Genomic DNA, 262,945 nt, shown 5'->3' on the forward strand with positions numbered 1-262,945 from the left:
ATAGATGCCCTTTCCCCACCACGCAACACACACGGGCATTCACATGTGCCCAGGTGCACACACACACACACACACACACACACAAACATCTTCTCCCCTATGTTAGGTAGGTATGAGTAAATGCTTATGAGAGTTTCTCTATGTATTCCTCAACACTGGGTCTTTATTTAAACGATTAGATTCTTGCTATATTCTTTTGAGAGCTAAAAATTTTTTTAAATAAGTATGAGATTATTTCTAGCATCAACTATCAAAAAATTATAGCTATTGTTTGAGCTTAACTTGTTGAAATAGTGTGGCATAGGGCCAGTTTAACTCAACAATGGACGGTATCAGCGTACAACAACAAAGCCATGGGCTTACATGAAAACTATAAAAGGATACTTGCTGTATTGTTCTTGCCCTTGGAATGCTCCTTCCTTCCTTTCCTGTTTTGTTGCTGCCATAGGATGTCAGCTCAAATTTACTGTCATTGTTGTCATTTGGCCAATGAATATCATGAAACGTGGTAGGCACTTAACCTTGTATGAGTCCACAAGCAGGCAGTCTGAAGTCTCACTCCTCTTAGGATATTCAGATTGTCTGAATGTTCTTGGAATACAAATGTGACAGTGAGGTCCTTCGTTTTTCCCAACTGAAATGTACTTTCAGAATGGCTTTGCATCTCATACAAAACTTACAGATTTTAGGAAATACAATAGGCCTTCTCACAAATTTTCAAAAGTAGTCCACAGATCCTGAAATTCTATAAAATTTCCCTAAAAACAAAGACCTTTTCTCATGGGAAATAAGCCTAAGGCAAGATTTCTTAATCTCAGCACTGTTGGATTTTGGACTAGATCATTCTTCCTTGTAGGGGTTTGTCCTGTGCATTGTAGGATAGTTAGTGGTATCCCTGGCTTCTGTTCTCTAGATGCAGGTGGTACTCCCTCCTCCCAAGTTCTGAAATTAAACACTTCGCCAAACAATGACAAATGTCCCCTGGGAGGCAATATCATCAGGTCGAGAACGACTGGCTAAAGAAAGGGGCCTTAATGCAAAGTAAAACTGAGTAGAGGGGCACCTGGGTAGCTCAGTCGGTTGAGAGCCCAACTTGGGCTCAGGTCATGATCTCACAGTTTGTGAGTTTGAGCCCCACGTCGGGCTCTGTGCTGATAGCTCAGAGCCTGGAGCCTGCTTCAGATTCCTTGTCTCCCTCTCTGCTTCTCCCCTGCTCACACTCTCTTTCTCTCTCTCAAAAATAAATAAACATTGAAAAAAAATTTTTTAATGAGTAGAATTTGTAAAATGCAAACTGTGGAGATATAATTTAATTTTTCCTTTGTCTTTCTCTCATTATGTGTATTTAAAGCAGAAATAGAGACTTTTAAATAGTAAAATCACCTATTTATGGTAATAATTTCCTGATCTTTCTTTTCCTAATTTAAAATTAGGTATACACTCTGAGATGTCTTGTTTTTTTCTGCAGTGTTTTGAATTTTATATGTCAGTTCTATCCATCCATCCATCCATCCATCCAACCATTCATTCAGTAAGCATGGTTACCAAGCTCTGTTTTTGCTCCAATAGCTAGGTGTTAGGGAAAACAAATAAGCAATAAACAATGAGATAATCAAAGTTGCTGGTGCTCTTACAGACTTTATTTATTTTTTATTTTTTTTATGGTGAAAAATTTAGATTTAGATTTAGCCAGCTGGAGTCAACTTAGATGACCCCAATTTTATTGGCAACATTTAAGCATCTTAGTCAGGAACCAGTCGAACATACACCTTCTTCTTTACATCAGGCCTGATCAGGGTGTTGACCTTGTCCACATCAAGGTCATAGAGCTTCTTCACAGCCTTTTTGATCTGGTGCTTGTTGGCCTTGACATCCACAATGAACACAAGTATGTTGCTGTCAAGTGTAATGGTCAAGCTTGTTTCTCCTGGGGGCACTCTTTTGAGGATATTTGGGCAGAGTTCCAATTTGAATGTTTGAAAACACAGTGCACAAATAAGATGCTGTTAAGCAGGGAATCAAAACAGCTTGCTGTAATCGAGCAGGTATTGGCAAAGTGTTTTTGTAAATAAAATTTTATTTCTCTATATATTGTCTATGACTGCTTTCCCACTGCTACACCAATTAGTTGTAACAGACAATATATGGTGAGCAAGACCTAAAGTATTTGCTGCCTCGTCCTTTAGAGGAAAAAAAAACCGCAGATTTCTATAAAAGAGTGAGATTGGATGGTCATTTTTGATTCAATAATTGGAGAACTATTGTGATGTTGTGATTTATAACAAATATATATTTGGTCTCTACCCTGTCCTTGCGCAGAACTCCTAAACATCGTGAACAAGAGCAATACGTAATAAGTGGTAAGAGCAATAAAGGTGTTTTTTGTTATATATAACAAGCTCTTTTCTCAAGCACACCATATTTATGTTAACAAGGAGAGTTTGGGAAAGCCACTGAGGAAGGGAGCTAGTAGCCAGGGGAACCAACCAAGTGATTAGAGGGTGGGAAATTTCAGCCCCATCCTTCTACCCACTCCCTCTGACCTCCAAGATGGGGAGAGGGGCTAGAGATTGACTTAGTCACTAATGGACAATGATTTAATCCATTGTGCTAGTATAATGAAGACTCCACTAAAAACCCAGAAAGGATGGAGTGTGGAGAGCTTCCAGGTTAGTGAACAAGTTTGGCACCCCTGAACTCCACAGGGACAGAAGTTCCTGTGCTCACAACATTTCCAGACCTGGCCCTGTTTCCCTTTATCTCTTCATTTGTAGCCTTTAAAATCCTTTGTAATAATAAATAGATAATCTAGTAAGTAAACTTGCCCTGAGTCCTGTGAGCTGTTCTAGCAAATTAATCTAACCCAAGGAGGGGGGTGTGTATGGTACAAAATGAGGAAAGCTTTTAGAATCTCTAAAAGAAAGAAAATCTTATTGGAGCCCAAGTTAGGGAAGCTGCCCAAGAAACACGCTCTTCAAAGGGATCAAAGTGTCTAGAAAATAGAGCAGTTTTTACAGAGTTAGCTACATCCTGTAAAAGCTCGGAAGATTATAGGTTAACATATAGACAGGAATCCCGAGTTTTAACGTGAAGGAATACGGGGAGTAGTAGGAACACTGATGGGTATCTTAAGGACAAGATAGTTTTCTTTAGGCTGCTCAAAGGCAGACATACAGTGTATGCTAGGTGTACCATAAATTACGCTTTTGGTTTAAACAAAAGTTTACCTACAGGCATGCTGACTTAGAAAGAAATCTAAATGGCTTCCCCTATATTTCAGGCTTTTAGAAAGTTTTTCTCTCATCATGTGGGAGCACCCGAATTCTAGCCACTCAGTCAGAAGCGCAGGTAAACAACATAGACTTGTGATTGGCATCTGAAGTCTGAGTTGGGCGCCTCTTACAGGACTGAGCCCCTAATTTGTGGGATCTAATGCTAACTCTAAGTGGGTAGTGTCAGAACTGAATGAATTTAGGACATGCAGTTGGTATTGGTCAGAATTGGAGAATTGCTTCATGTGGAGAAAAACCCACACACATTTGGAGATCAGAAGTGTTGAGTGAATGGTAGAGAAATAACAAGAGAGTTTTTCCTAGATAACAACATTTTATGTGGGTGATATTTAGACTTAGAGCTGACTATAAGAATCAGTCTTGATGAGATGAAGGGGAGGAGCAGGCAAAAGGAGTGGCTGGAACAAAACCCCTAAGGCGAGAATGAGCCAGTGTGGGTAAGGGATAGTAATGGTCAGATGCAACAGACAACGGGGGGTAGGAAGTGGGATTGAGAGTCTATGATATCAAAAGTTCTTTTTTGGGTCTATTAAACATTCATATGGAATATTCATGTAGATATTTGGATATAGGAGTCTGGAGTTGCAAGGAGAGGTCAGAATTGGAGATAGGTATGTATACTGGACATAGAGATGATATCTAAAACCATGAGAGAGGATGAAATCATTTAAAGCGACATTGTTGAGGGGCGCCTGGGTGGCTTAGCTGGTTAAGTGTGTGACTTCAGCTCAGGTCATGATCTCGTGGTTCATGAGTTCGAGCCCCATGTCGGGCTCTGGGCTGACAGCTCAGAGACTGGAGACTGCTTTGGATTCTGTGTCTCCCTCTCACGTTCCCCCTCTCCTGTTTGTGCTGTGTCTCTCTCAAAAACAAATAAACATTAAAAAAAATAGAAAGAGATGTCGATGGAGAAGGGCAGGAGATGGATACAGGGCAGAGTGCTAATCAGCTCCAAATTCAGAGACCCAGCTATGAGAAAAGTTGCAGCAGAAGACAGGGTAGCTAGTAAGGTAGAAGTAAAACTATGAAAGTCTTTGTCTTGGGATTGTCATTCAATGAACAGAATACTCTTTCATCTTGTGAGAACAACTGTCTACGTTTCTACCTCAGAGGAAACTGAAGTTAATGTGACTGGGTAACTAGTTACCAGACAGTAATCAGTAGAGTGAAGACTTAACTCAGATCTTACATGTAGAACTCTCATAACTATGAGATATCTTAGGGGACACTTGTTTTTTTGTCCAGTTAGCATCTAGACCTCCCTGTTCCATTCTCACTCCACATGGCTGCAGGGAGACCCTTGAATCAGCACTTCAATCTCCTGGCTCCAGTAACTGGGAGATGGACTGATGGATGATACAAGCCAAGCTAATCAAAGCCTTCCCTATTAGTTTCCTCAAACTATCAGAAAGAGAGGCTCCTTACAAGGATAGTAGGTGGAGTGAATGAGAAAAATTTTAAACTGGCCATGGCTAACTTGCTACCCAATAAAACCAATGCAGAGGCAATGCAATGTTTGAGCCCATGGAGACTGTGGTGGGCCTGAGACAAAAGCACTGTTCCCCACACCCGATTCCCCCTTTTACACATACTGGTTTGAGATGGGCTGTCACCACTTAAACCTAAAAATGTTCTAATACAATGCTTTTTCATTGTTTAGCTTGTGTACCAGCACACCTCCATTTGTACATTAAATAAAGTTGAAATGTCAGTGTTTAGTGATAACATATCCTGATTTAAAATTAAGCAGTTCAGCTATTTAACATAGACAAACTAAAGCATTTTTGAAGCTTTTCTTCCCCTTGCTACTCAAAAACATTTTGTTATGTGAGAAACAGTTTCAACCAAACTGTTGCTCTATTCAAAATCTCAACACTTTGAGAAAGGAATAACTTAGATTTTTTTGGTGTGTGTGTGTGTGTGTGTGTGTGATTTGTTTTGTTTTTGTTTGTTTATTTTCATTTAAGACCACTTTCTTTTTTCCCCTTCGCTCTATTTTCATCGTTGATGGATGGACAAATAAATATTTCCAGGCAATCTTCTCCTGCTGTTTTCATTTGCCTTTCTGTCTAGTCTTTACATTGTACCTTCTTTCTCACTCTTGCTGCCCCCTGAGGTCTAACTTCATAAACTGGTCCTCACTGTAAGTGTTTAATATAATGCCTTTTGTATCCTTAAATTGCAAATAAGCGTTTAAACTTATGAAATAAGTAATAAGTTAAAATTACTATGACTATTGATATAATCACTGTTACCATTATCATTATACCCAGTTGTTCTGAAAATGCTACTTCTACTTCTATAAGCCTGTATTGATTTATTTTCAGTGAGATAATTAGAAGTACTAGTTCTCCATTGTATGAGCAATAGAATAGGATTTTCTCCTATTCCTCATTTCATTGAGATATGAATGGAAAAATCTGACTTCTACATCCAACTGTGAATATAGTGGCCATAATTTTGGTGTGATTTTTTCTTCTCATGAAATTATAGGCACCGTTTCCTATTTTCTGGGACTACCTTAAGGACAAAGGCAGTGAAATTAGAGCATCCTATGGACTCTGTATTGGCAAGTGACCACCTCCAGGTCCTATTAATATTTTGATTGTACCTACTATAGTATTTATACTTCTGATATCTCAACATAAGAATCTATAAATAAATCTTGTTTCTGGCCATGAACAGGGTGGGTCTCACTGATATCCAAGAACCACCAACCTCTACAGTTAAATTTAGTCACTGCATAGCTCATTCCCTCCACGGCTATATATTTTTGTTGTTGTTGTTCCTTCAAAAGTTATTAATTCAATTTCTATTTGCACTTTTTCTGGCCTAATCTGATCCAGCCTTGTTTTCTCTTACATGTCAGGTGAGTAGTTGAATTTACACTGATATAAAGCACTTTCCTTCACTCTCAGAGCCCTTCTCCACTTTTTTTTTTTTTACTATTTGGATAAGCCAGTATTTATTAAATACCTTCATACATTGTGCTTTAATGACTATGCTCACCTCCTTTTCTATTTTTAATATGGGTTTTATTATACGTACACCATTGAGACCTCTTTGGAATGAAACCCACCTATTCCATTTCAGACTTTAAGTAAACGTTCTTGTTTCCAGAATGATAAGCTTTCTTAGCTAGTTAAGTTTTACTTATTAGAAGTTGCCATGTATAAAAAGAAAACACAGACCTAAAATTTGCAAAACAAGGATATTCTCCTCAAATCCTGAATCAGCACAACTCTTTAATCATATATCAGTATTAAGTCATTGTAACGCTTTTTTCTTTTCTTAAATTTCTGTTTCTTATTAAAGTGTAACCTTTGAGGACACCTCAAGAAGAATGTTGAGGCATTCCTAATGAATAGGCTTACCCATTTCTGGCATTAGCTGCATGTCATCTGATGTCTTCTCTTACATAAATGTTGAATTTAATCAGTAAAAGAATTTACCTGAAGTGGATTTGGTATAAAAGTCATTTAAGGTATACTTTAAAAACTTTCTTGGATTTGAGCCTGCTGTATGGCAAATTGTCCTATCCATCCATAGAGTTTGGGTGTGTGTTGTACATGTGTGTACACGTTTTAACTGATGGATGGTGAAAAAGTGTATTTATGCAATTAACAAGATAGGTAAGCTTAAACAAACAAAGGAGCCCATAGACCACAGCTAATCATGTAGAAGGCTGACTTATAAACTTACAGTCTATAAAATGACTAAGCCTGAATATACTTTATAAATCCAAGTATAATAATATTCATATCTGAGCATAATATTTTTTAAGACTTTATTTTCTTAGGAGAGTTAGGTTCACAGCAAAACTGAGAAGGTACACTGGTTTCCCATATGCCCTGTGCCCCTACACATGCATAGCCTCCCCCATTATTAACATCCTCCACTAGGGTGGTACATTTGTTACAAATGATAAACCTGCATTGACACATCATAATCACCCAAAGTCCATAGTTTACCTTAGGTGAGCATCATATTTTAAGAGATACAAATAAATTGGAGTATGACCAGAGAAGAAACACCAAGAGGTAAAAGGATAGAAACCAAATAATTTGATGACCAGTTTAAGAAACTAAGATGCTTTATTTTAAAGAATAGAAGGTTCAGCCCTTGTGCACTATTGGTGGGAATATAAATTGGTATAGCCACTATGGAAAATGGTATAGAGGTTTTTCAAAGAACTAAAAATAGAAATACCATACGATCCAGTAATGTCACTACTGGGAATTTACCCAAATAAAGCAAAAACACTAGTTTAAAAAGATATATGCACCCCTATGTTTATTGCATTACTTTTTACTTTTTAAGTTGGTTTCATGCCCAGCAGAGAGTCTAATATGGGACTTGAACTTATCACCCTAAGATCAAGACCTAAGCTGAGGTCAAGAGCCAGATACTTAACCAACTAAGCCAATTAGGCATTATTTACAATATTTACAATATTTACAATTATTTACAATAGCCAAGATATGGAAGCAACCTAGGGTCCATTGATAGATGAATGGGATAAAAAGATGTGGCATATAGGGGCGCCTGGGTGGCGCAGTCGGTTAAGCGTCCGACTTCAGCCAGGTCACGATCTTGCGGTCCGTGAGTTCGAGCCCCGCGTCAGGCTCTGGGCTGATGGCTCAGAGCCTGGAGCCTACTTCCGATTCTGTGTCTCCCTCTCTCTCTGCCCCTTCCCCGTTCATGCTCTGTCTCTCTCTGTCCCAAAAATAAATAAACATTGAAAAAAAAAATTTTTTTTTAAAAAAAAGATGTGGCATATATAGAAAATGGAATATTACTAGCCATAAAAAAAGAGTCAGATCTTGCCATTTGCAAAAACATGAATGGATCTAGAGGATGTTATACTGACTGGAATAAGTCAGATGGAGAAAGAGAAATGCTGTATGATTTCACTTACATGTGGAATCTAAAAGACAAAACAAATGAATACGTAAACAAAAAGCAGAAACAGGCCCAGAAATACAGAGAACAAACTGATGGTTGCCAGGGGTGAGGGAAACAGTGGAATGGAAAAAAATGGATGAAAGGGTGTGGGAGATACAGGCTTTCAGTTACGGAATGAATGTCGTGAGAACAAAAGAACAGCATACGGGATATAGTCAATGTAATAGTGTTGCAAGGTCACAGATGGTATCTACACTGGTTGTGAGCATAGAATAACATATCAACTTGTTGAATCACTATGTTGTATACCTGAAACTAAAGCAACATTGTGTTTCAGGTATACTTCAATAAAAAAAAAGAATAATGAAAATAAAATAAAATTTGTACTTCAAAAAAGAACGGGAGGTTCAGGGGACTATATGTTGTCACATGGATATACTGTGAAGAGCTTTCAACCAAAAAGATTGCACTTTTCTCTGTGGTTCCAAGCGGCAGAACTGAGGTCATTGAATTATCTTCTAGTACAAAGACTTTTGCTCTTTGCAAGGAAGAGCTTTCTTCTCACAATCAGAAATGTCCAGATGGAAATGGAATACTCTTTTAGTATGTTTAACCAAAAGTTATTATATCAGTATGTAGGGGTTTTGTATTTGGAACTGAAGCAGTAGATCTTCTTAACCCAGAGATTTCCTCTACCCTGAGATTTTTCCCGCTTATCAAACTAACAACTATTTTGCCAGATATTGTTAGATATTGCTATATAGAAGAAAGCCGTAAACCTCCATGAAAAAGAGCTCTTTGTCATCATATAGGGCCTCAAACCCATGCATATGAAAATGGACTCACTATAACTCCAAGTCTGTTCCCCTTCTTGTTCCTCTATTTTTATCAAATACATACATGTTCAGATACTTTTTACATTATTTAAAATCATATTCAATTAGAGCCAAAGTCATGATCTTTCTCCTGCTTAAAAGTGTGTCTAACATTTATCCTTTTAGTTTCTTCCTATTGCTAGAGCTATCCATCATTGCAGACCCTCAACTGCAGAAATCCAAACTGGGTCAACAGTCTTCTAATAAGAGCCCTGCCACTATTCTCCTTATTTCCATATTTTTTTAGATAGTCTACCATACCAGTAATGATTCCCTCAAATACTGATTTTATTTTGCCTTTACCCTCTTCAGTAACCCTTAAAGTTCCCTTTTGGCTACAGAATTGGTACAAACTCCCAATTATATCATTTAAAACTTCCCATAGTTTTTTTTTTATTATCTGTTGCATTTTGTCATTTTAAAAATGAACTTCCTGGCATAGGAGCTGGCACCTTGTCTTCCCTTGGATATGCAGATTTAATTGTTTGTTATACTTCCTGTATGCACTCCATTTAACCCCCATCTCCCAACTTGTATTTCCCTCCTTCAACATCCTAGAAGGTGTAGTTTACTTTCTCCACGGGGCATTCCCTCACTCTCTTGCTCAAGTTAAATACCCTTTTCTTTCTTACTTTTATAGGAGGCACTGTAATTACATATTGACAAAAAAATTTGTTGAATAAACTTATAGCAGCTAATTACAATGTGTATGAGAGAAACCCCAGATACTCAATATAGTCCTGTTCATTTCCACCAATAACATGGCTTCATTGTGCTTTATATAATCTCAATTTCACAATAGCATTTATTTCCTACAACATTAGACCCTGAAAAAAACATGTGTCTCTGTCAATATCCGCAGGTCAGAGGAAATACTTCCATCAGGAGCATTGTGGCCAAGAGGCAGAGGATAAGCCATCTACATCAGAATTTAGAATAGAAACTTGCTTGAAAACTGGATGAGCCATGGTAGCATCTCAGTTTAGTTTTAGTTCTGCCAAGAAATAGCTAATTTCATGCAAGAATTACCTTGTACCTGATCCAGAGCAAAGACTCTCTGGCTACTCTTTATATGCATTGATGCAATAGTAGAATTATTTAACGCTTAAAAAAAAAACAAGTAAGGACAAATATGGGAAAAAAGAGAATTTTAGGGTATGAATTAACTTCCTTCCTTCCTTTCTTCCTTTTTTTGGGTAGACTTACTGTAACTGGGGCAGGCGGGGGACAGGGGGTGATTGTCAAGAGATTTAGCAACTGAGAAGAATCGAAATGGTTAATTACCCCAAGAATTTTTATAAACATTTTTTTTTCTAATGCTTCTTTAGGAAATTGACCAACTTTAGCAGGTGGTAGTTCAGTCTCTCTCTCTGCTGTTAACATTCAAGTCATACAATCTTCTCATTTATTTTTCTATGTACATTAAAAAAATCAAGTTCACAATTTTGATTGCTTTCTCAGAAATCTTCTGTGACCTGTGAGAGTAAAATGGAAAATTGAGAAGAGGTCATTTAGAGAGCAGGCATAAGGGGAAGAAGTGTAGGAAATTAATTGTATTCATCACTTTACTCCCTTCCCAGATGTCTTCCAAAATGCTATCTTTTATTTTCAAATCCATTTTCCTTCATATTTAGATACAACTGTAGCTAGTAAAAAAGGCTTTGATCTATATTTCATAAGTAAGTATTATTCATGTGAATATTTCTTTTCAATATTATAGAAAATATAAGCTGCGCATGTCTCCTGACTGAGGTTTCTGCCTCTCATCCTGGCTTGCTGGTCATAAAATTATATTTTAAACATACATCTGTTTTTTCATTAATGTCAAAAATTAAATAGCAACATGAAGCCTTCTTGATCTTCTCTTTCAATATTGGAACGAGACGCTTTCTTCTGGTTAGCAGGCAAAATGAAAACGACGTGACAGAGAAGAAAAATGTATATAAGTGGACCAAGTGACTTCCTGCTGAGGAGGTATTTGATGTGGTGGTGGGGTGGTGGGGTGCACAGAACCAAAATCATCAGCCCTACCCAAGCCTGACACTTCATAAAATGCTACCTGATGAAGACATCCTGTTACTCTGAAATAAAATGTAACTGTTTGGAAAGTGACAACACATAGAGCTCATATACCAATCATGCAGGAAAATTTGTCATAATTTTTTAACCAAGCAACTGGGGGATAGGGATGGAGAGGGGGAGGGGAGAGAAAGAAAATAGGAGCTTGCCTGAAAGAAACTGAATACAATCTGAATACAATATGCACAATGTGGGAAAACTGTGATGTTAAAGATCCCGGACAGCTGAGTCCTAGAAACTTGAGATCGGTTAAGTCAAGCAGGTTTGGTCGCATGGGCCACATAAAGAATGTCAGTATGTGTGTATGCACACAATGTGTAGAGGGCATTGCCATGAAGTGAGAAAGAGATGCAAACAAGAGAAACCATTGACAATGGTCAGAAGATCCTGGTCACACCCAGGTCCAACCCTTATCAAAAACACTGGAAATCTAGTTCATAAATGGCATGGTCTGGTAAAATGTCTGTTCAGAGATGCTGACAGTTGATATAAACATGAGTTTTGGTGAAGGACTCAATATTGTTAATTTTTTTTTGGATGCTGCTTTGGATTCTTCGACAAATAGTACCATATTACTGGAAATGAATCCCACTAATAATTGTATATACCTTTTATTCATAGATCAAAAAATTAAAATGACATGTAATAGGGCATTTAGTAGTTCAGAAAGTTGCCCTTGGGGTGTCCCATGTTTCTGTATGTCATCTTAGAAGGCTACTTTATTTCTAAATTTTTTTTTACCTTTATTTAGAGAGGCAGAGAGAGACAGAGCACAAGTGGGGGATCAGCAGAGAGAGAAGGAGACACAGAATCCGAAGCAGGCTCCAGGCTCTGAGCTGTCAGCACAGAGCCCGACACAGGGTTTGAACTCACAAACTGTGAGATCATGACCTGAGACGAAGTCGGACGCTTAACTGACTGAGCTGCCCAGGTGCCCCAAGGCTACTTTATTTCTAGATGATTATTGCTTCACTCAGTGTGAACAGGCACATACAAAGTCAGTGGTTAAAATATACAAACGGATAAAAAGCCAATAACCCTCGTGGTTTTTAAAAATTACCTTTGCAGTCTGGGAGAACCATTTAAAAATAGTAAAATGAATTTAAGAGTTTTGTTTTCTAATGTTTCATTATTTTGTGAAAAATATATTACCATGAACATTTTAAATCAAAATTTTATTAATTATATGAGAAAGTATCTTATTTTATATTTCACTCTGGCTACTGGAAAACAAAACTTGCTATAAAAAATAGAGTATTTAAATATGTGTAACAACACATAGACTGTACATAGAAGTGTATCTAATGATATAAAGGGCCATATACAATTATGTAAAATTTTACACAAGCACATGCACACAGGCATGAGGAAATAGAATAATTTCTTTTGTGGTTGGATTACTATAACATGGCTTTGCTGATGATGAGGCGTGTTAACACTATGTTAAAAAGATAAACTGTCTTTTCTTTTCTGTGTACTATCTCTTTCTTCCTGACCCACCTTGAACCCTAACGCTGATCATCTGAACTATATTCTCAAGAAAAGATTTGATTTTTTTGATTTCTTGATTTCTTTCAGTCTTGTATTTCTGTAACAACTATTCAGTCAAAACACAAACCTGTTTTGAAGCTACACTCTTACTTCCCGGGCACCCTGCTAGAGAAATTTACAAATCTTTCCATGTTAGCATCACGGTCTAATTCACGGTCTCCAGACTCCACTGTGTTCTTAGAAGAGATTCTCAGTCTTTCTTTTCCTTGCCCTTTTTCTTTTCTTCAACTCAAAACCTTCACCCCTCTTAAGTTTCCTTCAATTTGAGAAGTCAATTTTGTCTACCACTTTGTCTAGTAGAGTTAGAAGATCAAACATGGTCACCCTCAACCTCTTACCACAGCTAGAAATGTATTTATAATGAAAGTATGCATAGTTTTTATTAATGTTTGTTTATTTCATTTGTGTGAGAGAGAAAGCACATGAGAATGCGGGAGGTGGGGGTAGGGGCAGAGAGATAGAGAGAGAGAGAATCCCAAGCAGGCTTTGCACTGTTGGTACAGAGCCCAAAGTAGGGCTTGATCTCACTAATTGTGAGATCATGACCTGAGCTGAAATCAAGAGTCAGATGCTTAACTGACTGAGTCACCCAGGTGCCCCAAAAGTACACATAGTTTAGTTTTATGGATTTATTTTTAAGATTTATTTTATAGATTTACTATTTTAATTTTTCCATGTTCCTCCCATTTCATCTTAGGTCTCCTTTTTTTCCCATTCTTGTAGGATACTATGCCCTTCAGTCTCTTTCTTTGTAATTTATTTCTCAGCATGTACACTCATGCTGAAGTTTCTTTGATTGCAAAGTTTTGCCCTCCCTAACTCCATGCAACTCTACATTCGTCTATAGGTACTGTCTAAATTCTCTTCTCCATCCTTACGTGGATTCCTTAAAAGACTCATCTCTACTTTTCAGTTCCTCAACTTCCATTCTTTTAAACCCATTTTTTAATTGACATTGTTCTCATTAAGGTCACAAAGGATCTCTCAGTTATTGATGCCAATGGATGTTTTGCATTTTGCCTTTCTTTTATTGGACCCCTCTCCTAGAATTGAAACTTTTTTTGTTCCATGGAAATACTAGACTCCCTGATCTCCATAAGCCACACCCAACTGGTTTTGTTTGTGATCCTCCATCTTTTTTGTGAATCCATTTTTTTCCCTGATTTTTTCTGAATGTTGACCTTCAAGGTTCATCTCTCAATTCAATGTTCTTCTGATCCCAGATAATCTCCTTTTATGCCGTTACGACTCTGAGGTAATTACTCATTTGTCAATGTTGCCAAACCTATCATCATACATTTCCAATTGTCTAATTAAAATATCCATCTGCTTACTTGATAGATGCCTTAAGTTTTTTAGTTATGGAATAAACTAATTAATTAATTTTCCCTTTCCCCTAAATAGACTGTCCCTTGATATTCTCTGTGATAATTGTTGAGGTTCTCTTTTGCCAAGTCATTAAAACTAGAATATTGACCATCATTCTTGACTCCTCCATTTCCTGCACTTTTAATATTTCTATGTTTATCAGTGACTACTAACTTAAATGATCTGGTTCACAGGATTAGTTGGATAACTAGAGTCACCTTGCAAAGTTGAAAACCATCCTAGGTCAACGGAAGCAGAATCTCTGGGAGAGGGACTTGGAAGTTGGCTATTCTAATGGGAAGAGAAGATTGGAAACCATTTTTCTCAATATTTCTCAAATATCTCACTTGTTCTTTTACCTACAGTACCACTGCTTCATTTTAGGTCATCTTCATCACTTATTGCATTTTGTCCTCCTCTTCTGGCCACCCACTTTCAGATTTATTCCTCTGCTGTCTATCATCAACCCGCCCATTAGGATGAACATTCTGAAATGGGAATGTTACAATGGCACCTGCCTGGCTCTTCTAATCCTGTGTACTCCCCTGTAGCTTAAAACCCTTCCACAGCTTCTTGTCAAAAAGGATCAAATCCAAGTCATTAACTGGGCACCTGAGGCCTTATTTTAATTTACTTGTCGTTTGCCACTTTTTCCCTTTTATTTACCTTTCTTTGCTTCCCACAAAATGGACCCACCTACTCCCTGTGCATAAAAAGTTGTTTTCTTTCTTCCATGTCCTTGCTCACGAGGTCCCCTCTGACTAGAAATGACCTTTTGTGATTAACTGTTAAGCCTGTTTATGTTTCAGCTTTGTAATCACTTTTTCCAAGCTGGGTTAGGTGCTTTTCCCCAATTTCTCATAATGATCTCTGCCTCACGAAATTACTGCTTTTACCACTTGAGTTTATAATGATCTCTGAATATGCCTGCTTTCTCTCTGAAAACAATGACTAGTGCTTAATCATCTTTGTATTCCCTGGTGTCTAGCATAATGCTTGGCATGTTTTAGATGCTCAAAAAGGTTTGTTGAATAAATGAGTAAATGAGCAGTTAGAAGTCATTGTTGATAAAATAAAATTGGATACCTAGTAGATGTTTTGTCTCAAAACAATAAAAAATTTTAAAAGGATAATTTTTGTCTGTTGAGAATTGTGAACCTGGGAACCAGTAGAGACTTTCTGTAGACTTGGAATATATTAGATCTCTGTTGACATTATTAGAGCTACTCCTGGAGGTAATGTGCTTCTGATTTATACATTCATTTCAGAACTTTCTGGTTATAATTTGGCTTCTTGAGTAGAAAAATGAATATAAAGCTAGTCTATATTAATACGGGTCTGATTAGCAGTCGTATTTCTCACACAATTATGTTGTTTGTATACTACACATGAATGTCCTGAATTTGGGTTTGTTATCTATATTTTTTAGGGTTCAATCACGATGGACAAATTTTTTAATTTCCAGACCTGCCAAACTGAATGATATGATCAGTACCAAGATCCCTTCAGCCTTGAAATTTTGAATTTATATTTTGTTAAATTGAAAAATTAAAATAAAAATTCAATCTTGTATTAATATGTTATAAATCAAAATGTGTAGGGATTATAGAGAAATTATTGTGACAAAGTCTATCATATTTTACATTCCTCACACATACTCTTGAGGGAAAAGAAAATTATCTACATTTTTACAAATCAAGGTATGTTAGGTGAACATGGAAAATGTACTATGAAATATGAAGACTGCAGCGGAGGTATGAAGGAATACTGAACTGAGGCAAAGTAGTAGGTTTTAAAATTTTTTTTTTTTTATTTTAGAGAGAGAGCTTGAGGGGGAGGAGGGACAGAGGGAGAGAGAGAATTAAAAATAATTACATTTATTTATTTATTTTGAGAGAGAGAGAAAGAGCACAAGTGGAGTAGGAACAGAGAGAGAGGGAAAGAGAGAAAGGGAGAGAGATTCCAAAAAGGCTCTGAGCTATCAGCACAGAGCCCAAAATGGGGCTTGAACTCATGAACCGTGAGATCATGACCTGAGTGGAGATCAAGAGTCAGATGCTTAACCGAGTCACCTAGGCGGCAGGAGAGAGAGAAATCTTAAATAGGCTCCATGCTTAGCCCGGAGCCTGACTCAGCACTTGATCCCATGACTATGGGATCATGACCTGACCCCAAATCAAGAGTTGGGTGCTCAATTAACTGAGCCACTCAGGCGCCCCAGTAGTAGGTTTGTTCCAAGAGTTGAAGTAACTATATTTAACACTGTCGTATACATTTTATTTATTTATTTATTTATTTGAGAGGGAGGACAGAGGGAGGAGTGAGAGAATCTTAAGCAAGCTCCATGCCCCAGCACAGAGACCAAGCTGGGGCTCCATCTCAAGACTGTGGGATCATGACCTGAGCTGAAATCAAGAGCGGGAGCTTAACTGACTGAGCCACTCAGGCTCTCATAAATCCTTTTTATTACAAATAACAACTGTCAAATCATTTTCTGGAAAATATTGATCTGGGAATCAATTATCTGGGAAAAAAGATCACAAAGAAATTCATTTAAGGTTTTTTTTTTTTCTTTCACCTAAGTAACTGTCTAATCTGATACATGCTTTAGGGTGGAAATGTATTGAGGCAATTACTTGATTTTGCCTATTCTGCACCCTATGATTTTGAATTGTTTAGGATTACTGAGCCCACATTCTCTAATGAGAATTAGATATAATTTACAATGCATACTTTCTCATATAATAAATCTTAAGCATATATGTATCTAGTAATAGCAGACACTAGGTTTTGCTTGGGAACTGATAACTTATTATAATACATGTCTTTATATATATGTATATTGTTCTGGATTTCAGCTGAGTATCCCAAATTTTTATTATCTCATACCACCAGTATTGGAAACTACAGCTTTTGTTTCAAGAACTGATTTATTAATCATAAGTTTAATTTTTAAAACAAGATCTTTGTGGTGGAATTTGCCAGTTTCTTGCCAAACACCTACTCAGGCTCTTCTCTTTAGACCCCAAACTCTAATTTTTAGCTGGTTATATTGCATCCTATAATAAAAAGCACATTGTCTTCCAGACATCTTTGCAGCTAAGTTTGGGCATGGGACTGAGTTTTGGCCTTGAACTATTACAGAGAAATATTTGGGGGAGTTCTCTGAAAATTGCTTGAAGGGTATTGATTCAGCTGGAAGTTCAATATAGCCTCCCACTTTCTTCTTAGCTTTTACTCTGAAAATCAGTAATAATAGCTGGAGCACCGACAGCCATCTTGGAATGTAAGGTGGCTTTGAGGGTAGGAGGCCAGGTACTGGGATGATACAGAAGAAAGAGGAACTTAGGTCCTTAAGAAATTTGTGGATCCACCAATCCTATCTGTAATTCCTATTTTCAGATTTTTTTCAGTGTGTGAGAGAAATAAGGTTCTATCTTGTTTATCATTGTTATTTTTGTTGTTGCTGTTGCTGTTAAGAAAGAATTTCAGTTGAGCCCAAACTTGTACTCAGGAGTCTGGTTATGTCTGATGAAACCATATATCCATTACTCCTCACTGCCAGCTATTAGTATCTGTTGTTAAAGACAGATGAAAATCTATTCCTCTTAACAAGGAATGACTTGTTAAACCCAAATATGACTAGATAATAATGTTCTTATTTCTCTCTAGTCTGTGAATTTGTGTCCATATTAGTTTTTTTTTGTAGTGTATCATTCTCTATTTTTATTTTAGGAGGGGCATTGTAAATCTGCTTTGTGGGAAATGTAACATTTTTAAAAATAATTTTTCTTAATGTTTATTTTTGAGAGACAGAGACAGAGAGTGAGCAGGGGAGGGGCAGAGACAGAGGGAGACACAGAATCTGAAGCAGGCTCCAGGCTCTGAGTGGTCAGCATGGAGCCTGACATGGGGCTCGAACTCATGGACTGCAAGATCATGACCTGAGCCAAAGTCAGACACTCAACCTACTGAGCCACCCAAGCACCCTGGAAATGTAACATCTTGCTTGGAATTGTGAATGCCATGGATTCTCCATTGCATGGAAACAGGAACAACCTTATATTTCCTATGCAATACCCTTGATCAGTCTATTCATTCATTTAACGAGTATTTTGTTTTTGAGCAGTTATTATGGGTCAAGTAAATTGTGGGAAGGCTTTGTTATTTAGTCAACTCATGTCTTTATCACATGGGACACCTGTGAATTAGGAGAAATTAGAAAAAAAAAAGAAGAGAAAAAAATTGAACTGAATGGAAAGTATCTGAAAAGATTTAAAAAAAAAAAGATGAAAAGTGTTCAAAGATAGGACTGTAATCTACATTTCCCCAGATGACACCAGCCAGTAAGTACAGATATTAATGTCAGACATTAATGCTTGAATTATAAGCGTTCATAGTTACCATTACAAAATTTCTCAGTACTCCAGCCATGAAGCTTCCTAGGCTTTTCTGGGAATCTTAGGGGGAAGGTCTCCCGCGTGCTTATGATGAGCCTCTGCATATTATTCACCTACTGGCTGCTATGGTGCTTGCAAGACTCTTAGGTAGGAATCCCTTACCGCTCTGCTTCATGTCAGGATCTTCCACAACACTCCTGTCCTGTGAAGATACCATTTCCAAGTTCGCTCTAGGTTACAAATTCCCACACTGCCCAAGGATACTGCATTATTAAACTCACTGTTTTGGCAATTGAGGTGTTCTATGTAGAAATGAGGAAACTAGATTTCCAGTCCACTCTGCCACAATTGAAATGCTACCATTTATGCTCCCAAGTCTCCCATGAAAGCATTCTTTTGTGTTCTTATTTATAGCCCTTCGGTATGCAGTGCTTTCTTATACTCTATCTCTTATGTTTCCATTGGAGGCTCCTAGGGTATGAAGTTCATCCCAATAGGTCTGTATTCTCCTATGTACATCAACTCATGCTAACAGCTTTCAGGAAGAGCTACTGCCCCATCAGTTAGTTCATAAGCAAACCATGAATCCTAGTTTGGGCTTAGATGGGAACCCTGCTATGTCAGAACTTAACATAGACTCTAGATGATTTTGATAAAATAGCTAGTTGAGACTGAAGCTGTAATTTCTTGATATTGTGTGTGAATGTGCCTGTGTGTATTATATGTGCATACATATATACATGTATATATTACCATATCCCACAAAGCTTATAATCTGTGTCAATATGGTATTGAAACATAGTAAATTTCATATTCTAATTAAGTCATCTCTTCCAGTTTCAAAACTAATACAAAAGGAATGCCACATGCTATAACATGTATTTTACTTACTCTACATTTATCCAGATGTGAGTGTGAGTAATGCATATACAGTGTTCCCTTAAGCCACTGTTTTTCTACATGCTGAAAAAATTTCTATACATAGTTTATATGTTTTTGAATTTGTTTAAAAGGCGAGCCAATAATTTTTTTCACTTTTTTTTACAGTCTCCCCTTAGTAAATATAGCTACTGTTAACATGAGTAAAGGAGATATGAGTGGGTGGAGGAGATATGGAGAGGTCAACACTTTTGTAGATAAATGCAATGTAAAAACAAGTAACTACTCTCTAATTATTGGCATAGAAATAATGGGAAAGAAACAAAATTACTTCCTGAACCACATTTTATCACCTGACTACCTTTTTCCTGTTTTAATCAAATGAAAATCTTAACCATCTGAATTTAGGGCTGCACAGTAAATTATAACAACTTAGGATCCTTGACAGTAATGATCACAGTACTAAAATGGTTATTTAGAAAGAAAGTCAGGACCATTGAGAAATATTTTATCAGGTTAACTGGTTAGAGAAAGAATAGAAATAATTTTTCAAAAAATTTTTTTAATATTTATTTATTTTTGAAACAGAGACAGACAGAGCATGAATGGGGGAGGGTCAGAGAGAGGGAGACACAGAATCTGAAGCAAGCTCCAGGCTCTGAGCTGTCAGCCAGCACAGAGCCGGACGGGGGGAGCGCTCGAACTCACGGACCCTGAGATCATGACTTGAGCCGAAGTCGGATGCTTAACTGACTGAGCCACCCAGATGCCCCTGGAAATATATTTTCTTAAAGACACAAAATATCACCACATCTGAGAAGTCCAAGGTGTAAAGGGTATTCAGCACTACCAACAGTGGTAGAAAGAAAATTCCAAAGCATGACAGTTCAGAGCAATTGTCAGTAGCACCTGTGGCAGGATTGAAGTTAAACAGAAAGAGATAGAAGGCATTTATTTAATCTACGATCTCGTTGAAAGAGGGGTCCCAGCACAGATTTTTCCTTTTAAGATTAGCCAGATGTGGTTCTTTCTAAGGGCATAGTGATGGAACTACAGAAAAGAGATCACAAATGCTGGGAGAGAATGGCAGATACAATGAGGTTGGCTTTAAGACGGAGAGAAATCTATATAAAGTGACTCAAACAAAATACAAAAGCTGATTCCTCTTCAGTCATTTAGGAAGAAACTTATACTAATTAAGAGGTGGGTTGCGTATATTAGCAATTCCCATAGTCTGGTTCTTTTACTGCCCTGTCCTTATTAGTAGCTACTATTTGGTCAGCAGGGTCAACTATTTGCTTTTTTCATGAGCCTGATGTTTGATCTTCACTCTTTCTAGAACTAACAGTAAAGGGATACACTCAGAAACTTAGGAAGTTTTGGTTGGCATTCAGGTGTTAACCCTAGTCTACTCTATGCGAGGTTTATATTTCATCTTAGAAGCTAGCTGCGTGACTGCTGTGCTTTTTTTTGACAGCCAGCAAGAAGCAATGCCTTAGACCTGTTTGGCTGCTGTCCTGGGTAGAAGAGTTTGGCAGCCCTAGGGAGATGAAATTCTTCAGCTTCGGACCCGCCCAGAGTAGAGAAGCAACACCCTCTCAGCCACTACTCTGTTGCTATGAAACAAAAGACTAGGAAGGTGAGCGAAGCAGGAAGTCCCGCCTTTTAGCCCCAGTTGGCTTTGGCTCCGGCTCCCAATGCTCACGCCCACTCGCCCACTCCTTATTGGTCAGTTCCCCAGTGCCTGGCATCCTTTCTTCCATTTCCTTTCCCTTTTCCACTTTCGTTCTTGGGTGAGTCCAGTCCTCCCATTACCCTCCAAGTCCCTTTCCATTTGGGACGTGCCGCGAGCGGGCCTTCCTTTGGGGCCATTGTGTACTGTGGGAGACGTGGACTGGGTGGTAGTGCGAGGACGGCCGCCTCCCCACCATTGGCGCTGCCCGCTGTCGGGCAGTGCAAGGGCGCGTAGGATTGGTCTAGCCGCAGGAGGCCCCGCCCTCGGCTCCGCCCCGCTCCTGGGTTTCTCTGTGTGTGTATCCAACAGGGGTGGGGTATCCAGCGAGTGGTCTCCTCCTCCAGCTAGTGCTGCTGCGGCGTCCCGCGGCCTCCCCGAGAATCGGGCGGGAGGGGAGAGCGGGTGTGGATTGGTCTTGACGGTAATTGTTGCGTTTCCCTGTCTCGGTGGCCTGCGCTCTGGGTTGCTTCTTCCTCGGGAACGTGCTTTTACGGCGATCCCACACTCCCTGCCCGGGCTATCCACGCACCCTGGGCTCGTGTGTGTAAAGTAGGACCCTCGCACACGCGTGTCTCTGGACAGCTGCGGCGCCGGGAGGCCGGGAGGGAACGGGACGCCGGGGAGGCTTGCCGCTTTTTTTCCGGCCAGGGGGCCCTGGGGCAGCCAGGCGCGGGCCACGGAAGGAGAGGGGACAGCCCTGGCTTCCAGCTGCTGTCGTCGCCGCCTGCACAGTTTGTAGAGGGGTATTTAAAGACCGGAACCCTGGCTTGGCCAGGGGAGGAAGGAGAACGAGTAGAGGGAGACAGGCGGCTGGGATTGCAGACATCCCGGGGCGGGGTGGGGGGGGTGCGTCCGCTTGGGAGCCGAATGCCGGGCGCCCAAGACTGACGGGGCTGCGGGCTCTGGGGGTACGAGGGGGTACTTTGTCCTTTCTCTGTCCACCTTCCTCCCCCAGCTGAGGTCCGAGAGTGGCCGGAGAGGGGCCTGAACAAGGAGGGGGCAAAGACGTCCCGAAACAAAGCTTTGGACCCCCCCCCCCCATCCCCCTGGGGTGAGACGAGAGGAAAGGAACGATCTAAGTGAACTCTCTTCTCCTTTCTGTGCCCGCTCTTGTCAGTTTCTTAACCCTCTTTTTAAAATGGGTTATTTGTTGGTTTATTTGGCTCTTAACTTGAGGCTAACTCCTCACCGCGTTGGTTTAAAGAACTGTGTGTTCGGTTGTCTATGTTCCTGTGCCCATACTTGTTGGTTTTAGCAGGGAAAATCCAAATCCTAAGCCTTTGTTGACAACAGATATGTCTCTTATGGTCCTGTAAAATAATGTTTACGTTTATATAACTTGAGGAAATCTAACAGAGTGAAAATGCAGTTTTTGAGTGAGGCTTTCAGAATGTTTTCTGGGGGCGTTAGTTCTAGTGTATGTACGTTGAATTGTGATTAAGGCAGGGATGGGGAGAACATCGTGTTCTTATCTAGTTGGAGAAAACCTATGTTAAGTTTTTTTGTTGTTGTTATGAGTTGGTTATTAATCAAGGCTTCTGCTACATGAAATGTGAGAAGGTTGCATCTTTAACTCTTACTGTTCCAAAAGCAAATGTAAGGTCAATGCTCCTAAACCTGTTTGTTGGGTGTACAGATTGAGAATGCAAATTCATAGGCTATTGAAAAGTTGAATCGGGGACCCAGGATTTTCTCCTCACTGATGAAGGAGAATGTAGTGGGTACAAATTAACCTGTTCAGTTCACCTGGGTAAACATTTTCATGTCCAACTAACTTTTTTTTTTTTTTAATCTGCCTGTCAGAGAACTAAGGTTCCAGATGGCAAATTCTATGAATGGCAGAAACCCTGGTGGTCGAGGAGGAAACCCCCGAAAAGGAAGAATTTTGGGAATTATTGATGCTATTCAAGATGCAGTTGGACCTCCTAAGCAAGCAGCAGCAGATCGCAGGACTGTGGAGAAAACTTGGAAACTCATGGACAAAGTGGTAAGTTCTGTATGCTTGTGCCTGTGTGCAGCCTCATTTGCCCTGGATATGGTTTCTTCCTCTATGGTTTTATTTGAACCATTAATTAATAGTATTGTTACCATTAATTAATGATTATTATTATGGCAACAGTCTATTGATTTGGCTTGACCATTTTTCTAACATCCACTCTATGTTTTAAAAAGTTGGAATCAGAACACAGACTTGTTTTTTCACCTTTTGTCCTGCTCTTTAAGGTTCAAAGTTCCTCTATATGACTCAGATATGCAAAGTTTTTACCCTTGGCTGCCCTTTGTTGGTACATGGCCACAGAATAGTTTGGAAGTGTTTGTCTTCTATGACGTTGTGTTACTGTTAAATAACAAAAGAGTGCAGGCAAGTATTTTAAGAAAAGCCTCTGATGGACCCCTCATGATAACCACAGTACTTGATGCTGAGAATATCTACTAGGGAAAGAACCAGATTAGTCCTTAAGTGAGGAAGCAGTATTTGAGAGAGTTTCCATTTTCATCTTTGAGAATTCATCTTCATTAAGGAACTTTTTTGTTGTTGTCGATGATAGAGTTACAGTTTCTTTCATCTATTCCATTTTGAAACAGGAAACCTTTTCGATTGCACATTGTTTATTGTGAAAGGAAAATTTATGATGGAGGTGGTGGGGCGGAGAGTATCAGAAACCTCTGTGGTTTCTGCATGTTGCTATCAGATGAATTCTAATTTCAAGAAGAAATCAAGCTGAATGTCCATACCCTGAGAAGTCTAGGCAACTTGAATATTTTACAGGGGTCTACTGAGAAACTGTAGCTTCTACTGTCCTCTGTTACTAAGTAGGATTATGAAATAAATATGATTAAGATGTAGCATGCTGCTGTGCAGAATTAATAGTTCTTGCTTTTGAAGCAGTGGTACTGTCTGCTATATATTGGTAAACGTTTGTAGCACCATCTGGTTTCATTTCATAGATATTTGGGGCTAATTATAAATTTAGTTGATGCAAGGCTCTTGATATTTTTGTGACTGCAGAAATGGAGTTTAAAAAAAATATCTTTTGTAGGGATGTGCGAGAGCCTCCTTGAAAGCTTATGGTAGCAGTTGCCTTTACCGTGGCTTGTAGTTGTGTATGAATGTTTGCCACAAAAAGCCACCGCCAGTGGTGTTAGCCATACAGGAAGGTGATGAGATTTGTTTTATCTTCATTTATCCTTGCAGGAAGTACAGATGGATAGATGAACGATAGGCCTGCCATTCTATGGCCGGTGGTGCTAAATGCAGAGCCAGAAATTTTTGCCAGATAAATATCCTTAGTTCTTGGCTTTAGTGTGACCTATTTAAGCTTCTGCCAGTTTATTCAAATTGTGATATTAAAATGCTCCAGACAGAATGATGTCATAGTGTCAGAACATTGCAACTTGCTGCTTGAGGTCAGGTTTTGATGTTAGCATCAGATACTTAAGAATAAGGAGTGTGCACTTGAAAGAGCTGCATGTATCTGGTAGGCGCAATGCTAGCTGTCTTTGCTTTTCCAAAGAGTATGCACTTTAAGGTCTTTCTTAACTGCCTAAATCATTAGTTGGGTGTAAGAGAAGGAATTCAAGGTTTTTCTCTAACTTACCTGTTATATGAGTGGCCAACAGATGGGTCCGATTCTCCCAACGAGCTGCACCTCCTTCCCCACCCCTTTCTGTGAGTGGTCAGAATTTGTGCATTTGTGAGTGAATGGGAGAACATCAAATAAAAAAGATTTATATAAGGAAGTGGTGAACTATAGTTAATATAAAGTCATTATTTTTCAAACATGAGGAAATATATTCATAGTTTTGGTTTGTAACTGTTAACATAAGTCTTAGCCACTTTTAATTATGTCACCATGAGTTATAGTAAAATAGATGGTTTTTTGATAGTTAAGCTTCTGCCATTGTTGATTTTATTAACCCTTTTGTGGGTTTGGGTTTAGCCTCTCCAATCGAGAAACTCGACTCATAAGGGAAACTATTATTGACAGTCTGTACTTAGTGGAATGAGGGTTTGGGTGCTGGCAAAGGTGCATTGGTATGGCTTTCCCTATTTGTCTTCATTATTTGTCAAGAATAAAAATTATGTTCATTTATAAATGCATCCATGGGTTTTGTGGAGGGAAATCACATAAATCATTATAAAAGAGTTCAGGATGTTTATTACTACTTGATCACACACTAATAAAAAGGCATTGAGAGTTACTAACTGAAAATATATTTTATTTAATTGTGTAATGCAGAAGCATCATCCCCCCACATGTGTTTACCTTTATTTTCCTTGTCAGTGGTGAAGGAAGTGGTTCATAACCTCAACATTGTCCTGGTGATTACATCAGGATCTTTATTATTAGTCCAAAAGTTAATCCCTTGACACATTACCTAACCGTTTCATAAAATAACTGCAATAAGCATGAGTGTAGCTTGTGAATAACAGAAAAAGTAACTGTCAAGCCTAACTGGTAGTTACGTAAAAGGCAGGGTTAAATATTTAGTTCATATTTTTGTCTTTAGGAAGCTTCTTCAACAAGGGCGGATCTTGGAAGTATAAACATGAAACCAGATTAAAGTTCAGTATGTTTCAGCTACCTACAAAGTAAAATCACTTATTTTGCAGGGGATATGAAACGGTTTCAGACCGTAGGAGAAATACCCAATAAGTGTGTAGTCTTCCCATTCCCTGGCCTCTAGGATTTAAAACAGTCAACTGGGATTCCAGTTCCAACTAATTGTTATGGTTTCAGAGGGCAGACTTTCTATACAAGGTCACTGAGAGTAGGAGGGAGTCATTGCTCAGTGGTGTTTTTTGTGACATGTGAAGTGTTTTGTGATACAACATCAGTGGCACAGAGTTAGCAAGGTACATTTATTGAGAAAAAGAACAGTAACATATCCCAAAGCATCCCATTTAGATGTATTTTTTGGCCTTAGCTCTATGTGTCAGTTTAAGTCAGTAGCTAATCCCAGACTCTTCAGGTCCATGGATGCCTGGTTGATACAGTGACAGAACTATTACTCGTGAATACATATCTCGGTTCAAATATACCTGGAATGTGGAGTTTGTTCCAAAGCTATTACAGAGATGGGTTTCTTAAACACTTAGTCAGCATTTACTGAGGGCCTATACTGTGTTCAACAATAAGTGCTTATTGCTAGGGATGAAGCTACATAAGATATATCTTTGCCTTTGACCTGTCAAAAAACTCAGAGACCCACATCGGAGCCAGACATATACATGGTAATTTATTATTTACTTATTATATTTACTAGGTAATTGCCATGTAGTATGGACAAGGCTGTAATACAGACCTGTACGAAGTACACTGGGGGCAAAGTGAAGAGTATTCACCTTGTTTTTCTGGCTGCCGTTCAGACAATTGTCTGTCTGGATTCTGCTGGGCACTACCTTTAGGAACAGCATTATTGTACTCTTGTTGGAAGTGCTGAGGTGAGGGTAAGGAAATGATTGCTAATCAGTATGGTAGGAATGATAATTTATTCATGCGAGGTTCCTGAGCATGGTTTTCATAAGTGTCTTAGCCAGGTGATGGAAAAGGGAAGAAACAGTTTTCCATCTAATAGATACTAAATGTACTGGACTTACATGGATGTTCAGGAAATTAGAAACTAATTAATTGATGCCAAAGAGCAAAGCAAGTTGAATACCTGCCTACGTTTTGTCTTGCTGTCCTTGTCATTTATTTGAAATTACATTATTGAAAGAGTTTTAAAAGCATTTAAAAAGCGATGATGCCAAATAGCCTTTTCCGCCTTTTACCCTCAGTACATTCAGTACATTTGTCAAGCTTGGAATGCAATTCATTCTCTGTCTTTATAATTTTACTGCAACCATGATATATTTTAAAGTTTGTCAATCAAAGATGCTTGGAATACATGCTATTTAAAAAAACTAATAGTAGGTATTTTTTTCTAAGATGAATTCCCCATAAGTCTAAAAAATTATGTGTGGGATGAAACTTAGGTTTTGGATGCCTATTGTTTGTGTTTGTTGGGTTTGAGATACCACCATCCTTAGGCCCTTGGAATAGGGAATAGCATTTATTTGAATTATCCTTCACATATTTCCTTTTCCTCAGTGAAGTTGTTCCGTGTTAGCAGAATCATGGGCACTGCCTGACTTGGGTAGATGATAACACATTAAAAATCCAGACAATTTTGTTTTAATACTGAAATTTTGAATTTGTGCTTAGATAAATGAAATGATCCCAAAGTTTGCTACTTTTCTACTTCTAGGAAAAACTTTTATAAAGTAAGACATTAAAAAAAATCCTACCAAGTTACCTTGGTTTATCCTTGTGGTATAGGGCATTCATTTAACAGAAGCTTTAATCAGTAATTTTTTAAAAATGCTTATTTATTTATTTTGAGAGAGAAAGAGACAGAGAGAGAGAGACAGAGAGACAGAGAGACAGAGACAGACAGTGTGAGTGGGGCAGGAGCAGAGAGATAGGGAGAGAGAGGATCCCAAGTAGTCACCATGTTGTCATCATAGAACCCAGAGCCCAACTTGGGCTCCATCTCATGAACACCAAGATCATGACTTGAGCCTAAATCAAGAAGAGCTGGCAGCTTGCCTGCCTGAGCCACCTAGGTGTCCTAGTTAGTAATCTTTTTTAACTCTTATAAAATCTTAACCATTCATTTGAATCAACTTTTCCTTTCTTTGAAGTTGCTTTATATCCTATTGATTTCATCATTCATTTATCAAATTCCATTTATGGAAAGATAGAGATTTGTAAATACCCCTTCCATTCTATGTAGTATAGTGTATTCTACATACTACAGAGTGTAGTAAGTGTTGTAATGGGATATAAATAAAGTGCTGTGACTTAGGATGTGGTGGAGGAGAATGCGCTTGCTAAGGTGAAGAGTTGACATGGAATGAGGCATGGTAGAGGTATTAGCCCGCTTCTCTTTTGCGGATGTTTTGGATTCCAGTGAGGTGGAGGACACATCACGCTGAAGGAATGTGGGGAAAGGGAGATTGTTAAGAAGGTAAGTTTGAGAAAGATGAAGAGGCTTTCTGCTCTTTCAAGGAGTTTGGACTTGATTTAAAATCTTTGACCAGAGTGTGAAAAACAGTCAAGGCTATGCTGTGATAGATTACTCTCTTGACTCTGAAAAGGATGGATTAAGAGAAAAGAAACTTAAAAGTAGGAGTAATGATCCAGGGAAATTAAAACAGACTGGGCAAGAAATAATGAAGGGCTGAGCTAGAGAATTGAGAGTCTGTATAGCGAGTATGGGTTCAAACATGGGAGGCACTTTGGAGATAAAAGTTACAGATCTGGTGACCCTTTAGAGATAGAGGATGAAAGAGAAGGTGAAGTGAAAGTGACTTGAGGTGTTTAGCTTGAAGGCAGTGATGCCCTTAAAGAGATCAGGAACATAGTAAGAAAAAGAGGAAGCCTGGGAGTTGGTGCCTGTGTTTGTTTTTGGCCATGTTGAGTTTGATATGCCAGAGTGAAATCCATTTTGAAGTCAAAAAGTTGAATGTGCAGTTAAAGAGAGAAGTTGAAACTAGAGACATATGTTTAGTAGATGTGCCCACAGAGTTTGCATTTCAAGTTGTAGAACAGCAAGAGATTTGCAATGCAGAGCAGAAGATGAGAGTCCGAGAAAAAGTCAGAGATTGGCATTTTGGCTCTGTGGGGTTGTACTTATAATTAGATGGCAGTGAAGGAGAGAGAATCTTACAAAAAACACTGATGAGAGAGGTTGGAAAAGAATTAGGGCATATTGATTTCTTGGGTAGAGACAGCTTCAATTAAGGAGATAGTTTCACATTCTGAGAAAACCAAGTTCAAGTCCAAGTGGAGAAAACCAAGCAGGATGAAAATTGAAGAAGTTGCTAAATTTCATGAGTAGAGGCCATTGTTGACCTTTCAAGAGTGGTTTCATTTACGTGAGGGCACTAGATTAAAAAGAGTGTGTGGGTCATTTAACAGTCGTTCTAGAAGTGTGACAACTGGTGAAAAGAAGAAAGTTCTCATAGATAACTTGCCAGTTTGAGTAGAACATTGTGTGTGTGTGGGTGCTATAGGAGAGCTTCACAGATTGAAGGGAAGGGATACAGGTAGAGAGTGATTTAAAATGCAAAGAAAGAAGAAATAATAAAGTGGCATCCTAGAATATTACAGTGTGGAAATATTACAGTGAGGAAAAGGGTAAGAACAAGTTGAAGAGTGAACCGGGGTAGATAACTAACTTCTACTTAGATAAGAGAGAAGTTAGGAAATACACAGTGTTGAGAGATTTTGTAAATTTTACATTGGGTTGTCATGAAGTGATTTAAGGAATAACATTTGTAGTGTTGAATCCATGTTTTAAAACTGTTTATTATAGAATGAACAATGTATATTTTAATCAGTCTTCAGCAACGAAATGTGTATATAAGTAAAACATTGGAAATAAGTTTTTATCTTATAGATTAAGATCATTTTAGAAACATGCTGTGACTTAAATCATGCCACAATACTATTTTTATCCACTCTGCTTGGGCATATAGTTAAGGTTTTTGTTTTGTTTTTAAATATATAATTGTAAGTTGCTGATACTTTCCTGGTAATGAAGGAAGCATTTTGAAAATAAGTGACCAAATTTTTAGCTCTTTAACATATTAATATTTAAATAATTGTTAAATATACTCATGTCATCTTCCCCTTTTTTTAAATATGAAATTTATTGTCAAATTGGTTTCCATACAACACCCAGTGCTCATCCCAACAGGTGCCCTCCTCAGTGCCCATCACCCACCCCTCCCACCCCCCATCAACCCTCAGTTTATTCTCAGTTATTAAGAGTCTCTTATGGTTTGGCTCCCTCCCTCTTTAACTTTTTTTTTTTTCCCCCTTCCCTTCCCCCATGGTCTTAACACTGTTAAGTTTCTCAGGATCTGCATAAGAAACCACAATTTCTTTATCCATTCATCAGTTGATGGACATTTAGGTTCTTTCATAATTTGGCTATTGCTGAAAGTGCTGCTATAAACATTGGGGTACAAGTGCCCCTCTGCATCAGCACTCCTGTATCCCTTGGGTAAATTCCTAGCAGTGCTATTGCTGGGTCATAAGGTAGATATATTTTTAATTTTTTGAGGAACCTCCACACTGTTTTCCAGAGTGGCTGCACCAGTTAGCATTCCCACCAACAGTGCAAGAGGGTTCCCGTTTCTCCACATCCTCTCTAGCATCTATAGTCTCCTTATTTGTTCATTTTAGCCACTGACTGACTCATGCTATCTTCCAATAGCAATAACAAAAAAAGTTATTAAATGTTCTACCTGTTCAGATTCCACATCAGCTGAGTACTTACTGCTGATGTATTATTAGCCTTGTTTGCTGCTTTCTTGAACAAAACACTCCAGACTTTTACAGGGTTTCAGGTAGTATGAAGAACTTCAGGATCTCAAAGAAACTCTTAATGATCTTCAACAGAGCAGTCAGTGCCCTTGGTCTAATTATCTATGTTGGCAAAATCTGCAGAGTTGACCATGTTGTGGTATAATATAAAATATGGAAGGGGAAGTTCTAAAAAGTAGTGAGCGTCAACTATGTGCCAGGTACTGTGCAGAGCACTTTACATTTCTTTTTCTAAGAATTATAACATCCAAAGAGTTTTCTAAAGGAAGAAACTGGCCCAAAGTTGTAAAGCTAATAAATGGCAGCACCAGATCTTAGGTTTGATTGATTCTAGCATCTGTGTTCATAGTACGAAGATTCAAGCAGACCATGGAATAATATGATTCTTCCCCTTTCCGTGAGAAGTGAATCAAAAAGATCTTCACCCCCTAATTTTTGATATGATCAAATTCTTTTCAAAACTTTGTACTCATTTAGACAGGTTTAGTCATTCTAGGTATGGTTTTCCTATGTATAATATTACCTTCTTCTGAGAAGTTCTTTGTTCTTTCCTTTCTACACTTTCTTTCCTCCATCAAGTATTTGTTGTACATTTACTCTCTGCAAGATTCTACATTAGGTGATGGAGACAGACCAGTGAGAGAGATATGTTCTCCACCCTTAAGGAAGATCTGTTCTTATTTGGAGGAAAGTGAACAAATGAATACACAATTGATAGTTTAATTACAACTAGTCAATTAGTTAATGTGTTTATGTAAATCTTTTAAAGAAACTTCATTGAAAACCATAAATGATTGGGTAGTTGCCCCTAAATCCTACCACAATTAATATACTAGGCTCCTGACCAGTTTGATATGCTAATTACTTGTTTTGCCCAATTCATATTCTATGTAGAAAGGGTTTTTGTATTATTTTTACACTTTTTACATTTTATACTGGATACATTTATATAGTTTCATACACTTAGGATGATTTGCTAAATTAAAATGGGAAGAACTCAACTCATAGATGCTTTTTATCATAATGATATACTTTTGTGTAATTGCAGTAAGGAATCTCTTAAAACATTTCCGTGAGGAGCACAGACAAGGGATTCTTTCAGGCTTTCCATACTGTTGTTAAAAATGGGATATTTCACTTCAGGGGTACATGATTTAATATAACTGAATGCCCTGTGAAGTGAGGTGTGCTCTATAATGAAAGTCTGTTACAGTATAGGCACAATTCCTTACTGGTGAAGTTTGCCATTTGTTTCAGGAGAATTTCTTTCATGCATTTCGGGGGCGGGGTCCTGAACCTAAGAAATATGTTAGCTGACCTAATACCTTTTTGTTACCTTTTGATTAGAAGTTTTAATTAAGGCTCAGTGGAGAAACTCTTTAAATGCAAGAGTTTTCCAAGAATAATTGATGGCTTTGAAAATTCTTATAGCACTAGTAAATCCTGTGTTTATATTTGTGCCTTTGCTTTGATACTGTTGAAGATATATTTAATGTATGTGAATACATATTGTATGTGTACAGCATATGTAAAGATTAGACATATATTTTTATGTATGTGAAATGGTATGGACATATACAGAGAGGCCCCCTTAAAAATCTTTAAATACATTTAAACAAATACAGTAGGTAGTTGCATACTGTTATGGAGAGAGTGCCTGACTCTCTCAAGTCTAGACATTAGTGGGTTGAGAGCAGTAAACTCAGCTATGTTCCATTTCTGTGTTGTAGTATTTTTCTGTAAAAAGGAGGGAATTGGTCATAGTGATTTCCAAGGTCCTCTTTAGCTCTAAAACTCTTTGAGTCAATGACTCTCATGGAGTTTGTGGCCTAATTCAGTGGTAAATGTTTTGCCTTTTAGTTTAAAAGCAAAGAGTAACATTGCTAATGAACCAGTCCTTTTATGCACTGGTGTTAAGAAGTTCGTCATTGTATAATAAGATTGTAGGTTTGTTCTTTGTAAAGCTTTTTTGTGTTGGGACCACCTTTCATCTTAGGGAGCAACTTAGATATTTCTAGAAGACAGCTAAGTCATTTGAATCTGAACTTGAACCTTGTGGTGAGCTTGATTTTTCTCCTTAACATACTGTTTTTAGAAAAGCAATTTTTCTTTCTCTGGCTTTCACAGTTACTTGCACATAGCAGGCACTCAATAAATATTTATCGAGTTGAATTTGACCTGCCTAGAAGTCATAGTCCTGGTGTAGGGTTATTCATTTTTGGCAGAAGCTGTCATAAATCACAGAGTTTAATACTAATCCAACTGATCAACTGTGTACTCAGCAGCATATCAGCATTGTATGTTACACTTTCCCAAATGCAAATTTAGAAAACTGTGTGGCCTACAGGGGCCTTGATGAACTGAATCTCACCTATTTTAAATCTACTTGTGCCACTCAACCCTAGGCTTCCTGTGCCCTTACCTTTTAGAATGACTGCATCGACTCCTTTCTTTCTGATCTATTCTCTAGTGCCGCCTAAGCCTTCGCATACCCTTTTGCCTGGAATATTCCTTTTGCAAATTTAGGAATGCCTTTCTTGATATCTTCATGTCAAAATATGAGTGAGCTGCTGATTTTCTCCTCCAGCACATTGTACTCTCCTCCATCATAGCACTTAATGTCTCCTGGAATTCTTTTTAAGCCATCAGTCTTTTTCACTAGAAAACTCCTTGAGGACAGGTCTGTGATTTATTTCATTCTGCATTCCCTAGGGCCTGTAACAATGCCTGAAACAGAAAGGTTTGTGGAATTAACAAATGGGTCCTGAAATTCATGCAAATTTGCAAATGGCATAAAAATAAAAATGTAAATGAGGTTAGCCAGAGATCATTAATTATATGCCTAATTCTAATTAAATTGTGATATAGTTAGAAAGAAGATCAGCCTGAGATTCAGAAGATGCAGGCTCTTGTGTTGGATTAATGATTTTTTAATAGTCCCTTAATCTTTGTAGTTCTTAGTTTCTTTATCTGAAAATGAATGGATTGGACAGGATCTTTCCTAAGATCCCTCAGAGCAAGAATTACATTGCTCCTAAGTTAATTATAGAGAACTAGGTCTCTTCTGCCAGACTCCTTGAGGCAGGAAGTATGTTGTAGTCATCTATAATTTCCTGGCACTAAGCTCAGTACCTGGTATATAGTAGTTATGCAAACAATTGTACCGAATAAAATAATAAATTCCCAGATAGAATTACAATTTAAATAAAGCAAATGAGAAGAAGGTCAAGTAAAGAATAGCAAATTAAAAATCTGTAACACTTAAAAAAAATCTGTTAAAGAATATTTATTTGGAATATCTGAAGAAAATACCTGAGAGAAATTTTTTTTATCAGTTAAAAAGTTCACCGGTAGAGGAAATTAATTTGAAACTGCATAGTCCCCTAACTACAAGTTAATAATTTATCAATCTGTGAGGTGCTGTAGCAAGTTTTATGTTGCTGAAATTAAACTGTGTCTGCTGTATGATGTTGCTGGCAATATTTTTGAAATTCGTGCATACTTGTGATACTATTTTATTTTTTAAGAATTGAAAAACTATATGCTGTTTCAACCAGAATTTGTTCAATCATTGACCTGTTTAGTATTTCATCAGTCGTTGGGACAGAATGAGCTTCTCTGATTATATCAAAGTGTCACAAAGTAAAAGGAGGGTAAAAAGCTTTATCAGCCCCTTTAACTATACTTTTCTAATGATTTGGCATTATTTAATATGCCAAATGGCCTTGGGTACCATTGGACATGTTTAAATTACCAAACTGGAATTGGATCTTCTTGCTCCTATGCTGTGTACTGCTTGATGGGCACTTGAAGTATTCCTGAATCCATATTTTTTTTTGTTGTTGTTGTTGTTGTTGCATTGGCTGACAATATTTTAACTAGTCCTGGAAATAACTGTGCATCTCACATACCTTCTACTAAAGCCACACTAAATGTATTTTCCAACTCAAATTCCCATCAGCCAGATTTGAAAAATACCTACAGCCACTTCAGTGCCACCCAACAGGTTAAGTGTGATGAAAGGGAAGTCATACTGGAAAAAGAAATCATAACCAATTGTGTGGTTTTTAATTTATTTGTTTGTTTGTTTGTTTGTTTGTTTATTTATTTATTTATTTATTTATTTATATTTAGAGAGATTGAGAGCGTGAGGTGGGGGAGGGGGGCGGGGGGAGAAGCAGAGAAAGGGGGAAAAGAGAATCCCAAGCAGGTTCCAGTCAACCTGAGCCAAAATCAAGCTGTCAGAGGCATAACTGATTGGGCCACCCGGGTGCCCCTTAACCTTGTGTTTAAAATCTCTTGCTCTTGGGGCACCTGGGTTGCTCAGTCTGTTGAGCGACTGACTTCAGCTCAGGTCATGATCTCATGGTTCGTGAGTTCAAGCCGTGCATCAGGCTCTGTGCTGAGGGGCTCAGAGCCTGGAGTCTGCTTTGAATTCTGTGTTTCCCTCTATCTCTGCCCCTCCCCTGCTCACACTTTTTCTCTCTCTCAGAAATAAAAAATAAAATAAAATATCTTGCTCTTGAAAGTGTTACAAAAATATGTGATGAAAGCCTTAGAAGAGGGCTAGCTATTTGAGGGACCATCAAGTTTATGCTTCACTGGCTTCTCAGTAAAGCTGCCTTTGCTTTGTACACTTTGCTTTTTGTGAGATTGTGCACCTTTTCATTATGTGTGCTCTTGGGCAGTATCCAATGAATTCATTTACAAATTATTTAATTGGGTGGTTCCTTATGCCCTGGTTTGAGGGATAGGAGGAATAAGATGAGTTAACTAACTTTTGACTAAATTGCATGAACATGTAGAATTGAATATAGTAGTTGAGCTGCTACTTTTTCATCCTAGCAGAAGGTTCTGCAGGCAGCTCCAAATGCCCCAGTGGTTGGGTGACACCTGATGTAATGACTGAATCTTTATGGAACGCATGTCTACAGGCACGGGATATAATATGGGGAGGTGGAAAAGACTCGCTCTGACCTGATACCCATTTACTACTTAATAACTCAGTTATTAAAATAGCACTTCTTTGTTTTATTCTCCTCAGGGTTCAGGAACAATATGCCAAAACATTAATTAAAATCTATGAAAGAGCTTTAGCTGGGAGTTCAGTGTAGTAAAATGATATCTAAATGTGAGGCGACGTTGGTTGCCAGCAGAAGACGCCCACTTCCTAATTTTTATTTAACCAAAGAGACTATAAGTGGTATACAATAATTAGCACATTGGAGTTCTGTGAAGCCATGAACAATGGGATACTGTAGAAGAGAGAAAGAAAACTTAAGAGGTGGAAAGTAAAGGTGTGACATAGTAAGCATGAATGGGAGGAAAAGAAAATTGGATTTAATTATATCAAGACAGATGCAAATATTTACCAATTCTTTGCAACTTGGAGATAGTAATTTTAAGATCAAAATTTATATTCTGGAAAATGAAGAAATAGTACAGTTTGATGAATTTCATAACTTTTCTATGAAACAAATTATTGTGATTCATATGAAAGTATTTTATTTTTGTCTCTTTTTTAGGTCAGACTGTGCCAAAATCCCAAACTTCAGTTGAAAAATAGCCCACCATACATACTTGATATTTTACCTGATACATATCAACATTTGCGACTTATATTGAGTAAATATGATGACAACCAAAAACTTGCCCAACTCAGTGAGAATGAGTATTTTAAAATCTACATTGACAGTTTAATGAAAAAGTCAAAACGGGCAATAAGACTCTTTAAAGAAGGCAAGGAGAGGATGTACGAAGAGCAGTCACAGGACAGGTAAGAATATTTCAGATTTATTTATTTTTTTTAGTGATAAGGCCATATTTATGTTACTTTTTGCATCGTAGTATAAATGTCAGCTTTTTTGTTTTTTGGAAGAAATACTGCATTTGTGTTTTGCTTTTTACAGTATTTAAACCTTGTAGTTTTACTTAAATTTCTTGATAATTACTAATTCATGAGATGCCATTCTTTTTTAAAATAGACCTTAGTTTTTAGGACCATTTTAGGTTTACAGAAAAATTACTCCCAAGTACATAGTTCCCATCTACCCCTCCCTGCCAACATGCTTTTCTCCCATTATTACTGTCTTGAATAGTGTGGTACATTGATGAACCAATAGTGATACAGTAGTATTTACTAAAGCTCATAGTTTATATTCGGATTCACTCTTTGTGTTGCACAGTTCTGTGGGTTTTGACAAATACATGTCATGTATCTGCCATTTCATTATCATGTAATGATGTACCTCAGTTTGTTTATCCATTCATCTATTGAAGGATATCAGGGTTGCTTCTAGCTTTTGGCAATTATGTATAAAGCTGCTGTAAGGATTCATATGCAGGTTTTTATGTGGACGTAAGCTTTCAGTTCATTTGAGTAACTACCTAGGAGCATGAGTGTTGGGTCTTATGGTAAGCCTATGTTTAGCTTTGTAAGAACCTCCCATGCTGTCTTCCAAAGTGGCTGTGCCATTTTGCATTCCCACCAGTGATGAATGAGAATTCCTGTTGCTCCCATCTACTGTATTTGGTACTGGAGGCACTGCCTTGACTGGATATGTATATGTGATAGACGTGGGTGGGAGATACAGCTTGAGTCTCAGTGTTTGACTGTTAAGTGAGAAACTGAACAGGGGTGGCGAAGACTGAAGGGACATCAACTGAATCCTCACTTTACAGCCAGGATTCCAGACTTAGAGGCTCCCCTTTGAAGTTTGTTTGGCTATTTCAATGTTAAATTTTATGGTCTATCTTAAATCAAATGACGAAAGTTAGTTTTCCATTTCTGGGATATTTTAAATATATCTAGAATATTCACTGATAGTATATTTAGATTTCCAAATTTGAAAACAAATATTAAAATATATATGACTTTAATGTGGTTAAGTTGAATTTTTGTTTAAGACACTTAACTTCTCTGTATTTTAGTTTCCTTCCGTATAGGGAAACCTCCAAGAAACCTCTAATGTTTCTTTCAGGTCAGAAAAACTAGCCTCATTCAGTCTGATAAAACATAGGGTTGTATAATAGCAAGTTCACTTATCTAGTTGTGTAGACTCTGAACTTGTCTGTAAATACTGGCCAAACAAATACCCGGAGTGAGTAAAACCATCAAAATCAAACACAGAAAAACCATCTGCCAAAATGTAAAATGGCATAAATGTTTACTTATTTATAATTTGCTCTCTAAATTGGTGATGAACCTAACATAATCATAAGTGTTAACCAATTGTAACTATAGGCTCATTATGTAATATACTTGGATCACAGTTTACACGTTTTGAGGATGGTGAATCTTTCAGTTGCCTTTTAGTTGTAAAGCTCTAAGACTCTCTCCTGGACTGCCAAGCAGAGTGTGAATCACCACACGGTATCATAAATAAAGTAGGGAAATATAGTAGTGATGGTTTCTTACAAAGAATGTCCAGTTATAGGGAACAACAAACCTTTCAAGAATGACCAGTTATAGGGAAGCCAGCTGTTTATGTTTAAAACTGTATTTTTACTTTGTAGTTCTACAAGTGATCTAATAAAATCAAGTTGTTTTATAATTGTCTTTATACTTCTTATTCACATTTAGTAGCCCTGAAATTCTTCATGAGTCAGCAAAGAAATCCATTTAATTTCACGTTTTTAGGATATCGGTCCAGTGAGAGGGCATGTAATTTCTCAGTTTAGGAATTTGAGTGGATACAGTGTTTTCATTGGATGTAGTCATGTAAGATGTGGTGAACTTGTACCCCACTTTTATAACTTCTTTAGAAACTTGAAACATTTCCTAACCCAGTAGATGTCTTTATAATTACCATTTCACTTATAAACTTTGATATTTTGGACTTTTTATGTGGGAGCAGATCATGGGAAAATCTCTGTAAAATGTTGGTTGCTTGTGTGTAGATTTCCACAGATGATGACAGGTTGTATATTGCTGATTGATCAGGTCGAGGAGACTCTAAATTCTGTGTTTTAAGTGTCCAAGTAAATTTTGTCACTCTGCTAAATTCAACCCTAAGAGAGAGCTTATTAGTTTCTATGCTGGTATAGCGTGTTCCTAAATGAATTTTTCTATCCTCTGTGTTCCATTTGCTGATGGTGTTCTTTGACCACTGTTTTTATGCAGAACTTACATTTGATACATGTTTAATCAAAATTCATAATAATGTACCACTCTTGGTACACCATAGTAAGAACATAGGTTTTGATCTATGTTTCTTTTGGTAGTTACATATTTTTACACATTCATTTTTAGGTTGCCTTAGTATTTTAAATGCAAGCTGAGGCTAAAGTGTGCCATTGTATATGGAGCTGTGAGACATTTTGCTCTATAGAAAACAAAAGAAATTTCTTAGAATGTTCTTATGGTCGTTAGGCAACAAAGTATTCTATTTGGTGGAATGACTCTTATCTAACATGGATGACACAGTGATTCCTGGGTATATTATAAATTCTCTGAACAGTTTTTGCTTCTGCAAATAATGTCAGTAGCGATATTGGTATTATTAAGCTAAAACTGAAGGAGGTAGTAATAGGAGACATAGTGATTTGGAGCCCACTGACTATACCAGCATTGCCACCAGCAAATTACGTACTTTGTTGAGAAAAAGAGTGCTGGATGAGTTCACGAATCCAAAAGTTTGTTTTCATGTTCCTGCTGTGTCAAAAAGAAACTTCTTTGTGGATTTGTTTTAAACGTAAGGGCAAATGGGAAAATTTCAGGTGTCTACTTTGATTAAGCTCGGTTTTAATTAATTGCTGAAATATGAGTGGCCTGAATTTTTAAAGCAGTTTCATATAATTGTGACAAAATATAGTAAATAGGAAAATAAGTATAGCAAATGGCATGCAGTGTATTTTTTGTCTCTAGGTGAGAAGCAGAAAGTTTATTTGCTAGTGAAATAGATACTGTGGGCGTAGGGCAAACCTCTCACTTGGAGAACGGGGTGGGATGACGATTTCTGGTTAGAGGCATGCTGCATGCCTTGCTTGACTTTCATGGCAAACCTCTTTTCTAGCATCACTTCTCCCAAGTTTGTTTCTTTGTTTTTTTTTTCTGACAAACCGTTGAACCTCACACTGAGCTAGTGCATCTCCAGCTGAATGTCTAAACCATTCTGAGCTGGTGTTTCTTTCTGGGAAGAGTAATTTAGTGTATCAGGCACCCATAAAGTTTTCGTGTGTATATATGGGGTGGGGGTTGGGAATCATGTAGAGAAGGGAGAATTTGTAGGTTCAAGTACAGAGAAGAGGTGAAACTTTATATCACATGGCTTACATTTTTAGTGGCAAAAGTCCGAATGAATGTGAGGCTAACAAATGTAGAATTGCCAGGAGGGGCTTTTCTTCAGTGATATGACTGGTAGTTTCATCAGTTGACCATTTTGATAGTAAAATTTACTCTTTCATGTAAAAAGTTGTGTGTTAATTACCTGCTCAGCAAGGCCTGGTGTTAGACACTGTTTTAGAACACCCAGAGGTGATGGCCTAAGGATACTCAGATTTTCCGTATTTCATAGCTGCTTCAGTGAACCAGAGTGCAACAAACCATTTTCCCCTCCCACACTCTGGTTTACAACCACTGAAACAAAACCAAAAGTCAACTGAGGTGGAAAAAATAGTTGTGTTTGATAACCCATCAGTGAAGAAAATGAAGGCTTTTAAAAAATTCACACCAGAGGATAATACATAGATGTTGTCTTATTATTAATGTCATTTCAGAGCCCCTGGGCTGTTCCTCATGCACATATATTGTCGAAAATCACAGTGTGCATAGCTTGTATAATAATATTCGTTCCAAACCAGATTTTTTTAAAAAGTATTTCAACATAGAAAAATTCGTCCTGGAAGATGCTAGCCTTTATTTAAAATCCTTCAGGAGTATCAGGCAAAAATCTTCCTCTCCACTGACCATTTGATTGAACAAGGAAAAATGCTATATTAAACTGGCTGTATTAATATAATAAAGTGCCTTTTCCTCTAAAGGACTACCAATCACTATGCTTGCTGTTTATACCTGTGTTGTAATTTATGAGATAGTATACCAAGAACATTTTGGAACTGATATATTAAAGATTCATGGTTAAGTTAAAAATCGAATCAAAAAATATCAGCAACAACAATAACAGGAACAACAAAACACAAAGCTGCAAATAAACCTACTTGGCTTTCTTCATACCACCGTATGCCAGCATTGCTTTGGCCAGATAATAGTGTGTCAGTTTAAGTGTTTAAATTTGTATAAATGTAAATGCTGTTGATTGCTTGGTCATGGAAGTAGGCTTGAAGTTCCCCTGGGTTTTCAGATTGACCTGTATGCACAATTGGGGCTCTAGGTAATAGTTTTAATTATTACTAGAACTCACAGGTTTATGGCCTTGTTTAAAATGCCACAGTAAGTTCTACGTTTTCTCATAGGCAGCACTATAAGTTGCGAGAAGGAAATGAGGAAAGAGTGCTTTCAAATGGTCTGTTGTCGTTTATGCTCCAAGTGTTCTTTGTAGCGTTGGTTGGTTTTCTGACCTGTGATCTGTGTTTCTGATCTGTGTTGTTTTTAGTCTTTATTTTCTGGATTGTCACAATATTTTTTGGTTCAGACATTTCAACATCATAAAACAAAGATGTGGTTTGTTTCAAACTAAAGGCTACTACTGTTGCTGTACTAGTCTATTAAATAATTTTTCAGGGCGCCTGGGTGGCTCAGTCGGTTAGGTGTCCGACTTCAGCTCAGGTCATGATCTCTCTGTCCCTAAGTTTGAGCCCCACATCGGGCTTTGTGCTGACAGCTCAGAACCTGAAGCCCACTTCTCGAGTCTGTGTCTCCCTTTCTCTCTGCCTCTCCCCCACTCGTACTCTGTCTCTCTCTCTGTCTCAAAATAAATAAATAAATAAATAAATAAATAAATAAATAAACATAAAAAAATGTAAAGTTTAAAAAAATAAATAAATAATTTTCCAAATCCAGTAGTAGTTTCTAGTAAAAATACTGTCTTTGTTTTTATAATAACCATTTGCAGGAGAATTAATCTTAGGGAAGTTATATCTTTCTTATATAAATAACTTGTACAGTGTTGAATGTATTTCCTATATTTTAAGAAATATCTCTTGTTTAATGATGCATGAGAGGGAATGGATTATTAGTCTTTTAAGAAATAATCTGACAAAAAAATGATCTAGTCTCTTTCTTTTCTTTGTTTATTAATGGTGAAAATTGCAGAGCTTTTACATTTCATGAGGACAAGGGACAGGTTGCAAACAGAAAAATATGATTTCTAAATAAATCAAAATAGATTCCTAATCTTTTTTGAACACAAGTTCTTTAATATAAACGTGTTGAGTTGCCATTCAATTTTTTGCAGTTTGTCTGCATTCTAGATATCTTTTTCCTTCTCGGTGGAAGACTAGAGGAACCAAAAGATTAATTTTTGATATTTTAAAATGATAATATACAAGTAGGATGCAGAGGACAAATAGTGGTCGACTCCTTTGGGTAGCAGTGTCTGCCAGGTAGGAAATGGAATTTTCTTTAGAAAACTTGAACATCTTCCTCAGGCTGCCTTATCATAAATGAATAGAAAGTTTATTTAGTCTTGATAAGAATGCTTTCATTCATATTTTAAGCATCTGAGAGTTGTGAATATACTTTTCTAAAGTTTGGAAATGAAGGGGCTTATTAACACACTTTGAAAGGAGAGACCACAAGAAAGTTACTTAGACAAATGTTTTCGAAGTTAAACAAAGGGAGTCTGTTAGAGTGGGCAGGTGAGAGCTTGAAGAATCTTTGACTGTTGAGGACTTTATGACTAACTTCATCTATGATGCTTTTGCTAAGTAGACACAAATTGATTTTCTTACTGATTTTCATGTAAGTGAAAAGTGAAAGGGGTTTTGCCAGCAATTTCCCCTTTGGGGTACATTTTAAAAATACAGAAGAAGTTATTAAGATGTAATTTAAAATTAAATTCACTATTTTTTAAATTTTTAAATAAGATGTTTATATTTAATCCATTTTATTTTATTTACTTTTCCCCCAGCCCTCTGTTAATATCATGCAGCCTCTAACTCCTGATTTATTAGCTTTTAAAAATTTTACTGCAATTTATTTAAATACCTTCGAAGTCAAATTATTATTATACACATATAATATTTTGTTTTTAAAATTGGAGACTTTTCCTCCCTACAGCTTAGAGTTTATTAAATGTTTACAAATTCTTGAGAGCAATAAGCATTGTATTATAAGACAGTAAGCCAACTTACGAGACTCAAAGTGAACTTGACTTTATGGTTGAATACCTTTTATGTTTTTCAGTCTTAAGTCAGCTTATTAAAATTGATGTTTCCCTTTCAGTGAATATCTGGTGACATTCAAATTTGGTAATTAAAATCCAGAAGCACTCAAGAAAGAATGCCTGTTTTTAGTTTCATAATAACAATGCTCCCAACAAAGAAGGTTGATGAATGATGTCTTTCAAGTGGCAGATTTGTTATTTAGTTAAAGACAGCTCCTTTGGCAGTTTCTTAAAAAAACTAAATTGAAGTCTGTTTATAAAACTGACAAGCTGCAGTAATAATCCTATAGCCTGAAGAATGCTTGGAAATCTAGCCCAAGAAGCACCCCCTTTTTTCCCTCCGTGATTTAACAAAGTAGAGTTTCCAGGAATCCAAACATTTTAACATCCAGCACTAATTGGGTAAGTCATAAAATAGTACTCATGTCTGACTGTTTGAAATAAAGTGCTTCAGAAATATTTGGTTTTCTAAATCCATTTTTAATATTAATCTTTGTCTCTTTAAGCTCGTTTTGGAACATGAGTTTTTGTTTGAGTTTGCATTTATAAATCAATTGTTTATAGATGGGCTGATTATAGCAGGATATACAGATGAGGTTATTACAAAAAGTACTCATTTATAGATTCAAATAATAGAGATTGAGGCTGCTTGGTTTGGTAGAACCGTTGAAAAAAGATAAATTTAGATTTATTGAACTGTATTACTTTGAACATCTGATCTTGTGATCATGTGATCTCTTAATCAAATATATGTGACTGTATTAATTTCCTAGGGTTGCCCTAGGAAAATATTATACACCAAGGGGCCCAAACAGCAGTTTCTGTTTAAGTTGACTCTCTTACTGATGGAGCCTAGAAGTCTGAAATCAGGCTGTCAGCAGGGCTGTGCTCCCTTCAACCCTCTAGGGAGGATGCCTCCAGGACTACAGTTTTGGTAGCCCCAGGCATTCCTTGGCTTCCAGCAGCACAATTTTAGTCCCTACCTCTGTCGTCACGTGGTGTTCTCCTCCCTCTGCCTGTGTCTCCATTTCCTTCTTTTGTACATGAACACCAGTAGTGATGGATCAGGGCCTAGCCTGGTGACTCTATTTTAATTATTACATCTACAAAGACCCTGTTTCCGAATAAGGTCACATTCAGGGTAGGGTTGAAGTTAAGATTTCAGTGGATCTTTTTAAGGGACACAATTCAACCCATAATAGTGACCAAATGATGGTAGTATAAAATTTATAGTCAGGAGGAGAAGAAAATGGAAACTCATTCTCATGGCATGAGAAGTCTGAAAAACTTTGCTCTATTGAAGATAATGTCAAAGAAAATTACTTAAACATTTTTGTTTTGAAGGACCTACCTGTAGGTCAATAATTTTTGTAGATTTTTAAAGATTTATAATAAAAAGCATATGAATTAATTTCTTGACTAATTTTTATGCATATATTAAAAGCATGGTGCATTACATTTTCATCTGTATTTTTGTATATGTTGACATAAATGAATTTATAAATACAACAACAAACATTCTTTCTGATTTCAATGTATTAAATGCTATCTTTAGAAATTATTTATACTATAAATATGTATATTTAATTAAAGGTTATAATATTAAGAATCATGATTATCCCTTGATTAAGAATCCCAGTTTTATTCTTTTATTTTGTGATAAAAATTCTGGAGGATTAATTAAAATAGTTTAAATATGATTATGACTTACATCATCATTGTTAAATCTGTTAACAAAGTTTTCTGTATTGTAATTGAAAAGAGAGAGGTGAGAGGTGTGTTCCATGTTGGTGGCATAGGGAATGCTACATTTCACATTCACTTTGTGCCTTTAATATTATGATATAAAGTATTATAAGTATGGATTTCAAGTTAGGATTTTAGGTAATCAATTCAAGAATTTTAGTTTAAAAAATAGTAAATAATTTTTTCTAAAAGTGGCATGTCGAATAGCGTAACCCACGGGTCAGCAAACTATATAGAACTAGATAGTAAATATTTTAGATTTTGCCACATGGTCTCTGGCAACTACTCAGCAGTGCCTTTATAGTAGGAAAGCATGGCTATGTTCCGACAAAACTTTATGTATCAAAGCATGTGGTAGACTAAATTGGCTGTGGGCTATAGTTTGCCAACTCTTGGCTTAATGTATTATTAATCTTATTTTTGGACAGTAAAATTTTGAAAGTGTTTTATCAACATGACTGAGTCTGTAAGTTGCATCAATTAATTTGGCTGAAAGTAACAGTACGTGGGGTGCCTGGGTGGGTCAGTCGGTTGAGTGACCGACTTAAGGTTTGTGGGTTTTTACTGTTTGTGGGTTTGAGCCCCGCGTCAGGCTCTGTGCAAACAGCTCAGAGCCTGGACCCTGCTTCTGATTCTGTGTCTCCCTCTCTCTGCCCCTCCCCCACTCATGCTGTCTGTCTCAGAAATAAATAAACATTAAAAAAATTTTTTTTTAAAAAAGTAACAGTATGTGACCAACAGTGGTTTACAAGTGTAGGGATGTGTATTTCTCAACAGTGCTATCAGAGACCCAAGCTCTTTCTGGCTTTGTAATCTCCTTTCTTAGTTGGGTTTGTCCTCATTCTAGTCACTTCATGGTTGTAACATTTCTGCTGTGGCTTTGTCTTTTTTAAGGCTACAAGACAGGAAAGAAGGGCAGGGCAGCACCACATATGTCTGTCCTCTTTTTATCACAGATCAAAAAGCTGCCTGGAAGCTTTCTACCTGATTTGCTCCTTCCAGCAGATTTCTCTGAGGTCTTTTTTGGACATAGAATCTCCTCTTGCTACAAAGCTGACTGGTCTTTTGAAAATTTTCAAGTTCAGCCTCCATGTTAGAGCAAGGCAAGAGAGAAAAGGATTGGGAAGGGGTATTCAGTCTACGGTATCTGCCCAAATAAATAAACCCAACATCCATAGACACAACTAACTTGGACATATTTTATGGTGTAACTTGGTAGGACTTATTTCTTTAAACTATGTTGTCAAGAACTAATTTTGAAGTTAATCTGTACTTCATAAACGCTGACAGAAGACATACGGATGTTTGTCGGACCAAAATGACTGTTTATTAGTCATAGTAATAGCAAGAGGCAGAGTATCACTATTTGTGCAGTTCCCTGACTCCCAACTCCTATAGAAGGACATAAAGGACAGGTTACACCTGCCCATCCAATGGGTTGCATTACTGAAGAACCTTGAACTTAAGAAACCTGGGCCTTTTATAATGAGAGGTAAACTGACCTAACCTTTGCCCTGGAAGGAGACACTGGATAGTGTTTTTGTTCCAGAAGGAGACACTATTGCTGTCACCCAAGGCTGTTTGCTATATAAATGTTCCTGAGGGGCGCCTGGGTGGCTCAGTCAGTTGAGCGTCTGACTTCGGCTCAGGTCATGATCTCGCAGTTCGTGAGTTCAAGCCCCACGTCAGGCTCTGTGCTGACAGCTCAGAACCTGAAGCCTCCTTTGGATTCTGTGTTTCCCTCTCTCTCTGCCCCTCCCGCACTCACACTCTGTCTCTCTCCTTCAAAAATAAATAAACATTAAAAAAAATTAAAAAATTAAAAAAAAAGTTTCTGAAAGAATAGTCCCAAACAAAGGGTGTCAGTATTTGTGGTCAAAATACATGCAGACAGACATGTGAGAGACCCATGGAGAATTTTCTCCCAGAATATATATGTTCATTTCTTTCCTAGAAACCCTAATTGTGTCTTAGGTTATGAAATTTGAATCTCAAGAATAATATATTATGGCAGTATTTCAGATTGTTAGTAAGACCAAAACCTTGGGTTCTGCCATGTGTAATAAGTTATGTATATGTGAAATATCAAATATATATTTTAGGGATCTCATATATATGAAATAATTGTGACATCCAGAACAATAGTGAAAACTTTTTAGAGTAAACTCTTTCTCTTCTTACTAACTTTATGGGAAAAAAATATTTAAAAATAAAACAAGGAACAAATAGACTAAGATAGCTTCATCTCAAACTGGTTATCCTTTAAAAGAGAAAACAATTTTTTCTTTTTTCATTGAGTAATACCTCTTTTAGACTTTGACTACTGTAAACTTAGGTTTAGACACAAATAGCCAAAAGCAAATACTTTGTTTCAATGGTAAGGACCATTGAAATTATGTTTTATAAGAAAAAAGTTATTTTTGTCACCAATGACTATACCTCAGAGGCAAGTGGTTAGTATTCCAGTTCCATTTTCTATCTAGAGAAGCTTAATTGATTGCAGGTTACAGGACTTGACAAGAATTGTATATATTTACATGTGGTATATTTCTAAATGATGTCTCATTACCAAGTTGGCATGTGTGAGCCTGCAGCTGTTGGCATCTGAAGGGTATCAGCATTGTGAGCCTTTTCGCCTTTGTTTCAGGAGGACTTATTTGAACAATTAGCACATTTTATGCTTGTGAAAATGAGGTGTTTTCTCATCCTCCTTAAACCAGTGTGAATATTGTATGTATTGTATGTCAAATGGTCAGTCAGTGCAACTTTTTTTTTTTTTTAAATAAGACAGCTTATATTTGCTAGTTAAATTCAGGACTGTTTATTTAAAGCTTCATTTAAAGTTCATTTTACATGCCTTTGTGTGTGTGTGTGTGTGTGTGTGTGTGTGTGTGTGTGTGTGTGTGAGAGAGAGAGAGAGAGAGAGAGAGAGACAGAGAGAGAGACAGAGAGAGAGAGAGAGAAACAGAGAGAGACAGAGACAGAAATTCTGCTTGTGACTTTTTAAGCTTTTAATTTTCTAGAAAGCAAAGTGTTTTTTTCCCCTTTAAGGAAATTGGAAAGTTTACCTAAATTTTTTTTATGAAATTTTTTTCTGAAAATAAATTGGTAGCTCTTTTTACAGATGCTTCAAACACTTCAGTTATGTTTTTATAAAGTGACTGAAGTCTTGAAGTTAGTAATTTATCACAGTGCATTTTTCCACTTTATCAGTATTTGGTAAAATCACAGCATGTGGGCCAAATCCAGCCTCTTTTTCTTTCTGTAAATAAGATTTCAGTGGCACATGGACATACCCATTATGTGGCTACAGTGGCACAAGTGAGTAGCTGCCACAGAGACTCTATGGCCCACAAAGCTAAAAATATGTACTATCTGGGCCTTAACTGAAAAAGTTTACCAACCCCTGCAGGATTGATATAATCACCAATGGCAGTCTTAGAAACATGGCATTTTTTAAACAGAAACATTTTCTTTGCTTTTTCTTTTCTCCCCTATTTCTGCCTAATGCTATATGAATTGCTTGCTGGCCATTGGCATCCTCTCTAAGGACATTAAAATATTAATGGCAGGCCATCTGTGACTGAAAGCTAAAGTTCTTAGAGACCCCCACTTCCTGTCTTGTGTCAGTATTCTGATGTATATAATTTTAAAGTGCATAAAATTTAAACTTTTTGTGTTTTTTTAACACAAGATATGTCACTAACGTGTTTGGCAGTCATCTTATCTAGTGGTTTTCCTACAGAGTCCACAGACCAGGTGATGTGTTCTCATCTTCTAGAATGATAAAGTGCAGGTCCTTGACTTTGTATATTACCTCTGCCCTTACCAGCTGGGATCTGAGTATCTACATTTTTAAAAGTGCCCTACCTGTTTCTGATGTCGTGCTTGTTCTCAGAGTTCCCCTGAGTGAAATCATCTCACCTTCAGTGTGCAGTTACCAGAGACTACTGAGAGGTCAGGGCTGGACAAGGATCCTGGGTCTGACAGATCTTTCACTTTACTACACTTTTTTTTTTTTATCACCACTGCAGGACTCCACTCCCAGTTGTACGTCATTTTAAAGGATCCCCAGGAAAGATAAGTATCAGTAAGGTCTTTGAAAGAATTTTGTTCGAAAAGAAAAGAAGGATTGAAATTATCATTTTATATTCTTTTCAGATTGGCTGAATCACCACCCTGAGAATTTGCGTTGGCATGCTAGCCTTGTATCCTGCCATTTTCCTTTCATCCCCCATTTATGCAAAGTCTTTCTTATTATTAATATAGCTAAGACCCCTCGCCCCCACCCTCATCAGGTTTTCCTGAAGACACTTGCTGAAGTATCTCTTTTCCCATGGACTGTGGCATTTATCAAGGCCTTTCTTATGGTACTTAACTATATATTGTCAAATTTTGCTATCTTTTGAAAATGGCAAGAAGACAGATCGTTTTATTTATTTTTTTATTTTATTAAAAAAATTAATGTTTGGGGCGCCTGGGTGGCGCAGTCGGTTAAGCGTCCGACTTCAGCCAGGTCACGATCTCACGGTCCGTGAGTTCGAGCCCCGCGTCAGGCTCTGGGCTGATGGCTCAGAGCCTGGAGCCTGTTTCCGATTCTGTGTCTCCTTCTCTCTCTGCCCCTCCCCTGTTCATGCTCTGTCTCTCTCTGTCCCAAAAATAAATAAACGTTGGAAAAAAAAAAATTAAAAAAAAAAATTAATGTTTATTTACTTTTGAGAGAGGGAGAGACAGAACAAGTGGGGGGGGGGGCAGAGAGAGAGGGAGAGAGAATCCCAAGCAGGCTTAACACCATCAGCACAGGGCCTGGTGCGGGGCTCAAACTCATGAACCGGGAGACCATGACCTGAGCCGAAATCAAGAGTTGGATGTCTTAACCAATTGAGCCACCTAGGCGCCCCAAGACAGATCATTTTAAATATCCCATTACATATTCTTTAAGGCAAAACTAATTTCTTCTATGTTATCTTTCACACTATCCAGACATTGCATTGTTGGTAAATACTCATAAAAAATGTATTATTTTAGGGTGCCTGGATGGCCTGGTCATTTAAGCTTCCAGCTCTTGATTTTGGCTCAGGTCATGATCTCATGGTTTGTGGGTTTGAGCCCTGCGTCGGGCTCTGTGGTGATAGTGTACAGCCTGCTTGGGATTCTCTGTCTTTCTCTCTCTCTCTGCCTCTCTCTCTCTCTCTCTCTCTCTCTCTCTCTCTCTCTCTCTCAAAAATAAATAAATATTAAAAAAATATATATGTATATATATATATAATTTCTCCAGAACTACTGTAAGATTATTTGAAAATTCTGCTTTATTCCTTGATTATGAGCTACTAGGTCATAGAAACAGGAGAAAGTGAAAATGTTACACTGGAAAGTGTCTGGTGAAGTGTCCGGAGGCTTAGCTTTTAGAATTTGTAGATGAGCTCTGAATATCACCTTCAGATTTGGCAATGAGCGCCATTGATTTTAGAAGGCAAACATGTCCATATGCATAGTCACACCATTATTACTTATTATAGATTATTTATATCTTAAAACAATTTTTTAATTCTGTGTGTACACAAAATGCCTTAATGGAATGGTATTCTTGGATAAAGTTAGTGAAGTTACTGAGATTGGGAAGCACTTCTTTAATGGAGTGACCTTGTAGCCCCCCCTTAGCACCTGTAAGATAAAGCCCTGAAACACAGCTTCACCATTCTGCATGTTCCCACAACCTACACATGGCAACGAGCATATTTCATGGCTTTCCTATTGGCTTATTCGTGCTCCATCTGAGCTCTTATGAGTGTTTTCACTTCCTCTTATTCTGATTTTAACATTTCTTCAAAGACTGTTTTTGTTTCTGTGCTGTTGTATATATGACTCTGAATACACAGGACTTTTTAGCAACTGGGGAATCCTCCATGCTTTCGACATGAATAGTCCAGTTTCGTTTGTTATATATTTTGCCAGAAGTGCTTCATCCTCTTTATAGCTTATTGCGCAGCAGACGGTAGTTACGTCTTCAGAGTGCATAAGTACCTGCTCACGGATTTAAAAAGTCTTATTAATGGTGATCATTCTTATGGATGGAATTCTCTAATACAGAGAAGGATTTTCAAACTTGAAAATTAGTTTTCAGATTTTAGCTAAAATTTTGCTGTATTTGTGTATTTATTTAAGTGCCATCTCTTTTTCTTTCCCTTTAAAAGGTAAGTTTGGATGGTTGGATCTGGTATTCTTGCCGTATATACAGTTTTTTTTCTTTTTTTTCTTTTGCATGGGCATACTGGCTCTGAAGGACACCTGAGACATTCTGAACATGTAGACAGGGCTTTTAAAGCAAGGAATTGCTGTTCTCTTACATCAACCATGCAGACTCAAAAGCAGACTTTAAAGGAAAACAGAGGCATGTGTGTTCTCACTGTGTGTTATTGTTGCGCCCCCTCACATAGCAGTTAGGATTTGTCAGCGGTTTGTTTTGACTCACTATACCAAAGTGGGGGTGGTTTTGTGTGTTTTTGTAAGTTATCTAGTGTGGGATGTCAGTAATCTCAACTTTACCATTTTGATTGGCTATGATCCATCCATTTCTTAGGCAATATTTTAGTCCTGAAACTTGCCCTAAAAATATTTGCCAAATAGTTTTTCCCTTTCTATAACAGAACCTGATTCTTAAGATATATACTCTGTTTGTTTGTGTCACATTACTTCGGTGATATGTTCATGGTATTTCCCCAGACTAATTTGGGAACCTCCTTGAGTTGTCCTTTTCAATTTATCCTGATAGTTCTTCTTACATGATAGAATTTAATTTTATTCATTATGTTGAGACTGCGAACACTCCTAAATCCACATTTCATTTCCTGGGAGGTGGTTTTAGACACAGATAATCACAACAGATTGTTTTGATCAGGGATGAGGAAGTCCCTGTCTAAAAGAGAGGACGAGGCTCCTGAAACTGATTTGAATGGGTCTTCTGATTTCAGGAACCATATATAAAGAGAAGGTGGTCTAGGCAGAGATCGATGTCTTTGCCCTTTTACTGTTTTCTGAGAGAAGTGGCACTCCAGGGAGTAATGTAGCATGATGGGCCTGTACATCTTTTGCATGACTTTAAGGTTGGGGAGTAAAGCCTTAAGATGAGAAGCAAAAGACAAAGTGTTTTCCTTTAGTCACCCTAGTTAACCATTACATTCAGAGAACAGTGTAAATGTCTTGTGTCCCTGGTAACTTTCTATTATGTAACTGCTCTTTATTTTCTCTACTATATATGTGGCATTATTCCAGCAGCAAGTTAAAATTTTCCTTGTATGCATTCATTGTAAACTGTCATTTCTGTGGGATTAAAATAACTAGAATAATTTTAGCATTTTCAGAACTTGACATTTAAGAGAGAGACAGATGGCAAGTAAACAAGGTGAGAGCAGGACTTTATTTGCTGTATTACAATCTCAAACTACTGTAAAGAATTTTAATTAGATGTTATTTTAGGAAGTTTCCAATTCACTGCAGGTCACTGAAGCTTGGACTGAAGCAGAATGTACACCAAGTGTTTTAACATATCAGTAGTCTACTGCATGTGGCTGAAAGTTCATCTGGAACTAGTAGGTTATGTTTTTAGGAGTGTAAAAATTTCCTGGGTCCCAGTGTGCCTTAGAGCAAAACTATTTTTCTTCCTAATTCTAATAATACTATTTTAAACTTCTGGTTGGAGTTCAGGATCAAGTTTGTTTGTTTTAAAGATTGAAAATTTTCTTCTGATATCTTTCACTTTTAGTAAGCTCATTTTCACTTTTCTTCATGGTGATTATTTTTAATTTCCCACAGCGCTACCAGAGGTTTTCTCCACCATGAGATAGTAGTTGTTACACGTATTTCAGAGTTCTCTTCTTCAGTTTTCAAAAAGAATTTCTGTGAAATGGGACTTTACAGTTTGTTTTTTGTTTTTTGCTTTTTTTTTTTAAGATAGAAGCTGGTTTTAGAACTAAGCACGGTATAGGAAAATAACTTCACATGTGAAGACTTCTCAGGTTATTCTTTATTAATTATGTATTTTTTTTCATCTATACAAATCATATGAAGATCTTGAAAAAACAGTTGCTTCTTTCTTACCAGTACAATAAAAATATAAAGCCTTGAAATATGACTGGTGTTATAGTTTATGGAGGTTAGTAAGTGATAGGCAAAGGGCAGACTGGTCTTGAGTTGCAAAGTGTTACATAGTTTGTGCAATTTACCGGTTCTAGGGATTGCATGTATTCCTGGTCTAATTGGGCGAGCAAGAAAATTTAACAGTGAAAGGTTTAATGGCTGATTTTTCTTTCCCCTCCAGATGACAGCATTTCTGAAGAATAGAGTCGTGATATGGTAATAGTAAAGTTAAAATTGAAAAGCCACTTTCTTTAAATGTTATAAACTTAGACAGGATAACATTAGAATTTTGAGAAAGACCTGTAGACAATATGTGTTCTGGTTTTGTTTTGTTTTGTTTTGTTTTAACATGAGTGAATCCTTTTAGTTTCTTTCTCATTTTGGGTTTGTTATCAGTTTACATAGTGAATTTTGTGCCAAAATTAGTTGTAAATACAACATGATATCAATGTTATGTAGTCCTGTCCCCTCTTTAGTTAGTTTTAGAAATCTTTGGGGTTCTATTCAATTGCTAGAAATATATTTGTGTTTCCTTTACCTTTTTTGTTTCTTTAGGTGGCACTTAGCATTGTTTTGTTGGAACAATACCACCCACTGTATACAACTGTGTAAGAAGTAGTTTCTTGGATTCTGAGTGAAAGCCCTAAAAAATTACCATTAGGAAGTCTGTTATACCATTGTATGTTACAGAATTTATAGAATTATTTCTTCAGATGATGTCAATACGATAAAAGTAGTGCACAATTATGACATTCTTATTTGGGCTAGATCTTCCCTATGTAATCTTTTATTATCAGAGTTACCCTAGTCCTTAATAATTTGTTGTCAAATTACTGAGCTCATTTATGTATTGAGAGAGAGAGAGAGAGAGAGAGAGAGAGAGAGAACACGTGGGCAGGGGAGGGCAGAGAGAGAGGGAGAACGAATCCCAAGCAGGCTCCATGCCATCAGTGCAGAGCCTGACGCAAGGCTCAATCCCATGAACCGTGAGATCATAACCTGAACTGAAGCCAAGAGTGAGACTGTCAAGCAACGGAGCAACACAGACGCCACTGAGTTCATTTTAATACACAACTGGGAAATTTTGATTGATATGGTGTTTAAGGAGTTAATTATCTTTTGCAGTAAAAACCAAACAAAAAACCAAAACATCAGTAGAAAACAGGCTCTTTGATGGATAATTTGAGAGAGTTTGTTTATTCTGGACCTGGAAATCTTAAGATCTAGAAAAAGAGTAACTCATGTGTTTTATATAATTATCAAGTACTAATTCCTTTAGAATACTGGCCTTTAGTGATTAACTGTCTCAGGGAAAGTTATTATGTAAAGCTAAGAGTTTTCATTCTAAAATTTATGCAGTTCCAAATGAAAAACAATAAAGCCTTATCTCAAAATTAGTCATTATCGATGTCACTAGATTTAAAAGAGATGCATACTCAATTTTTGAAATTTCTATGGAAAATAAAATTATTTGAGTTATAAAGAAAATACCTAGAAATGTGAGTGAGTTTTCCCTTTTTTTAAAATCAGAATTAAAATCAGACATGTATGATTATAATACCTCTGGGTACTGAAAACAAATCTTAGCAGCATTTCTTGTTCAGAAAACGAAAGTGATCACAAGCAGAACAAAAATATCCTGATTGTTTGTAAGCCACATGAGTTATAAAAAAGTAAACATTACTAACTTTTATCTTACATTAGGCTCTAAATTTTGTCTTTAGTTTTAACTGATCATGGAAATTAATAAGCCTAATTGACCCAGAGAAAGGTATTTGGTCTGCTTTCACTATTCTGCTTGAAGCAGGACTCTGGAATGCTGTCCAGAACCATCATGCCAAATGAGTCGTTTTTATTTGCTAGCCTCAAAATCTATTCTCATCATACAAGACCATATGGTTGGAATGAATGGAAACTGTGATGGCTGGCAGCTTGAGTAATAACACAATGAAAACCACTGTTTATTCATATGAGTGGTTTATCATTTATATTTCTCCATTATCTGCCTCTCCAACCTCATCTCAAGACAATCTCCCTCTGGTCTTTGTTCCAGCCACTCATTTTTCAGTTTTTCAGGCTTTCGGGACCTCCACATCCACAGCTTCCTCTGCCTGAAAGCTTTTTCAGCTATTTAACTCTTGCTCATCCTTCAGATCAGAGCTGAAATGTCACTTCCTCAGAAGCTTTCCTTGACCAATCACTCTAAATTGTTTCACACTTTATTTTCTCTGTGGTCCTCTGTTCTCTTCTCTCCAGATCTTGTTTTAATCTATATAATCTTTCTTTTCTTCATTGCTGTCTCCTTAGTGTCTCCTCCAAACCCTACACGTGGTAGGTATGCAGTCACCGTGGATGAAAGGAGTGAGGGATGCGTGTACGCTAATCTCAAGCCATGTGCTATTTAAGGAGCATCATGAAACTTGGCAGGTGGTTTTGAACCTATGTATGGACAGAAGCTGTTGTCAGTTTGTTTTTGTTTTGTTCAGTTTTGTTTCCTTTTTGGGATGGAAGGAGAAATTTAATAGTTATTAAGCCAGAGAAATTTAATTAAGTTGGGCTTGCTAATCTTGCGTGGTCCAGAAATATTTCTTTTAATCAGCTGAGGGTTTTCTTTTCATGTGACATTTTAGAGAGGATGAAAAGGGCCTTGAAACCACATGCATCCCTCTTCTGCCTATTGATCCATAATTAGAACCAGTGTCTAGAATCTGTGTTTTCAGAGAACTAAATAGCACAGGAACATCAGAATTACAACTGAAGCCACTTTTAACATATTTAATTGTTTGTTGTATTTTGCTCCTTCAAATTAGCATATTTAAAAGTTTTACTGAGAAACACGAAATTGGCACCTGATGCATCCATGTAATATTTTTCCCTCATGCAAAGTAAAGGAAAATTTCAAAATCCCTATGGCAGAGGTGTCATTGGGTACTTTCCCAGTTCTGACTCTTAAGTTAATGAACATAGTATTATGAATATATTATATACAGGAGTCTGTGATATATATTATCTCTTTCTGGAGCAGGTGAACAGTATTCAGGCATTCCTTACTACCTTTGTAAACGAATTGCCATCCTTTATTTTAATAATTATATCATGCATGATTATATTTTTATAAGAATTTTTTAAAAGCTTATTTATTTTGAGAAGAGAGAGCAGGAGGAGCAAAGAGAGACGAAGAGAGAGAATCCTAAGCAGGCTCTGCACTGTCAGTGTGAGCCTGATGTGGGGCTCGAACTCACGAACCTTGAGATTGTGACCTGGGCCAAAATCGAGTTGGACGCTCAACCTGCTGAACCACCCAGTCTCCCCTATAACAGTTTTTAAATGATTCCTTATTTCCAGTTCCATCAACCTGAAGCTACTTTGACGAGCTTTTGGGCTCCATCCTACTTTTTGAACTGTATTCTCTACCTCCGTCCATTACTCAGTATCGCGTACTACAGTAATTCTCTCCATAATATTTTGTTTATTTAGTTCCTTTAATTGGAAATAATTCAAAAATTTACCATATTAATCTCTTGCTTACTCTTGAATAATTTACACTTCAGCCTCACTTGTCTAATTTCAATTTCTGGATGGTGCCAAGATGTTTTCCCCTTGTTGCTTTTTCAAATACTTTTCCCTTCCTAAAAAGCTCTTCCCCTAACTTCCCATTTTTAGGATAGAGACAAAGATCTGTGTACATATCACCTCCTTAAATGGGTCGTCTTTGACCACTCCATCTGATAGGTTGTGCCAATCAGTATTTTGAGTGTTTGCTGATATTTTCTTCTTTTCCTCAATTATGTTACCTTTCCTTCAGGTTGTGATGGGAGTTCTTATTCTTGATACATTTTCTCAGTAATTAAGTGTCAGCACTTGAGTTTTTTGAGCTTTTAATATATGTCAAACTACTGTGGTTGGTTGAGTAGAAACCTAGCTCTGTCTTGGTCCTTTGAATGTCTTAGATCTAGTTGGGTAAAACTCAGTGTCGTCAGTACTCACAGAGGAGGGCCCCTGAGCCCACCTGGGGTTCAGGGAAGATGTCTGGTGGGGAATTACGTGTGAGCTGTTCTCAAGGGCTGAGTAGCAGTTAGGTACAGGCAGGGCAAGTGTTGCATGGAAGACCTTTGAAAGGAGTGGGAAATACCCACCTAGCTCAGGAGTATGTAAATGCATATTGTGTTGGGGTTTTATGGTTTGGGGTACCCAGAAGGGTGGGAATTGGGGGACTTGGGTTTCCTTTTCGGACATTTTCACTTTTGCTATTCTGACTTTTTAAGTATGAGTATGGTTATGTTTCTGATGTGGGGAGGGGAGTATGTTTTGGGGGAAAAAAAGAAAGGAAGTTACTCTGATAGTATACCGCACAATTTCATATTTAAATGACACTTTTGCATTTAGGATATTTCGTGAAGTCTAGTGCTACTGATTTGTATGTTTGCTGTCTCACTTGTTTTAAATGGTTTGCCCTGGACCATGTACCACACGCACAACGGGCACTGAAGGAATTGACCAACTTTTGAGAAAAGAGTTTGACTTTTAATCTTGGTCACTTGTCTTCATTGTGCCCTGGTTGAAGTTGTAGTGGACATTGTGTTTCACCTTAGGCTCATGAGATGAACAGATGTGTGTCTTACTTGCATACTCTAAAATGTTTTTGTCTCTGAAGTTCTATAATCAGATATTTTACTATCTTATAACTTCAACTTTAACATTTCATCTTAAGACTGTAGGTTGTTTTTTTTAAACAAACTGTTCGTGACAGAAGTGGTTCTTTAAAAGAAAAAACGATGTAGTTCTCATCTGTGTCTCACAACAAAATCTGATTAATCTTTCAAATTATCATATGACGCTTCATAAAATTGATCCTGACTCAAGGTGACCAACTCTTCCCCTAGCAGAAGAAAAATATTCAGATTCTTGTGTTGCTGACTGAGGGGAAAGTATTAGACATTTAGAGGAAAAGCCTTTAATAGGAAATGTTGCTTCCTTTAGGAAATGAAGTACAAGGATCTAAATGTCTGTCATATAAACATGGGACAACCTTATTAGGCAGTTTGGACACCTATTCAGTGGCTTTATTAGAAGACTTTTCCTGTCATGGTTCTCCAGGATTTATAAAGTGGTTATACCACAGACAAGTTGTTCTGCTGTTGACAACAGTGCATTATGGTGGAGGGGTAGAAAGCACAGATCCTAACTGTGCATTATTGCTCTCTTATTTTTTTCTTAACATCTAAAGCAGAATTCCCAAGTGTTCAGGTGAAAATGGAGTCAAGTCAGATGCACCCAATTGCTGGAGTTCTTGGGTTTACAGTTGTGTTAATTACGTATAAAATTAGGTATCTCTTGAAATTAATATAGTCAGTGTTTGAAAACAGCACTTCAAATATTGTTATCAGGACTGCACTGAGTTCAGTTTTCAGTAGTAATAAATTATTTGCCCTTCTTGTAATGGCTTTCGATAGCAAGAATTTCCTCTACAAAGGGACAGTGAATTAGCGATATGAAGAGATGTTTCCAAAATAATAATAATGGATCTTTTAAAAATTGTTTGTGATATGCTAGATGAAGTGATATGGAATTTTAGATTCAAGTAAATGCTAATTAACCTTCAAAGGATTTTCTTTTTAGAGTTTGGTTCATCGTAAAGACAACTGGGAGAATTGTGAAATGCCACAGGGCTAGGAATTCCTGATATCAGGTCTCATTCCAACAGAAGTAGAGGAGAAGGACAGAAAAATTTGACTTTAGAAGGAAATCTTCCATATCATAAAGATAGCTGCAGTTTTGTGTTTAGGAGTTGATCTTCTGCCTTCACTGTGGAAAAACTATGTAGATAACCAGTATTTGTTACATTGATTTCACCGGTGTGTTCAATGCTAAAGTGTTTATTTTGCCATAAACTACAAAACCAGATTGGAAAAGCAATGTGGATTTCCTGATGTATGTATTTTCATGAGCTTTATAAAAATGGTTTTTAAGATAGTATTTCATCATTATGTTAGAGGATATTATAGTGTCTCTTTAGCAGTTACTACACAGGGGGATAGAAGGTTTAAAAAATGTTATTTAAATTGTTTTTTACCCTCAGAAAGACTGTAACTTAAAAAATAATTGCAGCAAGTTGTACATGTTAAATTTTCTGGTCTAGAAATGTGGCATAGAATTTCCCTAGAAGCTTCTGTTCCGTTGTGGTTGAAATGTTTTCTCACCTTTTCAGACTACTTCATTACTGCTGATGTAGGTGATACCTTGAGATGTGCCAAGAGAAAGTTGTGTAAAACTTCCTTTGACCTTTTCTATACTGAAGTCTGAGATATCTTAGACCTGCTGATTATTTAAAAAAATTCAAGTAGGTTGTGTTCAGATAAGTAAGTTTATGAAAATACTTCAATTTATATTTCATATATCATCATCTCTCTCGTAAACTTACCACTTAGAGAAAGGTAATATTTTGTCCCAACCTTAAGGGTAATATTGTTTAAACCTATTGATGCCTGCTTGCTTATTTGTTTATTTATTTATTTGTTTATTTATTATTCTATGCTAAAAAAAATAAGACTAAAATGCAAAATATATTCCTTTTGGTGTTTTAAAAAATATTTAGTTTTTCACAAAAATCCTATTTTTATTTTTAAAATGTTTATTTGTTTTTGAGAGAGAGAGAAAGAGAGAGAGATAATGTGCATGCTCATGCATGAGGGGGAGGGTCAGAGAGAGAGGGGAAACTGGGAATCCTAAGCAGACTCCATGCTGTCAGCACAGAACCTGATGCAGGACTCGAACTCGTGAACTGTGAAATCATGACCTGAGCCGAAAAGAAGAGTCAGACACTGCACCAACTGAGCCCCCCAGGCACCCCACAAAATCCTATCTTTAATGTGTTTTGGCATGTATCTCAATATTTTCTCCTTTAAGGAAAGATCATCTGATTTGTCTTAATTCAATCAGTGAAGCTTCACTTATATCTAATGAGAGTCATTTTGCAGTTTCCCTCGTCATTTCTGCCTCCAAATTCATTTGGCTCCTTTCTTATTATAATGTATTCATCCATTGTTATAGTTAAGAGTGTTTGGGGGGCTCTCATGGAGCTGATGTAACCCTGTGAGTAAGTTCTGACTCATTGGATGTGAGTAGAAGTGAGGTGTGCAGCTTCTAGATCATGCCCTTAAAGGGAGACCACATAAACTCCCACTTCTTTTCATGCTCTCTGCTGGCCAGGATGTGAAGATGGTTATGAGTCATCTTAGGCCACATAGAGGAGCACGATAGCAGAGGAGTGGCAGAACTTCAAGGGAGAAGGAGCCTTGATCATTGACCATCTTGTAGGCTAGAGCTGCCATATGTTTAGATGAGAGGGAAATAAACGTGAACATAAGCCACTATTATTCTGTGTCAGTGTTGCATACAGCCAAAACGAGATGCTAGAATCCACCACTATGCTGACAATATTAACCATTTCTGCTGCAGTTTTTGTGATACAAGTTTCCAATTTGGATAATAGTCATAAGTAAGGGAGAGCCATGTGAAATAAAGCTTTATTAACTGTGCCTTGTTTAGCTAAAAGGGAGCACTGAATTCATGCTAATGAGGCTCTTTAATAGTATATTGTTGTGGATTATCTTACACAGTTATTCTATGTCATACTATTGTGTGACTATCCCTGACTGTTGGATATCATGACGCATCAAGAGTTTAACCAGATATTATCTGTTGATAGTCCAGATTTCCTTTGTTTGTAGTCTTTGTGTCTGCTTTCCTATACTTCCCTTTATCTTTATCCCCCATATCTTTCTCTTCCCCTTTTACCTTTGGCTGGTGGCTGGGGGGAACTCTGGTACAGCTCTGCCTGGCCAGTTCTCCAGAGCTCTGGGACCTTAATAGAGACCAGGTGCCTGACATTATTCCTGAACATGCACACTGGTGAAATTCAGTTAAGAACTGAGTTTAGGGAGTTTGTGGGCTTATATTATAATGGATGGAAAAATGCCCTGTGCTTTGCAACCTTTTAGACTAAGTAATAACACTTACAAGAAATTGTGCATGTTATAGGAACCAACTTTTGTGTGGGAGATGAGTACTAGGAAAAGAAAAGTTTCATAATGATGAGTGAGAAATTTTCAGAAAGCATTGTTTAGTTTTGTCATTTTCAGTCCAAAAGGCAACTTACATCATCACACTGGGATGGGATATAGCTTCACTGAATGATGTGGTTTGTGCCTGAGTTATTTAGTTATGTTTCATTATATTGAAATACTCAGCTTCTGCAGAATCATTGTAAATTATGTGTGAAGCTCTAAGTGGGAAAGTTGAAAGAAGGACAGTATTATATTACAAGAACAATGCATATGCGTCTATTGATGTCTTTTCCAAGCTCTCTATTTGTGGCTGTGCCAAATTCCATCACATTCTGTATGCATAGATAGAACTGCTTGCAAACACCAGGCATCTTGCATTTAAAGAAAACTAGGGAATGACCACATGTAATCTTCCTTGCCTGTGATTCACCCTCACTTTAAATTTCATTTTATATGTGCATGGAAAATCTGAAGGAACGTTTCCTTCCATATCAATGTAGAAAACCGTCTAGGACCAGACTGTATTCTGATCCCTGGAGCACTATTGGAATTCTCTTGTTTCACTGGAGCCCACTTGTGGACCATTACTCTTCTGTTTACTTTCAAAAACTTTCCCTGTCAGTACTTCCACAATCTTCTGACTCCTGTAGCAGACACATCTTTATAGATGTCAATATTAGTCTTCAGAGCACACACTAGCATTTGAAGGGAACTTGAGTCTTTTTGCACCCCAGATGTTACCTTCGTTCAAGGCAACTATAATTCTCACCTCATTGACTTCATTATCAGGGGCTCTTACCTTTATTCCACTCAGTCGTGTCTATCCCTAGCCAACTCGTGCCGTCGTTTAGAATCCTTAAGTCCAAAATCTCATTCAGCACACATACTCTCAGTCCTTCCAGCTCTCTTATTTCCTCATACCCATGAAGTCTGCTCTTAAACTTCATTGATATTCTCTGATATTCCGACTCTGTTCTTCTGACCTCTTGATTCTCTTTAGGCTTTACTCATTTCCATACCCGGTTTGAATCCCATTAATCATTAGTCAGGGTTCAAACTCTAGCTCTTGTAGTAAATTACCTGAATTCTCTGTGTCTCAATATCTTTACTCATAAGAAAAGTATTATAATACCCATCTAGTGGCAAGGTTGAGAGTATATAGAAAAACATTGGTTAACTGTCTAATATGGTGCAAGGCAATTAGTGGTTATTACATTAATGTGGGCTGCTTTTGTCTGTAATACTGTTTGAGAGAATAAAAGATGACGAACAGGTGAATGAAGTTGGGGACAAAATAAGGCAGGGTTAAGGAGTGTGGATTTGATCTTACAGAAGCTGTGGAGAACCATTGCAGGTTCTTCAGTAGTGAAGTGGCACCAATTAAATCATTCATATGAAAGGTTACTCAGTTCCACAGTTTATATGATAGTGCTAAATGCTAGAAAATGGATAGGAAATTTGTTGGATTAAATACTGAAGCTGTAACGCTCCCAGGTTAGTGTGTCTCATCTCATATTTTGTCTCTTCTTAATGTAGGTCATGTTTTATATCGTTACATTTTGCACCACATGGTTTTATTACTTCTTTATGAATGACTTAATAGAGAAAATTTTATGTATATAGTAAATGTGAATTCATTTCTTTGGTCAATGAGATAATGGATTTCTTTTGAAGTATCTACTATCTTGTTGCTCTAATTGAGTTGTACATTGAACTTGAGTCTCCATAAAGAAAATAGGAGACATGTCCTGGTGGAACCATTTAGAAGCCTGAAATGCTTGGCTTTAAATTTCTTTCTTTTTCTTTCTTTCTTTCTTTTTTTTTTTTTTTTTTACAGTTTATTTATTTATGTTTGAGAGAGAGAGAGAGAGAGAGCACAAGTAGGGGAGGGGCAGAGAGAGAAAGAGAGAGAGAGAGACAGATTCCGAAGCAGGCTCCAGGCTTTGAGCTGTCAGCACAGAGCCCGACATGGAGCTTGAACCCATGAACCGTGAGATAATGACCTGAGCTGAAGTCAGGCACTCAACCAACTGAGCCACCCACGCGCCCTGTCGGCCTTAAATTTCAAAAGCATTTGTAGTTGTTGTTTAGGTGCTTAATTAGGGGAGTGTTCTCAAGATTTTTAATCTTATTACATTGATTTGCATAATTTCTGTGGATTTATATGTTTTCAGAATACTCTCAAATATGCCTTTCAGATTTCAAATGAAATATGAGTGAAAAAGATTGGGGTTCACTTGGTGATATAGTGCAGTGTTTATTATACTGGAAAGTGAATGCTTAACACCAACCTAGGATGGTGACATAATGCTTCTTAAATTATTGCCTTCACACTTGTTCGTCAGAAATAGTCAAAGGCAGGTGAGAATTTCAGGTACTGGTAAACCACTTTGTACCTTTATTTATTTTTTAATGTTTGTTTATTTTTGACAGAGAGAGACAGAATGCGAATGGGTTAGGGGCAGAGAGAGAGGGAGACACAGAATCTGAAGCAGGCTCCAGGCTCTGAGCTGTCAGCACAGAGCCTGATGTGGGGCTCGAACTCATGGACCACGAGATCATGACCCGAGCTGAAGTCAGACGCCCAACCAACTGAGCCACCCAGGCGCCCAAACCACTTTGTACCTTTAAAACAATTTAACAAGGAGCTGTTTTTAATGTGAAAACTGAGGCAAGAGACACATGGCAGTAAAATCTGCTCTTGTTAGTTTACCTTACTCTTCAAATTCTTATTAACTCATGTCTTTATATTCATTGGTTCCTTCAACATGATTTGTTGAGCACCTACTCTGTCCTGGCCCCGTTTTAGTCATACAGGGGAATTATGAATTATTGAGCTTGAATCCTCTTCCACGTGTATAGAAAACAGACAGAAAATATCAGAAACACTGAACATCATCTACATTTTACTTTGAGTGCTTTTTTGCCTTCTCCTCTTTTGTCATCTTCCTCTCCTTCCCGTTACCACCCTGCTCCTCTTTTCCTCTCCCATGTCAGTGTTCAAGGAGATGAGGAGGTGGGCATTTGGAGTGGAAGATTGGTTTAAGGGAATGGTTTTCCCACCCTGGGTTTAAATCTTGGCACAGTGTCTCATAAGACATTAGCGGCAGAACTGTGACAAGAGAGATGACTGTGACCAGATTGATTAGCTTCATCGCATCATTACCTGTTGAGGGCCTTTGCTGCACCAGCCATGTCCAGGCACAGGGTTAGCCCTGGTGAGCTAACCAGCTGCAGCTCCAGTCCTCATGGAGTGTACGTTTCAGTAGGGGAGGCGGCCCATGAAAACAACACATGCAAAATGCTGTAGTTTCAGTTAGTGGTAAGTACTCTGAGGAAGAGTCATCTGGGGTAAGAGGATAGAAAAAGAGGGGATGCTCTTATAGTAAAGCTCTGGGTACTATTCTGCTTACATCTGGTTGTCATTATTAAGACTTTCGCAAGGAGTGGGGATAGTTCTTGCTTGGGTCTAAGTCCAAAAGGGAGAAAGTGGAGAAGTGAAATCTCTGTCTCAGTGGCTGGTGTGAAGTGGAGTGGTTGCTGTGTCAGCTTCCTTCTCCGTTTCTACCACCTGGTCTTCCACAGTCTGTATCGAAATCCTCTTCGAAGTTGTCATTACCGTAAGTCAGTTGTGAGTGGGAATGGGCTGGGTGATCAGCCCCAGGGAATGGTACAGAGAAGAAAGGGACCCAGAGAGGGGAGGGTGTAATTCACTAAAGACAGCCTGAATCTGCTTCACAGCTTCCCTGAACCAAGGCGAGGTTTGCGGTATTTGACCTTCTTAAGGTGACAAAAACATGTGGCATTTGGTTTAGGTTCTAGGTACATTTGTTAACTAAAGCAGACTTGCTTGGACGGCAGAAAACCAGCCCGTTATAGTCCATTTCACATGCAGGGGAGTACTTGATTTGAATTTGAGGCTGTGGTAACAGTTTCCACAAATAGCACCCCTTGATGAGGCCCCTTGTGCATAATGTTGCCCTTTGCAGCAGGAAGACTGCAGCCCCCTGTCATTTCTCCCTGAAGAGTGAGTAGGGCTGCAGAGGGACTTGGGTGGATTTGACAGCCTGTCAGTCTGGAGCTTAGGGAATTGTGATTCTGTAGGAAGAACATACCGGAAGGCTTATGTTTAAACTCCCCAGTTAACTGCCTGCTCCTCAGGAGGGCTGATGCTGGGGAGAAGAGTGGTGCAGGGGTTAGAGAACCCCCGAGTTCAAAAGGTGAAGTAGGATTGGTGGCTATGTAGAGAGAAATGGAGAGAAAGAAGTGTATTTGGATTTCTTAAAGAAGAACTCGGAACATAGCGGGGAGATGGAGAGTCAGCTATTAGAAATAGTAGTAGGGCGAGAGTTTGGTTTGGGCATTGAAGAAGGAGAGTGATGGAGAAATAAGGAGGGGGGCTCAAGGGAGCCCTAGAGGGTGCTTTTGGGCTGGGGAGAATTTCTAAGTGCAGGCTTTATGGGACCTTGGCAAATTGGAGCTCCGGACAAGGGAAGATAAGTTGCAACTTGAAACAAAGAGTAATTGTGACCAAGACAGAAAAGCATCCTCCTTTTCAAAGGTCCAGCCTGTGAGGTGCGTGGCTCAGCCTGTGTTCTGCAGTAGGAAGAGTAACGGTAACCCAGTAGGAAAGGCAATAGCTGGTGTATCAAAGCGTGTAGGTGACTGAATTGGGGATATTTGGAGTTGATTGATCGCTTGATTTAGAAGTAGGATATAAGCTTATCAAGAAACATAAAACGTCCTGTGTGTTTCTTAAACTGATTATTTTGAACTCAAGATTTTCTAATAACAAAAATGGTTTGTGGGTCTGAAACTGTCTGTGCTGCACTGCTGTGGCCCTGAGGGGGTCTGGTGTAGCAAAAGACATGCCAATCCTGGTGGTTCAGTCCGGGAGGGAGAGTTTTCTCACCCTTTCGTAGTTGTGTGGATGGAAGGTCTCCAAGAGAGGCCGGGATGAGATCAGGCCAGGGAGCCTTCCGTTCCGTGTGGTTTTGTCTGTCAGTGACACTGATCATAACCAGAAACAGCTGTTTCAGTGAAGTTTAACCTTGCTGTCTATTTTCGGTAGAAGCAGGAAGAATGTCAGAGGTGATGTTTGAATTTTAGGGCCTTTTATAAGGGCCTAAACTAAAGCTGTTTAGACTTTCTGTTCTCTGTCATTAAACTTATCAAATTCAAGTACTGCCTTTTAATTTCAACACACTTCACTTCTGGGGATGAATAGGGCATTGAATGGGTTCTATAAACAAGTACTTTTCTGAGTCATAAACAGGAACACAAGCCTCACAATGGTATCATGTCAGTAAGACAGGGGATGTGATGAGAGGGGCAAGGTTGGAGAGCTTTCTCTGCTCCAATCTAGGGAAGCAGCTCTTGTCTTTGATTTAAGGAACACTGAAGTTATAAATCAGAAAATGCTGATGCATTTAACTGCCATTACTCAGTTCCCTGGACAGTGCTCCTGGCTGATATGTGAATAATATTATACGTCGATTAAACACATGTTGCTTTTTAAAGAAACCATAAGATGAAAGGTAAAACAAAATGAGTAGAATTGTTTGGGTGCTAAGACTAGCCGAGGAGACTTTGAAGAAAGTTTTAAATCCTCTCACACGGGAGATTTATTTTCCCATCCATGTCTGAAAGAGTCCTACTGTTATCCCTTCACTTTATTTTAGATTTAATTTATTTGTTTACTTTGGCTCTGACTGTGCCTGAAGAGATACTAACCCTCCAGCAAGTGTAACTGAGTGAGAACATTATTTGAGTTCACTTTCAAGGGGAGGATAGCCCATTCACAGTACTCAAAATAGGGAGTACCAGTTCGCTCCAGAATTGACCAGCCATGGAAAGACTTAGAATGTTTGCCTGTTAGCATGCTCATCCTAAGAATAGGATGGGAGCTATTGGAGTTGTTAAAGGATTAACAGGTCTGAGAATAGTTAAAACATTTTTCTTTCATATTCTCCAGCTTTCCTTGAGCAGCTTTCCCAGGCCTCTTGTGTTTAGAGATACTTAGCATGTTATCCCATTCAAAAGTTTAATTTGTTGTTAAATGCTGCCTCTGTGTATGTGCATATACTATATGCATTTATATTTACATATTTGTATATAAATGCATATGAATAAAAATAATTATAGATAGCAATTGTATTTATAGTAGCAAACGACAGGGAATCACTTAAGGAAATTATACATCCATACGATGGAATATTCCCATTTATAAAAGTAATGAGTTGTATCGATATGTGCTTGCTGGCAGTTTACAAGGTTTTATACAGAAAGAAAGTAAAACAAGATGCAGACAGGTGTGTTTAGTACAGTAACATGGTGGGAACAGGGATATATGCAGACATACTCATTTACATCTATGCTTGTTTATGAGAAGAGATAAGAAGGGATGGAGTCATGACCTTGGAAATGAGCAGCTCTGTTTCTTCCTGAGACAGGAGGGGAGAAGAAGTTGGGTGAAGATATAGAGAAATATTGAAGTGATGAAAAATTAGTTGAGGAAGGAGGAGGGGAAGTCAGTGAGCACAAATCCTGTCTTTTTTAAATGTACATTTTAGTACTTGGGAATCTTGAGAAAGTAGGTGCATCTATTGGGTGATTACAGCACCTTCTCATATGTTCAGAGGAGAGAATACAAATGCATATTTGGTACTAGCATGCTGAAGTGCCACTGAGCTTTGTAATCAGGTTCTTTTTCTACCTGCCTTCTAGACATTTTCTTTCTTTTTTGTGTCTTTCTTTCCTTCTCCCCTCCCCCTTTTGGCATTAGTATTTTGTATGAATCTGTATTCTTGTTGTGAAATTTTAACATCTTGTCTATACACTGGTTTTTTGGTAGGATGATGCTACCTGTTGGTAGAACTTCTAAGGACTTACTATTTAGATCATTTGCTCTGGCACTTGACTTCTGGGAGGTTGGTGAGGAGGTGAGTGTGTAAAACCTTTGGACTGTTCGGCATTGGAATATTGATGGGTCTCTTAGCTGTTCACCATTTGAATAGTAAGTTATGTGCCTCCAATCTTTAAGGGACAAAGATTGGTGAAGAATATTAGTCAGGCACCTAAATTATTTTGTGTTTGGATATAAGGGACAGAATGAGTACCTAGTTCAATTTTGTGAACCCTATAAAATCAAGCAAAATAGAAACAATGGAATATTTAGTTTTTATTTGGCATTTGTTTAAAATTTTAAGTGTTGGAGATGATGGTGTCTTATGGTACCTCACAGCCATCACTTTATGTTCTACCTTTAAGGATTTGGTAAAATGGTTTCTTTAAACCACATCTTATGAACCTCCATTACAATTATTGAATTACTGGTTTTTCTAAAATTAGAATTTTACTTTTCCTGGTAAAGAGCAAAATAGAATGGGGAGTTACAAAGATGGAAAAAAAAACACTTTCTAGGACTTTTTAAAAGCCAAATGAATTTCCAGGTTGTCAGTTCAATTGATTTCCTTACAAGGGGGCAAGTCTGGTTTTTCGGTATGTATTTTCTTGATTTTGTGGTATAAAATTCTTTTTTTTAATTTAATGTTTATTTTTGAGAGAGAGAGAGAGAGAGAGAGAGAGAGAGAGAGAGAGAGGCAGAGCATGAGTGGATGGGGGGATGGGGGACAGGAGAGACACAGAATCCAAAGCAGGCTCCATGCAGGCTTTGAGCTGTCAGCACAGAGCCCGATGTGGGGCTCGAACTCACGAACCATGAGATCATGACCTGAGCCAAAGTCAGATGCTTAACCGACTGAGTCACCCAGGCGCCCTTGTGGTATAAAATTCTTAAGGCTTATTTCAAAGAATTTCTTTCTGTACTCTTTGAGGTTTCATATTTTAATTTTGTGTGTATGTGAAATTCATACAACTTAATTATGGTGATAAATTTCAAGCAAATGAGTTGATGCCCTCTCTCTAAGCTGGAACACGTGGGGAGAACTACTAATTGGTGAGCATGGATGTTGATATCTTAGCCTTGATTCCTAGAATCAAATTAAATGTAGCCCTCTCCTTTAATCTTGCTTCTACTACTCTAAGTGCTTTCTGCTAGCTTCTTCTTCCTAAACCTTAGTATAGTTAAGATGAGTGGATTTCATTATGTAAAATAAATTTTTTCATTTAGGATTTTTTTCTTCTATGTAATAGTAGGAAAATAGTATATCAATGGAATTTTGGAATTGTTTGATGTTTTATACGTAGAGTGTGTAAAACTGAAAGGAAGTATGGCATCCATTTAAAGAATTTTGCTTTATTATTTACAGTAGCCAAGATATGGAATTAACCTGCATGTCCTTTGATAGGCAAATGGATACACACACACACACACACACACACAGGAATATGATAACTCCAAAAGGATGAGATTGTGCCATTTTCAGCAACATGGATAGACCTAGAGGGTATTACGCTAAGTGAATTATTTCAGACTGAGAAAGACAAGTGTAGAAGACAACTTCCTACACTAAGTCACATTACCTACTTTTACCTCATTATATATTTTGATACATCTATTAATTTTGACCTTCAGAGAAATCTAATGCCCCAACTTAAATATTTATAATTATTCCTTTTAACTACTTTACACAGTGGTTGACTGCATTTAGCTGGTATATGGGTCTAGACTTAGGTTATATCTAAGTATGCCAAGTATGTTTGAAGCATAATGGAGTTATTGTCTACATTATCAGTGGAAGGATTTCTGTTTTGCGGACTGACAGGTACAGTTGTGAAATTAAGTCAGAGGGAGTTGAGTTGAAAGAAACTTTTTTTTCCGCTTTGCTTTTGCTCACTGACATAACTACTTGCTCTGAGGATTTTTTTGTTTTTTACAAGTCAGTACCCAGGGGAAGTCCTCACTTTTCTCAATCAAAATTTTTGGCTTTAATTTTTCTATACCTTATAGTTAGTAAAACTACTAAAGCTGTTGAAGTAATAGAGTAGCTTAAAATAGCTGTATACTGTCTTATTTAAAATTGCTTAAATAAAATTAACCTTTCCAATTATCCATTTTTCTAAACTTCTGTAGGCTTTTTATAATTTAATTTATTGGTTGAAGGATTCTTACAGTTTCTGTTGTGTTTAGAATTATTTAAACCCTTTGCAGTAAATTCAGTGGTAGTACACAGTTGTGTTTCTGGCTTATTTATTATCAAAAGTATGCATGATTTTCTTTTTGCTTTTAACTTAATTTTGAGTTTTAATTTGTTGCCTTAATTTCAAAAATGTCAGTGTTATTTCTCAGAATTTTTACTGATGTGCAAACACTGTATAGTCAGTTGTGCTTTATTTTTCAATTACTCTTATACTTTCAATAGGGAATACTATTAACACGAACCCATTTCATTACTTTTTAAATGTCTCTCCAGTTTTCCTACCTGCATTGTAAGGATCTGGAGATTTTCTGCCTCAAGCCTTCCTTTTATTAGTACAGTAGTATAATCTTAGTACATGTTGATCGTTGATGAAGAACTGTTAAAATCAATGGGCTTATTTGCTAAGTTGAATATGAAATGAAAGATCTTTGTGTTTAAGTCCAGAATTTGATTTGACAATACATAAAATACAGTACAATGCATTGTATTTTACAACACAATAAAATGTAAATACATTTTATTATTACCAATTTATTAATATCCATTCTTTGGAATCACTATCGTCTGATGTTCTTTGTTTTGTTTTGTTTTTTCAGGGAAAATTTTCACTAATTCTATCCAAGTTTATAGTATTTTGTAAAAATTTTTTTAAATGTTTATTTTTTTTGAGAGAGAGAGAGAGAGGGAGAGGGCGCAGGGGAGGGGTAGAGAGAGAGGGAGACACAGAATCTGAAGCAGAGTCCAGGCTCTGAACTGTCAGCACAGAGCCCAATGTGGAGCTCAAACTCACAGACTGCGGGATCATGACCTGAGGTGAAGTTGGGTGCTCAACTGACTAAGCCACCTAGGTGCCCCTGTAGTATTTTATTTTTTTTAAAGCCACCTTAGTAGTATTGTTATGTATTTAAATGAAAGTACAAGGATTTCTGGAAACCAGAATATTTAAACAAGAGATAAAATAATTAAACCTTTGAAATAGTAATTATTTATTTTCACAAGGCATTTTCATTCCTGGAAACAAGTTTCAGTGTAATGATCTAAAATGATAAATGAACAGACATAAGACTTAATGTAACTTCGATCTTATTGGCTCTGACGGTATATGTTGCTGTATGTATGTGTGTGTACTACCTCTCACTCTCACGATGCTTGTTAAATAACTTCTTTCTCATGTCAACCTGAAACCTTTACCAGTCACTTTTCTGCCTGCCTTTATTGCTAAACTAGTGGCATACACAGCTCTTTAATTGTTCTAAACAGTACCTTCGGTCATGTCTTGGATTTGGACTTTGGCATATTCCACTTTTCAGAACTTGCTCTGAGATTTCCTTTGACCTTATTGTTCCACTCTGTGGCTTGGCGTCTGCCACACCTCCCACTGGTTTTTGAGATATTCGCCTCTCTGATTTTCAGTAACATCTGTCTCAATTCCTTTCTTGCCTCTAAACTATTCCATATGCATTCCTCTTCTTGGGTTCTCTCCGTCCTAATGCCAGTATTCCCCAAGGCTCAGTCTTTGACACAAGTCTACTCTCTTTTTGACGATTTTATTGAACTCACAATTATCACTGTCATGCTTATGGCTCTCTTGATTGTAATTCTTTCTGTTCAACTTTGCTCTAGTTCCATATTGCCTATCAACACATATGCTTGGAACCCATAACATCATTTCAAATTAATGAACTTGAACTCCTCCTTGCTTCTGTTAGTGTACTCTATGACTACTCATCTTTTTCATCTGTTTCCCCTCTTCATTTATTTCTGAGTTTCATTAAATCTACTCTCCCCTAAATATAAACTTTTCTGCTTCTTCCTGTTTCCTATTTTCTTACAACTGTGTTATTTCAGACTTCTCTCCCTCATGGCTAGATTACTATTAATGGCTGGCCTTTCAGTATCTTGTTCCTCTGTTTTGCTAAAGCTAGGGAACACTTTAATCCCTGTTGTGGGCATCTGCTTTTGTTACAGAAGGTTATATGTCTTCTTTGTAATCTGGTTTTCTTTATATACCCCATCTCAGTTCTTACTGCTCCAGTCTTGTCTCCACCTTTTTGTCATTCCCTTATAATCCTAGAAACGTGTCATGCTAATTCTTGTCTCTGTACCTTTGGTCATGATTTCCTCTCCCATCCATCTGGAAACTTTTCATTCTGTCCACCCGGTCCCTGTCCCAGCTCTAACGTGAGACTTTGGGGCTTCCTGATGTCTCCTTCTGAACCTGTTTTTAGCTTCCAAGAGCTGGATGCTAATGTACTCCAAAGATCACTTTGTTTTACATTGCTCGCAATTGTGGTAGACCTGTCACTTCAATGACAATTTAGATTCTTTTGTTAGAGATCGTTTATTTTAGGTATCCATTGGAGTAGCGGTGCTCAGTAAACTTGATGGTTGATGGAGTTGATTAAGGAGGTGGTAGATAATGCATCTCCAAATAAAGACTTTTGTTTTTTGAAAGTGCTTAGCTTGACATTAGATGAACAGCCCACGTATACAAACACATAGAGTAGAATCCAGTGTATTCACAATTTACTCCTGTAGTTACTATTAAAAAATACTTCTTTCTTTTTTTTTTTTGTAGACTACTTTATGGAGTGCTTTTATTTTTTTTTATTATTTCTTATTTTTTGAAGGTATTTTTTAGTATAGGCAATCAATGATGGTTAGTATTTGTAAGAGTTCTATTAATAAAGGTTCTTAGGAACCATCGGTGTACCCAAGAGCTTAACATAGCAAAATTAAACTTTTCAACAAAGAAAAGCCCAAGTGCTAAATATGAAGGTTGAGCAAACCTGCTCAGTAGTTATCTAAATGGTTTAGATGAAATTAATTGACAGGTTTGCTTCATGTGGCTTTGTGGCACTCAGCTTGCTCCTAGTTAAAGTAGAAAACAAGATTAAATCAGATGACACCATGCAAGTTATGTATGTTTCAGTGGAACTGATAAAAGTTACTATTGATATTTCATTGTAATATCAATCCATTAACAGCCTTTCTTCCTGTGGTTTTCGTTTATCATCTTTTGAATGGGATGGATGCTTTCATTTTTAACTATTCTTTCAATACTGAACTCAAAGGAAACAAAGATATTTTTTTACCATTTATTCAATAAAGACATAGGTACCTGCAGGTGTGTAAGGCAATCTCAGATTTAAAGCTTGGTCTGCCCCAAAGGAGTTACCAAATTAGGGAAATGATATATAGGTATACAAAAGACGTTATTATTTTGAATAGAAAGGTGATGGGAAGTGCTTTGAAAGAAGTATAATAAAAAAAAAAATTCCTGAAGAGGGAGGGATTTCTCATGCCAGGCTGGCCCGAACATGAAGAATTTTGTGGAAAGCACTTGATTCCAGCTTCAGAAATAGATGGGATATTACTGGGCAGAGGGTAGGAAATGGAGGCACTATACAATGCAAGGCACGGAGGCGGCAGATGCAAAGTATACAGAGGTGATTGGAAGGGACGGGAAAACACTTTGGCTTCGGAGGTGGATGATACCAGATCTTGGATGTACCTGAATCGTAGACCAAGGAATATGTCTCATACTCAGTAGGCCATGAGGAATAATTAAAGAGCAGTGACATTACCAGAGGTGTGTTTATGAGATTTGATACCACTGTTCAGGAGAAGTTGAAGTTTGATGAAGTTGATGATTGGGACACTCCTGAAGAGATTGTGATGGTAGTGTATAAATAAGAAGTAATTGAAGTCTAAATTTATGGTGGTGCCAGTGAGAATGGGAAATAAGGAATGGGCATAAGAGTGATTTCAGAAGAATCAGCAAAACTTAGTACCACATCCCTTTATGCTTCCACGACTCTATTTAGTGGTCTTGTCAGCATATATTATATACTTATACTATCCATCTCAAATATGGTCAACAGTGGAAGATACTTGATTAAAAGATTTTAGTTGTAGCACCAAAGTCTGTTCTCATGACAAAAAAATGATATCAGATTTGTTATGGAATTTAATTCAAGTTAAATATACTGTTTTGCTTAAAACAAAACAAAATGAAAGCAACAGGTTTACTCAGCCTCAGTGATGCTCATTAGTTGACTTAGGTGTATTGGCAGATCCTGATACCCGTGTTGTATCTTATAAGTTCTATTTTCATCAAATTCTATTTTTCTTATTATCTTTGATGAACAAATAAAGTATGTAAAAGCTTTGGTTGGGAGAATTTAATCCTGTCCAAATTCCTATTCAGATTTTGAGTCCTACTCTTTGTTTTCTCAAATTCTGAGATATGAATGTTTGAGCATAAAAGCCGGATGATCCTTCTTTTCATTTTCATTAGTGAGAATTTAAAAAAAAAATCAAAATTACTTAACTGCATTTTAAGTCAGACTGCATTTAAGTGTCAGTATCCTCGATCAATTTTTTTCTGCCCTAGGATTTTTCTTCATGGGAGAATCTAATAGGCTTTGCAGGCAGCATATAAGACAGATTTTCTTTACTGAATTGCTGCAATTAATGATGAGGAGGAGAAAAGCAGATTTCCCAGGAGTGGGGAAGACAAACAAGTAGTCCCAGTTTTCTAAGAGTAGTTGAGTAATACCATCTTGGAGTTCTTGTTACTGAATTTCTTTGGTATAGGCTTACCGGTTATCTCCAAATATTGGTTCTGTATGTGCAGCTGCTGACTTGGGCCTCAGATGTGAATCTGTTGTCACATAATTATATATTCTGTAATATTTCTGTGATAAATTATAAATGCAATATTATTTTTGGCCCTTGGGGCCATGATCTTACAGACCTTGAAAGATGAATTTGTATTTATAATTTGGACTAATATTTTCATAGTAGAAAAAAAATGCTACTACTGTTTGGGAGGAGGAGAAACGATGGATTTTGTAACTTTACTCAAAAATAAAAGACTCTGGATAAAAATTATGTTGCAAATATAATAAAGTGATTAAGGAGTACCCATTTTATATTAATAATAATTTAGAATAATTAATAACTATTGTATATAAAGTGGGTTTTCTTTTATTCTGAAATCTGTCATTACCAATTTGTTAAAAATATGATTTCTTAAAAATAATTTGCCAACGGGCACCTGGGTGGCTCAGTTGGTTAAGCGTCGACCCTTGATTTCATCTCAGGTTATGATTTCATCGTTCGTGGGATCGAGCCCTGCTTCGGGCTCTGTGCTCACAGTGTAGAGCCTGCTTGGGGTTCTGTCTCCCTCTCTTTCTCCCCTCCCCTGCTCCCTTTCTTTCCATCTCTCTCAAAATACATAAATAAACATTTAAAAAAATAAGTAAATAAAGAAAAACAAGCCAACAGAGATGAGCTCCAAGATACCCATTTTGGAGATTTTGTTTGATCTCGTTAATTTGACCTCTTCCTATTTTATATTTATATCTGTCATTTAGAATGTGTTATGATATAGTGAAGTATTCTCTAGAGTTTTTCTTAATTTATCACTCTTCTTCCTTTTCAGAGAAAATAACTTATCACTGTTTCCCCCCTTGTGTTTACTGAGGTAGCCGAATTTTAACCGTTTAAAAATAGTTTTTGTAGGTTAGTTTTAACAGCATTTGAAATATCACTTTTGAATTCATATACCACTTTCATTTTTGCTTCATCCTTTAAAATGCAATTTGCCACCTAAATCTCTTACCAGCTCTGAGACATAAATGGCCTTGATGATTTTTAAGAAAATTGATAGACTGTCAGTTTAAGTGACCTAAGATGACTAAGTTGAAATAAGAAATTAGGGCTCTGAAATTAAGACACTGATTTTATTTAAAACAATAGTAGTTAAGGAGAAGCTTAGCAGTTATCCTACATATTTTTTTTCTTTTGTTGAAATAGGAAAACAAAAAAAATAAGATTCTCAAATATTTGATAGGTCTTGAATATTAAAAATAACCTAAAAGGTCCTCCTGAGTCTTTCCCTTATCAGCCCTCTAGCTTTATCTCAGACCAGATTTCCGTATGTCTTTTTTGCATCCACACTGACCCTTTTTTCCAATCCCTTGGAATCGTTCTGCTCCCTTTACCACAGAGCTTTGCCCATGCTCATTCCTGTCTGGAGCTGTCCTTTTCTTCCTGTCATTTCTCAATAATTCCAGTTTGTTCTTCAGAGCTCATCTTCCTCAGGAAAGATGTTCTAGACCTTGCTAGGTCAAATGCCTTTGAATAGCCCTTGGCACGGCTGCAGGGGCACTTTCATTTGCATGATAGTTTGATTCTTGCCTTTCTCACACTGACCTATAAATTCTGTGATTGACTATGCCCCATCTAGGTCTGTTTTTATTCACTGTTGGACCCTGCAGTGACTAGCATGCATATTGATACATAGAGGTGCTCAGTAAATATTTGTTGAATGAGTGGATGGGTTTCTGAAACTACCTTTACTGAAATTCCCACCATAGTCTCTTAATATGTGCACTCAGCCAGTCATCTTTGTCAGTGTCTGCATTATCCTCTTTTACTTTATGTGCCACTAATAGCAACGCAGTGATGTGGATATTACTGGTAGGCTCAAGGCATTGGAGGGTATATTAAAACAACAAACAAACAAACAGGTATACAAAGGGGAAAGAGAAGAAAGGGAGGCAAACCAAGTAGAAAAAAAAAAGAGGAAGTGATTTTCACAGGGTTACAGAATTTCAGAGCTGGATGCAATATTGGAATTTATCTAGGCAACTCTTTTTCTTCCAACTTTTTATTTGGAACTTCACCCAGCCTCCCCTTCACCCTGTCCTTTATAATTAAAGCACAATATCAGTAGCAGAAAATTGACATTGGCATCATCCACAAAACTCCTTCAGGTCTCTCCAGTTAAACGTGCACTCATTTGAGTGTGTGTGTGTGTGTGTGTGTGTGTGTGTGTGTGTGTGTGTGTATAGGCTAAACATTTTTAAGATGAGAAAATAGAAGTTTATAGACTTGCTTCAGTGATTTGCTCAAGGTCACTACTAAGCCATGAGACTAAATAGTTGATTTTTAAACTCCATATTGCTACAGAGTTCTATATAGAATTCTACCAATGTCAGGGATTGTTCATTAGCATTAGTGCCAGAACTTTCCTAATCTTCCTATCTTGAAAGATATTAACTTTGCCTGTTAGTCAACTGTGTTCATGCAGAATAAAAATATTTAGTTTTATCAACTTGGATCTATGTCAGAAATTGGAATTAAAGCCTGACTCTTGTTTTTGCCCAGCAGGAATCCCCTAATATTCAGGGAAAGGCCTAATTAAGGTTTCCTGAAACTATTCTTAATCACCTGGATTAGAATAAAAAAGAAATGTTTTTAATCACATGTATATCTGCTAATGCTTTTCTTCTGGTAACTAATTGCTTGATAATAAAAAGTGGTAATAAAAGTGGAGACTTAATGGGTTTTAAAAATGTGGTATCTGAACTATACATGTTATAGAATATGTACACTTAATGTATAAGTTTAAAACACAGTGTTTTAAACTTATATCTGTGAAGTACTTAAGGTTTATAATTGATCTGTGGGCAACCTGAGTATTTCCTGGAAGTAGCAGCTCTTTGTGCCCAACAAGTATGAAGAAATTAACGTAAGAGTTTGGTTTGGTGTTGGAATCTGATAATCAAATTTCTTCCTGTGTTACAAGTCATTCTATTTTTTAAAATGTTTATCTATTTATTTTGAGAGAGAGTGCATGCATGCGAGCTGGGGAGGGGCAGAGAGAGGTAGAGAGAGAATCCTAAGCAGGCTCCACACTGTGAGCCCAGAGCGTGACATGGGGCTCAATCCCATGAACTGTGAGGTCATGACCTGAGCTGAAATCAAGGGTTGGAGGCATAACCAACTGAGCCATCCAGGCACCCTGCAAGTTTTCTTTTTAGTCTTGTTTACATTTTATGATCATAGAAAAAAATGGTTCATAACTGTGGAGTATTTTCTCAAGCTTTGGAATGTCTTTGATTGGGGTCATTAAGTTTTCTATCATTTGACATGACCAACACAGTGTTTTGGCTTTCTCTGATTTTTAATTAGGAGATTTAGGAATAAAACGTTACCCAGGATTGGATATTTCTGTCTTAAGTTCAAGTTATACCTAATTCGTTTTTGTAATTCACTAGGATAGACTGACTCTGGAATATAACTTGTCTTTTTAAATATGTGATTCTTATGAATTTAGAACAAAAATATGAAACCATTTCAAATAAATCTGATTCACAAAACATTTGAGTATCTTAATTGAATGTTGTAATTTTTTACAAGAATTTTTTTAAAGATTTTGAGCCAAGAAACTTTTATTTGAGTAATAAAATAGAGAATGCTGGATCAAATATAATTAAAAATGTACAGTGTATCATTAATTTCATTTAATAAAAATTAGGAAAAACATTTCCCAGTAGGAAATGTCTTTGAATTGGCACCATTTGCAGGCAGTCATTGATTTTAAACGGGCATAAATCCATAGCAAAACCAGTTTTACTTCATTTGTGGAGCTCCTAGCCAGGCTGAAAGCATGGTCTTGGGTGTATGCTTTGTGTACTTGGTGGATCATAAGCTTATATTTCTTCTTCAAGTCAGTGGAGAGTTCCAAAGTTCCTTTTTTTTCTTTTAATATCTATAAACATGTTTGGTTAGGAATTTTAGACTTGTTATTTTTGCTATGCTAGCTACACTTAAGCTATTAGGGGAGTGCTGGTTCTGTTTGTAAATGTCCCAACTTCATTTCTTACTAAATTTCTTCATTTCAGAAGATGATAATGGGACATTAAAGCCACATGTGTAGTTTACCACTGCTTTATTGTTTTGCTACATACCATTAAACAGTGTCTGTGACCTTTGCCCCATCTAAGCCCTCATCTGTTTGAGAAAGCAGTTAACCAACCAGGATTTGCAAAGGAAAACAATAAGAACAGTGTTTGGCAGTTTGCTGGGTCTGCCTGGGATTTGTACACATTCCTGTCTCCCAGTCCTTGATTTTATGATGCTAATAACCATAAACAAGAGTGAGCATAAAGCAGACCTTTTATTAGGTATGTTGGAATTAAAAAAATACAAGACATTGATAATGTTATTTTATTTTTTTAATTGTACATTTTTAGAGAAGTTTTAAGTTCATAGCAAAGTTGAGGATAAGGTTCAGAGATTTCCCATATACTCCCTTCCCTCACTCATACCTAGCCTTCCCCATTATCAACCGATCCTCCTTTAGGGTGGCACATTTGTTATAATTGATGAGCCTTCACTGACACATCCTAGCACCTGAATACCATAGTTTTCCTTATGGTTCACTCTTGGTGTTGTCTATTCTGTGAGTTTGGACAAATGTATGACATATATTTATCATCATGATATCATCCAGAATATTTTCACTGCCCCAAAAATCTATTCTCTGTCTGTTCATTTCCCCCTCCCCCAACACCCAAGCAACTACTGATCTTTTTTAGTGTCTGCACAGTTTTGCCTTAGGTTATTCTTTGGCTTGTTATTCTTGACAGACTATGTGTGTGCCTAAAAATAAGACAAAGTCGGAAGGCACTTTTGGTAGGCTGATGAGTGTCTGTGTGACAGATATATCATCCTGAGGTGGTTTTACAGTATCCTGCCTACCCCCAGCAGCCCTTAGACTTTCACGTAGCAGTCAAACGGTTATTGATACAATTTTCAAGTAATGATCATCTCCTTGTATCATTCAGTTGAACTATATTAATCATCACTGTGATTAAACTCAAATGTTGAGTATTTTTTTCCTGAGCTTTTCTTAGATGCAGTGTATTGCTTGTATACTTTTTCTCTTAAATACCTCGGATTTTATTATAACAAAGTAGACTTTGATGAAACTAAAGTTATTTTTTCAAAATTTGTTTCATCCATAAATTTGTCTATTTTCATATATATAATAAATATATAAATATATTTTATATATATTCATTTGTTTATCCAAGTATTGTTTTATACATTCATTGCTGTATCACTGTTGCCCAGAATTGTGCTTGTAAGATAGATGGACTCAATATTTGATGAGTGAAAGAGGGAATGAATGAATGAATCTGCTTAAATGTAGGGTTATTTTGTGTTTTTATTTAAAGCAGCTGGCAGAGCATTGATTCTGATCTTAAAATCTAAAAGTTACAATTAAGTTAGCTAGAACATTACTTAGTTTTAGGACTTTTTCTTAAGTAACTTTCAGTCCTTCTAGTTTTTAGATATAATTTGTCTTGAATTTGTCCTAAAATGGTTTTTAAAATTGTCATGTGAAAGTATTCACATCAATAGATGCTAGTTTCTGTAAACAAAATAAAACAAACCAAATAAACAAGTGATTTATTTTTAAATATTTTTTAGTTTTATTAAAATGTTTATTTATTTTTGAGAGAGAGCACGTGAGTGCATGAGCAGGGGAGGGGCAGAGAAAGGGAGAGAGAATCCCAAGCAGGTTCTTCGCTGTCAGCACAGAGCCTGACCCCGGGGTCGATCTCCTGAACCGTACAATCATGACCTGAGCCGGAATCAAGAGTCAGACACTTAACAGACTGAGCCACCCAGGCACCCTACAAGCAACTTAATGTTTGAACATATTGGCAATGAATTATATCTATTAATGCTATTTTCATGTTTAAATTCTTTATCTTGAATGTCTGTTGTTGGTGTCTCAGAGAATGAAATCTGTGTCATGGATTCTGTTATTTTTAACTAAGTTATTATATATTTATGTACAAAGCAGGTTGAACAAAAAGAAGAAACAGAAATTATGACTCCTGCCTTCAAGAACCATAAGAGTATAGTTGGGTAAATACAGTACGATGACATACATAACCAACTGAGTACCAACGATGACATAAGAAAGTCTATGATATAGCATGAAACTATGTAGAGAAACTGATGTAAAATTTATATTATGAAAACACAAGAGTTAGTCCTAATTGGATATCTAGTGAATGAATAATTGCTTGAACAGCCTTCCACTAAAATAGATCCTTAGAGAAACATGTATTACTATAGAATATGGGACATGGATTGAGCATGACTTAAGGTTGGAGTGGAGAGAATAACATTAGTAATTTAAGTCTTACAGGTTTAATGTTATGCTAAGGATGTTTAAAAATAAATTTTATAGGGTGGTGCCTGGGTGGCTCAATCGGTTGAGCGTCCTGCTCTTTTTTTCAGCTCAGGTCATGATCTCAGGGTCATGGGATCAAGCCCCATTTCAGGCTCCGCATTGAACATGGAGCCTGCTTAAGTTTCTCTGTCTCTGTCTCTCTTTCTTTCTGCCCCTCTCCCCTGCTCACCTACTCCCTCTCTCTAAAATACATGCATACATATGTATATACGTAAATACATAAATTTTATAGGATTCTGCTTAAGTGTTTTAACAAAACACCATTTCAGATGAAAAATTGATGTTTTATAGAAGGATGAGAAATTAACTTTTTTTCTTTTCAAACTTATATGCAAAAACCCTTTTCCTATGGTTTAGAAGGCTCAGTAGAAGAAAAATGTGAGTACTGAACCCTAAATAGCCAAGCTGGCTAGACAGACAAAGGATCAACAATATCATCTGGGAAAAGTTTTGTAATTATAGGTTCTTTCTTGGTGGCTGGTTTTCTGATCTTATTACATAAAGTAAATACACATTTATTACATGCACAATAATAGTGTAATCAATAGCGAAGGAAATATCTTGAGATTCTGATTCTAGTCCTGGTTCTGCTTCCAACTGGATGTGTGATGTCAGGCACGTTTCTTGGGCCTTCGTACATATCCGTGATTTCGTGGAGTTATACCACATAATCTCTGAAGTTCTTTCCAGCCCTATATTGATATATTAGATTCTATTTCAAAAGCAGTATCTGAATAATCATTGCACTAATAGCATGATCTTGAGAAGGATCACCATTTTTTTTCTTTTTTAAAACAAATATGATTTTTTTGGTTATAAATTCTTATTTTTTGGTGTAGGTATGTTTACAATATATATTATATACTTACATATTATACTTATTTTATTTTTTATGTATTTTTCCCTTAATTATATGTGTTTCTGTTAATATTGTGGTGCTGATTCACAAAATTATTATTGAGCCATTAAAAATGCTTACTGGACACATAGTAAATTCTCAGGATTCTTTACAAGATTACATTGCTCGTGAGTACAGTAATTAAACTGCTGATAATGAAAGATGTCTTTATCATGATTTTTTTGATGAAAAGTAGAATCTTTAGGAAAGTAGGTGATTAATCTTTCTTTAAAAACTGGTAAAATTAGGAGTGCCTGGGTGGCTCAGTCGGTTGAGCATCCGACTTTGGCCCAGGTCATGATCTTGTGGTCTGTGAGTTCAAGCCCCGCATTGGGCTCTGTGCTGACAGCTCAGAGTCTGGAGCCTGCTTTGGATTCTGTGTCTCCCTCTCTCTCTGCCCCTCCCCTGCTCATGCTCTGTCTCTGTCAAAAATAAATAAACATTAAAAAAATTTTTTTTTAACTGTAAAATTTATTTCGGTGAAATTGGGATGTATTAGTAGAAATTTACTTAGAAATGTTTGTTTTCCTTTGTATAATGGTATTGTATTAGATATGTGTATGGTCTACTATTCTAAGTAGTAGTTGACTTAAGTATTTAATTTGGTATTTGTTCTAATTAAAACTATCTCATTGACATAGTTAGACAGTGAGTAAACCTAAGAAAATCTTGATTTGTGTTTCTGAATAGCTCAGCAACAATACCTTAGCAATTCATATGGTTCCATTTTTAATTGTGTAATTAAAATGAGTTGCTTTAAATATACATTTTTTTTAATTTTGGAAGCAACAAAATTTGTGTTTTACAACAAATCTATATCTAGAATTGGCCCCACTTAAGTTTAATTCGGATAAGTTAAAATTTAGTTTCTAAACATTTCTATATTATTGATCTGTATTAACAGTTTTCAGGGTTTTTTTTTTCTGTATCTCTTTTTTGGAAATTTCTACCCATTAATTTTTAACTTAAAAATAAAAATAACCTGGTACAACATGCTGCTTCCTGTGGCATATCTGTTTTCTTTCAGTTGCTTTTCAGCCCTGTATTTGGCAAAGCGTATTAGCGAGGGGTTAAGGCTCACCATATCTTTGTGACCTTTAAAAAGACTATCCACTTGCTGATAACAGATGGGGTCTCATACTTACTATCTCTGCCTTTTTTGAGAAGTTTTAAGAGTCAGTTCATTAGACCCTATGAACAAATAATAAGTTCTGCTTTTGCTTTGAAGTGGAGTTTAGTGAACATTTGAGAATAGGGCAGGTTGGAGGACTGTGTTCCATTGTCCTGAAATTTCATTTATGTGGTAGAGATGATTATGTTTGTTGAGATCTTCCAGGCACACGGTATCTGAGTGTAAGAAGCTAATTCATTTATTAATTAACTCACACATGTTATATGTAATGCCACATGAAAATGATAATTAAAAATCTCTTTGAATTTCTGAGCTTTTAAAACCAGAACAAACGTCATTCATACAGTTCTGTATTTAGCAGCCACTTATCCTATTGAGTCCCTGCTATGTGCACATCGTGAGAATAGGTACTGTGGGAACATAGTGGTTAACATGACCTGCTTCCTATCCTTAAGAATCTTTTTTTGTGTGCTTCCCCCCACCCCCCGCTTCCTCCCTTTTCCTTTCTCCATCCCTCCCTTTCATTCTTTTGTTCTTTTTTTGAAAAGAATCCCAGCAGAGGAGACAGATATGTGGATATAATTCAAGGGAAGTAAAAATATAAATATGGGCACTATGAATATGGGCAAAGTGGTATGAGGGCTTCAAAAAGCAGGGCAGTTATTTGGCAATTCAGGAGCTGGAGATCGCCTCACTATTTGGAGGAGGATTATTTGGATAGCAGCTATTTGAAGGAAGGGTCTTGCAGTCTGAAGCAATAACATGTGTAAAAAGAGAGGTTGTAAATACAGTTGGCATTCTGGAGAATCCAAGTAATAGTATTAAGAAGCTGAGTCAGATGTTTTAAGAAGAGCTATAATGAATAAGTGTGGCTGGGATTGTCAATTCAGTCTAGAGAGAATGAATGTGATGCTCAGAAATGTGGACTTATTAAAATGAGGGTATGTACCATTGACATTTGTTTTAGTAGGGGAATGAAATGATAGAACTTCTGCTTTAGAAGGACCATCATGGGGGAAAGTATGAAAGTGTATCAGAGGGGAGAGATCGGAGGCAGGGGAGCTGATTGGTGCCCATGGCTGTTATTTGGATGAGAGATACTGAGGGTCTGGCCTCTGAAGAACAGTTACTCTGGTGGTAGATGTGGAAGTTACTGTGTAGTGAGGAAGAGAAATTAATAAATATAGTGTTGCCTATTTTTTGAGATAGCTGGTAGTGACAGGTATGAGAGATGGAATGTTTTCTCACTGTGGAGTGAGGAGAGGGGAACAGCTACTCTACTATAGAGGAATATCTAAGTGGACTCAAGGATCTGTAAAGAGGAGACAAAAACTAAAGAAAAATAGAAACAAAGCAAAAGATAAAATAGAAAGTGGGAGCAGATGACCTCAAAGGGCAACCCTGTCCAACAGAAATACGCAAAGCATTATATAATTTTAAATTATCCAGTGGTTGTATCAAAAAGGTAAAAAGTAGTAGGTGAAATTAGTTTTAATAATATTTGGTTTAACCTAAAATATCTAAAATGTTATAATTTCAACATGTAATCGATAGTACAGGTTCTTAATATTTTACACTTTTTTTCATGTTAAGTCTTTGAAATCCACTATGTATCTGTACGTCCAGCAGACCTCAGTTTAGGGTAAGCACATTTGACGCACCGAATAGCACATGTGCCTAATGACTGCTCGTATAGGGCAGTGCAGGTTTGGGAAGTCATTTTTTCTACATCGTCTACAATTTATACATATTCAAAATGTTAGAGTTTTGGAATGTGTGGAGTGCTATGTGAAAACTGCTGATTTCTTGGAATAAAGTTGTAGCTTAAAGGAGAAAAAACATAGGTTCTTGGCTGGAAGTAACTTCTCAGCATTAACCTAGAAAGCAGTCCTGTAATGGAATGTCTTGCTAGTTCTGGTAACTGTTCCTTGTTTTAAATATTGTTAAGCCAGCAATACGTTTTTGAGGGAAAATGTAACGTAACAAGAAAGAGCATAATGAAAAAATAAGTAGCCACTTCAAGAGGTGTAACATAATAAATTTAAATTTATTCTATTATCTTAAAGAATGTATACACAGTTTTATTAACTTTGTCACATTAATCAACTTTAATTTGATTTTCTACTAAGAATGAGTTGCTCCCCCACATCCTCTACCCATTAGAATAATAGAAGAGATAATTAAAACTAGCACTTGAAAGAATTCTGGGAAAGAGCTGAGATCTGTGAAGGACGTCGAGCTACAGCTTCACTGTGCACCACCCTGACTTTTCACTCCAGGAAGATGGAAGGTGTGCACAGAACGGTTCGAGGTGGGCTTCTTTTTACAGAGCTTTGAGAAACGTGAGGATGTGGTTCACTCAACAAAAATAAACTCTGGATGTCTTTGACACTTTGAAAGGAGCTGTATTCAATAACGGATAGCCGTTATAGTGGGGAATCAGGGACATACCCACTCTCATACAAAGGTAACTCAGTAGGGGCTTGAGAAATTAATCTCAGGCCTCATAAATTCGGGCTCTCTCCTCAAATACTGAGCCCAAAGAAATAAACAGAAGTTCCATAATTATTCCTCAGGTTGTGTATTCTAAATCTCTTGGGTCATTATCACAACTAAAAATTACACATTACAGTAATCACAACTAGCAAATTACCTGGAATTGTTTGCTCGGAAAGTATCTTTCTGTAACCAAAATTTGTACATAAAATGACTATGCATGAGAGCTATTTATAATGAATGGAGTGCTTGTTAGCATTGGCTGGTGTGAAGACTTCCCTGATTTCTCTAATTTTCATCAACACTACAGGTTTAAGTGTTAGCTGCCTCAGTATCTGCCTGTTCTTAGAATAAAGCAGTTAAACTGGCAAAATCAGATACTGTATTATAATAATATATACAAATATGGGCTAAATGGGTCAGGGGCATTAAGGAATCTACTCCTGAAATCATTGTTGCACTATATACTAACTAACTTGGATGTAAATTAAAACATATATACACATACACACACAATTATATTTATAAATTCTAGGAAAATACCTCTTTATTCGTATGTTCATCCTCTTGCTAATGTCATATACATTTTTCCCCATTATTAAATTCAGTGACTTCTAAAATAAATATAAATATATAATAAATACAAAAATACAGGGTCTTGTAAATGGTTTAGGGAACAATTTAAGAGTAAAATCCATTGATACTGTAAAATATCTGAGCTACTTTAAGCTACTTACATTCTCAAGTATAGATTTGAAGGTGTGTCCGGGTGGAGACAGCTGAACATCCTTCTCTTCTCTTCTGACTTTCCCTCCCCAAACGTATGGGCAAGTGAGTGACTTTGATGGGTAGACTCTCTTGGGGTTTTTTTTTTTTCATCTTTTGGTGCTGGGTGTGGGTTCTTTGGAAACTGTTTGAGACTTGCATTGGTAGTGAGCATCTGAGACTGTAATTTGGTATTTAGCACACATGCAGTATAGAATTTCCCTTAAGTTGTTAGCTAGCAACTCTGCAGAGCACTGGTGCCCAACCTCTTTTGGTTCACAGACACCTTTGAGAATGTGGTAGAGATCTGTGGATTCTTTTTCCCATAAAGATGTAGTTACGCACACGAATACTTTTGCGTAAGACCAAGGAGGAATTAAGGAGGCTCAGAAGCAAACTGGGAACTGTTCCAGCTGGAGAGGACTGGATGTAAGAAGGCATACTGATGCCCGAAACAGAACCAGCTGTTTAGGTAACTGCAAATTGTGTGTGTGAAGGTTGCAGTAAGGAATGAGGCTGGAGGCAGGGACCACATCATGAACGACAGGAATCTGACATCCAATATGATGTGGGTGTTTGTGAGTGTGTGACTTTCTTCTGGAGGTATGTTCGATTTATGTCCCATTAGTGGCCTGCTTACAGGATTAGCTTGAAAATTATTAATATGATTCAGCTAATTATTTTTGGCAAATTGATATCCTTTATCAACTCTGATTTAATTATGTGTATTTTCCTTTATGTGCTTGAAGAGAGCTGTTTCGACTCCCTCTTACAATCCAGGGAACCTCCTTGTTTTCCTCCAGATATCCCTGCAATCCTTCAGGATTCTGCCCTCGGCTACAGCCCAAAGTGACCTGCTAACAGAGGTGGAGTCCTGAGCTTGTCCCCATTTCTGAAGCATGTTTTGGGGGGAAATCCTGTTATTCTTAATTCTTACTCTTAGGAGTTTTAACAGGCTTTATTGTTGTTGTTGTTAGCTTAGAGTATCTTGCCCAGGCCCAAATAATGCCAACAAAGACAACAGCTTGCAGAGTCGTCTTCAAGATGGCAGTGGGCCAGGCCCAGCCTGTCTTAAGAAGTCCCCTCACTGTTCACAAGACCACACAGACTGAAGGAAGAAGGCCATTTCATGTAAATGAATTCAGTGATGTGGTTAAGCACAACAAAGTTCTTTATAAAATGAAAATTAAAATTTTTCAGACCTGTCTTAATGCTTAATGCTTACTTATAAAGACTAAATGAGTAATTGGAGTAGCCATTTGTTAGATTACTCATTCTAACCTTTGAGTTCATTATCCTTTAAGTAGCAAAACATATGTTAAATAGTCTATAATAAATTGAAATATTAAAAATGATATGCCTGCTCATTAAAAATACTGTCTTTTCCCACTTTTATAAGTACGGTATTTAACACAGTAATTAAGTATCATTTTAGTCTCCTGTACCTGGGTTGCAAGCCATTAAAGTTATAGGCCATTTATGTGTTAATAATGGCTGCTGCTGCTTTTTATGTTATTTTCCTGGGTGCTCTAAAGATTATTTTTATTACTAAACCAATATTTCAGTGACAGAGAGATATAGTAAATCCTTTGTAAAATTTGGCTTTCAATCTGCTCAAGTCATGAATGATTAAAAAAATTTTTTTCATGAAAACTCATAAGTCAGACATTCAAACATAAAACATGTTTTAAATCCCTTTGCAGGACTTTTTTAAAATATAATTTATTGCCAAATTGGCTTATGCAGGATTTTTTAAAAAAATATTCTGAGGTATCATTTTCTCTGTCTTCATGTGGTTGAATAAGTCAAATGGGTCATTAGTCTTTTTTAATTACATATTCATTTGACGGTCTTTCACAATTTGTTTTTATGTTTATTTACTCAGTTTGATTTGTGTAGTTGTTTGCTGACACCCAAATTATGTCATTACGTATCTTCCTTTTTTTCTATACCAATTCTATAAATGTAATTTCTCAATGAGACCATATTAGGGATTTATTGAAAAATTATGAGTAGGATAATTTGGGATATTACTTGGCTTACAATTTTGGATTGGGGTTAGTGGTTTTATATAGATTTTGTTTTCCTAGAAATTTGTAATCCCAGGTTTTTGTCAGTAAACCCATTTGAAACAGTTAAGTGCTTGCCATTTAAAGAATCCTAAAGTTAATTTTTCTGTAAATTAAATGTGAGTCTTGCCAGTGATTCCCAATCATGGCGGTATGTCAGAATCACCTGGAGAGTGTTAAAAGCAACACCAGGGCCTTGATACTCTGAGGCTGTGATTGACTTGGGCTGGATTGGGCCCTGACAATGATGGGCTGGCTATACATGCCCCTCAGGTGATTCTGATGTGCAACCCAGCGTTGGAACTGTTGAGTGTTGGAAGGCACCTGGAGATGTTCTTAATCAGCGGTTTTCAACCTTGGCTGCACATTGGAATCATGCGGGAAGCTTAAACAGCTCTGATATTTGGGCCCTACCCCCAGAAGTTTTAGTTGTTCTAGGATATTGCCTGAGCATGGGGATTTTGTAGAATAGTCAGGTGATTGTAGCACAAAGGCAAAATTGAGAACCACTGGTCACCAATTTTTTTTTTTTAGATGAGGAATCTGAGACCCAGACCAAATACCTCTGTCCTCCACAACACTTTAATAGACTCGTCCTTCTGTAGTCTTTATTTAGCATCTTCATGAACTTAAGGGTGTATTTAGGAAATATTTGTTGAAAGAACAAAGTAGACTGTAAACTCCTAGGGCAGGTGTGTTGCAAAATGTGCAGAATTAGCGGCAGCAACAGCTTCTGGGAAACTGGTTGGTAAGGCAAATTCTCAGTCTACCCCAGAGTTACTGAATTTGTCCTAAGGTAAGGATTAACATACCTTTTGTATTCTCTGAAGGACCTAAAATAAAAGAATAAGATACTAACATTTATAAAGTGATCCTAGATGCTAAGTAGTACTTTACAAATATTAGGACCATATTTAGCACTTAGTATGTATATCAGTTTGGTTTTGCTGCACAGTGAACCTAGTGGGTTAAGAGAACAATTATTTATTATTCCTCTTGATTCTTTGGGTTGGCTGAGTGGTTGCTTTGGTCTGGGCTGCTCAGCTATGGCTGGACTGCCTAGGATGGTATCCCTTTGTGTGTGTCTGAGGCTTCATGTGGGTGTCTGGAGCTTCTCTTCATGTGTTTCATCCTTAAAGAGGATAGCCAGGGCATGTTCATAAGATTGCATAATGGTTCTCAGCAGCAGGAGAAGGGAGCCACTGCGGCGCAAGGGCTGAATAAGCCTTTGCTTCTGCATAAGCCTCTGCTTCTGCCGCATTTAATAATGGCTCATTGGTAAAGCAAGTCACATGACTAAGCCTTGCTTAAAGCAGTGGAGCATGAGTTTCCACCTCTTGATGGAGGGAGCAGTCACATTGCAAAGGCATGTGCATACAGGTATGGAAGGAATTTGTAGCTGCTATGTAATTTATTCAGTAAGTATTTGTTGATGGATTACAACTTGTTTATTCTTCATAGAATATTAATGGCCTAAAGGTACAAGATAGATATCCTTTGAAAACAAAAGGGACATTTTAAGAGAAGTAACTTTGTGATGGTTTGTTCACATCTTGCTCTTTTTTTCATGAAGAATTGTTACTGCTTCTGCAGGAAAAAAGTTTTCTGGGGACATCATTTTTTTTTTTTTTAATTGTGGATCTGTAACAGAAATGGGTACAATAGATGACAGGTTCGAATTTTGAGATATTTCAGTAGAGCATCCTTTTTTTTTTCCTTTTAAAAATATGATTATGTGGATGTTTGTTTTGGAGTTTTGTTGCAGGTCATAGAGTAGGTTTATCAGTTACAACAATAGCCTTAAGACTGTAAACACCTGGGGGCGCCTGGCTGGTTCAGTCAGTAGAACACGGAACTCTTTCTTGATCTCAGGGTCCTGAGTTCAAACACCATGCTGGGCATGGAGCCTACTTTAAAAAAAACAAACAAGCAAACAAACAAAAGACTATACAAACCTGACTAGTTGGGTATGTGTATGTGTTGGGTATGTGTATATGTGTGTGGGGGAGGGGTAATTGGTATAGACACTAATTCAAGGTACACAGTAAAATCCTAATTCCTAGGAGAACATTCCTTCACCCTGTGTTCACATCATACCTCAAAATATGTTTTATTCTTGTCTGGATTATAGGGTGAATAAATACAGAAAATATGGAAATATATAAGTGTAAATAACAAAATAAAAATCACATGTATATAACCTTACCACTCAGCGATAACATCGCACAAATGTTATTTCAGAATCAAATGCTGAAATGCTCTTGTTTCTCTGCTTATTATACAAATATGTTAATTGTAGATGGGACTAGTCTGTCTTACGAGGTACTAAAGCTTCTGAATGCAACTACTGCCTTATTTAACAAGTGTGTACCAATTATACCTATTATATGTAGTTAATAGAAAAGGACTGTCAAATTGTAGCTTTTCTCTGCTTACCCTGTTTTCTAGAACATCTACATTAAAATTCTTGTTTGTTTTCCTCTACCCTTTATTTTGTTTCTTTATTTTTTTAATTCCTTATTGGTGTTTTCCCTCTTTATGTTTTTCCTTCATTTTTTTTCTTTTATTAAACGTTGTTTTGAGAGAGAGAGCGCGCATGTGCACATGAGAGAGAGAGTGTGAAAGAGTGTAGGGGGGTTTGAGCAGTGAGAGAGGGAGAGAGAGACTCCCAAGCAGGCTCCGTGCTGTGAGTGCAGAGCTCAATGCAGGGCCCAAACCCACGAATTGTGAGATCGTGACCTGAGCCCAAAACAAGAGCCAGACAGTCAGTCGACTGAGCCACCCAGGTGCCCCTCCTTTATTTTCTCAATTGCAGGGATCTTTTGCTTTCTTTGTTCTTTCGTATTAATTATCACCTGTTCTTTTCTTCCACTGCTATTCTGTTCTTCTGCATTTCCATCTTTATTATTCTGGTCATTTTTATACACTTTATTTTGCAGTCTAGACATGTTATTAGATTTTTGAGAGATTAGCAACAAATTATCACCCTGGGGATTTCTTTTCATTTTTCACTATTTTTTTTAGAAGTATTAATGTTTCTTTTAAAAGGAATTGGTCCTTCCTTGCTGCTTCATCCTCCCACTGTGTGGTACTCTTGTGAGGAGTCCAACTTAATCAACCTTTTGCTTTCTGTGTGATGCCCTTCCATCCCCAAACACAACAAAACCATAAATGCCTCCCCAAATTCCTGACCTCCTCACATGCATTCATTCACTAACAGATTTTGACATCTAAGCTGCCACTTTTCATTTGAAACCTTGTACATTTGCTTAAACACATGTCACTCAAAATAAGCAAAGGGGAACAAAGGGTAGTTCTTGGGTTTTAAAAGAGGAAGTTTTCTTCCCCACCCCTAATCTGAATCTCTGACATCTGGTTCTGACTACAGATGGGGGGGAAAAAAAAGACTTAAATCCCCATTCAGCCTGCTCTTACCCCCCAAACAGTTTGATTTCAGATAACATTTCTATTTTTATTGTGGTCTGAAGGGTCAGATGTTTTGGTTAATGACTTGTAACAGGAGATCTAAAGGTGGTGCCCGATGCCTTATATTTCTCTGAGTCGTTGTAATGCAGCATGCCAGCATTTCAAACTTCTGGAGAGGGCTAACTTGAATCATCCTTTTAATGAAACTCTGAAAGAAAGAAGTTACCATTGAGCCCCATGTGTTTTTGTCTTGTTTTAGAAACAATAAAAACCAGATCTGTTTAATTCATCTACGCATTAAAAAAATCTACTAGTTTTAGAAACAAAAACCAGACTTTTAATTCATCTACTATAATATAATTTGTTTTTATATTTTAACTTTTGAACAGGTAATGAATTCATGTAGGCAGAATTCACATGGTGGTGTGGGATATCTGTGTATTTTTAAAACTACACATTAAAAAAAATTAGTGCTTTGCATCTTTGTTCAATATAACAAGTTTAAAGTAGCATTTTTAACTCAGATACATGTTTCATAATTTCCCAAGAGTATTCTATGTGTACTTTGTCTCTTACAATATCTGCGTTTTTAATAATGGGTGTCCCCTTAGAAGGTGGTTGGGACTTGCTACTCACCCGGCAGCTGACACCTGCTCAGTAATTAGCCTGTGCCTTACTTTTACCATTGTGGTGGATACAACCAGGGAAAACCGCCTTGCTCAAGATGGAATAGGTTAATGAAAAAGAGCTTCCTTTTCTCAAATTATTCTTTCTGCTTCAATGTATAGAATTAAAAGATACCTGAGAGAGGGGGATTCATACCCAAGAAAATGAAGCTGTCCTGAAATCTGAATTTACAAATTACAAACTTAAAGTGGGCCTGATTTTACCTATGTTGTTTTTCATGTTTATCTTAGAAACTCAGAAGTATTTTGTTTTTTGGAAAACTGAATTTTTATTGAAATTTTGAGTTTATTATGTGAAGTTAGTGGTTGTATTTTTCAAGGGAAGGAATATTAATTAAAAAAAAAAGTGTGGTATCCACAGTTGCAGGTTGAAAAGATGATGAGCCAGCTTTTTTCTGATATTAGCCTCAATTCATGGACTTTGGCAGTTTCACATTTTGCTTTAGGGATGCTAAAAGATAACCCGAGGCATATCAAAAATCTTAAAAGTTTGAGCAAAAATCAATTAAAATCTGGCAGAATACAATCTGGCAGAAAGAAGGGAGCTCCAAGGAGCTTTAGAAAAGGCAGGATTTAGGGGCAGCTGTCTGGCTTAGTCGGTGGGGCATGTGACTCTTGATCTCAGGGTCATGGGTTCGAGCCCCAGGTTGGGTGTGGAACTTACTTAAAGATTTTTTAAAAATTAAAAAATAAAAGGAAATATTTTTATAGGTAGAAGGGAGTGGGGATGAGGAAGTTATATGAGGCAAAAAAGCAGATTGGTTATTCCAGGGTTATTTTACTTTAGGGGATGGTTGGGGTCTATTAGAGTTCATAACTAGTACCAGTGAGCTGATTCTTGATTAACTGGTTTAAGATTCCATTTCTGGGAGAGCCAAAACTGTAATTAAGACTCAGTTTGGTGACATGGGATTTAGCATTTGGAGCTCCATTTGGAGCTGCTTGTCTTATTTTAATGGGGTGAGCTTGGACTGAAAAGTAGCCAGTGGGGAGGTCAGTCTCTTGAGGTCATAAGCTTGTGTTTCAAGAAGTGAATGTGAAGAAAAGAGCAGAAATCTTCCTCCTCCTTTACCCAGAGAGTGGGGGGAAATGTGTATGTGTGTGTGGGTGTACATACATGTGTGTATAGAATATACATATCCACATATTTATGGACATCTATATTAATAGGTAATGTATCCATATATGATCTAAATAAATATTGAGAACTGAAGTCACATAGTATACACTTTTGAATCTCTTTTGCTCAACATTATGATTGCGAGCGTCATTGCTGCCTGTTGTAGTTCGTTCATTTTCATTACTGTTTGGTATTTTGTTTGGGGAATATTTCACTATTCATTCTGCTATTCACGGACATTTGAGTAGTTTCGGTTTGAATAATGTTGCTGTGAAAGATTCGAGAACATGTCTTTTGGTGCAGATATGCATGCCTTTCTGATGGCTATATATCCCTAAGAGTGGAGTTGCTGGGTCATAGAGTTTGCATGTATTCCAATTTATTAGAATATATGTATACATTTTTGACATTTCAGTATATTTATTTGGTATCTGTTGCTAACTTTCTTGGTCATTTAAAAGTGAGTTATGGCATGATTAATTGGCCAGCCCACAAAAAAGTATTGCCCATTTATATTCGGGACTAAATGTATTTGTGGGTTCAGTATAATTAAGGGTTTAAAGACTCATCTCTTAGCCCCTGATTGGCCTGTAATATTGGGCCTGCCTCAACCCTTTTGGGTTTTTGGTTCCACTTCTATAAATGAGAATATAGGAATAATTATATGATTTATAAGATGATTTCATCTCTACATTTCTGTGTAGTTATTTTGAAATGTCCATGAAAATGTGACAGAAGTGTGCTTTTGCGATCTGCTAACTCAAGGAACAAAACTACATAGTAGTGAGTAAATAGTAAGTAAATAAGTAAGTAAGTAAATAGTAAGTAAGGGATATGCAGGGATATATTTGGGCTTTTCAGTTAACAGGCGTGACTTTTAATAGGCTAATTCGTATAGGACCCATGTTAAAATGATTTTTTTCCTTACATGGTAACAGTTTTCAGGAAGTTTAACAGAATGTTTGAAATTACAGTACTAAGTTTTACAATCCAAATAATTTGATAACCTAGAATTTCATGTCCAAAGAAATCTTTGAATTTTGTGTTAAACTTTCAGTTGAGCTAAATGAATCAAATGGGGATCATTGTGTATGGTCTTATTTTTAGTGTTGGCTGGGTATATTTCAATAATTCATTCTTTTTTCGTATGGCATTTTCCCATGTATAATCGGTATTTGTGAGTCAGTTTCAGAGTTGGAGAAAAATGAGCAAATATTTAATAGATGAATAATAATTTGTTATCTGCAGGCCAGATATAGTTCATTTTTGTGAGAACTTGTCACTTTTTTTTTTCATTTCTTTTCAAAGCCTGTAGTGTGTCCCTAGCTCAGTTCTTCGCTGTGATTAGGGACATGTGGAGGATTTGCAGCATGAAACTTTTAGAGTCTGTAGGAGTCTCTGAATTCCTCCTCACAAAGGTTCCTCAGACCCATCCCTGGCCTGGAACTGGAGGTCATGGCAGGCGTTTTAGCGAATCTTTCATGGAGTTCAATTTATTTCATTTTAAGGAATACATTTTTTTTTCCTGAAATTATGTCCCTCTTATTTTTTTTTTTGGTGGTGTGAAAATATTATTTAATATCAAATACATGACAGGTTTTGTGCTAATGCCCTTTAGTGAAATAAGTAGAAATCCTATGTTAGTTTCCCCTATTTTTGTTATTGTTAAACATTTCAAGGTCTTTTAAATAAAAACATCTGGAAAACAGTTGGTCATAGAACATCTTCCCCCATTGGCCCTTTTATATTGAAAAGGTTAGCTTCTCTGCATCATAATTTTTCTGAGCGCCTTGGTTAATTTTACCCTTGATTTATTACTCCAAGCTGGCCTCTCAGAGAGCACTGGGCATGCTATATGCTCAGTGCCAAGAGAGTCTGTTTCTGCCTTTTACTTTCCTTCTCTCAGGTGCCAGAATGGAGTAGCATCACCCTTAGGATAACACAGCTGCTCCTTTCAGACTTGGATGCTCTCTGGCCTTGTTCCAGCCTGTGGTGTTGGGAGCATCACTCCCCCACAGGCAGTGCCAACATCTTTCTCTCTTTGATTAGAGGTTCTTATGATAAAATTAGTTAGCTTGGCTTGATTGACATTTTCCAAGGATATTTATGCTGGTGGATAGGCAGGGAGGCCCTGATTGCTCTTTAATTATTAAGTTACAGGGAGACTTATAGCAGTGGGAAAAATTAGTTCTAGGTGGAGAAAGCACTTCAGTGGCATTTGGAGAAGATATTTTTAATTTTTCTGCTGGCAGAGAAATTTCTCTACTCTCCCCCCACCCTTTGGTTCTTTTTGTTTTTTAAAGTTTATTTATTTGAGAGAGAGAGAGAAAGAGAGCGCGCACATGCCAGCAGGGAGGGGCACAGAGAGAGAGAGAGAGAGAGAGAGAGAGAGAGAGAGAGAGACTGAGAATCCCAAGTAGGCTCCATGCTATCATTAGGGCACCTGATGTGATCCCATGAACCCCTGAGATCATGACCTGAGCCAAAATCAAGAGTCAGAAGCTTAATTGACTGAGCTACCCAGTGCCCCCCCCCCCTTGTTGTTCTTAAGGGTAGAACCAAACGTAGCAAATAATTGCTTTCATTTAGGAATCTCAAAGGTTAATGGTGATAGCTCTGCCTTCAATAGTCTCCCTCTAATTTGCTCCTTTTTCAAATTAGGTGAACCACTTAGGCTGAACTAGTGATGTGTGTGGTCATCTTCTATTTCCTGTGGTAGGAGGAAGCAAGCCTTCTCTTTGACCTCTGGCAATATATTAACCACTCAGAAGAATTTAGTTCTCTTAGGATTGAGATGTGGGGGTGAAGTGGGGCGTGGTGATGAGGTTATTATCAGCCTGATGTTGATATTTACGAATGTGCAAAGTACAGACTGTTCCAGGACTGGGCCATCCAGGACTCAGGGTGAGTTCTTCAGGGCTATTGAGCAAGAGTGATGACAAATGAAAACCCATCAGTAGTTGCCCTTGAGTCTGTGCTAAAAGAGAAGCTAAATCATTCCAAAACAATGACTTTCCAGCCCTGTGATGACATTAGCTGACTCCTAGCACATTGGCTGTGTCATGAGAGGGATGGATAGATATGTGATTTGGAAAACAGAGTGGAATCTTTCACAAATCTCTAATTAGGTACTTAGATCTTGAGGCTGCTTTCGATGCAGTTTTACTTAGAGGTAGAACAATGAAAAATAAGAGATCTTTTGAGGTTCCTGCTAAACCAGTATATTACAGATGTTAAGCATGCATATGAATCACTGGGGGTCTTATTAAAACATAGATTCTGATTTAGCAGTTCTGTGGTGGAGTCTGAAATTTCACATTTCTAACAAGCTGTGAGGTGATGTTTCTTTTCTGTTGCTAGTCCAAGGACTGAAGTTTGAGTGTAATTGTTAGACATTTATTTTTGTTCCTGCCCTAGATCTTAAATGTTGAGCTGAAACCTATGGCCCAGTAAATAACTATTACCACTCATTCTTCTTCATGTTTAGTCTTTCTTTATTACCACTTGACTATGGAGATGCTATTCATAGTGAAGAAGATAATTTTATTTTTCCCTGTGGTATATATATTATAGGTGTATTACGGGAAGAACAGTGATAAATAATAGGAACAGGATCCAAATTAAATCCCCAACCAACATACAGAAATTCCTTCTGAGCAGAAACCAAATGCCAGGCTACAGATTGCTATTTGCAGACATCTCCATGTGGTACCATATTCACATGTGTGTTATACCTAACAGACGTCTGCAAAACAGATTTTTGTGACAGATTTTGACACAGGAAATACATCAGGCTCCATAAAACTTAATGGAAAAATGTATTGCTTAACTGCAGTCCACTTTTAAAGAACAGATTACAGTGTATTCAGTGGAACCATTTGGGTCTTATTCTTGAGAGCTTTGGCAGTCCCCCTATCCAGAGAATTATCTACTAGAATGTCACCTGGTGGCATGGTATTTGATTGGCTATTGATAATAATTGTGTTTGGGGTTGGCCATACTCAGTTCAGTATTCTTATTTTAAATCATGGAAAAGGACACATTTCTTCACTAAATTTTTATCTGGTGAATCATTTCTGGAAGTGAGGGAATTACTGTGGTATTTTGAAATAGAAACACATCTTTTCAGATGTGCTTCAGCAATGTGATCTCTGAGCCTGTTTCAAATGGAAATACACCAGAGGCTGAGAGCCTGCCAAAGTAGAACATCTGCTTCTAAGACATAGGCTTCTGGTGCATTCCTGTCTGCGTTGCTATTGTTTTGTTTTGCTTGTTTTGTCAGTTTGTTAAATCTAGCTTATATTCCATCAAGGACACAAGTAAGAAACTCTCAAAATTCAATTATCATGACAGAAATCTTCAACAAAAGCTTTTAAATTTGGATAACGATCAAAGAATCCCTAGTTATTAAATTACACCTTGTGATGCATTCTATTAAATTTTTGTTTTTGTTTTTGTTTTTTCCAAACTCTCCTCAGATGCAGCCCTCCCTGATGGAATTATGGTCAGATATATAGATAGACCTCTGCATCCTTAGCAGCCTGGGTAGATGGTGGGCCTGTGCTAGTAAAATGGGCAGGCCCAGATAGGTAGGCAGTTGAATATCTATAGCATGGTCTTGTTACCCTATCAATCTCTTCCCTGAGTACAGATTACTTCTGACCCTACCATCTGTCACATTGCCAAACTCCTGTACCCCCCACAGGCTTGTCTGCCAGGCTTGCTGCTTTTATCTGACCTGTTCTTCTGCCTTTCCCTTGCCTTTCTCTCTCCTTTTTAAGAGGCCCAGGGTTGAGTAGTTTCTGCTGTTAGCTTCTGTGTTCCTGACGCACATTGAATGCACCTCAGTTATACAGGTACACCATACTGTAAATGTGTGTTTTTAAATATAATTACCCATTTAGATTATAAACTCCTGGAGGGAGGGGCGTAACTGGTTTTCATCTTATTATCCCCACTGCTTAGTGTTAGTGGCAGGTCATAGTAGTGTCTCGAAAATATTTATTGAGTGAATAATTTTATTTAAAGTCACCGGAATTCCATGTATCTGTATATATCTATGTAGATATAGATCAGAATCTCTATGAATATGAAATTATTCTAAAAAATAGGGAGAGCTTAGGTTTGTACAAACAAGCTAGACTTTCAGAGAAGTAGGGAGCTGCATTCTGAGTAAGATCTTCCAGCAAATGAAAAGATTAATTGGTGCTGCTTTTAGAGCCTCATCTTTTTGGTTTATTTGTAGCTTTTCTTTCTCTCCTAATATTTGATTCCTTAAGAAATACTTGATTAAGCAGAAAATAAAACTTTCACAAGTTAATACACAATCTATCTCACATCATTCTGATGTTTAACTGAAATATTAAAAATGGTTTCTACTTTTTAAAATAATTGGATTTTCTTATTCATGTGGAGTTTTAAATGATAGGTATCTCCAGGAGAGGAATGATGATTGATTCTTGTGCTTACTGTATAAATTAAATTTTGCAAGTTTTGGGTATACCAGTACATCTATTGAATAACAATTTCACTAAAAGCATTTACATGGTAGACAGGTACAGTGATCTGTTAGCAGCCCTCTTAAATGTCTTCACAAGTGACATTATAATGATGATTTAGGTACAGCTGAAAGCTGAAAGAATTATGCTTAAATAAAAAAATCAGTGTGTATACTTCAGTGTTGATAAGTAAGGGGTTATTAATAGTGCTTGACTTTTAAGCAGAGACCCCAGTGAATAGAAGTAGATAAGCCAAAACCCAGGATTATTTCTTATCTAGACATATGTCAAATCTAGTTACGTTAAGTCGTCTTCCGAAAACATGGGATTTAAGTGGCAGCTCAATTAAAAGACCTTTCTATACAGGCTGTAAACATTTCAGGTCTTGGCATACATTTTACATTCATATAATAATACTAAGGGGATTCTCTACCTTTGAGCATTTACTTATAGAAATTAAGTCTGTTGTCAGTATAAATCAGTGGATTAACCTAGTGGTATTTTCACAGTTCAGTTCATTGTGTGGTTATATAAATAAATATGTTTGGGAAATTAACTGTAGTAAATTCCTTCCGATCCAAATTAGAGTAGACTGCTTTCAGTTAGTCCAGATTTTGTCTAAAAATATCTCCTGATTGGTTGGTTTTAGTATCAGAGAAAATATAGTGCTTGAAAACTTTATAATTTCCAATGTGTAAAAATACTTTGTTAGGTAGAAATACAGCTTTTAAATAACAAGTTTGATGTTTTTTAATCCATGTCATTTATTCATATTGACAGAAGAGTGTCCAGTCCTTTCAACTGCTGCTATTGATGATGATAATGATTATCATAATAAGTTGATAGTACTTAATAATACTAGTAATAATGATTAACATTTATCCAGTGCTTGCTATGTGTCAGTTTCCTAAGCCAAGTATTTACTGCTACATATGAAGCCACCACAAAACTTAGTGGATTAATTTAACAACAATTATTGTTTGTTATGATTTGGTAGGTTGACTTCATATGATGTTGGCTTGAGTACTGGCTCAACTGGAAGGTCCAGTGCCCTCACATACCTAGCATGTGTTGCTGCCTTGCAGCTGGGAACACACTGGGTCTTTCTGCATGACTTCTTGGGCATCCTCATAGCATGGCAGCTAAATGCCAAGAACATTTTCTAAGATGCAAAGGCAGAAACTGCAGATCTCTTAAGGCCTAGCTTGGGAATTTATATAGTGTCATTTCTACCACATTCTATTGATCAAGGCGAGGCATAGCCTAGTCCAGGTGCAAGGGGAAGGGAAGTAGAAACCACTCCATGATGGGAGGAGTGGTAAAGAATTTTTGGCCATCTGTAATCCTCCACAAATCCAATGAGATTAGCCCTCATATAATTCATATCTCAAGAGATGAGGAAACCATGGTTTAAAAGGTATAGCTTAGTACTCAAGGTCATTCAGTGGTACTAAATTGTTTAAACTCAGGTTGGCCCCTTTTAACTAATGTAATATACTGCCTTCAGAGTATAGGTAGATTCGATCTATTTGTCTTTCTACTCCAAAACCAAAATCTGAAGGAGTTTTATTGATGTGGGTGTTAATTCTGTTTGCAATCATACTGAAATAGTAAAGGGATTTGATTCATATTATTGATCAGCCACCATGTGGTAAACATAATAGTCTCCCTAAATTTGGATATTTCTAAACTCTTGATTGAGATGAAAGTTAAAATTCTTAGGCCTATTGTTATCCTATGCTTACTACACATATTAGCACATTTCCTTACCAAGAACAAATAAATAAAAGTGACTTTTTAAACCGTAAGTTTCCCAGTGGGCATATTCTATTTTAGAAGTCTACATTTTTCATATGGTTTCAATATTCTAGAGTTTACTATTCATTAACATGAAACATAGAGCTTTTACATGGTCTTTTTTGTTGTTACTTCTGCTGCTTTGCGGTTTTCTTTCTGTTGAGAGCCAATGTTGTTCAAGGATTTCTTTGTTGAAAAAAGATAAATGTCAGAGATGCCTATTATGGTAAAGAACAATAAAACTTACAGCTTCCAAATATACTAATGATTTTTTGTATTTACTGTAACTTCAATTCTATGTTCGGTTTTTGTATCCTGACTTAAGGGTTTCTGCAGTCCCAGATGGAGGCATATTAAAGGAAGTTTGTAAATTGGAGAGATTATATAGCACCTTATACTTCATATTGGTTGCAGGCTATAAAATGGATTCACAATTTTTATCTAAATCATATGGGCTTTTTTGTGCCCGGTCTATCTAGTCACCTCCTACCGGCTGGAATAAAAGTGATGATAGATTTATAGAATGTTATGGGATCTCAGAAAGGATGTACCACGATCACCTCATTTTATAGAGGGGAAAAAATTTGAATAAGAAGTTTTCAGCTCTTTTTTCATATCATGGAGCAATGAGGCAGACGGAGCTACGTCTAGAACCCTACACTACCAGTGTCCTGTTTTCCTCCACTATATTATAGTATTTCCTTCATGAGGCTTGTTATTGGAAATGCAGAAACCACTTGTCCAAAAGATCCCATCACCACCACTCAGCTACAGAATAAGTTAAATCCAGTTGAACTTTTACCAGTTTAAGAAAATCTTAGACCTTAAAAAAAAATTTTTTTAATGTATCTCTCGTTGCTGTGTTCAGAAAGTTTAAAAAGTTTACAGTGGTCCAGGGAAATCATACTGCTAACAGACGTGTGACAGCCATGTCTTCGTATGATTGCTTTACCTTTTTGTTTTTCATTTTGAAAGAAAAAAAATCTCACTATATTCATTGCTTTAAAAACCTTTGCATTTCTCTGTGAGGCTCTAAATTAACTCCCTTCTCTTGACTCATTGCCATGTATACATATCATATATTTGGTAAGCTGAAGAAAAAAATGTGGGTAATTGAATCTTTTGGTCATATGTAACTAGAAATTACTTTCACGCTGTTTCATGACAAAGAATATATGTGACGTACTAACTTGTCTGTATAACTATCAAACTGTACTCCTGAGAAGTAACTCCACTTGAATTGTGTTTTTTAGGCAGACTATTTTAAAGGTAGGAGATAAAATCACCAACTACATTTAAAGATAATGAGACTGAAACAGATTGAGATGACTCCTTATTCTGTTTAGCAGTATTCGATTATTTGACCTTTGTAGTCCCTGCTTAATGCTCTAAAAATGTGAAATTGTAATTGAGTTCTTCTGTTAGAGAGGGATTTGGGAAAGTACTAGTGTGCCATTGGTGACTGTACTGTGGTCAAAAGGCTGATGCATTTTAGAAAATTGGGGATCAATGGTCAAGAGGTTTGGGGTGACTGTACCGGAGATGCTGCTTGACTTGACTTGAAAGCCAAAGCAGCCTAGATGCCAGTGGGGCCTGTCACAGGATGGGGACATTGCAGTGGGTGTGGAATTCTACTCACTGTGTGATACATACATCACAGATTTGCTCGAGAAGATCAGTATAATGACTCTCTGAAGACATTTTTGTTTCTTGTTGAAAATTGGAAAATTTAAAGACAAAATTATAGAGAAACCATTTGTAAATTACCCAGAGATTACTACTGTTTGTATCTTTTTGTGTATAACCTATAGTTTTTTTCTATTTATCTATAATGTGATATTCAGCTTTTTAATAGAACTAAGACTATAGTGGGCATACTATTTATTATCCTTTTTCCCCTTCTCTCTTTTATGTCATACACATGCACATACACATTCAGTGTGTTATAATGTGGTATCCACGTGAGATTATACCAAAAATAAATGAGAATTGCTTGAAAATCGTGTTCGTATTTCCCCCAACCATTTGAATAAAGATAATTCTAACCCAAGGAGAAGAGATGTAAAAAATATCTTGTGATTTTAGTTTTCTTCTGCTGTCATGCACAACATGAGCACTAGAACTTTACTCTCGTTTATCTTTTACTTGCTCCAAGAGAGCAGTGTTGAAGTGGGACAGAGGTATCAATTAGGAAAATTTCCAGAGCCAAAGGAGGAAGTAACTGTCAGGAACAAGTAATGTGATGGGAAACTATGTTATGCTTCCTCAGAAAGTACGACAAATGTTCAATTTAATTGAGGTTCTGGAAACTATACATGGGGGATATAGCACTAATTTCCTTTAGCTTGCTGGTATGATATTTCCATTCACAAGGAAAATTAAAAAAAGATAAGGGAGGAAAGATCTTAGGACTTCTAGAACAAATGTTGTTTTTCTAATTTAGAGTCAACCCCCTGATTTTTAATTCTGTATTTTTAAGTCTTTATTTATATTGAGAAAGAGAGACAGCATGTGAGCAGGGGAGGGGCAGAGAAAAAGGGAGAGAGAGAAGCCCTAGTAGGCTCCACGCTCCTAGCACAGAGCCCAATGTGGAGCTTGAACCCATGAATCGTGAGATCATGACCAGAGCTGAAATTGACAGTTGGAGGCTTAACTCCACTGAGCCACCCAGGTGCCCCCAGATTTTTAATTCTTAAAGCAGCTTTCAGTAAAATTTCTTTTCATCAAAGTTTGGAAAGTTGATGCCTTACTGTGTGGCATTTCTACTGTTTTTATATACTGCTTCTATCTATATCTGTTCATTGGCACTGTTTTGGGGTCAGGAAAAACTTTCTTATAGTTCTTAAAAAAAATTCATGATCCTTAAATATAACACTTATTGAATATCTATTATGCATAAGAAGCTTTTAAAAATATAATAAGACTTTTCATTCTCCAAAATAAAAGAGTTTTGCTCTGATGAAAGTGAAATGCAATGTGTATATACATAATCATGCTGCTCTTCAGAGAGACTATTGGGCTGTGGCAGGTAATGTAAAGTGGTGGACGTGTGATAGATCACACCTGAGAAAGGAATACAGGAAAGATAGCATGGGAGTACTTTTTTTTTTTTTTAAATGTTTTTATTTTTGTTTTTGCGACAGAGACAGAACATGAACAGGGGAGGGGCAGAGAGCAGGGAGACAGAGAATCTGAAGCAGGCTCCAGGCTCTGAGCTGTCAGCACAGAGCCCGACACAGGGTTTGAACTCACAGACTGTGAGATCATGACCTAAGCTGAAGTCGGACACCCAACCAACTGAGCCACCCAGGCGCCCCAGCATGGGAGTTCTTTGAGATAAAATTGGTACAAGTGGAAGCTCAATAGGCTGAGGCATGGAAGCTTTGTATCAGAGAGAAGGAAAGGATGGGTCACCCCAAGGTGTGGAGAGAGAAAGCAGGAGACAATTTGAATAGCTGGAGGAGAGCACACAGAAATGGTGAAAGAAATGGCAAAGGGGGGCACATGGGTGGTTCCATCCATTAAGGGTCCGACTCCTGGTTTCATCTCAGGTCATGCTCTCACAGTTCGTGAGTTCGAGCACCACATCAGGCTCTAAGCTGACAGCGTGGAGCCTGCTTGGGATTCTCTCCCTCCCTCTGTCTCTGCCCCTCCCCCACTCATGCATGCTCTCTGTCTCAAAATAAATAAACTTAAAAACCAAAAAAAGAAATGGAGGAAAGGTAGCTTTGTCCCACAGATGGCAGAAATCCTTGAAGGAGATATTTTAGGAAAAAATTTAAACCATATTTTATTAAGTAAAACCAAAACAAAAACCACCTTTGAAGTGTCAAATGTGATGAAAAATAAAAATTGTGGGGTAGGGAGTGTAACAAGTGAAAGATAATTAAGAATTTTCCATTGGAAACAATACTTCTAATTGAGTAATTCAGATTACTACTTCACTGTAATTTTTTTATGGTAGTTTACAAGGAATTGCAAAGAACAAAAAAATAAATCTAGATAAAAAAAAAAAAAAAAGAAAAAGTGTTGCTTCAGAGTTCACTTTGTTTGTTGATGAGACTTGTCTTTTATCACATTACACCGGGTCATCAAAGTATAGTTTGAACTTCTAGTGTTTCTTTTGAAAAAGAACCTAACAAAGAAAACAAAGTTCTGTGTTCTTGTTGCTTCTATATGAATCTCACAGTGATGATGACTTCACTTAGTTCACAGAACTTTCATTGTATTTTATCTTAAATAAAAAAGGATGTAGGAATAGATTTTTTCTTTTCTCTCTCAAGTGATAGACTGGTCTACATTTTAAGATTTCTTTTACAAAAGGATACTTGTTAAAGACTAGGTTTAATCAAAACATGTCCAATAGTAAAGAGTTTTCTTTATTGAAGTGGATATTGTTAAGCCTTTAAACCAGTTGAAAGTACTAGCGATATCATACTGAAGTATGTTCTCATCATAAATTTTCCACATAAAACTTGAAATCCTCGAAGAGATGTTGTTAATCCCACTTTGGCATTGCCACAAAGTTAAAATAACTGACATTAAAGCAATTATTTTGGAAGCCTTTTTGAATATATTGAGATAAGGTTTATTGTAGTTATTATCTTTTTGTAAACTGTCATAATCATAAGAAATTTCAAAATCCACACAAATGACCCCATTCAACCTTGGAGTTATCTAATTCCTAGGTGAAGTCCCATTCACCTTACTGTACCTACCCATTGCAGGGCTACATTCTGGTCAGTTCTGCGTCACCCCAGAAGTTGTAAACTCCTCTGCCTCCCTCACTGATTACCACCTTTGTTCTGGTTCTTTCACAGCATTATTCCCACTGCATTGTCCTGTGCCATTGGAGATGTCTAAGCCCCCTAAATTTATGAAGAGTAGGATTGTGCCATCATCCTTGCATTATCAGTGCCTAAACCAAACCTAGTATATATAGATACTCAAGATTTGTGGAATAAATGACTGAATGGATGAACCCAGTTCTTGTCTATTGCTTGCCGTGGAAGTGTAAAGGGCTACCATTGACAACTGTTGATCTTGATAAAGTGAGAATGATGATTTTTGCCTTAAAGTTGGCCCCCAATTTAATGAACAATAATATATGGAAGAAGAAAGAAAGACTAATGATAGATACTTACACTTTTAAACAGAGGTGGTGGGTAGAACTAATAATAACTCTTAATTATTGTTTTAAAAATTTGATGTGTTAGGCTCTTACCTACATGCCTTATTTACTCGTGACAACTCAGTGGGACAAGCATTTTTATTTAAAATTTTGGGGGTGAGGAAACTGATGCAGACTGCTTCAGCGACTTGTTCAAGAGTACACATATAAACCTAGTACTGTCCATTTCAGGGCCACACTCCTTAATATAGAATAGTTGACAGATGAAGCAGAATATCTTTTGAATATCACCTGGGAATTTGTCAAAGGATATTATATTTGAACATAATAGGCATATTTCATGCTTGAGTTAGGCTTAAGTAAGGCATTTGTAAATTGTCCATTTAAAACTGTTTTGGAAAGGAAATCTATTTACTGTGAGAGCAACATCCTTAATTTGAGAGATGGCGTCTTGCTCTTCTTAATAGACCTTTGCAGGCAACACATTCAGGAGTATATGCCACATCGAGATCAAAGGATGCCCGGCGTTCATCTTCCCCAGCCACAAGGTAGGGCTTGGCCTTCCCAGCCATGTTAGTGGTAGGTGATCCATTCTTTAGCAAAGGAAAAAGTCTTTCCTTTGTTATCCAACTTAGTGCAGTTTTGGGACTGACATTGTTTGCTAAATTCCTTTTTAAGCGAGCACTTCAGTTTCTAAGAAGTAACATGGGGAAGCTTGAAAAATTATCCTTTCCCCTGCAACTCAGGTTAGTTTCTGCTCACACTCTTTACTCCTCTCATGACTTGGGGTGGACTCTGAGTGTTTGTTGGTATTTGGACTTGGAAGCTCTGCCTCACACTCCCTTGGAAATATTGGAAACTTGAAAGCATTTGGGCAGGGAATGGGTAAGATCCAGTTTAATTTAAGGCTCTCAGGATCCATCTTAATAATAGTGTGTTCCCACGAGGGAGAAATGAAAGGCAAGGCTTACATCAGCCTAGTCTCTTCACTTTCTTAGGAATCTAAATGTTCCCAAGGTCAAAAAGAGTGTGAAATAACTCTATACACCCATCTTGGAGGGCACTACATTAGAAATACAGTGAATGGAAATTGCTCTTTAACTGGACGTGAGTCTCATTTTAAGTGATACTGTTTATATTCTTTATGTCCTGCCTTTCTTTTCATGTTGAATTTGTTTCACCTTGTAAAGATTAAGAAGAGCATGTTCTACTTTTTAAATGTGAGAATTGAATTAATAGTTTTTAGATAAAAAATGGTCCCCTGTTTTCTTCTACCAAAGGTAGTACATGCCCACAAACTTTGGACCTCACTAATATAAAGTGTCATATTAGTTTTTCACTAATACAGCATTTAAAGCTTTTTATTTTTTCCTTGATTTATGACACAGATGTTTCTTGAAAAAAATGCAAGGACTATATGCAGTCTGATTAGATCACATTCTTTGTGTCTCTCTCACATTTAGTGGAGGCTACTAATCGAATCCTGATATATTTTTTATGCATTTTTCAAATTTAATTTATCATGTCAAGACGGCTATGTGTTTGGTGTGTTGACCCCACCGTATTGCATCATAATAATCTGTTCATGTCTCTTTTTCCCATACGATGTGCTGTGTTTATTAAGGGTAGGGTTGTATTATCCCTCATCATCATGTGCCTCCAGTCTCTTAGGATGTTGGCTGTAGCCACTTTAGGCTACCGAGACTTACTTCTAAACAGGGAAACTCCATCATTCCAGAAGTCATGCTAATTCCCTCTGGTTCAACCTCACATTCTGTGCAGTAATGTAATCTGACTTTTGGAGAAATTGATTCATACTGTTTTGAAGAAATACAATATTAGGTGGCTGAATCCAGGATAAAAAGAGGTACCTTGCTGCATGGGCAATATTGACACTGCTGATGCATCCTTTTTAAAATAATTCAGCTAGCTTTCCTTCTCATCCACCCTTCCTTCCTCTTCTTCAAGTTTCCTCTAATATCAGCATCTTTCCTGGTTTACCCAGTATTGCCATCTGGAAGCTACTTTTTGATCACTTGGTATTTCAAGATATTTCTTTTCTGAAGCTTATTTCTTAATAAATGAAATTTCACACAAAACCAGTGTTAAAAATGGCATAGCTTGTGCTGATTAATGGGAGATGTAGTATTTAGTCAAAATATCTCTGATGTGAAAGTGTTGCAGAATTCTTTGTAAAATTAAAGTTACGTTTACAAGGTTATTGAGTCTTTGTGGATGAGCTTTTTTACTTTTTTGGATGTTTTGGGGTAGGGGAGTTTTGATGATAGAAATACATTCTTAATTAGTAATAATCAAATCCTTTGTTAACCACTCATCATTTTGGTGTTATGATGAACAGCAATCAGTGGGCCTAGGGAAAATTGGCCAAGTATGGAAAATTTTCATAATAAGGAAAAAACATTTCATCTAGAAAGAAGATGTATTGTTGTTGCCTTTCTTCCTCCTGTGGCTAAATGGTTAGAGATAATTATATTCTTGGATTTTGTTTTCAAAATTGGAAGTTATTTAAAAAAAGTGAGAAGGGGAATTAAAGCACGTAATGTATAGCAAAATGATATTAAGCAACAACAAAGCCCCACCGTTATTTAAAAGGCAAAAACCATATGCTGTGATAATAAATTTAAATGACATTGGATAGTACAGTTAGATGTCAGTTCATATCTTGTTGTGAATTACAACTTCTAAAAACTGATCTTTTAAATAATGCATTTCCAAGGTGATCATTTACATGTGTATGGTATGTGCATGTATTTAAAAACTAGATATAAAATAAATACAAATATATATTCTCATCTGTGAAAATTAGGGTAATACAACACTGTTGCATTCACATATTTTTAACAACTTGAATTTAAGTTTCTTTAAAGACTAAAGGCAAAACTATATCTTTTTCCACTGCCTTAGTTTATGCAAAATGTAAAAAAAAATGTGGTGATCCACTTGCAGGAATTAAGAAAGTTGAACTCTTACCTACATTTGATAATTTTAAAACTGATTATTTAATTTATATAGGTACTAGTGATTACTACAGCTTCTAGACCCTAAATTATAAAGATAAAATGTTAGTAGTTCTGCTTTAAAGTGTAGTTGATCACATAGCTGAGATGGGTAATCACTGGCATTGTGCTTCAGACTTTAGATCTAACAAATAAAAATGAAAAACATTTGGATGTGATTAAAGAACAAAGGCATAAGTGGATGGAGAGCAACCAATTCAGACATAAGGAACAGTTGGTTTACCCTAATTATAGCCATATTGATGTTTTCTTTTTTTCCCCCTGTATCTATCAATTGGAAGTTTGGTGGAAAATTAACCCTTTTGCCTAATTATATAAGTAAATTTGTTGCAGATTTTCTAAAATGACTTTATGTTCTTCCTTCAACTCAAATTTCAAAAGTCAGTTGCTTGTACTGGCCACAATTCTTCCCTTTGATCTAGTTCTATAGTTCCGTTTTCATTTCCTACAACTGAATTTCTTGTATCTACCATACATACTAAATGAGGATGTATTGACCTAAATGCTAAGATCAAAGTTGACTAAAGAACTTTCACATTTGGATTAGGCTGAATTGTGTGGAAGTGTGGCTGAATCTAAGAAAGAAAATAATGGAATATTATGTATAACCGTAATGACTTTGCAGATTGTTTACTGTTGCTAAGCATTAAAATATGGCCTAAATTTCTGATTCCTCTTTGTCATAAGTCTTCTCATAGATTATAAACATTATGGAAATTGGGACAGTTTTGGTTTTCCAATAGAGGTGAATTCATTGAGGTATAGAGTACTTTATACTATTGTTTTCCTTTCATTCCTATTTTTCCCGCTTTTTATCATGAGTACCTTCCTTTATTCTGTATTCATCTTACATGGGAACTTATAGGTTCCTTTTCTAAATGTTTTAGAAAGAGTGATACTCATTGACATTATTGACAGGTGCATATTGTGTAATGTCTTTGGTACCTAACATGTTTTTGCTCGTTATTTGAGAGTCATTAAACACAAATACATGAATGAAAATGGGGCAAAGAACCATATCTCTTAGTGTCATAGGCTTATTGAAATATTGTATAGTTTTAAATGCATTGCAAATGTGATGGCTTTTTCTGTTAATTATCCTCTATGTTTAGTCCTAAAGCAATTGCCTCCCCCTTCTCCTCACCCTTGACCCCTCACCACACACACAAAAGCAGCTGAAGCTTCAAAATAGAAAGATATTATATATATGTATCTACTGAGTTCTGGTGATTCTGAGTAAACAGGAATATAAAGAAGCATGGTCAGTTCAAAATTGAAAAGCTCTTTAGTGTTTTGTGTTTCAATTGCTTCTTTACTGGTTAACTCCAGCAGTTTTGGGCTGATTAACATAATGTTGTAGAGTTCTTACGAAGTGGCAGGAAGGAGTGCAGGTGATAGTAGTATTCTGAAGTATGAATCATGTTTTAAATCCTGTCAGAATCCCCAGAACTTACCATGGTAATTACAGTGAAGATAACACCTGCCTTTCCCAACATTCTAAACCACTTTTTTCATACTACCATAACTTTTTCTGTCTTTTTTTAATGTTTATTTATTTAGAGAGAGCGAGAGCACAAGCGGGGGAGGGGGGGCAGAGAGAGAGGGAGAGAATCCCAAGTAGGCTCCGTGCTGTAAGCACAGAGCCCGGTGTGGGGCTCGAACTCACAAACCGGGAGATCATGACCTGAACCAAAATCAAGCGTCAGACGCTTAACCTACTAAGCCACCTGGGTGCCGTGTACCATAACTTTTCTACCTAAAACAGATTTAATCATGTGCTCCGTCTTTTTAATCCATTTGGTTCCCTGTTCCTTCTAGCAGTAGCTCCTCACAAGGGGAGTACAGTAGAATTGCTCAAGGAGCTTCTGAAATATGAGCATATCTGGAGTCCATCATCAGAAACTCTCATTTCTTAGTGGGAGTAGAAGCGTATTTGACAAAAAGTTTGGTCATTGTTCCAGATGCCTCTTTGTTTCACGTCCTCGCCAAACTTTCTCATTCTGTGTCATGCCATTTTCTTCCATCTTTTTCTGCTCTTCTCTAGCCATGCTAAACCTGGAAATGACATAAATAGTTCTATTCCATCCCTCTATACTTTTGTATAGAAGCTGTTGCTAATACCCTGATACCTTCTCCTTCCCTTCCTCCCTTTCACTCCAAGAGTTTCATCCGTCAAACTACTTAATTTTCCCTAGATCCTCCTCTGATGATAAATCTTTCCTTTCTTCCTCATGTAGAAATAGTCACTCTGACTTTTGTATTCAGCATTTATATTTGATTATGATTTTTTTACCTCTCCCATTAAGCTGTGAGCTCATTGAAATCATGTAATTTATCTTGTTCTTGTTTATGTTACATGAATACATGGATAAATATAAAATGAAAGCCTCTTAGGAATTTAAATGTATAGTTTATATGAACGTTGATTTTAGATGCATTATTCAGCTGAGGTTCATGATCAGCCACTAAGACCTATGTTAATACTATTCATAATTTTATTTTTCATAATATGTATTCCCATTAAAACTTAACGTGTGCCTATATATATATTTTTTTTTCATTTTCCCCCCTCTATGTCCACAGACGAAATCTCACCAAACTGTCCCTTATCTTCAGTCATATGCTGGCAGAAATTAAAGCAATCTTTCCTAATGGGCAATTCCAGGGAGATAACTTTCGTATCACGAAAGCAGACGCTGCTGAGTTCTGGAGAAAGTTTTTTGGAGACAAGTAAGTACAAATCATTATTATCATCTGCATCCATTTTTGAAGAATGACCTCGTCTTACCTCTAGTTCCATATGGTATAGATTTTACTTGAATATTTTGAGACTGTACTTGAGCATATTTGATAAATGTTTTGATTGCTAATTTTTCTGTTTAGCCACCAAAAGTATGCCTTAGTTACTAAATAGTTTTATGTTACTATAAAGCAAATAGCAGTCATACTATTATTTATTTGATGAGCATTCATTGAGTTAAATAGTTTACCTCGAAGAAGCAGAGGTATAGAAGATGGAATCTCTCAGAAGCTCGTATCTTTTTTATAACTTAGTACACACCTAGGACACACATATAAAATAAGAGGCAGAAAGGGATAGAGACTTTAAAAATGGCATAAATAAGTTTTTCTGACAATTCAGAGAGGGTAACAGTTGCTTCATGATTGAATGAATCAGGGACTGCTTCTTAGAGGAGGTGGTTAGTAAGCTTGGCTGAGAACTGATATTCAGCTGAAAGAGAATACTTTAGCACCCCACTTCACGTTTTCTTTGTATCATTGCACAGAGTTTGAGTTGTGTAAACAAGATATAGAAATGAGGATCTTGTGTAAACAAGCTATAGAAGTGTTATCACGAAGTAGCTAGATAAAGATGATTTCCTTTAGATACTTCCTCCCCAGACACAAACTTTGGTGAGTACCCTCAGAATGTCCTTGAATGTAGACAGAATCCTGGCTGAGTATTAAAGGAGAGGAGTGATCACTTACACATAGATTATTGTTTTTATCCCCTTTTAAATGTCTATATTTACACATTCACTGGTGAAATGAGACCTATAAAATGTTGGTATATACTTTTGATGGTCTTCATCTTTTGACACTGGTAAATTAACTGTAACAGTGGGTTTCCCTTTTTTTTTTTTTTTTTTTTCTCTATGAAGTACTCTGCTTATCTAAGTGCTAAGTGCTTAGCTTCTTAACTTTTGACTTTGGAAGTATTAAAGCCCTTTTCCTATTTCTTAAATAAAATATATTCTGAATGATTTTTTGGCACTAAAGGGGGAAATACGGTTTTTGCCACTAACATGGACATTTTGTGTTCCAGAAATCTAGCTATTTATAATGCTCCTATATGCATTCACAAATGACAAATTAAAAGGAAAGGTTCATCCTCATCTAAATTAGAATAACAGCCAAAAGTATGCTAATTAAATATTTGTGGACTGTAGGAAGCAGAAAGGCATTGCCCAATTCTGGGCATAAGAACCAAGAGGATTTCTTGAAGTCACAGCTCATGTATTAATACTTTGAGCCTAATGCAAACAGTTGGTAACCTTCAAAATATACTTTATCTTAAAATTTTAAGAAAACTTACAGGACAAAATGTTTGTGGTATTTCTTTTTGAAAACTGAAAATTCTGGTGAGTTATGAAATTGTTTGCTTGTCAAAAGGTCAGTAGAAAATGGAAAGATTGCTCACACATTTTTTTTTAAGAGCAGACTTTGTTTTGCTGGCACTTCGAGCCACAGAGAATTATGCATTTGAGACCTCTTTATTTCCCTTTATTTATAACCATAGACATCAAGGGGCTCAAATTTCTTCCAACTGCTACATGAGTGAAAGCACTATTAAATCAAGTGGGGGATTCTTGAAATACTGATTAAATACCGTCCTTACCTCCCAAACCTTTATACCTTTTTCTTCTGTCTTCACTTCCTTGAGAAAGCTGTTCCATTTTTCTTTAATATTTTACTTTTGGGATGAGAGCCAAATTTAAAGCTCCTTCTGGAACTCAGACATATTTCCATAGTCATCAAAATTAATGATTCTTTTATTAGATCATTGGAGAAACCATCTTTATATTCTCTGTGGGTTTTCACCTTATTTCACAGTATTTTATTGAATGAGCAAGCAAATGAATGAATGATGTAGCCTTTCAAAAGGTTGAATTCTTTTATCTTCCTTATGCTCTAATACTAGTTTATATTTTCACATAACTTAGTTCTCATACGGAAGCATTTCTGTCATTTATCTCACTACACATTGAGGCCATGTGAGAATGCTTTCATTTGATCTAACCAGTACCTTTAAACTTGAGACTAGTATTGTTTCTAAAAGCAGAAGCATTGAGGAGTTAGTTCTAAAAACAGCCAAACAGCTTATGATTTTTATAAAGTAGTTTTTAAGCTTAAGGAGTATTGTATTTTTTTTTTTTTTTCAAAGGAATGGTCAGAGAGAAAAAGATATTATGCTCGGACTAAAATTGGGACAAAGCTATTTTTCAAGAGATTTTGTAAAACTCCCGAAGGCAATTTTGGTATTCAGATCTCATAAAAACAGGAAGCAGACAAGATTTTTTATTTTATTATTATTTTTTAATTTTAATTCCAGTGTAATTAACATACAGTGTTATATTAGTTTCAAGTGTACAATGTAGTGACTCAACATTTCCATGCATTACTCAGTTCTCATCATGATAAACATACTCTTAATCCCCATCACCTATTTCACTTAATCCACCACCCACCTTCTCTTTGGTAATTACCAGTTTTTTCTCTATTTAAGAGTTTTTTGTTTGTCTCTTTTTCTTTGTTCCTTAAACTCCACATACGAGTAAAATCATATGGTATTTTTCTTTCTCTAACTGACTTATTTCATGTAACATTAAACCTCTAGATCTATCTACATTGTCGCAAATGGCAAGGTTTTGTTCTTTTTTATGGCTGAGTAATATTCCTTTGTACATATATACCACCTCTTCTTTATCCAATCACCTATCTATGGACCGTTGGGCTCCTTCCATATTTGGGCTATTGTAAATAAATGCTGCAATGACATAGGGGTGCATGCATCTTTTGAAATTAGTGTTTTCATATTCTGCGGGTCAATACCCAGTAGGGGAATTACTGAATCATATGGTAATTCTAATTTTTTTAATGTTTATTTATTTTTGAGAGAGAGGATGTACGTGAGTGTGCCAGTGGGGGAGGGGCAGAGAGAGAAGGATTCAGAGGATCTGAAGCATACTCTGTGCTGAGAGCGGAGAGCCCAATGTGGGGCTCGAGCTCACAAACCATGAGATCATGACCTGAGCTGAAGTCAGACACTTAACCAGCTGAGCCACCCAGGTGCCCCACTAATTTTAAATTTTGAGGAACTTCCATACTGGTTTCCACAGTGGCTGCAGCAGTTGACATTCCTGCCAACAGTGCAAGAGGGTTCTTTTTTTTCCTCCACATCCTCACCAATACGTTTTTCTTGTGTTTTTGATTTTAGCCATTCTAACATATTTGAGGTGATAGCTCATTGTGGTTTTGATTTGCATTTCCTTGATGATTAGTGATGTTGAGCAGCTTTTCATGTGTCTGTTAGCCATCTGGTTGTCTTTTCTTTTTTTTTTTTTTAATGTTTTTATTTATTTTTGAGACAGAGAGAGACAGAGCATGAGCAGGGGAGGGGCAGAGTGAGGGGGAGACACAGAATCTGAAGTAGGCTCCAGGCTCTAAGCTGTCAGCACAGAGCCCCACACGGGGCTCGAACTCATGGACCGCGAGATATGACCTGAACTGAAGTTGGACGCCCAACTAACTGAGCCACCCAGATGCCCCAGATCTGGTTGTCTTTTCTAGACAAATGTCTATTCATATTTTCTGTCCGTTTTTTAATTTTATTATTTACTTTCTTTGGTGTTGAGTTGTATAAGTTCTTTATATATTTTGGATACTAACCCCTTATTGGATATGTCATTTACAAATAAATTCTCCCATTCAGTAGGTTGTCCTTTTGTTTCCTTTGCTGTGCAGAAGTTTTTGTTTTGTTTCATTTTCTTTCTTCAAGTAAGCTCTATGCCCAACATGGGGCTTGAACTCGTGCCCCCAAGATCAAGAGTTGTGTGCTCTACCGACTGAACCAGCCAGGTGCCCCTAAAGCTTTTAAGTTTGATGTAGTCCAATTAGTTTATTTTGATTTTGTTTCCCTTGCCTCAGGAAACATATGTAGGAAAATGTTGCTACAACCAATGTCAGAGAAATTGCTTCCTGTGTTCTCTTCTAGGATTTTTATGGTTTCAAGTCTCACATTTATGTCTTTAATCCATTTTGAGTTTATTTTTGTTTATGGTGTAAGTAAGTGGTCCAGTTTCATTCTTTTGCATGTAGCTGTCTAGTTTTCCCAGCACCACTTGTTGAAGAGACTCTTTTTCCCATTGCCATATTCTTCCCTCTTTGTTGAAGATTAATTGACCGTATAATCATTGGTTTATTTCTGGGCTCCCTGTTCTGTTCCATTGATCTGTGTGTCTTATTTTTGTGCCCATACAGTAGTGTTTTGATTACTGCAGTTTTGTAGTGTATCTTGAAATCTGAGATGGTGATACCTCCAGTTTTCTTCTCCTTTTTCAAGATTGTTTTGGCTATTTCAGGGTCTTTTGTGGTTCCATACAAATTCAAGGATTATTTGGTTTAGTTCTGTGAAAAATGCTGTTGGTATGTTGATACAGATTACATTAAATCCATAGATTGCTTTGGGTAGTATGGACATTTTAACAATATCTCTCCTCCCAATCCAGGAGCATGGGAGGTCTTTCCCTTTCTTTGTGTCATCTTCAATTTCTTCATCAGTGTTTTACAGTTTTCAGAGTTAAGGTCTTTCACTTCCTTGGTTAAGTTTATATCTAGGTATTTTACTCTTTTTAGTGCAAGTAATAATGGGATTGTTCTCTTGATTTCTCCTTCTGCTACTTCAATATTAGTGTATAGAAATGGAGCAGATTTCTCTATGTTAAGTTGGTATCCCAGTAGACAAAAATTTTAGGTGTTACATGCCAAATACTTCCTTTCTGTGCTTCTCAACCTTTTTGAAGTCATGGCAGGACCCACCTCTCTTCTCAGGACTCAAGCCCAGCTGCCAAGAGACTGTGCCTGACTGGAGTCCCAAGGAAATCAATAATACTCATGTGTCAGGTAAATTAGTTTGGAAGGTCTGCATTTGTTAGGTGGTTATGCAAATTCATTGAATGTTTTGATAGTTGAGTCCTGCTTTTGCTTTCTTAATCTGCTGACCAGGGGATAGTAGAAATACATGGGAAAAGAGAAGTGACACTATTGAAGAAATGTGTCTAGGTAAATACTGCAAAATAAGATCAGTACCAAACTGAATCTTGGCACTCTGGAGTGTTCTGCAACTACTCTGGAGTAGTAGTTTAGAGTCCAGAAGCTTTAAGCATGAGCCTGAAAAAATGGGTTACCCACTGTTTATACCAACAGAAATCCATTGATGTGATTAGACTCTGGGTGACATTTTTCTAAGAATGTCAGGTAGCAATTTTGGAGCTAATGGTGCTAAGTACTACTTCATACTGAGGAGATCTGGACTTGCATTTCCAACAAAATTGTAATTCAGTAAGAATCATGGATTCTAAACCTGAATCTTTTTATACGTCATCTTCTCTCCATTCTTACTTCAAGTTCTATTCTTCAATTTCAAGTTCACACCCTTCCCTAAATTACGGCAGCAACTTTCTGACTGGTCTTCCTATCTTCAGTAACAACCTATCCTGTTGTTCTTAGACTAGTGAGCTCTTTCAAAAAAAACAAAAAACAAAAACAAAAAAACAGAACTAATCATTCCCTCTCTCTGTCTCTTTGTCTGAAATGCTTCCATGAATTGTTACTGCTTCTAGTTTAAAATCTCAAATCCCATTAACATGACCAGCTTTAGGAACTGTTTTTTTCTGGCTTCATCTCTTTGTACTCTGCTCATTCTCAAAGAAAGAACCTAACTACACAACACTTTATTTCCCAATGCGTTTTTGTTTTCCTAGACGGCATCCACCGCTTGGAAAGCCAGTCAGCCATGCCACTTTGGAAGCTCCCCTACTCTAAGGTGGATATCCATACTCTTTGTTCCAGGCGCTTTTGCTCATATCTATCATATTAGACTGCAGTGAACTGTTGACACGATGACCCTTCCTAATAGACCAGAAAGGTTTCTTGAAAGCAAGGACCTGCCTTCCTGGTTTTGGTTTCTCAGAACCTGGCACGCCTCCTGGAATGTGCAGGCACTAATAAATGTCAGCAGACTATATGGATAGTTGGATGGATAGGTGAATGGATGAATGATGTTTACTCTCTGCTCAAAATATTCAATGACTTTATTATCTACAAATTGATTTTTTTTTTCTTTTTTTAATCCTCAGTTCCTACAGTTCAATTCCCTGGAAGCCTCCTTTGCCTCTTCTTTCTTTTTTACCATCCCAAAATTTTTCAGGTCTAGGTAAGAAGTCTCCTTTTCTGGGGTGTTCTCACTAATATACATCCCTCCGTATGTTCAACTTCAATAATTCCATGCTTTGTGTCCCTATTGTGTTGTAGACCTGTTTGGGTTATTGAATGTATGTTTACTGTGTGGGTCTTTTCTGTGTGACTATGAAGTTCCTTGTTGACATTTTATCCACTAAATTTCATCCAGATATGTTAGTATAGTTATTATATGTCAGACTCTGTGTGTAGTTCTTTCACATATGCTAACTTCATTTTACTATAGTCTTTAACTATTATCCTTTATATGTATTGAATGTGTCCTTTAGGTACTGTATACATAACAGACAGTAATTGCTGGATTAATTCATGATGTATTTTTCTAGCATTTCTTTTTTACTTCTGTCCTTTTCTTCTGTCAAGTGGGACATTTTGGCTCTTTCCTGACACATCAGCAATTACAGGTTTCTATGTCTGTGCCCATATTGCTCCTCCCTCTTGAAGGTGTTTATAATCTCTGGCATAAATATTCTCAATCCCGCAAAGTGTGCCTCGCTTATGATTCTATCCCTATTGTTATTACTAGATCTCTTCCTTAAACTCCTCTACTCTTGCTTATGCTTTGTACTTATTATTTTTGTTGTTTTAATATCATCTGCCTAGTTATTTTACTTGCCATTAGAGTATAAGCTCCATGAAATCAGGCTTATTACTCATCTTTGTATTTCCTGAAGTAGCTTAGCACAATGTCTCATATTTAGACTTGTAGGTACTGTCACTTATTTAATTTAAATGAGGAGTAAAGGGATGTGTGTGAGTGTCTGCATACGTGAGATAAAGACAGAGACACAGAGTTTGCTCACTTAATTGGTTGGGAGGCAGCGTGCTTACGGGTGCATGTGTAGGTGGGTGTGCTCAGGCTGTGACCCTAACATTTACCAGCTTTGTGACTTTGGGCAAGCTACTTGCTTTCTCCATGCATCAGTTTCTTCATCTATAAAGTGTTGATAAAATGACAATAATACCTCCTATCCAGAGTTGTTGTGAAGGTTAAAAGAGTTAAACTCTACCTATAAGGCATGTAGAATAGTGTCTGGCACATAGTAAGCCCTCTGTGTTGTGGAATAGTTAACCAATTTAAACCTTCAATCTCCCTAAAGACTCCATTATATTAATTATTCTGCAAATAATATAGTTAATATTCAACTTCGTATGATGGGTGTTCCACAGTCCCTAGAAACATAAAAGCGAAAGCCAAAAATAAATAATACATTTTCTAAAATTTGGCATAGGACAGAATATAAGAAACTATCCTGCTTACCATGGGGGGAAAAATGATCTATTTAAAGCTCAGTTCATTGCCTCTATCTTTGATTTCCTGGGGAAGTGGTATGGACCTTCTTTGGTTTCCTGTATTTTCCTTTCACTTTTAATAAGAAACAAAGGACGATAGTCTTTACCTTTCCAGTGAGTGAGATACATGTTTTTCTAGCATAATAGCTAGATGAGCCGTTTCCTCTACTCAAAGAAAAGGCAGCTTAGTCATACTTAATTAAAGGAGGAGGTACACAAGAGAAATTAAGGACTTTCACCAGGTAACTAACTGTACAGAGAGAAAAAAAAAAACTGACCTAGAACTCAAGGAATGCTATGTAATATTTCTATTATTTAGGCAACTTCTATTGTCACCTTAAAAAAAAAAAAACTAAGGCTCTTTATATTAATAAGGAAAATGAAATTACAGGCCTATTTTGTTTGACTCCTTATAACAAGATACATAAAAGCAAATAAGATGCCAAATTGTAGTTTTCTACCTTTAGGCAGTATGTATTCAATTTGGGGGCGATAGTATATCCAGAATTGATAAATATTTGAAACCAGTTCTGTTCCATTAGAAAGGTACCTAAGGAATGTCACAAATACTCAATTATTTACTAGAGCGGACTGCTCAGGCGCCGTGGAGGAGCTGGTATTTTGGGTGGGCTGGACATTTGTTACTAAGGAGTCTAGCAGTCTGTTGGTAGAAAATGCTGTGATTGGGACTGAGTTGTTACAGTCTGCTGGAGTTCAAAACAAAGGTACAGATAATTTCAAGTTTACATAAATGCCTTCATTTTTTTCCTCCTCTCCGCCCCCCCCCCCCCCCACACACACACACACACACTTTTTCCCTCTCTCCACTCTGAATCCTTTACTAAGTTACCTTTACCTAGGAAGATCAACATGATTTAGGTTCTGGCGTTCAGCCTTGAAACCTGATTGCATACAACCAAGAATGTGTTTACAGAGTAGACACAATTCAGTTGAGCTCATAAACTGATCCATAACCCACATTTTAATTTTTTAATTTACAGTGACTAACGCCACTGTCAGGCAGATGAGGGTATGTGTGTCCCCATTGATAATTGATGTGTGGAGCCATATCCTATCTAGAAAATTCCTTGATGAACAAGGAATCCAAATAAAAAATAGTGGTTTATGATGCACCATGGGAATTACCCTGTCTCAAAGACCAAAGTACTTGTAACTATTAATCTCTCTCTTGCACTGTGTTTTGAAAGCTCTGTTCATTTCTCCCCCTTTGTATTTCTTTTTCCATATACAAAGTTGCATTTTTAAAACTCTGTTCTCTGGAGCCCTGAGAACAACGGGGAACCACTGATGGGTTTTAAATGGGAAAGTGGTCACACTTGGATTTTAGGTGGCTGACTCTTTTTTTTTTTTTTAATTTTTTTTTCAACGTTTTTTATTTATTTTTGGGACAGAGAGAGACAGAGCATGAACGGGGGAGGGGCAGAGAGAGAGGGAGACACAGAGTCGGAAACAGGCTCCAGGCTCGAGCCATCAGCCCAGAGCCTGACGCGGAGCTCGAACTCACGGACCGCGAGATCGTGACCTGGCTGAAGTCAGACGCTTAACCGACTGCACCACCCAGGCGCCCTAGGTGGCTGACTCTTGCTGAAGTAGGTATAATGAATTTGAGTAGTGGCTTCCAAACCCATTTGATTATATTCCTTATTACTAACTTATTATTAAATACTTTTAAGCATATTATTTATGATCTGAATATATACATATATTCTTACACAAATAATGTGTATTCTCTATGTAATACAAATAAAGGACATATAATGTGAATTTAAAAGCTACATAAAAATTCAAGTAGAATTTCAATATTTTCTTCCCATCTAAAAAATAATCATGTTAAGGTCTGACTGCCTTCCCCCATTAGAACCTGAAGAATTAGAAATAGGAGACGGATAGGAGGCTATTGTAGAAAACCAGGTACAAATTATAATATACATAAAATCAATATATAAAATAATATATAATCAGTACACAAAATAAATGTACATATATATAAGTAAAAAGTACATGACTTTGAGAGTGACATAAAGATAAAATTAACCATACTTGACTATTAAGATATATGAGGTAAAAGAAATGAGTCAAGTGTGGTATCTCAATTTCTGCTTTGAACAACTGGGTATCCTGCACTGAGACAGGAAAAGTAGGAAGAAGAGGGGATTTGGCAAACAGACAAGTTCAGTTTGGGGCACCTAAATAACTCCATGTGATATATATTAGGTTGGATATATAACCTTGAGGGTACGGGAAGAATATAGAATAGGAGTAGAGATTTTAGAATTGACAGTGTATTTATGAGAGTATACAGAGTGACAGCCTGTGGAATATTTTTCTTGGCCTTATGAAATGTTTAATTAAAAAATTAGTTGGTAACTTTTAAAGATTTATTTTCCACAAAAATATCGTATCGAGTTTCACTGAATAATTGGGAGTGATGGCACCACTAGATCTGAATTCTGACAAGGCAGCATTTGGCTATACCTGGGTGCCAGCTTGCCCAAGTTAGATGTGCACTCCTTCAATTCATTGCAATCCTGACCTGGATCTCTTTACTTATTTCTGTTAACTGTCTGGTCCCTAGATATTTGAGTTCACATTCTCTGAAAGCTGTGTGAAGCCATTGAACTAAATGATATAGACCATGGAGAATGTGCAGGGAGAATGAAGAGGACAGATCCTTAAAGAATTCTGATGAATGAAGTATCCAGAGGACATTTAAGTTAAGGAGGAATGGTCAGAAAAGTAGGGGGAAAAACATGAAGAGTGTGTGGTATTATAGATGCTAAAGGAAGATAAGATTTAAAGAAAAAGAGAGATGAACCAGATAATAGTACTAAAAGATCAAACAAGATAAACTTAAAAGTTTCCATTAGATGTAGTAACAAGGCGCTTATAACCTGATTTATTTTCTATTAAAGAAAAAATTCTGTAAGTCTCCTTTACAACCAAAGCTTTAATAGGTTCCACGTGTTTATGCAGTTTATTAAATGAGGATTTTAGAGGTTTGGAAGTTTTATATTTCCTTTACCTCAGTTTGACTTAGATATCTATCAGATTTCGCCCATCGATTGTTAATTTATTTGACCTACAAAGAGAGACTTATGAAGAGTTTTGTTTCATTACTGACTTTGTTGTTTATAAGACGGACTGGACTCTTAATGCTAAAGGAAGATCATTTAAAGCTTTACTTAAGCCCTTCTGTGGCAGGACTTTCTAATTTTAGGATCTACAACTTCCTGATTTTGTTTAATCTGACCTCAGCAGATCAAAGGTATTTTGCTGTGATCCATGAGCTATTGTATCTTACGTGTTTTACAAACCTACCAAGTATCACTGACCTTTCAAAGAAAATATAGCGAAGCACAGTTGGTTGTGCATGAGAAAGAAAAGAACAAATCCTCTTTTGTTTTAAGACCAGAATCTTTGTTTTGCTATGGTCAGTGGCTAGTAAGTAGAAAATGAAATATGGAATTTTGACATATTCTTATGGATTGTATTTATAGTTCCTCTTCCCATCCCTTTTCACCAATAAACTTTATTTCAAAGTCAGAAAATAAATGGAATTATGTACAAAGTAATTTCATGGCTCTAGGAAATTTATCATGTTCAAAAGTTAGGCTGTGAGACCAGAAGTCAGAAAACCTCAAACTTATCATATGAGTGAAGTTAGTGAGAAAATCAGGAATAATGTTGAAGAAGCTATTTTCCTTGTTTCTGCAATCTTATAAAAGGTGTTTGTAAGTTTCAGAATGTGAAAATGAGAATGATACTTGTCCATTTTACAGAGAATTAATGAATGTCCATACTATAGACAAAATGTGACAAACGTTTTTGACAAAAATAATCACAAATACCCAGCATCTGTGTCTTTCTGTATGAGAGTCAAGAATTTTCACAGGAATGGTTAGATCTAATTATGAATATCCTTGATAACCATGGTTACCATCCTGTCCATGATGAGTTGTGAGGCAACTATTAGACCAGAGTTTTAATATGTTCTTTGTGTGGGTTGCTGGAAAACATGTGCTTTTCAAAAACAAACAAAAGCATTTGTTTTGAGAAACAATTGTGATGGGAGAGTAAGAACAGTATAGCCTGATAACAATCTATTTTCATATTCTTTAACAAATTACAGAAGTTATTATAGAAAAATATTGGGTGTAGGAAATAACTATAGATATAAGTATCAACAAATTGAGGAACCACAGTCCTAATATTTTGCATCCATAATAAAAATCAAAACATATAAACGGTCTTATGAATGTTTCATTATCTTCAGAACAAAGCTAGCACTCAATTTAAAGGTACTGACACTAAATACATCTTTGTTGGTCGAAGTGAATTTTCTGACAAAATTCAGATGAAATTAAAAACAGGAATGGGTTAATAAGGATAGAACAGATTTTCATTTTGTTTAAAATCAAGATGACATTTTACCTCCTTGAGCTAGAATGAATTTTAAACAACTACAACCATCACCATCCCCACCACCACAGCAACAAAACCAACAAACAACAAATAAACATTGACTTCCTTGTTTATTATTCAGCAGGTACTTCATCCGTTCCCACATTTCCCACTCTTTTTCATCTTAGATTTTTATTGTCAAAATGTTTAAAGCTGTATATATTAAGTTTAATAATACATACAGGGAAGCACATAAATCATAAGTTTTACGTGAGGAATTTTCAAGAAGTGAACACACCAATGTAAATGCCACCCAAATAAATAGCATATTATCTATAATTCAGAACACCTCTTACCCCCAAACCCTCAGCAAGTTCATATAGTCACTGTTTGCTCATGGTGTTCTGACTTCTAGCATCATTGAATCTACATAGTTGAAATCATACAATTATGTTCTTTTAAAAAATCTGGCTTCTTTTACTCTTTATGTTTATGAAATTCACCCCTGTTCTTGCATGTGACACACTCTTCATTCTTGCTCCATTGTACAGCTGCACTATAACTTACCTATTGATTCTGTTGGTAATGAACGTTAGGTTCTTCCTCTTTCGGACTATTATCAGTAGTGCTATTATGAACTTTTTCTTTTTGTATTTTTAAAAACCTTTGTATGCTTTTCTGTTGAATGTGTATCTAGGAATGGAATTGCTGGCTCCTACTTCCCGCACAATTTTAGCTTTAGTAGCTTTTAGTATTCTAAAGTGGCTTACCAACTGAATCACCTATGAGCAGTGCCTAAAGGTTCCTGTTGCTCCATATTATCTTCCCCAACTCTTCGATATCCTTTGTCTTTTTTTTTGCTTTTTTGTTTTCCTTTATAAGCCATACTGGTGGGGTCCAGTGGAATATCACTGTCTTTTTGATGTACATTTCTTTGATGCTGAATAGATCTTTGTTGAACGTTTTGATTTCTTTGTGTGTATGAAAATCATTTGCTCGGTTTTTTAGTACTTAATATTTAGATGTGAATCTTTTGTTGTTTATATGTATGTAAATAGTGTCTCCCAATATGTGGCTTTCTTTTTCACTTTGCTAGTGGTATCTTTTCATGAATACAGGTTATAATTTATCTTTTCCTTTATCCGTTGAGCATTTTGGGCCCTTTTTAAATTTTGGCCTGCTCCAGAATAATGAGGATATTCTCTAATTTCTTCTTTAAAAAATTAAAAAAAACACTTTAATTTTATACCTAAATATGAAAGAGAAAACAATAGTCTAAAATTAATTTTTATATGGTGTTAAGGGTAGTTTCTTCTGTATGTATATCCATTTGACCAAGCAGCATTTACTTAAAACGTCATTCATTCCCCACTGCTGTTTAAATCTAGCTGATGTTACATATCCAGTGTCTAAATATGATTGCATTTCTTTCTAAAATTTTTGTTTTGTTACATTTATTTGTTTATCCTTGTGCTAATATCACATTGTCTTAATTATGTAAAGAGTAAAAGTTTGTCAGTGTTGTTCCTATTGAAGATTGGCTTGATTATTCTTGGCTTTGACATTTGCCTATAAAGTTTAGAATCAGCCTATTATTTCTTATTACAGAAATGTCTCCTAGAATTTTTGACTAGGGTTATATTAAATCTAAGCATCAATTTGAGAATTATTGATATCTTTACAATATTGAATCTGCTAGTCCGTTAAAGTGTTATATCCTCTGTGATTGTGTGTTGTTCAGCTTTTCTTAGCTTCATTTCTACTTATTTAATATTTTCAGACGCTATTGTAAAAGTCAAGTATTTTTAAGTTTTATTTTCTAACAATATATTGCTTATTTATAGAAATACAACTGATTTTTGTATATTGGTTTTATATTCAACAACCATGTTGAATTCTCTTATTTCTTCTTTAATCTGCAAATTCTTTTGTATACATATACTACACATATAAAACCATGTCTCAGACAAATACTTTATAATTCTTGTCTTTAAATGATTCCTGTATGATTACATAATGTACTTTAAAAGTTTTAGTATATTGGGGCACCTGGGTAGCTCAGTTGGTTGGGTGACTGACTTCGGCTCAGGTCATGATCTCATGGTTTGTGGGTTCGATCCCCATGTCAGGCTCTGTGCTGAACACTTGCTCAGAGCCTGGAGCCTGCTTCGGATTCTGTGTCTCCTCTCTCTGCCCCTCCCTTGCTTGTGCCCTGTCTCTCAAAAATAAATAAATGTTAAAAAAGATTTTAAAAAAAGTTTTAGTATATATTTTATTTCTTATTTTTTTATATGAAATTTATTGACAAATTGGTTTCCATACAACAACCAGTGCTCATCCCAAAAGGTGCCCTCCTCAATACCCATCACCCACCCACCCCTCCCACCCACCCCCCATCAACCCTCAGTTCTCAGTTTTTAACAGTCTCTTATGCTTTGGCTGTCTCCCACTCTAACCTCTTTTTTTTTTTTTCCTTCCCCTCCTCCATGGGTTTCTGTTGAGTTTCTCAGGATCCACATAAGAGTGAAACCATATGGTATCTGTCTTTCTCTGTATGGCTTATTTCACTTAGCATCACACTCTCCAGTTCCATCCACGTTGCTACAAAAGGCCATATTTCATTTTTTCTCATTGCCACGTAGTACTCCATTGTGTATATAAACCACAATTTCTTTATCCATTCATCAGTTGATGGACATTTAGGCTCTTTCCATAATTTGGCTATTGTTGAGAGTGCTGCTATGAACATTGGGGTACAAGTGGCCCTATGCATCAGTACTCCTGTATCCCTTGGATAAATTCCTAGCAGTGGTATTGCTGGGTCATAGGGTAGGTCTATTTTTAATTTTCTGAGGAACCTCCACACTGCTTTCCAGAGTGGCCGCACCAATTTGCATTCCCACCAACAGTGCAAGAGGGTTCCCGTTTCTCCACATCCTCTCCAGCATCTATAGTCTCCTGATTTGTTCATTTTGGCCACTCTGACTGGCGTGAGGTGATACCTGAGTGTGGTTTTGATTTGTATTTCCCTGATAAAGAGCGACGCTGAACATCTTTTCATGTGCCTGTTGGCCATCCGGATGTCTTCTTTAGAGAAGTGTCTATTCATGTTTTCTGCCCATTTCTTCACTGGGTTATTTGTTTTTCGGGTGTGGAGTTTGGTGAGCTCTTTATAGATTTTGGATACTAGCCCTTTGTCCGATATGTCATTTGCGAATATCTTTTCCCATTCCGTTGGTTGCCTTTTAGTTTTGTTGGTTGTTTCCTTTGCTGTGCAGAAGCTTTTTATCTTCATAAGGTCCCAGTAGTTCACTTTTGCTTTTAATTCCCTTGCCTTTGGGGATGTGTCGAGTAAGAGATTGCTACGGCTGAGGTCAGAGAGGTCTTTTCCTGGTTTCTCCTCTAAGGTTTTGATGGTTTCCTGTCTCCCATTCAGGTCCTTTATCCATTTTGAGTTTATTTTTGTGAATGGTGTGAGAAAGTGGTCTAGTTTCAACCTTCTGCATGTTGCTGTCCAGTTCTCCCAGCACCATTTGTTAAAGAGGCTGTCTTTTTTCCATTGGATGTTCTTTCCTGCTTTGTCAAAGATTAGTTGGCCATACGTTTGTGGGTCTAGTTCTGGGGTTTCTATTCTATTCCATTGGTCTATGTGTCTGTTTTTGTGCCAATACCATGCTGTCTTGATGATGACAGCTTTGTAGTAGAGGCTAAAGTCTGGGATTGTGATGCCTCCTGCTTTGGTCTTCTTCTTCAAAATTACTTTGGCTATTCGGGGCCTTTTGTGGTTCCATATGAATTTTAGGATGGCTTGTTCTAGTTTTGAGAAGAATGCTGGTGCAATTTTGATTGGGATTGCATTGAATGTGTAGATAGCTTTGGGTAGTATTGACATTTTGACAATATTTATTTTTCCAACCCATGAGCAGGGAATGTCTTTCCATTTCTTTAAATCTTCTTCAATTTCCTTCATAAGCTTTCTATAGTTTTCAGCATACAGATCCTTTACATCTTTGGTTAGATTTATTCCTAGGTATTTTATGCTTCTTGATGCAATTGTGAATGGGATCAGTTTCTTTATTTGTCTTTCTGCTGCTTCATTGTTAGTGTATAAGAATGCAACTGATTTCTGTACATTGATTTTGTATCCTATACTTTGCTGAATTCATGTATCAGTTCTAGCAGACTTTTGGTGGAGTCTATTGGATTTTCCATATATAATATCATGTCGTCTGCAAAAAGCGAAAGCTTGACTTCATCTTTGCCAATTTTGATGCCTTTGATTTCCTTTTGTTGTCTGATTGCTGATGCTAGAACTTCCAGCACTATGTTAAACAACAGCGGTGAGAGTGGGCATCCCTGTCGTGTTCCTGATCTCAGGGAAAAAGCTCTCAGTTTTTCCCCGTTGAGGATGATGTTAGCTGTGGGCTTTTCATAAATGGCTTTTATGATCTTTAAGTATGTTCCTTCTATCCCGACTTTCTCAAGGGTTTTTATTAAGAAAGGGTGCTGGATTTTGTCGAAGGCCTTTTCTGCATCGATTGACAGGATCATATGGTTCTTCTCTTTTTTTGTTGTTAATGTGATGTATCACGTGGATTGATTTGCGAATGTTGAACCAGCCCTGCATCCCAGGAATGAATCCCACTTGATCATGGTGAATAATTCTTTTTATATGCCGTTGAATTCGATTTGCTAGTATCTTATTGAGAATTTTTGCATCCATATTCATCAGGGATATTGGCCTGTAGTTCTCTTTTTTTACTGGGTCTCTGTCTGGTTTAGGAATCGAAGTAATACTGGCTTCATAGAATGAGTCTGGAAGTTTTCCTTCCCTTTCTATTTCTTGGAATAGCTTGAGAAGGATAGGTATTATCTCTGCTTGAAACGTCTGGTAGAACTCCCCTGGGAAGCCATCTGGACCTGGACTCTTATTTGTTGGGAGATTTTTGATAACCGATTCAATTTCTTCGCTGGTTATGGGTCTGTTCAAGCTTTCTATTTCCTCCTGATTGAGTTTTGGAAGTGTGTGGGTATTCAGGAATTTGTCCATCTCTTCCAGGTTGTCCAATTTGTTGGCATAATTTTTCATAGTATTCCCTGATAATTGTTTGTATCTCTGAGGGATTGGTTGTAATAATTCCATTTTCATTCATGATTTTATCTATTTGGGTCATCTCCCTTTTCTTTTTGAGAAGCCTGGCTAGAGGTTTGTCAATTTTGTTTATTTTTTCAAAAAACCAACTCTTGGTTTCGTTGATCTGCTCTACAGTTTTTTTAGATTCTATATTGTTTATTTCTGCTCTGATCTTTATTATTTCTCTTCTTCTGCTGGGTTTAGGCTGCCTTTGCTGTTCTGCTTCTAGTTCCTTTAGGTGTGCTGTTAGATTTTGTATTTGGGATTTTTCTTGTTTCTTGAGATAGGCCTGGATTGCAATGTATTTTCCTCTCAGGACTGCCTTCGCTGCGTCCCAAAGCGTTTGGATTGTTGTATTTTCATTTTCATTTGTTTCCATATATTTTTTAATTTCTTCTCTAATTGCCTGGTTGACCCACTCATTCGTTAGTAGGGTGTTCTTTTAACCTCCATGCTTTTGGAGGTTTTCCAGACTTTTTTCTGTGGTTGATTTCAAGCTTCATAGCATTGTGGTCTGAAAGTATGCATGGTATAATTTCAATTCTTGTAAACTTATGAAGGGCTGTTTTGTGACCCAGTATATGATCTATCTTGGAGAATGTTCCATGTGCACTCGAGAAGAAAGTATATTCTGTTGCTTTGGGATGCAGAGTTCTAAATATATCTGTCAAGTCCATCTCATCCAATGTCTCATTCAGGGCCCTTGTTTCTTTATTGACTGTGTCTAGATGATCTATCCATTTCTGTAAGTGGGGTGTTAAAGTCCCCTGCAATGACCACATTCTTATCAATAAGGTTGCTTATGTTTATGAGTAATTGTTTTATATATTTGGGGGCTCCGGTATTCGGTGCATAGACATTTATAATTGTTAGCTCTTCCTGATGGATAGACCCTGTAACTATTATATAATGTCCTTCTTCATCTCTTGTTACAGCCTTTAATTTAAAGTCTAGTTTGTCTGATATAAGTATGGCTACTCCAGCTTTCTTTTGGCTTTCAGTCACATGATAAATAGTTCTCCATCCCCTCACTCTCAATCTAAAGGTGTCCTCAGGTCTAAAATGAGTGTCTTGTAGACAGCAAATAGATGGGTCTTGTTTTTTTATCCATTCTGATACCCTATGTCTTTTGGTTGGCGCATTTAATCCATTTACATTCAGTGTTATTATAGAAAGATACGGGTTAGAGTCATTGTGATGTCTGTATGTTTTATGCTTGTAGTGATGCCTCTGGTACTTTGTCTCACAGGGTCCCCCTTAGGATCTCTTGTAGGGCTGGTTTAGTGGTGACAAATTCCTTCAGTTTTTGTTTGTTTGGGAAGACCTTTATCTCTCCTTCTATTCTAAATGACAGACTTGCTGGATAAAGGATTCTCGGCTGCATATTTTTTCTGTCTAGCACCCTGAAAATCTCGTGCCAATTCTTTCTGGCCTGCCAAGTTTCAAAAGAGAGATCAGTCACGAGTCTTATAGGTCTCCCTTTATATGTGAGGGCACGTTTACCCCTTGCTGCTTTCAGAATTTTCTCTTTATCCTTGTATTTTGCCAGTTTCACTATGATATGTCGTGCAGAAGATCGATTCAAGTTACGTCTGAAGGGAGTTCTCTGTGCCTCTTGGATTTCAATGCCTTTTTCCTTCCCCAGTTCAGGGAAGTTCTCAGCTATTATTTCTTCGAGTACCCCTTCAGCACCTTTCCCTCTCTCTTCCTCCTCTGGGATACCAATTATGCGTATATTATTTCTTTTTAGTGTATCACTTAGTTCTCTAATTTTCCCCTCATACTCCTGGATTTTTTTATCTCTCTTTTTCTCAGCTTCCTCTTTTTCCATAACTTTATCTTCTAGTTCACCTATTCTCTCCTCTGCCTCTTCAATCCGAGCCGTGGTGGTTTCCATTTTGTTTTGCATTTCATTTAAAGCGTTTTTCAGCTCCTCGTGACTGTTCCTTAGGCCCTTGATCTCTGTAGCAAGAGATTCTCTGCTGTCCTGTATACTGTTTTCAAGCCCAGCGATTAATTTTATGACTATTATTCTAAATTCACTTTCTGTTATATTGTTTAAATCCTTTTTGATCAACTCATTAGCTGTTGTTATTTCCTGGAGATTCTTCTGAGGGGAATTCTTCCACTTGGTCATTTTGGATAGTCCCTGGCCTGGTGAGGACCTGCAGGGCACTTCCCCTGTGCTGTGGTGTATAACTGGGGTTGGTGGGCGGGGCCGCAGTGAGACCTGATGTCTGCCCCCAGCCCACCGCTGGGGCCACAGTCAGACTGGTGTGTGCCTTCTCTTCCCCTCTCCTAGGGGCGGGATTCACTGTGGGGTGGCGTGGCCCGTCTGGGCTACTTGCACACTGCCAGGCTTGTGATGCTGGGGATCTGGCGTATTAGCTGGGGTGGGTAGGCAAGGTGCACGGGGGCAGGAGGGGCAGGCTTAGCTCGCTTCTCCTTAGGTGATCCACTTCAGGAGGGGCCCTGTGGCAGCGGGAGGGAGTCAGATCTGCTGCCGGAAGTTTGGCTCCGCAGAAGCACAGAGTTGGGTGTTTGCACAGTGAGCAAGTTCCCTGGCAGGAACTGGTTCCCTTTGGGATTTTGGCTGGGGGATGGGCGGGGGAGATGGCGCTGGCGAGCGCCTTTGTTCCCCGCCAAATTGAGCTCTGTCGTCCGGGGGCTCAGCAGCTCTCCCTCCCTTTGTCCTCCAGCCTTCCCGCTTTCCGAGCAGAGCTGCTAACTTATGTCCTCCCAGACGCTAAGTCGCGCTTGCTGTCGGAACACAGTCCACCCGGCCCCTCCGCTTTTGCAAGCCAGACTCGGGGGCTCTGCTTGGCCGGTGAGCCGCCCCTCCGCCCCGGCTCCCTGCCACCAGTCTGTGGAGCGCGCACAGCCTCGCCGCCCTTCCTACCCTCTTCCTTGGGCCTCTCGTCTGCGCTTGGCTCCGGCGACTCCGTTCTGCTAATCCTCTGGTGTTTTTCTGGGTTATTTAGGCAGGTGTAGGTGGAATCTAAGTGATCAGCAGGACGCGCGGTGAGCCCAGCGTCCTCCTACGCCGCCATCTTCAGTATATATTTTATTTCTTAGCATATTTATGAATATGCTCTAATGGCTTACAGAGAAAAATAAAATAATCACTCATACTCCTACCACGATCCAGTTATCATCAGTTAAAATGGGTATTGATATCTCCAAACATTCTAGATAGTTTTCAGCATTAGATCATAATGGACATACAATTTCAAAAATGCAATTCCCATTTAAATATGCCATGGACACTTTTCCATGACAATATTCTTTTTTACAGCTGTTAATTACTGTTACATATTATATCCAAAGATTTTAACATTTCCTATTATTACTATTGAACATATTATTTTAATTTTTTGCTGCTATGAACAACACTGTATTGAAGAGATTTATGGGTAGATATTTGTTTTGCTGTGTATTTATGTGTATAAATATATATACATATAGATATATACGTGTGTGTGTATACTTTTTTTTTTTTTTTTACATAATCTTGTTAGGTGAAATCCCAGAAGTAGATTTTTCAAAAAATACAGGCTTTTGACACTTGCTGCCAAATTGCCTTCTAGAAATGCTGTATAAATTCTCAATCACACCAGAAGTATATGACTTTTCAAATACTGTAGGCTTTGTTGGGATTCACACCTTATGTGGATTTTTTTCATATAAATTAAAAACAAAAGATATATCCTGTTATGAACTTGTGGTGTCATGAAAATGTTTTGCCTTTTTTTGTTATAATCTCCTTTTTTTGTCTTCCATTCATTTTACTGTTTTATTTTAAACTGCAAGATTGTCAAGTTAGAATATCTAATACACTTTTCAACTTCTACTGAGAAGGAGAAAGCCTGGGAGATTGAGTGACTTGTCAGTTGCTGACCTACTGACACCTTTGCAGTTTGGTTTCCCTGTATCTGTTTTTATCTGAAAGGCCACTAACTCTATTTTCAAGTCTAAAAAAATATAATTACTCTTTTGTTTCTTGGTAAATAGACCAAGACTTATTATCTAATAACAAAATTGTAACGTAGCCTATGTTCTTATCTGTCCTGATATTATATGAACAGACTATAACTCTTTTGTCTTCAAGATTTCTGTGTAGTGGAGAAAGGGAGTGGAGCCCAAATTTCTGGTCTCCTCCTCCATGTAACACTCCCTTGCCTTCCCTAGACACAGTTTAATTTAATTACACAAATTTTAGTTGCACACCTTGTCTGTCTTGTACCAAGGTAAGATGAGGTTCAAGGAACTTCATCCCATGAGATTTCCTAGACGCCCTCATCTTTTTCTATAGCTTTTGCAAACGGCACAACATAGTCTATTCACAAGTGGTTTGAACATGCCACAGTACCTGGAACATGTAAAGTCTTTCCTAGGCAAATTACTCAACCTCTTTAAGCCTCAGTTTTCCCAACTGTATCATGAAGATAAATATATAATCTGTCTTGTAGTGTTATCATGACAAACTCTGGTAATAGACATAAAGTGCGTGATGACTGGCAGAGAGAGTAGACCATCAGTAAGTGGCAGCTCTTATTCTTACTCCTATTGCAAGTCTAAAAAATCCTGAAATCATAATTATTATAAGTTTCTGGCTGACCACTGGCCTTGTATTCCATTCTTTGTGGATTAACAGTTACTTGTGCTTTTCAATAGATTTTGAAGTTTGAATTAACTTGTAATCACAGTGTTTTGTAATTGAAAGTGGCAAAAGGACAGATTAAAATATTTCTGGATTAGGGAGAGCATGAAGCTTTTATGTTCTATTGGTTTTTTTTCTTCCTCTTTTCATATTCCCAGATTTCTGTTAGCACAATGAAGTTTGTACGTATTTGTAAAACAATTTGTCATTAATATTTTCTCTGACTTGCTTCATCTCTAGGGAAAGAGAGTAGAAACCACTATGTGTTGTTGCTGCAGTTTAATTAAAGGTGTGAAAAGCCATCCTCTTCTTTTTCCCTCCCCCCATACACATCAGGAAAGAAGGTGGTAGCAACTTGACGTCCTCTTTGGAAAGGTTAGATCCTTAGTGCCACGGTTTCAGAACAATTTTTTTTTTAAGAAGTCATTGCATGCTGTTTCTGCTCTTCATTTGTGAACCCCTTCTCCTCCCCGATATTTTCAATGGTGGGTGTTTGATTCAGCTGATCAAAGGAAAGGTACCCGTGTGCAAATTTTGTATATAATTAGTTAACCAAATAATGCCCTTCTTAATCCCTGTCACTACCCTATGTAAGGATATTTGGACCTTTGGTTTATCACAAGTGAACTGTGAGCAAGTGTCATTTACACAAGTGCCACAGAAATGTAGCTTGCTCCTTTGTAAATTACTGTCCCAAAGTAGTATGTCAGACTACAGTTTTAGAAGTTCATACATTTTTTTAATATAATTTTCTCTGGGAAATCATTGAGTATTGGAAGGAGTTATGGCCTGCATGTTCCTTAAATATTGGGATGGAGATATATATATTTTTATGATAGCAGGTATTAAAGGTGTCAGGCCCATTGATTTCCTTTTTATACTTTTTTAAATTTTTTTTTAACGTTTATTTATTTTTGAGACAGAGAGAGACAGAGCATGAACGGGGGAGGGTCAGAGAGAGGGAGACACAGAATCTGAAACAGGTTCCAGGCTCTGAGCTGTCAGCACAGAGCCCGACGCGGGGCTTGAACTCACGGACCGCGAGATCATGACCTGAGCCGAAGTCGGCGGCTTAACCGACTGAGCCACCCAGGCGCCCCATCCTTTTTATACTTTATATGCAAGACAAGTTTCTCTTAACATTTCTATACAAAACTAAAACATGCCATTCTTAAGTCAGTAGTTCTTTGTTTAATATTTAAAAATTTTGAATATGAGGGTTCATGTCCCTCTTACGTGTTGAATATTTGAAACTTTAATTTGGAAAAGACAAATGTGCTTCTTAGGCACTACTTTAGCAGTAACTGTAATGTAACTGGACACAATTTCATTTTTACACGTTGCCATAAATCAATGGCCTCCTAACATTATCAAAAGTTATCCTTGTTTTCTGAAAACAGTAGCATTTTGTTAACCTTAATCAGAGCTTGACGTGTGTTTCTTCTAAACGGTGTCTGATGTGGTGTATCTCTTCGGTTCTCTGTGGTTTCCTGTTTTTTTTTTCATACATAGAGAAAAGCCTTTTGATGTAGTCAGCCTCATGTTTTCTTTCTTTTAATGGTCTATCAAGCCTAAACTTTCTTATAAATGCAGCATAGTATCATAAGCCTGTCCCTCCATTCATTTGTTCAGCTTGCCACAGACCCCTCCTTCTCTGGAACTCCTCCAGCACTGCCTTAAATATGCCTCCCCTCCCCACCTATGTTTTTTAGCATTACACATCTTATTTCTACCCTGTATGCGTGTTCTTCAAGGACAGATAGTATCTTCTATTTTCATAGGTGTATTTCTCGACAGTGTCTTGCCTTAGCAATAGATCAGTGACTCTCAAAAAGTGTTATCCCCAGACCAGCAGTGTCAGCATCACTTGGGAACTTGTCAAAACTGTAAGTTCTTCAGCTGCACCTCAGGCATACTGAATTAGAATATCATGGGTTGTGGATCAGCAATTTCTGTCTTAACAAGCCCTTCCACGATCCTGATGAATGCTCAAGTTTGACAATCACTGAAATGGATAATTATTGAGTGAATATGAAGTTGTACATTTATGGTGATGCTTCACTGGGAAAATTAATATAGGAAAGGGCCAATGTAGTCCATTCTGAGCCTTTTATTTCTTAAGAGATAATGGTAAAGAAAAACCTAATACCTAAATACGTACATTCTTAAAAGAGGATGTATATAGCTCTTCTGATGTCCTACTGTGAAAACTGCAGCTTAAAATTTTAAAGAAACACAAATGATTTCTTTCTTCCACTTATTCAAGAATAGGCATTTAACATTCCAAAAGGAGGAAAATTAACTAAGGGATGAAAAATGAGTTTTACTTATTTTCATGGTGGGAAGGAAGTAGGTGAATGTCAGAAACTGGTCAGGTGGAGGACAGACTGGGAGACTTCCCTGAATACCATTTTTTGCTCTTTTAAGTTTTTGAAGTACGTAAATGCATTACTTAATAAAAAATTTGATGCATAATATTTAAGAAAAGTAAGTTATGAATAAATAAATTTCCACATGCTAGCCAGTGTTGTTGGTTAAAAATATTAACATTTTCCTTTGTATTAATATGAAAGGTTAAATAGCATGTGCTTTTTATCTGCAGAATACAAGGAGGTAATGGCTAACATGTCTTCATGACTTTCCACCTGAGCTTTCTCAAAATGGTGGATGTAAATTACTCTTTTGTGCCATGAGTACATAGTTCCTACTATTATATGAACCCATAGTCTTACCGTTATTTTAAGAAAATAGAGGGGAAAAATTAACTTGATGCAAAGTCAAATGATCTTGTATACACAAGAGGTAAGACACATAGGACGTTGACCTAATCCCTTCTTTTGGACGTATTTTTAGAAATATGTTGATAGGCAAGGATTGTTTGAAAGAGAAGTTGATTTTGATTTTTGTCACATTCTTAGCAAATGGAAAACAGTCCAGTTAGCAAAACCTATTACATATGTTCTGAATTATGAACATATCTTTGTCTTTTTTGTCAACTATTTATCTTTTAGTACAAATGCAATTAATTCTATTAACATTATGATTGAACTCTTCTGTTTCAGTGGAAGGTATGTCTTAAATGACAGTTGATTCAATTACTCATTTTTTTTTTCTTACACAGGACTATTGTGCCATGGAAAGTATTCAGACAGTGCCTTCATGAGGTTCATCAAATTAGCTCCGGCCTGGAAGCAATGGCTCTGAAATCAACAATTGATTTAACTTGTAATGATTACATTTCAGTTTTTGAATTTGATATTTTTACCAGACTCTTTCAGGTAAGCTTTCTATTTGCTGAATCCTTTCCTCCCTCCTGATTTCCTTCCTATGTGTGCATGTGGTGTGCACGCGTTCGTTCGTGTGCACATGTGTGAGTACATCTCTCTCACACACACAAGCATGTGAGAAATAGTCTCATTTTTTGGTAGTGTATAATTTTGAAGTCGCTGGTGTAAGTTTTTGGTCATTGCTATAAGTTTAAGGTTTAAAGTTTGGCGTATTAGGTGCTGTGAGGCTGGTAATTGCTTGTTAGCCTTGAGAAGATTCATGGAAAGGAGCTTTGTTTTAAATTTCCTAGTTTCTCACTTTACTTTGTCCTTTTAGCCCAGTAACTGACAGAATGCAAATTTTATGGGTGGGTATATGCTGAGGTCGGAACCCAACTTTTCTGCTTTGCGTCCTGTGTTCATTAGGTGAGAAGAGATATAGTAAACTTTGCAATAAATAGTAAATTTATCATGTTCTGTAGAGAAGATCCCTGTGGTGTATACTGTTTTACAACTTACGTTGCTCATTCAACCACATATTATAAACGTGTTTTCATGTCAATAAATCTTTTTCATCAATATAATTATTGATTTTCAGTTGCTACGTAATGTTTTCATCAAAATAGTATGTCATTACTTTAACAAATTCCTCTTTTGGAAAATTTAGGGTTTCTTTTTTTTTTTTCCTGTTTTCTAATATGTATGACTGTGACATTAACCTTCTTGTCCTGTTTATTGTTTTTCTTTTTTAATCTATCCGTTATAATTGTCTTCACATAGCTTTTCAGAAGCAGGTACCATTAAATGATGTAAGCTGTGTGCTATCATTTTATTCTTTTGTATGTCTTCATGGAATTACATTAAACATGAAGACTTGAAATTTGTGTTTTGAATTTGACTATGCCACTAAATTGTATATCATCTATGGTGTTCAATTCAAGTAGTCACAGAATGAAAGAATCCCACTTAAAATCTTTATAATTATAGTAATATAAATTATATAGTAAGTGAGGTAAATTGATCAGAACACAGGCTTGCTTGTATCCTGATGGAATTTTTTTATTATTTTAAGTCTCAGTAAGATTTATGCGTTTGAAACATGCTTTCAACAAATGTTGGAGTATAATATTGGTTTTCATGTTTTCCATGTTATAAGAATTTTGCTTCTTTGATTTATGATTCTGCTTGGCACTAGTTTACAAGGATCTGGTGACTGATTTATGTAAGAAAATAAAATTGTGTGGGATTAAGTTTTAATTTATGAAAGAACCTGTTAACAGAAGGCAAATTAACTCTTGTCAACAATACTTATAGAATACATTGTTTTTATTACAACTTTCAGATCATAATTCTACCTAGGTGTATAGGATAAGAAATTAGATAAATGATTGCAGAAATTGTGTTTTTGCATATTTTCAGTTTACATTAGTTTCATGATTATTCCCTTGGTATATACAGGTACATCTTGGAGATGTTGCAGGTTCGGTTCCAGACCAGTGCAATGAAGTGAATATCACAATAAAGCAGTTCAAAACGCTTTTTGGTTTCCTAGTGCTTATAAGTTATGTTTACACTATATGGTAGTCTATTGCATGTGTAACAGCATCATGTCTTTAAAAAGCAATGTATATACCTTAATTACAAAATACTTGATTGCTAAAAAATGCTAACCATCATCTGAGCTTTCACTGAGTCGTAATCTTTTTGTTGGTGGAGGGTCTTGGCCTCAATGTTGATGGCTGCCGACTGGTCAGGATGGTGGTTGCTGACGGCTGGGCTGGCTGTGACAATTTCTTACAATAAGGCAACAATGAAGTTCGCTGCATTGATTGACTTCCTTTCACCAACAATTTCTCTGTAGCATATGATACTGTTTGAAAGCATTTTGCCCACAGGACTTCTTTCAAAATTGGAGTCGGTCCTCACAAATTTTCCCGCTCCTTTATCAACTAATATTCTCACTCTTTCGTTGTTGTCATTTCAGCAATCTTCACAGCATCTTCACAGGCGTAGATTCTATGTAAGAAACCGTTTTCTTCCCTCACTCCTAAGGAGCAGCTCTTCATCCATTAAAGTTGTATAATGACATTGTAGCAATTCAGTCCCTCTTTAGGTTCCACTTCTGATTCTAGTTCTCCTCCTGTTTCCATCACACCTGCAGGTACTTCATCCACTGGAATTTTGAACCCCTCAAAGTCATCCTTGTTGGTTGGAATTAACTTCTTCCATACTCCTGTTCATGGTGATATTTTGATCTCTTCCCATAGGTCACAAATGTTCTTAATGGCATCTAGAATGGTGTACCCCTTCCAGAAGGTTTTTAGTTAACTTTGCCCAGATCCATCAGAGGAATCTATGGCGGCTATTGCCTTACAAAATGTATTTTTAAAAAATAAGACTTGAAAGTTGAAACTACTCCTTGACCCATGGGCTACAGGATGGATGTTGTGTTAGCAGGAATGAAAACAACATTAAACTCGTGCATCTCCATCAGAGTTCTTGGATGACCAGGTGCATTAACAATGAGAAGTAATATTTTGAAAGGGAACTTTTTGGCTGAACAGTGGACTGAAAATATTCAGGAACTCATGTTGCAAACAGATATGTTGTCATCCAGGCTTTGTTGTTCCATTTCTAGAGCACAGGAAGAGTAGATTTAGCATAATTTTTAAGGGTCCTAGAATTTTCAGACTAGGATATGAGTATTGGCTTCAACTTAAGTCACCAGCCGCGTTAGCCTCTAACAAAACAAGAGAGTCAGTCAGCCTGTCCTTTGAAGCTTTGAAGCCAAGCACTGACTTCTCTTTAGCTATGAAAATCCTAGATGTCATCTTCTTCCAATAGAAGGCCACTTCATCTCCACTGAAAATCTCTTGTTTAGTGTAGCCACCTTCATTAATTGTCTTAGATCTTCTGGAGAACTTGCTGCAGTTTTTATGTCAATCAGCACTTGATGTTTCACCTTCCACTTTTATGTTACGGAGATGGCTTCTTTCCTTAAACCTGATGAACCGACCTCTGCTAGTTTCAAGCATTTCTTCTGCAGCTTCCCCACTTTTCTCAGCCTTCCTAGAATTGAAGATAGTTAGGGCCACTATGTAGACCACTAAAACTTTCATCATATCAGCAATAAGACTCTTTCTCTTTCTTACTATTCACGTGTTTGCTGGAGTAACACTTTTAATTTCCTTCAAGAACTTTTCCTTTTCAGTCACAACTTGGCAAACCATTTGGTGCAGGAGGCCTACCTTTCAGTCTGTGTTGCCTTTCAGCATGCCTTCCTCATTCAGCTTGATTATGTCTAGCTTTTGATTTAAAGGGAGAGATGTGTGACTCTTTTTCTTTCATTTGAACACTTGAAGGCCATTGCAGGCTTATTAATTGGCCTAATTTCAATGTTGCTGTGTCTCAGGGGAGAGGGAGGCCGAGGACAGGGAGAGATGGAGGAATGGCTGGTCAGTTGAGCAGTCAGAACACGCATTTGTGGGCTACATTTGATGTCTTCTATCGGTGTGGTTTATGATACCCCTCAAAATTACATCAGTAAGACCAAAAATCACTGATCACAGAGTCACCATAACAAATATAATGACTTAAATATCTGGAATATTTTAAGAATTACCAAAATATGACAGACTTCAAGTGAACAAATGCTTTTGCAAGAATGGTGCCATGATGGACTTGCTCAGTATGGGGTTGCCACAAACCTTCAATCTGAGAACAAAAACCCCACAGAAACACAACACAATGTCTTCGAAGTGCAGTAAAGCAAAGCACAATAAAATGAGGTATGCCTGTATAGGCTATTAGGTTACTTTTTAAAATGATTTTAAGGTAAATTTTATAAAAAAGATTGTGCTCCCTGATACTGATCATTTTATAACAGAACCTCTCTTTTCATTAAAGATTTCTGATAATTTTACAATTTTTTTTTTATTTAACATGATACAACAAAGACATTTGAAGTAGTAAAGCTTTGTTTCTTCCCCTCTCTTCCTGAAGGAAGAGAAAAAAGATTATTTTCATACATTAAACCTAACTGTTCATTCTAGGAAGAATGTGTTTTTTGTAGGGAGCCTGGACAGCTTTTTAGTGTGGAAGTTAAATGCTAGAACGCCTCAGTTATATATTAGAGTTATGAGGCCACCTTAATGTTGGTTAAACACTTACCAAACTGCTATTTAATATGTGCACATATTTTCTTATAAGCTGTTTCATTTAAAAGAGTGCAGGTAATCTTAATACTCTAAATTACGTGTATCTTATTTATGCTCACTGGGATGGGAGAGGAAAAGAATCTTTTTAAATAGAATTACTGTGAAAAGTTTTAGATAACAAAACCAAAAAAATATCTATGGACCAAAAATGTCTAGTCTCCTTTAAAACACATAATTATAGAAGTAGCTAAAGAGCTCTTGTTAACTCCTATATATTTCTGTGACTTTTCACTTCTTTTGGTTTCATTACTCAAATGCTTTAACTTATCATACATGTCCCTTAAAATATTATGAAATTCATTCTATGAATAGGAAAGTAGACATATGAACTTTACTTACCTTTCATTTTTATACAACTTTGAGTAATAGTTTTTTAAGTTATAATTATGCATTCTGTATGAAAAAATATAAGTTTTGTGAGTAGTGTACCGGCATGAACATATATTCTTCTGCAGTGACAATGACGGTGGCTAATTAGTAGTGAATTCTAATATCTGAATTGTCAGGAATGGGATATTTAGCAGAATGGGATCTGAAAGTAGGAAAGGTACGTGCTCCAGATTGGGATTTGATGTAGAGAACTAGCATTAGGGTTTGAAGAAGTCATCAGCGGGGACTAAGAGAATTGGCCAGGAAATGGAAGAAGAAGGGAAGAAAAGAATGTAAAGCCGGATACTAGATACGTTCTTTTCCACTCTTCCCTTATCCTGATATTCTGCCAGCACATGAACAAATGCCGGGAAGTCATTGGAATGATCTTACAGTGGAGACCTTCCTCATTTCTTCTTTCTTCTGCCTTTAATCTTCTCTTTCTCCTTTCCAGGAAGTTCAGAGATTCTGGGGTTGGCAGGTACTAAAGTCCTAGAACACAAATAGATGGATTTTGCTTCTCTCTACTCTCTCCCCAGGGCTGCTGCCCCACTTCTTCCATTTCCCCACTACTAGAGGAGATTGGGTTGCTGAAAAATGGGGCAATAAATTTGAGGGGTGGTGGGATAAGGATTGTGTGATTTGAAGGAATATATTTGTGACTATGGAATATATAGCATCAATGGAATAGGGAACAAAAGAAGAGAAGGAAAGTCATCCATTATAGCAAGAAGAGAGTGAGTCTGGACAGACCAATCCAGGCCCCTCTTCCAATATAAGTTGTAAGTCATTAGACAGCTATTCTTGAAAATAGTAGCATTTTGGAAGAATGGAGGGAATAGCTTCCTTAATTCACTTAATTAATTTCTGTAATCATTTAAGAATCTGTACATTTTGTGTTGGTGGGTGTGAAAACATTTCCCTTAATCTAAAAACAAATTATAAAAATAATTCTTTGTCTCCAAAGCATTTTATCTTGCCTTCATTAAGCCATTAGTTGGCAAAATACTTAAGAAAACAAAACAAGTATACAAACAAAAAAACGTAACTACCATGTGTTCTGACTGTGGGTTGCATTCACAAGAAAAACAGTACACAGACTCTTTCTATTACAAAAATATTTTTGTAGTTAGAAGCTGGCCCTGTGGATTTGTACTAAGAAATGGTTGCTTAATACTGTAGCTGTTGACTGAAAACTCCCAATTTCAGTTGTTTTCCACCTGTATTCTGATCTGTGCATTGGCTCTCCGTAAAGTTCAGTATCTTTTTAACAACTCTTCCATTAATTTTTGTAGACTTTCATGGAAGTGTCCCAAATATTTTATATTCTTTCTATCCTTGCCCTTTGTAGGTGCGAAGTAGAACAAAACAAAATCCAGTGCCTATACTAGCAGTTATTTCTGTTTTTAAAAACATAGGGTGATAATCTTCCAAATATTATTTATGCAATTTTTAGTCATGACTTTGGAAGAAAATTAGAAACATGTTTTGGTTTTTTCCAAGTACGTAGAAACTCTGATAATAGTGTTCTCCAGAGCTCCTTTTTGCCCAATTAGATATTTTAGTGTGATAGGGAAATACCCTGAAGATTTTTCTTGTTATGTCAGAAAAGGTTAAAAAATTTTTCATTACTAAATAATTCTTTCCTTGGTTATCCTCATCTCAAAGATACAATCCTTTAAGAATTCCACCTTGTGAATCTGAAACTTGCTTAACAATCATTGGGAGCAAGTCTCAAAACAAACAAAAGCCAGGAGCCCTCTACCAATTTCAACCACTTTCACTTGGCAACACAAAATACCTTTTTTTTTTCTTTTATGTAGAAGATATGAGTTAATAATCTGGCACATCAGCTAGAATATGCTGCCAAGTCCTTGGAATAAATGTAGCTTCAGCCTTAAAAATGTGGCAGAGATGATTCACTCACACCCTCAAGCAAAACTGTCTATCACTGACTGCCTTTTTTCTCTTGCCATGGTAACTGGAGGGATAGCTAATCACATGAAAGAATGGTACAAATTCTGTGTGTGTGCATTTGTGTGTTTCTGTGAAAGATTTTTAATTTCCTGACTGCTAAATCATAAACCTTTTGTAACTGTGCAAGAATTAGGCAAATGTGAGCGTGAGCACCAGTCTCTTACCATGGAAAGAATGGTAGGTTGGGAGTCAGGGCCTTTCAGACAAGTCACTAGCTAGAGGAACTTTTCAACAACAGTTACGCCTTCCTGGTCACTATGTTCTGATCATACGTCCATTATAGTATCCCCTTGGTGAACAAGACCTGCATGTTCCTTACTCTTATGTAGCTTGTGGTTAATATGTAACCTTTGCCAAATCACTTACATTCCATGGTATGGCTTCTTGTTCTATAAAATTAGATACCTTAAAGGTACAGTAGTGAACAAAACAGACACAAAGGGAGATAAGGAATGTGATGAGAGTTAACAGTTTTAAGTAGAGTGGTCTGAGAAGGCTTCATTGAGGTAACATTGGAGAAGAATCATTATGTATTTGGAGAAAGAATTCTGGTAAAGGAATCAGCAAATACTAAACCTCTGAGGAAGAAGAGTATCTTTGTGTTCACACCAGCTACAAAGAAGCCAGGGTGCCTGGAGAAGAGCCAGAAAGTGGGAGAGTCATGACAGATAGGCACAGAAAGGGAGCTGGACATCAACCCTGTGAAGCTCTTCTAGACCATTTATAAGGACTTTGGCTTTTACTCAAAGTTAGAGGGTTTTAAACAGGAGAGTGACGTGTGTTAGGTTCCAAAGTGATCACAAATGCTGTATTGGGAATAGAATTTGTAAAGAATTTTTTTTTCTTTTTTGTTCTCTGTATTCCGTCCTACTTTCTGCCTAATATTTCTCCAAAATAGAAGAAGGTATTACATGTTTGCTGTTAGGCATTGAAGGTTGACCTAGGCCACATGAACTCATCCAGGAGATTTCAGTAACTATATTAAATGATGGGTTGGCATATAATTGATAATTGATATCATCTAGATAATATCTTTTCATTTATTCATATTTTTAGCCTTGGGGCTCTATTTTACGGAATTGGAATTTCTTAGCTGTAACACATCCAGGTTACATGGCATTTCTCACATATGATGAAGTTAAAGCACGACTACAGAAATACAGCACCAAACCCGGAAGGTAAGACTCTTTAACAGTAATATTATGAGGTATATCTAATGATGAAGAGTTCTCTCTGGGTCATTCTTAGGTAAATCAGTAATACCCAGGTGAGTGGAGGGAGGAAAGGAAATGCTAATAGAGCTCCTGGTACTTCTTAATTGTGTCCTTTAAACTGATTTTGTTGTGCTGGTACTGAAACTGTGTTCATAAAGTAAAAGAGGATGTGATACCATGTAATTTGATAAACTTAAAATTTCATTAAGTCTCAGAGCTCTGATTTTTCAAATTAGAGTAGGGTATTAGCATATTGTCTGTTTTCATGACACCTGTGTTTGTGTATAAAATTGTATGTGTATATTTGAATACTTAAATATTGTGCTAAACACAAAGTAAATCAATTTCATGTTCATTATTTTAAAGTATTTTTCACGATATTTAATTTGGTTCAATGATAAACACATAATGATATGTAAATACATATAAACAAATATAAGTATATATATACATTTACCTATACATACATGATAAACGCATGTAAACATATATAAGCCCATTGTTACAATCCAACCAATTTCATGTCTGTAAGAATTTCTTCCAGAATACCTTATGCTTCTTTATAGCTTCAGAATTTATGTTTTATTTTCCAGATGATGAAACTGGGTAAAACTCACAGAGATTGGCTGTTTTTGTCAGTCCCTGTGGCTTTGGCTGAGAAATCATACTTTATTAATGTCAAATCTGGGATCAAAAAGTCTGTCTCCTGGTTTGTGCATTTTCCCCACGTCCCACTTAGAAATGTGTTAGGTACCTAGTAGGCATTTGTACTATGGCAAGCAGTGAGCTGGGTGTGGCAGCAATGAGAGTGGAGACCTGTCCTCACACTCACATTTTAGTAGGAGATGCCATTCCAACATCCATGAGTACACTGATTTCCATATTGGAGTCATTTCATTGTAGGAATGAATTTCTTTGTTTTTTTTTAAGGCTGCATTTTTCTTCTAATACCATTTTTATTTGATTTGTAATGCAAATGGTGTTTGTTCTTTAACAAACTAGTTTATAGTACAAGCCAGTGCTGTTGATTCCTTTTTCTCTGCCATAATGAAAATCTCCATCTTTTTTATATTTTCAAACATTTATATGTATATAAAAAGAAGGCAGGGGGTACAGAAAACAGTTTAGTTCCTGTGCAAGTCTTCTGTGTAGACTAAGGAGAGTTGGTTCTCATTGAGATTTTGATGGTGGCTTAAATGACTCATTCTGTTTTGGTCAAGGATCTCTCATAGCCAGATTTTTCCATAACTTCTACTCCATAGATTGGCATCAAAGTATCTTCTTGTTCTTGGAGTATGATTTGAAAGATGGGCTATGTTTAGAATTACACAATCATACAAATTTAACACAGAAGTTATTTGGGAAATTAAGAAACCGAGTCCCTTTTGTGATCTCTTGTTCAAGATCACAGAGATAAATAATGTTGGGAGAGAACATTGTTGGGAGCAAAAGCCAGGCCTTATCACTATTGGAATAGTTCTCTTAATAAAAGGACAGCGCCCTCCGAAAGGATGTCTTCCTTTCCTTCCCAGCTTGCCCTGTAACAATTTATTCTGCTAGGTTTTAGGCAAAGATGAAATGGTCAGTCTGTGGTAAATTGTTATGTGTAAAGTGGGATGTGGTATTTAAAATGTAAAGTTTAGGAAAACTCAGTGAAAAAATAATTTTGATAAGTACTTGTTTTGCGGAATACCTGCTAAACCGTTACTTCCTCTTGGAAAGTATTTCTTCTCCTTGGCTTCATGGTACAGAAAATAGTGGGGCCTATTCCAAGGACAGTTGAGTCTCTCTCGTTTTGCTTTTTTGGGGATCCAGCTGACAACCATAAATCTGTGTGCAATTATTTTGACTATGATTCTGATTAAGGATTCCATTAATTGGCAGGATGATATTCTATTTTCAGGCTCTCTAGGAGAATATGTTTTTGGACTTTCTTGAAGAGTCCTTTCCAAAGGATCTAAAACGAGTATGAAGTTCTTCGTATCTAAAAACCACAACTTCTTCCTTTCTTTAAGAACCCAGTTTTCTTTGAAAATGAAACTACATTGCAGTGCTAAAGATACAAGTTAATTAGATTCAATAGCTGTTATGTATGTTAAGTATCCTGTACAGTTATTTTTACAGCACTTGGTTCATCAGTAACTAATGTTTATTAGGAGAGAGGAATTTGTCACATACGTATAGCAATCACGGTACTCAAATATAGCAGATTGTTGACCTACTTTTGAGCTACTTAAGGGGTTATAAAATCCACATATAGTTTTCATGGTGGCAAGATTGAGTGCAGTACACTTAAACGTAAATGAGCTAAAATGAAAAAAGTAGATAGCTATGTTAATAAATAAATGACAATGAATTCAAAACCAAGTCAGTGTCTCTTTGTCATCAATTTGATTTATGTTTTTGAACTATTTTGCCTTCCTGTTGCAAGACATTGAACTGGACAGGGTTAGACGGCAGCCGTGAACTTAATCTAGTTTGCCGTCTCATTAATATAGTTGGGCTCTTTTGATCTTTCATTTAAGGGTGAATGGCTGAAATGCTTGAAAGAAAAGTTATTATTTGTAAACAAGTAATTAACAACAAAATATGGATAGTTTTAAAGTTTCAAAGTAATATATTGAATTACACAGTATAAACTGACTCAATTTCTGTCTGAGGTGACAAATTAAATTGTTACTTCTTTATTTTTTACTTTCCAAAAATGATTCAGGTCCTAGCTGTTTCATGCCGTCAACTGTTTCATATAGGGAACCTGCTGATGGGGATGGCAGTAGAACCTTTGATACTCAAGTACATCAACTTCAGTTCTTTTGTCCTATAGCCCTGGAGGTATTTAAATGGAATTATTATCAGAGCTTCTTATACAGTTCAATGAAGGGAGTTTTACAGATCAATGAATGGAGAAGGACAGCTTCTTAAAATAAGAAGATAGAAACTTATTTCAGCTTTTCTAAATTATTCTGTTTATTCTTTGACTTTAAAAAAAAATCTAAGAGATTGTTTAGTAGTTAGCATGCATTCTGAATGTGACTAAACATCATTTTCTCATGTTTTACAGCTACATTTTCCGGTTAAGCTGCACTAGATTGGGACAGTGGGCCATTGGCTATGTGACAGGGGATGGCAATATCTTACAGACCATACCGCATAACAAGCCCTTATTTCAAGCCCTGATTGACGGCAGCAGGGAAGGATTGTGAGTATGAGAAATGGGAGTCAGGGTGCTTATTATTCCCCAGTTTGAAAGATAGACACTGCTTTGCAGTGGAGAGAAAAGATTGTCTGATGATCTGGCTGTTTTGTTTTGTTTTATTTTGTTTTTTCAAGATTAAGGAATGGGTGCTCCTTACTTTTTATTGTTCATCTCTTAAAATAGCCATTTTAAGGTAACCGATTTGAATTAAACTATATTTTATAGGCAATAAATTCCTACATCAAATTAGAACATGAGTTTGTATTTCTCACAGGGGAAAAAAAAAAAGCACTTAACAGTAGTTTAGAATAGATGAAAAAAACTTATAAGAAGATAATTCTTTAAAATAACTGACTTCTGTTGCTTCATGTAACCCTCAAATTGCTAGTTTTACTTTTTGACCATTAGTAACAGATTTTGTTTCTCCTTCTTACGCTTTTCTCACTCCTTCCTTTCCTTTTGTCTTTGTGGCTGTCTTCTGATATTAAATCCTTGCTCCAGAATTATGTTGGTATCTGAATTCAGTTTATCTTAAGCTATTATTTTTTTAAATTTAAAAATAAGTTTTCCGGGCGCCTGGGTGGCGCAGTCGGTTAAGCGTCCGACTTATGCCAGGTCACGATCTCGGGTCGGTGAGTTCGAGCCCCGCGTCGGACTCTGGGCTGATGGCTCAGAGCCTGGAGCCTGTTTCCGATTCTGTGTCTCCCTCTCTCTCTGACCCTCCCCCGTTCATGCTCTGTCTCTCTGTCCCAAAAATAAATAAACGTTGAAAAAAAAATTTTTTTAAATAAGTTTTCCTTTTTTTTTTTTTTTTTTTTTAAGAGTAAGACTATCTTTTTTCCTCTACAAAGTGTAGATAATCTGATAGGTGCCTTCCTAGTAAATACTTCTCTTTCATTTTAGTCATTGTAGTCTATGTGCCATTCCCTTCATGCTTTTGTTTTATTTTCTATTTTGTTCTATTGTCACATCATTATGCTCACTTTTCTTGCCCTTTGCCTTTGCTAAGTAACTTACAGACAGATATTCCCTTATTTGCTATAGCACAGATTGTGATAGAAACCTAGCAGGAGAAAGTCCACCAGAGTTAGCAAAGAGCAAATAATTTAAGTTACACCTTTTCTAAAATAATTGCAAAAGAGAAAAAGTGGTGGAATATATGTGAAGAAAAAAATGCATTTTTTTTTTATAAGTTATGAACTTTCAAGAAATAGTTACATGAGAATTGTAGGGCAAACTGGTACCAAGTGTGTGTTTCTATTTTTTTTAATTATCATAAATTTTATAGCTTTTGATTCACTGATAACAGGATATTGTTTTTAAGAAAATGTGCTGTAAAGTTTTACTTTATAAATAGAGGTTACGAGTGGGCAAATCTGTAAAGTTAGTAATTTCGATACAGCTTATTTATATTGTTTACAATACCTTCTATCTGGTTTTTAAAAGCCAATAAAAAATAACAAGTTATATTGTAATCAGTGTTTAGCCTCTGAGCTCCTATGCAAATCAGCTGTTAATATTTACACACACACACACACACACACACACCCACACACACACCCTTCAGAGGCATTTAGTTAGTTGAATTTGAACTTTAGTGATAGATTACATTAAAATAGGTGAGATTAACATTTTAATCTTACTTAAAAAATAGATTAGATTTTTAGATTACATTAAAATAGATATTATTATGTTCGGTATTTTTTTTCCCTAAGATGAGTAAAACACAGGATATTATCTGGTCCAGCTATTATCAAGGTCAGCTGTCTTTTCCTTATAGTTAACCCAGTATAGTGTGACATAGGTAATAAAGAAGTTCACTTTGATAACCAGCCAAGATTCTTTATTCCTTTCTTGCCATTGAGAGGGTCTCATCAGTACACCCTCATTTACTGAGGACAGTAATCACTGAATTGCCCCTTACACGTTAAATAGAACTTTTAACCTTTCCTCTAGCAACCTTATTGTTATTTTTATAATCTTTCAGTTTTGAATTCGTCATAGAATTTATATGTGTTTTTAAAGTGTGATGATGATAAGCAAAATGTTATGTCATAATTCTTAAATCTGGCCCCATTTTAGGATATAAAAAGAAAGCTACTTACCAACTTTTGCTTAGTGCTCTTCATTTAATAATTGTAGAATTTTAATCCACCCCTGTGATAACACTCTAAATATGTCATTACAAATGTAGTCAACTCCTTTTTCTAAATTGTAAAAAAAAAAAAAAAAAAAAAAATTATCTCTATCTGTTCCTTACTGTATGAGAATTATCTGTCATCTAAGTTCAATTATTTTTCTGGTTTTCCTGGGTGAATTTTAACACTTATGAACACATTTATAGACTAAGGATAAATACTTTTTGTTACTTCACAGAAAAGATTTAGTATAGTTTTGCTCCTTAAAATATTGACCACGGTAGTATTACATTCTTAATTTTTCATTGCAGCTAGTTAGAATAGCTCCTAAACAAAATTAACTATACCTTAATCAGTCAGCATAATCCAGCAGTAATGTTACCATTTTTTAAAATCTAAAATAGATATTTACCAACACAATTAATTTCATTTTTGAATGAATGAATGAATAAAGACTTATAGCACAAAAAGATGGCATAATTACTACAATTTTTAGTTCTAATTTTAATCCTCTGTAATAGTAGAACCTCGGGGCACCTGGGTGACTCACTGGGTTAAGTGTCTGACTGGAATTAGGCTCAGGTCATGATCTCATGGTTCATGGGATCGAGCCCCAGGTCGGGCTCTGTACTGAGTGTAGAGCCTGCTTGGGATTCTCTTTCTCCCTGTTTCTCTGCCCCTCCCCTGGGTGCACACATGCTCTTTCTGAAAAAATAAATAAATAAAATTAATAATGGAGCCTCATATTTATAAGTGATTCTGTGTTTGTAGCTTGAAGTAAATGAAACATAATTGTATCATTTTTTAATATCTTTAGATGTGTTGGTGTGTGGCTGTAGACTTGTATGTGTGTGAGAATTTAAATGGAAACACAGAGGATGAGAAACTGGAAAAACAGGAATATCAAAGCAGTATTTGCATAACTCTTGTAGGAAACCTGTGGGTTTTAATTCCATTTTTCCCTCAAGTTACTAAGCATGGTGTAAAACGATGCAGTTCACATTAACTGTGCTTCACATGAAAAGACACAATCGTTGCAAATAGGTGTACATTCAGAATATTTTGGAATAGACCATGAGTGACCAGAAAAAATAAATTTTTAACTTACCTAAAAGACATACAGTAAAAAGTATTTAACTGAAAATGGTTGCTTAGTGGCTGAGTCCATGTTCATCCTGTATTTCTGATATGAAAACGATTTCTAGTTTTTAAATGTTCTAAAAGTAACTTGTAATATTATGCAAACAATAGCAAAGCTTCTTGATATAAGTTACATAAAAAGGAAACTTCAACATGTGGGTTTGAATATAGAAGAATCTGATTAAATCATCTTAAATGCAATTAAAAATTGTGTATTTATAATAAAGTTTCTGTTTATAATCTAGCTATCTTTATCCTGATGGGAGGAGCTATAATCCTGATTTAACTGGATTGTGTGAACCTACACCCCATGATCATATAAAAGTTACCCAGGTAAGGACAGTTTCTGGTAATGCATTTATAATTATGTATCTAATATTTTTGAAATAAAAAGCATCCTCTTTTACTGTAGCTAAAATTTTGTACCGGCATTTCATTTAAAAGATACTTACAGGGACGCCTGGGTGGCGCAGTCGGTTAAGCGTCCGACTTCAGCCAGGTCACGATCTCACGGTCCGTGAGTTCGAGCCCCGCGTCAGGCTCTGGGCTGATGGCTCGAGCCTGGAGCCTGTTTCCGAGTCTGTGTCACCCTCTCTCTCTCTGCCCCTCCCCCGTTCATGCTCTGTCTCTCTCTGTCCCAAAAATAAATAAAAACGTTGAAAAAAAAAATTTAAAAAAAAATAAATAAAAGATACTTACAGGAATTCTAAGAGTATTTGAAAAAAATACTTTCTCCATTTTTTGGATAAAAATGTCTGCTGTTAATATTCTTACTTCCAATATAATATTGGCATTTATGCAGAGACATAGATAAACCCATAGATAGGCAGATACATATGAGGAGAGAGTTACAGATTGAGAAAACTCCAAAGAAGATTGGAATAATAATATGCATTAGCTTTTAGAGTCAAGTGTGTAATTGAAGTTTATTGAAGGTCTTAATTATATTCTTATAAATCCATTGTTGGCGACCCCATAAATTGAATGGGAGTGTGGCTTGGTTATAAAGCCTTTCTTGAGGGTGATATTCAGTAATTAATCAAAATCTAAACAAAACCATTTTTGACTCTGGATTCTGTATATACCACTCACATATACACAGAAACATCTGTACATCGGCGTTTTCACTTTAGCAATTTTCCTAAAAATGAAAAATTATAAATACCAAGCTATTTAATCATAGGTTAAGTAAAGCATAGTGTATTCATACTGCATTATACTGAAGTCATTACCGAGAGGAAGGTAGCTCTATATACTCACATGGGAACTTCGGGATCTTTATTATATAAAAAAAGTTCCATTACTGTAAAGTTCAATTATATAACATTTCATTTGTAAAGTAACATTACATAAGTTCAATTTCTGGAAAGAAAGAAATTACCATATATGAACATATGAACATACTTTTTAAAAATAAAAATTAAAAACTACCAAACTGGTAACATTACTTAACTGAGGAAGTAAGAAGTTTTAGGGAATTAGGAAGAAGATTGAAGAGAGAAAATGAGTATTTTATTTTATGTTAATCTAGTTTTAAAATACTTTATAATTTAGATATTTTGTGCTTTGTATAATAATAAAAATCAGAAATTACAGATTTTGGGAAGACAAGAGATAATTTTTTATTTTCTAATTGTCTAGATTTAGTCCCAGTGGTCTTTGTATTATTATGTGAAACACATTTGTTGACATATGTACAGTTGATGGGCAGTTTTTGAAATTTAATATATAATTGACATTATTTTGATTAGGTAAATGATTCTATATGTTCTAACACATGTATGTGAAAGCACACTTGCAAAAATAGTTTCACTTTTTTTTTTTTTTTTTAAATTTTTTTTTTTCAACGTTTATTTATTTTTGGGACAGAGAGAGACAGAGCATGAACGGGGGAGGGGCAGAGAGAGAGGGAGACACAGAATCGGAAACAGGCTCCAGGCTCTGAGCCATCAGCCCAGAGCCCGACGCGGGGCTCGAACTCACGGACCGCGAGATCGTGACCTGGCTGAAGTCGGACGCTTAACCGACTGCGCCACCCAGGCGCCCCTATAGTTTCACTTTTTAAAGCCACTGTTTAAAACTATATATATTCAGGAGTAGTATCATCCCATTAAATTATTCATAAATATTTGAATAAGTTACCCCTTAGGTTGCATTGAGTTCTGCATCTGTGATTTTAGCTTATTGTAATTTTTTAAATAATTATAAAGTGGTCCTTTGGGTGTCATAACAATTTAAATACTTACCTATTACTTTAGAGACTTCAGGGACTTAAAATTTATTTATTTATATATTTTAAAAGTTTTGTTTAAGTAACCTCTACCTACATCAAATACAGGGCTTGGATTCACAACCCGCGATCAAAAGTCAGACACCCCAACTTATAATTTAATTTTAATTGCTTTCATATTTATTTAGTTTTTATCTTGATCCATTGTCATCTTTTTTATTTCTGTAAAAATTATACAAACATACATACTTCATGGTACACACAACTTATATATGAATGTGCATGCATGCATGTGTGTGTATCTTTGTATGTAGATGTATATGTATTTTTCTCACCAGGATGATAAGATCTTTTAGTATGCTACAGGCTAAATATTGTCATTTATTTATCCTGCCCAGGGCCAGGTTCCTAATAGACACTTATTGACTAAAACACTGCCTTTTTTAAATGAATTTTAATTACTTTTCTTTGTATCCCTTTTAACACCTTTTGTTTTCATATTTTCTTTATACTTACTGATACATTTGTGTCTTCTTTGTGACCTAGAGCTTTTCAATATTTAGACACCAAGAATTTTACTATGCCAAAATGTTCAAAACTAGTTAATCAAGAGAATAGATGTTTCATAAAACAATTTTTGGTTGCTGAAGTGATTAGTTTTCCTGACGGTGCTAGATTGGGAAAACAGTATGCAATTTAGAGTTAGAAATTTAATATAGAATTTGAGGAAAATAATTTAAACTTATTGAGCCTCAGATTTTTTTTTTAATTCAATGTGTCTTATTATGCTTTGGAGATTATATGACATAATAAATGTGTACCAAAGTGTGTAGCATGCAGGAAGGGCTTGGCAAATGCTGCTTTTCTTCTGTTCCAGAATTTAATGTCCAGTTAGAATAATATATATGTATATACACACATTATATATATATACATCATATATATATTATATATACATGTTATATATATACATTATATATAATATATATATGTATTTGCAATTTTGAAGTGAATTTAGGTGAGAATATGGCATTTACAAAGAAACTAAAGCTATTTATATTTTCTTTTAAAACCGTAAGTTTTGTCTTTTGAGTCACTATTAACGCAAATCCCTTCCTAAAGGAACAGTACAAAACATTAAGTAGTCTGAAGTATTACAAAAGCTTATAAAATTGCTGACATAGCTCAAATGTTTTAAAAAATGATTTTGTCGACCAAATTGTGATTACCAATTTAAAACATGTCTTAAGTAGTAACATTCCTGACAGGATCAAGTGTGAGGCATTTACTGTAAGTCATTGTATTTGAGAAAATTCAGTAGTACCAGTTCATGTCAGAAATACATTAACTTTGCCTTTTTTCCCCCCCAAATTCCAGGAACAATATGAATTATATTGTGAAATGGGCTCCACTTTTCAGCTTTGTAAAATTTGTGCTGAGAACGACAAAGATGTCAAGATTGAGCCTTGTGGGCATTTGATGTGCACCTCTTGCCTTACAGCATGGCAGGTATAATCAAGATTTAATGAGCAACACTTATGTCTTCCTTATATTCTCTGTTGCTATTTCTCTTTTCAGTTTTCTTCATCTTAATCATTCAGCAAATGATCTGATAAGTGCTTTCTTGGAGTAATTTGAAAAATCTTATGTGTTTGATTTTCTGTCTTAATTTCATTTTTCTTGCTGGCTGTGTTTTATATTGTTTCTTTTGCATGTACAATTTAATTTTAGGATTTAGTCATGAGTAGTTTGTAACTCTGTGACACCACTGATTTCAGAATGTCACATCAGTATTTCCAGCTAATCATATTGATGTGATTTATGGTGGGTCAGATTCTATTTATAGTAGGTCACTTTCTGAAGCAAAGTAAATCCTAGGAGATAAATCTTATGTTGATGTTTCAGCAGGCCCTTTTCCTAGGAGGAGATGTGGCTCCTATGTCATGTATGTCAGTGGCTACGAATGGGAAAATCTGATGGGGAAAGTCTCCCGAATACTTACAGTTCTCACAGAAGCAGGCATAACATTTTCCAGTTTACCGAAGCAGAATCCAAGTTACCTCTTATGCAGATATTCAGTAAATACCAATTGGTTTGATGTTTTAGAATAAGACCCAGAGACTAACTAGTTTCCCCATGGGCTTTCTTCTGTTTCTTTATCTGTAACAGAGGTTGTGGATTGAAAATGAGTCTGGACAGATTTCCAGTTTTGAATATTTGAAGGATTCACAGAAGATTTTGATCAAGTCATTTTTTTCACTGCTGTGTAACATAGTATCGAAGTCAATATTGTTGATGGGGTTAAGAAAGCAAGTAATTCAATTTTCAGACCTTCTTAGAAATTTTGCTATTGAGTATATAATCGACATCCCTACCCCATTCCTGAGCCCTGTCAGGCTTGATCTTCTGTCTAACCCATAGCCTCGGCATTGCCTGTGGAAGAGGGGTAGCCTTAGAGGCTCAGGCCGGGAGAATGCAGGCCCAGGAGCGCTGGTGCTGTTGAGCTCATTACTTGGTAATAACATATAATGGTTTTCACAATCTTATGAAAAGGAACGCCTTCTTCCTTTGGGGAGGTTTGAAAGATGGAAGAAGCAAAAGAGGAAGAACTAGAAAGTGAGTTAAATTTGATTTACTTTTTCAATGCCATTTCTGAACTCCCAGACATTTTTGCCACCTCAGTAAAAATTGTTCAACATCCCTACACTTCTCTCTTTCAGTGTGCATAGGTTTGTATTTTACTTAGGTTTTCCTTGATATACTCTCCCTAATTTCCCTTTATCCCTTCATGATGTTGGTGAATTTTGTATAGTACAGGGAGAAGGTAGAGGAGGAGGGATGCTCAGTGTGGCATCAGCAAACTCATTCTCAGTGTGTAGGCACTTGATTGCTATGTAAGTTATGTTAATAATTTTTCTGCAGACGTAACAATGTCTTTTTATAAATGACTTTCAACAAGTTATGCTGGTAGAAGAGAGAACTATGTTTGCAAGTGTATTTCACATCAATCAGTAGAAAATAATACAGAGATATTGAGTCAGAGCCTGACAGATAGGACTGTGTCTGTTATGATGATTTGCTTTACCTGTTAACCCATTCAGTATCTCAGGGTAAGTAGAGGCCAATTATATTTGTCATAGTTGGATTGTGACTTTGTATTGACTTATGCCTTCAGGGTGGTTGTATGGTTTTCACGGGTACAAAGAAACTAAAACTGTATTTCTTCCTAAAGAAAACCATAATTTTAGGCTGGTACAAAATCCCAGTACTCTGTGGCACTATGCTTGGTTTTGGCCTCTACTCTCAGGGCCTTAGTCTGGGAGCATACACATATTTACATATGGCAGGACTTGGCGCCTTTAACTTGCTACCTACCTGGTATTTGGAAGTAAGTGGGTTAAAAGTCAGAAGCTCCCATTAGTTTGGAAGAAACCTTTGATTAGTAAAGATTGTTTAAAGCATAATACAAAATAGCTGTTTACCTCAAAGCCCAGAGTAAGTAAAACAGTATGACTGAATATAAAACAAACAGATTTTATTTATTTTAATATTTGTATACATCTTGAAAGAAATTTATGTTTAAAATTTCAGGGACAATAGTATACATTCTATTTAGTAAGTTTGTGAACTATTTGCAACAGGTATGTTATGTGCAAAAGACACAGGAACGTTTCCCTGTCACCATGACTGTGTTATTAATCCTTTGTCCCTTATATCACCACACGTTTCTGTATATTACTGTGTATTCTCCAAATGGTACAGCTCCTCAGTGCCTTGATTCACTTCATGATTTCTAATACTGGTCTAATGGCCTTAATTAAGATGTGCCCAGTCATATTTGTAAATTGTTAACATTTACTTTTTTTTTTTTTTTTTACTCTGAAGTAGTTCTCAATTTTACTTTTAGAAATTGAGGAACTGAATAAATTGCCAAGCACTGGAAACAGTCTTTGAGTAAAATTTTAGCAGAAGGTCATTATAAAGTGCAGTAGTAGTTTAGTAAGTGAACTAAACAAAAAAAAAAAAATGACAAATGAAAAAGTACTCAGAAAATTGAAATAATCAGATTATATCACACTGTTATTAGCAAATAATGTTATTTTAATCTGGTCATAGAAATTTGCATATAGGTTAATGAAAAATGTTCAAAAGCATTATTTCAGCATTATTTTTAATTCTTCCCACACAAAATACTTTGTAATTAATAAATATTCTTGTAATTAAAAAAATTTTATGTATGTCCCTGTAAACTCTTACTTCATTGTATTTGTATTGTAAACATTATATATTTACCTATTTCTCTTCTAGAACCTAGTTTAGAATCCCTCTCTTCTAGTATTGTTACTCAGTAAATATTTATGGACTATATGGTAAATAGTGTAGAGAGAAGACTAAGATTACATTGAAAACATGTTAAATAGATAAATTAGATAAATTGTTGATATTGTAGATCAGATGTCTTAGTTCTGTTCATTTCTCTTCTGAAAACTATCTATGATTTTTTTCAAAGACCTTTTATTATGCTCAAGATCTGAGAATGAATTCTAAGAATTTTAATTCTCAGATTTGTTCTTTTCAGTAGCTGCTGGATGATTCCCTTCAACTTTTCACATTTTGATTTTGTCCGCTTATTTTTGAGCCACATTATTTTACGTTTATTGCTTGCAATAATGCTGGCACTAACCTAGAGGCAATGAAACTGAGTTCCTCTTTATTACTTTTTTAAGCCAAAAAAACACACATGGTGATCCCTGATTCACATTTTCTCTACACTGAAGATTATTGTTCTTGGGCCAGGTTTTAAGAATTCCAAAGTGATATACCATAGTCTTTATGTCTCAGTGGGATCTTAGCGGTCAAAGGAAATGTCAACTTTTGAACATTTCCACTTTGGGATAACCTGAATATTTCTACCTCTGCATATAGATTTCACAAAGTGGTACTTCCTGCCAACCAGCACATCTGCCTATTTTCATATAATATGAATAGCAATTTTTGACAATCATTTAAATATGTTACTGTAAAATGCCCATTACTTAATAAAAATCAAATTGTTACAAAGTTATTCCAGTTAAAATGCGGTTGATAAACTATAGATCTGCTAAAAAGCCCACCTTATGGCCCCAATCACTCCTCACAGGATTTAACCTAATTGATGGTGAATAGAAAACTAAGAACAGTTATTGAACATTTCTGTAGTTCTGCAGTATAATGTCAGGCTTTGTATCTAAACTTGTAGACGCAGTGGGAAATGTATGAGTATGAAGTCTGGATAAGAGTACAGTATTCATGTCTCTCTTTTTCAGTGTTTTCCAGATTCAAACTGGTACAGAGCTATAGTCCACGTTTCCTGACTTTAAAGCCAGAGTTTTTGTTGTATATGCTTGTTTCTTTTGTCTATAGAGAAAAGGTTGTTTTCCAACTCAATTATGCATAGGCTCGTTTGTTACTTTACTTGAGAGAAGCATACATGGCTTGTTTCATCCATCATTCTCCAACTTCTCAAGTCCATTTACTTATCTTTTTATTTAGGAAACATTCCTGGGCATCTGCTCTGTCCTGGTTCTGTATGAATCTGTGAGCTAAGAAGAATACTTAGACTCAGGCCTGACCTTCAAGAAGTTATAAGTAAATCTGAAAGTTTTATACAAAGGCATGGTATTAATAATAATTACTTGAAATGAGCATCCTGTTATCTTTCAAATTTAATTATGGATTTGAGACATCTTTTGTTACTTTCTACTCTTTTGGTTGGGCATGCTGATAGGAAAAGGATTTTAAAGGTTGCATGTCTGCCAAGAAGCTCTGATAAATCAGAGTCCAATAGGAAAGAAATATTAAACCCTGACCATAAAACATTATGTGTCCAGCCAGTATGCATTTTCAGCAAGTCATTCTTCACCAACTTTTCCTTCCATTTGATGCCCTACTTTTGGTTTAATTGAATTCACTGCAAACTTAAATTTTATGTAATTAACGGAAACCCTAAGAAATGCACAGTAGCGGTGTCACTTAGTTGTTACAGGCTGCAAGTGGTTACCCTTTAATTTTTGTCATAATGGCCCATTAGTCATGCCTCTGAAGAGGTGTCAGATACTTCTTTCTCCTTCTGAAACATCTGTGTTATTTAATAAATTGAATAAGCAAGGCAGAGTTTGCACAGAATACTAAATAAGTTGGATAATCAACTCTCTAGAGGCAATCTTTGAAGCAATCTCTCTCTAGGTGCGGCGTTTCTGTTCTGTCTTTGGCAATAAAACCTGCAGAGTTTTCTTTCACTTCCTTGCTGTTCCATAGATATTAACAAAACATTTTTCTTCTTCATCCAGAACTCCTCCATATCTTCCTTTTTGTAGCAGCATATTGAGCAGCAGTGATGGTGCAGGCTTACTACATCAGGTGTAAAGTAAGGGGCTCTTTTCATACTGGTTTGTTTTGTTTTGTTTTGTTTTGTTTTGTTTTGTTGTTTTTTGCTCCAGGAATCTAGAAAATGGCTTCTGAGCTTGTGAATGGCACAAATTCCAAACTATGTTCTTCAAATCTTCAAAATAAAAATGGATAGGGGCACCTGGGTGGCTCAGTCGGTTGAGCGACTGACTTTGGCTCGGGTCATGCTCTTGCATTTTGTGAGTTCGAGCCCCGCGTCAGGCTCTGTGCTGACAGCTCAGAGCCTGGAGCCTGCCTTAGATTCTGTGTCTCCCTCTCTCTCTGCCCCTCTTCGGATTCTGTGTCTCCCTCTCTCTCTGCCCCTCTTCGGATTCTGTGTCTCCCTCTCTCTCTGCCCCTCCCCCACTCATGCTCTGTCTCAGAAATAAACATTTTAAAAAATTCAAAATAAAAATGGATACATATATATCAGTTGGATATGCAGCCTTGTTTTGAATTACTGCCAAGGACTTTAATTCAATTAAAAGTAAAATTAACTTTTTCCTGTGATTATTACTTCTGTACTTTTTCCAAATAATTTAAAGGAAAGATATTAGAATGTTCAAAATAATATTTCATAGAGTCATTAGATGAAAATCAGTAAGCCCTGATTTTAATATGGAATATGATTAAAGAGATTTATGAATGTCCCATATTTAGAGAGCATTGTGGGGCAAAAAATGTGTAGTTATCTAAGAGAGGAGAGAAGCCAGCTCACATGGTCACATTTAAGGTACAAAGAAATAATCTTTTTCTGTATCTTCCCTCAAAAGCAACCAACCTTCACATTTCTAGCCTCAGTGTAATTTTGTAACCTTAGTACTACAAATAATAAAATTATATTTGCCTATAAGAATGTTGTAAATTGGTATTTCTCCCCTTGATTACATGTTGTGTCTTTTTGTATAAAAGTGATAAAGTGTTGGAGCTCCTGTTTCACTGTGGGAGTGATGTAGGGGCTACTAGAGTCATTAAAAGATGTTACAATTATTTCATGAACTACAGTGATGACAGTAGGAATGAAAAGGAGGAGAAAATAAAATTTGGTAGAGCAAATGCTTGAGTGCAGTGACTGTATTAAATGGGGTCTGACTGTATCGTGCTGTGCCTGGACAATAGCAGGTATTGGCACCTGGGAAACATTTTCAGTTGGATCTAACAAAGGCCTTTAATAGGTGCTTCAAAAGTTGATTCCCTTAAATAAAGCATCCTCAGAATGCAAACGCATAAACTTCATGAATTAACATTTTAAATTGGGTTCTAGCAACAACTATTTTAAAAGCTCTTACTATGTAAAAATATATCCCAAGGAATCCTATAATTACTAGGACAAGTTTTTCATCTTCATTAAAAGCTGAAACCTTTCAATTCGAGTGAATAGAATATTTATTGATTAAAGTAGTTTTGTAATTTGAACAATAGGGTTTTTTTTTCATTTTTGAATGATCAATAGTAGGCAGCTACTTTTAAACTTCATCTTAACCTAGGTTATGAATCTGATCTTAAGGAACTACATCCTGATACTGCAGTGTAGGATAGTGGTAGTGTAGTGATGAAATGATTCGATTCATATAACAGGCCACCTGAATGTAATTTCCTGCACACAGATGCTTAGCTCTGTGACATCCTTCAAATTATATAAACTCTCATTTTTTTATTGGTAAAATGAGGATGATAATTGCACCTACTTCATAGGGTTAAATGAATTAATACGTGCATAGTGTTTTCAACAGTGCCTGGAATCTTAGTATTGTTCCTAATGTAGTACCTAATAGTATCATTTAGGAAACTGTCTCATATTTCTGATTATTCTTAATTTATGAACATTGGTGATTCTGTGGTTTAAAAGTAGTTTAAAAATTGCATTCATTTCATAAGGTGGGAATTCTTGTGGTTGTGTGAATTTTTTCAGATGTTAAGACATGTTTCTTCAGTTATCTTACTATACTAATTTGCTTTTGAAATTATCTTTATAGTAATTCTGCCAGTATTTGCATAGCACTTTGAAAGATTTGAATTAATTTATTTTTGAGATATCCCTTAAATTGTACATTCCCTCATTACACCCTACAGAATAAGATGAATAGCTTACCCAGGATCACACAGCTGTAATTGGTGGGTGTAGGGTTCCAATTCAAGTGTCCTGATTCAGAATGTCTGTGCTTTCTTTCTGACTTGGTGTTTTCATGGGCCTCACTAGTTAAAACCAGAAGAGCCTAGATTCACCAATGTCTTTTTTCCTTGTTCATCATAAGAGAGCGCCAAAACCAACCATCTCTTTCACTCTGAGTCATTTGTTGTAAGATTACTATTAACTCTCTTATATGTTCTTTTAACAAGTTATTGAATTTCTGTGGGAAATATTGTGCTCTAAAAATGCTTAATATGGACCCAATTTGTTCTCAGGATATGTATATATGTATCTATCCAGTTATTCACTTATTTATAATTGTTCCATGGTTTGCAGAAATGGTTTATGGTAACTTCAAATCTATGTGAAATATTAGCAAAGTAATATAAATTAGAAGTTACTGCTACAGAAGGCACACACACACACACACACAGACTAAGAAAAGTATAAAATGCACTCCAAAATGAGACTCAAGAAGTCCTATTATTTTTTAGGGTTCTCTATGTATATTGTGTATGTGGAAAGCCATGTAGTGATTAACCTTAAAGTGTGACCTCTAATAATCATCTTGAGAGCAAATAAATTGTACTATATATAGTGTGTCTTTAAAAAATTAAGGTATTTAAGAGGTAAAATCCATATGAACAGTATATAAACAGAAAGCATATGGAAGCTGACCAATACATGATGATGATGATGATGATGATGATGATGATGGTGATGAGATGCTGATATTTACTTGGATTTTTACATAAGGTGTTACTATGGGAATGGGCAATTTGGGAAGTTAAAGAATTTTTTTTTCTATTTTTCTGTAAAATGTTAATTTGTTCTCAGATACCTAAAGTTATATTTATGTTTAATATTATTAACAATATTCATAGTTGGCATGGGAGTCTGAATTACTTTGTCATGAGCATATTACATAGTTAACATTTCAGATGAGTGTAGTACTCTCTGATAACTTATATACCTTTGGTTTGGAAGTATTTCTTATTTGAGGAAGTAAAATCTACTGAGTCCATTAGAATGGATGGAGTCCCAAATGCTTCCTCTTAACATTCTCAGAATGTGAATATGTTGAGGACTAGAAAAGGAATTATTTATTGGTTTTCTTTATTAACATATGTTCCTTGATCTTGCATTAAGTATATGTTGACAGAAACATTATTTTAATTATTGAGGCACAATCCTGATGAGTTATATGTCTATCGAAGACATTCTTCATGTGTATTCAATCAACCATATGACAGAAACTAGGGCAGAGTGTCAAAGTGGCATTTGAGAATTTATAGTTAGACTTAATTTGCATATGGCAGTATTTAGTTTACAGAGAAAGAGTGATGGGTGAAGTCATATTAGAGTAAATATCATTAAGGAGACACGTTCATTGTGATCTATGTCTGCAAATCAAAGTGGATGTACATTGCAGCTGGGTTTTGGGGGGGGATTTTTTTTGTTTTTCATTCAGTGAGTAATGTGAACCCTCTACAAAGATAAAGCTAAACAGAAAATATTTTTTGTGATGTGTACTCACAAAACAGCTACTCTAACATACGTCAGTAATTTGTATAGTATTAAACTTCCAGATAGCAGAGATGGAGGAAATCTAAATTCAGGCATTGAAGAGCTAGCTATTCCTAATCTTTCTCTTGGTACCACCAAGATGCTGTTATTACCTCCCCCCTGCTCTCTTTCCGAACCCCTCTTTTCAGTTACCCTCTGTGGGGAGCTCCAAGTCATCCTTACCAAAGCAATGTGCGAAGTGACATTGAAATTTCTAAGAGAAGCTTTTGTAGCTGAGTGCTGTGGCATAAACGTTGTGGGCACTGTACTAAAAAATAATGACTTTAATATTTACATCAAGGGCACTAATTTTTAGCTATGGTAATTATACTTTAGTTAAGTATTAATAAATTTTTCTGTTTTTAGATACACACTCATTATAGATGAATTTATGTAACGTATAGGATATGCTTCAGAATAATCCAAGTGAGTAAGTGGAAGGTACAGATGGAACAAGATTGGACATAAACTGATAGTTGTTAGAGTGGAGTGGTAGGTGTATACAAACATATTACCCTTTTCTCTCTACTTCTGTATATGTTTCAGATTTTCTATATATATATTTTTTAACATATGAACAAAAGATGTGTCTACTTAGGGCCCAGAGTCCTACTTTCTATCCTTCGTGCACTAAAGACACACAGGGAACATCTTTCCTATCTTGCCCTTATATATTAGACTATCTTTCTGAAATTATCTTACATAGATCTGTTAGAAAATTCCATTACAGTCACAGAATATGGATCCCTTTTGACTTTTCTGATAAGGGGATTTTATCTAGATGACAACATATTGAATATGCACTTACGTTTAATGTTCCTGTTAACAAAAGACAGGAGAAAGGTTTAGCTTTCCTTAAGTATTTATTCCTGTGTTAGGAAATGTTAATGTAATATAAAATAATTAAGGCGTAGATTTATCATCTGTTGTAGAATGATGGAGCAAAATATTTAAGTTGCCTTGAAGCGCACCAGCTTAAGCATATGCAGCAGTAAACATCAAAGGATTTTGTATCGGCGTGCCTGTATTTCTCCACAGCACCTTAGGTCAACTACTTTACCATTCCAAGTTTCTTTCCCAAATTATCTAACAGTAAATGAATAAGGAAATGCTCTGCTTTCTTTTCATTGACCTATGCAAAGAATGTTTGTTTTTCTTTTTTAACAATTGGTGTGGCGAAGAGAGATGTTCAGTTTGTTAATCTGAGTGATATTTGGAAAAGAATAACCCATCCAGCACATGATCTTCCTGAGTGACAGATCAGCAATTGTCCAGTGAGAGGAGAAGCAAAAGTATCACTCCACTGCTGATCAGAGTGTCACTGGAGGGGATGTAGATCACCAGTTTCCCACCATAACAAGTGGGTGGGACAGTCTTAAGTACTAAATGGTTTCTTTAAAGATGTTAGTTCTCTTTGCATCCCTGTCTCATCTCTAAAAAGGTGCTGATTCATCTCATTTCTGCCTTTAAATGATTTTATGATTTCTTCTATTTTTTTAAAGCTTACTTATTTATTTTTGAGAGGAGGGGAGACGGGCAGAGAGAGAGAGGGAGAGAATCCCAAGCAGGCTCCACTCTGTCAGCGCAGATCATGACATGGAGCTCCATCTCACAAACCGTGAGATCGTGACCTGAGCAGAAATCAAGGGTCAGATGCTTAACCAACTGAGCCACCCAGACGCCCCTGCTTTTTACTATTTTTTAAATAACACACTACTAAAATCAGGGTAAAATGCAGAAACAAAAAATGATGGTGAGTATCAGACACCATCTATTTCTAGAAGACAGCATCATATGCAGGGCGAGAACACAGTCTTCTCCTGTTTCCCTGCCAATTGTGAATTCCGGAATTGGGAGACTTTGAACAAAACCTTCAATAATTACCAATAAATGAGTTTCTGGCCCAAAAGTATTAGCACAGATCTTTTTGCAGTATCTAATTTGAAAGCAAGATGAGAGGTAGAATTTAATATTTCACATGGCATTATATCCCAAATGAGCTGGGTCAGAGTGACAGGCTCTCAGGACAGATGATGGTTTCTGGATGTAAATTTACTTTTATTTTTTCCCACCAATTATAAATCAAGACTTTTAAAAACCTAGGCAATTAAATGGAAATATTTATCCATAGTTACATGCATAGGAACTTTTCCAGAATGGCTTGTTTTAATTGATACTGCTACTTTGTTTATAATGAATTCTTATCAAAATGTCCTTTTTGTAGAATGTTTAATTAGCTGGTGCCTTTTGGTAAAGAGGGATATGATTCAATTTCCATTTTCCTACAGGACCCTGAAGTTTTGATACATTACAATTGTAAAAGAACATTCAGAAAAATAGTTAGGCTCCTTTTCTTTGGCAAATCAGAGATTTTTTTTTTTTTTAGATAAATCTTTCTTTGAAAATTTGACATACTGAACGTTTATCACATTTTGTTGGTGTTCTACTCTATTAACTTCTTCAAGACAGATCTTCCTTCACTCTCACTGCCTACCCTAAAACCTCTTGTATGCAACTTCTTTTTATAGCTGGAGAACATTGGCCCCTCTCAGTACTGTTGTATTTGAACAAAAACCAATTACATTTTTTGTTTGTTCAGGAGTCAGATGGCCAGGGCTGCCCCTTCTGTCGCTGTGAAATAAAAGGAACAGAGCCCATCATCGTCGACCCCTTTGATCCAAGGGACGAAGGTTCCAGGTGCTGTAGCATCATTGACCCCTTTGGAGTGCCGATGCTGGACCTGGATGATGATGATGACCGAGAGGAGTCCTTGATGATGAATCGGTTGGCAAATGTTCGAAAGGTAAAATTATAAAACGCAGGTTTAATCGGAGTCATGTGTGGACATGAAAAAGGAATGATGCTGTCCCTAATGGGCTATGTCTGAGTGTTTGGGGGCTTGGGAAAGAAACATGGAAGAATCAAAAGAAAGGTGAAGACCTCGGTAATGTTGATAGGCTGATGAAATCATAGACAAAGAACTAGAGTCTACTCAAAGTTCTTTCGCTGCTTTTAAACTTCAAAATGAGAGATGGTGAGAGCTTACATATAGAATCCAAGATCGTCTAAGATTGGCAAAAGCAGTCCTGTGAATAAAAAATTAAGAAAAATTAAGAAAACTAAGAAAATATAAAAATTGGTAATGATGAAACTGATTACAAATGGTCTTTGTTAAAGTCTAAAAGAAGTGTCTGATAGTGATTTTCTGACCAGGAGAGCCAGGCTTCCATTTGGCTACTGAGAATTCTGTCACATAATATTTACCTTTGTGATTTTACCATAGTGTGGGGTTTGCTTATCAAAATTGCTGACTCAGAAAATGGACTTTGTGAATTGAGAATGGATCCTACATGCCCAGTTGGAGTAACTAACCCCACAAGAAACTAGTCAATAAACCAGAATGCCGACTGAATAATTTACAAGCCAGAAATATAATGACTAAGAGAGCTGGCCTCTCAGATATCAGGCCATGCTCTGTATGGAAAGGTATGTGAAAGTCATATTCACAAAGTTTTGCATTCTCAAAATCAGAGAACTAGCAATGAGTGGTATAAAAGTTGCTGAAAATGGAGTGTGAAGGTGTCCCCTCCTGGCCCTCCTCCTGACTCATGGCAGACAGGGCTAATCAATCATGGCCCTCATCCCTACTGAGGTCAGACCTGGCCTTATAGAACCTCCGCTGCAGTTCATTAGGATTTGGCAGGTAACATGAATCTTATTTGCCATGTAGTTGGACTGATAATAATGTGTAATGGCATCAGATCATTTGCATCTGTCTCCGTGGTAGAGAAACACTTGGCACAGAGAACAGAGGAGGCATTTGTTTGGGTTACTCCTTCCTTAACTTCCTTAAGTTTATCTCCTGGCTTCCTGTATTTTCTACATTTCAATGTTCCATGCTCAACAAAGACATATGCCCATGGGATTTTTCACCTGTGCAGGTATGTTACCATCACCAACATGGCCACTTTGACATTTTTGGTCTGAGATGACTTTTATTCTTCATATCATTAATTTTCATAAATGTCATAATTTAACTCGCAGAGAAACTACTCTTGATTCTGTCCTTTAATCCTGACAACTAAGTTTTGAAGGATATAATCCCTTTCACCCCAGAGATAGAAGAAAAGAAGTAGTTATTCCTCAGTGTCTTTTATAGGAACAAAGATTTTTCACGTATTTTATTCTCTCAACAACTTGGAGAGGCAAATATTCTTCTCATTTTTCAGATAAGGAAATGAGGCTCAGACTACACATGTGACTTGGCTACATTAGTAGGTTGTAGAAACTAGATTCTAACTTATGTTTTCTGCATAACAATACAGTGATGTATCCCAAACCACATGTGTAACTCTCTCCCATGCAGAATCATGAAATGGTTCCTACTAAGTCAGATTATAGAGTGTATTGCTAGAATATTTATCATACAGTATTATTAATTTTAAATAATGGTGGTAATTAAATAGTGACATTGATGATTTCAGTTGACAGGATGCTGTTCTGGGTTCTTGATCTCATTCGACAATCATTCCAACCCAATAGAGAAGCTACAGTTACTGTCCTGTTTCATAAAAGATAAAGCTAAGGAGTAAAGAAATGAAATATCTTGCCTAAGATCCTAGTTACTCTATAGTAGAACCAGTACTTTATTCCAGATCTTCCTAATTCCAAAAATCCAGTTTGGAGCCATCATGTAATGTGCCTCTTTTGCCCTCTTTGGAACATGTCACACACATTGAACTTGATAGAATGTAACTAGTTGTCCTCTGAAGGTCTTTCCAGCTCCATGATATAATGTACATCATGAATAATTTTGGACTCCCAGTACAGTTGTAACTAGAAATTAAAAATAATTTGAATTTGATCTCTTGGTAAAAACGTAAAATTATAAAAATAAATATATTTATGCCCTATAAAAATATTTACACCCACGCTAACTTAATAGGTTGCCAAAAACCCAAGCAAATTCAGTTAAGACCTGTTAATTGATATATAATGACTATTAAATCTGTTGTCCAGTATACTAGCCATATGTGGCTATTTAAATGTAAATTTAAAATAATTAAAGTTTAATAAAATGTTCCTCAGTCATGTTGAACATATATATATATATATATATATATTTTTTTTTTTTTTTTTGAGAGAGAGAGAGAGAGAAGGAGAGAGAGAGGGAGAGAGAATTCCAAGCAGGTCCATGCTCAGCATGGAGCCTGAGGCAGGGTTCGATTCCACAATCCTGGGATGATGACCTGAGCCAAAATCAAGAGTCAGACGCTCAACCAACTGAGACACCTAGGGCCCCTTGAATATATTTTAAATGCTCAGTAGCCACTTGGGTATAGTGGCTACTGTACTGAACTGTATAGATATAGAACATTTTCTATAGGTATCGAGATATCTATTGAAATAAGAGAAATATCTATTCTCCAATAGATAATTGTATTGGACAGAGCTTTCTTAGATCTCCCCTGTAAGCTCTTACTGGAAGAAGCTAGCTCTTGATGCAAAACCTTCCCTTTTAACTTAATAACCTAATGGTCTTAGCTTGGCCTGGATATTTGACAGTGATATAGCACTGGAATCAGCAAGCTATGACCTGTTTATGTTGGTTTGTTTTTCTGTGAGCTAAGAATGATTTTACATTTTATATGGCTATATATTTAAATGCGTTTATAAGTAGCTACATAATTTGCTTGTTTCTGTTTCGTTTTTTTGTTTTCTGTTGTTTTTTTTTTTTTCTTCTTGGCCTGCAAAGCCTAAAATATTTACTATCTGGCCCTTTAAGAAAAAGATTGCATTCCCCAGGTCTAGGATGCAGTAAGCACACAAAGAATCTTTATTGAATGCATAGATAATAGGGAAAGACAGAAAGTTATTTAAGAAACACACAACAGCTCAAGTAGTTCAAGTGACCTAGGAGATAATGTTTTCTAGCTAGGAAAAAGGCATTTCACTTTTCTTTACTAAGTGGGTTTTCTTCTTTCATTGATGTCAGGGGAGAATGTGGGGTCTTAAGGGTAATTCTTTCAAGAACTTTGTATACTTTGCTCGCTGGGAAACAGTAGCTGCCCTCTATGAGTTTAGGCAAAGTTGCAGTCTTGGTCTGTTTCCCACTGAATTAAGTTGAAACTTGAGCCTTGCTTCACTAGGAACCCTGACAACCACAGGACTCACTGGTGACGTAAAATGAGCAGCAGAATATTCAAAGGTGACTCTCGTGGTTTCCCTACGTCTTCTCACCTACTCTCAAGACCGTGCGTGTTTTGTTTTCCCTGGGCACACTGGTGAGCTTTCTGTCAAGGGAGTTCAGAGACTTTTACATTGATCTTTTTAGTTTCCCAAGAAGAGATGGTGGTCTCAGACATTTATTGTTCCAGAAGTCACCCTTCGGTGGTTTTTTTGGCAGTCAACAGTGTCATTTAATAAAGCTCCACTACAGTGTTATTTCGCTGCTTTCCTTTGACACTAGTTAGGTATTGGAGAAATTTAAACAACTTGTAATTATTTGTTTTTAAGTTGGGTAATCATATTTCAAGTAAATGTCTTTGTGTACACTTATCTGCCTCTAGTCAATTAAACAGATTGTAAGTTTTATAATATTTCATAAATCACTGCCACTTAACTTTCAGTAAAACCTAGATTTTAGTGTAGATACAAGTATCAGTTCTTTCTAATTGGGAAAAACATTGCCATGTCATTATGTTCTCATAGTGCTTTATATGTACTTCTGTTTCCAGAGTTACACTAAATTGTTATGTTTTATCTAGAGGACTGCCTTATCCATTAGACTATTAATTTCTAAGGTTGGTGTCAATGTCTTCTTTATTTTGTGTTTCCTGGTGCCTAAACACACACAGCATATATTTATTAAGTGAAATAACAAATGTACATGCATGTTCACATGCTCTTTGAAATCAGTGACCCGATGTTATACATCTTTGTTCCAAACTGAAGACTGAATATAAATGTACAAAATATCAAATTATAGGTTCTATTCAGTTCTTACAGCTGAGGTTATAAACAAATATCACACTGTCATTTTGACATAGTAGCTCTTCTACCTGAATTTTCTTCCTTTCTGTTTTTTCAGTCATTCTGTTGCCTCAGTCACTCACTCGCTCATTCATTCATTCATTCGTTTTTAAACATTTCATTCTCTCAGTTCCAAGAGTGACTGTAAGTCATTGTGCAGCGGAACAATTCTGTTTTCTTCTATCTTCTATTTCAGTAGTTATCTTTCTCCTGTTCATGAACAGGTTGTTGACTATATTTGGAAATAATTTTTGCCCATCTTAAGCATATTGCATTCTTTAAATTGGTGATGCTTCTATCATAGCATGGAGGATGGAGCTGTTTGTATATTCCTGTTACCATGGTGATATCCTGTAGCTGGAGTTTATAAATAGTAGCATACTGAACATATAGAATATGTTTTTATTGTTTATTTTATAAATATATTAATGCTAATCTTACAGAAGCAAACTGAATGTATAATTCTACAGTATAGCATATTGGTTACCACCCTAGAAATAGTCTATTTTGTAATTTTAACTGCAAAATGTTTTAGCTTTTGCTTGAAATTGTAGCACTGCCTGAGGTCTCAAGCTGTCAGAATTTCTAGGATAATTGGATCTGAGTGAGTCCTCAGAGGAAGTCTAGGGTGTGATTGGTAAGATCATGTCCTTCTCTCTGACTTCAATCAGATCAGAGCTAAGAAAAGGTGTCAATTGCCAGTCAGAATTTTGTTTGCCCAGAGTGTAAAGAGTCTTAACAATTCCTCAGCAATTATGTTGATAGAACATATTTTTCACCACATACGTAAAATAAAATGAAGATTTGCACTCAAAGTGAAAATGTTGACAGACTGAGCTAGTATATGAACTGAGATTTATTCCTTTGGTCTTAAATCTTATATTTTCTTGAAACCAAATTTAAAATTTTAATGAATGGCCTTATAAAAATAAATACATGTGTGACCCGAGATCAAGGTAATTATTCTTCTTTTATACTTTTTTATGCATTCTCCTAATGTTGCCCTCATCAGTTAAAATACATATTACTAATTAAAAACTTGATATTATTACCTAATTCTTGCTTTTCCTAATAATAATGTGTGAGGAGAAGACCCATAGTATTCCTGATCCTAAAGAAAGAGTTATGTGTAGGGTTCAGTATTTTTAGGAAAATGTTGCTTTTTTAATATGACTTTGATTCCAACCACAGAGCTCAGGTCCATGTTGGAGAGTAGAAAAGACCAAAATTAGAACAAAAGTAAATTACAAAAATGACAGTAGACATTCAGAATATAGGACGTCTCTCTCAATTACAGGCAGTTCTGCCTCCTGAAGGTATTCAGAAATAATATGAGGATGTTTTTGGTTTTCACAATGACCAAGGGTGGGAGAAATCTGTGGCAGTTAGTGGCCAGAGATACGAGACATCCTGCAACCCATGGCACAGTGCTACCCAAGAATTACTATGATCACATGCCAGTAGTCCTCACCCCTCCCTCTACGCAATGTAGGTGGTCATGGGTGACAGTAAGCAATCCAAAGTCACAGGTTCATCATTTGCCATTTAATTGCATTCTGTTCACTGATTTTCTTAAAGCTCTCCATGCAAAATAGTAGCATATTTTTTATTAGCGTGTGATTAACAAAGGAAAAAACTGCCTTGTCCAAGTGCTATATGATGTTACAGGTGACTGTAAAGATGTTGTTATGTATTCCTTAAAAATGGTTTGAATAATTAGTAGTTTAGGATAAGCAAGCACTTGAACTCTTGTACTTGGTTTGAGTCAGTCTCCTATGGTAGACCGCAGGCTCCTGGAGACCAGAGGCTGTGCCTTGCCCTTCTTTTCCTTCCCAGAGACTTGCATAGTACCTACCACATAGGTGGAGGTAGGAGAAACCATGGAGAAAGGTTTGTTTTGTTTTGTTTGTTTTGTTTTGTTTGTTTTGTTTTGTTTTTAATATAACGTATTGTCAAATTGGCTAACATACAGTGTGTAAAGTGTGTTTTTGGTTTTTGGGGTAGATTCCCTTGGTTCATTGCTTACATATAACACCCAGTATTCATCCCAACCAGTGCCCTCCTCAATGTCCATCACCCATTTTCCCCTCTCCCCCCCCCCCCATCCACCCTCAGTTCTTGTATTTAAGAGTCTCTTATCGTTTGCCTCCCTCCCTTTCTATTTTTCCCCCTTCCCTTTCCCCATGGTCTTCTGTTCAGTTTCTCAAGATCCACATATGAGTGAAAACATACACTATCTGTCCTTCTCTGACTAACTTATTTCACTCAGCGTAAGACCCTCCAGTTGCATCCACGTTGCTGCAAGTGGCATGATTTCATGTGTTGTTTTGTTTTTAACTGAATGCTCAGTAGTGATACTGAAGAAGAGGTCCCTGGAGTCTACCAACCTGGTTTATGTTCTACTTAATATCTTTTGTGTTTTGCATTGGTTATTTAACCCTCTGTGTCTCAGTGGCCTTATCTTTGAAACCCTACCTCTTAGGGTTGAAATTAAATGAGTTACTGTATATAAAGCCATTGGAACAGTGCTGGTACATAGTAAATGCTAAGTATTAGTTGTAATTAAACATTATTTTTATATACTGTTAATATTTAAGACTCCTGAGATCTTGCTGTGATTCTGAGAATTAAATATCAGTATTTTTGAGATGTCTATGGAGGTTTATTTTTTTTTCTTTTAGATACTGTTAGCTATTATTTAGGAAGAACTAGACACCAAAACTGTGTTGGTTTGGCAAGCAGTTGGTTTTGTTTCTTTGTTAATATCTACATAGTTATGATTTCATTGCATGGCCACGTTAAAATAATTTATTATTTTATTTAGTCTTTAAAACTCAAAAAAAATGCAAAGTTGCCAACAGGTCAGCTGAAATGCTATTTTAAACACTGAATAATTTAGATAAGCTTACAGTAGTCTTGTTTTCCACATAAGCAAATTGAAGTAATTAAGTAGTCTCTAAAGGACAGTGAAGAAGTACAGTAACTAAATAGTAATTGCTTATTGTTCAAACCAGCTGTACCTGGTATTTTGCAAGCAATATAGGTTTCACATGAGGGCATTTTTCAGCGACTAAAGTTTATTCCTTTAATCCCCAGAATGTTCTTGTTTCTCAGCCATTTTTATGGAAATATTTCTGAATTATATGTCACCCTTCCCTGAGTTTTCAAAATTGGTTATGCAGCTGAGTGAATCCAAGGGCATGAGAAGCCACTACAATCAGCATGACATACTTCTTGAAGCTTACGTTTGCTACGAGATTTCAGGAAAGGTTGCACGAAGAGAGGGGAACATAATTTTAAATTAAAATCACATATATATTTGGATCAGGATGCAAAATTCATATAAATGTTTAAAGTAAAATGTAAACTTCAAAGAGATTTCAGGGTTACGGAGGCTGGTCACAAGCCAGGGGATTATGTCCTCAGAACAGGTGCTTCAGGGGAAGCAGCATAGCTCAGTGTAGTTAACAGTGTTTAACATTTCAATGGGGCAGTCTTTGGGGTTATTCCACTTGTGAGGCTGTTTGCACTTCTTTAAAGTTCAATTTTATCAACCACCTCCCTGCCAAACCTTAGGGAAGGCAACTCCTCCTCCACTCAGCAGTTTTCCTGTTCTTCACTACTTCTAATTCATAGTATCTAAAAACATCTGGAAGTTACTAGTGGAATGTAAGCAATAATGATAATTTAAAATATTGAACATCATTTTATATACAAATCAAATATCTGTCTTAGCGAGGGAACATGGTTCCTACACTATGTTTTACAGGAAGAAATGCAGCAGACTTTTTCCCCCTCTTTAGAGGACTTTGTTGGGTTTTGGTTTTTTGGTTTTTTGGTTTTGGCTGGTTGTTTTTTTGTTTTGTTTCGTGTAGGGATTTTAAGACTTTTATTTTAAGACTTTTAGAGTGGTGTTAGATTCACAGCACAATTGAGGGGATCATAGAGATTTCTCATGTACCCCCTGTCCCAATGCATGTGTAGCTTCTTCCCCTATTATCTTCATCCGCCATCAGAGTGGTACACTTGTTAACAATTGATGAACCTACTTTGATGCATCACTGTCACCCAGAGTCCATGGTTTTCATTAGCGTTCGCTTGTGGTGGTGTACGTTCTGTGGATTTGGACAAATGTCTAATGACACGTATCCACTATAATAGTATCATGCAGAGCAGTTTTCACTGTCCCCCAAATCCTCTGTGCTCTACCTTTTCTAGAATGTCGTGAGTTGGAATCATACACTATGTAGCCTTCTCAAATTGGTTTCTTTCACTTAGTAATACGCATTTAGAATAGGTATAGTTTTCTAAGAGCACGGAACGGTCTTCCATAGTGGCTGTACCATGTTTTATTTACGCCAGCAGTGAATGAGAGTTTTACTGCTCCACATTCTCGCCTGCATTTAGTGTTGTCAATGTTCTTGATTTGGGCAACAAGGACATATGTAGTGGTATCTCAGTGTTTTAATTTACATTTCCCTGATGACCTATGATGTGAAGCATCTTTCCATTTATGCTTATTTGGCATCAGTTTATCTTTGATGAGGTATCTGTGAAGGTATTTGGCCCATTCTTAATCCAATTATTTTCTTATTGTTGGGTTTTAAGAGGGTTTGTTTGGTTTTTTTTTTGTATATTTCGGGCAACAGTCCTTTACAGATGTGTCTTTTCCAAATATTGTCCTCTAGTTTCTGGTTGTTTTTTATTCTCCTGATAGTTTCTTTTCCAGAGCAGAAATTTTAATTTTAATGGTGTCCAGCTTATCAATTATCTCTCTTGAATCATGCCTTTAGTGTTGTATCCAGAAAGTGGTTACCAAACCCAAGCTCATCTATATTTCTCCTATTTATCTTCTAAGGGTTTTATAATTTTGCATTTTACGTTGAGATTAGTGATCCATTTTAATTGTTGTAAAGGTTCAAGGTCTGTGTCCAGATTTTTTTTTAATTTTTTCACGTGGGTGTCCATTTGATTCAGCACCATGTGTTGAAAAGGCTGTGTTTGCTCCATTGTGTTATCTTTGTTCGTTTGTCACAGATTAGTTAACTGTTTTTATGTAGGTCTATTTCTGGGCTCTTGATTATGGTCCACTGAAGTATTTGGCTATTCTTTTGACAGTTCCACAGTCTTGATTACTATAGTTTTATAGTAAGTGTTTAAAGTCACTCCAGCTTTGTTCTTCTTCAATATCATGTGGGTTTATTTGTGGTCTTTTGTCTCAGTATAAACTTCAGAATAGTTCAATATGAACAAAATGACTTGCTGAGATTTTGATTGGAATTGCATTAAGTCTGTAGATCAAATTGGAAGGACTTTTCTTTTTTACTCTCAGTTTCTCCCTAGTTTCCTACAGATTAAAGCTTCTGGAAGTGTCTTCTGGAAGTGTGACTGTGGATAAGCAGGGCATGATTATATTGCTTTTATATCATATTTATCAAACAAGTTTTGTTTATTATCTAAAAGGAAACAATGGTACAGGTATTCCAAAATAGACACCATGAGTCATAATTACTTATGGGTGTGTATGTGTGTGTGATAAGTGTTTTGTAATGGATACCTTCTGAATAATGTTCTGCATAGGCTATTATTTAAAAGACTTGAGATTGTATGTTCACAAATTAATATGAGAAAAGAACCAAGAGGATAGTTAGCAGCAAGGAAAATATCCTTATGATATTATATTTTAATGATAAAAGTTTTATCAGTGTCCTTCATTAATTTTCATGCATTTAGAGAAAAATGTTGACCTTCTAAGAGTCCTTCTCATCATCTTTATAATACATGTATCTACCTTGTTCAGATATGAAAATTCATTAAGTAAAAATCTTGTTAGAAATATTATAAAATTGACTTTGATTATCTCTGGGATTGTCAGTACTCTCATCTTAATAGTAATTGGAGAGGTTTTCTCTTGTCCTGTTTTTAATAATAGCCTGGCTGGGTGAAGTTTCTTACCAATGTTTTGCCATTTCCATAATAATGGATCTTATTAAAGGTTTTATAAAATCGCTCTTTAAAAGGTGTGGATAAAATGAAGAGTGGCTAAAATAGAATGAGTCCTCGATTATTATTGGTAATTGCTGAGCATGCTGAGATGGGCTTTTGACTACTTTACTTCTCAGGCCTTTTCTCTCAGGATTTTCTGTTAAAATTGCAAATTTGTTTCCCCTGTTCATTATGGTGGTCATTAGCATCCTTTTCTAAGTACTAAAGAATTCTGTGAATTTTGTCAGAAAAATAAAGAATAGCATTTGTTCATTTCAAGGAAGCAAAGGGCTAGGAAAAATTGATAAGCATGTAGACATAAAGGAATCAGATGTGGTCTTCAAATTTGTGGAGCACCAGGATTCCAATTTGTTAAAGACATACTCATCACCTACCAATATTAAAGAACTGAGGAGAAATTGTTAGTTAGACGAATATGCTGGTATGATGGTAATACAGGCAGGAATTAAGATGTTCGGCTTTTATATTTTGAAAAGAGCTGAAATGAAAAAAGAGAATTTATTCTAAAGTTCTAAAAGCAAGTGTAATAGTAGAAAAATGTGAGAATTACCCAAAAGCAAGATAAAGGAATGAAACTATGAATCAGCCATTCTGTGATGTGAAAATATGGTTCCATCGTCCCATCTCTTGCAGTTGTATTTATGTAAATGGTTGTTTTATATGGTGCATAAATTCTGTACAGTTAATTCCATGTCCACATCCTGCTTCCTATACTTTACTCGTTAATTTTTCCATAGTTTTCCATTTCTAATTTAATACAGTAGACAGATAAAAATGAAGGGGTGACAAAGAAAGGACTCCATTTAAGGCAGTGGCAGGATGGACATGATCCTTTAAAGAATCCCTTGATTAATATGCCCCCTTATTATACTAACTAGATTTTACTTATTCGTTAGGAGATTAAAACCAGAAGAACAGAGGTAAAGTCTCTATCATAAAATAATTGGAAAATAAACTGGGGAACAAAGTATTTACAACAACTGTAACATAGAACTAATCACAATCCTAATATATAGAGAAGTCATTCTAATCAATGAGGGGTACATAAAAGAATATAATAGATAATGACACAAAGAACATACAAAGACTGTAACCCAAAGAAGAAATACACATGGCAAAAATATTGCAGTTTTTTCTAATTATTAAAGCAGTTCAAATTGAAACATTAACATGTGCCACTAAAATGCCAACTATCAAAGTAAACAAAAAATTCAGAACTAAAAATACTTTATGCTTTTGAGGTTTGTGCAGTGGTAACCATCACACATAAATGGTAGAAAAATACATTGATTTTACTCTCTGGGCAGCAAAAGAGATTATGCATATTCATAAACTTTTACTGAGTTTAGTTATAACCCTATTATCTTACACTCAAAACAAGCTAGGGGCGCCTGGGTGGCTCAGTTGGTTAAGCATCTGGCTTTGGCTCAGGTCATGATCTTGTGGTTCATGGGTTCGAGCCCTGCATGGGGCTGTATGCTGACAGCTCAGAGCCTGGAGTCTGCTTCAGATTCTGTGTCTCCATTTCTCTCTGCCTCTCCCCTGCTCGCTCTCTCTCTCTCTCTCTCTCTCTCTCTCAAAAATAAACATTAAAAAAATTTTTTTTAACATTCTGTGATTCTTCCCTTAAAAATTAAAAAAGTATGTCAATTATACTAAATAAAAAGGTTTTTTTAATTAAATGAAGTATCTACAAAAAAATTAAAATGTATATCATGAAAGACCTTTTTTTATGTTATTACTTTATAGTAGAAAAAATTTGAGAATAACCCAAGTGTTCATGGCAGGAAATAGTTATGTAAATGTTGGTATATCCATATAATTCACCCTTTAAAATTACATTCATGAAGAATGTTTAGTGGCCACTAAAATTCCTTCAGTATAACACTGTCATCCAGCATAGAGTAGATTAAAAACTGTGTATGTGATTAGGAAACATCACCAATGGCTCTGTATACATGTTTTCAAAACCTCTATATATTTTCCTATAATTCCAAATTTTATGCGGTGAAATTGTGTTCTTTATAATGAGAAAAAAAGTGGAATGGTGAAAACACAATTGTAAAGATATAAGGAGATGAGCACCAAAATCAGTAAAACTTATTTATTATGGTGGACAGTCGGACAACATGTGAGACCCTAAACTTTTAAACCTACTTTGTACTACTTTTTCTCTTATTATTTATTTCTGTATTTGACATGTTCTCCAGATCAAGATGAAAAAAATTTATGTTAAATTCTAGAATTTACTACTTTTTCTCTTATTATTTATTTCTATAGTTACCATGTTCTCTAAATCAAGAGGCAAAAAATAAAAATTTATTACATTCTAGAATTTTGTGCTAATGGTCAGAATTAATAACTATAAATAATCCAAATGACAGTTTTGACGTCTGAACGTATTGTAAGACATTAGTCTAATTATTTGTTTAGATACTTGAATTTGTTTAGACCTGGTAGTGAGAGCTATCTAGCACTGTCTAGGACAAAATAAGAAATAAAGATGGGGAAACTTTGGTTTAAAAATATCTCTAGTAGAATTATCTCTTGGTAGTGAAGATGAGCAAACTTTGGACTTTTGAAGATGTAATAGATTGCATTTTATCACCTCTGTATCAAAGAGTCAATACTCCTAACTGTATCGTCCAAATAAAAATTCAATGTTTTGTAGCAGCTTTTATTTCATATTTCATTTAATTTTATTATCCCATAACGTCTCCACAAAATAGATTTAACCTTATTTTTTAATCTACAGGTAACAATATTAACAAGTGGGTGATTTGTGCAAGACTATATGACATTTTAAAATTCTAGCTAAAATTCACATATTATATATGGAAAATATATGTGTAGGAAATCGGATTATATGTTTAATTATATGATTATTTTTTAATTATGTGGTTATTTCTTTTAATAATCAGTTGACTTTAGAACTTTAGTTTGAGTGGTAGCCACATCTGAAATTCACATATTCCAATTCCCTAGCAACAAAATACTTAACTTATTATTCAGGATTAAATAAATGTTTTCCTACTCTTCTACTTGAGGTTTTTATGTACAGGTATTAAGTCTGCATTTCTATACAGAGTGGAGATTGTAGTGATTATGAGGAATGCTGAGCAAATCAGTAAGAGGTGGTTAAGTTTGCATAGTTCATAGATTTAGAATTTAAATCCTAGCCAGAGAATAAGTTCCAGGTTTGTTGTATGTTGTTGTTTTCCCCAATAACTCCCTTTATCACACATCAGAAGATAAAGATATATGGCCTGAGTGATCTTGGGATGGGGATTAGATCTGTAGAAGAAGACAGGAGGAAGAGCTGAGGGGAATGTCCGATTGTAGAATCTATTTGGAAAATAATATTGATCTGTAGACTAAATATGACTGGCCATATGCCTTTGTCACAGCTCAGCTCTAGAGGCATTTGTTGTTCCTACCTATACAAGGGGAAATTCTGATACTGTAGAATCAAAGTCCTTTAAAAGACCATTAAATATTCAAATATTATATAGAAATAGAGGTGTAGTTAAAGGAGAAATAATTTTGGGTCCACATTAAATCAATCTAATCTGTGCTTCTCTTTATTGTCAGACAGGCAAAAAGGACTCACTTTCTTTACATTGCATTCTTTACATTGCATTAATCACTTTTGATGTCATGAATTTTTAATGTCTCATCTAAGAATTCAATTATGGGCTGAGGTGTGAAACATTGTGTTAGGTATCTTTTCTCCTCAGACTATCAAATAGGAAGAAAAGAACAATGACGGTTATTCAAATAAATTAAAAGGGGCCATTTATGTAACCATCTACTAAAAATGTCTACTAAGAATGTTTACAAATGTTCATCATTAGTGTGAAATTTTACCAGCAACAAAAGTTAATGCAAAGTTTTAGTTTTAGTGCAAATCTCTTAATTACAGATTTATTCATAGAGATAGCAAAAGGTTCAGCAAAGAGTAATGCATGATTATCTAAAGGGCATTATTAATTATCTTCTCTTACAAGGGGATTTTAATATAATTCAGGGGAACTCAGGAAAATAAATGAGTTATGGTGAATTTAGTCCACATAATCACAAAGATGCAATATTTTTTGTTTCTTCATATACAAATACATCTTCCATAAAATTCTTCTAACTAAGCCAACTTACAGATACTGTAATGCTTCAGTTTTTCAGGAAGACAGTATATCATCACCTTGAGAGTACAGTATGACTTGTGCTTAGGCAAGGTCTGCTTCCACTTACATTCACAAAGCTGTTGAGAATGTGCTTATCTGGAGACATCTAAGGTTCAATGTTATTGCTGCACTTGGTATGAATGTCTGTCCTGAGGATTTTTAGTATGCCCTTTCTATATCTAACAGTTCACTCACCACACATCAAATCCATCCCTTTACTTAAACATATTAGGAATTTGGTAACTGCTTAAATTTAGTAATTAAAGCAGAAGTCAAGGTCCAATAGTGATGGTGGGTTGTTGGCTGTATCAGAATTCTCTTTTTCAGGTATTGAGGGAAGCAGGAAGATAGTTGTGAAAGAAAAGTGCTCAGAGGAGCAGAGGTTTTATTCATAGGCAGTCTGCTATGTGTGCACCTAGCACTGAAAAATTTCCCTGCAAACAACTAAATGGATAAAGTGCTATGCATTAATATTCTTTATCCCTGTGTGTGTTTGTGTGTGTATGTGTATGTGCATGTGTCTGTGTATGTAGTTTGGGATAGGAACTGTTGATAGTTTTGCTTCTTGAGTCTTTTTTGTAAAGGATAATAACCAGAGCAACAAAGCATTTTTATCAGGTAATGGTTTTGCTAATTCTCAGAGAATGTAATTTATCCTAATGGGAATTGTGGAGAATTAGAGGTCTTGTGACATTTCCTAACTCAAAATACTATGATGTTGTGATGTGCATAGTTTACATCAGGAATTCTTTCTGTTCTGTGTATGATCATTTCTGGATTGTTTTTAATCCAGAAGGTTCAAATTCCTGACCATCTGAGACTTCCATGGCTTTTTGCATAGAATTTTTATTTTGTTAAGAACCAATGGCTGCATTAGAATCAGTTTATTGTGACTACAGAGTTTCTACTTTTTCTCTTCTAATTTTAGTGGCAGTTAAGATTTTTTCCTTTTTTGCTTCATCATAGGGTAAGACATATAAAAAAGAATCATGAAATTAGTAAAAAGAAAGAAAGGTTCTTAAAATTGTCATGTAAAATTATGGGTAAATTTATTGACCTATTTTACTTACTTGGCACCCTTGAGAGAAAGAAGCAAAGAATTAGCAGTTTAGCAATGTCATGACAATATTCAGGCATATCTGAGGTATGGTCTAGAAGCTTTTGTAGCCACTCAAATTTATCTAAAAAGTCTCTACAATGGGGACTGTAACGTCCCACTCCTTTAAGTGTGGTCTGTGCACAGTGACTTCCTTGCAGAGAGTACAGTATGGACAGGGGGAGAAAAAGGGAGTAACTTTACAGTGAAGAAACCTTGACAGACAGTACCTTAGCCAGGTAATCAAGGTCAGCATCAACAGTGATGAATCATATTGATAGCGTGGACCCTTGATATGATGCTATTAAAATATTTGTTGACCTTCGTGGTCTTCCTTCAAAATCCCCATAACCTGAGTGTAATCATGAGAAAAACACCAGACAAACCCTTATTTTAGTTAATTAGCAAAAGCCTTACACAATGTACCTAAGTGTGGTTGTGAACAAAAATCTATCATCCCCTGTCGGATAAAGACAGAATGGCTGAATCTGTCTCACTATTGCCACAGTTTGAATTAAATCGTCAATTGTTGACATTGACTGCTCCTATAAAAATGACTGATAGAGGAAAAAATGGGTTAACAAGAGCTTAAAACTCTAAAAATAATAGTATTAGGAAATAGATGACTATCAAAGTATAGTAGGTGTAAAAATCAAGCCTAGATCTCCAAAGAGCTAGTAGCTTAGCCTTGAAAAGGAAACTGCCTGATATTTCATGACAATATTGCTTACCTTGGTAAAGCTATTTGATTAGTTAGTATGATTTTTATACCAAATTGCAATCAAGTTATGTCACATGAAAAGAAAAATTACAAAATAAAAAGGGTTACATAGGTACAAATCAAAGTACTTCTTACTGGCTTTTTGATGCCATTTTATCTACCAGACAAAGTAGAAACCTGTTGTAGCAAATAAAAACTTGAGGCTTTCTTTTCCATGTGAAGTCCTACAAGAAAAAACAATTAGGCTGTTTTTATTTTAAATACACATTTTTATTTTTGAAACTCTGCCTGATTTAATTGGTTTGTAGGCAAGTATGCTCTGGATACATATTTTATATGGAACAAAATGAGTTGTAAGTTCTAGCATATACTGTAAATTGAAGATTTAAGAAAATTCCATAGTACAGAAACCAAGAGCAATGTGCATCACTGCATTGTGTATTTCTGGTTTCCTCATAAACTGTGGATGGGCTTTTGCCGGAGATGTTTGCATATGATTGGTTTTAAACTATGCTTTTGCTCTTCTTTTTTTCCTAGACCCTTTCTGTAATATGCAGCAGAAACTTATCCATTTATTCTTTACGTAATATTGCCCTTGAGGGACAATGTGAGCGCTTGCCATCTATTAATCAGAGTAAACGGAGTTTATTTTAACAGATGTTCAATGGCAGACACCTTCTCGAAACCAAAGGTCTTCGTTAAGAACTGAAAGGCATACACTTTACACATCATATCACATGATCTTTGTCCTTCTCTATTCTAGTGCACTGACAGGCAGAATTCACCAGTTACATCACCAGGATCCTCTCCCCTTGCACAGAGAAGAAAGCCGCATCCAGATCCTCTCCAGATCCCACATCTAAGCCTGCCACCAGTGCCTCCTCGCCTGGACTTAATTCAGAAAGGCATAGTTCGGTCTCCCTGTGGCAGCCCCACTGGTTCACCAAAGGTAAACTGATTTTATTAGAAACACACAGAATGTAGGTGACAATTATTGATTGCTCAGGTTCCTTTGAATTCCATTACTTGTATTTCTTGGGCTCTCAATTGTTGATGAAGAACTCTGACATGTTCCTCATTTTGTTTGTGGTGAGCCCACTATCCTCTTTTTGCTTTATTACTATAAAAGTTGCACAATTACTCAGAGCATATGTCTGTAATAGTTCCCTGATTTGTAAAAATGCAGAGGAGAGTAAATCTAGTTATTCTGTAGAATGGATTTTGAAAATCATTATATGTATTAAAATAAATTGCATGCTTTTATTGAATGATATTTGACACTCATTTTCACAGTGTCCTGACAAGAAAAATGTGATGGGGGTATATTTGCATAAGGGCTTTAAGATGTGTGTTTCAGGGTGACTCACCTTCACCTGAAGGAATTAATTACAAAGAATTACAGTTTTTGCAAAGTAATTACATTACTCCTTAATATTAAAGATATAATTCTGTGTAAATCTAAGCCCGCAGTTTATTTTAGTTTTGTGGAATTTTTTTTCCAAATTTGATTACAGCATATTTTGCTTTATCAAATATAAGATTTAAAAACTTAATTCCACTTGGTATATGCTTTAGAGTCTAAAATGAGTCAGAAGCACGACATTTTAGTAGTATTTGATCTCAGTTACAGTTAAGATCACGTTAAGATTTTTAGGTTTTAAGATCAGATTAAGACTTTTTTGGATGGTGTTTAGTCAGAATTGTGTGAACATAGAATTATGTAAACACATTCCCTTTTTCTGTACGATTTTCTAACCATAAAAACACAAAATCATTCATCAGATGAACCATGTAAATAAAAATAAAATCATAAAAAGCACATAGATTCAATTCAAGTGCATATATGTTCATATTTCCATGTAAGAATTAGACCAATATTTTTCCATTTTAAGGATCCATAAAAATTCAAGTAAGTTTTATAAATAATGCTGCTCTATTACTTGTGATTTTCCACTATTCTGGTAATAACTATAAAAGACAAGATCAGAGCAAGTTTTGCCCTTACTAGTTGCTTTATGTTGCAGTGGAAACACAAAAATGGCAGAACCTGTACTTTCAGTCCCTCGGAGATATTACAAATCAAGTTGCTCTTTGAAAAAGTAAAACAACAACAACTTTGATAGTTTTTTTTATGTCTCCTAAATTGTGTAAAAGTATAAATAAATAAACGACTAAATATTATTTTACTGTCAACCAGTCAAAATCATCATATAATTTTGATGCCCTGCTACTTTTTCCTGTGTAGTGTTTGTAGTCCTTAACATTTGAGTTTATGTATTCATCTTCTACAAAAAAAAAGTTCTAATGAGATATATTTACATAAGATTTTCATTAATTTTTAAAAATGTCATTAATTGATGATAAAAAGAAACATTAAAAGATGACACAGAAATCTAATAAAACTCCATTATGGCTTAGAAAACAAAGGCAATGGTAGACGAGTCCAGAAATCATGTTTCAGTGCATCAATAGTACAACTTCTAACTTATTTATTCTTCTATTGTATCTCTTCAGTCTTCTCCTTGCATGGTGAGAAAGCAAGATAAACCACTCCCCGCACCTCCTCCTCCCTTACGAGATCCTCCTCCACCTCCACCTGAGAGACCTCCCCCAATCCCACCTGACAATAGACTGAGTCGTCACTTCCATCACGTGGAAAGTGTGCCTTCTAGAGACCAGCCAATGCCTCTTGAAGCCTGGTGCCCTCGGGATGTGTTTGGGAGTAATCAGTCGGTGGTGGGATGTCGACTCTTAGGGGATGGCTCTCCAAAGCCTGGAATCACAGCAAGTTCAAATGTGAATGGAAGACACAGTAGAGTGGGCTCTGACCCCGTGCTTATGCGGAAACACAGACGCCATGATTTGCCTTTAGAAGGAGCCAAGGTAAGAAATAAGCAAAGCAGAAGCTAACCAGGCTGCTCCAACTCTTCTGATAGGAGGTAGTGTGAAAGGTGGGGCAATGGTTTTTTGTTTTTTGCGGATTTTTGCCTGGTGTGGCACTTCCCTGAAGGTCTTTAATTATCTCCAAGTTATAAATAATCAGGAGCTCATTAAAACTTGAACTTAAAAGAAGTCAGGAAGAAGGTTCAGAGTAATGATTTAATTTTAATGTGAAGAGACTAGACACTTTGCCAAAGATTTATTTCACCTCCTCTTATTTCATCTGCCAAAACTTTTTCCTATTAATAACTTGTTGGTGGGAGAATCGGCACTATTGTTTTTTTTAAGCTGTCCTGGTTCTATCTAATCTGAAAAACAGTTGAATAATTATAGCGTGTCGTAAATCAGTCATCGGAATGGTTGCCAAGGACAGACGCCTTATGCATCCAGGTAAAATGAACTTCTCCCTTACATAAAAGCACCACTTCCAATCACTCTCACAAAGCAGGTTCTTTATCCATAAAACTGAAAGGCTGTCACACATATTGAGCTCTAGCTTAAAAGATATCACCACTATCATTTAAATACCCAGGAAAGAATTTAAGTGTACAGGGAACCAAAGAGGCAGCAGCAGAAATCAATGAGTTTAGAATTCTTGGTAGGCCCTTGATAGTTTCTGGTGTTTGCCTCCCTCCATGATATTTTTGGCTGTGAGATCAGATGCTTGCCGTCTTCCCTCAGCTGAAGGAGGCTTTGCCTCTTTTGAAGACTAATATTAAATTGATTCCTCTCTATTGGCCTTTGTTATTTTAGGACAGTAATCAATTCCTTCAAAATAACGGTCTGCAGTTGGTGAGTTAACCATATATTCAAGAACAAAAAGTGTGAAGTACGACACACATTCAGCTTCTGTGTGGTATATGCATGTGTGTGCACACACGTGTTTGTGTGTCATGGTTGGGTGATAATGGAAAGTTCATATGATAATATTTAACCTCAGGGATATTCTAGGGTCTCCAGGATAGGAAGACTCCAATGTCTAGTGTGGCATTCAGAAGAAAGGGGAAGAGTGGGGGGGTTTGCCATGACTCTGCCAGTGACTCACCTTGGTGAGTTCAGTCTCTCATCTTAGATATGAAGATCTCTAAAAGTTTCATTGAAGGTTATCTAAACGTGTAAATGGAAGAAAAAGTACTTACAAAAGCATTTTTAGTAATGTTCTCTGAAAATGGAATGCTTATCAAGCTCAAATGTATATTTCCACAACCTGGAATCTGGATTGGAGGGACCGGCTGGTTTTTTTCATTTTTTGTTTTTTGGGTTTTTTGCATAATTTCTTTTTCCTTTCAACCTCTATTACTTTTCATTCATACATGATCATGCTTGTCTTGAGAAGTGTCAGAACAGGCTCTGACGTGAATTGAATGGTTATATCTCAGCAACATATTACAATTTATTTATTGAATGGATTGTGGAAATACTTATAATTATCTTAGCCAATTCAGTGAAGATCTCTTATTTCAGGGTTATTTTACATAATATGTTATACAGTTTTAGCACGAATATAAACCTGTCCTTCTACCCTAGAACACTGGATGTTAATTTTGTATGGAAGGTTACCATTATTTAAATTGAGGTTATAATTTCTTAGGCTATAGGTATGAAATTTTACTTTATTAATTATAGAAAACATTTAAAGGAATCTTCATAACTGAAGTCACTATGAAATATTAATAGTGACTTCAGTTATGAAGATTCCTTTAAATGTTTTCTATCCAAACTTTCATGTCCTGATCATTGATACATGTTACTATCCCAGAGAACATTGAGTAAATTGCAAAATATCTCTTACAGAAAGCTGGATTTTAATCTCGTTTAGCTCTGGCTAAATAACCCTCATTAAGATTCTTTAAGGTCTAATCTCATATGTTGTGTGTATTACTAATGCAGTGCTTATACTCTGTAAGCTAATTTCATGTTACAACAACTAGACATGAAGTGTTTTTTTTTTATTTTATTTTTTTAACGTTTTAGTTATTTTTGAGACAGGGAGAGACAGAGCATGAACAGGGGAGGGTCAGACAGAGGAAGACACAGAATCTGAAACAGGCTTCAGGCTCTGAGCTGTCAGCACAGAGCCCGACGCGGGGCTCGAACTCACAGACCGCGAGATCATGACCTGAGCCGAAGTCGGCCACTTAACCGACTGAGCCACCCAGGCGCCCCTAGACATGAAGTTTTAACCAAAATGAAACTTATAAGATTTATGACTTCAGTCTAGTTGTTCAACTTCTAAGGTGGATTATAAAGAAGGATTTATATGTAGTTAATGTAATAAATGCTATGAATTAGATGTCTCCTCTTTTTCTCTTTTATTGTCTTTACAAAGGAACTTCAGTAGACTGCAAGGTACATCATAATTTACATAAAGTAGAAAAAGCCTCACTCCTCTCTTTTCACTCCGGAGGAGTAAGAGGCTGGCTTCAACTAACTAACATCTAACAGAAGACTGAGTCCATCCTGGGACTTGTGCTTCTCAGTTTCTTTGATCCTGCCCTGGACTTTTCTCGCCTTGTTAATCTTTGCATGTCCTCCATCCAAACTGACTTAATTTCACATTTCTAAGTGTGTTCTTTGTGCGAGACCCTTCTGATGTTCAAGGATGACCAGAATCCCAGTGTTCTCTTCCCTTTCAAATTTAACAATGTTTTGTAGCAGAGGAACTGTTCAGCCCCTTCAGGCAGAAGGAAAATGATAAGGATAAAGCAAACCCGATAGCTGCATTTCAACATTACTAAAAATCTTATCAGTACAGATCAACTAGGCTCTGGAATCAGAACTGAGTTTTACTTCCTGCTCTAGAATTTGCTGGCTTTGTGGATGCAAACAACTTCCTACACCTTTGTCCCAAGTCCACTTATTTTTCTTACCTTTTTTTGTAATGAATAGATTTGTTTAGAACATAAGAAGTATTTTTTTTTAACTTTAAATTCCAGTATAGTGTTAATACAGTGTAATATTAGTTTCAGGTGTACAATATAGTGATTCAACACTTCCATGCACCAGCTGGTGCTTATCGCCACAAGTGCACTCCTTAGTCCCCATCATGTCTTTCCCCCATCCCCCCACCCCCCTCCCCTCTGGTAACCATCAGTTTGTTCTCTTTAGTTAAGAGTCTGTTTCTTGCTTTGTTTCTCTTATTTTTCTTACTTTATGAAGTGGAAGAATAATAGTACCTAGTATCTTGGGAAAATAATCACTCTCCAAATATCTAAATCTTCATACACCTCAGGTCTGGAATAAAACCAAAAGTAACAACTAGACACGAAGTAGCAGTATAAGTTGTAACACTCAACGTCCTCGTTCAAAATAGTTGTCCTTTCTTTTTTATAAATTTAAAACAAGGGGCGCCTGGGTGGCGCAGTCGGTTAAGCGTCCGACTTCAGCCAGGTCACGATCTCGCGGTCCGTGAGTTCGAGCCCCGCGTCAGGCTCTGGGCTGATGGCTCAGAGCCTGGAGCCTGTTTCCGATTCTGTGTCTCCCTCTCTCTCTGCCCCTCCCCCGTTCATGCTCTGCCTCTCTCTGTCCCAAAAATAAACGTTGAAAAAAAAAATTTAAATTTAAAACCAAAACCATCATCTCTGTCTCTCTCTCCTCCCATTTTATTTAGCATAATTCCTAATGAGCACTTGGTAAGCACTTGATTGTTAAGTTAGTACAGTACTGAAGCTGATGATAGACGCAAGAGAGTGTATGTGTGCTGGGTTTGTGTGGGTGAGGGCAGGGCAGGAGAGGGATTGGAAGAAGAGAACACCCGTGACATACAAGGAAGAAAACCAGTTGTTGGTGGTTTTTTTTTTTTTTTAATTTGTTTTCATGTAATTTATTTTTGATAGAGAGAGAGAGAAAGAGTACAGGCAGGGGAAGGTCAGAGAGAGAGGGAGACCCAGAATCCGAAGCAGGCTCCAGGCTCTGAGCTGTCAGCACAGAGCCTGATGCAGGGCTCGATCCCATGAACTGCGAGATCATGACCTGAGCCAAAAGTTGGACACTTAACTGACTGAGTCACCCAGGTGCCCTCCACCTTTTTTCTTTTTTTTTTAAGAAAAACAGTTTTTAATGTATTTTTCCAGCACTGGCCTTCAGCCAAAGCTAGAATATAATCTCCTTGTTTAAAAAAGGATTTCTTTTCCTCCTGTTTTTAATGAGAATGATAAATGTTACAATGTATCCTCACCCTCCGTACCTATTACCTAGTATGCAGTTTTTAAAACATTTTATCATGGGAATAAAGGGCATGGGGATCTAGATATCTGGAACTTGATGTACCTTCACATAACCCATCAGTCTCCCCAATTAATTGTAAGCAAATGCATTCTTGTGTGAAATAGGAGCAACTATCCTTTAGACTTATTTTCATTAGAGGTAATACTTCAAATTAAACATCATCTTCCCATTTTAAAGATAAGAAACCCAAATAAGCACCAAATGTTTACATTAGAATGAAGTGTACCTGTGGAATACCTACCATAAGGGAATTCATAAAATGGACACCCTGTACATGAAGTGGCACCTCGCTCTCCTTCATCATGTGTCCTCTGTCCCTGTGCCACTTCCCATCATCCACTAGAGGCATTTGCCCTTTTGATTTGCATCTTCGCTTGGCAAATGGTAAGGACAGCAAGAGTAAATTCTACTGCATTTCCTACTTGTACAGAGCTGTTAGGGAAAGAGCTGTTCAGCTCATCATTAAAATGAAGTGTAAGAATTCCCTGTGACTTTCATCAACTCCCTATCCCCCCACCCCTACCTTGCGTGATCAGATTACCTAAGTAATCCTTTACTTTTAACATGAATCTGCAAGCTAAGAATTACTAGGTTTATTTATCTTGTATTATTGGTAAGAGATTTCTTTCCTATAGTACTGTTTCCTTTCTCTGAAATTCTTGCGTTCTAGAAACCTGTCCCTTAATAGGACACCTGTCCCTTAATAAGTATTTTGTTGGCTAGATACTTACTGTTGTTGGTTTGTTTTAATTAGCTGAGGTGAAAATATTTGCATTAAAATGCTTTAAAACATCATTGGAAACTTGAGATTTATCTACTTAGATCTAGATGCTAACGTTGTGTTAAGCTATCTTTATTGGTTTCTCTCGAAAGGTTAAGAATACTGCTGTTTCTAATGTGATAAAAACTATCTCTGACTTGTTATGTTACTTCAAGTGACATTATTCTAAAATGACCCTGTGTACAATAATCTTTTGAAGATGCTGCTAGATAAATGCATCGAAAGATTCCCCTTTTTTTGAGATTGTGGCTTTTGCTCTTTTGGTGGAGAGGCACATGTTTATGTGAATGACCTCAAACTTATCTCTAAATCTCAAGGGCTGTCTATCAAGAAATAAGTCCTCTATGTTCACTGGCTTCATTGCCAATCTGATGGTGTAGAAGGACAAACTATAGTGATATTTTTGGGGTAGATTTTGTGTCGGTTTACATGTGTGGGATAGGGAAAAGGGGTTGTGTTTGGGGTTTTGTACAGATAAAAAGGTTTGTCTTAATTGTGCTACGATTATCACAAATGTGTTCCCTGAATCTCAAGGATCCCAAACACCTTAAGCTTAATATTTAGACAACAGTTGAATCATAAGACATTTCGAACTTCCAAGATTAGTAACAAATGCTGTCTTGAGGCATATAGAAAAATATTAATCTAGGATAACCTAGAATTTATAGTAAATTGTGTGATAACTCAGATTAAACTTCTTCCATAAGCCCAAACTTACCTTAATGTCTCCTCATTCTTCAACCTCCTTTAGCTGTAAGGTACTTAGGATGTTCAAGACAGCATGGGAAATACAAAATGAATAAAGCACAGTGTAGTGTGGTGAGAATGAGACAGGTGTATGATTAACTAAAAGATAAGGCGTAAGAGAAGCCTTCAGAAAATACAATATGGGATCCTCAAGAAGAAAAAAAAATCAAATTGAGATGCAGTGTAAAAGAAGGAATAAAGCTGCACACAAGAAGGTCACTGGCTATAGACATGAAAAGATTAGTAGGTGTTTTTATAGACACGACAGGAAGGAACCGCATGAGGTTAGAGAAAATATGCATAGCGAAGGAAGTCCATTTTCAATGGATAGAATAGAGAGAGAGAGAATTGGCAGGATAGGTGAAATTATGGCAGTGTAGATTCTAACCAATAATACGGAGTCTTGAATTCTATACTATGTTATCTTTAATTTGTTAGGAAAGAGGTCTTAAAGGTTTTTTTGTTGTTTTTGTTTGTTTTTCTATTTTTTTGGCAGAGGAGTAATAGTATCAGAATATTTAAGTTGGTAGTAATTTCAGTGGAATTGCGGTAGATTTGGGACAGAGGAAAAAGTTGTTTCCTCAGTTGAATAAAGAAGGCCTGAATCTGTGGGGTTTCAGTGTGAACTGCTTCAGTCGATGGCTATCCATCCGCACATTTGAGGAATTATTGTTTTCTCCTATTTTTAAACAGGCTTTTCAAATCTCCAGAGAACATAAAATATTTATTTTTAGCCCAACTTGTAATTTATTGCACTCCCTCAGGTAGCGGCAGCTAAAATGATTAAGTCTAGTGAAGTGGGTACAGGTGGGAACATGGAATTCAGAATGAAACCGTGTTTAGGATCTGTTTTATCATAGTGTAACTATAAGAGTGCATCGAATGAGGGAGCCGCGCAAAGGAGACATTGGAACTCTAGCACAGGTCCTAGTTTTTAGAGTGAAACTTCAATGCCATAAGATTTAGATTGTGTAACTTTGAAATGCAAATATTGATGTATTTCAAATGTGTTCTTTAAACCATGTTTCTTATTTTAAGTTGATAGAGAAGGTATGGGCTTTTCAATTTTGCATTCTAGAGCTTCAGCAGCATTTTAGAAATACGGGGGGAGGAAAAGAAATTGGTAGGTCATTGATGGGGCTTTAGGGCTATTCAGGTTACATTATAGCCTTTTGCTCCAACTTAAGCCTATCCTTTAAATATGAATTCGTAAGAGTTGAGGTGAGCGCCCCATGATAAAACACTAATAATTACTTAAAGATTTTAAAATAGGTTTAATCTTTTTTGTATGTGTGTGAATATGTCTATATGAAGTTATTTTCTCTTTTTTTAATTGCTTTATTTCAAGTTCTCGGATTAGTCACAAGCGCTGTTGCTCAGTCCCTGTAGTGTAACTGAGAAACCTGGGAATCAGAATTTCTGATTCTGAGTAACAAAACACTGGTTCTCTGCCGGTACCTTATGAGCAAGGTAACCGTTTTAGTTGGTGGTGTTCACACTGAAAATTCTGGTTAAAATTGCACGCGCTCTGAAAGAGCAGGCGGGCTCTACTTCCCAATAGTGTTGATGCTTCAGCCTTGAAAGATGAAAGGCATTTCTGTAAGGTTTTATCAAGAAGTTTAAAAATGTTCTGTTAACCCCAGAGAGATATAATTTACAACACTTTTATTTGGGAGAATTGAAATAAGAATTGCACTGGTACTGCTTTTTCTTCCCTGAATCCTATGGAGAATGGTAACTTTTCAATAAAAACTGATGGTTATTTGGGGAATTTCACCATCTGTGTATCAAGCTGTGTGTATCTGTTTTATAGAAATTATAGTACGCATTCCTTCTCAATGTGTTTAAGAATCGTGTTGTATTATACTTTTTACATATAACTTGGTGTTCCTTTGGGTGGTGGTGGTGAATAATCACTATGGTGCAACTGACTCCTAAGTAAATTATATGATATTGCGCTTGTTTAAATAAACAGAAATTACATACTCTTCTCAAAATTATAGGTTTTCTAAGAGCTTCTACTGTTTTAAGGTCCTCCAGAAGTTAAATTCTAAATGAACCCTTGGATTTCCTTTCAGGTCTTTTCCAATGGTCACCTGGGAAGTGAAGAATATGATGTTCCTCCCCGGCTTTCTCCTCCTCCTCCAGCTGCTGCCCTTCTCCCTAGCATCAAGTGAGTTTTACTGAATTTGCAGAGCATCTCTCCATGCATATGGATATGGTAAATAGTCGATATGAGGTACTCAATACAGAAAGTACAAGGTGAATAGAAACACATCAATAAAAGTGATTCAGCCAGATTTATAAAGTACCAGAAATCAAGGTCCTTCCTGATTCTTTGCTGGTAACCACAGCATATGTGATACTTACCTAAACTCTGAGGTTGCATATGGAACAACAGGGAGAGAGAACTTGAGTCTTCTTTGTATCTAAGAAGAAGAGAGAGCAGGGGCGCCTGGGTGGCTCAGTCAGTTAAGCATCCAACTTCAGCTCAGGTCATGATCTCACAGTTCATTAGTTCGAGCCCCACATCAGGCTCTGTGCTGAAAGCTCAAGAGCCTGGAGCCTGCTTCCAATTCTGTGTCTCCCTCTCCCTCTCTCTCTGCTCCTCCCCCACTCATGCTCCGGTGGTCATTCTCTCTTGCTCTCTCGCTCTCTCTCTCAAAAATAAAAATAAAAATAAAGAGGACAGAGTAGCACGGTGCGCTTTCCCCTCAATTTATCTCTCTTCCCAAGTGGTGTCACATTAATCCCAACTATCCAGTGTGATATCAGAAAATAATCTTTGATTCTTTCAATTTTCACAATTTCTGAATCCATTCAGCCAGTAAGTCCTATTTGCTTGTTCTTTTGAAGTTTTTTATAGTCAGCTAATCTTCCCTGTTGCCTCATAGCTGGATGTCTGGAAGAACAGACATAATGGATGATGTGTTACGATTTTAGAATTAATATCAATGGATTTTAAAATGCATTAACTGAAAAATAAGTTAACCTGGGTTATCTCATTTGAAAAATGGGGACACAAGAAGCACATTAGGCAGTTAGTTAATATAGGTACCCAAGTCAAACCAGGATAAAACCAAGTCTCCTGATTCCAATTTTTTCACTCTTTATATTAAATCAGGCTACCTGCCTTTTCTCCAATATATTTTGTTTACACAGCTGAATTGTTTTCATTCTGCTGTCCCCAGATCAGTTTCCTGCTCAAAACCCTGCATTGTTTTTTTTCTTTCCTTTTAAGTTAATCTATGCTCTTCTGCTAGCAGTAAGATCCACAGAATTTTACCCAACTAAAATATTGTTCAGTAATTCCTAATGTTTCCCCTCCAATCTTGTCTTGATTTTTTTTTTTTTTTGGCTTTGTGAATTTTTAAGCTACTTCCTCCTATGCACCACCTTTTCAGAATCTTTATTCTATAGGTCCATGTCTCAGGCTCTGTTTCTTTATGAAAACTTCTCTGACTTCTTCATTCATAATGATAGTAAGAGGTAAGACTAATTCTCAGTCTTCTTCCTACAGTTTATTGTCTACATTTAATTATGTACTCTGCTCCACTGTTTTCTAGTTTTAAAGTGCTTCTTCACATTAAAAAAAAAAGGTCATAAGGTTTTGAGAGCAAAATATTTTTCTTGTCCTTTCTGATTCTTCCCTAACACTTTACTGTTTTTGCTATGTGGTGCCTATATCACAAATATGTGGTTACTTGGTTGATTATCGGGTAAGATCCTCACTTCCAACTGAAAGTCTTAGAGCATTTACTCCTTTCTCTGCTGGTCACTGAGATCCCCTATACATATGGATGCAAAAGAAGGATAAGCGAAACCCAGCCCCTGAAGTTTGCACTCTACTCTAGAAAATAAAATTAACACACATGAAACCTCTGGAGAACATTATGTTGACTTGTACAATTCTAGTTGTTAGTTTTTACTTTCACTTGGAGGAAAGACTGTTACAGACCTTGGAAGTCAAGGATGTTTCATAAAGAGATGGAAATTTCCTGGGGCGCCTGGGTGGCACAGTCGGTTAAGCGTCCGGCTTCAGCCAGGTCACGATCTCGCGGTCCGTGAGTTCGAGCCCCGCGTCAGGCTCTGGGCTGATGGCTCAGAGCCTGGAGCCTCTTTCCGATTCTGTGTCTCCCTCTCTCTCTGCCCCTCCCGCGTTCATGCTCTGTCTCTCTCTGTCCCAAAAATAAATAAACGTTGAAGAGATGGAAATTTCCTGAGTCATGGAGAATAGGCACAGTTCAAAAGGGGAGATGAGAAGCAGCAAGAGTGTGAAGTTTGCCATCATTCAGGGGACAGTGGGAAACTAAGCTCATTGGAGCATTCTCCACTGGTAACTTTTCTGGGAACTGCCAGATAATGTAGCTGACATAAAAGTTGGAAGCAAATACACATATTCTGTATAGTAGGCTCTAAATCAGTAAGAACGTATGGTATCATAGCCTCAGATGAACTCTGAATATATGTAATAAAATATCTCAAGTTCAATTAATTCTGATAATTCAGAGAACATCAGAAACAAAGTAAATAAAACCTTGCCAATTAGATTAAATTTTCACATTCTGTTTATTAAATTCATGTTGGCAAGTGAGATAAGCAGAGGTTGCAGTTTGCTTCGTATGTATTTTAGTTACGTGTTTGTCCTATAAAGTAAGAATAAATTCATAGTGTAATGTATTGACATTTTTCTAGTACTTCAGTTTGTAAGTCCTTGTAAGTATATTTTCTCTCCATTTATTCTTGATTTTTCCCTCAGAAACAGTGCAGTTGCTTTAAACAGAGAAATACTTAAACAATGCAGATTTAACAGCAAAATAGTTTTGTTTTGCATGCTGCAAATTAACCATAGTTAACAATGAAAGAGTTGACTTTTCATTGCACATTTATCTCTTCAATTTTTTTATTCTGACTATATGGGTGGCATTTGTTCATTGTATAAAATATGGAAACTAGAAATGACAAAAATTTAACAAATATGTAAATTCGAGCATCTACATACTCCAAATATCCATGTCTAGAGTTTCAACATTTTGACATTTTTAGACTTTTTTTTACATGACATAGATTATATTATAGAGATAATTTCCATGCCCTTTTTTGTTACTTAATATTTTAGTAGGCATTTTCCATAGTCATTTATGGACTGTCTTATTATGAAACCAGCATGGAATTCTGAAGTGAATATTAAAATTAAATCAGACTTGGTCTCAGACCTGACTCTAGCATATTAAATATTTGTCTTGTCTTTGAACAAAGTAACTTCTCAGGGCCTCGCTTTCTCTATCTGATAAATGAAAGAGTGTTTATCTTAAATGATCTCCAAATTCCTTTTGAGCTTCAACTTTTTAGATTCTATGCAGTGTTTTTTTAAGGGATGCTCATCTATAATGCTGACTTACATGAAATATTTGGCAGCTTAAATGTTCATTTGTGGCTCGTTGTGTCTCATTGCTGAAGCCAGCGTGAGTTGGATTACTGCTCTAGTTTTGCGTTTGTTTGTTATGTTTGATCTATCTGGGCCTCATTAGAATGTAAACCAGGGTACAGTGAGGAATAGACCCTTAGTACTGGAGGGGCATAGAACAGAGGTCTCAGCAAATAGGGACGAAATGGGATGTTGGATGTTCAAGTACCTAATTCTATGTTAGACTCTTACTGCATGTTTCAAAATAAGTCCAAAGCAAAATCACAAATTACTACTCAGACTTTTGCAGTTCTCACAAACGTTGAGACCCTCAGTGTTGAATTCAGGAAAGTCACAGCTAGCATTTACCTTTAAATGTACTTTGTATTGTTATAAATATTTACTAAAGAGTAATAAGTTATTTGATGTTACTCTGATCACCTTTTACTTGATATAAGAGGCTACTCTGTGATAGTTTTACTTTCTTGTAAAAGTGTTTGCAATTATGTGACTTTTATTGTATGACTTATGTTGAGGCCTAGAAGAATACAGAATTTATTTTTAAGAAATATCCTGTTTGTAGAAGAAAGCTGAAACTGTACTAGTATACATTGATTTGGTTTTTGGGTTTTGTTTTTTTTTTTTAGTTTTTCTAAATGTTTCTATTTAATTAACATCATTGACATTTAGCTACAAACGTAAAATTTTAAATAAAAGCTTGAAACATGAGTGCCTACTATTTTCTAGGGGGAGAATGAAAAAAATCCTATGTGGTTTGTTTTTATTACATTTTTACTAAATTTTTACTAAATTATATTTGTCTTGAAATAATTTGATTTTTTAAAATTTAAATGAAATCTGAAACAGTTAAAAAAATTATTTCACTTGACACAAGATATTGACAAATAAATAGAAGAATTATTGCCAGTAATAATGGAATGATTATTTTCAAGTAAGATGTTCTAGAATACAGATGAATGTCATTTTCTTTTTTCAGAAGAATATTTTGGGTGCCTTGTCTTTTATAAATGCACCTTTTGTACTTTTGGAATATTAATCGTAAGCCTTCAAATGCATGCTGAACAAATATTATTTGATTAATACTTTTGTAAAAAAAAAAAAAAGGTTTAGGGGCGCCTGAGTGGCTTAGTGGGTTGAGTGTCTGCCTTCGGCTTAGGCCATGATCTCACGGTCTGTGAGTTCGAGCCCCACGTCGGGCTCTGTGCTGTCAATTCAGAGCCTGAAGCCTGTTCAGATTCTTTGTCTCCCTCTGTGCCCCATCCCCTACTTGCTCGTGTGTGCTCTCTTTCTGTAAGAAATAAATAAACATTAAAAAAAAAAAAACGGTTTGCTGTTGGAGACGGTGGTGTTGATCACTGTTACCTGCTTTTCCAAACAGATAAGGTGCTAATAACATTTTCAGTTCGGTGAATAGAGAATCCTAATTTTTGCCTGAGCTACTTTTTACTCAGTTGTGTGTAATAAGTGGAGATGCAGCATGAACTAGATAAAATCCCATCCTCACTGGAACTTGTGCTCTAGTTAGGAGAACAGAAAGTAAACAAATAATGATATTGTATTTTGTCAGGTAGTTGTAAGTGCTAGGAGGAAAAATAAAGCAGGGAAGGGGATAAATAGTATATGGAGGTTTATACTTTAGGTAAAGTCATCAGGAAAGGTAATATTTGACCAGAGCCTGAAAGCAGTAAAGGAGCAAGCCATGAGGTTATCTGGGTAAAGAGCATGAAAGCTAGACGACTCAAGTGTAGAAAAGGGAGGCACGTGAATCCCTTCAGCATGTTGAAGAGCAGCAAGGACAGTGTGACTAGAGTTGAATATGGTATTCAGGGGCTAAATAGTATACTGTCTTTAAAGCCAAGGTAAGAACTTTGGTTTGGTGAGTTTTAGAAAGTTTTGGTCAGCATTATGACATGATGCTGGTTTGCATTTTTAAGGAATTTCCCTGGCTGCTGTGTGAAGAATGGTCTTTGGGGAAGCAGGGAGACCAATGGAGAGTGCCATTGGTGGTAGACCAGTCAGAGATGTGGTAGACCAGTCAGAGATGGTCAGGGCTCTGACTGGAGTAACGGTGATGGAGTTACTGGGTCAGCTTTGGGGTATATTTTGGTCCAGTGGGACCTGTTAATAAATTGGATATCTGTGAGGTATGATAGTGACGACTCTTCTTACATAAGTTTTTGGCTAAAGAAATCGAGTGAATGGTTGGTGCCATTTTCCAAAGTGAGGGAGACTGGAGAAGGAACAGATGTGGGAACAGGTCAGAGGTATAAAATGGAGACTGAGGGACCTGAAGAGTTTGGGATGCCTGTTACACACACACACGCACACACACACACACACACACACACACACACACCTAAATTGAAGTGTTGAGGGAGCAATTAGTTAGACATAACATCCAAATATTATATTCAGGTAAATATTTCAGCAGGTACTATCTAAAGCTAATAAATTTATTTCTACATGTCAAATCACAAATTTAGTAGATTGGCTACGCTCTTAGGCATACGAATGTAACTGAGATTTTCAACAGTATACGAACTTACATATTAAAGCATTACCTTGAAGGAGACTATACCACTTACCCCTGCAATGTTGATTGTAAGAACATTATTGGTTCTTATTAAAATCTCCATTTATTACCAAATTGCTTCAGAAAATAAACTAGAAATGTAGTTTTGTGAATGTAACCTCAACTACTGCCACCCTCCAGAGTCACCAAAAAGGTCCACACTTCAAACATCAGCATCTGTGCATGTGAACACGCGTGTGATTGTGGTTGTCTTTAAACAGTCTCCAGAATGGTCTGTATGTAAATGTAAGTGTAAAACTATAAAGTTAGATGAATATGAATGAAATTATTTGGCAAACTCATGGGAGAGGGGAGAGTTTTGTTTTGTTTTGCTTTGTTTTTGACTAAGATTTGAAGACAGAGAAGAGAAAAAAGTACTAAGCCTTGGGAGATATTAATCCAAATATCACATTGTAACTTAAAACCACTGAAAGGGAATGAGCTTGATGGAAGTGTGTTATTTTGTATATGGTGCATACCAGGTCTCATTATTTGTGCTCAGTGTCAAAAGAGCAGGAAAACATATTCTGTTGTTATTCACCTGAGGATTCCTGTAGACTGAATGTACTTTGGTTTTACATGAATCCTTTTTATGCCCAATGATAAGAAATTATTATTGATTTAAGTATAAGACAAATATGGTAGAAAACTTTTCAATGGAAGATAAAGCTGTAATTAAGAGGCTACTCTATTTTTTTTTTAATTTTTTTTAACGTTTATTTATTTTTGAGACAGAGAGAGACAGAGCATGAACAGGGGAGGGTCAGAGAGAGAGGGAGACACAGAATCGGAAACAGGCTCCAGGCTCTGAGCTGTCAGCACAGAGCCTGACGCGGGGCTCAAACTCACGGACCGTGAGATCATGACCTGAGCCGAAGTCAGACGCTTAACCGACTGAGCCACCCAGGCGCCCCTATTTTTTTAATCCTAGTAAATGAATATGGTTGCTCTTTCATTAGTCTCTGAACCAGCTTTCCTCCAGTACCTTAAAATCTTTTTAAGACTAGCCAAGATATTGCACTATTTTTGTTTGTTCTACCTTGGGTAAATGGAAAGGTGCATTATTACCAAAGATGGTGGTCTCCTGTAGGTAACAATTGACATGACATATAAGGGATGGTGGAGAGTGGGTCTTTCTTTTCAGTTTGTTCACTGTGATCACTGTGGTGTTCTTCTCTCATTGTATCATGTAGAATGTTTGTGCATTTGAGTCTGACCTATTGATATGGCTTGATATTTGAAACTCAGACTTAACTTATAAATCGGTGAGTTTATGCAGCAAAATAAACTTTGTTCAAATCTCCTGCAAAGTAACTTGACCATCCAAACTCAGATATTCTGGTGTTTTGTGGTGAATCCCTGGAAACTACTGGTTGATGCCTTGATGAAAACAATTGAGGGTTGCCACTATATCATTTTAAACCAGTCTCAACAGAAAAAGCAGTAATATGAGTATGATTTCTCTCCTTTTTATTCTAGTGTTGTAATTTCTAAATTCACATAGAATAATCCCTTCTCATCTTTTGTGGGAAAATGAAATTTGGTGGATGGCTATAATCTTGGTAGGGGGAATACCACTAATTCCACTAATCTTTCATTGTCTCTAACTAAAAGCTCTGATGAGAACTGATATAACATTAATCCTAATAGTCTGACAAACCTGTTAGTTATCATTTACAAAAAAGCTGATTTATGATCACAAAAAACCTAGCCATTGAAATGTGAGCCACTGGATTCTATTTAAATATACAATGTAAAATATATTCCTTATACTGTTTCTTTTTTGTCCCACAGAGGCATGATCTATCCTATATTCTCCATTTGTCCATGAACATATTGATCCATTGATAGAAAATGTATAGGATTAAAATGAGATTTTATTTTCATATTAAGGGAAGGCATCCTTGCATATTCCACAACAGTCAAGCATTTATCATGTTTCTGTTAACGTTGCTCCGTAGTCTCAAATAGAATTAAATAAGTTATGTGAAGGCCACTAAGAATATTCAGCATATTTGTGAAAGATGCATATCTGCAATACCTGAAATGAGTTAAAATGAATTTTTAATCTTAAAAAGAAAATTTTCAGTTATTAAAGCATAACTTATGTACAGTAAAATTCAGTTTTGTGAGTTCTGACTAAAGCATGGTCACGTAATCACCACCACAATCAAGTTCTAGGACAGTTCCATCACTCCAAAAAATCCCCCTGTGCCTATGTCAGATTCTTCCTTCACGCCAGACCCCTGGAAATTACCAGTCTAATTCATGTCCAGTACGGTTTTGCCTTTTCCAGAAGGTCATATAAATAGAATCATGCAGTACGTACCCCGTTGAGTCTGGCTTCTCTCTACTTAGTATAATGCATTTGAGATTCATCAATGTTGTCAAGTGTATCAATGGTTGGTTCCTTTCTATTGCTGCAGAGTACATATTCCATTATAAGGCACGCTTTATCCATCCCTCCACTGAGGGACATTTGGGTTGATTCCAGTTTTTGGCAATTACAAATAATGCCACTGTAAATATCATCGTGAAGTCTTTAACGTCCAACATACTGGAAAATTAGATTCGCAAGAAAAGTATGTGTTTCCTCAGTATCTGTCTTCCTGATTTTTAAAGCAGACCCCAGAAAATTTTAGAAATGCATATTGGTTCTAAGTTAACTTAAAAATGTAACTTAAAATCTGTTTCTCCAATTTAAAAACAAGTAGGTGAAATGCTTATAATTGAAGCTTACAGGAAAGCTTGTGTTAAACCTAATAATATACCACAGACTTTTCTTAATGTCATGAAAGAACGCTTAAAATCAGTATTACAAAGCTCACTCTGATATTCTGGGGAAATTACTTATTTGTGGCATACGTGCAATCCTTTCAAATACAGCTTTATTTTGTGTTACCACTTCTCAGGACTGATTTCTCTGAGTTAAGTATTTTATTTTCCCTGTTAGGATTCTGACAGTTAATACAAGAAATGTGGACTAATGTATATAGCAAGCTCTGAAGACTTAGTTTTAATAAAAGATATTTTTAAAAAAAAACATGCCTTCAGAAATTACTAAATAAAGATTCTTACATGTAGAAAGCAAGCGAAATGATATATTTAAAAATGTTTTTCTAAATTATAAAAGAATCCTAAAAATGATTGTTCCCTCTCCTTTAACAGCTTTGTCATCTGTTTCTCTGATAACCACTCATTTTTGTCTAAAAGCCGGGAGTGCCCCCCTTGACGCATACCACGCCAGGCCTTTGTTGACTCAGGGTCTACCCTTAAGCATTTTGCAATTCAGGACAGAAAGACAGAAATGAATATATAGAAAACACGATGTCAATGAAGGCACATATACTAAGTGTACATTAATCAAAAGAATTAAAGTTGAAAGAAAAGTTACACAAATAAACCCCTCTCATGATGTGCCTCTCACACCAAGAATATCAAATATTATAGAGGAGTGTATCTGAGTTTGTCTCAACATGTAAAAATCACTAAGAAAAGCATTGCAAAATGTATTCTTGGTTGGTTCCAAGTGTGCACTTGCAGGAAGTGGATGTATTTCTCACCGGAGGCTCAGATAACTAACACGCAGTGAATTTAACAGGAGGTGCAGGCTGGGGAGAGGATGGCTGTGCATCTTTGAGAGAATGTGGCCTTGTTCATTACCCGTGTATTAACTCCAGAATGACAGCCACAGTGCAGAATAGTCCATGGATGTACGATGATAATACAAAGGGAATGAAGTAATAGGTATAAATGGTAAGATGGTTTACTTGGCCGCTTTAACTTGGAACTAACCAAATAATAATTTGCTCTGTTTTATTCCTCTGATATCCCAAACATTTCTCAGAAGCCACATCAATGAATGAAGTGTTCTTGTGTCCCTTAAGTTAGATATTTTCTTCACTGCCAAAAGTAAACTTACATGATAGCTTATGAAAATTGCTACACTAATTATTTTACCGCTTATTTCAAGTAAAATTGAACGTACTTTTTTTTTTAATTTTTTTTTCAACGTTTATTTATTTTTGGGACAGAGAGAGACAGAGCATGAACGCGGGAGGGGCAGAGAGAGAGGGAGACACAGAATCGGAAACAGGCTCCAGGCTCTGAGCCATCAGCCCAGAGCCTGACGCGGGGCTCGAACTCACGGACCGCGAGATCGTGACCTGGCTGAAGTTGGACGCTTAACCAACTGCGCCACCCAGGCGCCCCTGAACGTACTTTTTGAATTAGTTTGTGAAGGAAAAAAATCCCAAGTATAGTTACAAATAGTGTAATTATTTACATGAATGGAGATTTCTTTTTTGATATTTTATATACAACTTCTTTATCTCACTTGTACCTTCTTTTTTATTAAAACTTTATTTTTTAGACAAGTTTAGAGTGATTAAAGACTTTGTTTTTTTAGATTCCCAGCAAAATTGAGAAGGCACAGTGATTTCCCATATACTTCCTGCCCCCACACGTACCTCTCCCTTCCCATCAATATCTTCCTCCATAGCGGTACATTTGTTAAAATGGATGAACCTGTTTTGATATGTAATCACCCGAAGCCCATAGTGTACATTCCTATTTTTTATTATAGAAACTGCTTTTATTTTTTTTTCCTTCTGAACTGGGCAAGATTAATTTGATATAAAAATTTATGTAATACTGAATAAAATGCACTGGAATGATATTCTTATAAACTAGCTTCTCTAGACTATTATACTGATATCAGAGGTTTGCACTAAAAACACAAAGAAGAAGAAGAATATCTGATTTTAGAACTTATTAAAAAGGTGATAAATGGGATATCGAAGCACTTTTTTGGGATTTAGATACAAATGCCACTTGAAGACATTTTCCCCTTCTAGATGTAATCCAGTAAAATCCATTTAAGCTAATAATCTCTGATTAGTAAATTTTAGTGGTAAGCCTTTATTATTCCAAAAATCTTATTTGAGCTTTATTTTTCATCTTCTTCAGAAATATTCTATGTGTTGATTTGCATCAAGGCAAAAGACTAGGGGGAATTACCCAGACGAAATTCTTCATCATTGAAAAGAAAATATAGAATCATCCACAACAGATGTGATTTCATAAACTGTCCATTCTTGCCTCAATATGCAGTGCTTCTTTGGAAACTCTTAAATTTTTGGAAGTAACCCCCAACCGGCAGATAGATTTCTGACATTGATGTTGTTGCTGAACATTTGGTCAAGAAGTCTTTTCCTTTTTCTTTAATACTGGATATGCTTGGGGCGCCTGGGTGGCACAGTCGGTTAAGCGCCCGACTTCAGCCAGGTCACGATCTCGCGGTCTGTGAGTTCGAGCCCCGCGTCGGGCTCTGGGCTGATGGCTCAGAGCCTGGAGCCTGTTTCTGATTCTGTGTCTTCCTCTCTCTCTGCCCCTCCCCCGTTCATGCTCTGTCTCTCTCTGTCCCAAAAATAAATAAACGTTGAAAAAAAAAAAAATTAAAAAAAAAAAAAAATACTGGATATGCTTGAATTGCATTGGCAAAAAAAGATTCATTATGAATGAAAGTATAGTAGGGCACAGAAAGGATGTATATTGTTTCATTTGCTAATAGAACCCATTCTGGTCCTTGAGTTAGCTAAATTGATGTCCATGTGTATAAGATTTTGTGGAAAGGTCATGTTTGAAATCCCTACCATAATATCCATCAGATCACAGTTTTGCAGTGCATGTACTCACCAGCCTTCATTTGGAATGTATCTCTTCTAAGGTTACACTATAGGAGGGGTAGTTCCTCATAAGGTTATTAGCTTGGGCTCTGGTCAGTGGCAGTGGACTTTCTGTCAGTCTGTTACTATGATTTTATCTCACTGTAAACTGTCATTTGAATTCAGAGGTTGCTCAAACAAACAAAAATTCAAAAATCAGTATTGAAAAAGTCTTCAAAGACAGGTAGAAATATGCTTTTGAAAAATCTTGGGAGAGATTTTTCTTTAATTTTGAACTTTCTAGAGACTCAAATACATAGTTGAAGCTTGAAAACTTCGAGGTTTTTCACAATGCCTTCTTGTAATGGGCACAAAGAAAAACCCTTAAAATTTTTCGCATTCTAACCAGCGAGAAGAAATCTAAATGAAAAAGTTATTTCAGGTTCAATGGCACATATACCAAAGGACTCTTGCTCCCTCTACAGAAGGTGCTTCAAAATTGCAGTTCCAAAGATTAAAAAAAAAAAGAAAGAAAGAAAAGAAACAGACGTTCACTATGATTATCAAAAGTTTTGTCTTGCAAACTAGTTGGGTGTCCTAACGTTAGGGTATGTTTGTGTGTTTCTACTTTGATATTTTTCACTTGCATAAGCAAGAGTTAAACTCCATTAATAACAATTGTGAAAAATTGTAAAAAAGTCTGGGTTCCTTGTTTGTTTGGCTTTGTTTTCTTTTGTTTATTTACTCTCATGGATGAGTATAATGCTTGAAAAACTTCTTTGGATATTGGGTGATTGTTCTACTCATTTTCTTTCTTTTTTATTAGAGAATTGAAGCCATGAAAATAATGTACTCTACCTCAAAGACTTAATAAGTTCTCTTATTATCTACTTCTAATTGTTCCAGTCATTTTTAGTTCTTAGTTGTTGGGAAAAAAAATAATTTGAATTGTACTTGAACCTTACCAGAGAAATAATTCATTTAATTGAACTGGATTTGTTTTCAACTACAGGTAATATTCACAAGAGACAAAGTTGACCTTTTTATAAAGACTTCATTAATATATAAAACTACCATGTATATATATATATATATGTACATGTATATATATATACATATATACATATATATACATATACATATATATATACATACATATATATATATAAAATCTTAATTTACCCATTTAAGTTAAATTGGAACAAAATGTTAATATTTTAATAGCTTTGGTTTGGATAATTTTATACATTCTGTTTTAACTTCAAGATCTTTGTATTTAATTTGACAGGTTACTAGTTTTTCTTACTCTGCCATTTAAAATTATAAGTATGGAAATTCTTTTATTTCGTCAATAGAGTCTTAACAAAAGATTGAAAATCCTTTCATTTGTATTTAGTATAAGAACAGCCCTTCTGATGTTACCTTGTAATTGAAAAATGAACACAAGTACAAAGTAGCTCCTTTGATTTGAATAGATCACATTCAACTTGCCTGTTCTGAATTGTTATGCTTAAACTAGACTGGATTTTTTTTTTCCCTCTCTGGTAGGTGTACTGGCCCGTTAGCAAATTCCCTTTCAGAGAAAACCAGAGACCCAGTAGAGGAAGATGACGATGAATACAAGGTTCCTTCATCCCATCCTGTTTCCCTGAATTCACAACCATCTCATTGCCATAACGTAAAACCTCCTCTTAGGTAAGCATATGGGCAGCTTTTTATCATCTCACATCTGCATAAGCATTATCATGTGTGGTATTTGTTTGTAGGCAACTGAATCACTGCTATTTAAATAAAAATCCTTGGGGCGCCTGGGTGGCGCAGTCGGTTAAGCGTCCTACTTCAGCCAGGTCACGATCTCGCGGTCCGTGAGTTTGAGCCCCGCGTCAGGCTCTGGGCTGACAGCTCAGAGCCTGGAGCCTGTTTCCGATTCTGTGTCTCCCTCTCTCTCTGCCCCTCCCCCATTCATGCTCTGTCTCTCTCTGTCCCAAAAATAAATAAACGTTGAAAAAAAAAATTAAAAAAAAAAAATCCTTGATTTCTTGGTCAAAGCCTCCTCTTATTATATACTATTTTCTGCATTCCTTTCATAGAAAACTAAAAGATGCAGATTTCTCATTACTCAAGAAGTCAGTTGACTAAACTAATTGACTAGTAAATCTAATGGAACATTTTGCTGCCCCTCTCCCCCCAAAACAAATTATAATCTAATAAAACTTTGCTGTATATTACATATAGTGGTAATTAATTCATGAATTTTCAATATACTATTTTCCAATGCATTTTATCAGTTCTTAGTACATACCTCATGAAGAAAAATCAGTGCCCAGAAACTAAAGTATTACCTTTCTTAGAATTTTTTTTGATGTAAGGACTAGTATAATTTATATTCATTTCCCTTCTTGATATGCTGCCTACTTCTATTTATCATATCCTGAAGAAGTTAAGAAAAAAAGACTAAGAAGTATTTACCTTTTTTAATGAGGTACTATTTTACTTTTCCTTAGATCAAATAAGAATGTGAGAAATAGGGTTTTCTTTTTGTTTCTTCTTGCCAGTTGTTTGTTCTCATTGTAATGGAAACAACCTTGAAGTGTCAGCCCCACTGAGGTATAGAGCAGTTGTTAAAACTGGGTGGTGCGTACTGAAATATTAGTTTGTGTTTAAGTAGGATGATTCTGCACTTGTATAATTGATTTATTAATCTGTAATCTAATACTATTTTTCTTTATCTCATCTGACTTACATGAAGTACTCAATAAGACAAATCTCAGTTTTAAAACTTAGTGAGCTCATTTCCTTTGTATGACGGAATCCCTGGAGCTTTGCTTGGCATACAGCACGGGGTTTCACTCACTACAGCTGGTGGCTCAGCCTTCCTGCCTTCCAGCACCTCTTGATTGAGGATAGGAAAACTACTGAACACTTCAACCATCTGTCTTATCTTCGTGCATCGTTTCCGTTTTAAGGTCAAGTCCATCAATGGAAAGCATTCTGTGAGTGGAGTGTTCCCTCCTTTTCAGATGAAAAATCTAAATAGAATGTTTTAGTGTCTTTCTTAGACTATCACACCAAGGTGAAATGCAATACTTGGAAAAGAGAAGCAAATCTTCATTTTAACCAGAGATCTGTCGAAATGAGTGATCCTGGTTAAAATTATCAACACTCTACAGAATTCTTAACCAGGATCACTAACATTCTGCAGTCTAGGGCTTCATATTTCAAAACAAGAACCATTTCATTTCTTGCTAATCACTGGTGTTTAAGACATTTGTTGATAAAATAGTGTCCTTGAGAAGATAAATGACTGAGAGGCAATTTGTTATTTTGGAAGAACCAAATGTCTACTACTCTTATTAGAGGAAAGTTACTCCTTCATACCGAATACAAATGGTCACAATTTTTAGTCCCTTTGGCTCCTACAAATGTATAGTAATGTGTAAAGACTGAAATAAGATGAGCTTTTTTGGTCTTCTTGGGATTTCATTTTTTTTTTCATTGCTGAAGAGGTGAGAGTTATATTTGAAATACTTTGAATTTTAATTGTTAGATCATATCAGATGAGATTTTTGGTGGCAGACCTCCCAAATCCTGAAAATAAATTTGAATTATGACCGCCATTACTATCTTTCCATTGTTATAGAGAAGTAATAAATGTTGATTATCCCTAAACTTAATAGGAGTGAATTTTTTATCTTTTTGTTCTTGAAAGCCAATGGATGAAGTACCTTCTTTCCTCCACAGAGCACTCTGTAAGCTTAAATACTTCCTATCCTAATATGTTTCCCCCACCCTTTGGAACATCAGAAGAGATAAATTATCAATATGCAGAAAAAGTTAAACAGTAGATGAATAATTCAATTCAGTTTCAGTAAAAATCCATCATTATTATGAAAATTCAATACATGATAACTATTTTAAAATGAACCATCTCTGGCCCCTGAAACAGATGTGGCCACCAGAGAGAATAGAAATGAATTTCAGATGAAGCCCTCTTGCAATAACTATTTAAATATCCGCTATCTCCTCCATTATGTATGTACTTTTACTTTGCCCTGAGAATTCAGAGTAAATCAGAGAAACGGAAAATGTAAACTCTGTTTTCTATAGCTTTTTATGAACAGAATAGCTTGGTGAGCAGAAAGTTCATTGTTACACAGCTATATTCTAAAGACAAAGTATGCTCTGTACTTTCTCTTCCTACTATCTTCCCAGGCCCCAGTTTTGTCCATTGTGTTCATAGTATTAATGAACACATAGTTCAAAGTATTAATACTAACAACAAAAATACTGCTTTAGTAAGTATTATCCTTTACAGACACCTTGTCGTGTACCCAAAGCCTTTGCTAAAGTCATTTTTCTACAGTTATCAGAAGGGCGGGGTTTTGTTCATAGTAGTAGTGAAATTGTGACAGACCCTAGGTATTTGAATATGCCTATCAAAATTTTAATGAAATTATAGAACATTTAATAATTCTCCTTCTTTGTGGGCTCTAGTTTACCTTAAGGAAAGTTTAAATTACAGAAATAAAAATATGTTAAACATCATTAACAAATAATAAAGTCATTGGGACTATTACATGTGTATATGTGTGTATACACACACACACACACACACACACACACACACACACATATATAGGCCTTACTACATTTTCAAAAACTTGACAAGGTATTATTGAACTTGTCCAAAATGATGTGTTAACTTCACAGATGTGTTTAGGAAATCAACAATTTTTGTAGTGCTTGTATTTCTTTATTTCATTTTTTTTTTAAGATTATCTTTTTACTTATTTTATTTCTTTGCAAAAATAGTTTAGTAAGAATATCTGGATAGGGGCACCTGGGTGGCTCAGTTGGTTAAGTGTCTGACTCTTGATTTTGGCTCAGGTCATGATCTCAGTCATGAGATCCCGCCCTGGGTCCGGCATCGCACTGGACATGGTGCCTAAGATTCTGTCACCCTCTGCGCCACCTCCCTGTGTGCTCACAGGTGTGTGTGCACCATCTCCATCTCTTTCAAAAAAAAAAAATCTGAAAAGAATATTTGAATAATATTTCTTACACTTTTTCCAGAAAAGGAAATCACATTTATTTTCAAACTTTAGCATATGAGCAGGGTTGCTAGTTCCTATCACCTCTCCAAATTACTTTTAAATGGAAAGTAATCTTCCTTATGATTTTTGTTCTTTGATCTCTGTGTTAGGTCCTGTGATAATGGTCATTGTATATTGAATGGAACACATGGTACATCTTCAGAGATGAAGAAACCAAACATCCCTGAATTAGGCATATATTTAAAGGGTATGTATAAAACCTATTCTCTGTGTTCTTCATCTTAATGGTCAGAATTTAAAGGCAAAATTCCATGCCATTGTTGTACTGAAAATACATTAAGATTTTGTGTTATCCTCTAGGAGATGTTTTTGATTCAGCCTCTGATCCAGTGCCATTACCACCTGCCAGGCCTCCAACTCGGGACAATCCAAAGCATGGTTCTTCACTCAACAGGACGCCCTCTGATTATGATCTTCTCATCCCTCCATTAGGTTGAAACCTTTAAAAATTTTTCAAATAAGCCACCCTGCCTCTTCTTTCAGTTAATATCTGAATTATTAGAATTCAGAGTTCAGTGTAACACAGACTTACAAGGTTATGAGTTGGTCTGAATTAGAATGGATTCTCTGGATAGTGGTGGCTCTTAAATTCATGTAACCATTATTCCACTTATATGATTGAAGCAATGGTGTACGTAGCTGGCCATCAATCTCCGTGTTATCAAGCTGTCTTCTCATGTACTAAATGCAATCTTAAAAACCTATCAGAGCATCATTCCTTCCCCTGAGGCCTTGTGTTCCACTAGACTTGAAATGTTCATCTGAGATTTTCTTTAAGTACAATTCTTTAATGAATGTGTACTTACTTTTTCTTTCAGGATACAATGACCCCATTCACTTAGCTAATTACATTTTGGAAACTTACATATTTTATTCTAGAGAACTGAGAAATAGATTCTGTCATAGAATCATTGCAACTGCACATCCAAGGAATCTCAATTTTTCTGGTTCAAATTTTAATATGAAGTACACTAGTTTGTGTGTGTGTGTACATGTGTGAAGGTACATGTGTGTATATATGTTAAACTTGGCTGGTGCTGGTATCTGTGTTGATTTCATTAATTCTAAGTTGGAAGCTTCTCCCCCTATTTTTAGAGGAAGACAATTAGAATCTCCACACACCTTAAGGCTTCACAAGTCACCTTAACATAACGTATGATGAAGGTCCATTTATAGGCTTATGTGAATTAATTATTAGGCTCCCAGAAATGTGAAATGACTCTTGTTTTTCCACAAACCCCATCAACCAGTGTTTCTAGTTATGTAACAGCAGTGTCTTTTGCTCCTGTTCATTCTGTAGTTCAGTGCTTCATTCTCAACTACATGAATTACAAGCACCTGCTAACTTCTTTACCTCCAGTTTTTTTCTCCCTCCCACTTCTTCCTATATGCTGGTTTTTGACCTGCTACCCAAGTCTTGATGATCTAAATCAAGCATCGTCCAATATAACTTTATATAGTGATGAATGTATATATTCACATGTGTGACTGTGGATGGAACTGAATTTTAATTTAAGCTAAATAGCCATGTGTGGATGCTGACTACCACATCGGACAGTGCAGATCAGTGTTCCCGCCTGTCTTTACAACTCAACCTTCCTCTAGCTCTTCATGTGCATTTCATGCTTTATTTATACTATTTATTTTATACTATTCAGTCTGTCAAGAAGATACCATCCTAGCATTTGATGAATAAGTGGTTTTGAGGCTCTGATATCCCCGGCCTTCCTGTTCTTGGTAACACCTTGCTAAATGCCACTTTCTACATTTCCCTTGCCTCTTAAACGTGTAGCTTTCTCTGTGGGACCTGTGATACTTTCACCTGTGAATCATACCTCTTTGTGAATTTTTCTTAGATCTCCTTGTGGACTCTAAGTTCCTTGGATCAGGTCCTTATGATTTTGATCTTCATAGTTACCCACGTGCCTAGCATGGGACCTGACATTTAGGGGCTGAAAAAGGATTTGAATGAATAAGATGATGAATGTAGCAAATAGCTGAAGGCTGGGCTGACAGTAAAGCTCTCTCCCTCCACCCTCATACCTTCAAATATTTTAAGTTAGACAAATATCTATGATCATTAGAGAATGTGTTTTGAATATTTTTTGCAAGGCAAGTTAGATGAATGGTAAAACCATTTTTCTTTAAAATGTAACTTTGGCTTAAGTCGATAAATTTAACATGCATTTTTATTACTGGAACATGTACGTGTTTGTTTATATCCTGTTTGATTCACAAAGTATTTGAGATTACTTACAAAAATACATACTTTGCAATTTTATTGTTTTAAAGAATCAAGATATGGGAAAATGTGAGTAGAATAGTAAGATGTGGCAGGGGAAAAATAAGTAGACATAAAAGCATTCTGCAATATTCTGTAGTTACTAAAGCTGGGAAATATGCAGATATAAGTAGTTTGGGGACCACAGAACATAGTTCTATATTTAGCTGTTCCTTTTTAGAAATATCTGATAAGTAGACAAATATATTCCTGTACTGTATGTTCATTTTCTATATTTTAACAATGAAATATGTGGAACATTAGTTTAAATGAATTAAAATTCAGAACAAACTTTAAAAGATTATTCTGTTCTGTAACATTAAAATTTTTGTGCATAGTGTGATTTTCTAATAAGAGGCTGTGAACTCTTATTGTTACATAAAAAATTCTGGTTTTGATGGTATGACCTATAATAATTTTTAGTTCTAACTTCCCGTGTCTTACTATTATAAAGGTTATAAGTAGATAATCAGCTTTTTCATAACCCGCAGTACTGCTTTTTTAACAGAAAGGCCTGGGTGATAGGAAAAGTTTACACCTGTACATGTGTGTTTATGTGCCTGTGTTTCTCTCCAAACACTCCCAGAAAATAATTAGCTTTCATTATCAAAGTTGGTAAACTGCTAGATAAACCCTGCCGGTGAAGTTCTTTAGGAGCAGCAAGAGAAAATCAATCATTGCTTTGGCCTGATGCTGTGTTTTCATTAATGAGGTTTTGCTGTTGATATTCACCTTTCTTTAAATGCAGGTGAAGATGCTTTTGATGCCCTCCCCCCATCCCTGCCACCTCCCCCACCACCTGCAAGGCACAGCCTCATCGAACACTCAAAACCTCCTGGCTCCAATAGCCGACCATCCTCAGGACAGGACCTTTTCCTTCTTCCTTCAGGTGAGAGGAAAAAGCCAAAGAAAACTTTTCACTTAAAACAAGAATATTTCTAAGATCATACCGTCAAATAAGCATCAGTAATTTATTGGTTTCTAGCTCCCTAGCAGAACATTCTGGGTAGAGAAAATGAGAAATTGCGTAGGTTTGCTTGTCAGTTGGTTGATTTTAATGCAAAGGATTCCACAAATGACAAAAGCGATAGGAATCATAGATTCTATGGAGCTCCTCCAATCCACATAACACCCTAATGTCACACAAGGCTTCCCTGAGAACCAAAAGGGCTCCGTGATTAACCTATTAGTGATGACGACAGAATTTAGACTGTCCCGATTCTGTGTACCGTATGTTTTTCTAATAAGTTTTAATTTTACTAGCTATGGCTATAATTTTATTCAAAAAGATAATATTTTGGTAAATTGCATTATTACAGCATTAATAGAGAAGTTTTTCTGAAATATCTACATTTTATTGTTACCATCGTTATTTTTAATGTCTCAATATATCTACTTAAATTATTGTTTTTCCAGGAAAAATTAATACACAGATTTTTTTTAAACCTTTCAAGTGAGGAGTAAAAATAAAAATAAAGAGACTTAATAAGCCATCTGCTCCATTAGCCAGAACTGTCAGGAAAAAATAATCAGTTACAGTGAATCTGCTGATATTAACTGTTCCAGTATGTCATACTGGTGAGACTGATCTGTGTTCGGAAACATTTATCTCAATTTACTTTGGATACATTTGTATATTAGATAAATCATTAAAAGATTTTAATAAGCGGAGCGCCTGGGAGACTTAGCTGGTTAACTGTCCGACTTTTGATTTTGGCTCAGGTCATGATCTCACAGTTTGTGAGCTTGAGCCCAGTGTCAGGCTCTGTGCTGACAGCACTGAGCCTGCTTGAGATTCTCTCTCTCTCTCTCTCTCTCTCTCTCTCTCTCTCTCTCTCTCTCTGTTTCTCTCTCAAAATAAATAAGCAGACTTTAAAATCACTTTTTAATAAGTGCTCAATTTGTGCTTTGGCCTCCTCTGTGCCTCAGTGAAAACTTGTGAATCTTAACTATTATTCACTTCCAGCACTCATCTTTCTTCTAGGGTTTTCTTTTCCACTTAGTTTGATAACCTAGAAAGTTTGAGGTCATTTATGGATAAGACCGACAAATTACACACCTGTAACTTAGAATAGGTAGCTTCAGCTCCTAAAAGTAGTTTAAGAAATAATTTTGAGTTCACTTTTTCATCAGTAAATACTGATTGAATTGTCTTCTGTGTCACCCGCTCTGTTGGATGCCTCCCTGCTCTCCTGGAGTGAATTCACTGGGTACTGCTAATCAGAGGGTGAAAACTCATATGCCTTCGAATCCAAGCAGAAAGCATAGATAACTATGAGACTCCTGTTCATTCTTATAAACACTGATAACATTTGCTATCTTTTTCTCTCCTTCAAATCTTTGTTTTACACGTGGACTCAAACATAAAAAAAAAAAAAATTACTCTAAATCTTAACCTTTCCCAAGGCTAATTTCTGGATAGTCTCTGGTCAGATTCCTGCAGTGTATCTATTACCTTTTATATATGTGATTTAGGCCCCATTAAGTAAAAGCCAATGTAGTGCCTTCTTTTAAAATTAAGTCAAGCCTTCCAGGAGTTGGAAGAGAACATTTTACACAAATACAGACGTCTACCTGTTTTTAATCAAAAGAGTTAGTTGTAAAATGTTTGAGTTCTTTACCATAATTTAATTTTTCATGGTGCTTCATATAAAAAACTTCACAAAAATGCTCTCATTATTAAAAAATTACAGAAAGAAAATGCCCCTTTTACTCAGTAAAACAAAACTTACGTAAACGGTTTTATTTCCTATAGAGTTTTGCTTGTTTTTGATTTTGCTTGGCTGCCAGGCATCTTGGCAGTAGTCAGCCTTAACCTGTGGTGTGAGGTTAGCATGGGGCCAGGGCGGTGTTGTTGGAACCTGGGACTGTCATTCTTGACCTTCTTTTATACATGGAGGTATTCTAATTCCACTCTCAATAATGTTGGCATCCCTTGATCATAAATACTTCCAAGAAAAAAACTTTTTTTTCCCTCTTCTAGCCTTTCATATCATTCACATGACAAATTTCTAGTCTGTTGCCAAATACTGAGATCCATTGAGACAACTGTTTTTATTCAATTTTATTTATTTTTCATCAAAGCATAATTAACATACAATGTCATATTAGTTTCAGGTGTACGACATATCGATTCAGTGATTCTATGCACTAGCCAGTACTCCCCACAATAAGTGTAGTCACCGTCTGTCACCATCTAGTGTAATATCAGTATTATTGACTACATTCCCTATGCTGTACTTTTAATTTCTATGATTTATTTTATAACTGGAAGTTTGTACCCTCTTAAGCCACATGTGTTAGCTCTCCTCTTTTTCAAAAGAAATACTGTAATTTTTCTACATAACAATAGAACATGTAGGTTTCTTTTCACTCATAAATAAGTATTTGAGTATCATTTTACAAATTATTTAACACACTGTATATCTAAAGTATAAGACTTTTGACCTGTCTTCACTCTTCTTTCATTGAATTTCGTGAAATACTCTGTAAATGATAAATGAAAGTTTGACTCAATAATTCTAGAACCATAAAAGGTAAACAGAGGTGATTGTTACATTTAACAGACTGTATGAGCATTGCACTGCCATTGTTTTCACATTGTTCAGTCTTTACAATTTTAGTCCAGTGTCACCTTTACTGGCATGATTGAGATTTGGTTTCCTTGATCAAATCATTATCCCTAATTAAAGACAAAGGATAGATGTCTTAAAAAAAAAAAAATTGGATTTCCTCATGACGTTGTATTAAATACCTAATCAAACCTCCGTCTCTGTTCCCAGTATTCAGTGCCCTGCACACCAGAGTCAGGTTTACCTTTCCAGCCTTATAACAGCAGTTTTCAAACTGCAAGGTCCTGCGTTTCTGCAAAGGAGCCTCAGGATTCCTGCAGGAGCTGGAGGGGAAGCAAAGCAGGGCACAGCTCTGATGCTTCTTTTATCTGTTTTCTGTCTTCAGCCTTCATGCAAGATTTCTTTTGGCAAATAGTAATGCCCACTGCTGTGCATGAGCATCCATTCTGGACGGGCTATAGTCCTATCTTCACAAAACCTCAAGAATCCTCAAAAAAAGCCTTACACTTTGTTAGCATATATGTGCTTTTGTTCCATTCACAGAGGCACTTCTTTTGTGCTGGTGCCTTGAAAGAGGCACCCCTCCTTCCACTTTGTGCCAGGGCCGGTGCTCCTGGAACAAAGCCCAGGCTGTCTTGAACTCTGCTCATTCCCATAACTGCATGTCTTTGTGCAGTGCACAAAATACACAACACATCTGGCAGCCCTTATTGAACCTTCCTTTCACTATTTTTCTAACCTGGATCTCTTTTGAAGTCCTTCTCTAATCTTAAAGTCACAATTCAACTCTAAAAGCCAGCAAATTTGACTTTATTACAATCAAATGAAAGTTTTCCATTTGGATCCAGAAATGCAATTTCACAAGTAAAATAGAATATTTGGATTGTTAGCAAGAGTTATTGAAGGGAATTTAGGCAGTTTTGTTAACTATGACCTTTATGAAACACTATCATGATGTGGCTACCAAGGGAGCTCGTGACATTTGAGGGTTTCACTCACAGAGATCAGATCGGAGGGGTGAGGTGAGGTCCTCCCCAGTGCTCGGCTGGCGTGGGACCACTGTGGTGACATGTTGAAGGACTGATGGGCTAGAGCAGCGGTTGGTTCTCAAATTGTAGTCTTCAGACCGGCACCATCAGTGTCACCAGGGCAATTGTTTAAACCAATTTTTTTTTAAGTTTGTTTATTTTTGAGAGAGAGACAGCACGAGTGGGGGTTGGGGAGGGCAGAAAGAGAAGGAGACACAGAATCCAAAGCAGACTCCAGGCTCTGAACTGTCAGCACAGCTGACTAACTGAACTCATGAACCACGAGATCTTGACCTGAGCTGAAGTCAAGCTTAACCCACTGAGCCAGGTCCCCTGCCAGAGGGACTTGTTTAAAAATTAAAATTCTTGTGCTCCACAGAAGACTTACTAAATCAGAAACTCTGGGGTAGAAACTCTGCACCCAGCAATCTGTGTTTCCATAAGCCTTCTAGGGGACCATGAGGCATGTTCAATTTTGAAAAATACTGAGCTGGGGTATTCCTGGGGGAAGAGAGCCAGGATGCTGAAGGGAATTTACACCTGATTGCAAAAAACTATAGCAGATTAAAAGAACTGCAACATTTAATGAGAGAGACAACCTTGGAGATATATATAGATATACATATATATAAATATATATGTATATCTATATATATCTATTATCTATATCTATATATCTATATCTATATATAAAGAGTTGTATCTAGTTACAATATTTGGGAAAGAAGGGTTAGATAGCCTCAGTGTCTCCTTCCAAGGCAGACCAGAGAAGAGTAATTAAGAATGAAATTTCATCGTAATTTCCTAAATTCTTAAGGAATTCTTAAAAAATTTTTAAAGAATTATTGTATCTCAGAGGGGTAGTGAGTTCTCTAATACTGGAGGATTTAATCACAGTGTGGATTTTGTAAATGTGAGTTAAAGAGTGAGGGCCACAGAGAGAGGAATTTTATTTCACCTACATAGCTCTTCTAGCTATTAGATCCTGCATTGATGTTCTTTTAAAATTTGGGGGATAACTGGTAAATACTGCAGATGGTCTTTGGACAGCCCCAGAGGAAATATGCCACTGTTTTAACTGTCCAGTTTTATTTGCCTCTTTTTCTACACTTGAGTAAAAATTTGGAAGTATTTCAGATAACAAAAACAAGAATTAAGAAAAACATTCCATGACGCCTCTTCCTTGAGATAACCATTCGATAGGTTTCCTTCTTACACAGCATAATTTTGGTCGATGCAAATTTTCCCACTTCTTTTACAGTGAGCAAACCTTTCCTCCCTGTCTTTCCTTAGATTTTTATAATCTTTAAATGAAGTATTAAATTTTCAATTTAGCATTACCATATTGTAAATCACAGGCAATAGCACTTTGCTTTTTAGAATAGATTAATCCCATCATGTTTATTCACTCATTTCTCAAACTTTTATTACTATATAAATGGTACATCGGCTATGGTATTTTCAATTTGTACGTTTTAATTCTAAGTGTGGATACAAAATTTTACTTCAGTTAGTTTTTGAAGAATTTATTTTTGAAAACCTTATTGCTTTTCAAATTTTCTTTTTATCAGGAGACAGTTGATAATTATTATACTCTCCGTAGTAATTGTGTTGTCTATCTTTTCCCAATGAAGCATGAATACTTTCAACTTTACAAATTGCTATAGAAGCCCAGTGTGCCCTATACCTGCCCAGTAGCAAACTTAGCATGAAGGAAGACGTATGGTAGTGATTCAGAATTGAACTAAGTATTTTTGCTGTTTATGACCATATTTTTAGTGACTTTTTAAGTGAAATCGTTTCATGGAGCATTATCATACAGCTGTATATTTTAGTCTACTTATGAACTGTAGTATATCCAGAATCTAATGTTTAGTCTTAAATGCATGATTAGTAACAGCATATCTGACAAACCTATAAATTACCCTAAAGAAATTTTTAAAAAGTATGTGTATTGTAAAAGGCATTCTTTCCTCTGACCTAATGTTATATCAGTGATGTTTAAAATGCACAATAACTGAAAGTAAATTTTATGAATATTTAAATCTAAATCGTGAGGAAATTTCTAAACTTATGCAGAAATCACCATACTTGGTTCCATTGGTTACTCTTCCAAATCAAATGATTAACATTTGTTGCATGGAATTTGATTTATCTTCTCATTGCTTCCTAAAATATTTCAGCAAAGTTAATGAGGCTGAACCATTAACTCTTCAAATACTGAAAGTGCTAAATCTAACACAAATTTTAATCTCGAATTTAATGAAAGCAAGTTTAGTAGCCTTACTTAGGTCAAAAAGCCTCCAGCAAAGCCAGGAATAATTACTGTACTCAAGAGAGGAAAATAATAATCAAAGACTTCAACTCTTGCCTTACATTATCTAGTCAAAAACTAGTATAAATAGGTGTTCATTTTCTTCTTATAAATAATCCTTACATATTCTTAATGACAAACTTGAAGGGATGTTCAAACAATGAAATATAATCGGATCCTTAATATCTACAATTTTTACTTATGGTAGCATTTCAGATTTCACTGATTTTGAATTTGTGAAAAATAGTAATCTATTTGGGTTTGTTTTGGTAGTTAAAAGCAAATACTTTTGAAGTTTAGGCTATTTGCCAAGCAGCGTGCTTGGTACTGTGTGTTAGAGGACATAATTCAAACATGATGAGTAACGTAAGACCCCTGCCCTCAAAAGAACTTAGAGTACCTCTGGAGATACTGACAGACATAAAAGAAAGTAATATGAGAGAAGAAAACAGAGGAATCAGAGATAGAAGTGGTATGGCTAAGTAAATTATCAGTGAATCAGAAATGGCAGAGGTAATGTGGACCTACTCAGAACTGAAACCAGTTCTATGGATTTAAATCCATAAACTACTAATTTTAAATCAGTTAGGTTTATGATCCTAACAATTTACCATAGTACCACTGACAAAATTTATTTTTCTGCCTTCAGTTCCAGTTAATAAACATCAGAAGTAGCAAAATAATTTTTTATTTGTGTACAATTCACAATTTGCAGTGTTTCAGATACCCCCTCTCTGACTGCCAAGGTGGTTGAAAATGTCACTTTTTAGTGTATGTGCGAACCTTAATGTTAATAGCACAATTTTTAGTAATTGAATTTACTGTTTAGTGAGCCAGTTAAAAATGACTTTTAGGGGCACCTGGGTGGCTCACATGGTTAGGCTAGGTCATGATCTCACAGTTGGTGAGTTCAAGCCCTGAAGTGTGCTGACAGCACAGAGCCTGCTTCAGATCCTCTGTCCCTGCCCCCTCCCTGCCCCTCCCCCCACCCTGTCTCTTTCTCTCTCTCTGTCTCAAAAATAAGACTTTTAGCATAGGATGCCCAATATAGTAGTATTTTAAAAGACACTTTATATGTACAGGAAATTTATGTACATGAATTTATTTAATCCTCACAAATCCCAAATGTCAGGTCCATTTTAAAGATTAACTGATTTGATAATGACACTTATAGGCAAAAGTCAAAAAAATTTTTTTACAACAGCCTCTGTTCATTGTGTAGGACAGAATGGGACAGAAAATAATAATTTGAAGCAGCTTTTATCACCAAGAATTTTATAATTAAGATCTGAAAATTTTAAATATAAAATTAGCATTTTGTATTATCTAGGAATAAATAGGAGGAGCATATTTGAGCAAGTGATGAATAAATTAGACATAGGCAAGTGGGTTAGAAAATGGTTAATACCAGTCATGAAATTATTTTTCTAATTTATTTCCAAAACCTTTGATCTTTATAGAGAATTTCTAGGATTTTTTCCTTCAGCCACTTGGTAGAGATAATCATTTTAATTTGAAAATTATCTTTACTTTTAAGATCCCTTTCTTGATCCAGCAAGTGGCCAAGTTCCTTTGCCTCCTGCTAGGAGATTACCAGGCGAAAATGTCAAAGCCAACAGAGCATCACAGGACTATGATCCGCTTCCTTCACCTTCAGGTGAGTTAGCGAACAATAGTAATAATGCTTCCTTGCATTTCTACAGTGCTTGCTGGTTTTCAGAGCACTTTTTTATTCGTTACAGAATTTAATGAGCACTCCCAGCAAAGTATTTTTGTCACTTTACAGTGTGCTTATAAAACTTGTATTACAAGTGGAATCCCTACGAAACTGCCCCACAAATAAGAAAAAAAAAGAAAAAAAGAAGCAGCTTTCATATTAACCTTATCACTCAGTAAAGCACATATTCTGATTCAGAGTCTGTTCCTTCTGTAACCTTTGTTTTGCCATACCAGAGATGAGAAATGGGAAAAATCTCTTCGTGCATCAACATGCTGCATTCTCTTATTTCTCTATTAAAGGGAGAATTCTCTTTAGAATTAATATTAGCACCAAACTATTAATTTTCCAACCTTACTTAAGGGTGATACTGCAGTGCTCCCCTGTCAGCTATTACGTAGAATGAGGGAAGAATGTGCCGTCTCAGTAAATACCAGTCATACTCCTAACCAATAATAATGAAATGCCGCTGCTTTGCTTTTTTGGGAGGCCTTCCCCCAACAGCATATCTAAAATGGTTCCCCATACCTTACGCAGTCCCTTTCTGCACTCTTCTTGTGCTTTATTTTTCTTCATAGCATCTGTCACCGCCTGAAATTCCATTGGTTTGCTTGAATTCTTATTTGTCCATCTCCTTTGCTAGAATATTAATGCTTTGAAGATAGGAGTATGGTTTGCTTCACTGCTGTATCCGCATACGTTCACAAGAGTGCCTAGCACGTGGCTCTTGGATAGGTGGATGGCCAAGTAGAGGAGTGGCTGATGTGTGGGTTATGCTGAACACACATTTTTCTTTATTGAAGGACGGTTGACACAATGTTACATTAGTTTCAGGTATGCAACATAGTGATCTGATAAATCTATACCTTATGGTATGCTCACTGCAAGTGTAGCTACCATCTCTCACCATTCAGTGCCATTACTATCTCATTGACTGTATTCCCTGTATCGTACCTGTTATCCTCATGACTTATTCATTTAATAACTGGAAGCCTGTATCTCCATTTCACCTTTACTGATCTTGCCCATCCCCCCCATACTCCTCCCCTTTGGCAACCATCAGTTTGTTCTCTGTGGGTCTGTTTCTGCGTGCGCGCACACACGCACACACACCCACACATATACACATACACACCATCTTTATCCGTTCATCTATCAGTAGACACTTAGGTTCCTTCCGTATCTGGGCTATCATAAATAATGCTGCTGCAAAAAACATAGGGGTACATGTATCTTTTCAAATTAGTGTTGTTGTTTTCTTTGGGCAAATACTAGTAGTCGAATTACTGTATCATATGGTATTTCCATTTTAATTCTTTGAGGAACTTCCAGACTGTTGTCTGCACCAATTTACATTCCCCCCAACAGCGCTGGAGGGTTCCTTTTTTGGACACCTTCGCCAACACTTGTTATTTTTTCTCATTTTGATTCTAGCCATTCTGATTGGTGTGAGGTGATCTCATTGTGGGTTGATTTGCATTTCCCTGATAGTGATGTTCAACATTTTTTCATGTGTCTGTTGGCCATCTGTATGTATTCTTTGGAAAAATGTATTCAGGTCCTCTGCCCATTTTTTTATTATTTTGGGGGAGGAGTGTTGAGTTTGAGGAGTTCTTTATATAGTTGGAATGTTAACCCCTAATCAGATGTATCATTTGCAAATATCTTCTCCCACTCAGTATGCTAGATGGTTTCCTTCATTGTGCAAAAACTTTTTATTTTGGTGTAGTCCCAATTGTTTATTTGAGAAGACCTATCTAGAAAAATGTTGCTAAGGCTGATGTCAAAGAAATTTCTGTCTGTGTTTTCTTCTAGGAGTTTTAAGGTTTCAAGACTCACTTTTAATCCATTTTGGTTTTGTGTATGGTGTAAGAAAGTGTTTCAGTTTCATTCTTTTGCATGTAGCTGTCCAGTTTTCCCAGTACCATTTGTTAAAGAGACAGTCTTTTTCTCATTGTATATTCTTTCCTTTGTTGTAGATTAATTGACCATATAATCATGGGCTTATTTCTGGGCTCTCAATTCTGTTCCACTGACCTATGTGTCTATTTTTGTGCCAGTACAATACTTTTTTGATTACTGCAGCTTTGTAGTATATCTTGAAATCTGGGATTAAGATACCTCCTGTTAGGTTTTTCTTTTTCAAGATTGCTTTGGCTATTTGGGGTCTTTTGTGGTTCCATACAAATTTTAGTACCATTTCTGTGAAAAGTTCTGTGAGTGGTGAAAAATGCTGTTGGTATTTTGATAGAGACTGCATTGAATCTGTAGATTGCTTTCAGTAGTATGACATTTTAATTCTACCAATCCATGAACATGAAATACTTTTCCATTTGCTTGTGTCATCTTCAGTTTCTTTCACCAATGTCTTAACAGTTTTCAAAGTACAGGTCTTTCACTTCCTTGGTTAAGTTTATTCCTAGGTATTGTGTTCTTTTTGGTGCAATTGTAAATGAGATTTTTTTCATTTGTATCTCTGCTACTTCATCATTAGTGTATAGAAATGTAACTGATTTCTGTGTATTAATTTTGTGTCCTGCAGTTTTACTGAATTCATTTATTCTAGCAGATTTTAGTGGCGTCTAGGGTTGTCTATAAATCGTATCATGTTGTCTGCAAATAGTGACAGCTTTACTTCTTCCTTACCAATTTGGATGCCTTTTCTTTTTTTTTTCTCTGATTGCTGTGGCTAAGACTTCCAGTACTATGTTGAGTAAAAGTGGCAAGAGTGGACATCTTTGTCTTCCTGCTGATTTTAGAAGGAAAGTGCAGTTTTTCCCATTGAGTATGATGTTAGCTGTGTGTTTTTCATATATGGCTCTTTTTATGTTGAGGTCTCTTTCCTCTAACCCCACTTAGTTGAGAGTTTTTATCACGAGCAGCCAGATGTTGAATCTTGTCCAATGCTTTTTCTGTATCTATTAAGATAAGATTTTTATCCTGTTTTGTTGATCTGGTATATTCATGTTGATTTACAAATATTGAAGCATCCCTGCATCCCTAGGATAAATTCCACTTGATCATGGTGAATGGTCCTTCTAATGTATTTTTGAATGTGGGTTAGTCATATTTTAAGGACTTTTGCATCTGTGTTCATCAAGGATATTTGTGTGTGTGTGTGGTGTCCTTGTCTTGGTGGTTTTGCTATCAAGCTAATGCTGGCCTTTCAGAATATATTTGGAAGCTTCTATTTTTTTTTAAATAGTTTGAGGAGAATAGGTATTAAATATTTGGTAGAATTCACCTATGAATCCTCATTTTTTAACTCATTTCTGGACTACTATTGTGAGGTTTTGGTTACCAATTCAATTTCATTACTAGTAATTGGTCTGTTCAGAGTTTCTATTTCATCCTGATTTAGTTTCAGAAGATTTGATGTTTCTAGGAATTTATCCACTTCTACTTTGTTCATTTTGTTGGCATAGAATTTTTTATAGCAGTAGTTTCTTATAATCCTTGGTATTACTGTGGTTTCAGTTGTTATTTCTATTTTGTTTCTAATTTTGTGTTTTTATTTTTGATGATCCAGCTAAAGGTTTATCAATTTTGTCTGGGTTTTTTTTTTTCATCAATCTTTTGCAATTTTTTTTTCTTTTTTGTCTCTATTTCATTTGTTTCTGCTCTGGTGTTTATTATTTCTTCCCTCTACTTACCTTGGGTTCTGTTTGTTCTTCTTTTTCTAGTTCGTTTAAATGGAAGGCTAGATTGTTTATTTGAGACTTCTCTTGTTTCTCGAGGTAGATCTGGATCAATATAAATTTCCCTTTAGAACTGCTTTCTCAGTATCTTAAAAATTTTTATACTGTTGTGTTTTCATTTTCATGTTTTCATGTATTATTTTATTTCCTCTTTGATTTGTTGACCCACTGGGTGTTTAGTAGTGTATTGTTTAGCCTCCACATGTTTGAAATTTTTCCTTTTTTTTTTTCCTTGTGATTGATTTCCAACCACATGTTATGAAACTAGAAAAGATGTAGCATATGATTTCATTCTTATTAAATCTGAGATTTGCTCTGTGGCCTAACATGTGATCTATTCTGGAGAATATTCCATGTGCACTAGAAAAGAATGTGTCTTGATGTTTTTGCATGGAATGTTCTGCATATATCTGAAGTCCATCTGGTCTAATGTGTTGTTCAAAGACATTGTTTCCTTATTGATTTTCTGTCTGGATAATCTATCCATTGAAGTAAGTGGAGTGTTAATGTCCCCAATCATAGTGCTGTCAGTAGTACTCTCTTCATGTCTGTTAATACTTGCTTTATATATTTAGGTGCTTCCATGTTCAAGGCATAGATATTTAAAACCATTAAATTCTCTTGCTGGAGTGAACCGTTTATCATTATGTAATGCCCTTCTTTGTCTTGTGTTACAGTCATTGTTTTAAAGTCTATTTTGTCTGATAAGTTGCTACCCTAGCTTTTTTTTTTTTTCCATCTCCATTCACATGGAATTTTTTTTTTCACCTTTTCACTTTCAGGCTGTATGTGTCTTTAGATCTGAAGCAAGTCTCATGTAGACACCATACAGATGGGTCTTATTTTTTATCCATTTGGCTGCCCTGTGTCCTTTGATTGGAGCATTTAGACCATTTACATTAAAGTAGTTATTGATAGGTATGTACTTTTTGCCATTTCATTAATTTTTGGTTGTTTTATAGTTTTTATGTTCCTTTCTTCTTTCTTTACTTGTGATTGATGACTTTCTGTAGTGTTATGCTTAGCTATTTTTTATGTACCTATTATAGGTTTTGGGTGTCTGGTTACCATAAGATTCATATGTAAATATCCTAAGTATATAGCAGTCTATAGTAAGTTGATGGTCACTTAAGTTTGAACCTATGCTCAAAGAACATTCTCACTCCCCCCTCCACATTTTATGTATATGTTTTCATAGTTTATATCTTTTTATTCACAATTTTCTTCTAATTATGACCTTTTCTTTTCCTCTCAAAGGAGTTCCTTTGACATTTTTTTTTTGAACTCTGGTTTAGTGCCAACGAACTTCAGCTTTTCTGTCTGGGAAACTCTATCCTTTAATTCTGAATGACAGCCTTTCTGGGTATTCTTGGTTGTAGGTTTTTTCCTTTCAGTACTTTGGATGTACTCTGCCATTCCCATCTGGCCTGCAAAGTTTCTGCTGAGAGATCAGCCTTGTGCAGTTTCCCTGGTATATAACATTTTGCTTCTCTCTTGCTGCGTTTAAAATTCTCTTTATCTTTAATCTTAACATTGTAATGAATATGTGTCATAGTGTGGACCTCATGGGTTCAACTTGTTTTGAACTGTATGCTTCCTGACTTCTTCCAGATTCTTCTGTTTTCTTCCCCAAGTTAGAGATGTTTTCAATGTTTGCTTGATGTTGTCCAAGAGATCCTTTAACCTAGCCTTCTTTTTTGAATTCTTTTTTTCTTTTTGCTGCTCATCTTGGGTGCTTTCCATTATCCTGTCTTACAGAACCATTTTTCTGCATCTGCTAAAGTACTGTTAATTTCTTCTAGTGTATTTTTCATTTATTCTATTCTTCAGCTCTGACTGGTTCTTTGTATTGTTTATCTCTTTGTTGAAGTTGAGTTCTACTCTTCTCTGCAGTCCAGTGCTCATTTTTATGTTCATTAAACTCTTAAGCAATATGCCTAATAATCTGTGTTAATTTAATTATTTTTCTGAGGTTTTGTCTATAATTTGGAGCATGTTTCTCTGTCTTGTCATTTTGGGTGATTTTGGTGTCTATGAATTAGGTGGAATGGCAACTTCTAAACATGATGAAACAGTCTCGTGTATGGTCCTCTTTTGTATAGACTGTGTGCCTGTTGCATTTGGCTGGAGGTCCCTAAGTTGAAGTGTGCCCGGGCTGGCATGGTCCCAGGGATCTCCAAGCAGAGAACGCCCTGGCAGGACTGCTGAAGTGGGTGCAAGCCAGGGTGTCACAGGATGCTCAGTGCGGAGTTGCCCTGGAGGGGTGACTGGAGCCAAGGTCGGCTGTAGAGGCCCAGGGCACTCGGAGCCAGTGCAGGCGTGAGCCAGGAGGTCCCAGAGCACTCTGCACCCCGGGGTGCCCAAGCAAACTGCCTGAAGCTGAAGCGGTGTAGGAAGTGTTCCAGGGTTCTTTGTACCTTTGCCACCTCAGTGCAACAGCTGGAACTGTATTGAGTGCTGACCAGGGTGCACCACGTTGGAGCTGCCTTGTGGGATTCTAGGGCTGGTATGGACTGGGGACTGAGGGCTCAGTGAGGTGGTAGTCCAGTTAAGGTGCCTGGACCCTGCTTCCCATCCTCTCTATCAAGGTGAAGGGGGAAATATACTGTGCATTCACCAGCCTCTCCAACCTGGAGTTTCAGCAGCTTTCCCATTGTTGGGCAGGGTTCTAGGGCTAGTCCCTTTATATTCTAGTTGCTCTTTTAAACCACAGCTTTTTTTCTATGCCCTAAGGCAGACAAATCTGGGTTCCCTTCATTACCATGTCTCTTGCTGTTTTGCCTGGTCCTTCTTTCGTTGTACAGAAGCTGTTCAGTTGGCTCTCAGTTCTTCAAGAGGAATTGCTTTATAAATAGGTGCAGAGTTGGTGTGTCCCCATGGAGAAGGTGAGATAAGGGTCTTATGTCACCATTTTGGACCAGAATTGAACACACGCATTTTTTGACCAATGTAAACAATATTTTTGTCTTATAATTGTAAACATCATAAGTTTTTCCTATGTAGATTTTTGTCCTTTTTCAAGATTTTTTTTAAACTCACAGCTCAGTTCACAGAAGATTTGTTAATAGTGACAGCCATACATTCCGTAACCTCGGAATAAAGATAATTAATGAGTTGCTTTAAGAATTATTAACACAGTAGTTCTTGTCTACTTGATGATATGCATGGGAGAAGTAGAAGTCCCTCTATGGTTTTATATGTTTTAACATTTTAAGATATCTCAGAAAAGTATAGAAAATTCTATTAACCTTTTCAAATTTTGGTCCACGCTGTCTTGCCTATTAACTTCTAGTCCTTCCAAGATTTCAGATATATCCATGGGTGGTCATTGAAACAATAGTCAAAAGGGCTGGATTTCCAGACAGATGAAAAAAGTGTGTAATTCAAGGAGTGACATTATCTGACAGCCTGTATATAAGAGAAGGAAACAAATCCCTTAAGGAATAACATTAAAATATAACCTTGAGGAAAGTACCATGACTGATTTAAAATAACATATTCACTGCCACCAACTCTGGATTAAAAGAAACATATATTCAAGTTTTTTGAAAGTTGTGGCCAAAATGCTGTATTTACACAGCTTCTTTACAGTTTTGCTTCATAATATGTGGGTGTTGTATAGCCCAGAGGAACATCATTCACATACGGTTTCAGATGGTAGGAATTCTGATTAGCATTACACTAGAAATTTCAAGGAGGAACTTTGAGTCACAACCTTGTGAAAATATACCCAAATAGGGATTTACCAGAAGCCTCAACTGGCTTTTACCTGAGTGATAAAATTATCTTGATTATTGCTCTGAAGGCCTCAGTTAGCTGTAACACCAAACATTTCAACCTTCTCCCTGAACTCTGTTTACAAACACAGTCAAACCACAGAAAAATAAGATTCTTTTTTTCCATCAAGATAATTTGCTGTCATGCAGCTCACAGGACTAATAGGCTGTCCACTAGTGTATTTCACAGCAGCAAAGGGGCTGGCTTTGTCTTTTGGATTAGGTCTCTCCATTGAAAACTCAAGACTAGGTGCTGTGTGCCTTTAGGATTCTAATAGCCCTTATTTTGCATGACATGTTTTCATTAAGGCCTTTTTAAGGTGACCTTTAAGGATTCTTGTATAATTGCTGCATCCTACAAATTCAGTTTCTCTTGTCTTTTATGTTGTTCTAAATATCAACTTTATGTGAAAAATATTTTTTAAAAATTTAAAATTATTTGGGGTCAAATATTTTTCTGTGTGCTGACGGCTCAGAGCCTGGAGCCTGCTTCAGATTCTATGTCTCTGTCTCGCACTCTGTGTCTCTTTCAAAAATAAACATTAAAAAAATTTTTATAATTTTAAAAATACTTTTTCATTGATTACAAATATTTCCTTATCTTCTTGTCTAAAAAGACTGGGTACATGTATGTCTACATATACCAACAGTCTTCCAAATATTTTATTGCTTCCCAAAAATATATTAGATGTGACAGTTGATTTTTAATGATATGAATGTCATAATAGTTCATCAGAAATAAGTGGATTTCCAAAAAAGAAAAGTGGATTTCACCAGACTGTTAAAATTCGCATATATACCTGTATGTGAGGCAGATATTTTTTTTTAATAATCTTATTTTTTTGACATGGGTATATTAGTCACATAGGTCCATAACTATACTGGCAATGTGTGCATTTTTATAAATTTTCCAGTTTCCTCTTCTCTTGTTGTAAGATATAATGTGCTATGGTTTGAATGCCATTCTTTAAAAATCTAGGGAATCCAAGTTATAGTAGAGTAACAACGTCATAATGTTATGTTTGTGCTCACGCTGCTGAAATGTGGCATTTGCTCTGGGGAAGCTTTTTCATTTTCTCAATGTTTAGAAGGCAGTTGAAGATACTACTAAAAAATTAGAATTTCAGCACATGACTTATGTTAAATGTGTTTGGTAAAAGCTCTCATTACCAAATACACTGACAAAATAAAGGAAGTCTCATCAGAAGAGGAATTAATTCCAATACTACTATTTTTTTTAACTAGGTTAAAGGAAAGTCATAGAATATTGAGTGAATTTTATATTAAGACCAAATATTCTATAATTATCTCTATTAAGATCTCAGTTGAAAAGCATGGCTTCACTTCACTCAAGGGTTAGAACTGTGGAGTTATTAGTGATAAGATGTTTAAAGATAAATTATATGTATAAGATTTTGTTTGGTGTTTCAACAAAGGAAAACGTAGTGTTAAGGTTTTACCACAATTCAACTGCCTCAAACGTCTTTCCTTACAGTTTTAGTTCTCAAACCACAGTATCTGGAATCTTTTTTCTTAAAAATTTAATAATGTAATTCTCCTATAACAGTTTTTTGGATGTATTAAAAAATTACATAACTTTAGCTTTAACTATCATAATTAGCTACCACTATGTATGTGAAGATTTTTTTATTTGTAATTTAGTGAAAGCTGTATTAAAACCTATGCTTATAAAATCAGAGTATCTCTATGGATAGCAATTGAAGCTTATGATATAAATAAGTTCCAGAGTTAGTTGATCTATCTTAAAGAATAACGAAGTCATAATGATGATGTGTTTAAAATTTCTTCTAATGCCTTGATCAGTTAAATTTGTATTTTTCTTTTAATTCTCAGATATCGTTAGTTTCATTAATTCTCAGATATCGTTAGTTGAGAAAATCAGTAGTCTAAGTCTTGGTGTCTGTAATCAAATAGCCATGAAGTAGTAATTAACAGAGATTATGTCTCCGATTGTACATAATAATCATTTCTAAAAGGCAGTTACTGTGGGCCAAATATTAAGCTGAGTATTTTAAATATATATATAGATTATATAGAGATAATATATATAACATGTAATTTTATAGTTATAAATATATATATATGTGTGTGTGGTGTGTGTGTGTGCATTTTGTATCATTTGTTGATACACTTTCTCTGAACAGCACAGAGACCCTGGCTTTAACCAAAAGTGGACAATCAGGAAGTTGCTTCAAAGTCTGTTTTATCTTAAAAACTTATGCAAATTTTACATTTTCCTCCTTGGTAAATCTGTATTCATTTTGCTATTTAAAAAAACACTGACTTTCTCACTTCCTCGAGTAAAACTGGTGCTTCAAAAAGATGTACTGTTTAGAACCCACGCTCCAAGTATTCTTGCACTCACTTTGATATCATTGCCATTGCTCATAGTTCAAAACGATGATGAGCATGGGCAGCGGCACCAGAATACACAAGGATGGCATTTATTCAGGTACAGAAATTCCCATAGAGTTGGAAAAATTCATAGTAATTCCAGCGGACTCCAAAATTATAACAGCATTTCGGGAACTATGAGATAGTTTCATCTTCTGTTTCACTGCTGCTTTCTATTACCTACACATTCTAAAGGGAATAAGGACCCGGTGTCTCTTTTAGACATTGTAAAAAAACAACAAGTGGGAAAGTGAAGGCTGTCTGTAAGTTTTTTAAAGAGATGTGTAGAAAGAAGGATTGGCTTTAAGTATTTTGCTCTAATGATGAGCGTGAAAATGCCTCCCCACTTTTTTTTTTTAATAGTTTCCACTCTTAGTTCAGGTTATAACAGATCTTCCTTAAAAGCTTTCTGTATAAAAATAGGCACTCACAACAAATCCCCTGCTTTCCCCCCCCCCCTTCCACACTTCTCTGACATTGCTATTAATTTAGAGTAATTACTGTTCCATAGCATTTAAGTATAGCAGTTATCATAGAGAGTGAATTCATTGTCCTTTCTTTTTAATGCTCAGTATATGTGCTGAAGAGGCCATTACATTAATTAATTTGCATACTACCTGACTGAGAAGGGATAAATAATACCTCTAAAAATGAGATAGGAAAGTAGATTTAGAAAGTGAGAATTGTACAAGTAAATTACTTAGCTCAAGGTCACTCAAAATCTTAGTTGTGAGAATGAGATGCATCTGACCAATCCCATCTCTATGTAATGTTCCTCATCTACATCAAGTAAAGTCTCTGTTGTAGCTGTCAATTACCTGGTACAGAGTTAAGCTATGCCAAATTGAATAAATATTCATTAATAAATGGAAATTTATATATAACAAGTGGCCAAAAGTTGAAACAGAGTCCATTTTACTTCTATTTGTAGGCTCCAATACATGATAAAATTAAAATTCCAAGCATTTGTAAGATTTTGAAGAGATGCCAGCATTGTTTTGAGGAACATTGCCCTAACATTGCAATGAGGACTAGGTTTAAATGAGCTGGGATATGTCAGTTTTGAATTTCAAGGGAAAATATCTATTGGGAAAATAAATCTTTGCTTTAAGAAAGTCTTTTTTTTTTTTTAATTGTGTTTAAAATCTGTCCTGATTCCTTTTAGAGGTCATTTGAATCACTTTCCCTGGTTGATATTTTGTGTGTAAAACGAAAAAATACCAGTTTCAGGATCAGAGATACCTTCACTACCCTAGGGTTGACATAATCATTGTGTGTGTGTGTGTGTTTCCTTGTTAACTTAGATTTCTTGAATTATGTTTACTAATTTTTTTCAAGTAAAGAAGAGTCATCTGCAAATTACATTGCCAGTATTAATTATAGCAGCCTTATATAACAGATGGGTTTCCTGGGGGTTTTTCCTGGTAAAAGGTACCATTTTTTTTAGTGTTATCTACTAGGATCACAAATACATACCTTTAGGGTGAGAAGATGGTAGCATCATCGATCCTGAGCTCACCTCTTCTTATTGAAACGCTAAGCCTGCAACCACACATAGAGCAACTGTCTCTGAGGATGACCAGAAGACTAGCAAAAAGCTCTTCCAGAGCTACAAAAAGAAAAACCCACATTGACAAGGGTAGAAGGGGCAGAGAGGAAATGTGGCTCCGAGCCAAACCCCTGGAATGGCAGCCTACAAGCAGGAGGGATATCATGGGGACAGAGGTCCTCGCTGCAGCAGGCAGTTCAAGCCCCACACTGGGTACCCCCCCACCGACCCTAGGCATCTGCATCAGGAATATGAGACCCCATAATATCTTTGAAAATCAGTGGGGATTAACTCCAGAAGAACCAGAGGGCCATAGGAAATTCAGACTCCACTCTACTCTTAAAGGGCCCACACATAAACTCACTCCAAGAGTTAGCACTGAAGCAGCACTTTAAAAAGGACTGGTGCCATTAGTGTTAATTTATTATCATAGAACATGTGCAGGAGGGACAGAGATCTGTAAAAACTTTTTCCAGGTATGGAAGTGTTGGCAGGCACCATCTTTCTTGCCCTCCTTTAGCCTAGCTAGCCCAATGCTGGTGGTCACCAATTCAGACACCCTCCATCTACTTTCCTAGCACTGCTCATCCCACCCTGGCATTCCCCTGTGGACCCACCCTGCCACTTCCTACAGATGTCCCTCCAAAGTGGTTCCTGCCCTGACACACCTGGAGGGCAGCCATGGTCAGGACCAGCATGCTGCCCCCCGAAGCAACTCCTGCCCTGGGGTGGGGAGAGGCCAGCCCCACCCGCATATAACCCACACATGGAATACCCCTGGAGCACCTGGTTCTGATGACTGGAGAAGACTGTACTTCTGGGCCCTATAGGAGACCTTCTACACAAGACCACTACCTTCAAGATCAGGAGACAGTGCTGATCTACCTAATATGTAGAAACAGAGTCAGACAAAATGAGGAGACAGAGGAATAATTTCCAAATGAAAGAACAAGGCAAAACCTCAGGGGGAAAAAAAAAAACTAATTGAAACAGATAAAATAAACAGTCTACCTGATAAAGAGTTCAAATAAATGGTCTTAAAGATGCTCCTGGACTTGGGAGAAGAGTGAATGATCTCAGAATTTCAACAAAGAAAATATAAAAAAGAACCAGTCAGTGCTGAAGAATATACTAACTGAATTGAAAAACACACTAGAGGGAATCAACAGCAGCTTAGAGGATGCAGAAGAATGAATTAGTGATCTACAAGGCCAAACAGTAGAAGTTATCCAAGCTGAACAGAAAAAAAGAAAAAATAATTTTAAAAAATGAGGATAGGTTAAGGGACCTCTTGGAGAACATCAAACATACTAACATTTGTATTATAATAGTCCCAGAAGAGAGAAGAGCAGAAAATTTATTTGAAGAAGTAATAGCTACAAGCTTCTGTAGCTTGATAAAGGAAATAAAGTCAGGCTCAGGAAGCACAGAGAGCCCCAAGCAAGATGACTCCAAAAAGATCCACACAAAGACACATAATAATTAAAATAGCAAAAATTAAAGATAACAAGAGAATCTTAAAAGCAACAAGAGAAAAACAACTACCTCTATAAGGGAACACCTATAAGACTTCCAGCTGATTTTTCAGCAGAAACTTTGCAGGCCAGAAGGGAGTGCATGATACATCCAAAGTGCTGAAAGTTGGGGGTGGGGGGGGGGGACCTACTACCAAGAATACTGCACTTGGCAAGATTATCATTCAGAATTGAAGGAGAAAGTTTCCCAGACAAAAGTTAAAGGAGTTTATCACCACTAAACAAGCATTACAAGAAATGCTGAAGGGACTTCTTAAGTGGAAAAATAAAAAAGGCCTTACATAGTAAAACTAGTAGGTCAATTACTTATAAAGTGGTAAAATCAACTGTATCAACAATAATTAGTTAAGGGAGGTGCATAATAAAAGTATATGCAATATTACATAAACACATTAAAAAGGTAGAGGGTAATTCCACTTCTCGTATTTTTCTGCAGAAAACAAAAACACTAACTTAAAGAAATAGATGCACCCCTGTGTTCATTGCAGCAGTATTTACAATAGCCAAGACATGAAAGCAATGTAAGTGTCCATCCATAAATGAATGGATAAAGATGTATATACACACAGAAAGTCACACACTGGATGGAATATTAGCCATAAGATATGAGATCTTGACATTTGCAATAATGTGGATTGACCTAGAGGGTATTATGCTAAATGAAATAAGTCAGACAAATACAGTATGATTTCTCTTGTATGTGCAATCTAAAAAAAAAAAAAGAAAAAAAAACAAACCAACTCATAAATACAGAGAACTAGTAGTTGTATGGGGGTTGAGAAATGGGCAGAATAGCTGAAGGAGATTAAGAGGTACAAACCTCGAGGGGCACCTGAGAGGCTCAGTGGGTTCATCATCCAACTTCAGCTCAGATCATGATCTCACATTTCGTGGGTTCAGTCCCTGCATCAGGCCCTCTGCTGTCAGCATGGAGCCTGCTTCACATCCTCTGTCCCTCCCCCACTTGCGCTCTCTCTCTCAAAAATAAACATTAAAAATAAAAGAGGATGGCACAAAAACAGACACATAGACCAATGGAGTAGAATAGAAACCCCAGAACTAGACCCACAAACGTATGGCCAACTCATCTTTGACAAAGCAGGAAAGAACATCCAATGGAAAAAAGACAGCCTCTTTCACAAATGGTGCTGGGAGAACTGGACAGCAACATGCAGAAGGTTGAAACTAGACCACTTTCTCACACCATTCACAAAAATAAACTCAAAATGGATACAGGACCTGAATGTGAGACAGGAAACCATCAAAACCTTAGAGGAGAAAGCAGGAAAAGACCTCTCTGACCTCAGCCGTAGCAATCTCTTACTCGACACATCCCCAAAGGCAAGGGAATTAAAAGCAAAAGTGAATTACTGGGACCTTATGAAGATAAAAAGCTTCTGCACAGCAAAGGAAACAACCAACAAAACTAAAAGGCAACGATATTCGCAAATGACATATCGGACAAAGGGCTAGTATCCAAAATCTATAAAGAGCTCACCAAACTCCACACCCGAAAAACAAATAACCCAGTGAAGAAATGGGCAGAAAACATGAATAGACACTTCTCTAAAGAAGACATCCGGATGGCCAACAGGCACATGAAAAGATGTTCAGCGTCGCTCCTTATCAGGGAAATACAAATCAAAACCACACTCAGGTATCACCTCACGCCAGTCAGAGTGGCCAAAATGAACAACTCAGGAGACTATAGATGCTGGAGAGGATGTGGAGAAACAGGAACCCTCTTGCACTGTTGGTGGGAATGCAAATTGGTGCAGCCGCTCTGGAAAGCAGTGTGGAGGTTCCTCAGAAAATTAAAAATAGACCTACCCTATGACCCAGCAATAGCACTGCTAGGAATTTATCCAAGGGATACAGGAGTACTGATACATAGGGCCACTTGTACCCCAATGTTCATAGCAGCACTCTCAACAATAGCCAAATTATGGAAAGAGCCTAAATGTCCATCAACTGATGAATGGATAAAGAAATTGTGGTTTATATACACAATGGAATATTACGTGGCAATGAGAAAAAATGAATTATGGCCTTTTGTAGCAACGTGGATGGAACTGGAGAGTGTGATGCTAAGTGAAATAAGCCATACAGAGAAAGACAGATACCATATGGTTTCACTCTTATGTGGATCCTGAGAAACTTAACAGGAACCCATGGGGGAGGGGAAGGAAAAAAAAAAAAAAGAGGTTAGAATGGGAGAGAGCCAAAGCATAAGAGACTGTTAAAAACTGAGAACAAACTGAGGGTTGATGGGGGGTGGGAGGGAGGAGAGGGTGGGTGATGGGTATTGAGGAGGGCACCTTTTGGGATGAGCACTGGGTGTTGTATGGAAACCAATTTGTCAATAAATTTCATTAAAAAAAATAGATAAATAAATAAATAAATAAAAGAGGAACAGACTTCCAGTTGTAAGTACAACATAAGGAATATAGTCAATAATATTGTAATAACTTTGGTGACAGATGGTAACTATACTATGGTGAGCATTTAGTAATGTATATAAATATCAAATCATTGTTGTACACCTGAAACTAATATATTTTATGTCAACTGTACTTCAATTAAAAATACATAAGCTTATTAAATTTAAAAGTTCTAAATCTTAAGACTTCATTGTCAGTTATACTATTCAATGTGTCTCTGGCTGCCACAGTAGCCTTCCCACTTATGTGATATATTTAGCTGTTCTTTTCAAAGATGCTTGACATTCATGTGCCTTTCTCCGTATTTTGGACAAAAACAAAATAACAGTATTAAAAAAACTCTTAAAGAATTACCTATGCAATACAAGAAATTTAGACTTGTACTTAAGTCTAAGTACTTTTCTCACCCAAAAGTAAATCAGAACAGACAAGATTTCAATGTATGAATTCTGTGTTGAAGCTCAGAAAGCTTGCTAGGATTTCTAATCTTTTTTTTTTTTTTTTTTGGTAATGATTAGAAGCGAAGTAAAATTTATTGTCCATCTCTGTGTGACATAATGGAAATACTTAGTAGAAAATAAATGGAACCTGAAGACGCAGTAAGAAATGCAATTTAGCAGACCATAATTAACTTGAGATGTTTAGTTACAGATGCAAGAAACAGTACAGACTTGAGCAAGAACCAGAAATTAATGTATATTCTTGTATATGAGTGTAATTGAATAAGCTGTATCGGGGCGCCTGGGTGGCGCAGTCGGTTAGGCGTCCGACTTCAGCCAGGTCACGATCTCGCGGCCCGTGAGTTCGAGCCCCGCGTCAGGCTCTGGGTTGATGGCTCAGAACCTGGAGCCTGTTTCCGATTCTGTGTCTCCCTCTCTCTCTGCCCCTCCCCCGTTCATGCTCTGTCTCTCTCTGTCCCAAAAATAAATAAATGTTGAATAAGCTGTATCTACAGCTATATCTTTTTTTCAAACTGGGCAGTATCCTATAAGAAAATTTAAGACTACCATACAATGTGGTGTGGAACTGAGTATCTTCATACTGGAGGCTTTCACATATGTATTCTGTGCTGCTATATTGCTAGAGTTGTAAACAGGGTAGTTTTTACAAGCTACCTTCTCATGGAAAAATAGACTTGTAAGAAAAATAGAATGGACTAGATAATTTTTTATTTCAATTTGATTATTGAAAATATCTACTTACAATTTCCCATGAAGGTATTGGGAAAGTTGGCAAAGCAGCAGAGACGAAGAAGGAGAAGATGGAGACCAGAGTCACAAGGCATTTGGATTGTACCCTCACTTCCTCATTCGCTTAACTTTGATTTATCATCGGACATTTGTCAGTGGTCTGCGGAAGATATTAAAGAAGCACTGATGTTTAAAGAGTCTTAAATCCATAAATGTATTTCATGGCATAAATTTGACAATTTTTATTTTCATCTTGTTTTTTTTAATTTAGGCTTTTGATATATAGTACCAAGTATAGATATTATGGAACTCCACAACAGAAGTGCCTTTTCAAGCTACTGGTCCCTGCCCTGGTGATCTGTGTGCCATGGTGGTCTATAACTTTTTCTCTTAGTAAGATTACTCTCCATTGATGGTTACTAGTGTCATTTGATTTAACTTGGAGAAACTTATCAGGGGACTGATATGGAGCCCAAATCTTCACTGCTGAGGTTTCCACTGGCTTTGCTTTTTCTTTAGCAAAACTTCCTAAGTTGAAATCTGGATACAGTATTTGAACAAAGCACTGTTTACTTCTGTTCAGCCAGTTAACTAACAGTAGACCCGAAGCACCTACTATTTCCCCCCTTCCCCAGCACAGTTGACAGCATTATTAACTTAAAAAATCAGACAGGCCAGGACATTACAGTGCATATTGCTCAGAGTAACTGTGCTGTGGCCTGGGTGGAATGGAGGGCCTGATGGGGATGTCCTCCCAGGAATGCTGACAACCTTGTAACAGTTTCCTCTGGTAGAAACTTCCCAAAAAAGTTCCTTCACCATAGTAGGAAAAAATAAGCTGTGTTCCCATACTGAAAGCCATTCTTTTTTAATTTTTTTCCCCTTTTCTATCCCTTATTTTATATGGCTTAAAGAATACTATGTAGAATTGGGAAGAAATCTGTATTAATTTCTCAAACTTCCAACACATTCTAACTCCATTTTTTAAATGTTCAAAATGGGGACAATATAACCTACCCTACAATAGTATATAAAAATGAGAAAAAAAAATTTTTATGGAGATAATGAAAAACAGCATTTTCGTATGGAATGAGATCATACCGATAAGCTATCTTTATTTTTATCCCATTATTTACATGCTGTCTCTCTTTTAAAATCTACAGATGGTTCACAAGCACCAGCCAGACCTCCTAAACCACGACCCCGCAGGACTGCACCAGAAATCCACCACAGAAAACCCCATGGGCCCGAGGCAGCATTGGAAAATGTTGATGCGAAAATTGCAAAACTCATGGGAGAGGGTTATGCCTTTGAAGAAGTGAAGAGAGCCTTAGAGATAGCTCAGAATAACGTCGAAGTGGCGCGTAGCATCCTCCGAGAATTTGCCTTCCCGCCTCCAGTCTCTCCACGTCTAAATCTATAGCAGCCAAGACTGTCAACACCAAAATGGCAGGCATTCGATATTCCAGGATCATGGAAAAGAGACAAGTGAGAGAAGGTGTCTCCTCGTGTGGCATCTCGAGAAGAGGCGTGGAAGTGCTGCTTCTCAGAAGACAGCTGCTTGCTCAGGATGTCAACAGCTGTGCTTATTTCTGCTAGCCATACTTTTAAATCAGGGTTGAACTGACAAAAATAATTTAAAGACGTTTACTTCCCTTGAACTTTGAGTCTGTGAAATGCTTTTCCTTGTTTACAAGTTGGCCAAGTTGCAGTTTGTTTTTGTTTTTAGATTCGTTTTAGGGTTTTTGTTTTTTTGATACCTGTACTGTGTTCTTTACAGACCCTTGGTAGAGTGGTCAGGTCTGCTGTAACATCTCCCACCTTGCCCCGCCCCCACTCCTGCCCAGGTCCAGTTCCATTTCTCCCATTTACAAGATGCTTTAAAGGTTCTGATTTTCAATGTGTCAAACTAATGCAAAAAAAAAAAAAAATGTGTGGCCTTCACTACTGAGTCTTTTCTTTGGAAACCTTTGCTGTTGTGAGATGGGAAAATTATGAATGTATAAAGCATTTTTTTGTCAATGAACTAACTGCCTTTTGATAAGGGGTTTTCATATGATCTAAAGGAACATCCCTTTTTAGTGTAAGTTTTTTGATCTTTAACCTCCCATATTCTCATCTTTGCCATCCCAGGGGTGTCACTACTCTGTAAAAATATAAAATATTAGAAAGCAACTACTGCAGATGTGGGAGAAATACACTTGGCACATGACAATGCCGTACTGAAGTTATATAATGAGGTCCCCTGACATTTATGCCTGCATTACTTTGAGGCATGCTGAGTAAGAGGGCCGTCTCCCTGAAATATATTAATAATTTTCAGATAAAATTACCATACCTTTCCCGAAGTGGAATAGATTTCATTTCCTATTTGAGTGATTATACTCTGGTACCTAACAGGTTTAGGAACCAGTTCACATTGCAGTGGAAAAGTTAAATCTTTGATGCACTGTTAAGTGCCAATGCTACTGTGGCAATGTTGTTTTTTTTTTTCCTTTGGCAAAATCTCTGCAATCAAATTAAAGTTCATATTTGATTTGTAGATTCTCATTGCTCCATCCAGTCAGGGGAAAGAAATTCATCTAGTTTTGCTTTTTTTTCTCCCCCAAAATGGAGGTTGGTTCTTCAGAAACATTATTTTAATCTACAAATATTTATTGAGCATCTATGATGTGCTTGATGCCATTAGGCACTATGTTTTTAAAGCACAAACTCGCAACTGATTCCAATATAATGTTTTGTTATTCTTTATCTATGCTTTTGGTGGTAAAAGTCTCTCTCTGATGGACAAAGCCTAATGAGTAGTGGAGAAATGGGACAAAAACTAGGCCTGTGTAAAATGCTTGAACCCACAGAAGTTTCCCTAAATATGGACTAATTGCGGGTTTGTGCACCTTTCTACCATTCCCTCTCTAAACTTCACACCCAGTGTGATGTAATAGGATGCATCTGATTGAGAGCTTCAGGCTTTGAAAGGACAGGACCAAACAGCTAGCAGGACCCCAGGGAAGTCCATGTTCAGGACTGGAACAGCCACCAGGTTAACCTGGGGAGGTGAACTAATGCATTGTTTTCAAAGCACATGTTTTCATTTCAAAGCACATTGTTTTCAAATGCCACATGTCCTTATTCGTCAATTTGGCTCTCACGATAGGAGGTAGTTGAGAGGAGTCACAGGTCTTGGGTGTTTTAATTTCAAGTGATTCTGCACTGGTTAATGTCACTGGAGAGGAATTTTTACTTTTCCTTAGATGTTCTTCCTCCAGGTGGAGGAGTGCAGTTTTTATACTTTTAAAAACTGCATCAGCTAATTCTTCATTGATTTATGAATTCTGCATATATCATGATTATTCACTTTTTGTTTAACCAGTCTCTGATGTCACGTTGAAATAGCACTGTATATTTTGTTTTTTTATGACTTGCTGATCATAGGTACAACTAAAAGCCAAAAGTTGCCACTTCATTGTGATAACATTGTTATAACTTTAATAGGGAATGAGATAAAATACAAATGTTAGGAAACATAGGACATCTTCATTCAATTTTCAAATATGTGAAATTTTCCAGTGAGAATTAGAAAAAGACTGGTGATAATATAGTAAATTTAGACTTTTTAAATCTATTTTGCAAAGAAAATGTGCTAGCCCCCACTAAAATCTCTGCATCTTGTACCCAATAGTAGCCATCAGTTTTATCATGAAAAAGAATGAATCAAAAACCTGAGTGGAATGGAAAGAGGGAAACTTTCAAACAGTCATGAAAAGCCCATTGCTACCTATTACCAACGACTACAAACTCAAAAAAAAAAATTTTTTTGTAGAAATAAACCTAAATACTTTAATCATAGAAGTGACTACCCATTAAGGGTTGGAAATGAAGGTGACTTGGTTTCACTGCGATCCAGAAAGTTAGACATTCCTCCCATTTCTCAAGACTTAGTAATACAATTATTTTTTGAGCCAGTACACCATATAATCCATATACTTAAATCATGGCCAATATTGCTCTCCTCCATCCCCCAACATGTTCTGGGGATAGAAGTACTTATCCTCAATGATAACACAGTAAATTAGTCTCCATAATTTTTTTCCCCTTGATGTCTGCAATACCCTGGCCAAATTTTCTACAATTGAATCAGAGTAGCGCTTATGGTTAACTTGAACCTCCTTCCACAAAATGACCTTTAGCTCTTGCCTGTTCACCTCCCATCGCCCGCATTGCAAATAGTCTTACTAAAAGCCCTAATTGCAACTTCAGAGGGTCCATTTGTTAACTCAATATTTCACACACAAGAACACTTGCAAAGATTTCTTCATAATGTGAATTTTTTTTCTTTTTCAGTTCCATAAGCATTTCCTACAGTTGGGACATTTATTTTTCCTCTTGAATTTTCAACTTGAAGCTTTAATTTGCACTGAATTATCTACCCTGGTTAAAAATTTAATTTTCTTCTCTTAAGCTGACACATTTGGAAGCAAATTACAGTGTGTTTTCAACAATACAGGTACTGCCTGTTGACTTGGAATTTTAGTGCTTCTAGGAAAAGTTGCCAGAAAAAGACAGCAATAGAGTGAAGGGTTTCTTCCCAATTACTATTTTTTTTAATGCCTTTTTAAAACTTGTCTAATGTGGCAAAATAGTTATGTGTTCAATTAATTTATATTCATCTTTTTTCAATTCTGGTTATTATGTAAACTCAAGTGCTTTGTTCTTTTAAGGTATTTTATAAAATGAATCTTAACAAAACGCAGAGTTGGTATATATTTTTCTAATGAACACAGACATTTCTTTCACAGCATTTCTATGTTTTCTTTGTGTTAAACAAAAGACATTGGATTCAAAAGTTAACTGGACAAAATGGTACCAAATGCCCATCCCAGATGGGTATTAGTTATTAAATACCAAAACCATATCCTTTTAAGATATTTACATCAATAAGCTCCTTCTGTGTCTTAGACGTGAAAGTCGGAGTTCTGGTAAGGTTACAAGAATCCTATCTGGGAAAGGCTGAAGCATTTCAGATGACATGCTATATAATTGATAATTCCTAATCAACTAACATCTAATTTTCTCTAAATTTTTGATAGTTTTAATCATTTGTTATATAATGGAGAGCATATAAAATGGGCCAGTATATAATGGGGAGGGAACAATGGAAATGAAAAAAAAAATGTTAATAACTACTTTTATATCAAGAACCATAAAATGTGAAAGTAGTACCTGCAAAATCCCATGCATATTTGTAATAGTATTTATACCCTTAATAGTTATGCCCTCCAAGCACATACAATTAAATGGGGGCATACATATAAGCAAATAATTCCAATACAATAAATGCTACAAAGAAATGGTCACATTGTACTGGAATTATGTATTTATAGTAAATGCTTAAGAACATTTATGGGACCCTTACTGTATATACCATGTACTACTATATGGGCCCTTACTATGTGAACTTAGTAAAACATTTAATACTTTTAACAACTATCAGGCCTCTTCTAGGACCTCAGAAGTAAAGTAGGGAGTGACACATTCCTTCTGGAAATCTTGACTAGTGATAAGGCTGTATAGCATTTTGTCAGCCTAAAAGAGGAAAACTCCAGAGGTAAAACATCTCAACTAAGAGTAGCACACATGCTAAAACATGGCTACTTAGGCAAAGGTGAGAAATAATGGGTCTGAGGAACACAGAAAAGGCTGAAGAGAGTATGTTGGTGCCTCTTAGTAAAGGACTGTGCAAGACATCTAAGATTCTAGGAACCATTGAATTAGCAATCTGTTGCTGGAGGTCAGAGTTGGCAGTAACCATGAAAATAACCAGAATTAGGGTGTGTCTAACAGGAATTGCCACATCAAATGGCAGGCAATAGGCTAAGGGAAATTTAATTTCCATGCCTTTTCTCCGTGTCCCTCTTTTGCTTGATTTTCAGATGAAACTTGAACAGTATTCGTAATTACCTGTTTTTGCTTCCTTTTCATCCCTACTGCCACTACCCTCCTTTAGGTCTGAATTATGACTCTCTTAGAATTTGACTTCCAGGCTCCAATGCAAGACAGAATGAAGGTTCTGAACTTCAAATCCAATGTTAGTCCCCAGTGGCTTCCGATGATAGGGATTCCCTGTCTGCATTCCTGTTTATACTCCCCTCCCACCCGAGGCCCTCATCACTGTTGCTAAGCTTACAATTGCCCAAATATGCTCCATGTCTTTGCGCTACTCCTGAATATCCCTTTCCCTTTTCCCAGTCTGGCCTACTCTTAGTTTTCAAAGTCCAGCTCAAGCATTGCCTGTGTGAGTCACCCCCTATCTTATCCCACAGATTGAGTCGAGCATATCATCTTTTTATGTCTCACACAGCACAATATAACACCTAAGTGGTTCTGCAGTCACCTTATCCCACAGATGGTCCCAACTAGACTGAACTTCCTTCGTAAAGGTAGCGCATCTGACTTCTGTGTCCCAAGTTCCTAATACAGAACATGGTACGTAGTGCACAAGATGTTTCAAATAAATAAAAATTGCACCCTTGAATAGCTGATGCTAGAAACAACCCTAAATTCTGGCTTCAGCTTGCCACTAGCTTCTGTGTGAAATGGTATCTTTCTTTGATCCTGCTTGCTTCACCCATGGACCAGAAGATACATGTAACTACTTACTAACATGACCACAGTAGATACCTCAGTTTGTGTTCCCTGTTGAGATAGGGAAAATTATTTATAACCAAAAAACTCAGATGCACCAAGTAAAAGCTAGGAGATTATAAAATTTACTTTGGTAAAGCTCAAACCTGTCTTTTAGTAACTTGAGAAGCTAAGAGAATACTCACTTCTTCATAAAGAGATTATGACAAATGTCTATTTAAGAGATTACTGCTCACAAATTCCTATGGCAACATGACAGTGGTTAAGAGTACAGGCTGTGAAGCCAGATTACCTAGGATCAATCTCTACCTCTGCCACTCCCAAGCTATGTGACCTTAAGCAAGTATCCTAACCTCTCTGCCCATTAGTTGCCTCATATGTAAAAGGAAGATGGAACCATATCTACAGTAAAGGATAATTGGGGGACTCAATGAGCAAATGCACTAAAGAACTCAGAACATGCCTGGTACCATCGAATGCTCAATAAATGGCAGCTGTCATTACCACATGCCCTACCCAGGGCGCTTAAGCCACATTTTATCTCTTGGAATCCCCAGAGTAGACCACAGAGAGAAGCATGCCTGCCAAAGCAAAGGGCAGATAACAGTGGAACAAGACTGTTGTGGCTAAACAGGAAATTTGAAACTTTAAGGGTAATGATCTACACATTCTGCCAAAAAACTGCAGAGTTTTGAATATAAAACCTTTGCTACCATTCATGCATTCTTCCTGTGCTTGTTACTCAAAATCCAGAACAGTGAGGGTAGAAATTACAGGTGGTGAGCTGGCTGGAATGCCAAAGCCAGTGTGGTTCCTTGAGAGCTGTTTTCTTCCCCATTGACAACCACCTAAACCAAATATTCAGAAGCTCCTTATTTACACCCAAGAGGCTGCCTTTTGGTTCATTTGTTTAAAATCTAGTTCAGGCACAAAAATTAATTTTGTCTTTAGGGTAGAGAGAAAAGCAAGAAAACTAGTGGCGTTCTTTAGTCCCCTCATACCAAATGTGGCCAGATGTTGACGTGGACTTTTCCTTTTCTCCTAGAATGAGGAGGCTAAAGCTCCAAAGATAAAACAACAGATGAAACACATCCATATTCTAAAAAACCCACCTAGCAAACCTCTGCAGGACTCATTAAGATGCTGGCGGCAGAACTTTCTTCTGCACCCTCCCAAGTATACGATGGATTCAGGGGTTGACCTGGGAGAAGTGAGTGATGGATAAGAATGTTAAGGATTGAGTCCACGTCTCCCTATCCAAGGGATAGCTCCAGAAAGCCAACTGCAAAGATTAGAAAACTGTCATTTCTTTCTATTGGATGTCTGTGCAGTGGACTTACTGATCTGCCATCTGTGAGTATGTGAGTTAAAAGAAAACAAAATGGTCTGCAGTGAATCACTGACAAGCAGCTCCACCATGGGGAGGGCAAGGATGCATCATATCCCCCAGGACAGGCAGACTCCTGTCAAAGCTTCTGAGCTTCAGGCATCCTGACAGGAACTATGAAGGCTACCTACCAGGCACAATAACCCAAGCAGCAAAAGACTTTGGGGTGCATGCTACCAAACCAGTCATGAGGGAGTTCGGCCAATGGGTATCTTATGAGTCAGACAATAACCCAGTTAGCGACCTCCTGAAGAACTCACATAAGAACACAATGAGAGCCTCCACTGAGGGACTTGCCCCACACATGAAAGAAAAACATCCAGGATTCGCTGCAGTTGCACTTGTGAAGCAAAGAGAATGTGTCCCTTTAACTCTCTGTCCCCTGTCCCAACCCTGAAGCAGAAGACACCTAAAAGTGAAGAGGAGTGGTAGAACAGAATAGATCTTGCTCCTTCTCTTCTTCTAACCCCTGAGTCTGGAGCCTGGCCAGGGCTGGGAGACCCTGAACAGACTAGACTGGATTAGAATGTTGATGACCAGATAAGAGAGAACTGACAGTCAAAAATTGTGATATTGGGGGGGGGGGGGCAGGGGAATTACAGCATAACTGTGTTGGCAGCCCATCAGGTTGACAGTGTTCAGTGAATTGGTTGCTAAAAATAAAACAAAACCATTTTATTTAAAATTGACTTTGATGGTTTCCTTAGCTTAAAGAAAAGCATTCAAAATCACTGCAAGGTCCTTCACTAGGAAGATGCTGTGGGCTGGGCAACTCCATTTCTGTCTCTGGAGTAACTTCCTGCCTGGCAAGCTCAGCCCTGTCCAGCCCTCTAGCTGAAAACTCCAGTTATCTGCCCCACGGTCACTGCAGTGAAGACTCTCTTATCTCCATCACCCAAAAGCGTGGGGTCCAGCCTCATTCCCAACTCTCCCTCCCTTCACAGCAGACATTCCTTTTCCCACAGGAAACTATTCAAACCTCATTAGTTTGCTGGTTTATGAGGTAAATATGTGGGGCATGAAATAAACATCTGGCATCAACTTACCTAGAATATCACTGTGCTGAAATTACTCTCAAAAGGAACCGCACATTTCCCGGAAGAAATGTTCCAGTGTAAGATGCAAAATATCTTTGCAGAAAATTAAACTTAACCACAAGTACCTAGGCCTGAGGCTTGTCAGACATGAATCAAAACAGCAGTACCAAGACAGTTATTTGTATAAATGTTTAATCAAGAGCGATGTGCAATGCTATTTATCTGAAATTTCTTGCAAAATAAGGGGGAATAGGTGGTTGAAAGCAAGACTAATGTATCTCTATTGGGCTTTTAAATCAGTGCTAACATAATTAAACATTTATATAGTACTTTGGATTTGGGAAAGTATTCTATTTTGTTTTCAAGTTTCTAGTTCTCAAAGCTCTTTTGAAATAGGTATGTTATCCTTGGCATCTTCTCTCTGCACATAAAGAGAATTCATAAGCCGGAGTCAAGAATAACTTTCAACAATTCAACAATTCACAAGAAGAGCTCGAATTATAACCTATCAATTAGTCCCCCTCTACAGATTAGATATTAAAAATAGATCTCAAAACAGCCAGGCAAGATCTAAGCAATCGTTTTGTGGGCAAGCAAGGGAACTGAAAATGAGCACGTGACTTCACCTACTGCTATTATTGCATATGGCAGCAGTGTGGGCAAGATAAATATATTTCCTTATTGACTAGTTGTTCTGTATTAAAAATGATTTGGCAATTGGTCAACACTATGAGTAAACATTCTCATGTAGCTGAAGCTGAACTATATACTTCAAATCCCACAAAGTGATAACAACTTGAAAATGTGCAGGAGTTAATAAATCTGCATTGCAAAATGGCTTAACACTATGGGTCATTCGAACTAGCCATTTTCAATGTGCATAAGTACCTATTTTGTTATTAATTCACTGTATATATTAAAAAGGAAAAGAAAAAAATTACATTACAGCCTACGATTTCTTAGCAAAAGACAGGCAGATAATTGATTCAGTGAAGAGCCAATAAGCAGGGAAGGGGAACAAATATTCTCACAGGTTAAACCAAAAACATCTGTTTCATTATAAAGCTCCAGCGTGTAACACAAAAGCACCTTTGGCCATCATGCAATTAATCTCTGAGAGGCTATAAACTTGTCGTGTTAAGGACACTGCAAATTCAGCTTCAATATACTTTGCCTTTCACATTAATGGCATGTAAGGACACTTATGTCTCTCATCAGCACTTCGGCGCCTTGAGAAGACCAATGTTCTTGTTCTCTTCTCAAAGGACCACTACCACTTTGATGCGTGACTTGTCAATTCTTTGTGGTATTACCCCTTAAGTTAAATTCACTTGGAGTTGAAGATTGGAACAAGAGCACTTGCTTCCTTTTGGACCACACGCTACCATTCCACCTGGGAAATTTGAAAGTATGCAAAAGTGTTCAAACCCTCTACTGTTGATTAAGATCTGTTCGGATACAAATAAGGAGATTCAAACTGCACTTTCCCCAGGAGAATGGTCAAGGATTTGATAAAATATCACTGACAAAGCGCTAAATCACCGCATAGATGTAGCAGTGCTCAGACTCTATTTTGTGTTCCTTAGCGAAGTTAAACTCTACCGTCCTCAGATTTTACTTCATGCCCAAATTTCTTCATCTAGAAAGAATATATGCCACAGGATACTGTGCAAATCCACAGGTGAGTTTAAAAGACTTTCAGTGGCTTCAGTGATACTCTCTACATCTTTAATATATATATTAATATATATTAGTTATACATATTATATATGTATATAAAATGTTTATTTTTTATAACGATCAGGAACTAGAACTCTTTCATTGATTGCTTACAGATGTATGGAAACCATAATACATGTATTATGGTTTCCATACATAGTTTCAGCTATTCAAGTTCTTAGCAGTTCTAAAGTCTTGGTCATCTCAGTGAGAAAAGCCCCAGAAAAAATTCTGGCTTTTAAAATTCTTCACCCATAACTTCAGAAGTCATTCATCCATGATATCATTCAGTATCAACTTTCTTGTCATATAAAAACCCAGGAGAAATGTTAATCAAATCGGCGACTATCATCTCTCTAGGCACGTTTCTGCATCTACAACATGTCAAGGTTAGACTTTTTTTCTATACGTTCTTTCGAATCTAAATCTGTATGGGAGAAGAACACCAAGAACACCAACATAAGTGGCTTCTGAATTCCCCTCCTCCCATTGACGCACCAAATACGCAGCTACACACGGATGATTTTTCTCGGAGAGAAATCCAAAACCTAGAGAAGGGATTCCTAAGGTAGGAAAAGCTACCTACCTACCTACCGAGGAAAAGCACTCTTGCCATAAACCCCATGCCAGTCACAGTGCCAGGTGGTCCAGAGGCAACCCTGAACCTGTAACTTTTCCTTGAGGAGCAAAGGGGTTGGCTAAAAGGTACAAACTTTGAGTTATAAGATAAGTAAGGTCTGAGGATCTAATGTATAAAAATGTGATTATAGTTAATAATAATGTATTTTATAATTAAAATTTTCTAGAACTTAAGTGTTCTTACCAAAAAAAAAAAAAAAGGTAAATATGTGAGGTATGGATGCGATAATTGTAGGACCTCTTTCACAATGTCTATACCAAATGAGCACGTTGTACACTTCAAATATAAAATTTTGCTTGTCAATTATTCCTCAATAAAGCTGACAAAATAGAGATCTGAAAATATAAATCTATATGGGGAAAATATTCTAGATAAGCCACTTCATCTCTTGATGAAAACTATGAAGACAATCAAATCTTATATTTTTTGAGGTTGAAGACTTCCATTCCCTTCCCATTAGAGGACTGGTGGGGCTACCTTCATGATACACACGTCATACACACCGCAATCTGGGTTTTGGTACACCATGAATGAGAATTCAGAAGCAGTATGTGTGAAGCTTTTATAGACGAGGGTGTACTTTCAGGCAAACTCCAGTAAATGCAGGAATTTGAAAGCCAACAGAATTTAAGGCAGAATTTCTGGGAAACTTCTGCACCAGCTTTCAGCTCACGATGCAGCTGTCTTTGGTACGTTATTAGGGAGATTAACTTTAAGCACATCCTGGTTTAGTTCAGAGCAAGATAACTGACCTTGGTTTCCATCAGGGCAGTGGGTTTGCTGTAAATCCTCGAGTCTTAAATTCTGGAAGCCCAGAGATAAGTTGCCGCCGAGAGCTTTACATTCATGCCTGTTATCTGAGGACACCCACGGCACACACTACAGAATCTACCCACTTGAAGAAACCTTTCCAGGCCATGTGCTAAATGTGAACTTATTGGGGGTATTACTGAGGAGTTATTTTCATAGACGGGTAGACCCGGAAGGGCCCTCAAGAACTCACTGTGTTCATCTTCCTTGCCCTTGTCATCTTAAGAGATATACGTACCATGTGCCATCCAGACCCAAGCTTGCCTGGATTTCTATTGCCAGCCTTGGTCATTTCATAATATTCCTTCCCACTTGAAGGGGAGTTCAAAGCAGTCAGCATTTTTTAGTTGTGTAAATTGAAACCAAGGAAATCGTGACGTATTACAAGACTGTCCAACAATGAGGCCGTGTGCAAATTTTTAATGTATTTTTAAATGAAGCTTCCCCTAGGTTAAAATATATATTTTGGCTACCTATAATTCAAATATGGTCAGTGTTGCTCAAACCTCAGCTCAAACTAGGAGTGCCACGGGGTGCCAGTTACAATCCCATGCTTCATTTATGCAAATGCAACTTTTACCATCGAGGGCCCCGAAGAATTGCTTCAAAAACATCTTCCTCAGGGACTCACTGTCTAGTGAGATGGAATGTGTGCATTAGCTTAACAAAATTCCACCCCACAGATCTTTATTGGAAAATCTTTAATATAATTGTTACAGACGAATTACTGTGAATTATCTCTATTAGTTTTTACATTAATTAACTCTGTGTGTCTGTATGTGTGTTGGAGGTGAAAATGGTTTCATGGAAGAATCCCCTGCAATTCTAGCTGTGTCATCAGTAATGATTCTGCACATGACAGTGAGAAAGATAATGACATTATTTGTGACCCAGTCTCCTTATCTACAAAGAAAAATGGTAGTACAGTCTCTCATTTATTTAAAATAACTTGGGAAAAATTAAAGAAGCACTATCTTTAAAAAGTTCTGAAAAGATGGTTCAACGCCAATTAATAACGTATTGAAAGATACATTACTTTGACCACTGTGAATGAGGGTGCTAGTGCATAGTTAGTGATTCTGTCTTTAAAGTGAAGCAAGGAGGTTTTGTATTTTTTTTTGAGAGCCACATCCTCATGTGAGGCATCATCCCTCCCCTGAAATTAATCAGCATGTAGCAAATATCCTCTTTAGTCAGTGTTAAAATTGTGGCAGCCTGCTGTGCCTGCCGTCTTGACACAGCAATTACAGTGCAAGAGCAAGACATTATTATCAATCTCTAGATGCTGAAACAGTGACATCCACCAAAAAAGGGAGTAAATCAGAGGAAATGGAAGAAAAAGACAGGGAGACAACTGCAGAGAGGGGAAGGGATCTGGGGAATGCAAGAAACAGAGATAAAATAAAGCTCTAGAGGAGAATAAAGATATTAAAAGAACAGAGAAAATATGGCACCAAAAATCCACTGCTGCATCACATTTTATTTTCAACAGGGACATTTGTCAGATTTGGCGTAATTGATCAGCAGTAACAAATAAAACTCAAGAGAACTCATGAAGTAGGATGTGAGCCCGCAATTTATTTTTCATCATTAGATATTTGAGACGAGAGTAGGACTAGCTTCGAGGAAAACAAGTAAAGTAGGGCAAGGTCATTTGGGAAGATCTGTCAGTCCTTTCCATTTAATTCAGCCTACACTTGTTGAGTGTTTACTTGGTGTCTCATGTTACATAAGATAATGGAAATGAGACACAGTCCTTGCTTCAAGAGTTCATGGTGTAGGGCTAAGGTGGGAAACATTCATAACTAGCTAGAGTAGAATGAATCAAGTATCAACTTACAAGTGTGAACAGCTTCTTCACTACTGCTGATGGGTACACAGAAGATAGGTGTTCTCAGGATACCTCTCATCACCCACACCCTCAAAGCTAGAGGTCCTTTTAACACTACTGTTTTTTGGCAATCTCCCAAGCTCTGGGACTTTCCGCCAGTGCTCATGTCCAAGAATATTGATGGAAATTCCTGCACAACCGTTGCTCTCCAATAGCTAACTACATAAAAGTGTATGGACCTTGGAGTCAGGCAACATATAACTAAATCACTGGACTGCATGTTACTACTTTCATGATCTTTGGCAAGTCACTTATCCTAAGTATTACCTGTAAAATAAGAGCAATTGGATTTACTTCATAGCATTGTTGAAAGGATTAAATAAGCATATAGTAAACAATTAAAAATTAACTATTATTTTTGAATTTGGGGTTGCATTAGTTTTCCACGACTGCCATAACAAAATTCCACAGAGTAGGTGGCTTAAACAACAGAAATTTGTTTTCTCACATTTCTGGAGACTAGAAGTTCAAGATTGAGGTGCCATCAGGCTTTGCCTCTCTTGAGGTTTATCTCCTTGGTTTGCAAATGGCCATCCTCTTGATGACTCTTCACAGGGTCTTCCTTCTGTGCACAGGTGACCCTGGGGTCTCTGGGGTCTAAACTTCCCCTCTTATGAGGGTATCAGTCAGATGGGATGATGGCCCACCCATATGACTTTATTTAAACGTATTACCTCTTGGGGCGCCTGGGTGGCGCAGTCGGTTAAGCGTCCAACTTCAGCCAGGTCACGATCTCGCGGTCCGGGAGTTCGAGCCCTGCGTCGGGCTCTGGGCTGATGGCTCAGAGCCTGGAGCCTGTTTCCGATTCTGTGTCTCCCTCTCTCTCTGCCCCTCCCCCGTTCATGCTCTGTCTCTCTCTGTCCCAAAAATAAATAAAAAATGTTGAAAAAAAAATTAAAAAAATAAATTGTTAAAAAAAAAAAAGTATTACCTCTTTAAAGGCCCTATGTTCAAATACAGTCACATTCTAAGGTACAGGCAGTTAAGACTTTATCATTTGAATTTTGGGAGGGACACAGTTCAGTCCCTAACAGGGAGAATAACATGCTGAAAGTAAATGTATATACACAAACACACTCAACACCTGTGTGACTTCCTCCTAGGAAATATAGAAATATTTCCTTCACCCCAAATGCTCCATCATGTGGCATCCCAATCAAAACTATCTTCTCTTCCAGAAATAACCACTATTTTGATTTCTATCAGGATAAATTCTGCCTGTCGTTGAACTTCACATAAATGAAATCATACAGTGTGTACTCTATTGTGTTTGGCTTCTTTTACTTAACAATATGTCTATAAAACACATCCAAATAGTTCCTTGTGGCAGCACTTTCTTCTTTTTAATTGCTATGCATGAATATAATTTGTTCATTCACCCATTGAAGGGCATTTGGATTATTTCCTGTTTGGGAGTATTATGAATAAAGCTGTTACAAACACTCATATGTCTCTTAGTGAACATATGCATTCATTTCTCTTGAGTGAATTTGGTTATTAAGAGGTATATTGCTTAATTTGCAAACAAATGAAATTTTCTAGGTAGTTTTTTTCTTACTTTAGTTTAATTCCAGTGTAATTACGAAATATACCCTGAATAATTTTAATCCTTTGAAATTTGGTGATATTTGCTTTGATGCCAGTGTAGGCACTATTTTTATAAATATTCCATGTGTGCTTGAAAAGAATATTCTGCAATTACATAGTACAATGTTCTATAAATGTAATTGATGCCAATTAAGTCAAGTTGTTTGGTCATGTATTTACTCATTTTTTGATTGCTAAAATCTTTAGCTAATTATGTTTTTTTCTATTTCCTTTTTTGTTAATTAACCTTATAGAGATTGAAGCTATGGTATTAGATGTATATAAATTTGAGCTGTCATGGGTTCCTAATCAATTGACTTTTATCATAATGAAATGTCATTTCCCTCACTACCTCTTATAATATTTTTTCCTCACAAATATTTTCCTGATATTAATAAAGCCACATACACAGTCTTTTGGCTAATGTGTTCATGGTACATTTTAAAAATTCTTTATCTTCAACTTTTCCTTCACATATTTAAAGTGTAGTTCATCTAAATATGTGTACATTAATATAATTAACCAGTATGGCCACCTTCATCTTTTCACTGGAGGGTTTAATCCTAATGAATTTCAGTTACTCAGATTCTTAAGTTTAAGTTTATGGTCTTGGTATTTGTTTTCATATGTTTGTGTTTATGTATATGTTTTCTTGCCTTCCTTTGCATAAGTAAAACTTCTCAAAATTATTCTATTTTTCTTCCATCATCAGTTTTTAATACAATGTTTCATTATTCCCTTGGTAGTTAACAAAAATAATTTAGAGATTACAATACACATCCTTTACAACTACTGAATATTGAAGACTTATGTTTATCTGTCCTAAAACTGAATTTCTCTTTACTTGCTTTTATAACTCCTGGGAATCTCTTATTTTCTTGAACATATTAACTGTACTCATTTTAAAATTCTTTCCCGTATTAAAAAATTTCAGTCATCAAGAGAGCATAGTACTGGCACAAAAACAGACACATAGATCAATGATACAGAATAGAGACATGATTAAGGTTAGTATCAAAAATCTATAAAGAACTTATCAGACTCAGCACCCCCAAAACAAATAATCCAGTGAAGACATGGGCAGAAGACATGAACAGACTTTTCCAAAGAAAACATCCAGATAGCTAACAGACAAATGAAAAAATGCTCAACACCGCTTATCATCAGGGAAATAGAAATCAAAACCACCATGAGACACAACAATGTATGGCCAACTAATCTGTGACAAAACAGGAGAGAGTATCCAATGGAAAAGACAGTCTCCTCAACAAATGGTGTTGAGAAAACTGGATGGCACCATACAGAAAAATGAAACTGGAACACTTTCTTACACCATACACAAAAATAAATTTAAAATGGATGAAAGACCTAAATGTGATACAGAAAACCATCAAAATCCTAGAGGAGAACACAGGTAACAACCTCTTTGACCTCAGCTGCAGTAACTTCTTACTAGACATGTCTCCAGAGGCAAGGGAAATAGAAGCAAAAATGAACTATTGGGACCTCCTCAAGATAAAAAGCTTCTGCACAGCAAGAGAAACATGAGATACCATGAGATACCACCTCACACTGGTCAGAATGGCTAAAATTAACAACTCAGGAAACAACAGATGTTGGTGAGGGTGAGGAGAAAGGGGAACACTTTTGCATTGCTGGTGGGAATGCAAACTGGTGCAGCCTCTCTGGAAAACAATATGGAAGTTTATCAAAAAATTAAAAATAGAGGCTAGCGGCAAGATGGCAGCTTAGGAGGACGCTGGGCTCACCGCACGTCCTGCTGATCACTTAGATTCCATCTACACCTGCCTAAATAACCCAGAAAACCGCCAGAGGATTAGCAGAACGGAGTCGCCGGAGCCAAACGCAGACGAGAGGCCCACGGAAGAGGGTAGGAAGGGCGGCGAGGCGGTGCGCGCTCCACGGACTGGCAGGAGGGAGCCGGGGCGGAGGGGCGGCTCGCCGGCCAAGCAGAGCCCCCGAGTCTGGCTTGCAAAAGCGGAGGGGCCGGGCGGAGGACTGTGTTCCGACAGCAAGCGCGACTTAGCGTCTGGGAGGTCATAAGTTAACAGCTCTGCTCGGAAAGCGGGAAGGCTGGAGGACAGAGGGAGGGAGAGCTGCTGAGCCCCCTGACAACAGAGCTCAGTTTGGTGGGGAACAAAGGCGCTCGCCAGCGCCATCTCCCCCGCCCATCCCCCAGCCGAAATCCCAAAGGGAACTGGTTCCTGCCAGGGAACTTGCTCGCTCCGCACAAACACCCAACTCTGCGCTTCTGCGGAGCCAAACCTCCGGCAGCGGATCTGACTCCCTCCCGTTGCCACAGGGCCCCTCCTGAAGTGGATCACCTAATGAGAAGCGAGCTAAGCCTGCCCCTCCTGCCCCCGTGCACCTTGCCTACCCACCCCAGCTAATATGCCAGATCCCCAGCATCACAAGCCTGGCAGGGTGCAAGTAGCCCAGATGAGCCACACCACCCCACAGTGAATCCCGCCCCTAGGAGAGGGGAAGAGAAGGCACACACCAGTCTGACTGTGGCCCCAGCGGTGGGCTGGGGGCAGACATCAGGTCTGACTGCGGCCCCGCCCACCAACTCCAGTTATACACCACAGCACAGGGGAAGTGCCCTGCAGGTCCTCACCACGCCAGGGACTATCCAAAATGACCAAGCAGAAGAATTCCCCTCAGAAGAATCTCCAGGAAATAACAACAGCTAATGAGCTGATCAAAAAGGACTTAAATAACATAACAGAAAGTGAATTTAGAATAATAGTCATAAAATTAATCGCTGGGCTTGAAAACAGTATACAGGACAGCAGAGAATCTCTTGCTACAGAGATCAAGGGACTAAGGAACAGTCACGAGGAGCTGAAAAACGCTTTAAACGAAATGCATAACAAAATGGAAACCACCACAGCTCGGCTTGAAGAGGCAGAGGAGAGAATAGGTGAACTAGAAGATAAAGTTATGGAAAAAGAGGAAGCTGAGAAAAAGAGAGATAAAAAAATCCAGGAGTATGAGGGGAAAATTAGAGAATTAAGTGATACACTAAAAAGAAATAATATACGCATAATTGGTATCCCAGAGGAGGAAGAGAGAGGGAAAGGTGCTGAAGGGGTACTTGAAGAAATCATAGCTGAGAACTTCCCTGAACTGGGGAAGGAAAAAGGCATTGAAATCCAAGAGGCACAGAGAACTCCCTTCAGACGTAACTTGAATCGATCTTCTGCACGACATATCATAGTGAAACTGGCAAAATACAAGGATAAAGAGAAAATTCTGAAAGCAGCAAGGGGTAAACGTGCCCTCACATATAAAGGGAGACCTATTAGACTCGTGACTGATCTCTCTGTTGAAACTTGGCAGGCCAGAAAGAATTGGCACGAGATTTTCAGGGTGCTAGACAGAAAAAATATGCAGCCAAGAATCCTTTATCCAGCAAGTCTGTCATTTAGAATAGAAGGAGAGATAAAGGTCTTCCCAAACAAACAAAAACTGAAGGAATTTGTCACCACTAAACCAGCCCTACAAGAGATCCTAAGGGGGACCCTGTGAGACAAAGTCCCAGAGACATCACTATAAGCATAAAACATACAGACATCACAATGACTCTAAACCCGTATCTTTCTATAATAACACTGAATGTAAATGGATTAAATGGGCCAACCAAAAGACATAGGGTATCAGAATGGATAAAAAAACAAGACCCATCTATTTGCTGTCTACAAGAGACTCATTTTAGACCTGAGGACACCTTTAGATTGAGAGTGAGGGGATGGAGAACTATTTATCATGCGACTGGAAGCCAAAAGAAAGCTGGAGTAGCCATACTTATATCAGACAAACTAGACTTTAAATTAAAGGCTGTAACAAGAGATGAAGAAGGACATTATATAATAGTTACAGGGTCTATCCATCAGGAAGAGCTAACAATTATAAATGTCTATGCGCCGAATACCGGAGCCCCCAAATATATAAAACAATTACTCATAAACATAAGCAACCTTTTGGATAAGAATGTGGTAATTGCAGGGGACTTTAATACACCACTTACAGAAATGGATAGATCATCTAGACACACGGTCAATAAAGAAACAAGGGCCCTGAATGAGACATTGGATCAGATGGACTTGACAGATACATTTAGAACTCTGCATCCCTAAGCAACAGAATATACTTTCTTCTCGAGTGCACATGGAACATTCTCCAAGATAGATCATATACTGGGTCACAAAACAGCCCTTCATAAGTTTACAAGAATTGAAATTATACCATGCTTACTTTCAGACCACAATGCTATGAAGCTTGAAATCAACCACAGAAAAAAGTCTGGAAAACCTCCAAAAGCATGGAGGTTAAAGAACACCCTACTAACGAATGAGTGGGTCAACCAGGCAATTAGAGAAGAAATTAAAAAATATATGGAAACAAACGAAAATGAAAATACAACAATCCAAATGCTTTGGGACGCAACAAAGGCAGTCCTGAGAGGAAAATACATTGCAATCCAGGCCTATCTCAAGAAACAAGAAAAATCCCAAATACAAAATCTAACAGCACACCTAAAGGAACTAGAAGCAGAACAGCAAAGGCAGCCTAAGCCCAGCAGAAGAAGAGAAATAATAAAGATCAGAGCAGAAATAAACAATATAGAATCTAAAAAAACTGTAGAGCAGATCAACGAAACCAAGAGTTGGTTTTTTGAAAAAATAAACAAAATTGACAAACCTCTAGCCAGGCTTCTCAAAAAGAAAAGGGAGATGACCCAAATAGATAAAATCATGAATGAAGATGGAATTATTACAACCAATCCCTCAGAGATACAAACAATTATCAGGGAATACTATGAAAAATTATATGCCAACAAATTGGACAACCTGGAAGAAATGGACAAATTCCTGAACACCCACACTCTTCCAAAACTCAATCAGGAGGAAATAGAAAGCTTGAACAGACCCATAACCAGCGAAGAAATTGAATCGGTTATCAAAAATCTCCCAACAAATAAGAGTCCAGGACCAGTTGGCTTCCCAGGGGAGTTCTACCAGACGTTTAAAGCAGAGATAATACCTATCTTTCTCAAGCTATTCCAAGAAATAGAAAGGGAAGGAAAACTTCCAGACTCATTCTATGAAGCCAGTATTACTTTGATTCCTAAACCAGACAGAGACCCAGTAAAAAAAGAGAACTACAGGCCAATATCCCTGATGAATATGGATGCAAAAATTCTCAATAAGGTACTAGCAAATCGAATTCAACGGCATATAAAAAGAATTATTCACCATGATCAAGTGGGATTCATTCCTGGGATGCAGGGCTGGTTCAACATTCGCAAATCAATCAACGTGATACATCACATTAACAAAAAAAAGGAGAAGAACCATATGATCCTGTCAATCGATGCAGAAAAGGCCTTCGACAAAATCCAGCACCCTTTCTTAATAAAAACCCTTGAGAAAGTCGGGATAGAAGGAACATACTTAAAGATCGTAAAAGCCCTTTATGAAAAGCCCACAGCTAACATCATCCTCAACGGGGAAAAACTGAGAGCTTTTTCCCTGAGATCAGGAACACGACAAGGATGCCCACTCTCACCGCTGCTGTTTAACATAGTGCTGGAAGTTCCAGCATCAGCAATCAGACAACAAAAGGAAATCAAAGGCATCCAAATTGGCAAAGATGAAGTCAAGCTTTCGCTTTTTGCAGATGACATGATATTATACATGGAAAATCCGATAGACTCCACCAAAAGTCTGCTAGAACTGATACAGGAATTCAGCAAAGTTGCAGGATACAAAATCAATGTACAGAAATCAGTTGCATTCTTATACACTAACAATGAAGCAACAGAAAGACAAATAAAGAAACTGATCCCATTCACAATTGCACCAAGAAGCATAAAATACCTAGGAATAAATCTAACCAAAGATGTAAAGGATCTGTATGCTGAAAACTATAGAAAGCTTATGAAGGAAATTGAAGAAGATTTAAAGAAATGGAAAGACATTCCCTGCTCATGGATTGGAAAAATAAATATTGTCAAAATGTCAATACTACCCAAAGCTATCTACACATTCAATGCAATCCCAATCAAAATTGCACCAGCATTCTTCTCAAAACTAGAACAAGCCATCCTAAAATTCATATGGAACCACAAAAGGCCCCGAATAGCCAAAGGAATTTTGAAGAAGAAGACCAAAGCAGGAGGCATCACAATCCCAGACTTTAGCCTCTACTACAAAGCTGTCATCATCAAGACAGCATGGTATTGGCACCAAAACAGACACACAGACCAATGGAATAGAATAGAAACCCCAGAACTAGACCCACAAACGTATGGCCAACTCATCTTTGACAAAGCAGGAAAGAACATCCAATGGAAAAAAGACAGCCTCTTTAACAAATGGTGCTGGGAGAACTGGACAGCAACATGCAGAAGGTTGAAACTAGACCACTTTCTCACACCATTCACAAAAATAAACTCAAAATGGATAAAGGACCTGAATGTGAGACAGGAAACCATCAAAACCTTAGAGGAGAAAGCAGGAAAAGACCTCTCTGACCTCAGCCGTAGCAATCTCTTACTCGACACATCCCCAAAGGCAAGGGAATTAAAAGCAAAAGTGAATTACTGGGACCTTATGAAGATAAAAAGCTTCTGCACAGCAAAGGAAACAACCAACAAAACTAAAAGGCAACCAACGGAATGGGAAAAGATATTCGCAAATGACATATCGGACAAAGGGCTAGTATCCAAAATCTATAAAGAGCCCACCAAACTCCACACCCGAAAAACAAATAACCCAGTGAAGAAATGGGCAGAAAACATGAATAGACACTTCTCTAAAGAAGACATCCGGATGGCCAACAGGCACATGAAAAGATGTTCAGCGTCGCTCTTTATCAGGGAAATACAAATCAAAACCACACTCAGGTATCACCTCACGCCAGTCAGAGTGGCCAAAATGAACAAATCAGGAGACTATAGATGCTGGAGAGGATGTGGAGAAACGGGAACCCTCTTGCACTCTTGGTGGGAATGCAAATTGGTGTAGCCGCTCTGGAAAGCAGTGTGGAGGTTCCTCAGAAAATTAAAAATAGACCTACCCTATGACCCAGCAATAGCACTGCTAGGAATTTATCCAAGGGATACAGGAGTACTGATGCATAGGGCCACTTGTACCCCAATGTTCATAGCAGCACTCTCAACAATAGCCAAATTATGGAAAGAGCCTAAATGTCCATCAACTGATGAATGGATAAAGAAATTGTGGTTTATATACACAATGGAATATTACGTGGCAATGAGAAAAAATGAAATATGGCCTTTTGTAGCAACATGGATGGAACTGGAGAGTGTGATGCTAAGTGAAATAAGCCATACAGAGAAAGACAGATACCATATGGTTTCACTCTTATGTGGATCCTGAGAAACTTAACAGGAACCCATGGGGGAGGGGAAGGAAAAAAAAAAAAAGAGGTTAGAATGGGAGAGAGCCAAAGCATAAGAGACTGTTAAAAACTGAGAACAAACTGAGGGTTGATGGGGAGTGGGAGGGAGGAGAGGGTGGGTGATGGGTATTGAGGAGGGCACCTTTTGGGATGAGCACTGGGTGTTGTATGGAAACCAATTTGTCAATAAATTTCATTAAAAAAAACAAACAAACAAACAAAAATTAAAACTAGAATTACCCTATGATCCAGCAATTGCACTACTAGGTATTTATCCAAAGGATACAACAATGCTGATTCATAGGGGCACATGCACCCCCATGTTTATAGCAGCACTATCAACAATAGCCAAACTACAGAGAGAGTCCAAATGTCCATTGACTGATGAATGGATAAAGAAGATGTGGTATATATTTATAATGGAATACTACTCAGTGATCAAAAAGAATGAAATTTTAGGATGCCTGGGTGGCTCAGTCAGTTAAGTGTCTGACTCTTGGTTTCAGCTCAGGTCATCATCTCATGGTTGGTGAGTTTGAGCTCCGCATCTGGCTCCGTGCTGATGGTGCGGAGCCTGCTTGTGATTCACTCTCTGCCTCTTCATCACTCTCTCTCTCTCTCTCTCTCTCTCTCTCTCTCTCTCTCTCAAAATAAATAAATAAATAAATAAAAGAATGAAATCTTGACATTTGCAACAACATGGATGGAACTAGAGTGTATCATGCTAAGAGAAATAAGCCAGTCAGAGAAAGACAAATATCATATGATTTCACTAATATGTAGAATTTAAGAAACAAAACATATGAAATAGGAGAAGGGAAGGAAAAATTAGGTAACAGGTAGGGAGGCAGACCATAAGAGACTCTTACATACAGAGAACAAACTGAGGGTTGCTGGAGGGGAAGTGGGGGGGGATGGGCTAAACGGGTAATCGTCATTAAGGAGGGTAGTTGTTGGGATGAGCACTGCGGGGTACATGTAAATGATAAAAATCACTGGGTTCTACTCCTGAGACCAATACTGCACAATATGTTAACTAACTTACATTTAAATAGATAAATTTAAAAATAAATAAAACAAAATTCTTTCCTGAAAATATAAATATCTGAATCATCTATTTGTCTCTCCCTATTATTACCTGTTATTTTTCTTGGTATCCAGTCTTTTTTTTTTTTGTCTTGCTTTAAAATTCTGATTGGAAGCTTGACATTGTGGATGCAGAATTGTAGAGGCTCTTGATGGTGTTTTCTACAAAAACCATTAAAATGTTTTTAAAAATATCTAGAAATCAGGTGGATCGCTTACTCTTTTGAAGATTAGTTTTAGTCTTTCATACATATGGCCTATTTGGGGTTTGCTCTTAATCCTAGGATATGATCTTTCAGGATGGGCCTCAAGGGAATGCCTGACTGTTTAGCAGACCCGTCTAATCGAACAGAATTTGAACATCCATCTGCATGCCACTCACAAGGCTTTGAAATCTCTACTCAGCTCTTCAATCTCTAGCGGCCACAATCTTCTGGGTTTTGTAAAATCTTTCTGTATGTTTATGCAGTTTAGGAGTCAATAACTTGAACGGAAATGATACATAGATTTCTATCCTCCCTTCTCTGTGGCTTCATTCTCTCTGGGATTTTACCCCTTTGGTGGCCCTGGTGTCTGTATTTTCAACCAGGTTAAATCAGTGCTTTTTGTTTGTGCTCTATTCCCCTGATTAGTTGCTCTCCAATGTCATCATTGTCATCGTCATCATCATCATCACCACTAAAACACACACACACACACACACACACACACACACACACACACACACATCATTTCTTTTTATTGACCTGTAGGTTAATTTATTATCAGTTACTCTGTGATGAACAGAACAGGTATTTACTTTTGGACTATGATCTTTAAATATACTACTGTGATTCTCTCTAGATTAGATTTGAAGTTTAATGGTAGGTAGACCTTATTGCCTTAAAATAGTGTTAATGAGTGTGAATTTGATACTGTGGCAATCCTCAGGGAAATTCTTGGTGCTCCTGGGAATATTACAGGTAGATAGGACCACAGGAAGAGTGTTCAGGTGAAACATGAAATAGCCTCTCAATAATCATATATAGTTTTAAGAATGTGTACAGCTGAGGAAAAGGATGACTAAATAAGCTGGAAAGATCAGGGGGCTGATGATTATGTGGAAAATGCATGTCAAATAAAGACCATGAAATAAATAGTCACGGAATACCTATGTATTAAGTGCTATATTAAGCACAGTAGAACTGAAGGCTGTTTATTTCAAAGTATTTAGTCCCAAGATATTCTTGAGTAAAAAAGATTAAATGGAAATTGTAAATAAAAATTCAAGTGCTATATAGCAGTTTAAAATAGCAATAAGATTTCTAGGTGCACCTGGGTAGCTCAGTCA

General features: G+C 36.7%; 1 protein-coding gene across 7 annotated transcripts; it reads left to right on the top strand.

Moving 5' to 3' along the window:
- Positions 1 to 10,973: 10,973 nt before the first annotated feature.
- On the top strand, positions 10,974 to 242,113 carry CBLB (Cbl proto-oncogene B). 7 transcript variants are annotated; one of them, XM_047874977.1, is made up of 20 exons: positions 10,974 to 11,047; positions 20,828 to 20,989; positions 22,889 to 23,072; positions 35,991 to 36,241; positions 111,506 to 111,652; positions 136,592 to 136,748; positions 144,356 to 144,477; positions 147,575 to 147,712; positions 151,233 to 151,320; positions 154,595 to 154,726; positions 165,940 to 166,143; positions 183,140 to 183,325; positions 184,891 to 185,259; positions 193,150 to 193,244; positions 206,286 to 206,432; positions 209,941 to 210,038; positions 210,152 to 210,283; positions 212,881 to 213,021; positions 220,584 to 220,703; positions 238,531 to 242,113. In XM_047874977.1, the coding sequence occupies exons 3-20, from the start codon at positions 22,905 to 22,907 to the stop codon at positions 238,788 to 238,790; spliced, it is 2,955 nt and encodes a 984-aa protein (XP_047730933.1). In that variant the 5' UTR covers positions 10,974 to 11,047; positions 20,828 to 20,989; positions 22,889 to 22,904; the 3' UTR covers positions 238,791 to 242,113. The 7 variants fall into 7 exon arrangements, with proteins under 7 accessions (XP_047730933.1, XP_047730937.1, XP_047730934.1 ...); XM_047874981.1 differs by lacking the exon at positions 210,152 to 210,283 and having other exon boundaries at positions 10,980 to 11,047; XM_047874978.1 differs by lacking the exon at positions 10,974 to 11,047 and having other exon boundaries at positions 20,813 to 20,989.
- Positions 242,114 to 262,945: the final 20,832 nt, after the last annotated feature.

Source organism: Prionailurus viverrinus, chromosome C2 (genome assembly GCF_022837055.1).
Source record: "Prionailurus viverrinus isolate Anna chromosome C2, UM_Priviv_1.0, whole genome shotgun sequence".
NCBI lineage: Eukaryota > Metazoa > Chordata > Mammalia > Carnivora > Felidae > Prionailurus > Prionailurus viverrinus.

Excerpts from the sequence above, each read along its gene's own strand:
- CBLB (XM_047874977.1), top strand. The coding sequence starts at position 22,905 with ATGGCAAATTCTATGAATGGCAGAAACCCTGGTGGTCGAGGAGGAAAC. Across the intron at positions 136,749-144,355 it reads TTTTTACCAGACTCTTTCAG|CCTTGGGGCTCTATTTTACG; the intron begins GTAAGCTTTCTA and ends TCATATTTTTAG. Across the intron at positions 185,260-193,149 it reads TGCCTTTAGAAGGAGCCAAG|GTCTTTTCCAATGGTCACCT; the intron begins GTAAGAAATAAG and ends ATTTCCTTTCAG.